The 288358-nt window shown below is 39.6% G+C and overlaps 2 protein-coding genes and 1 long non-coding RNA gene across 14 annotated transcripts; all 3 read left to right on the forward strand.

Annotated features, from left to right (window-relative positions):
• The first annotated feature begins 42786 nt into the window (after nt 1-42786).
• Nucleotides 42787-53264, forward strand: LOC125690293 (uncharacterized). Of its 3 annotated transcripts, none has more exons than XR_007375589.1 (6): nt 42798-42836; nt 45285-45479; nt 45877-46119; nt 49106-49154; nt 50506-50645; nt 51240-53264. It is a non-coding gene; the product is annotated as an uncharacterized LOC125690293 (long non-coding RNA). The 3 variants fall into 3 exon arrangements; XR_007375591.1 differs by having other exon boundaries at nt 42801-42836; nt 45377-45479; XR_007375590.1 differs by lacking the exon at nt 45285-45479 and having other exon boundaries at nt 42787-42836.
• Nucleotides 53265-99513: 46249 nt separating this feature from the next.
• CHST9 (carbohydrate sulfotransferase 9) lies at nt 99514-188474 on the forward strand. 9 transcript variants are annotated; one of them, XM_048938446.1, is made up of 5 exons: nt 99514-99681; nt 100584-100631; nt 106335-106541; nt 170358-170395; nt 186548-188474. In XM_048938446.1, the coding sequence occupies exons 3-5, from the start codon at nt 106442-106444 to the stop codon at nt 187637-187639; spliced, it is 1230 nt and encodes a 409-aa protein (XP_048794403.1). In that variant the 5' UTR covers nt 99514-99681; nt 100584-100631; nt 106335-106441; the 3' UTR covers nt 187640-188474. The 9 variants fall into 9 exon arrangements, with proteins under 9 accessions (XP_048794403.1, XP_048794405.1, XP_048794407.1 ...); XM_048938448.1 differs by having other exon boundaries at nt 100584-100624; XM_048938444.1 differs by lacking the exon at nt 99514-99681 and adding an exon at nt 99759-99912.
• A 16271-nt stretch (nt 188475-204745) lies between these two features.
• On the forward strand, nt 204746-218697 carry AQP4 (aquaporin 4). 2 transcript variants are annotated; one of them, XM_048938453.1, is made up of 5 exons: nt 204746-204930; nt 209183-209597; nt 210499-210663; nt 211538-211618; nt 214119-218697. In XM_048938453.1, the coding sequence occupies exons 1-5, from the start codon at nt 204863-204865 to the stop codon at nt 214395-214397; spliced, it is 1008 nt and encodes a 335-aa protein (XP_048794410.1). In that variant the 5' UTR covers nt 204746-204862; the 3' UTR covers nt 214398-218697. The 2 variants fall into 2 exon arrangements, with proteins under 2 accessions (XP_048794410.1, XP_048794412.1); XM_048938455.1 differs by lacking the exon at nt 204746-204930 and adding an exon at nt 205000-205104.
• Nucleotides 218698-288358: the final 69661 nt, after the last annotated feature.

Genomic DNA, 288358 nt, shown 5'->3' on the forward strand with positions numbered 1-288358 from the left:
ACAGGGTTGTGAGGCTGAGAGCTTCAGAAGATGTGACTGCCCAAAATGCAGAACTGTATTGTGAACTTAAATATTTCTACTGAATGAGATCTCAGCAAGTAGATGCAACAAAATACACTTTCTTGCAAAAGAGTTGGGAGAGCTTTAGGATAACATACGAAACTCATTTAAGTCACTGGGAGAATCTTTACACTGAGGCCTTCAATACATTGGTTTCAAATACTTTTCTGTATGTACGTACTTCAAGACTTCAATGTTTTCATGACTTTATCAGTTCTTCAATCTATTGACTCTTGTTTCCTGTAACTTAAATGAAATCTAGTTATACCCTGAATAGCTTATTGCTGCAATATTGATCTTGAAATGAATTTTCTAATTTACCACCTTAACTAAATTAAAAACAGCGAATTTTTTTCTGAGTAATCTTCCCCCACACAATCCAACACATACATAACAGACTGGCACATTACCAGTGCAGTACTTATCAGGAGCTAAGCCTGTCCAGAGTGTTTTATTGCTTTCTGTTTTCACTAAATCTGATGTTTTTTGCTTGATTTCATGGTCTGTAAAGAATCACAAGTAAAGAAACCATTAAGCATTTGATGTCTGATACAGGCCCAGCTGATCTTTTTGACACCTGATTCAAACTTTTCTTCTGACAGATTTGGTACATGGAGAAATGATAACAAGTATGTTGCTAAGACTTCTTGATTAAGTGGGAAACAAAATTAAATATCTAATTAGTTGATAAATCAAAGTGCTTAGGGGTGGGACTGGGAAAAAATGTATGGAGATGTTCCAGGAAGACCTTAAGATAGATAAGAAGTCATTTCTAGGGAGCTACAGGTAAGGTTAAGCACATATAACTCAGCTTGCTGTAACTAGCACAGAACTGTGGGCAACGGGACACCTTCTAGAGAGTAAAATGTTGAAAAACTGTGATTTAGTACTAGACTTGATAAAACTCTACTGGAAAAAAATATTCAACTGTCATAGATCCAGAGATACATGCTAACTTACTTCAAAGAGGTCTATGATGCAAAAATCCCTGCAAATTTAGCAACCCCAAGCAACTGAAAATACAGATGAAGTCAAAACAATTTGAAATGTAAGGCAAAACTGTGGACTGGATTTAAAAAGTTTGGGATTATGCAGTGCTATATATCATTTATTATTATTTTTTTAGACAAAATCAATTCATTAACATTTCAGAGTTATGATTTTCTGATATGAGAACTTCATGTAGTGTCTTTATACTGAACTATCAGACTAAATTCAGAAGTAATAGTGCATACTTCTTGCACTTTCAGGCTAATAGGTCCCTTCCAACCCAAGCCATTATATGATTCTATGATGATTCTAATACAGGCAAAAAGTTTGGAGGGCTCATTTGGTGGGGTTTTGCTTGTTTGTTTGTTATTTATTTTGTTTCAGAGAGAATACTGCTTCTTGCCTTCTTTCTCTTCTTCACAGTTCAGGGGGGAAATGCAAGGATTAGAGCTTCTAGTAAAATCTGATAAACCTTAAATTTTGCATTTTTTCCTACTTGAAATTCTGAAGCAAAACAGGTGACTTTGTATTCCCCATATGCAGAAGAACCATAAGCTATAGCTAAGAATTAGATTTGTTAGAACAAGTATGGGGAAATATGGCCCAGAAAAAAAATGAATCTTGTTTCGTCGCCTCCAGCCTAAAAGTTAGAATGGTTCATACGTTATATAAAGTGATTGTTTCTCTCAGATGTAATCACTTTTTAAAAACCTGCTGATGGCCAGAGTATCATGCCAGCCTTCAGAAAGCAGGCTGGGAATCTGGAAACAGGTGCCCTAATAAATTGAATGACAACTTTGGTCACTGCTTGAAGCAGAGAAAGAGGAAAGCATACACCACTGTTTGGGGGTTTACGGTCATTTCAGGGGGTATCTTCTATAGGAAACCCTGGCTGAGATGCCACATCTCATTTTGTAGGATAATATTCTAGGCAGCAGGAGAGTTACAAGATAGGACAGAATGATGTAACCTTGGCTGCTGAGGTTCTTTAACTAGTTTTCTGGCATTTTCCTTTAATGCAATAACTTCTGAGGTTACGCTGAAATGCCCTGAAGGTCAGCCAGTCTTCTCACCCAAGAAAATGCTCCTGGGACATGCATCGTGTTTGTGTTATTTGGTCTCCAGTTTCTTTACACAGGAAACAATAAAGACTGAGGAATTTATCGTTAATTTAATTTTCAACTTTTATTTTTTCATGGGAACTAAATTAATGCCACTCAGAACAATATTTAAACAGTGTGTTTATATACTGGTGTCATTACATTTTTCTCTGCATGTAGTGTGTAATCTCATGTTGACTTCTGTAAATGTTAACCATTAATAATAATAACACTGTAATTATGACTAAATGTGAACTCTTCTAGAGTGCTTCAGTACAGAAATTTTATACTGGATAGTGCTAACTAACACCACTGGATTCCATTGAAACTCTGCCACTTTGTGAATAGACTTGGTTAAGCAACTTCACTTCTTTGCATGTGCTTTCCTTCCTGCAAAATTCAGGTAGTGCCGTTTGGCTCTTTTGTGATACAAAGTGCTACACTGGAACTAGATAATATTTTTACAGTAGCAAAGGCTTGGCATTTTCATACCTGAAAGATGCAAGGTGAAAGTAGAATTTAAAATACAAAAACTAATAAGGAAGTATGTATAACATTTAAATTAATTAACAAAAAATATAACATGCAAAATTGTTCTCTGTTTTATTATCAAAATCAGTGTCAGAGGTTGTGTAGGACTGATGTGTGTGTTTTAAGGTGTTTTCACCAGTAATACTATGAAACTAGGGTCCTGGTGATATGTAATGAGAATACCTGTTTCTGAAATAAAGTTCATTCTAGAATTAATCCTATTTTTCTTGTCTTGATTTGTATGATTTTGTAGAAACTTAAATGCATGTGCAGATATAAAAAATTTAAAAGGCAATATACATTTTACCTTTCTTTTGCTTTCAAAATCTTCCAAATAATCTTGGTTTATTTGCCAAATCCTATGCATTTGTATGTCTCATGTACCACTTCTCACCACCATAGAACCAAGGTATCCCAGCACTGACACCATCTGTTAATGTTAATAGCTCAGCTGTTATTAGCATTTTTAAAATTTTTTTCTATTTTGCAGGATCCTGGTTTTAAATTCCACTTATTTATCCAAGCGAAGAGATTTTTGTATCTCTTGGTTTTTAAATCTACCAACCTTCTTCTCAAAGTAAGGATTATTTTATTTTAAATGTATCAGTTTCTATTATCCTCCTGTTTTGATATGTAACCAAATCAATGATGTGCTGTCAGAGGTAAGCCCAGGATATTTCATTTGACATTGTACTTTGCCTAGATTCTACCTCTCCTCCCAGGCTATGTCACTGTTTCGAGGAGATGATTTTAAGAGTGTCTTAAGCTTTCTAATGCAGCAATTGTTTTTCTCTTTTATTCAGATGATGCAGCATACCTTCAAAGGCTGTGAAACTGCCATTTAAACAGGCATCAACTACGTATGTACCCACAGGCACCAGAAAACTTTATGAACACTCTTTTGTTATATGTCAGATAATATATCCAGGAGGAAAACAACATGAAAAGATTGCTTAAATGATCAAAACAGAAACGATGAATAATGACATGACACTGAAGCATTTCTGAGCATTGAACCAGTAACAAAGCACACGTCTCAATTTTCCTCAAACAGAGCCTGTCAGAAAAACAAAGCAAGTCAAAAACAAGTAGCACAGAAAAGTTTTCTGTCTCTCAGTTTTGGTCTTTTGCCTGCTGCTTTGAAGAATGAGTTGCATAATAGCTCGTATGAACTGTTAGCATTTTAATTATTTAAAAGGTCATCAATGTGTGGGAAGGCTATGCTTAAAGCTAGAGGTTATTTTTGAAATCAAATAGAAAAGACAGCAACAAGCTTCAGGCAAACCTGTAAATGATAGCTAAAGTAGAGAAATATACCTTACAGAGAGGTCTGCATGAACACCACTGCTCTTCACTCATTCTCTTGCCTCTGATATTGAAAAACTATTTTATGAATCACCACGTTACAAGTACTAGCATTCCTACCTAAACAGGAAACATCCTTTGTTTTAATTTTATATATTCATCTGCTGAGCTATTCGTTAAATATTTGGCTCCTTTTGACAATTTTAGAAACTGTACAGTGAAGAGGAAAGATAATTAACAGTTTCATATTTTGTGATACTTTTAAATGGAAATTAGGAGTTGATTATGAAAACAAAATATTTGATGCTTCTAAGAAAAATGCAACAAAACACTTTTGTTTTTGTGATAAAGTGGGCTGAAATCAGTACTGAAACAAGCTTAAATACCTGTAGAACTGCCATAGACTACACAGTACTCCTCTGTGAGTAGACTGCCTCCAAGAGTGATTTAATGAGAAAGCTAGTGTTGTCTGATACTCTGAAATACTTTAAGACTATAGAGAGACAGAAGATTGCACGGTGCTTGAGAGGGCTTGCTAAAGACAGTGAAAGCAGAGAAGAATTAAAAATTCCTTTAAAACATGAAATCAAATTGTGGCATTATAGCCATAGTTTCAGAGTAATGAAGGATTAAATGGTATTGAATGATTGTACATATGTTATACTTTTGCAAGAAGAAATAGAAAGTAGGTATACTCGCTGAGGAACATGTCTTGTAGACCTTCTAATTGCAAAGATATTTAGGAAAACTATGAAGTGAAAAAATGAATGACTGCTCCACCTATGCATTGCTATCAAAATGAATTATTTAAATCAGAGTCCTACTCAGTGCAGTGGCTGCTGGTAGCAGCTATTTTCTGCTCAGCTTGCTGAAGTTCTTTGGAGGGCTAAGAGGTTCAGAATCACCTCTAGAGCTGGCGAGCTGTCACCTGGAGTAACACCACTGATAGACTGTGCAGCCGTAGAGCAGCTTGGGGCCAGCAGCTTGAGATGCTGCGCTTGCTACTGTGTAACCTGGCATTCAAAGCAAAACACAACACAGTCCTGCTCTGGATACTGCCTGTGAACTAACGTTAGAAGAAAAACTCGGTCTCAGAGTACAGCTTTGGTCTCCAAGTTCACCATGAGAGGCAAAATTAGAGACCTTTGATTTTTCTTTTTGTTTCTAAGCAACGCTTTTTTCAGAGTATCTCAGTACCTCACAGGCTTGGAAGGTCTGAGAGCTAAAAAGCTATCTTTAGCCCTATTATATATATATATATATAGCAATAATAAATATATAAATGTATAAAATAAAGAATATATATATAATATTATATATATATATAATAAACAAGGGGCTTGCTTAAGAGTGGGAAATTCAGGGAAGAAATTGAAATTTATTTCAATTCCAAAGCAGCTGCCCTAGCACAGAGCCAATTTCTCTCCACCTCAATATCTTAACAGCCCTGCCGAAAAGGACTTGAGGATAACAATGGGTGAAAAGCTGTACCATGAGCCAGCAATGTTTCCTCCCAGGCCAGAAAGCCAACCGTATCATGGGCTGCATCAAAAGAAGTGTGGCCAGCAGGTTGAGAGAGGTGATCCTGCCCCTCTACTCTATGCTGGTGAGACCTCCCTTGGAGTACTCTGTTGAGAGATGTACCTGCTGGAGTGTGTCGAGAGGAGAGCCACAAGTGATGCAAAGGATGAAGCACCTCCCTGTGAGGACAGGTTGAGAGAGTTGGGGATGTTCAGCCTAGAGATAAGGCACCGGGGAGACCTGATAGCAGCCTGATAGCAGTATCTAAAGGGGAGCTATAAGAAAGAAGATAATAGACTCCTTAGCAGAGTCTGTTGTGACAGGACAACGGGAAGTGGTTTCTAACTAAGAAATGGTAAATTTAGATTGGATATAAGGAAGAAGTTTTTACACTAAGGGTGGTGAGGTACTGGGACAGATGGTGGTGGATGTCCTGTCCCTAGAGACGCTGAAGGTCAGGCTGTATTGGGCTCTGAGCAAAGGGATTGAGCTGTAGATGTTCCTTTTAATTGCAAGGGAGTTAGATATGATGACCTTTAAGGGTCCCTTACAACTCACATGATTCTATGATTCTATGAACTCATCTTTTTGTGCAAGAAGAACTAAATCCATCAGTAGGAAATGGGGGTGTCACATGGATTATGAGCAATTCTCATCACTGGGACATCAGAGCTCATTTCTTGGCTTAGCTATGAACTGCTTTTGAGAAGAGCTGGAAAGCTCTGGTTTCTACCTTTAAGAACCAGCAGTATTTCGCTGGCATTTTTCTGTTTGATAATACTTGAATTCTATAGATGAAATATTATAAGGGAATGGTACATTTATTCCAGGCTGTTTTTAATCCTGTGGTTTAAACAGTGCAATACTTCTAGAGAAGCAATTTTCTGCATTCTATTTTGAAAGTTTTCACCTACAAGGGTTGGGATGCTAGAGAGGAGAAATGAAGACCACAAGTGTGTATACAACCGTGGGCCAAAACCACCACCTCTTGCTCTCTGCTGTCTTATGGGTCAATTCCTTGTTTGTCTTGGCACATGGCTGCTTGTAAATTTGGTAATAAAGTATGGTACACAGAGGTCTATAATTCTGTTTTGTACTATTTTTCACCTTTCCCCTTGGTCACAATAATTTTCTTTGACTAATACAGCAGGCAATGACTCATACACTGCAAATGAATAATACAGTGTGCTGTCAGCATTTTGGTATGTCTGCCAGAGAGAAAAGTCATCTTTTCTTTACCTTCAGCAAGTAAAGGAGACTAAACAGCTTTACATCCACACACTTGCTATCTCCCAAGTAGAAGAAAAAAGAAATATAGAGCAGTTTGCTGGTTTCCCCCCAGCCACTTTAATTTAATTTTCCTTATTTTTCAGCTTCTCTGGGAGAATTCTCTCTTATTCACTAGACGCCAGGATGCATCACATATATCTCTGTGAATGATTTAAGCCAGTAAGAGAAATTAAATTTAAACATGGAAAACTAACCTTTGGGTGATACTTACCAAATGATTTTACCTGATGCCTCCTGTGTGTTGCAAAGAGATGTCTGATGGATTCTTCCTTTACAGAGACTGCAGCTATTCACAACAGTAGGGTACATATTATTTCTTATTAGGAATTTCACATAAAATCAGAATTTTAAGAAATCTCTTTATCGCAAACTTTCACAAAGGTTAAAAACTACCTAGCTGTGCAAATATAGCTCATTTTGAACTGTTTCTACTCAGCATTTTTATATTGCTGAATTCAAGAGTAAGAAACATTTCATCACAGTTTTTCCAGCCAATTCCATTGCCTAGTGATGTGTTTCTGCTCTCTCAAGAGCAACATGAGGAGAGCACCTAAATTCCTTGTAGAAGATGGCACCATTGATAAGCATGGTAATTCATGTGGAGGAGGTGATCTGAGAATACTTTGAGCCTGAACACTAACTATCTCATCCACTCTAGAACTGTTATTTAGCTGTAGAAGGAAATTATGGACACTCTCTATCATTTCTAAAAACAGCATTCCTAAGGAGCTGATGTCCCAGACATTTCTGTCTGTAAGCACTGCTGACATGGACAGTCAGAAGTAGTTTGCAACAGCAGAGGATTTGGGTCCTGTCCTCAGTTCATAAACCTTTTGTTATCTGCCACTTGTCAGTAGAGTTCAATTAATTTAGTCCGCTCTTAGTGAAGTGCGTATGCTTTTTCCCCATTTTTCACTGGTAGTTGGAGTGCCTAGTACAGAAGAATAATGCTTTCATCTCTTCTGTAACTTCATAGCTGCTCATTTTAGAAAAGAGTGGGGGAAGTTAAGCTAACCATGGTGCCAGCTTTGAGAGCTGTAGATTGGCTCAGATATTATTTTTGCAAGATGAGATCCATCACAATCCACTCTTAAAAGAAATCTTCAAGCATGAAAATTTGCTGCAACAGTCTTTAGCCTGTAGCCAGAATGAGCTTACACTTTCACAGTCCTAATTTAATTTTCCCCTAACATGCTTATCTTTGTCTCGTTTTCTCAAAAAATTCCTAGCTACTTTAAGTACACAAATTTCTCTATACTGATGGACACAGGACAGCACTGCTATTGAGATGAATAACTTTTAACTATGGAGGTAGCTTGGGTAAAACTAGAATCTGCCTGAATTTTTGCTCAAGTAATTTTACTCCAAATATTGAATCCTAATCTTACCTCCAGGCACATTTCTGCTGGACTCTGGCTCCTTTGAGACCCATGTTTTCCACTCAGTCCTGAAAAATATCATGAATTACTTCGGTGCTGCCTTTTTATTTCCCCAACTCTGAATCCATTTGTACCCTTATGTCTCTCTGTGTGACCCTCTGACTCTCTCCTTTTAGTTTCCATATAATTGACAGCCTTCCCATTGATCTCAGATATGTACCTTATTTTGTTTTTTGTGGTGATTTAAGCTTTCAGAAAGATCTGAATCTGCTGACTCAGCTCAGATGAGCTATTATGCTTTGGGCATTTTTAGTGTTTCATAAATATTTACCTAAGTGAGCAAATAAATTCTCAAGCTTATTGATAGGATTGCTGCTGAAGTTGCCAGTCAAATACTTAAGATGACTGTATGACTATCCAGGAGAATTCTATATAAACATTATGTCACTGTTGTCAATTGCCTCATGATGTGTGCAGTACATAAACTGCATCTCCCAAGTCTCCTGCCCTGCTCAGTGAATGGCTGGACTACACTCAGGCAATTAGGCAAGAACATCTACTGAAAATAATTAGTACCTGTAAGATGCCTGCTGATGTATGGCAGATGGTAGCATTTTGTGAGAGAGGCTCAGACTACAATTATGTGCTTTTGTAGCTTTCAGTGCTCCCTTGCAAGACAGAAGTCTACTGGGGACTCTCATGTGGTCCAAATCAGCCAAACTTTCCACAACTGTCTGAAATGTAGAACCCTAACTCTTCATGCAGTCAGTAAAGAGGGATAGTGATTGACAGCTCTAAAGCCAGATGTCTGAAAGTATGAATAATTCTTGGAATGTGTTTCTCACTTCCTGGGTGCACAAATTTAGCCTCTGAGATTATTCTTGGCCCCAACTAACTTTTCAGAGTTGTTATCAGAATGCATAATGCGCTACATAATGGTAAATCCTGTGAATATTCCGACTTCTGCATTTCAAACGTAGTTCAAAATCAGCAGAAACAATTCCAAATCAGAACATTTCTACACCCATCACCTTACCTTTCCTGGAGGCTACAGAAAGAACTGATACTCAGATGTGACAGATAAGATTTTTGCAGAAAACTTTATGCAGAAATACCCACACCTCTAATCAGAAGAACTAGGTAGCATACAGTAAATGAGTAATAGCGCCATGTACTGAATGATACAAAAATATTGATTATTTGCTATGAAGGAAGCCATGCAACAAGAGTGTGCAGGGGTGATGGAGTTCATGAGTTAAGAGGACCATGGACAGAGGCATTCTGGAAAGACTGAAGGCATGCAGGCAGGAAAAAAGGCAATAGATCCAAGGAAGTGACTATCCCTCCTCACTCAACATTCATTGCATGACATTTAGAGTACTGTGTCCATTTCTGGACACACAAGACATTGACAAATTGTAATGAATTTGGTTCATCAGCAGGACAGTTGAGGCTTGAGCACTTGCCCTATGAGAAGATGGAGAAGCAGGAGTGGTGTAGACTGGAGAAGAGGTGCCTTTGAGAGAACCTAACAGCAGCCTCCAGCACTCATGGGGAGGCTTCCAAAAGGCCAGTGTCAGCCTATACACGTAAGAGTGGGAGGACGAGAGCCAATTGGAATATGCAGAAACAGAAGAGGCTTAGACTGGATGTATGGAAAAAGCTTTTTGTAGAGGGGGTAACTAGGCAGTGGAACAGGTTACTCGGAAAGTCTGTACTTTGAGCTGAACCACAGAACTTCTGAGGTCCTGTCGAGTCTGAATTATCCTATTATCTTGTGACATGATGTAAAGGATGCTGGAGTACAAAGCAGCATTGAATAGCATGTACATGAGCATGTAAGTAAATAAAACAAATCTCACTGACTAGTGATGACAAACCAAAATATAAAGAGCTCCTCAAATAGTGAGCACCATTGATTCTCTGCTCTGAGGATGGCCTGGGTCCTACACAAAGATACAACTTATAACAAGTATTACTGAAAGAACAAAATTTTGGTTTCATAAACAGTCAGAATTTCAATACTTACTGACTTTGAGGATCTTGACTTTTCAGCTTTTCATGTCCTTTTAATATAATTTTCCTGTAGTACTCCATAAACAGCTACACAAGAGGTTTCACATTGAAAATATGTTTAGAAGTTTGTTTTGTCGTTGTACAAAAGGTTGGTCTCCTTGACAGATTGTCATACCAATACAGCTTGCTTTCTTAGCTCTTAATCGTGCATGAAGCATAAACAGGGTGAAGGGTGTTTCATTTCAAAGTCTCTGAATGGTAATGTTGCTGGCTGCTGCCCTGGCCAAGTACATTAGGATGTTATGCAGCCTTGTTGGTTCAAATGGCAGACATATAAGTTCCAGGAGATAAATGTCCATATTCTTATATCCTCATGTCGGTCTCTGCCAACTGGACCTGTGTCAGGTTGTTTTTTGCTACTATCATCAACAGATCAATGAATCTGTATTCATACTCGCATCAATCGTATTTTCTCACTAACTCTCATCCAGAGTTCTCTGGACTGCAGGATTTGATAAAACAGTAACTGTTAGAAACAGGGATCATTGCATTAAAACATAAAATACTTTTTTGTCATTAAACAGATATCTTAAGTACATCAGTAATGCCTATTTAAATAAATATATACCAGTATGTTATATACAACATCTATACTTCTACACAGTCTGTTAACTCTGGTCATCCAGGCCCTGTCCATGCATGGAAATAGCACAATGCACTCTTCTGGCCATGGTAAATACCAGCATAGGTGTGAATGTTACAGTCGATGGAACTACTTTTTCATACAGAGATTATTTGTTATTTTCAAATAGAGGTTATTTGTGTCTGTATACATATATATACACATACATAATTTAAAGGAAAAAAATTGTGACTTTCAAAAGGGAAGTGTAAGAACAAAATGCAGCTTATTTTTGAGTGCACAATACACTCTTGCCCTGCAAGATTGGTATACGTCTGCTAAACTGAAACTACTGCACCTTATTGCCACTTCTTGTACTGCTTATTCATCTGCTATCAAAGAGCAACAGCAGTGACAGGAGCAAGGTTTGCAGAGTTGATTACTATAAATTATCTTCCTCTTAGGTGGCAGTGTCCTACTTAAAAAAAAATACATGCACCAAGAAAAAAAATTGTATAATGTCTTTTCATCTATCTTCTTTCTTTATGACACCAGAGATCCACCTATTATAATAAAATATCTTTTTATTTATTTTTTTTTTTAAATAAGATTTTTAATGATGAATGCATTAGTCTTCAGCCACCATCTGCTACCAGTGGTTTTGGGCACAAACATCTCCAGGGAACCAACTTGTGCTTGGAAGACCTAAAGCTCTAAGAGTGGGCTCGGTGTCAGTTAAATGTAAGATGTTCTGGTTTTATACGATATCTATAAATAGTATAAAGAAAGCTTTTGCTATTTACTTTTTTTTAAATTTAATTGCTAATGTTTCTGAAGTCATAGTGTCATGAAATTGTAGTAGGTTCATCTTATCCAATCACTGAGTTAAATTTTTCAAACCTAATTCCTCATGGCAGGAGACTCCCATCACTAGAGAGAGATAGTGCACTAGTTATTCAGTATCATTAATAACCATTCTCTCTCATTTTAGACTACGTTTTCAAATCCAACAAATGCTTCTGACAGCTGGAACCAGTGGTTAAAGAGGCATAAGTGCTGTTGTGATATGACCATACAGTTCACTGGTTTTAAACATGTGCGTGCACAGCAACCACCATCTTAACTGTTAGAAAGAAGTGAAGTAGCCACTTCAAGCCCTTAAAATATAAGTATTGTCAGCTTGATGACATTCGGGAGATGGAAAATGTAATAGTCATAAAATCCAGAAGCGGGGAAGAGATAGGACTAAAAATCCAATATACAGCAGAATAACATATGGTCACTTCAGTAATCTTGTTTAATTCAATGTATGGAGAATTTATTATAAATAACATGGTAGTTGAATTCTAAATTTCAAGAGTTTAACATTTTAACTGACTTGTTCTGAACAATGGGCACATTATTTATTTGGTTTCCTCATATGTATGGGTGTTTCACTGCTCAGTTGAATAGCATATCTCAATACCTAAAGAGCCTATGTGTATGAGAAACTGACAACTACAACTGAGCGTATAGGCAGCTTGGAATGCAAAGATATGTATTTCTTCTAGTTCAAATGCAACTGGACCCAAAAAGATGCATTTTATGTATGACAGGTGCACACACTCAAATTTTATAACTTAGTTCTCATGCTTTCAATAATTTGGCATCTTTTCTGTTGTAGATACTACAGATCAAAGCTATCAAATATTGCAGGGCACTGAAACGCCATCTCATAGTTTCCAGTGCTGAAAATACTCTCTTGAGGTATATGCATATCCTGTAAAGAAGTTGTTTGTCTCTACACGACTTCAGCTGACACATCAACTTTAGTTGAAAAATGGGACTTAAATAGAAAGCTATTTCTTCTGATGATTCTTGCAATGATTTTTAAATTTACTTGGACTGTTAAGAAATTTACAGAACTTTAACATACATAACACAGTCGTCTTCTGCGATGAACAAGAATGCTTATGACCTAAATGCACCTTCTGAGCTTCACAGTGATTACTTATTCTACTGTCAGTGTTTCCAGATATTTGTATGTCATGAGGGACTCACATCAAAGGAACAAAGAAAAAACACTTCTGACAACAGCTTTTTGTTTTTCTTCAGCAATGGGAAATTGCAGTTGAACCCCAGGCTGTGCAGTACTTCCAGCACCATCTTGGAGCTCTTGGATGGTCAGGCTGCAGAAGGATCCTGCCCCATCTGATGGTCTTCTCCCTTCAAGTTTTCTGTCACTCTAAACTTCAAGATTTCATAGAGGAAAAAGATCATTTCCAAGCTGAGCAGAAGGAGGGAAGAATCTATGAGTAGTACTTAATTTGTTTATTTTACTCCATAGAGCTTTAAAGTTCTTTACACATCAAAAGTCAGAGCTGAACAAAGAGAAGGCCTTAACAAAAAATATTATAGAATCATAGAATCATTTGTAAGGGATCTTTAGAGGACATCTAGTCCAAACCCGCTGCAGTGAACAGTGACACCTACAGCTACATCAGATTGCTCAGAGCCTCATCCAGCCTGAGCTCGAGTGTCTCCAGGGGCAAGGCATCCACCACCTCTCTGGGCAACCTGTTTCAGTACCTCACCACTCTTATTCTAAAAAACTTCCTTATATCCTACCTAAATCTCTCTTTCTTTAGTTTGAAACCATTTGCCCTTATCCTATCACAGCAGACCCTGTAGAAATGTCTGTCCCTTTCTTTCTGGTAGACCCCCTTTAGGTACTGAAAGGCTGCTATCACGTCTTCCCAAAATATATCTCTGGCTCTCTCCCCGACCATCTCTGGCTCATTGAATGGCAGGAGTGGGGATGAATTGGGGATGATGAATATAAACAGGAGTGAAACTGTGTAAGGGATCCTTTATTTTGTATCCTCCACTAGACAAAGTTGTAGCAACATTTGTCGCCTACTAATTGTGTGACTTACTTTGGTGAACTTGTGGAACATGAAACCCGCGTGTTCTCCTATTTCACACCACAGTTCTGAGAGGGCATGCTGTGCAGAGCTGCATGCAGGTCTTTTATTCCTTAGGGTTATTGCTTCATGTTCTCTGCACGCTCAGGTGAATAGCTGTATTTCAGTGCATTAGTCACATTTTCTAACTCTGCTATTTTCTCTTTTTCAGATAGCAATGTGGACTATTAGATCAGTCTAGATCATATTTATATCACACCGGAGTCTTGGTGTAGATGTTAAATTCTGCTTGCTCCATCTAGCACAACTCAAATATATTGCCCCAGAAGAAATGAATCTTAAATGTAGTGTGTTTTTTTCATTACTAGTCAGAAAAGGAAGGATTTTTATGATTGACAGAGTCAAATTCAGAAGTTCTGTGAAAATGTGGCAGACTCTAAATGTGACACATGGATAAATCTGGTCGAGAAATACCAAATTCACTCTTATTTTTATTATACATCATGAACAGAACTTGCAGATTTCAGCTCCTTCACTATTTCAGGCCTTTTTAAAATTTATTTATTTTCTTTTTTTTTTTTTCAGGTCTTCATAAGCTAAGTAAAACGCTACTGAGCTTGTTCGAGAATTTGCTGGGCAAAATCCTCTGCTGTGCAAGAGGTCAAGCCAGATTAATGCAATGGTTCTTTTTGGCTCCAAAATCAATAACTCTTAGGAATTATTGCAAAGGCTTGTTGTATTACTGCCAGCTTCTCAGAAGAAAAAAAAAATCTATTTTCACTGTCCTTACACTCACCCTGGCCACTTTGAAATTATATTCTCATTGGCAGAATTAATGCAAGTGCATTTGCTGATTTAATTGAAGTAGCTTTTTTTTTTTTGGGGGGGGGGGGGGGGGGGGAGGGTGCAATTCTTCTAGTAACTAATTTTTTACAAGCAAATAAAGAATAATTATGTGGTCTGCTGTTCATTATATTACACAACCCTTTTAAGCTTCTGCTCTACAGATGTTTAAGTCTATACAGATGCTTGGCAGCAGACAGAGAGCATATTTACTGCATACCTGCAGCTAACAGGGACCAAAGTCACTAAATCTGCAAAATGTGGTAAGAGATCACACAGATATTCTAGCTGGTGTCCAGTGTTGCACAGATGCTATGCAATGAAATTGCAAAGTTGCTTAGTCCTGTCTGTGAAGGCATAAATTAACCAAGTGAGATTACCCCACAGATGCAGCTAGTCTTACTTTCAGATTCAAGCTGTGTCTGCAGTTAGTCTGTGTGCTTCAGTGTTGTGGTTTCCTGCAATTTCAATTTGGAGGCCAGTCTTTCTGCTAAATGTGTCAACTGCTTGAAGTGTAGGTTTAGAAAAAAAAACAATCAAAGTAAAAGAAAATGCATACTTTAGAATGTCTGGTTTTACCTGCGTTAAAAGTGAGGCTCTGTACAATGAACTATAAAAATACGGCAAGCAATGACAAGGTCTCAGCTGATATTTTCTATGGGAAATAAAACCCAGCAGAATCTCATCTGGTTGTCAGAAACAGCCCAAACATTATACATGTGGCTGTTGCAGCTAAGAACCTGGAACCAGAGTATGCTGAAGTGTTAAATGGGCTTTTGACAGCACTGGCCTCTTTCAGAGGACATAGAGAATTATTTTTTTTTCATTCCACTGCATTTCTTTGGATCCATTATTTAATTCAAACCTGGGAAGCCAGATAAGAATTGAAAATGCAGAGTGCCTAGTGTTCCTCCTCAAAACTGGGAGGAGAAGAGGAGACCTGCTACTTCTTCTGAACACTTGGCAAAATTGTGACCTCAAAGAACTACCACCCTCCAGTCCACCAGTAGATATTATTTCCCTTATTTAAAAAGTCAGCTAGTTTTAAATGTGAAAATATACTTCTCCACTGAAAAAAGAAAATTAAAAAAAATTAAAAATTGTTCTCAGCACACTCCAGGTTGTTTTTTCTTCCTTCCTGTGACTTTTAATTGGGTTCAAGTTGTTCTCCATATAAATGTTGGTCCAAATCATAAACAAGACAGGAACTAGCATCTGGTAAATAAGAAATGAAGTGGTTTCACAGCTTGTAATATGATAGAAAATACCAGAGAGAAAGAATAAAAATAAATACTAAGCAGCTTTATTGTTTCAATCAGGAGGGATTCGGCTTGTGATCTGCAGGGTTTGTGCAGTCTGCCAAGACGGCTCCCCTGGCTCATGGCCCATCCCTCATTGCTGTCTTTCCTGGTGATTTCTCAAGAGAAACCTGCAAGACAGATGAAATAAGTGTTCTTTTGGCAGATGCCTCATGCAAGCTGCCCTCTCCTAAGGGTACTGCCCCTGGGTGGGTATGCAACAAGCTGTGTCACAGGGTAGGGACTGAATGGACTTGGGGAAAGCTGGCAGCTGGGTGTCCATGCATTGTACAACACATGAAGTTCATAGTCCAAGAAGATGGAGGTCTCAGGAGCCCCAGGGAACATTTAATCAACATACTAGCAGATAACTATGTGAGTGCTCATAAGTCATCCATTCCCTCATGTTTAGGTCAGCAAACCACATATTTCTAAGCAGAGTACAAAATAATGTAGAATAATTGATTTCCTTCAGGGTTTTTTTTCCTCTCTCTCTCTCTCTCTCTCTTTCTCTCTGTGTGTGAAGAGGTTCATTAGGAGATTGTATTACTTTTAGCATATCTTAATGAAAATTTGGATTCTTGCAGCAGAGGTGCCAGCCATGAGGTGGAATGAGACATGTTGATTAAAAGGACTCAAGAAAAAGGAAAAAAAGAATATTGCTTTTTCAGAGGTGCAAATTGCAAGTCAGATCACAGCAAAAAGCTGCTTGTCTGCACTGTTTATTTCATAAGCTCCAAGCATGAAATTTCACTGTGGAAAACTGGAATATTACTGGAGTTCTGGTGATACTTTGGACTTTGCAGTTTTTATTCATTTCAAGCTGTTTCTTCTCAATGTTATAAAGGTTTTCTAGACAACAAGAGCATAGCAATAGTAAGACTATACTGGCAACTCTTCTTATGCAACAGTCAGTACAGTGTTTATATAGAACAAGACAGTCTTCCAGTGTTTAATAGATCCAAAATGCATTTTACTCTGTACAAGGCTTTCAAGAATGTCTTGAAAAAACCTTTGTTTGGGGATGAAGAAAATATTTGATACATAAGAACAAATAAGAACACTAATTATATTGAAATGTATTTTCTCATTATATTTGTAAGCAAGTTTCCTTTATAATGTATGCAAGGGATCATTTCTGTAAGTTAGGTTTGCTTAAGAACCGTGGCCTTTCATCCTCAAATTTCCTTAGGCATACAAGTTGTACAACTTTTTTGGGCTTGTACAGGCTTTTTTGATGACGGAAGAGGGGCGTCTCACCTTTTGGTAGAAAAAGCTATTTAAGGTGGAATAGTGATTTACAACTGTAGAAATTTACCAAGCTAGAGCCAAGTGAGGGAAATTGATAGAAAATAATATTAAGCATTCATTGAGAATTGATGACTAGGTTTTTCTGAACTGTTGAACACATTTTACAGATTTTCATTATATCGCAGAGAAAGTAGTTTAGTTATATGTCTCTGTCATTAAAATAATCCTCATATTATAATCAAGAAAGATAACTCCTGGTAAATTTGGAGCAACCAAACACGTGCAAATTCTTCATCGTGTTCCTCAGTGAAGAGTTGTTGTGAGAGGATTAGAAAGGGAGATTTCAGAACCTGTGCCATTCTGCTTCTGGTTTCCTCTAGCATTTGTTTGAACTACTTATTCTCCTGATCTAAAACCTTCATTTTGGAGGAAGAGGAAACATTCCTCTTTGTTATTAGAAAACCTAAGCTGTCTCAGCACCATCTAGGGTAGTGGGCTCCAAAATGGGATGTGGCTCAGGAAGTGTGGAAGACAGTCCACTGGGGTGAAGTAATGATGTATTTCTTGTAAAAATATATGAATATTTCTAAATGAAATACTTTAGAATAGCACTTATTTCAGCTATCCCATCACTTTATTTTTCATTATTTTTGTGTATATTTGATACTGTACAAAATGTATTAGTACAGCAGTAATTGTATGTAATTTATTAACAAATATACGCATATTGAGATACATAGTCAAATGTTTGTTACTGTTAATATGTTGTGGTTTAACCTGTAAGGCAGCTGAGCACCACAGTCATTTGTTCACTTCCTTCTCCAAGCCGGGTGGAGGAGACAACCAAAAAAAAAAAAAAAAAGAGAAAACAAATAGAACTAGTGGGTTGAGATAAAAACAATTTGCAAAGACAGAAAGAAAAAGTATAATAATAGTAATGATAACAATATAATATGTATTTATGAAACAAGTGATGAAATTGCTCACCACCTGCTGACCAATGTCCAGCCAGACCCTGAACAGTGGCTGTCCCCCTTGACCAACTCTCCTCAGTTTTATAGTTTCTTTCACATGATGCCATATGGTATGGAATAGCCCTTTGGCCAGTTTAGGTCAGCTGTCCTAGTTCTGCTCCCTCACAACTCCTGTGAGGAGCCCAATTACCCCCCTTCCCCCCCCTCCCCCCCCCCCCCCCCCCACCTTTGCCGATAGGGCAGTACACATCTCCTTGTGTCCCATTAACCCTCCCTCCCTCCCCCCCCATGCCTTTGCTGGTAGGGCAGTACAAGAAGACAAAACATCCTGCACAGCACTGTTCAGAAATAATTGAAACACTGGTGTGTTATCAATATTGTTTTTTTTTCCCAAAGGCAAAATGTACCAGACACTAAGAAGAAAAAAATCAACTGTCACATCTGAAACCAGGACATAATGATGTATGATCAAAAAAATTTGGAGGCTGCTGGTCTGTGTCCATGTACCTTGCAGTCCCTCTAAGCCTGCCAGTATCTCATACATTTTCTCCTGTATGTAGTGGAAAACAGCAAAGATTTACCTCACAGTGCTCCTTCCAGGTTTGGAAGTCTTCTGGGGACTTCCCTGGAGTCTTCCCTTGACAAAAAGGTTGTTGCTTTTCCTAGCATATGCTAACATTCACAACCCAACATTTGGAGCAGGGTCTGAACCACTTAGAGGAGGATATAGTTGTGATGTGTTTCCAGGCTGGTAAATACAGAGTGTTGTGCTCTGCTTCAACTGTTGAAGGGTTGTCAGCTTACAGATGAATCACCAAAGCAGTGTGAATACTGCCTCACTAATTGTATTGCTCCATTTTAATATCCAAACTATTTGGTGAGTTCTGTAGACATGACTGAGGATTTACAATTCAATGTAAAAAGTTTTTTTGTTTGTATTTATTTGTTTGTGTCCTTTAACTGAAAAGAGATACTGAATTCCTTCGTGCGGTAGGGAATGGTTATCTGAGAAAGATGCAAAACAATATAAAATAGACAGAAAGAGATAAAGACATGATCGGAAATTTCAGCTGAGGGCATGGGAAGATGTGAGTCCCAGAAATAATCTGACAGAAGCAGCACTGCTGTGTACAAATCCAAGAGCATAAAACACAGAAAAGTACTTGGGATCAGGGATAATGCTAACATGCAAACAATAGGAAAGTAAAGTGACTTGATGCATCTAAGTAATTTCTGTATGTTTAGACATAGATTTTCTACTTCTAATTTCAGACAGATATGAATGTTCATATTTCCTGCGTTATGTTTTTGCTCTGCCATTATTTTGTTTTTCTTGATCATCATTCAGTAGCATTGCAAAAATTACACCATTCATCTGTCATTATTCTGACCTCATTTTATCTATAGTATCCTGAATTGTTTTTATGCCCAATTTAACACTTATTTAATTGGCATCTCTTAATATATAATTTCAACTGCTCATTTCAAATACAGAAAAGGTGTCATGTGAGTCATGGATTGCATCAGTGGATGACTTGATGTTACAGCTTTTTAAGAACAACAAGCTATTAAAAATAACAAAAACAAGAATGAGAAAAACAATCCATATTCAATACTTCAAAACTTAAGAATAAAACCTGAACTCAAATGAAGGGATTTGTGAACAGGTAACTAATAAGCAATAAAAAGGACTTCAACATGGAAAAGTTTGCCTGGCTTTTGTGAACCAAATAATAGAATACCAAATACAATCACTATCTGAGGTAATTACAGCAACAAAGCCATTACTGGGGGGGGGGTATAACATGACTTGAATTAAACACAGTGCTGTGAATGGAAAACCCTGCAGAGGACCATTGTCAGATCTTGTCTCTTTGTCTCAGCAAAGTCCTTTAAAGTGAGACTACAGAACCTGATCCTTTGTTTTACCCTATCCGGTCTGCCTATCTGAGTACAAAATGGTAAGCATGCAGTCCTCACCAGTGTGTGGCCATGCCAAAGCTGAGAACAGGCAAGAGGAAGTACCACATTGCTCTACAGCTCAGATCTGTAATGGGTGATGAGATGAGAGTTTTGCTTCAGAAGGTGCAGGGTAACACCCTGCTTTGCAAAGCAGAGGGAACAATGTATCATCAGTGGTGAGAGGCAGCACTGGGGTGGATCATGGATAACTAACACAACCCACCTGTTTAGCAGATGGAGTTAAAACAGGAGCAAACTTCTCATATGCCTCCATATGGGCACATGTGTCAGTTTCTAGTACTCACTGGGGAAGGAAGAGAGGGCAGCTGCAGGAGAGCACTATCATCAATCTCATCATCCATCTGTTCTTACAGGCTTTTATCTATTAGAGGATTAAGTTTATGATGGTTATAAAGCCCCACCCAGAGTTAAAAGACAGAGCATGTGTGGTAGGCTGGAAGTCATTTGTGGAAATGTACCTCTCACATGTAAATGGTTACACAGAATTGAAGTTCTCTTTCCTGCTGCATCCGTTTTCTGTGGCAAGAATGTGGCAATTTTTATAGATAGCAATAGTATGACCTTGTTAGAAGACAAAATGGGTATTGTGTAAGTAGAATATGTCATAAATAGTCATTATTTCCAGCACTTACAGAAAAAAAAAAAACAACCCACCAATATTGAGAAGGATATGAACAACTTCAAAAATTAAACTTAGAGGATGAAGACCTTGGAATGTCATAAATAACAGCTCTCCCAAAAGCCATATGATGGAATAATTCTCTCAAATGTGTCACCCAGTCATCTGGACATGTTGCTAAGTATCAAATACAGCAATTACAGATCTTTCTCTCTCAAATCAAGATTGTTTCCTTTATGATTTCCCCTTGGCTATATCACAGTGTAATCATTTGGCTTATATTAAAATTTCTTACTGAATATTGTTTTATCACACTGCAATTCCTTATAGTCATGTGGTGAGATTTAATCTAGTGGGATAAAAAAAACCCAACACTTTTTAAAACAAGCTTGCAAGCTTGTTTTCATTTACTTCTGAGGTTTTCATTTGCTATCGGTGTAGCAAAATAGGGTGTAAAAATTTAACTTACCTGGGAGAAAAAGATACTTTAAATAAAAGAAGTAATATCATTTTGAATTCAGCACATTTCTGAAAACATAAACTAAAGGAAACATATTTCCTGAAGTTCCTTGAATTGTCAATTCCTCTCCTTCATAGGAAAAAAAAAAAAAAATCAATGTGGAAGATAACAATACCATGACTAAGAAGAAGCAAGAAAAGATTTTTGCAAATAGTTGATTTTGCAGTCCGGATCAATTTTCCAATTTCTAAAATGATTGCAGATTGAAATAAGCAACAGCTTTCCCAGATATTTTATTTTCTGTAGTTACATTATTTTGTGAGCAAGCGGTCCTTTTTGTTTATCTTGAAAGTCTTCAGTGAAAGTTGCATCTTGAGATCTTGCATCTGCTTTGCTGTGTTACCAACTGCTTCCCTTGCAAAAGGGAGTTCCAGCATAACATAGCAGCCCATCGTCCAGTGGAATCAGCAGTTAATGCTTTAACACTACCATCTGTGCTAAAGCTACATCCATACTGATATACTAAATGTGACAAGCACATTCTCACAAGCTGTGACCCACAATGCTCTTTATATTTTCATATACTCCTTTTGTATAATTTTGACCAATGCATGGCCAGTCTGGGGTCAGAGGATAGTAATGGTCAGGGACTGTCCTGAGGACATCAAATGGTCCCAAACAATGTAGTGGAAGATGACTATTAGGGCACAAACTATGCAGTGACACTGCTTGCGAGGCTTGAAAACAGGTCCCAGAGCATTTCATTTTTACCAGTGCATGCTACTGAGTTATCATGACCTAGGTGTTCATCAGTATGTTCATTATTATTAATTAGCTAGAAACTTTCTGTCACTAGAAATTATGTGAGACAGCAAGTATTGAAATACAGGCTTAAAATTACTTTGCTGACAAAGATGCACTTTAACATGGCTTGGCTAGTTGAGACGCCCAAGTCTTAATACAATGTACACATACACCAGGGAGTGTGACAGTGTAATAATTATTTATAAAGTATTGTTATTGTTTTGGGATGTGGTTTATGAGAAGATGAGAACTTACTATTTTTTAATTTCCTTCTCTTTTGGTGTTTCCTACCTGTTTTAATCTGTAGTCTATATGCTGTCTGCTGGGTCAGAAAATAATCAGCACTTGAGTTAAGTAGAGAAGGATAACGCAAGGCGTCATTACTCCTTGTCTTCCTACTTTATATATTCTCACACTCAAGAACTTTTGGATAGAATTTCCAAATTCTACTATCCCTTCTGCAGTGGAAATGCTAAGTCATAGCTTGAAACAGTGATTGAACACATGAGTGGGAAGGCAGGGCCAACTTAGGGGAACTCAGGTGCACACAGTGGACCTGAGTGATTGGAAGGGACACCTCTTCCCAGACCTCATTTAAGCATTGGCAGTGGAAGTGAGAGTATCTAGCTGGAGCTTATTGTGTATTTGAGGCCTTTTAAGGGTAAGCAGATTCTTTCCCTCTGTTTCTTTACTTTGTATTACAGCATTATGCTTTCTTATCTACTTTATTTTGAAAGTCCTCCTTGGGTTGGGGCAATCACAGATATGCACACAGACTGGGAGAAGAATACTTTGAGTATTTCTGCTGAGAAGAACTTAAAGATTCTGGTAGAAGGAAAAGCTTAATGCGAGTCAGCAGTGTGAGCCTGCAGCCCAGAAAGCCCCCAATATCCCGGGCTGTGTTAGAAGAGGGGTGGCTAGGGGGTAGAGGAAGGGATTGTCCCCCTTCACTCTGCCCATGTGAAGCCCCATCGTGAGTACTGTGTTCAGGTCTGGGTTGCCCAGCTCAGAAAAGATGTGGAGCTTTGGGAGGCTGTCCAAGAGAGGGCCACAAAGATGATCGATCAGAGGGCTGGAGCTCCTCTTCTGCAAAGATATGCTAATGAAGCTAAATTCCAGCTTATGGACTGGAACAGTCTAGAGAAGGTTGCAGGGAAGCCTCATTACTCCCTTCCAATATTATAAACAAGAGAGAAGTCAGTTTTTTAAATGTGTAGATATTGATAGGAAAATTGAGAATAGTTTTAAACTAAAGGAGAGAAGATTTAGATAAGTTATTGGGGAATTTTTTTTGACTGAGAGGGCAGTTTGTTGCTGGAATAGGTTGCCCAGAAAGACTGTGGAAGACCAGTTCCTGGAGGCATTCAAGGCTGGGTTGGCTGGGGCCCTGGGTGGCCTGATCTAGCAGTTGATAACTTCACCTGCAGCAGAGAGTTGGAACTGGATGATCTTTGAGATCCCTTCCACCCTAAAACATTCTATATTTCTATGGTTCTATGGTTGTTGCTGCAACTTAGCTTGGTGGCATAGGCATAGCCCAGATTAGCTGCTCCTGTCACAGTGTTTATCTCAATGGAGTCCTTCGGAAATACACCATGAAATACAGGTGCATTGTTGACAGGAATCCCATCTCCTTCACTGAGGAGGAAGTGAGGAGAAGGAAGCATGGCCTTCAGCCCCTTCTCTGGTGTGGCAGAGCTGCCGCTAGCCATCCACATTCCCTCCTCCCTGCTCCCGTAGAGGCTGCATGCCTAATGTCTGCAAATCGAGAAACATTTGTTCTGCACTATAAAAACCAGTGGCTAACAGCTGCACATGCTGTCTCCAGTGTTGTAAACCTGTCATCAGTACTGTATTGTTTACATATGGCTACAAGGCCTTGTAGCCCAGCATCCCTGCGCAATGCAGTGGCGGTGGAGGTATTTGTGACAGCTGTGTCAGCTGGAAGCAGCACAGCCAGCTTATTTGTTTCAGCAGAAGCCTTGGTAACCCCCCAGCCCGAAGACACAAATCAGATTCTTTCATTTTTTTTAATGAGCTCACTGTTAATAATAGATCCACCGCAGTGCAGATGCTGATATGGAAATAACTAGCATTTTCCTAACAAGGCACATAATTCTATAAGATATAATGGATTTCAACTGAAATGGTTACATCCAGCCAGGCAGCACTTATAATTCAAGACCAAGTGTCCAAAATGAAATCAAAATCTGGGAAACTAGCAAAGGTGATAAATTCCACTGATGTGGAAAATTAGCAAGTTCCTACTGATTAATGTGAAAAGATGTTTCGTTGTTCAATTGTTAGAGCTTTGTTTTCCTTGGACAGACATCTGAAAGACACTGATTTAGATATTACAAGAATTTCTAGATTGGCACAATGCTTTAACACAGTAACTTTCTGAATTGTAAGCAGCAGTTATCATATAGGCGAAGTTTTTTTTCCTTTAGTGACAATATTACTATGTAGAGAAACAGCTACAATTTATATGTAGGTATGTATACATACTTACTGCCTTTCTTGAAATACTGGGAATTAATTCATTGTTTCTTCTAACATCTTGTGTTATATTAAAAATATTTACTAACTTTCCCTGTTCAAAAGAACTCATTTACCCAGAATTCTTTGCATCGTATGATTTGAAGTTGTTTGGCCAGAGATAAGAGAAAAATATGAAAATAAGCTTTCACTTCAGAAAACATGCCATGCCACAGAACTCATAGAATGTCCCCAGATCATTAAAATTGAGGTTGATTGCTTACTTCCACAACGTGAGTTATTCCATTTACTCAGTAAGAGTAAACATAGGCACATGCTCTCCAAGCCCGCCAGTGCACATTTGTGACTAAATAAAAATCTCCAGTTCTTTCATGACAGAGTAGGCAGAGTCCTGACACAGGGTGGAACAATTTCAGATTGAGATTAGATACTCTCACTAGTTCCTGCACTGATGTGGCCTCTCTTTTTAGGTCTGTGGGCAACCTGTATAGAAAGTCTGCAATGGTCCTAAGTCATAAACAAAAGCTGGTGCGAGCAAAGAACAGATTAGTGTTTTGGGTACCCACATGGGTTTTGAGAGCACTGTATGCTGATGATGCTTTGCAGACATTATTACTTTGTTTTGATTTCTGGAACAGATTTGGCCAGCAGGCACTGTACTGCTTCACTGTGTAGTGTTGATAGTCCCACCAAGCATAGGCTTTTGGAGTAGTTAAGGCCTTAAGCACATCTTGCAATGTGCTAAGCACCTTTGTAAAATGCAGCATATTCCATTTTTCTGATGTTTGCTGCACCTTGCAGCTTTGGTGTTTTATACTTCAATTCCCCAAGCATTACTAATGTTACCCTTTAACATTACTAATGCTTCAGTTAAATAGGAGTGGATAATTAACCACAGTCACAATAGTCTGGTTTTGCTGGTTTCTGCCAATTTGGTCTTTGGAAGTTGTGTTTTATCACAGCCAGGAAACTCTTATCAGACAAAAAGTAGACTGAAATGCTGTAAAGGTGCTTGAGATCTTCACTGCTTGGCATGACTGGAGAGTCTGCAGAGAGATCTCCTTGTGTGATATTACTTTATCTGAAAATGATGGGGTGGGACTCAGCTGTTCTTCTGTAAGGACACACTCTGGAAGATGATAGGTATCTGCTGAGCACAGATGTTCTGGGCATCCACCCCTCCACAACAGTAGACACCACACCAGTGAACATTCATATCCTGTGGATAGGGTCTCATTCTCCTGATGCCTAAAATGCCAGGAAAAATGTCAGCCCTCATCATCATCCTGACAGCACATTCCTCATTTCTAACTACAGCCTCTTTTGGGGCTGCTTTCATTAGCGCTCCCTGGATTGATGGGTGGTCACCATGCTACTAACTACTCTTTAGTCTTTGTTCTATTTAAACGGGCATTGATTCTTTTTTTACTAAAATGTTTTCTTTACCGGTTTTGTCTTTGAACAAGGATTGAAGCACCAGCCTGAATATCTTTTAATCTTATGTATTATAGATTATGCTAAATTAGATAGGATTTGAAAAATTGCCTCTAAATGTCTTGTAATTATTAATCATTATCCAGAATCCTCCAGCCCCCACAAGATGATCAAAGAATATTTGTTGTCTTTGTGCTGTTGCCAGACACTGGTAAAAGTTATGATATTCCCATTCAATACTTCTTACTTTCTTAACACCAATGACAAAAACAAGTAGAAAAAATGTGATGTTTTTAGAATAGATTAATTTCAGCCCTCTATTTGTATTCATTGGTTTTCTTAACGGCATTATGCTATCTGGTAGTGTCTGGCATTTTAAAAGGTAGGATGACTTTATGCATTAAGGGCAGTAACCAACAAAACAGTAAAATAGCATAATGTTCTAGTGGATAAATATGCATTATTATTTCTTAAAGCTAGCTTTACTGACCAGCTAACAAGAAAAGAATTAATCTTATTTATTGTTATATCATTTATATCTACATGTGTTCATTAGTCTTTATGTGATTAATATACATTAGTACCGCAGAATATTTTCATGTCCTTAGTAATTATCTGTTGTTTGATGTGAGGATATAACACTACTTAAAAGCAATTATAATCTATCATTTATTGGCTTAGTTTGACTTTCAAGTTTGGAGCTTTTTGGCAAGAAGTACTACGGCTCTGTTATTTGGTCATATTGCAGCTGTTCCACATGGAAAGCCTAAAAATTCTCATGGACAGATTTTATTGTAAGAGCATGAAAGCAGTCGTAACAACAAAAAAAAATTTGGGTTGATTGAAATTTTGGATACCCTCAAAGTAGCATCAATCAGTCTTGTCCAGAAAGAACATATAGATAGAAATGTTGGCTATTTTATGTGTTAGGCTTGACAAAATAGGGAACTGTGTCTTATGACCCCTTCTAACCTTGAATTTTTGAATATTCTTCTTTTTCTCTATTTACTTCCTCTCCGGTTTTTTTTGCCCCCCAGAATCTGAAGACTTCTCACAGCAACATTCTACAGTGCATTTTTAAGTGTTGTATGTAACTCTGAATTCCTGTCTTCTACTGAATCGAGATTTATAACTGAAGTTCAAATTTTGGCAATGTTAGTAAAATTATTGAGATTCAGATAACTAGAAGGTCCTATTCAGGCATCTGTGTTTCTATTTAAAGCATAAGTACACAATGAGGTAATTACATGAATGGCCTTAATTGAACTCAGACTTCATGGAATTTTCAAGCAGAAACTGAGCAATGGGGGAGGAAGGATAATACTGAAGGCATTCTTATGCAGAAGAGGATAAGCAGTAAAGCAGGAGTAGCTGATTCTGACTTCTGCACAGGTTTTAACATTTTCAGATGGCAGAGATGTACAGTAAAGGTATCTTTAATTTTTTTTTAACAATTCAAATACATCCATGGCAAAACTGGGACTTTCTAACACCTAAGTGCTGCTGGAGCTGAGCCAACGAGCATAAACATGTTGAAATGCCACAGCAATTCAATTGCCCTTGGTTGAGTGTTAAAGTGATACCTAAGTCTTTAGTACCAAGAGGTTAGATTGCAGTTGTAGTCACTAAAAGAAATCTTGGCGCTTGTGTACCTTTTCTGGTGAGGAAGCAAAAAAAGATGTACTGGAATGAAGTACAACTATGTTGTTATCACTTGGGTTCAAACTACAGCTGTCTGATCATTCAATCTAGTGGATTGTATGAATATTAATTACTAATTTCCCAGTTAAATATGCCACTTATACTAGTATAACTACTTCATATATGGAGAGAGTGCTAGCTTTTCAGAAAACCAAATGAAAAATATTAATGGTACCTCTGCTATCCTTCCTCTGAGGCAACACTGGCAGCATGCATATACTGAAAGCATGGCACAGTAGCGTAAGAAACACATCTCTTTGTTACAAGAGGAATCATAATGCCTATATCAGTAAATATGTAAAAAAATATTATTATCTTTCAAACCATAATGAGAAAAGTTATATTGTCTTAATCACCAGTAAACTGACAAGGATAGTATTCAGAGCAGAAATGAGCTAGTTTGTAAAGAGCAGAGCACTGAAATTCAGATGTAGCCTTGCAGAATGGATAGTGTATATGAACTACTTGAACAAGTTTTATGGATTTTAAGGATTTAGGGCAAATGCTGTCTCTGACAACAAGGATATACAGACACAGTAAGGCAGGATGTCACTTCCCGCAAGTTTTCAAACTACGTTTTAAAAAAATACGCTCTTATTTTGAAGTAGTTCTGAAGGCTGAGACTAGACTAGACTTACTTCTTAAGTTTGGTGGTCTCCTTTGTTTAAAACTAATAGTATTTCATGTACCTATGGTCATAACTAAGAAAGTTATGAATCAGTACATTTAGTAAGTTAGGTAAGGAGAATAACACCTGAAAAGAAAGCTTTAAAGTCCTTTCCTCTTTGTACAAGGCTCAGCAAAACCACTTATGATCATTTACTTAGGTTGCATCACTATGGGATTCAAGATAAATGCATAACTTTTGACAGGCATTGTCTTCTGTTTCTAATCTAGCAGCTACCATCTGGGTACTGTGGACAAGAAAATGCACAAGATTCTTAGTGACCTCAACCAAATGGCTCTTAGACTAACCTGAATAATAATAATAAAAAAATACTTCTAAAGAGAAACATGGCGTAGTATACAGTTTTCACTAAGTTTGAATGGATGCTCACAGCCATGCGATATACCATGAAGTGGATATTCCATGACAGTAAGATTCTCTTTGAAATCATTCAACAGCCATTTACACCATCAACAGCTTTCATGGAGTTTTAGTCACCTTTTCCTTAGGTCTTGTTTTGAATGAGAACTTGTCAGAGGAAAGATCTGAAAGTGATCTTTGATTAAAGACAGGTCATTATCATTATGAAATACAAAGCAAACTGTTCTCTTTGTTTTGGCTTCTTTAGGATTGAAGCAGCTCTTGCCTCTCCATATATTTTCATATATATATGGATATTTGTCAGAGTCTTGCTATAAAAAGGAACAGACATGAAGAAAGATATCATGGTAGTCAGGACACTGCTGTTTTCTACATCAAACTCTTCTTGTATCCTAAGAAAAGCTTTTACAGATCTAGTTCTTCTCACCCTTGGAATCTGCACCTTGAACTTTTGCCAAAATAAGGGACACGTTGATATGTGGAAAGCTCTGACAGACCAGAGTGTTTATATTTGGGAATGATATGATCATTCAGCTTTTGCTTAACTTTATCACTGCTTTGGGTATGTCTGTTTTTGTCCTACTTTTTGATTTCTTTGGTTGAAGGTATATAAGGTATATTAAAATCTATAGCTTTACAGAATTCCTGTGAGCAAGTCATGGGGAAGTTGTGTTTTTTTGTGTGTCCTGTGGAAAAAAAAAAAAAGAAAGCATTGACAAAATGTCCTCAATGTACCATTAATTCAGTTTATTATAGCCATAAAATGTATTGACTAAGAGTAGTATTAAGTCTATGTTTTTCAACCCATTTTTCTTACTACAGAAATAATGCTTCATCAAAACTACATTTTTTTTTCTGCTTCATGCTTCATACTTCATACTTTCTGCACAGTCATTCTTCTGCTTATATAAGTGAAGAAGTTATGCTGAAAGCAAAACCTTCACCCTCTAATTTTTCACACTGAAAAGGCAGTATGATTTAGTTGCTGTCTTACATTAACTGGAAAAGGATTAAAAATGTTAAAGTTGGTAGCAAAGGACAAAAGCACGAGCTGTTCATAAATCAGCACAGGCTTGAGGTCCTTTAAATTATTTATTTTTAATTATTACAGTTAATAATAATTTAATGTAGCTAGAATAAATGAATTGATTATTATTGATTTTTGTGATGACTTCAGAACGGAGAACTCTCACTCTGGCTTAACAAATTGACTGATAAACTGACTACATTGTTAAACATTAGCCTGGAAGTAAAAGATATGAAAGCACATGCTTTGTCCTCTGATCAAGCAAGCTGTCAGTCACAGCTGCAGAAATATAGCTAAGGAGTTTGAGAACTGAGGGAACATAAGTTCAAGACCCAGGAGGGGAAACGTAAGTCCAGACAATATGCCAATTAATTGAATTAAACCAAAAAGATTTAGAATGGGTTTCCCTCAGGAGACAGCATGAAAGAAAAGACAATGGTTAATTCAGTAAGGACAAAAGCATAAATGAGCTAACTATGAAGGGATCAGAATATTTACAGATGATGGTGTCTGAAGAATTGAGGAATACAATTACTGTGAATTTATTATGCCCAACTAGCACATTCTAATTTGGTCTCCTCTATCCTCTGAACAAATATGCTCATCCTTAAAATCCAGAGTGAAAGAAATAATCCCTTTCTAGTTGCAGTCAGACTATGAAACTGATTATGATCAACAAAAATTCAAAGACTAAAAAACAAAGGCAACTTCACTGAAGTTTCCTGTCCATCATCTGTATCAGCGTTTACAGGCTTCCAGCAATTTAAGATGTATTTAGCAATGTTGTGTTTGAGAAGCCCATGAGCAATACAGGTCCTTATGCTTCCCTGCCCATGCACAACTCAGAGAAAGAAGAATATGAAAAGTCTCCTTTCCCATGCTGGAAAAGCATGAGTGGAATGCTGTGTATGCAGACAGGAGTTTTTCTTCATGCTGTGCCTATTGCTGAGAATGCTGAGACCTTTCCTAGCAAGGACCTCTTGCTTCCCAAAAAGAGGTGACTTTAAGAGGAGCTTCACAAATTCTGCAAGGGAACATACCTGCCATTAATAAATACTGGACTCACAAATGATGTTCCCTCCTATGCATTGTGAAGATATTTCCTATTAGAAAAGGAAAGATAATACAAGGAAGCTAGGAGAAAGTTTTAGTATCTCTGTGATTGAGATTCAAATGGTTTTTTCAACAGCTTTATAGAGCTGTATGCTCAGAACCATATGTGAACCACCACCCTTCCCAAGGTAGAAAACTGACACTCGAGTATAGAGAAGTTTCCACAAACACAACATCCCAGAGAGCAGCCACACCTCCCAGCAGAGGTGTTCATCACATTCATCTGAAGCAATCTTGTGTCAGCTTGTTACGATGATGTGTGGTATGCTTTTGTTATGCCCTCTGTGACACCTATCAGTACTTCAGGTAACAGCATAGGGAACCAGAACTCGAGAACTCATGTCCAGAGGAGGTATTTTAATGGCAACTCTAATTAACAGAGCTCTGAACTGATGGAAAGCTGACACCCAGCAGCCTCTTTAAACCAGAGGAATATACTGTAAGCAAGCCTGACTCACAGTTTCACATATTCTGAAAGGGAAAATCTTTTTATGAAAGGGAAAATCTTTTTTTCTCCTGTCTTCCTAACCTGATCCATATCAGACTGAATGCTTAATTAATTAACTCAATCTTGTGAGTCCTTAACAATGGTTCTTGCTTCACTTAAGAAGGAACTAGTGCTAGCTAGATGAAGGCTTTACTAGAGCTAAGGAATCATGCCCTATTTTGGAGGGCAGGACTGTAGGGCTTGGTAAAACAGAGATGGCTTTCTACTGTGTAGATCTACCTCATCTTCATTCTGACTAACATTAAGGACTGTCGGACGAGTGTTAGGTGTTTTTCAAGCCTGTATTTTCTCCATTTTTTTGAGTACTTTTTTCTGTTTTGTAATGCATGCTTTTCTCCCTTTCTTGCTGGAGTGCAGCTCTTCTGCATCTGATGTCCAGAAAAAAGGCAGAAAAGTGCAAGCTACCTGAAATCATTTTGCTTCTCCAGAGTTAGGAAATACAGATATGTCAGCATAGCAAATCTAGATGAGTTTTTAACTGCCAGGAGTTGGATATCCCATGTTGTTGGGCTCGATTTCCTATTATGATATTTTGTTGGAATAGGTATGATTTTCCCTGCAGTAATTAACCTTTGCCATTCTGTACATGGGTGAGCAAAGAGGAGGTCACACAATTCTAAGAAAACCTGTGCTGTAAGAGACAGGTACTCTGCCCTTACAGTAGTTTTTTTTTCCATTCTAACAGCTGTACTACTTCAACATTTCCTCCCCCTGTGAAAAATAGTGTGAAGCCATTACTCTGTGGTATGAACTAATCACTTACCAAATTAATTCCAATAAATCAAATCCCCACTGAGTCATACATAGAGTCATGTAGATGGATATTAGAAGAGGGGAGCAAGAAATATTGGCACTCATAAATTCAAAAAAGAGCAAATTGATATTTTTTAATTTGTTTAAACAAAAATTGTTCCCTGGGTGGAACACTATGTTTTGCCTGGAGCAAATGTTTATAGCTGAGTTAAAAAATAGAAGTTTGTGACATCTCATAGCACTGCACATGCACTCAGAGACATATGGATATACACACAAGCCAGTTTCTGTCCAATTGCTTTAAGTCAGATTAAATCTCTGCTGTCTCAGCTATTAGTGGGTGTCCTGGGAGGCATCAGGTTTGAAAAGATCCTTCATCTGAAGCAATCTTGTGTCAGCTTGTTACGATGATGTGTGGTATGCTTTTGTTATGCCCTCTGTGGCACCTATCAGTACTTCAGGTAACAGCATAGGGAACCAGAACTTGAGTACTCATGTCCAGAGGAGGTATTTTAATGGCAACTCTAAAAGCAGTAACACCGCTTTGATTTATCAGAAGATGATTCAAGCAAGTGCTGTATCTTACAGTAGATGTGTATCTCTATAGACTGAGAGAATGCAATAGTCACCAGTGTTGCTCTGCAGGAATATGAATGGTATAAGCATCATCAATAATTCCCTATTTATTTTCTCCTTTTACATCACCTATGGAGAAGGTAAAGAGTTGTTGCTTTTACTATTTTTTTTTTTCTAATGCATACTGTACAGCAAATGATCATTACATGGAACAGTGCCAGCTTATGGTTCTGCAAATTGCAAGTGTTGCAAAAGAGTGGTTCATCAGTTGTCTTGGTCAGTACTGCAAAACTAATTTTCTTTTTATATTGAGAGAAGTGCTGGCTGTTTTGACACAACTTTAGCTGTTTTACCTGCAATGTATAATAATGGGTTTATTCAGTAAGGTATGATCTTAATAAGGAAGACAGGCAAAATAATAATTCAGAGATTGTGCTGACTGTGATCTCCGTACAGATTTTTAACTGCCTCTGAGGCTGTTGTGTATGTAAAAATTCTCTACTGTAAAGGTACATAAGAATGGAGATTGTCTTTCTTTAAAGCTGCCCCCCTCCAATAGGTGAAGTCTGCTTCCATTCTCCCCAGAAACAGTCGTAAAGTGGAGGCCAAAAAATAAGTGAGAGCCTTGCTATGAAGAAAGGCTTCTTAAAGTGTCTTGTGGTTGCAATGTGGACTGAATGCAAAGTCTTTTTGAGTAACAATCCTATTACTGGTGAGGACTTGGGAGACCAACCAAAATTCCCACGTTAGAACACTGAAAGGTATATATTTCTGTCTATCTTTCTCATTCACGCTCATGCGTACACATTTAGTTTTCGAGAAAATTCAGCAACGTGTCCCTCTAGAGGTGTGTCTTTGGGAGTGGTGGTCACGCGATCATTTCAAAATGTCTTTCTTCTCATAACAATAAAAAGACGTTATTTACTATTGATAGTAGGGATAGCACAGGCAGCGCTACAGATCAAGGAAAATCCCTGATGTGAATTCTTGTAGTTCAATGAAAAGGCACTGCATGAGTGATGAAGGGACAAGTCCTTCATTACAGATGCATTGGACTAGTGTCTAAGGACATAAGTTCCACTTCATGAGCATTTTGAAAATGTGTTTTTTGTTCTGAAAGCAGAGAGCTTCAAAATAATTTACAAAGGAAATGGTTTCTTTTGAAGTATATGAGTCATGCCAGACTGAATAAAAAGCTTCTACTTGCTCACTGCTTCATAAACTGGACCCAAAAATCCCCTTACCCTCTTGAACATGTGAAGTAGAATGTGGTATTTGCATGTGATATTAAGTAGCATGAGATATTTTTGGGCAGAGTGGTGAGGCCAGACTTTTCAGGAGTGTGTGGAGACAGGACAAGGGGAAACAACCAGAAACTGCAGCATAGGAAGTTCTGCACAAATGTGTGCAAGAATTTCTTTATGGTGAGGGTGACAGAGCACTGGAACAGGCTGCCCAGGGGGGTTGTGGAGTCTCCTTCTCTGGAGATGTTCAAGACCTGCCTGGATGCCTACCTGTGCGACCTGGTGTAGGGAACCTGCTTTGGCAGGGGGGTTGGACTCGATGATCTCTGGAAGTCCCTTCCAACCCCTACGATTCTGTGATTTCCTCAAGGTACTACTTTGCAGAACTCTTGCCTGGCTCATAGAACTTAGCTCTTCCTCTTGTTCACAAAAGACAGTGTGTGAATGTCTCTAAACAGAATGGCTGAAGCCCAAGAAACCTGGCAAAAGGATTCTAACAAGGAGAGTGCCCAAGAAACTGTGTCTCCTGATAGCATTTCTCTTTGATGGGAACAACCAGGAACCTGAGGGAGGAGGCCAGTTAACATCAATATTAGCTTATTTGGTTTTGTGAGAGCAGGCGCCTTTTGCACTGCAGACTAGTTTTTAAGTTGTTCAATGTTACCAAGCAGCGTGACTTTCCTGACTGACTGTTGAAGACCTCCAATTGTCATGTGTCTGAATTCTCTTCCAATTTGTGTTAAAATAACTCTCAATTAAAATTTCACCTTTGGTATGTTAAAAACCAAACAAGATCAACATCTGAAGCATTCTTCAAGTACTGTCCCCACCACAAATTAATTCCGGTTCATATAGAGTCCTCCAGAATAACAGCTGAATAACAAATGTTTTTAAGTAGGATAGTGATCAGCACTTGCTCAGAAGCATAACAGTTGCCAGTGCAGTCTTTCCATTCTTCTGATAACAATACATGCTCGTATGTGCACGTTCTTCTCTCCCTGTTGTCAAAGGCAGTGAGAAAATGCAAAGGGGTGAATTTTCTTCGTCCACTTGCATTTTGAAGCCTTAGCCAAATGCCTGTCAATTAATTCTGGGGTGAGGACAGGAAAGGTAAGCTGCCTGGCAGCTGGGGGAGTAGTAGGCAAGGAAGTACCCACCCCCACTGGAATGCAGGCAGCAGCCACCATCCACAGCAGGACTGCTACTTTCTGAAGGTAGGGTGTTTTATTATGCTTTGTAGGGTTTGAGTTTTACAACAGATATGGATCTCATCATTTTCTGCACAACCTATTCCTCATTAATTCATACTGGGCTTCGAGTGGTGTTCTTCACTGCACACTAACTAAAGTTATTGCTTTCAGTTTCCGTTACAGGTGACAAAAAGAGAAATAGGACTTGCTTTGAGAAAGATGATCCAATTGCCCTCTTTCCCCTGGCCTCATTTATCTAGTCACAATAAAATTGGCTCTTCCTCATAAGGTTTACCCACTCAAAACACTTCTCTAATTCTCATTCTCTTGAGAGTAAAGAGGGCACTAAGATTAAAGGACAGCTAACAAACCAAGACAAAACAGTGAACAATTTAACATACTGAATCCTACAAAAATCTATCCACTGTGTTTGTTTCCATAGACAGTCCAAGAGAAGATTCCCTCCCGCTTTTGATCCTACAGTTTCTTCATGAAGCTTATTTATGCCTTGTGATCTAAAGTAGTGATTTCACCCCTTAGGCTTTTCACTGAATGGATGAATTTGTCATACAACTCTGTCTACCAGTGCAAATAGCATTTCCTGTGAATTTTGCAATTCACTTTCAAGGTGTATTTGTGCATTAAAGCTTTAAAGTGCTTTCTCAGCACCTGTGGTTAATATAATTTGGTCACAGCAATCTGTAAAAATCAAATCAAACACAGAAGAGGGTGTCAACACAGCAATGCTTTAAAATGTGCATGTATACTCAGCAAGGTTTGGGCAGGGAATTACTTTACAGATGGTGAGTAGGGGTGGGAGGAGGATGTTCATTTGCTTTTCCAATGTCTCTTCAGCTCCAGAGTATTTTGTAGCCAGACATATAAACCATAGAACATGTGGCCAGAGGAATTTCAAAAATCATCATCTCCATTTCTTCATTTCAAAGCCTAAACTACAACTGCAGAAAGATGTCAACTGCTCCATTCCTGAGATAGTCTAAGTGACTGCATCCTACATTTCATTTCTGTCCATGTTGTATTCCTTTAGACTCTCATTTTGTGAGTTACAAAGTATTTTCTGATGTCTAAAAAAAGTCTTTCTAGTTAAAAGACCAGTGAAATTGCTGAAAGATAATCTTATTACATTTTACTCCACCACCAGTGGACTCAGAGGATAGAATTTACTTTCACCATTTGTAACATATCTAGAAGTGCTCACTCTGTCTTTTCTTCTCTAGAACTGACCTCAAATCTTTTCAGTGTGTCATGTTTCTTAGTCTTCGAATCGATTCCTCTGTTCTCTCACGAACTGTCTTCACTGTGTCTGTCTCCTTTATAACTGTGATACAGGTAAATTAGCTGAAGACTTGCAAAAACCAGCCTTTATAATATGCAATGATATCTTGAACTTTTATCATGTTCTCAAGTAACAGGATTTATTTTCATCATTTTATGGAGAGCTACTGATGCATTGCAAAACCAGTTAAAACTCTTAGGAAGCCAAATATTCTGAGTAAGTTTCATATCATATTTTCCATACCAGGTTGTTACAATGCATCAAAAGCAACCAGGTCATGCATACTAAAACTTACATTATTAATAGTATAGAAGATGAGAAAAAGAGAATTTCACTAATTTTTCTCTGAGATCTTACTTCCAATTACCCATCCAAGAGTACAGTCTTATGTTGTCTGAATTCTGGTTTGCACAAATTTTGTTATAAAATAGAGACGAAAATCTAAGTTGCTTCAATCCCTGTTAAAATTTTGTTATTATACATATTTGCAAATTTCCAGCTATGGAATGTATCCAGTTTTATGTTGACAACATAGCAGAAACAGAACCTTCATAAGAGGCTGTTCATCAAAACCAAAGATTTATTGAAGTTAAGCCAGTTTTGTCACCATTATTTTTTATTATATATATATATATATATACATATTAAAAACAAAAAACAAACAAACAAACAAACAAACAAAAAAAACACCAAGAAACAAAAAAAAACCTCACACAGATGCAAATTTCAGCAATGGCAAAATCTCATACTTTCAAGCCTCTGGAAAGGCATACAGTGTCCATCAGAAAGATGTCTCCTTAGCTGTTTGTGTCACAGTGCGCAGAAAAAAAATAATCCAGAGTTACCCGTAAAAGTCCATTAGAAACATGCTTTAATACTTCATGGAACTGCATTTAAATTTTAACAGAGCATGAACTTCTAAACATCTTTTCCTCCTTCATAGACTTCTGCTATTACTTAATTCTGCAATTAAAAAAAAAAAACCCAAAAAACTTTTGTACAGTATTTATATTTTTCTGCCCCCAGCCAAAGGTAGGATATAAAATGTAGAGCAAGAATCAACTGTTTTTGGATGTCTGAAGATTCATTCTAAAATTAAAATATGGCTTTCAACTTGTTTATTTTTCCAGATTGATTCATCTCAATCTCTTTATGCCACATAATAAAAAAGTGCATGTATGCACGTGTATGTACTGCCTAGAAATCAGCAGTCATCTTTTCTTCATTCTACTTTTCTTTCCCAGTGTTAAACGTTTCAGTAAGGATAAGAATAACTTGATTTTATGCATTACTGCTATTCCACTAGTAATACTGATATTGATGCCTCTCAACATTTATCACCTTTTTACCACATTTTTTTATTTAATAGTTCACATAGTAGAACTTTATACAAAGGCACAAGGACAAATAAATATTGTTAATTTAGTGCTCTCCTGAGTAAGCTTTCTGATAGCATTTTTGAATGACCTTTTCTGTTAAATGAAAATCATTCCAGCACAGCATCTTATTTATTACGTCCATAAATTCAGATACCAAAAACTTTTTTGCATAAATCTAATTGTGATTAGAAAAATATATATTTGGATACGAAAACTAACCTAGTGTTTCGTTATACTATGCAGTATTATACTAGAGTATGCAGTAGTACCATGGACAATGACATGGACAAGGTTTGTGCTGTACCTGCACGCTAGTTACAGGTCAAGATTCTGTGCTGGGAACACTACTGTTCAATGCCTTTATTGAAGATCCAGAGAAGGAGAGATGCACCATCACCAAGTCTGTAGATGACATCAAGTGGGTGGTGCAGTCAATAGTTTGGTAGCAGAATTGCCTTTCAGATGGCTCTAGACAGGCTGAAGGCCAGCAGGGACCTCATGATGTTCAGCAAGGAGAAATGTGAGGTCCTGCAGATTAGACAGACTAACTCCATGCAGTGATACAGCTGGGAACTGAGCAGCTGGGGAGTAGCTCTGCTGAACAGAATCTGGAGGTTCTGGTGAACAGTGGGCTGAATGGGAGCCAGCAGAGGGCCTTGGCAACAAGGAAGGCTAATGGCATCCTGGACTGTGCTTAACAAAGTGTAACAGGAGTATTGCTGTAACTCGTTATTTACTCAGCCTGTTTTAGAAAATACCAGAAGCACTTTTTCCGGTTTAGGCACTCCTATGACAAGAATGATGTTAATAAAATGGAGCTATCTCAGGTAAGTCCAGTCCAAGTCATGGTCTGGAACTTGCTCTCTGTGCAGAGGCTGAGGAATCGTGGCTTGTTAAGCTTGGAACAGCTTCCAGGGCACCTAGAAGTAGTCTCCTAGTAGTTCTGGGGAAATAATAAAAATGATGGAGAAGTATTGCAAGGTGGGAGTATGAGAGCCAATAGACATAAATTGAAACAAGGCAAATTGATGTGTGATGAAAGGAAAATATTTTTCTTAACAAGTGCAGTCAGGCAATGGAATGGGATGCCAAGGAAAACTACTGTGCAGTCTCCATCTCTGGAGGCTTTCAAGTTCCACCAGAACAAAACATTAAGCAATGTGATCTTATCACAGCTGATCCTGCTTTGAGCAAGAGACTGGACAAGAGAACTCCTAGGGTCTTTCTAACCTCAAGGATTAAATACTATAATATTTTTAATATTGTTAAGATGTAGTCATATTGAACCTTGCATCCATTTCTTTTTGAGAAGCTAGAGGGCATGTCTTGAACTCTTGTTTGAAGTGATTGAAATAGATTGGTATGCACCAGTGTGCAATACCAATAATTTCCAGAATACCAAATGTTTATCAGCACTTTCAGAAGCATTAGTAAATGTGAATGTAACTTAGACCGTATTTAGATAGGTTTTTCTTCATCAACAAGATGTCCTCAATTCCTTCTTGTATTGTCATTCCCTCATTCCCACTTTACGTGTATCTCATCTCGGCTGTGTGAGATCATTTGTTTATTCTCCCAAATAGTAAGCCAGCAGTGAGGAATGCATGCAGATGAAAAACAATATGCAAGAGAGGAATAAAAGGGTCTTTAGGAGTTTGTTTCTATCCTGAGTAAGGCTGCAATAAACATTTTGTCTCTGGAGTTCTTAGATCGTGATAGGATGTGTATAAAAATAGTTGCTATACTTATGAAAGGTTTAAGGTAAGAAGGAAAGTACTCAGGCAATTTGTCATTTATGATGTGGATTGGCATGCTGTGGGAGAGCAAAAAGACTAGCCCAAGAGAATTAATGTAAATATCAGACTAACAGCTGAAACTGGCACTTTCAAACACAACTCATGGCCCAAATAATTTTATTTCCAGGAGGTTTAGTAGATAAAGCTGACTCATCCTCAAACATGTTTGCTTTGCAGGAGGAGCCATGTATTATCTTGAGATGAATTTGGGAGTACATCTTAAGTTCAATGTATTTATAAATAACATTGAAAATACGGTGAGCGGTGAAGTATAAAGTTTGCTGATACTACAGAGTTATTTAGTGTAATAGGGAGAGAAGAGATTAGAGGAGTGCCCACATTAGCCTTTTAGTTTTTGTCAAGAATGTGCTTTTGAAGCAAATTTTATGATCCTCAATTACTGGGCTGTACATGTGTTGTCAGGAAGTCTCTGAGTGCACAATCTAGATTGCAGTTTAGAAGAAACTAAGCTGGAAGATACACTCTGACTACTAATTAGTTTTCTATCCACATGCTCAAGTTAGTTTCAAGTATTCTCCCAGACATACACCTCAAAATGCATGTATATGGATGTTGGATTCACAGCATTATCTGCTTCTCTCTATAATTGTTTCGTTCTGAGTTCTTACTGAGCTGTACCACTTAGTAATGCACATATATTGTAGGGAGAGTTCTGGAGGATTATTACAAGACTGAACAACACAACAAAATTGAAGTTCAGTTCAGATAAATACAGATCAATGTGCTAAATGAAGATGGAGAGCCACTCCAGTGTAAAGTGATGGACTCTCAGCAAGATCTTGGGGATATGTTAGGTCTATGAAAAATCAACTGTGTGATTCTTGTACCTCAAAATAGATAATCAAATCTTTCTGTACAAAGAATGGCTGAGCAGCCTCAGAAAACAGACAAAAAAGATCCATAGCATCCTGACATGGCTGACACAGAAAAGAAGGATAGGTGCTGTCTCTTCATTGTCTTAAGAGCTGTCGGTCAACAGATGGAACTAGTAGGAGCCCAGTTCAATACAAAAGGTGCTGATTCTTTACCTATTGGAAGAGCACAGATGTATGTTGTAGGCACTAAGTATTTTTTCTTCTCTTGGTATTTGCTTGTCCCTACTGCTAGGAGCAGACATCTAAAACAGTTGTATCCCCAAGCTGACAAAAAAGTAGAAAAATGTAGATGAAAGTGAAAGGAAATGTGGACCTAAAAAAACATCCAAGTCACTATATTTTAACCTTTATTTGTAAAATCAAAATCTCTGTCTTCTCAGCAAGGTCAGTAACAAAATACAACTGGAGTAAGAATCCCGGTGACTTATTCCACATTTGTCATCTTATTCCATTTTTTTCATCTTAAGCATCCCATGTTTTACTTAAAGTTCTTTATAACTATGTATTGTTGGTTGACTGCTGCGAGTCAGCAAAAGTAAAGGTAATTTTTAAGGCAGTAAACCTTTCAGAGGGATGTTTGCCAGCCTATATTCCAAGTTCAAGAAAGCCTATTGTTAGTAGATGCTTAAATCACTGTATAGGATTTTTCTCACCTTCACTGGAGTGCTTTCAGGATATCTTAGTTTGAAAATGATTCACTCAGAGGCTGAAAGGGTGATCTATTTCTTTTCAGTTTGGGTCCCTGAACACAGCTGTTGAGTAATAGTCAGCTTCAAGAATAGCTGTCAGTCTTTCAGGCTGAAGTTGGAGCTGGAGGAGATCAGAAAACAAGAAAAATCTGTATAACTTAAAGCAAGACAGAATGACACTTAAAGACACTTTCCCCAGAGCAAAGCCAAGTCCTTTCCTAAGCACTGTTCTGGTTACACTGGCAGGGTTTGACTTGGGGGGACATGTCAGGCAGGAAATGATAAAAGAATTAATATAATTGGAAGATGCAGTTTGCAGGAAGCAAAGAATTGAGCACGCTAGTTGCCGTTTAGTGTGCGCTTGCTGGAAACACCAGTTGTCGTCTTGTTTCTGCACTGCACTGTTCTTTCTGCTGCTTTCTGCAGTTTTGAATATATGCTCCCTGGCCTTGGAATTAATGTACTAGCTGAGGCATGGAAGCTCTTAAAAGCAGAGTACCTCACACAACTGCTGCAGCATACATAATTCTCCTGGTTCAAACCATCCTAATAGGAGACAACCAAGCTTAATAGAGTTACCCCAGGGAAGAATTAGGCCCATAAAGCCTACCAAGATCTCATGGTCCATCAAACATGGCCTTATAAACCCAAAAGATAAAAATCCACCTATATTTTATCTTCTCTTTTTAAGTCTCATAATATAAGTAGCTGTCATTTTCCAGCTGCCTATTCAGTTGATTTACACTAGCTGCATTGATGACTTTAGTCTTTTGCTCCTGTTGTGTGAGGGAATTGGCCTGAGATGCTTACTGTCTTCTCACTGCTTTAACAACTTCAACACCTTAAGGTATGTGCAAGGGCTTTGCAAGGAGTCTAGCATTCCATTTGCTCCCAGCTGAGTGTCCCCTTCTCAGCAGCTTGAACAACCCTAGTACTCATTACATGGCTGCAGTCGGAAGGATTTAGAGGGATCCTGAGTGGAGAACTTGGGACTCTGGCAGCTGTGAATAAGACCAACAGCGGAGTGAAACTGCAGTGATTGTAGGAGTATTGACTATGGGATCTGCGTGATTCTGCATGGTTACTTGATCAGGTTTGGGGACCTCAATACAGAAAGGACACTGTGGTGCAGGTCCAAAGAAGGGCAACAAGGCTTGTTAAGGGCTTGGAGAATATGCCCTATGAGGAGTGACTGAAGGAACTGGGGCTGTTTAGCTTGGGGAAGAGGAGGCTGAGGGGAGACCTTATTGCCGTCTTCAAATATCTGAAAGGTGATTGCAGGGAGAGCAGGGCTGGTCTCTTCTCACTGGTGACAGCTGACAGGACGAGGGGAAATGGTGTCAAGTTGCGCCAGGGAACATTCAGGTTGGATATCAGGAAACACTTCTTTACAAAAGGGTTGTTAAGCACTGGAATATGATCCCTAGGGAGGTGGTTGAGTCACCATCCCTGGATGCGTTTAAAAACTGTTTGGATGGTGCTCAGGGACCGGTGGTCCATGGTGTGGTAGTGTATGGAAACTGCTGAGTCACAGCCTGAACCTCTGATTGATCACCTGAGGCGAGCCATGAGTCAGCCAGAGGAGCACAGGTGAAGGCAATTCACCTGTGCTGCAGGAAGGGGTGGAGCCAGGCTGCACCCCTCCTAGATCTATTTAAGAGCTGGCTACCAGTGGGGAAGGATCTCTTCTGGAGATCCCTTCTTCTGGTGCTTTCTGTAGGTGAGCCCAGCGTACAGGTAAGCCTTCCATTTATTCCCTTTATTATCCTAGTCTACTTTGCCTAACTCTCTTGTTCTTCTGTGATTATAACATCTTAATATCCATTGATTATACAGGTAGGTTGTTAGAGTTAGGGTAGTCTGGTTAGGTTGTGGTTGGACTTGATGGTCTTTAAGATCTTTTCCAAATTGAGCAATTTTATGATTCTTTGATTCTATGATTCTGTACTGGGCTTATGTGGTAAGGCTTTAGTAGTGGGGGGCTGCAGGAGTGCCCTCTCTGAGCAGAGCCCAGTAGCCCACAGTGGGGCAGGAGGGCTGGGGGACCTGATGCACGTGGGGCTCTGTGTTGGAGCAGTTCCTGAAGGGTGGGCCCTATGGGACGGAGCTGTATTGGAGCAGTGCTTGGAGAGCTGAGGCCCATAGGAAGCTCTCATGGAGTCAGTTCAGGAAGAATCCCATGCTGGAGTGGCGGAAGGAAGTAATCATGAAGGAGCAGCAGAATTCAAGCATTATGGGCTGGCCACAGTCCTCACTCCCCTGTACTGTTTGGTGGGAAGAAACAGAGGAGGGTGGATGGGAAGAAGGTGGTTTTAGGTTCCTTTTAGTTCTTACTGCTCTTGACCTTTATTGTAGGCAATAAATTATATTAATTCCCCTATGCTGAGTTTGTTTTGCCCTTGACTGTAATTAGTGAGTGATCCACCTGTCTTTATCTCTACTCTTGAGATGTTTTTCATCCTGTTTTCTCTTCCTGTCCTTTTGAGGATGAGGATTAAGAGAGTGGTGTAGTGGAGCTTATCTGCCTGTCATTGTGAAAATACTACATATTCTAGACTAAGAATTTTATACCTGGTAAGGGATGATAATTTCTACCTGTTGAAATGGAAATTAAAGGAAGCAAGCTTAGAATCTCAGTCTTACTCAACTTTAAAGAATAATGTTGAAAAATCCACTACTGATAATTTTTTCTGAAGTGACTATGAATTTTGTGGGTGTATTTTTGCTTTTATATGATCTTCTTAATTAAATTCTTCTTCAGGGCTTGTGGCATACTAAAATCCACAAAAATGTTCACATAATAAAATGTAAAAAAAAAAAAAATGCACGTATGCATATACACACCAGAATGGAAATTCAGAAGTTCTAGTACGGGTATCTGTGATGCTCTGAGGAGTACAAAGATGGCAACAGCTCTATATTCGTTCATTTCAACAGTGAAAATATCCAATCATCACCGCAGAGAATTAGCTGGACCTTTATTCAGTCCTGCAATGATGGACTTCAGTGAGAGCCTGCACTTGTGTGAAAGCTAACAGCTAAACTCTGGGAACATATTTTATAGCAGATGACCTGGGGTCTGACTAATCCTCTCCTTCTCTTTTCACGTCTGCCCTGTAAATTCTAATAGTCAATAAATCACTTAACTACTAGATATGACTTGAAACTGTACTGTATCGCCACATCAAGGGCACTGGAGAAGTCTGCTTTTTCAATGCTCAGAGAAATCTGCAGAGAAATAGAGGCCCAATAAAATCTTGCAGCGGGTTCTGAGATCATGGTCATGGCTAAGCAATGGCCAGCAGCTCCCATGGGATGGGTCAAGGCCAGGCCAGGCTGTCCTGAAGGGCATCTATGCATGCCTCCCCACTGCCTTAGAGCGACTGAGCTGCTCTCATCTGTACACTTTGAGAGCTGGCCCCAAAATAATCCTCCAAGCAGGATGCCCTCAAGGCTCTGAAAATAGTGTGGTCTGTTCTTATGGTCTTGAGGAGGTAGTTTGCTTCAGCAGATGCAAGTTTGGATATTGTATTAGTACTCACGTGAAGTGCTCTTCTGATGTACTGGGGTAAATGCAAAGATTGTCTGAATTCATGATCTAACACTAAAACTTCTGCTCAGTTTTCTGGTGGAAAATGGTGCCTAAGGAAAACATCTAAGTATGTAAAACTGGTCTTCTAGTTAAGGTTGCTAACAACTCCAAATTGATATCTGTCTACATAGCTGTATGAATTTATGGCAAGAATGTGTGGTACCATTATGATAAATGAATATTGATGTCTGTAGTATATATAGAGACAAATTGAGCTCTAATGATTTCCTAATAAAGTAATTTGTTCATAGATCACAAGGGGATACAAGCAAAAAATATTTAATGGCAAGGCCAAGGTAATTATTTTTCAGCATCTAATTACACTTATATAACTAATTTGGACTACATTTGCTGAACTCAATGGCAATATAGAATGTCCCACCAGGGTTCACATTTGTCATTAAAAGCCAATTCCTGGACTTTGACAAGAGGGCAGGGCAGCTCCTGAGAGGTAATTTAATATAATTAGGAGGCTATTATGTTTACTATCTGCACATTGTTCTTGCTTTATATTAAATCTGACAACTAGAGAAGGTAAAGGAACATTTTTCCCAAAATTAGCCTTGTCATCTCAGATCAAACTCTGCCTGCAGTTTATCTCTTCCCATCTCTAAATTGGAGCTAATGAGAAGGAAGAAGCCCGTGCAGAAGTCGCAATAACAGAGCGTACTTCATGTTGTGACAGATCCAAAGAGAGTTGAGAGAAGAGATCCAAAGAGAGCCACTGTGCTCATGCAGTTTGAGCAATGTTGGGTTTGTCCACTTTCTGCTCCAAACTAGAACATCAGGTTGGTAATGTTAACAACTTTTTCATTCTTCCTTACTGCAATGCTTTGAGGGAGGAGAGAAGTGAAGGAGAAAGCAGATATGATGCAGAGTGGAAGAGAATAGAATGTTTCTTTGGAGTAGAACTTCATCAGGGCAAGATGAACAGCAGGAAATGGGGAAATTCAAAATGGGTAAATGGCATTCAGCAAAGGGATTTTCAACAGAAATTCATGTAGTGTTTCACAACATCTTGGATACATAAGAATTTCTGGAAGCCAATGCAGTAAGATTCCCAGGGGCCAAGTAAGAACATTGACAAAGGAGATAAAAAGAGTGACGTCTTGTGGGAATTTATTTAAATGAAAAGATTTCTTCAGTAAAAGATCTGCTTGTTGTGTTCTTCCTTCTACTCTTTAGGGATCTATTCCCCACAAGGCTTGCTGGTCCTTTTATTCTAAGGAGATCTACTCTGTATAGGAACAGATCCAGGCTCCTGCTGTGAAAAGAAGCACTTGGCATTTTCCTCCAGGAATGACATCCTACTGTGGATGGTCTGCAAGTCTTCCCTATGCTGCTGCTTTTCCTCTGAGAATCATATTGCAGCTGCTGGCAAGGAGAATAACAAGCTGTTTTTCTTGTGCAATTCAACCAGTCCTTTTGGTGAGTGGGTGAACAGACCAGCTTGGTTTGGCTGTGGGCTTTTTCACTTTCCACATTCTGCTGGGAGCTGGTCCCACACTGCACCTGGTTGCAGGTATAGAGCAGATCTTCCTCCCAGTAGTTTGCATCTTTCTCTCTTTCTTCTCCTCTTCTCACAAACACTGGCTCATTTCTTCATTCCTGCACAACTTTCAAGGTAGTTTCTGAGCTGTTCCTTGTCCATGATGAAATTTAGCTCCATCCCCCCACATCAGTCTTGCTTCCAAAAATTACCTTCATGAAGATTATCCAAGGCAATACAGTCAGCACTGTGAATCAAGAATCTGATTTCTAATTTACCTAGATTTTTAAATCCCTTATTTCTATTACTCAGTTCAGCATAATAAGTATGGTGTATTAACAATGAAGGATAATGTGAGCTACATATTAAAAGGAAAGGCTTTTGTACTCCCTATACAACTGGTGCCGCAACGCTGTATAAAGGACATTGTCACCCTGTGACACATTTTATCCTGTAATACTATTAAAAAGAGTATCAAAATACATTATTTGCTTTTCCAGTTGCAGTCATATAAATTAAAGATGCCTGGAAGCAGCTTACATTCATATCTAGCAGCTGTGAAAAATGATCTGATTTTGATTGCAAATAGTATAACAACCTCCATTGTGGCATAACTCTTTATTTGCTGTCATTCTCTGGCCTCAACTTTTGTCAGCTACAAATACCAGCAACCAGTTTCTCTTTACCACCTTGATTCTATCCACAAAATCAGAACATTCTGCTTTGGTTTCCTGTATTTTCAATAGTTTTGGATCTGCTCATTTAAAAGGGACATGGAACTGACAGCCCTTACTATTAACATTTCCTTAAATGCGTGAATGATGTCATTCCTTCTGTCTTCAGTGACACACTTCACAGTCCTTATTTGCAGTGTGACTAGATACATAGTCATGTGACAAGTCTGCTAGGGTTTTTTTTTTTAAGTGAGGTAACCATCTTAGCAAGTGAGCTAAAAAGAATTTTTTTCCTGAGGTTAATTAGACTGTCTGCTCAGGTTTTTGTTTTAATTGTTTTTGCATGGTTTTTTTTTTCTGTGAATAGCAGGCATAAACTCACCTATGTCTCAAAATTCTCCAGTTGAAAAGATTAAAATCTATGACATCTTATTGATATGAAATCTGAGTAACCATAGGAGGCATCTCAAAATTAAAAACAGACGAACAATCCCAGAATCTATGAGAAGTACAATATTTCAGTCATCGTTAAAATGTTGTGTCAGAGACTAAAATATATCTCCCTGTGGGAAGATCTGGATGATTTAGTTTTGCATCTGTTATCAGACTTCTTAAAATTATGGTTTATTTGTCACATAAAATAAGAATTTCCTATTTAATTTTAATTTTGAAAGTGTCTTTACTGGCTATTTTTGCTTAGTATACCACAGACTTGCACTACAAATCATGTTCAGTCTTTCATTCAGGATGAATTCAATTGCTCCTGCCCTGTCCTGCTCACAAAATTGATGGTACCTGCAATGGCTCTTTTGTTTTATCACATGGATTTAGTAGCAGACTGGAAGATGGCTGCTCCATGTGATGGCAACTTCCAAAGTGTTGACATTTGTCTTTATTTCATGTTGGTCATTAGAACTAGGTAGTCAGTCTGCGTAATGGGTAACTTAAATATGAGGCTGCAAGCAAAATACGAGCCTGCAGCTAGCCACTTAATCTTACATGTTAAACCACCTTTGCCTCTGGACTGAACCACCTTTCACTACTCATCTTCTTACAGGCCTCTCTCTTCCCCTCTGCTCACAGAGGCAGCATCAGGCTAGCAGCCACTGTTTTCACACTGCAGCTGCAGGGTGGCAGGACTGACATGCACTGTGGGCAGAAATCAGTTAACTCTCCTTCTCTTGAGCCCTTTTCTCTGTCACTGACAAACCCTGGGAATGAGTATGCATTGTTGGCTCCCAGATGTATCTTAAAAGCAGACAAACCAAAAGGCTAAGACACGCTGCTCATAGCTCAACTGATGTAAATCAGTGTGCACTGATTTACAGCAGCTGGGGATTTGGTTCAGGAAGGCAAGCAGTCATTGATGGCATTGTGGAGGTGAAACTGCAGGCTGAGCGAGGCCCACCACATTTATTCTGTACAATTTTGGGATGTGAACACTGCTCTCCTCAGAGAGAAGCATCCTGGTCAGCCAGATGCAAGTGCTGCCTGGAATTCATCAGCATCTGAGAGCTTACAGCCCCATACTTTAGTGCTGTAAATCAAAGGTGTGCACAGTAATGTTGAAGAACATTGCATGTGTCAATTCATTAGTCAATGGAGTGGGAACGATCAGCATATCAGTCATGAAGATATATGAAGTCTGCCTCTTAATGATGTTAGCTCGTAGGCAGATTGTGATGGAACCTTTGTGGCCTGATGACTGTGTTTAATATGTGTAATCCATACCTCAATAAATCTGTGGCTGGCAAGAGAGCACAGTCACTTTGTTCAGTTTATGGAAAGAACACCAAAGCACCGTGGGCAGCATTAACATTCAACAACATTCGGCCCAAATATAGAAACTCTCTTTATTGGAACTAAATTTAAAAAAAAAAAAATAGTAATTACCCAATTAAAATTGCTGCTTCTCAGGACAGTGCACACACACATCAGATTCCGTTCATGTTGTAGTCATGTCAATGGCCATAGGATTTGGGTGTTCCACTGCTGTATGCAGCATTAATCAGCCTGGAGTTCATCACTGGTTAAGGTGCAGCAGCTCAGAGTGCAGGCAGGGACTGACTTGCATTAAAAATATCATGCTGACACACTGCTGAACAGAAAAACAAACAAACAAAAATTGACACACAATATAAATATAAAACATTGGTCATGCTTGCAATGTACGCTAGGAAAAATATCGAAAGGAAAAGAGTTGGCAGCAAATTTACTTATTCATAATTAACTGTTCTTTAAAATTCTACAGATGCTTTCATGGGCCAGATCTACAAATGCAATGAATGGACTCTGCCAAGGTAAATGAAACGGCACCAGCATGTACCAACAGAAGGCATGGCCCTACTCAGTGCTCTCTTTCTGCTATGGTTTGTTGTTGCAATAATACTATGGGAAGCTCTCTTACCTTTGCTTCACTCTGTTCCCACATTTAAAAAAAAAAAAAAAAAGTGGGAATCTCATCCCAGCTTTTAGAGGACATCAGTTTTCAGGAACAGCTCTCTGATAAAGCAGCAGTAGCAGGTGGCAGCAGAGTACCCACCCACACAAGCTATCTTCAGGGACTGGAGAGCCAAACTAATTACACTGCAGCTAGGACAGCAGCAGCACGTAGAAGAGTTAGACCGGATGGGAAAATGAATTGTGAGAGTTCTTTTATTCTCTGTATCATAAATGGTGAACCATGGCTCTGCTTCACAATCAAACAGCAGTGAAATAACTGGAATATGTGGGTCTTTGAATGAACAGTGCATTGAGGTTGACAGAGGAAACCATACACTTCAGAGGACACGTTGTAAATTTCTAGTAGTTTGAGAAAACTGCATGGCATTTGGTTCACATTTACAAGAATTTTTCACATACTTACAGATGAGAGGGTTGTTTTTTTTTTTTTAATAAACAAAGATGAAAGCAGTCAGGCACCAGAACGACTGGTGCCCTACAGAGTACTGGCTTAATCCTGCCTCAGGACACACACTGATCCTGAGAGATTATTTTTTGGATGAACTGCAGAAGATGTTGAAATATTTCTGTGAATATGAGGTAAGCAGACACTGAACTTCACAGCATACGCAAACTGCAGATAAAGGTACAGGGACTTAGCTGACAGCACTGAAACAAGCTTATCAGCTTCTGAAGGTGTTAGCTGTGATTTTAAATACTGCCATGTGTGTGACATGGAACAGTACTGTAGAATCTGGATAAGAAACTCAGTAACAAAACATGTTTGTAGAACAGTGTGAATTTTCTTTTTTAATTAATCTTATGTGTCTTATATGACTTTGAAATACAATTATTTTTCATATGTATATTTATATATTATTCATGACAGAGAAAAATGAAACCCCAAACTTCTCAAATGTTTAGCAGCATGTATAGAAAGCTAATTCCCCCCTAGAAAAAAAAATACCTGCTGCTTTCAATGTTTTTGCCTGGCAATTGCAGTCTATGACGCTTATCTTTCATTTCCTGCTCTAAGCTGCTGACTGGATTATGTCCATCCAGTGTTTGACACATTTCCCCTTACAAGTATTTACCTTTATTTAGGTGGCATTATTCCTTTAAACCATATGTATCTCAGTCTGACGAATTAAATTTGCAGCTAAATTTATGTCTACTTCATGTCACAGCAGTCTTTCTCATCCCTTCCAGAGAAGGGTGCCTCCCCCTGATTTCACGTGCATTCCTCAAGGTGAGCTGAATAGAAAGCAGCTGATCAGATTGGAGGACTTCGTGCAGCTGATATTCATTTGGAGCTGGACAAGGAGGTTTCATTCTTGCAGAACACTGAGGTATAGACAAAAAAGAGTCTCATACCTACCATTTTGAGAAGAGAAAGAAAGGGAGAAAGCTTAAACTAAAATCTTCCTTCCTCTGCAACAGAGGAGACACTTAGTTTCCATGCAGAAATGAAGGCAATGATTTGCTTAGGCTTATCTGTCATTTTCTGAATCTTTATTATGACACTGCTGCTGTTTGAAGCAGATATTTCTTTGCAAAATCCATGCCATTTTATATCATAAGAACACAACCATTCTATGTCAGAGCAAAAACTGATCTATACCACTATCCTGGTGTGACAGAGCTGGACACTAAAAAAAAAAAAGTTTTAGAGCATACAGTAATACTTATTACCTCAATCTCCGGTGATTTGCAGCTCAGAGACTTCCTTGACCGCTGTTTTATACTTGCATTTAATGCTTATTGGTCAAGAGTTTTTTACCTCCTGACTTTATTTAGTGCTAGGCATGGCAGCACTGTGTTTGGCATGCTGACCATACCATGTCAATGATTTCCATAGCTCGATGCATCTTCTTTCGTTTGAACCTGAAATGGGCTGTTTCATTCTTTGCTTGTTTAATGCCTCCAGACTCATTTTTTTTCAGAGTACTCCAGATAACTGAATCAGTGAAGCTTTTTGGAAAGGACAGTGAAGTACCTCATGGAAAGTCTCAGGGACACAGAAGGTTTGAGTACAGGGAAGACGAACCAAGGGCTCTCGTAAGGCAGGGTATCCCCAAGTAATAAGTATTGCAGTTGAGGAACAAGGACCTTGCACAGAATAATAGAGAGACCAAATCCCATGAATTCCATGTCTGCACCAAGTATTCAAGTATAGTGAATGCTGGGGAGAAGGGAATTTGTCCAGGGCTGTAACAAATGGTGACAGCATTTGGAAGACTTCCAAGAGAAATGCAAGTACAGGATAATATATACTTATTTAAGATGTACTCCCAGTTCAGGTTTTGGGCAAACCTCTTTTTGCTGCAGGTGCATGGTCGGTGATCAGAAAGTTAATGCAGCAAAGCACCTCTTATTATCTTTGGCTCTCTTATTCTAACTGGCTGTCATTCAGAGAATAGGAAGCTTAACACTGCATGGAGAATTGTCCTCTCCACCTGTCAGTGATTCATTTCACACATTCAGTCACTAGGGACTCTGTAAGAGATTCTGGTTGTTTTTCTATCCTGTCTCAAACTAGGACTTACCGTCTGTATTTTGTACTCGCTTCCAAATTAATGCTCATAGTCTGTGGGAGATAAAATCTTTATTACTTTTCTACTGTTTTAATAATGCTTTGGAACCGAAGATATTTACATTTGTTGTGTTTGAACCAAATAATTTATAGATTTAATTTTTTAATACATGTTATTAATCATATTAACACAAATAATCTTCAAGCAAGGTACGTACTTTTTCTATAATGCCTAATGGAGGAAAAAAAAACATAGTTTTTTTATACCCTCTCCCCAGTGGTGGTATACGCACAGATTTCTTGTTTTTTTGACTGGCTAACCAAAGGTAGGACTAAGGATTAAACCAATGATGTTACTTCTTTTGCCCACATGATGGACAACACTTTATAACAACACTTTCTCTGAGAAATCTTAGAGTGAGAAGAACATCTTTGTTGACCTTGGTACAACTGAGATCCTCAGGAAATCTCAGTTCTGAGAAAACAGGAGGTCTCCAAGCTGCAGGTAAACTTTTTTTTTTTAATGTTGTTTCCAACCCCTCCTATTCAAGTTTCCTGTGTTGATCAGAGGCTTTACTTAATTTTTTTTTAACGGGATTTGTAAAAGAGCAAGATATTTGGGAATAAAGGTAAGAAGAGAAAGGTGGCTGAGATCCAAAATGAAAAGAACAATGTTATTGGTGAGAAAGTAGCTGGAAAAGAAGAAAAAGTAATTCACTGTCTAATTGAGAGAATTAGACAGTATCTAAGTGAGAGAAGGAGGGAATAGGAATTTGAATGGGGAAACATCTAAAAGATTTGAGGAAGGAGAAATGGAGGTGATAAGGTGTTATGGACCCAGTATACTGGAAGTGGATTTATTGGTGCACTAGCAGGGACTCGAATGAATAAAGCATTGAAGAGAAATGAGAAGGGGAATAGGGCAGAAAAGGACAGAGAATAGTCTTTAAATAAGAGAAAGTCTGTCTTTGAAGTAATAGGGAAGAAAAGCAAGGAAACAAATATTGAGGAAAGGCTGCTGGAAAATGTAGAAATTCAGAGACTGGCATTTTACCCAGAGCCTGAGTTTGATAAGAATGGAGATGATACATGATGCCACATAAAAGCCAAAACCCCATAAATGTTTAAGGATCAGCACCCTAAAAGAAAGAGCTTAGGTCAGTGTGCCACAGGCACTGCTCTAGAGAAGAGAGTTAACTAATAACTTAAATATCTGTCCATAATATGTGTAAAAAAACACTGTTCTATCATGGGGAATTTCCATCTGAGTATCTTGTACCGCTAGTCTCATGCTGCCAGTAATAAAATGTCCTTGGAATTTTTAAATGTTACAGATGACAGTTTCTTAAATCAAAATGTGCTGTATCCAGCTCTGGGGACTTCTGTATTAGACTATATCTTGACAGACAAAGAGAGATTCATTAGTAGACCAAGTTTGGAGGTAAGTTCAAAGCAAAGTGTTTACTAACGTGTTAACATTTGCTACAGGAAAATAGAACAAATTTTGTACTGGTAATATAAACATTTGAATTTTCAGCTTTAAAAAAAAAAAGATGAAATTAAATTGAGACTCACATATAGTTCATAAACATGTGAATATTAACTGGAAATATTCAAGAACGTTCTAGAAAAAACACAGTTTTATAAATAAGGAAGGAAAATATGCAGCTGAAGCATGATGGGGAAGGGGGAAAGAAAAGAATACAGTGCCAAATTTCTCTTTTCTATTTATGTAGAATCATGTACATATCAGAAATGGAGTATTATAGGAAACTGGAAGTTCAGATGACAAAATTGTAGCAACAGATTATTAATTTTAAGGAAAGACTAATGGAGGAACTGTCTTTTGAGGACACAGTGCTCTTTGCTCTCCAGCAAAAAGCACAGCAAGATCTAGTCGATGGGAGTGGGATTTGAAAACACTCTCTCAGTTATTGTGTGTCAATTTACTGATGTTTTTCATGTGAATTCCATATTAATGGAAAGATTCAAAATTAAATATAGATCTTCTTCTAAAAAAATCCACTCTGAATACAGGCATATTACACGGTTGTAAGTGTTTGGTGTAGCAAAGGTCATATTAGATGCACATAGAGATTCCTTTTGAATTGCAATTGGTACAAAATTCTTACAAATGGAAGTTCTGTGACAAAAGAGGCAGCAGAGGATGATATTACTCCTCCTTTACAATTAATAGATTTTGTTTAGCTAAGGCGTTGGAAGAATGGAAAGGGATGGAGTTTGAAGTTAAAGAAAAATAAATATAATTTGAAGAAGGCAGAAAAAAGAAAGGAGATGAGCATAGAGAGAGGCAATGCTAACTTTCTGAGCTTGCATGGTTGGTAAGATTGTGAAGTTCATGACTGAATACAGAAAAGGAAATCTTAATAAAGCCAGTGTTTGTTACTGAACCCCAAAATGCAATTGGGACAATTGATATTCGAGCAAGACTGGATGTGACTCTGGGCAGTCTGGTTTAGTGGCTGTCAACGCTTCACATAGTAGGGGGCTTGAAATTAGATGATCTTTGAGGTCCTTTTGAACCCAGACCATTCTATGATTCTATGATATTCTGATAGCTCAAACAAGATGCCTAGCAGAGGGCTGCAAGCTGAAAGTTGACAGAAAGAAGTTTGACAGTTTTTACACTTACGGGCCAGGCATGATATTTAAACAGGTGTCAAGTAGAGCTGATTGACCTCCTGAAAGAAACGGGAGAAGGAGACTGTACCCTGAAAGCTCAAGCAGAGCCAGTAGAGCTGTGCACTTGCTGGAGCAGTGGTCCTTGGAGAAGAGGGAATATGGACAGAGAGGAAATGTGATTCTCTCTGCATTGGATTAGACTGTGCTAGAAATATGTTGGAGAGAATGGCAAGATGAAAGATGGATGTACAGTTTGAAAACATTATTTATAGGGCAACCTGTCTAAGGCTGATGGGAAACAGCTAGAATGTTAGTCAAGATCAAGTGAAAGTGAGGCCTTATGATAAAGTGAACGGGGTATTGGTTTCCTGAGGGAACAGGGGCTATGGATGTATTTCTCCTAGGTGGAGATTAACAAGGACTTTGCTTTTGAGTTTGAAACTATTGCAAGTGACTGAGAAAAGAAGAGCTAAGAGATTGAGAGGGAGGAAGATTTGTGTCTCAGGCAGGCAGACTGTGAGTGCATTTTTACAGATGACAATGCTCTGTGCAAGAATGACTCAGGGAGGTCACGTTTCAGCCCAGTCCATTTTCTGAGAAATGTGTAATTTATTTCTATAAAGGGGACATAGTTAACTAGTTTAATTAGGCTAATTACAGGTCTGTGTCAAATATAGGAATCAAGAATGTGTAGGTGGGTAGAAGGCGTAGGTGTGTAAAGAGGGAAAAGTCCTTGTAAGGAGCATCGCTTTTCACTCAGAAGAAAATGACAGGAATCTGAGTAATACAGAATCTGAAAACCATAATGTTACAGAAATTGTGCATGGCTGGATACTATGGTGCTAAGTATTGAAGCCCAGCTAAACTGAGCCTTAGATTTTACTTGAATATAAAACATGGGAGAGAATGGATCTTCAGAGAGATTCATTTCTTTGTATTGTTCCAAGGCCTTTTGGAAATGGGGCACAGTGAAGTAAGGGAATAGAAAGGTTGATGGTAGAGAAACAGGAAGCTAAAAATAAAAGAGATTCAGAGGCAGAAGTCACAAAAAAAGAAAAGGTGAAATGAAAGAAAGGAAGCATAATATTGCAGACAGAGACACTGAAAGCCACAAGAAGATGACAAAGCAGAAATTACTGGATTATCTGTGGGCACTGAAGGATCAGAACAGTGCTGGGAACAAGAAACCCCAAAAGAGAGCTGGTAGGATAGCATGGCATGGCAGGGTTTCTCTCTCTCAGTGGTTCCAGGCAGGGAATCTGTCCTTCGTTTGAAAAGGGAGAGGCAGATGCTCGAACAAGATGAGTGTCTGGAGTACATGACAGGAGTGATTTAAGTCAAGTTTCTATCACCACTGAAAATAACAATTGAACTAAATCCAAGATACTGACCTCTGCAAAGGTATTTACTGCATCCTGATGAAGACTGATAATGTAGCCATAAATACAGCAAGTAGCTGGAAACTCATGGTTGAGAAATATCAAGAACCCCTGAGGCTTTTCCTCTCTCACAGTGGGTAACGTATTTCAGAGAAATGTGAGAACAAAAAGATGATAACCCAGAAAGATTTATCTTCTTGCTTGGGCCCTGTGTTGCATACCAAGCTTGGATTCACTTCAGTCAACATTTTTTATGATATAGTGTCTCTTTGTAAAAAGAACTTTACCAAAGAGATTCAAATGGAAAATTATGCAATCAATATATCTGACTTTAAAAAGCAATGGAATAGCTAACTTTCTCATAACGAATGTTATTTTGTGTCTGTCCTGGAGAATGAAATGACAGGAAATTCTTTATCATTTGTATTAAATCATTCTAAAACTAAAACAGTTGGAGGGTCAGCTAATGTGAGCACTTTAATCTTGCGAGAAAAGCAAATTTTTGTCATGTTTGTCAAACAAGAAAGCTCAGTTACGGTGCAGTCCTGCTTCAAAAAGCAAGATGGTTTTAAAGCACAAGAGATTTCACCCAAGGAAAATACTATTTGTTCCCAACATATTGAAATGGAGTATAAGAGAACTGTAAAAAGACAGCCCCTCCCTTCTGCTTCTTGAAAGACTGAATAAGCAGCCACAGTTATCGTCTCCCAGATCCTATAGCACTGCAACCCTTCCGTACTTGCTTGCCAACCATTTAAGCACCGGGACTTTCCTTGAGAAAACAGTTGTCTCAAACAGATTCTTAGCCCTCCCACCTCCCAGTCTCATTCTGAATTATATTCTTTCGCTGATAGGTGTTAATGGCCATAGTCAAGTGGGACTTTGATCTGTGGATAATCAACAGACTTGAAGCAGACGGATGTGCTAATCACACAGGCTGCTGAACCTCACAGATGGGTGTGCTAATAACCTAGGCTGTGAGGAAGGATGCAATAAGTTTTGTAGTTTTGATAATGAAATATTTGAAGCTTTTGTCTCCTAGTTTGCGGGGCAAAGAAGCTGATCTGTTTGTAAGCATCGAGGCTAAAAGATTTATGGGGCTGTGTGGAAGGTGATGAGGATAGAAGAAGCTGCAACACCTTTCGAAGAGCCCACATAGTTTTAAGATGCAAAATACTGCATTAAGTGACTCAACAGGCCTGGAAGTTAACCATACACCTTTTTTTAATCCCCTAAGTAGCAGAACCTAGCACAGATTCCTCAAAGTGTCCTGAATTGGTACTATTGCTAGTGAATGCACAGTTGAGGCTGTCAGACACAAAAATGGCAACTGTTTGTTTACCTACTTAAATTAGTTATGACATGAATTATACATTTGGGGCAGTTTTCTGTCTTGAAGAAATCAATTAAATATTCTGATTAAGACATTTGATTAAAAGTAATGTAACATAGCCCATTTCAAGGATAATGTTGAAATATATAAAATAAAACCGTGCTTAATTTTTTAATAATTTGTTTTATTAAACTTCTGAATAGGTAGATAAAGTTTATGTGTAACATAACCTTTATGCAGTATGCACCACTGGTGAATCAACACTTCAGTTGAGACTTAAGAAATTGGAATATTTAGGACAAAACAAGCAAGTGCTTACTGTGGTTAATATAAATGTACTGCTGACAGCACTCTTCTGATTTTGCCACTGCTGAAACAGAACTTCTGAAAGTGATTGAAACAAATTTAAGGCAATGTGGAGAGATGGGATTAGGAAAGATATTCATATTTCGAAACTTCCTTGCCATTGGGGTTTCAATGGGAATTTTCTTTCCCCAAACTTAGGCTAATATCTCTTTCTTGTGAAAGTCAGAAGGACGTGAATGTTGCTGAGTGCGTGCATCGCAGTACCATGAGGACCAGATAAGCTCTTCAAGACAAGTAAACAAATTGTTTTGTGAAGCATGCACACGTGAGCATTATCATCCTTGAAAGCTGCATTAGATTTTCAAATGTTTCACTTTGTTACCTATATCAGTGCTTGGCAGTCTGAAAAATTTGCTAGAGAGAATCTCTACATTAGGAAGGGGGAACAAAGAGATTTGCAAAATTTTAAATATGAGCGTATTCCCTTTGATTAGAGAGCTTGGCTAGTTTTAAAGGAAGAACAAAGCATAGTATGCCTGCTATATGGAACACATTTAAATGTATAAAATTGAATTTGTAAAAATCCTATCATATATAATAATCCACTATATAAACTTGTAATTTATTTTAAACAAACAATTTTACTTGGTTGATTTCTGTGCAAAACAACTCTGCTTTTTATATGGGAAAATTCATAAAGAAAATACAAAGGAAGATTGAGCAATTTAGAAATAAAGGATTTCTTGCAGATTTTATCCTTGGACAGCTTTATCTCTAATGGCATCATATGTTTTCTACTCATTTTCATTGCACACTTATCCAGAATGAGATGACCTGGGCTCTGCCTTTATGTTTTTACTGACAGCTCCAGTCCTGCAACATAGATGGACTGTTGGTCCTGCATAACAAATATTTAGATTGAGACCAGCAGTGGTAGGTCTTTAGAGCACAGTATGAAACACAGTTCTAGTCAGCATTTTGAAGTGTGGGGAGGGAGATGAAGATAGGGGGAAAGGGAGATTCAAATGTATCTATTTCCGAAATGAAGCAGCTTTTGAGGGTTTTAATCACTGCCATTTGACTTGATGTGGCTGGTTCTTTATGTGCTTCTTAAGGTAAAGGAATGGATGATGCTTTATATGATAAAGTGAAAATTATTTCTTTCCTTCCCCAGTTGCCCAGAATTGTCTAGAGTGAGCAGAAAACCTCCACTGGATGGAGAGGAGCCTGAGAGCCTTCTGCCAGGGTAGGTGTAAGTTGTGAAGGTGGACCCTGGATGGAGATTTAGGTTAGATGTTAGGTGGAAATTGTTTACTCAGGGGGCAGTGAGGAGCTGGCACAGCTGCCCAGAGAAGCTGTGGTGCCCCGTGCTTGGAGGTGCTCAAGGCCAGGTTGGATGGGGCCCTGGGCAGCTGAGCTGCTTGGTAGCAGCCCTGCCCATGGCAGGGAATTGGAACTGGATTAAATGAGACCATCATTAGCACAGTTCATGATACCCAGCTCTTGTACAGCAGATCAGGCTGCAGCTCAGCCATTTGTATGCCCTTTTGGATGCTTTCAAATTTTGGGGGCAAATTTCCAACTTCCTGGTCACAGAAAGAAAGCAATAAACAAATGGGAAATGTTCTTAGAGAGACTCTCACACATGCCTTGCTTCTGTCTTTGACTTTTTCAGTGAGGGACAGCTGCTGTGCTGCTTGTTGCCATTCTGCATTTCACTCTGTGCCTCTTCCAGTGTTTGGCAGTAGGTGTGCTAGGAAGAGGATGCCTCAGATCTTTCCAGGGGCTGTCATCAAAACTGAAAAGTACCTTCTTGTGCCCCATTGAACATTGCTTGTGTTTACCTTGCTCATGCCAGACTCCTTGCTGCTCTCAGCAGCCACAGACTTGCTAAGAGGGAGAAAAACCTGTGCAGAAGCTGAACTTGTATCACGTCACTGGAGCATATTATATAAAACTCGGTACAAATAACTTGTTAACATGTACTCCAACAAGTAGAAAAAAATATCCCAGATCATTTATTCAGACTTGTTTTGTGATTAAGGTCATTTTTTGTAAAAACCTCTGTCAGCATTTGGATTTGATTACAGTAGAGCTAAAATTTCATCCCCGTTTATGGCTCTTCTCTGCTTCATACATTCTGTCTGAGACCAATAAGAAAGCACAAAATCAGAAATTTGAGCTGGCTGCCACCCGTTTTGCTGCTTCCAATGCGGATACCTATTCCAGGCAGCTGACTTGCACTATGCTTCCTTTGCAAATACCTTCAACTGCGCGCAGAGCAGAGTTTGATGGGCTCCTAGCTTTCAACAGGCTGCGTTAGGAGGCTGCGACTGACACCTAGTGTTTTAAATAAGGAATATGAAAGCGCCAGGAAACCCATCCGGTTTGATTTTCAGAGGTGGTGCTGCAAGGGGCAATGCATTCGGGCATGGCATCTTGCAGCCCTGTGAACGCGGGGAGGGGCGAAACGGTCAGCGAGGTGTCCAGTGTCCTCGGTTTGCTCCATTTGACTTACTCTTTGCTAGTTAAGGAACTGAATTGCTACTGATGTGTGTATTCCTTCCAGTACTTGAAGGAAGTGTATAAATAGGAGGGGGTTCGACTGTTTATGAAGGTGGGTAGTGATAAGACAAGGGGGTATGGTTTTAAACTGAGACAGGGGAGGTTTAGGTTAGGTATCAGGAGGACATTTTTTACGCACAAGGTGGTGATACACTGGAACAGGTTGCCCAAGGAGGTTGTGGATGCCCCATCCCTGGAGGCATTCAAGGCCAGGCTGGATGTGGCTCTGGGCAGCCTGGTCTGGTGGTTGGTGACCCTGCACATAGCAGGGGGTTGAAACTTGATGATCATTGTGGTCCTTTTCAATCCAGGTCCTTCTATGATTCTATGAATCAATCAGATCACGGATTTCACATATTGCGTATCTAAACTAATTGTAGTGGGAGTGGCATGGGAGGTGATGCACTGTAGCCTAATTTGAACAAGGAAGAAAATACACTCTCTGAAAGCAGGATTACAATAAATCCTAAAATAAGATTCTCACATATCAAGCTCAAAGCTGGTGAAACACTGCCTAGGTTCAAAGGAAATGAGAATATTCCAAGGGCACTGGATATCGCACAGCAACAACATTGCAAGCTGATGAATTCAACACTCCTACAAGTAACCCTGACAGTTAAGCAGCTTTTCAAAAAAATATTTGGTTTATTCAAATTCCTATTTCTAAAAATAAGGATAAAATGGATTGTGAGATCATAAACTGTATAAAAACAGATGTATACTTAACCTTGAACAACAGTTAAAGAAGTTAGCATATGAATAACTAATCATCACTGCAAGTATCTCAAGACATGATTAATACAAAAATACCACAATTTTGCCAGAAATAGAATATTTTCTTGAACTAAATGTAGATGTATGACATTTTTATCTCTTTAGATATTTACCATATTCAAGTAAAAAGTGGTGATAAAATTAGATTAAGTGAAAAAGTTAGTGTAACGGTAGTGAAATGGGCAAGCTCACAGACTGGTTCATTACAAAGAATCCAGACCAAAGTTTAAGGCTGCTGTGGCTCCCACAGACTTGCACACATCCATACATGATTAGATTACCTCAAGGCTTCAGAGTTGTAAAGTATTCTTGAATCAGAAGCGAGCTGTAGATCTGGTGTCTTAGATTAGATGAGCCTAATATCTTCAGTGCTTTGAAAGTCATATAAAGTCACTAGAGACTTCTTGAATCACCTTTTGGAATAAATTCAGCATCTGTGTTGCTTGATAAAAGAGTTACACAGATGACTGAAGTTTCTGAAGGCAGGGAGCATCAGCAGAGGTCGTTTCCGAAGATCATGGGACACAACAGGAAATGACTAAGGTGATTCACAAAGGTCCAGCTGAGGGGAACCTTGTTTCAGGGACATAACTTACACTATTCTGTTCCTGAAAAAAGTGATGCCGTTCTATTATTATTATATTTTATATTAGATTGCCACTGGGAAACTGTTCATCATGAGTTAAGGCAAGTTTAGTGGAAGAGTACTTGAAAACAAAAGGGCATAAGTTAATTATATTCCATCAACACTACTCACTCAGAGAAGAAAAAAAGCTACTACAGGAATTAACATACTGTATGGATAAATAATTAAGGCAACTGTGCTTGTTCTGAATGGGTGAAGGCCTTTGGTCATGGTGGCTGTCATGGACCCTGAATTTCAGCAACAGCATAAGCGAAACTAAAATGCTTCCTTAGATAGTCCTCACAGAAGAAAGTGATATTTTGAAAGTCTTTATTTTTATATGACTCTTAATTACCAGAAAAAATTGATGGATAAGGGTAGGTACTTCTGGGTGAGTGAAGGAATATATAGAAATTCTCACTGGGTCTGTACCTATCAGCTATAATGGATTCTTGTTTACTATGTGCTTTGTTTGGATTGACAGGCATAGGAAGGAAAAAATTGCCGGCAAGTCTGTAGTCATCATATTTCCCTATGTAAGTTTCCTTCATTTTGATTACTGCTGTTACTCTGATCATTTTCTTGGTACCTGTGAAAAAACAGCAGTTTTCTACAATTCAAGCAACAGTATGACACCTCCAAATTGGTATCACACTCACAAGATTTTGTTAAAGTGATGACGACACCTATTGAGTTCTAACTAGCAATGTTTTTATGCTTGCTATAAATAATTACTCTCATATGCCATATTCTTGACCATAATCATCAGAGAAAATTGTAGCAATCTCCACATAGTGGAGGGTCCACAGGTCTTCACACATAGTAACACTGATTTATTGTCTCACCTTCTTCATCCAATTTAAGAATGGTACAAGAAGAGTTATCTTTCCAGGCTTTGATTTTGTTCTTTTTTTTTTTCTTATTTTCTGTGTAACTTTAGAGTCTGACTCTAATGACTTTGGGAATGGAACAGAACAGTTTTTTGATAAAGAAAGCAATACATTTCTTTAAGAGTCAGTTGAGAGAGCTTAAAGGATGCTATTCCAGGTAACTTATTCTCTCTATTTGCTATGCAGAGGTATTGATGCTCATCTGACCAGATTTGGAAAGAAAATAAAACTGGTGTTGCTCCTTCACATCACTGGGAGATGCACACCTATGCCAGTGCAGAGGGAGAACAAAGATGCAGCTGGGGAAGAGAAAGGAAGGCAGGCCATTGCACCTCCAAGGCTATTATGAAACCACAGCCACAGACAAGCTTCAGACAAGTCTCCTGAAATTTTGGAGCAGAGTGTAGGACAGGGATGGCGTCATGTATGCTCTATTCTGACATTTTGCCATATGAAAAAGAGCTAGCACCCATCCCTAGGTGTAATCTACTGCTTGTGTGTGAGGGCTGGGAAACAATCAAAGCAAAAAAAAATGAAGTCATTATATTAACTACACTTGTAAAGTCACTCACAGTCTGCTGCGTGCAGGTTGTATGAAGGCACAGACTTCACAAAGCTCTTTCTTGGTTTGTTGAATCTATTACATACCTTCTGTATTTATCCAAAAAGATGATGACAAATAAGATTCTTAAGAATTAAAAATATCTGAGGGACTTTAAGGTGGAACAGGTAAGGAATTCATTTCTAACATATGCTTATCCTGCTTATTCAACATCACTTCGATTTGCACTTAATTGGCTGCTGAATGGCTGTTTCCATGACAGCACAGCAAATATACAGTAAGGGCACTTATCAACACTGATAAATAACAGATCTTTAGACTTCATGGAGAGTTCTTCGCTTCTCTGTACCTGCTTTTTACATTTGTCAGGAAGAGACAACACATAAACCACAATCCATGGCACCAAGATAAAAGCTGACTTCCAAGGCTCCCATGTGCTACAAGACAACAGCTGCCTTTAAATTAGGTCAAGCACCAGCTTTAAACTATATCAGAACAGTTAACTAGCTAACAATTGTGAATTAATGCACAATACTGTGTCTTACCTGTACTTGTCAAAGCTTTCCTAAGCTCCTACTAAGCAAGAGTGCTTTTGAGATGGAAGTGCTTTCTCCTGTCATACTAAGATTTTTCTAGCCACACTTTCTGGTAGAGAGAAACTCTTATAGAAAGCAGATGTTCCCTGTGGTTCTCTGCTCTGGGGTTCACCATGCACTCTCTTTGGTGAAGTGTCAGGATCACTCATTCTACTGAAAGTCAACAAAGCAGGCGCTCTGTGAGTGGGAGATGAAAGCGATGGCTGCCATATGCAAGCTAACCCTGGTGCCCTGAATAGTGTTTAACCAAGATCCACTCTGTTTCAGCCTTGAGACATGCAAAGGTATTAGAAGCAAATCTGTTTAAGTGCCATTGCTCAGAGTAACAGCAGTTGAAGCATTCCTTTTTCAAAGGAGGCCTGATAGCACTAGATGTGTCCTAGTGCAAAATTCAAAATCTTCTGTTTTGCAAGGACTTAGATTAGCATTGCAGAAAAAGATAGATCTCTTTCCTCTCAAAATCTCTCAAACCTCTCAAAAGAAGTGACAGTTTTGCCAAGAACTTAAGGGAAAGCAAAGTTTTCTTCTTCTTTTGCTTTTTATGGTAATTCCCTGTTTTAATGAAACCAGAAGAGGCAGTGTTGAATAAAATATTAAAATAAGAATAATTTTCTGCTTGTTTAGACAATCTGGAATGCAGGCTGAAACGGGAAGGACATTTGCCTACTCCCAGGTTTTGTGTAAAAATTTTCTCATGTTTGCCAAATGCCAACCATGAATGATATATTTAAATATTCTAAAAAGTACATGCTTTTTGCTCTATCCTATCTCAGAAAGCCAAATCTTTGCTACCACTGTTTGTGTAAGAAAATAGTGGATCTCAAATGACTCCCATGACTCTTCTATTAATAAGATTTTAAGCACAGTTTAATGTACATTTGTTTTGGTGGCAGGCTTGGCTCAAGAAGCCTTCATATATTTGCATCTGTGATCAATCCCCATCCCTGCTTCTCCAACCTATTCTCCAAAGCACAAGTCATGATACTTTGTAAGACTGCATGTTTAATCAAGCTAGAGATCTAAATATAGCATTTTTTTTTTTTGCTTTCTCTCTTAAACACACATTCTTTATCATCTTGTCAATTACTAGCAATTGCAAATCTCAGAAATTTCAGCGAATGTCTAGTCATCATTTGAAAAACCTGTTTCCTTCAATGGCAACTTAGGTCATACCAAAGATAACAATGCACTCAAACACTATTAGTTTTCTGGAGTTTGTCTATATTGTGTAACCAAGTAGCTTCAGAGGAATTCGTTGATAATTATCCCCCTTTTCTCCGGAAGAAAGGTTTTTGGCAATAATGCTCCACAGGAAAATCTACTTTGTTCACTTCTGTAGAGTACATATCTCCCAGAGAAGACCAAAGTTAATTTCTGTTCTCTCCTGAACAACACAGTTGTTATAAATCAACAAGGTTTTTTTTTTCTTTTTTTTTCTGCAGCTGAAATCTAACTGGTAACTTTCATGCTCTGGCACTGGAACTTCTTCAGTAGTACACTGTGCTGGCACCCAGAGTAATACTGTGTAATAGAGATGTGTGGCATTTCTCAGTCATCCCCATTATGCAGACAGAGTGGTACACCAACATGGTGAGCCATCTGTGCTAATGCTGATGATATTACTAAATCATTCATAACATTTCACAATTTTTATTAGATCATTTAAGTTCTTATTTTGGCATAGTGCATAGATTTCTTCCTCTAGAAATATGAACTGAGTATGCAAATGTGTTTCCCTTGTTTTCTAATAAATTCATGACTGTGTTGAACATCCTTACAAGTGCTGAGGCTTGTGTAATTATGCCCTCAGATCTTGACACTAGAAATAGAGAGCTCTGGTTCCTGCCAGATTAATTGATCAGTTCGTAGCACACATAGGTTTGATGCATCTATTTTGGTTGTTTGTTCTGTGCCTACAATATACACTGCCACCCAGAGTTCTGCTCTGTTCCCCTTACTGCCTTCTTTCCCAGAAAGGAAAATTTGTTGTTTATTTTCTTTTCCTTACATTTTACATTACATTTCTTACTTATATTACTTACTAGTAGGAATACTGTCCTAAAATCCTACTTTGACAGTAAACCAACCCAGAGGTTTCAGCGTTCACCATCTTGGCATGCACACAGCATGCTAGATGACCTATTTATCCTAAGTGAGTGCTAAGAATGCTGTTAAGTGTGCATCACACTAGGCACTGTACCTTAGAGACCTCACAGCTTGGGTGTGCGCAGCCCAGCATGGAGAGCCAGACAAAGGAATGGATAAACAGGAAAATAAAATGATACAATTAAAATTATTTCACAGAAAGCTTTAATTGATTACCTGCTTACATATTCAAGAATTGCCATGGAGACACTGATGACCTTTGCATCATTGAAGTTGTGTTATGATTTTCATTGAAAACTGAACAGAAATCCTTTTCCATGCAATTCAGACTGTCCCAGCACAGTGCAGTTAAGCACCTGGGGAAAATCAAAATTTTCTTGTTTGTTTCTAAAGACTGAATAACCTTGCAGATGAAACAGAAAAACATATATGTGTCTGTAACTCCCTTATGGAAGCATAAAATATTCAACATTTGGGTCTGGTGTTTGGCTAGCTAATGAGAAAAGATCTCTCACTTTACTGTCACAGTTTGCTGAAAAAAAAAAAAAAAAAGAACTGTAGGAGTTTTGTATGATTGCACCTTTCGTGAAAGAACTGTATATGACCTGTAAATGCATAAGCCCTTGTGGTACTTTGGTGCAGTCCCCTCCAGCCTTTTGAAGTGTCTGATAAACAAACATTAAAAGTAACTGTGAAGTGAGAGTGAATGAAGATTCCTCTCTGTGCAGATTTTACACCTGCTTTCCAAAGCATACATTTGATAAAAGAAAAGGGACCTTAAGATGCACTAAGTTATATGTTTGACAGATGTTTGGCCACATTCAAGGCCCAGGGTAACAACCATCTACCCCAGGAGAACAACTTTATTTTATGTGTATTGTGAGGAGGCTTCTGCAAGGCTCAAAATCTGTCTGCAGGTCCAAACTCTGTGCATGAAGTACTCTGTTACAAGTACAGCTTACAGGCCCTGGATGTCTGTACTTAAAAGGGCTGCAGCATTCAGTCATGTTTAGGAGAATAATGTCTATCACTTCAAGTAGGTAATGCTTTACAACTCAGGCATACAGAGTCTTCTCCCTCTGCACAGGCTCCTCAGCATAGCAGGGACAAGTGGTGCAGATGCAGTGTTTCTGAACAGCTTTGAACATTTCCATGCAAATGACACCATGGGTCATTGCAATTATTCCAGGAGGAAAAAAAGCAAAGAAAACCACACACACACACACACACACACACACACACACACACAAAAAAAAAAAAAAAAAAAAAAGACAAGAGAAAAAAGGAACATTTTGTCATTTAAGCTCAGATCCTGTGTAGCTTCCTGACTCATAGCAGGCCACAGACCCCCAGAGAATCAAATATTCCCACCTTCAGCTGCCAGCAGAGATATTTCCGACCACTCTGTCTCTGCACTTTTCCCTCTTATTTTTTACATTATCTTCCCAACTGTCAAAACAGTAGCCATTTCACAGAAGCTAGTTTCAGGCTGAGTCTGTTTTCTGGGCAGAAGAAGGGAAAGAGAGAAGGGATGTCAGAAAGGCACGAGGACAATGAGACCTTTAGTGAGATGTGACACTACTAATTTGTGTGTGATGGCTCTCCAGGCCATGAGCTGAACAATGCCAGCTTGTAAGGTTTGCCCTGACATCACCTCTTCAGTGAGAGCAGTGGTGTAACTCTGGGTGTTACTGCTTGCTGAGAAGATTCTGGCTCCTACATGGAAACACTTTCTTGTCTTCCTGCTTGGAAATCCCAAAGGAGCTGCTGGGGTCCTTTCTGCTTTTTAACACCTCAGCTCTCAAGGGCTCCCATTGTGCATGCTTGGAGAGAAAAGCTTTTTTTTTGTCATCTCGCATAAATGAACAAACCTGAGAATGTATGATACAGCCACGAAGACAATGCTTGAAATGCATCACTCTTTTGACCCATTTTTATCCCCATTTCAGCAAGCAGTACAAATTCTTCACTTTGATTTTGTCCACTAACATTAACAGTGCGTCATGATGTTAATTAATACTGTAAGAGGCTAAACCTCAGGCTGGCTGCCATGCATGTGGGAATTAGTTGTGTGGGTTTGCAGAGCAACATCTGCCCGTGAATAGATTTAAAGAAATAATAATTAAATTAAACAAAAGAGAAGCTCTAAGCTGAATCTGTGGCTAAATGATTAATATTGCTTCACGTTCAAGATATTTTTTTTTCCCAGCTTATTTTGTTTAATGATTTTCAGCTATGAATATTACATGTCCTTCTGCAGTTAATTATTTATGCTGATGAAACATGGCACTCTCCGTAACTGCCTTGGATTCTGAATGGAAAGGAACACAGTTTCTAGATGGTTCCTTCTGAATACTGATGGCTTACAGAAGCATCTTTCATCAGAGATAGGGTCATACTGGAAGGAGGCTTGGGGTTCACTGGAAGAAACTCTTGTTAGAGCAGAGTTTTCACTGCTGGCCTCTGGTTGTGTATGCCAGGCTGCCTGCTCTGTGCTTCAAACAGCCTGCCCTCAGAAACCTTCCCCTTCCTGGTAGAAAAGCCTTTCACATGAAAGATTAATTAGTCATCAGGGTTTCTATTTCAGAATTTTTGGTGCTTCAGGAGCAGTTTGCATCTTGCCCAGGATTTTGAACTGAGCTTGGAGTCTGGCTAAGCAAAACGTTGACATTTTGAGCTTTCATTTTAAATGGGCATGAAAGTGCTCATCAAATATTGAAATCCTCCCCAAGCTGGAATTATCTTTTTCCATACAGCTCTGATAGTTGCTGTTTATGGATCTCTTTCCAGCCAGATATCTCTAATTCTGTGAGTTGATCTAGGCAAGAGCTTTGGCTGAGAAAAGTCTGCAGATATTATCTCTGCTACTGTGTCATTTTAGTCAAAGAATCATAAAATCATAGAGTCGTCATTTAAAGACTGTCTAGTCCAACTTCCCTGCAGTGAACAGGGACACATACAGCTACATCAGGTTGCCCAGAGCCCTGTCCAGTCTGACCTTGTCTCCAGGATGGGGATCCACCACCTTTCTGGGCAGTGTTTTCCAGTGCCTTTACACACTTATTGTAAAAATCTTCTTCCTTATATCCAATCTAAATCTCCCTTCTTCTAGACTGAAACCATTTCCCACTGTCCTATCACAACAGACCCTTCTAAAGAGACTATTTCCTTCCTTCCTACAGTTTCTCTTTAGATACTGAAAGGCTGCTCTCGGGTCTTCCTGGAGCCTTCCTCTCTCCAGGCTGAACAGCCCCAGCTCTCTCAGCCTGTCCTCACAGGAGAAGTGTTCCATCCCTTGCATCATTTTTGTGGCCTTCCTCTGGACACGCTCCAACAGGTCTGTGTCTATCCTGTACTCAGGGCTCCACATTTGGATACAGTACTCCAGGTGAGATCTCACCAGTGCAGAGCAGAGGGGCAGGATCACCTCCCTCGACCTGCTGGCCATGCTTCTTTTGATGCAGCCCAGGATACAGGTGGCTTTCTGGGCTGCTATGGCACATTGCTGGCTCATGTCCATCTTGCCCTCCAGCAGTATTCCCAAGTTCCCAGATGTATGGCTGTCCTGCACCATAGGACCCTTGATTTACCAAAACCCTAGCATCAATTCTGGACAAGTAAAGCCTTAAAAATTTGAGCTTTATCCTAAATTGAATAGCCTGAATGACAAGGAAGCCTATGAAATATAATCCTCAGAGTAACTAAGCTTGTTTGACCACCCTTGCTACAAGGTACCATGGTACACCAATACTACTTAGGAACTTAGGTGTTACAAGCTTTACAAACTCTAGCTATTAACAGTACTCTAGCTATTAGCAGCACATGCGTACTGCTATTAAACAAAAGAATATTATTCTCTAGGGAAAGCAAGGCACTATTACAAGGAATGAGAGAAATGTATTTTTTTACTGAACTCAGAAGTGGGATATAACATTAACATTTGGTGTTTGGTGGGACTTCTTTAAACTAAATGGCCTGTACATCAGCTGTGATTCATACTTCTTTAATTTTTTCTAGTGTTGAATTTGGCAAGTCTCTTTAGTTGCCACAGAACCTGGGTGCTGCAAAACTCATATCAGTGCTGTAGTCACAACACCTCGAGTAGCTCCAGAATCTCTCCTTGCAAATACAGAATTATGGAAATCACTCGACCATGGGGGACTCTGTGCCTAGCCAGAATGCTATCTACATCCTGACTCCCACAGCTCTTCTTCTCCTGTCAAGCAGGCAATCTGGTAGCATATCTGTCTTTCTCTCTCCTCTCTACCCTCATTCCAACTATATGACAAATGGCCTTTCAGGGACCTGCTCCCTAAATAACACATTCAGTGCTATATTATATAAGTATAGCATATTGTCAAGAGCATCTTGGATGTCTATTTAGGGTATGGGTCAGACATACAGAATCAAGAGAAAGAGATACAGCAGTGTTTCAGGCTAAAGGCTTGATACCAGTTGGCCCTAGCATGCATTCAGGCTTGGAATCCCAAGAGTCAGCCAAAATAGTCCCTCTAAAACAAACTCCAGAAACGATGCTATTCAACATGCACCAACTATTCATAAGGAAGTTTTCTGATATTCCTGACAAGCTTTTTTGTTGTTTTTTCTTTTTCTGCACAGAAATTGACATTGTTAAATAATTGAAAAGAAAGCAGCAAATCATGACGGTGGATTGTTCTCAGATGAAATTTTCAAAAACATCTAGGAGTATTTTCAAATGGCACTTTATAATTCCTTACTTTTTTAACAGGACTGGTTAGGCTATGTGAAAGTTCGTGCTAAGCTGTACTGTTTCTTTTACACTGACCCAGGCAATTCTGAACTAACTCCAGAAGCAGCTAGTGCCATGTATACATATTCTCTGTAGCTTTTGTACATTTCCCCTAAGTCTCTTTTGTCTTGAAATCTTCCTCATTTCAGGATTGTCTATGTTTAAAAAAATATATTTTCAGACTCCTAACAATGACATCTTAAATAAAATAACTTCCTGTAATTCTGATAGCAGCTACCGTCCTTATTTCCATAGCTTTCATCATTCAACTCTAATCCTCTTTCTTGCTTGCTTGTCATTATTTGCCTTTGCTTTTATTCTTTCTGATCACTATTGTTATCCAATTTCCTTCCTTCTTTCATCTTTTCCCAACTCCCACTGCATTTGTGTCCTGTCATTTTGTAATTTTGTTTTTACTCCCCATGTAGCTTTCTATCAAGTATACAACTTTGTAACTGACTTTATCTTCATCTTTCTACCTTTTTTCCCCTTTTCTTAGTCATGCTCTGGGGATCAGACAAAGGCTGGCAATGCTGGCAGTCGAAGACACTTCTCACACAAAATCCACAGAGCACAATCACTCAGTCTGTTTCCCCAATGAATAGCAGAACAGCCTTTGGCTTCATTTGTTATTCCTATCAGCCTGAAGGCTCTGGGGGACAGCAAGTATCTCTTACTGTGTAATATGCTGTGCCTAGAACACTGGAGCTCTGATCCTAATTGGGGTAGAAGCTATTGAAGCAGTAATAATAATCTCAGGGATCTGGGTCTGACCTCACCACCAGGCTTTGGCTCACTCATGTGGTGCAAGAGGAGCTCAGAGGAGTACCTCTACTACATTGGCTAATCAAGCATTTATTTATTAATTTACTTAGACTGCTACCAAAAAAAAAAAAAAAAAAAAAAAGAATGATAGAGAGAGAAAGAGATAGAAAGCATCCATGACTCCAAGAGTCTTTATTTAGTAGAAAAGAAATGTTCAGGAGTCAATGTCTCCACAACTATTTGAATAAAAACAGAACTAGGAAAAAAAATGATTTCTTCACAGAAATAATTCTATCTCAATAATCAGCCAAAGGTAAGGCCCAATGCATGACCTCTTGCTATGGTTAGAAGGAAAGGGAAGGAAGAGGATAGAAGTTACCAAATAGATGTTTGATCAGTTTCTCCCAAATAATTTTTGTGCTTGGCTGTATCTGTCTTTCTCCATTAATTTTTGTTCTTTAGACTACTTGGATACATCTGACATGCAGCCATTTCTGAGGGCAAGGATTGTATTCATGCCTGTAATCTTACAAAACAGAATAAATCTTCTGAATATATGAGAAAATTCCCCTTTCTTCTTTTTCTATTTTCCAGGAAGAATGGCCTTCAAAGTTCAGAGGTACGCTCTTGAACAGATAGTAATTAATGTTTAATATTTCCTATTTGGGATTGAAGAAAATGAAAAATGGGTCATTATCTTCAATTGTATGTCAAAAAAATTCTATGATACTGAGTTACTTAACTGAAATTCTTGAATATAGCTGTATTTGATTTAGTTGTCAAATATGGCCATGCTGAATGATTTCATATGTGATTGCGAGAGAAAGTGATCATGTCTTTCTATTGAGAAAAACTTGTCCTGACAGAGGTGTCAGGGACAATCTACTTCACTCAGCTCGCAGTGCCACTCCTTGTCCCTGAAGCTGTTTGTTCAGCATACAGACAACTCCAAGATGTTTCTTGAGAAACTTGAACTTACAGCCTATGAGATTGGGAACAGACCTATCTTAGAATATTCCCATTTGGGACAAAATCCCTCTCACTTTTTCCTGAGTTATTCTTCATAATCACATAGTCAAAGGATAGGTCACATAAGTAAGGTGACTGAGACCAAGATTTAGAAAACATTACCCAAATGGAAGGCCATTGCTGGATCTTTCAAGTGTTCTATCCAAACACACTGGAGTACAGTCTCCTGTGTATCTGTAATCACCAGGTACACTTCTTGGTCCTTTTCAGTCTTACTCTTTCTGCAACTCCATTTCTCTCTATCTCAAATGAAAGAGGAGTGATTGCTTTCAGACAAGTCAGATTTCAATAGGTTCACTTGCAATTTGCTGAATTGTTACTACATGTTCTGTAGAAACTATTTTCCTGCATATGAAAACTCTACCATGTTTGCCCACACCAACACACTTTCAGGAGTTATACAAGAATAAAATGCCTTTAGAGATAACTATGAATGCATGGGTGTGTAAATGCATCACATAAATCCAGGTATTCATTTAATGCCAGAGCTGAGCAGAGAAATCCTCAAAACTTACTGCTTGATCCTGACCCAACAGTGGTTTTGAAGCATTTGAAAAGTTTTAGTGTATCAAGCACAAGAATTGATCCACTGAGGAAGCCAGTCAGTCTCCCTGTGCAGCCAACAAAAAGGAGGAAGATCTCTCCAAGAGCAGCCATCCTCATCCCGAAAACAGCTGCCTGGAATAGCTTTGCAGGTAAAAACTATTTCCCTCTGTTCTTAAAGGACTTAGAAAAGGCAGGTGCGTGGCCCTGTATTGGAGCTCTGCATAGTGACTGTACAGCAGTATCAAGGAGGTGCAGCCAGTGCAGCACAACTGAGGGCTAAGCACATGTACAGCATGGCCCTGGTGGTCTCTGCATGAGTTGAGAGCTACTTTCTCAGAGAGGGCAGGTTGCAGGCACAGCAAGGACGTGCTGTCTGGGACATGAAACAGATGCTCGCCTGTTGTTTGACCTGGAGAACACGCTTCAATTACAGTACTCATTATGGGGAACTAACATTTCCCTTCCCAGCTTAGTAAATCTGCTTTCACTCAGTGTGCACACTTGATGAAACTATTTGTCCTGTAATGAATACTAATTTAAACTTCTCGTGCTAACTTTTGCACACCCTAATGCTTGGCATTTTATTGTGTCTAAGCTAAAAGCATCTCTTTGCAGCATCAAGGACCAAAGTGCTCTCAGCCTGGAAGTAGGGTTCTTGGCTCCCCCAGAAATGAAAACAAAATTGACATTATTTGTTTTGTGATCATGCCTCTAGGCCTCAATCAAAAATGACACAAGACAACAGATGGATGCAAGTACACGGGGGAAACAGAAGACAAAATATTTATTCATTTAGTAAGCATCAGCTACGTTGCACCAGCTGCTCAGGTATTAAATATTTTGTAGGCAGCATTGTATAGATATAAAAATCATAATAATTGTTGTTATAAATTAGCATATGTGAGAGAAAGAAAGATGTTTTCTTGCTGTTGTACCATGAGACTGGAAAATGTGGCCATTAAATGCAAGCACCTCTGTAAGTATAATCAGCTGTTCTTCAGCTGCAAACATTACATTATCCTAGATTGAGCTGAAGTTGATGGTTGTGTTCCCATTTAAAAGCTGATAAATATCATATTTGAATTTTGTGACAAGTGTGTCTGCAGTATATAACTTGTTTTAGTTTGCAACATTGGCTAATTCTACATCTGTTCAGATATCTAAACTGTTATGAAAACTCACTCCTCCCAAAAATGTCCAGAAGCATTTTAAAGTGGCACTGATGATGAAATACACAAAGGGGAAAAGAGGATGATGAATTTTGTTTTAGAATGATATTTTGAATATAAACTTATGAAAACATATCATAACCATAAATCTTATGATTTCAATAAATATATTTAGTGACTGTTTTTGAAAACTAGCTTAAATGGGAAAAAACTAGATTCCAGGCTTATAGCTCACATGCCTTTAGAATGCTTGCTTTACTCAGTGAGTGGAACTGTTGGAAATTTTCTGGTAAAACTTCTTTCAAATCGGAAAAGGCAAAATGGAATTTTTCAGGGCAGTATCCCAAGATCGATTAAACTTTTTTCAGAATGATTTTCTCAGACTTGTAATCATATTACTTCTACAACCAAGGGAGAGGAGTCCATTCGTTTACATAGCTTTCCCATTTCTGTTGGTATCAGAAGTTCCATGCTGCACGTTGTGGGTGGTCCATCAGGCACAACTATGGTGTCTGTTATTCCCATGTCCAGAAGTTAAACTGAAAGATGTCTCTCAAGAGTACATTCCTTAATATGGAAAAACAGGGAGATTTGGTTAGAGCCAGATTCATTTAGATCTAAATAAATATTTTTCCTAGGTGCTTTTGCAAAATTTGCTGCCCAGTTATTTTGTTCAAAGTTTGAAAGCTCCATTAACCGCTGTGAAACCTATATTATAACTCATTTTAATTTTTCATGTAAGGTTTTTTTTTCACTGTCTTTTTAGTCTGGTTTTTAGAGACCCAAAATATGAATGGCATTTTTTTCCCCTTACTTTTCTAGGACATTACTAAAGCAATTTTAAGGGGAAGAACATGAAACAAGTAAAAACACATGGAAAAGGGAGCTTATGTATACAGTACATTGTCAGCTTAGCCAACGTACATAAAGTTTATTCATAATTCCAACTTTTTTTCTCATTTTTTAATAAGAAGGGGAAGAATGACAATACTAACTGAGCCAATGGACTTGATTCCATATGCGTTAAATGACCTGTGACATATTCCCAACTAATGTAACTAACCACCAACTGTAATGAAGGCATGTCAGATAAGGAAGCAGCCTTCTTATTTTGCAAACACTAGGGAAACATGACATAAGATTTAGAACATCTTATAGGGGTTTTTACCCTTATCAATAAACAATAACTACCTTTCAGCTACTCGTTTTGTGTTTTGACACCTGAGAAAATCTGTACCATAAAGTTTCTAGGTATATGAATTATATGAGATCCAGATGTACCTTTTCTATGTAAAAATTTTGCTTTACACTCTTTAATATTTCCATTAGCTCATTTTTCTTCTGCAAGTGGCTTTATTTCTAGGACAAATGAAACTGGTGAGAATCTTGGCTTGTTCCCAACTGAAGGAATGTTTGTGTAGTGAATATGCAATTTATGAAGCATTTGTAAGTACTTGAGAGTGAGCATAAATTCTAATAAATCCTTTTTCCAGTAGAACTTTCTTTAAACTTCTGGTCTTACAGATGGACTTAATGTGTATTTTAGAAAATTTAGAAGTTGAACTACCTGAAGACATTCATATAGCTTGTCTTCTCTCTTTCAGGCTGAATTCTAAGCTAAATTACCCAGCATGCTGGCAGCTCCCTCCTTTGAATTAATGTTCACCTCACTGCTGAAATTAGCTTGGAAAGACCTTTATATGGACAATTATATTCCACATTAATGCAAAATAAAAAGTAGATAGATTAGACTCTAATTTCATCCTATAATTTGTGTGTGTGTGTGTGACTGGAGTAAATGTTTTTAATTTCTGCCTGTGCATTAGGCTGTCACTACAGCATGTCTGATAGAATTATATCCTTTTATAGTAAGTAGGGCTCAGTCTGGTATCTTCTCACAAGAGCACCTTTTGAACTCTGATCATCTCCTGGGCTCTGGAGAACCTAAGGTGTCACACTCATTGAGATGGTCAGACTCAACTCCTAAGACTTTTCCAGGCTATGATGGACATCACCCAGATGCCATAGCCTTCAGCAATTGAGTTTGGCTTACCACAGGGGGTCACTAGAAATCAGTGAGAAATACTTCCTTCTTTAGGAACTATGAAATGCTCACAGCCACTATGCCAATTCCCTATTATTTTCAGGTCTTCAGTGAGGGAAAAGCAGATGTGATTATTTTTCTTTACAACCAGACAGTTCTTACCACTAAAATATATGAGTGGTTTCCTAAAATTTCATAGAAGTTTGCTCTTGATCAAAGCTAGTTTGAGTTCAAAAGCTTGTGTTCATTTATTTTTCTAGCATAACTTTGTATTTCTCATTAAATTTGTTAAAGCAAGTTTCAAATGTGACAAAGACCCTTAAGTTTTATGATCAGGGAGTAGAATTTCTGTTTCTTCCAAACTACATTGCACATCAGAATTTTTCTTAAATAGAGATTAATACAATTAAAAACGATAAAATGAAACTGTGTTCTACTAAACTCTGTGCAACTGGGGAAGTAGTTTTGAGCAGCTGCATATCTTTTCTCTTACATAACCCATTTCAGTTTTATTCATGACTGCCCCATTAAGTCTATGCCCCATGAAGTCTATTCACCACACTTGCACTGTACTCTCACATTCCTTTCATTCCAAAAGGTATGTTAGAAAAAGAGATCATAGGCTTGAAGTTTGACTCTCTATTGCTTTTGGGACAAAGTAGTGTGCCTAAGGGAGCCTTCTCAACATAAATTACAAGAAATTAAAGACCTGCATACAGCACAGTAGAAACAACATCTCATAAACTTTACCAAATGCTATCTGATCATTTTCCTTTAGGCAGACAGGAGGTCAAGCTGATATCAGTTAATCTTAAACTGCAGCTGTATGTTGGGTAGTGTTCATGAAGCCCTTGAAATTCCTCTTTCTTTTTCTAGCTGCAGCCATTCATCCTGAACAGCTGAGATATAATGCTAATGAAATAATGCTGGGAAAATGGATTAGGAAATATTCAGATTTTAATTTATGGAGACTATTATGGCAGGTGAATCAAAATGCTGGTTAACCAATAAATTAAAAAAAAAATCCAATGGTTGAAACTATCAGGGAATGATGGTTTTGTAGATTGAATCATTTGCTGGAAGTATTATTGCAGTTGGCTTCGGTTTTATGCTAGATAGTGCAAGTGGTAGAAAATAAAACTATATATATATATATATGTACAAATATATATATATAGGTTTTTTTTTTCTGCCTCCAGCAACTCAGAATTTGGCTAATCCTGTTGCTACCTGAGAGAAAGGTTTCACTGATATCACTGTAGAGTGACTTCTCCGTGATTTGTACTGAACTAGAGTATAGCGAATGTATGTTCAGCATGGTGCGCAGAAGAAGTATGCACACAGAAAAAAAGGTTAATTTTTCATGTGTATTGCAAAATTCAAAGCAATATTACCCTTAAAAGCTAAGGCAATGGCATTCCTCAAGCCTCTCACTGTTCATATGTACAGCAAGCAGAGACTCTGAAATATTTTTGTTTTACAACACTCGCAATTCATTCTGACTATAAAATGCATACAAAAAAAAAAAAATATTGTTAAAAGGACCTAATTTCAGTTGCAGAGTTAAAAAACAGTAGCTTTAGAAATGCTCAGACAACCATATTTCTGGTTCCTGCAATGGACAGTAGGAAAAGAAAAGCAATGGTATGGACAATAGAAACTATTTTTTGGATTCAGGAGGTGAGCATCTTGAAGTACATCTTCTCCAGCACTTTGCTCGTGATCAGTGCACAACAGCAGTGCCACACCAGCATTTGTGTGAACACGGAATGTTTGTTTCCTTATTCTTCTGACACGCAGTCAAAACCTGAAGAATGTTAAATCATTTATTTGTGTATTTTAAGAAGATAGATAACCTGGCAAACTTAAAACCAGAATTTTTCAGTCACTAGAGCTCATTTCCTCTGCTGCACTGTGTGTCAGTCCTACTTTGTCATCAGGACCTGATCAAAGCCACGGAGATCAGAGAGCTTTGTGAGGAACAGTTGTTTCTGGACACCTAAGGATAGGCTGGACCCTAGGTGTATTAAATCCTGTAAATAAACATTGCAAGTGATAGCTCATCTACTATGAACCGAATAAACAAGATGGAGAAAAGCTAATAATATCCTAATAAAATCCTCACGCAGACTTGTAGAGCTGAGATACAGTAATGACTAAATGACTTCCTTCAAGACACAGCAGAGCTAGAAACTGAATTACAACATCCTCAACCTCATTTCTGTCTCTTAAACACCCTGTCTTGCAGAAGAATCAACAGTTTACGGGCTGGTTCATCCCAGTTCCGTGACTAGTGGGGCAGAGGGGTTTCACAAATCCGCGCCTCTGGAAAAGGGAAACAGGAGACCCCAAAAAATAGTTAAAAACTTTAACTTCCAGTGCACTACATGATGTTATGATTTGGAATACCAATAACCAACAATCATAAAACCATGATAGAATCACCAACTTACTCCTGCGGTGGTGATGTGACACGTTGAAACGTGGGACCTGACAGGCCAATCTTCCTGAGGGCTGGTACTGCACTGGTGCACTGCGAAGGAAGGTGGGTTGGGGTTCTGACAGACTGGATGCTGATAAAAGGGATTGGGTTGGAAGCTTTGTGGCAGCTATGAGATGAGGAGGAAAGGGAAAGTTTATAACTGCGGGAAGGGGAGGATGGAACTCGGTTGATAAATATAAATTTAAGGCATATTTTAAAGCTGAGTATGCAAGCTGAACTTTCCCTGGGGCTAATTGCTGTAATGGCATGTTAAATAAAACCTTTCTAAACTTGGCTGTACCATAGGAACACTATTTAATAATGAAGTGCTCATGGACAAGTTCTCCCAGGTATCAGGCAGAAACAGGCTTTTATTTAACATGAATTGCAGTATACATTTTTTTCTAAGTAGGTTGTGTGGCCATCACAAATCAGATCATTTCTTTTCCTGCCACCCTCAAAGCTGCCTTCTTCTTTTGCTGCTCTGGTTATAAATAATAAATAATAAAAAACCTGTTTCTCCTCTTCACTTTTTTGTATAGTTCTCCGATAGATACAGAAATGTTCTTTGTCCTTTACTGAGCAGTTGGTAACTCAGGCTATTTCTTTTCCAATATGCATGTGCTCAAGAAAAGGCAAAGCTGCTGGAAAATTGAAGCTATGAAACAGTAGTTTCCACTGTCAAGCCTCTTGAACAAATGTACTTCAACTGATGAGTTTGTACCTCAAATAAGTCTGAGCAAAAGAAGAAAAATAGTGACAGAAGAGTACAAGATCTTTCTAAAATTAAAACATTTACATCTGAGAAGTTTCTCCAAGTCTATGTATAAAGAAACAGCTAGATATAGCTATGGATTTCCTGGTACGCCTATGGTACAGGCAAGTGACTCTGAGAAGTAGTTCAAGGGTTCAATTGGATTACAATTGGAAAATATTTCAGAATGTTATCTAGGTGTTTGACAGTTTCTGCCCCCAGATAGGCTGGAAACAGTGCCAGTATCCATTCTTCTTCTGCAGTACTTGGGGCATTCCTCCTTCTTATTCCATTAACTTGGAAAAATGACCTCATAGATGACTAAAAGACTAGTAGTAAAATTCTGAAATCTTTCTAAATGTTTTCCTTTTGAAGGAAAATAAAAGAATGATGGACTTAATGAGAAACCTCTAAGTGTCGGTTGCAGATACACTACAGTAGAAGGAGGTTTGTTGTACCTGATTCATCCCTATTCCCCTTCTGTGGTTTTAGAGCAAGGAGATCTGCTTTTGAAATGCAACCTCACAACAGCACATGATGTTATCTTACTGGTGTAACCTTGCACCATTTAATGTTTAGAGATGCTCATTCTTCAAATATTAGGCAAAATTAGGAATATATATATCCACTGTGTGAAAAGGTGACTTATATATTGGTAGGTTTTTCAAGAAGCATACACAACACTTTATTTTCATAAAACATTTATTTTGAATGTCTTCAGTACGGAAATAAAAGTATATGATTCTTCTAAGCCTTAGAATAATGAGTTTACATATTAGGGAATCTATTTGGTAGGAATCAATATCTTTTCATTTCATCTGGGGAAGAATAATATTAGACACTTGTTGGTTCTTGCCATTCATAACACTCTGCTTGTAAAGGGAAACAAAGAATTTTACAGCTACTTCTAAGTCAGTGTATTATTAGTGTATTATACTTAACTGCATTTCCTCACAAACATTGATTTGTTGTTGTTATTGCTATGACTGCATCCAGGTGGTCTTATAGTTTAAAAGAAATGTGCAATTAAACTGATATTAAAAAATTATACTTTGTTTATTTGTGTCTGCCTGGGTCCTGGACTCAGATGCAAGTCATTTGTTTTTTCTTCAGAAATGGAAAACTCACCTTCCTCTTATGAACTCAGCTGCTAATGACCACAGTGATAGAATGTGAATCTTCTAGCCAAGAGGTTTTGCTGAGAGTGATGCTTCAGGTCTTTGGTATCTGCTCAGTGGCATGGGAGACATCCTTGTTTAGATTGCCATGCACATCTCAGAAAAGTGCCGTAACTACCAAGCTTTGTTTGGGTGGGTTGGGGAACAAGAAAGGAGGATAAAGCATAGGAGCTGAAGTAAGGTGCTGTCCAACTCTAAATGTTCTCCTCAAAATGCTGCACACCATAGCCCAGTAGTGTCATGGTTCTATGTTTTTATGGTTTCAGTAGTTTGAACATTCCTCTCTGAGTTGAATTGATGAGAATTAAGGTATTAAGACTTTCTGTTCTTCCTGCCAGCAGGGGCTATAGCCAGTGGATAATTGGTTCTACATGTACTCAGACCAGAAATTCTTTCCACTTTGAAACTGTAGATATGCTATTGTTGAGAGTTTTTTTTTTAATGAACTGATTCTTCTGTTTGAGAAATGGGTCCTTCTAAACACTTCTAGCCAGCCCCGCTCTATATTTGCTAAAGACATGACTTCAAATACATTTTTGCATCATTCTTGTTGTCTTCTTTTTTATTTTTCTGTTGACCTATTCTGTCTGTTCCAATGCCAGAATTACTAAGGCCATGTGAGCTTAGTATAACAGTGTCCCACTGAGGACATATTTAGAGAACATCAGGTCCATGGTTTCCCAGTATCAGATATATGCAGATTTTTTCTGTCCATTTTGGATCTTGGGCAATTAGTTATTCTACACATTTTTTACCACTGATGATCATGAGCAGCAGCTTTGTCCAAGAAATGATCAGTTAAGCCTTCCTTGGCTATGTGATCTTTGAATGCCAACACTGCTCAGGTATACATTTACTGCATGTTGTGTTTTATCTGCTTGTGCATCTCCACTGACACTGAAGAGCAGTGGGAGCCTTTGCAGAATGAAACTGTGTAAACTCATGTATTTTGTTCTTACTGTGGGGATATCCTCTGCTTACAGACTGCATTCTGTAGTACCACAGCTGGAAACTTAGTGGTCCATGAGCAGGGATGGGTTGTACAGAAGAACTGGACTGGTCCTCCCCCCAGCCTGATGGGCAGCACCATCAGTCACTCCTGCTCATAGGTCTGGGGCCAAGCTTGCAGACAGCTGGAGTACACTGTTCTGCCTGGAAGGGCTTTAACTTGCAGAGTTAACTTTACTCAAGAGAAAATTATGCCAGATCCTTGCCTTTGAAGATTTTGGTAAACTTCTTTTTCAGGGAAAAAGAATTGCCAACTGGGATTTTTTGTGAGTTTTCTGCTTTTCAAATATCTCTATGAGGGGCTTGGTTAAGGGCATTGCTAGGGGAAACCAATTATAATTTTCAAATAAGTTAGACTTAAATAAACATTTAATTAAACTGAGACCAGCTCTTTCAGCCACTGCCTATCTTCTCCTTTTTGTAGAGTTGGGGAGTTCTGGGAAATTCCTGATGCTACACATTTTTTGACAGCGTCAGCTAACTTCAAACCAACTTTGAGTACCTCCTTTTCCTTTCCCTTCCTTCTCTCCTCACTCCTTTCTGTAGACACTTTAGCCTACTTTTTAGTCTATTTATTTTCCATTTTCCCTCAATTTCTTGCAGTCTCCAATTTCCTTCTAAGTTCTCCTTCTTTGCTCATTACTCCATGGTCTCTTTTCCATGCTTTTCTTTTCCACTCCCTCTTTTCCCTGCTCAGCTGAAACTCATTTGGAAACTGGGCTATCTCCCCAGGATCCTCTTCCTAGTGATGCATAGGAATATTCAAAATCTTAGCAGCTGTCAGTCAGATGGGCTGACCATCCCCTTCCCGATTTGCATCATCCTTCTCCAAAGGTCTGTTCACCTTTGATGACAGCAGAAGCTGTATGTGGGCTGGAAAGAGGTGAAATGAAAAAGGAAGGTGTTTTTGTCACTTGCTGAAAAGCACGAAATGGCTGCCAGGCAGCCCAGGAAGACCTGCAGGGTGTGGGGAGGTGGCAGAGGAGGGGGCCACATTCCATACAGCATACAACGATGTGTTCCTATTGAGGTACTGTAATGCTGATTTTATGGCACTGTCAGCATTACAGCCACGACAGAGCATGCTGCATTAGATGCTGAGTATGAGTCTTTGCAGTTATTAAAAACTATAAATATCTTCTATAAAAGTGAAGGGAAAATATTGGCCACATGATGTTTTTCCTTCAAAAACATCCAACCAATCCTAGTTTGCCCCAGGTTTAAAGTTCCCCCTTCCTCCAATATAATCTGATCTCACATTATCTTATCTAGCTTTTCCTTTGCCTTTTTCTTTTCATCAAGGACTTCCAAAGGTTAAGTGTACTTGCATGGCAGGACATGATTAAGGAGCACAATATTGCACTGAGATAAAGTAAATGTAAACAGTACTATCATCTTTATTTTGCAGGGGGACAAAGAAGGTATTGCACAGAAACTTGTGATGTTGGCTGATATTAGGAATGCATTAATACACTAAACTGACTATTTTTTACGCATCTTCAACCATACAAGTTTAGCAGACGTGGGCAGCAAACACAGGCCTACTGGCTACAGACAAATGAGCTAGGCATAACTTTGTTCATTCCTATAGCTTTGTGAAAATTATGGCATTACTTGCAAAATAAAAAATAATAATTAAAATAACTCAGAAAAAAAAAAAGTGTTTAAAAAAATGTAACTGAATCCTTACATACAACTCCTCCGCAGGCTTTTGCTCAGACATATTTTTCTCTTGCTCTATGCCAAACATAAAACATTTTTTTCTATTTCAAAGTATGCAAGTTGTTGAACAAAATCCTGTAAACTTGGCTTGTCAACTTTAACTTCTAGGCTTTTTAACTTATAAATTTAATTTGCCATAAATCTCAACACGCACTGTTCTTTTACTGTAATTAAAGTCTTGAAGGCATTTTGCTTTACATCTTCAGGTATTCTGTGAAGACCTACCACTTTTCCCCCTATCAATTCATTCTCAAGTGTAGAGGGTCTTTTAAAATTTTCACAATGTAGAAAAGTTATTCCAGCAATATTCAGCAGACTGAGGATTCAGTGACAGTCCATATTAATTTGGTTCAGGTGAGGAGGTGTTTTCATGATAGCCAGCCTGCTTATTAATTCTGTTTCAGCCATGAGCAGACTTTTTAGACTAGAGGCATTTCAAAAGTGAAGAAAGTATTAGATCCTACTGAAAATAAACAATTTCTAGACTTCAAGAAAAAAATGTAAAAACATATTCAAAGTAATGGTAGATTTCTCTTCTAGTTAATGTTTTTGGATAGAACTGGAAAGATAAGACATATTAGAGATTATACTCAATGTCTATCAATTAGTGGAATTGTTAACGATGCTCTGAATTTTGGAAAGCAAACAAAGTTGCTTTGTTGGAGATTTGGTTGCAACAACCTTTCTTTTCATTTTCATACAGGCACAAAGGTTCTTAAAAAAAGAACAACAAAACAAATTGATGATATGTCGATATGATTATATATGTTTCGTTATAAAGAAAAGCAAAACACAATACTCTTCATGCATCCTCACACCACTGCTCCTATATAACTCCCATCCTTTTGACGAGGATTAAATTCCACTGTCTGTTGAAATACAAAAGGTATTGTGGTTTAAAAACTTTATAAAGAGCAAGACATGGAGCATAACTTGTGTTTCTCAGTTTCAAAAGTAAATTGATCTACAATCAGTGTGGGGATTTCAGTCACATTCACAGCTTGTCAATTGAAAGAAAGCAATCATTTCAATTTTCTCTGCTTTCTAGATACTATTAAAGTACAGATTCAGTATTCTGTAAATGGGATCAAATTATTTATTATACCTATTAATATACATGTGAATTATCTTGAATTGCACACATTGGTTATTGAGTAGCTTAAATGAATCACTAAATACATAACATATTGCATTATTTTGCTGCCTATGGATAATAATCCAGTGCTTGACATTTACCAAACTACAGAAATTTGACACACTAAGCATGTCTGAAAGCATCTCTCCTGTCTGATCAAATCATGATATTAGTGATGCAATCATGTAAAACGTTTCCTCCTAGTTAAAATTTTCATAATATCCTAGTAGATACTGTATATGTCACGTCCATCATTTGGAGGGGGTGATTTCCTTGCAGGACATGAACAAAAGATGTTTATCCTGTATTCAGTGATAAAGGTATTCTCACAAAATCTACTTCTTGCTATTAGGATTGTGTGTGTGTGTGAGTAAAGAGTAGCAACCTTAAAGTATTTCTAAAACTCTAAATGACTTCCTCAGTGTAAGGAATTAACTGCTAATGGGATTTGCTATGTCTTACAATATGAATAAATATATGGAGCTTTTTCTGAGGAATGAGATCTTGTAAGCCATGTGTTTCTCTGATTTTTATATCTTTCATGTTAGTCATAAAAACTCAGAGAACATTATACCTACCTCTGAGGACAGGTTTTCTTTATCTCTTAAATGTCTACATTCATATTTCACTTAGAGCACTTTTGAAAAACATTGCCTTCAGCTATCTGAGAGCTGAAGCCTTCTTTGCAGCTACAGCAAAGGAGCAGCCACAATAGCAGTAATGGAAGATTGCCTTCCAATCATCCTCATCAGAAAAACCATATGCCAAAGCCCCCCCACCCCATTCCTTAATTTTGATGTGTCTTCCAAAGATGTTAATGATACTGTTAATCCTGAAACAGTGGTTTTAGACTATGAACACTGTTAATTTGTTTTTACAAACTGTTTTTATCTAATAACAACCTCACTAGTTGCTGAACTGCACTAAATTTGCACTGAGTTCTGATGACCAACCGCAAAGCATCTCAGGTGATGCTCACGTGACTCTAAGTCTCTGTCCTTAAAAGAAAAAGGTAATGTTGTCTAAGTTCTGGCTTAAGCATGTGTGTTGGTGGCAGATGTTCTTGACAATTGTTAAATGAGCTCCAGATGGCAGCTTAGAATTTTGACCTTAAGCATTTTCTAACCTTCAGCTGTAATTTCTAAATGAAGAAATGTGTAGATGCATACCTTGTTCAGTTTTTCTCCTGGATTCAGACAGAAGATAAGATGATGAGGATCATCAAGAAGATGGATGATGATATTATCTTGTCTTGAATTCATCACAAGTGAAGTTTGAAGGAATCATCTGTTCACCATTACTTAATAAATAAATAAATAAATAAATAAATAAATAAATAAATATAAAGGGGAAAGAAACAGTCCAATAATTTTGTTCTTCTTAGTTCCCATAAAAAATAAAGCAAAACAACTTTCTGTTTGAATCTTTTTGTCACTGTCTGATAAAATATCTACTTATTCAGATTGTTTTCTTTCAGGCTGTCCAGAGTAAACCCTAACTCAGTGTGTTTATCCAAAAAAGAAACAAACCATTCAGCTTTCAGGTTTCAATAACTCTTTTAATTTGCTTTCTCCTTCAAGAGATGATGTACATATCTTTAGATCATTTACTACTCTTGGTAGAGAGCAGTAAATTTACTACTCTTATCAGACAGTTTGCCAGAGACCATAAGGAAGTTCGTCTTCACAGTAAGTTTTAAAATTTAGAAAATAACATACAGAATCATCTTTCTTGCCCACTGGAATTGTTCTCTACAAATGCAGAGAAAAAGAAAGATAACTCATTATTCACTTCCCAATCGGAAAAGAAAATGACCTGTTGTTGCAGTAAAACTTAGGCTTGCCACTTCCAGAATGGATATTTATGCTAAGTTGGATGATTTTGAATGTACAGTAGAAATGTGCAGTGAAATCATAGTTCATTTTTTTTTCTCCATTTCTTTCTTTTTGTTCATGTGTACCCACCACTGTACCATTTTCTCTGAAAATTACACTCTGAAGGTGCATTCCTTTCACCAGAGAGCAGGTACAAGCTTGCCTTGAAGGTCCAGCAGTGCAGGGCAGGAGCCAGGCACCTTTGCAGCATGGGGTGAAGACAAAGCACATTGCAACTGGGCTCTGCACATCCTGCTTCCTTCTCACGGCAGAAAAGGTAGGAGAGGTCAGGACCACGCTCATGTCTCACCCTGAGACACCAGCCTGAAACTACTGTGTCCAGAAATTTAGATATAGTCACAATAATAAAAACAACAGATATGATCTGCACTTCTAGGGACTTTGTCACTTAATCCACATTTAGCACCAGAACTGCTGCACCCAAAACAATGAACTTTAGATGAAAGATAATGAAATCTAAAGAAGCCCTGCAAGTAGAGCTTGGGCTTTCAGTTGTAAAAGCTTCTTTTGAATGAAAAGATCTCCAAAAATATTATTACGAGAATATTTGAAGGTTGCCATTGATCATATATTTGATCTATTGATAATTCAAGAAAAGAAGATCTAATAACATATCTTATTAAAGCTGATGAATGTAATCAGCATCTTTCAGCCTGACTGGATATTGAATGCTCCTTTATATAGCAATAACTCAAAGGAGTAGGAAGCCATTTCTCAGAGGAAATGCAAATAAAATGGTGAGACCAAATAGGATTCCCTAGAGCTAATTGTAAACCAGTTGGGCTGCAATATTGATTTATGCAAATGCCTATATCTGTATGAGGCAGAAAGAATGACAAATAGAGCGACCCTGGGAGCAAGCAGCAAGGCTGGGTGACAGTCAAGATGTTGTCACACTGGACGGCACTGCTATGTGGAGCATCACTGAATGTGAGGGGGATTCTGCCCCATTTTGCTGGTTGGTATAACCAGTACTAATATGACTTGGCATGTATTACATATATTTTGGAGAGGGCAGATGCAAGATTATCTTGACTTTGGTGTAATATACAGAAGTGATTGAATTTCTGCTTGAAAATACTGCCTTCTGTAATTTGAACAATGCTTGCAGGCACAGGGTTTGGTTAGATGGTCCTGTGTGGAGCCAGGACTCAATGATCTTTGTGGGTCTCTTCCAACTTGGGATATCCTATGATTCTAAGATTCTAATGGATTTAATCACAGTCTGCTACAGATACACTCACAGCTGGGTTTAAACAAACTAAACCAACTGACCTTTTTTTCCTGTTCTCCAAGAGCTGTCATGAAGCAGAATCCATAGCCAGCAGCTTGCTCTGGGTGAGAGCAATATGAGCTGAGGGCAAGCATTGCCTGTGCAGTAGGAAGAAAGAAGTCTCTTTCTATTTCAGTATGCTGTAGGATGGAAGTTTTTGTATTGATAGTCATGATGAATTCATTAAGTGTAATTTGAAACCAGCCTGGTACAAAATTGTCCAGAAGTCTGTTAAAATCGATGTAATTATGGAGTGAGTAATTAGAATTCAATCAGCGGGGAAAGCTGCTGATTCCTGAGACAGAGAAATCAATACATATTTTGGCAGAAATCATAAATCGTAATGGTTACATTCTGTAAAATTAGAAGGCAACTTGTTTTATACTTTCAAGATTAGCAATTAATTACATCTTTCACTTACATTCTCTCTTTGCGTCTCTACTCAGCACACACAGATCTCTATAGCTATAATCATGTTGACCATGGAAATTTGGATTGTGTAAGCAATTTCTATGTTCTGATCAATTTGGGAAAAATGTCAATTTAAAACAAAGAGGTAGATATGGGGGCAAATTTCTTCACAGAAACTGAAAATTCAGGCACAGTGTTTTAATACTTATTATAACCTGTAAAGTAAATATAAAGACTTAGTCTGAGGATGTCATCTCACAAAAGGCATTCCATTGGCATTTCAGGGACTTGGAGTCTGGCATATACTAAAACTGCATAAGGTTCTATAACTGGCTTAGTGGTGTGGAGGCAGTATCTAAAATGGTTACCACCCTATGGTAGGAAACAGGGTGAAAGAAAGGCATTCAAAATTAAGTACAAAGTATGCAACTTGCAAATGGCCATCTGACGTTTCAGGGAGACTGTGTTGAGAAACATATGACAGAGCTAAGTTTCCACACAAAATTCTTTTTTTTTTTTTTTTTTTTTTTATATATATAATAGGAATCCTACTTAAAAGCAAAGAAAAAAATATGAAATTATGGGCAAATATATCATACTGCCTGCCTTGAGCCACCTCATCAAAGATGAGCATTAACAACTATAATGAAAGTATTAAAGAAAACATGAAATAATGTGCAAACAATCTGTGCTACCTATCTTAAGCCATTTCATCAAAGAAGAGTGTTAATAATTTGAGGAGGCATTCTGAGAAAGGCCTGCCAATATTAGCTTCAGAAATTCAGCTCTTGAGCATTACAGAAAACAAGCAAGCAAACAACTTTCTGGAAAAAATGAGCAGAAAAGAGATGGGAAAAGAGGGACAGGCTGCATGTTGACCTAAAAAAAAACAACGCTAAATAATAGATTTTATTTGTGTGATCTAAAGGCGATCCTCAATTCATCTGCACACAGTCTTGGTGGTAGAGCAAAATATCTATTTCTCAATTCTGCAAGCTGAGTTTAGTAGCTTCTCCATCTATTGAGTTATAGGAGCAGGCGGATGCCATGCATGCTCTGCTGCTGAATATCACTCCCATCCCGGGTAGAGTGCAAGGATGCAATTGCAAGCAGTAACCTTGTTTTCAGCTGCCTGCCTGGAGATTTGTAGCAGGGACCCCCAGAGCAAGGCAATATTTTGTAGCTGGGCACCGCCATCGCTGCACTCAAGAAACAGGGGAACAAAGCAATGGGTGACAAGTGGGCTCAGTGTTTCTGTCTTGGGCAGGCCCAAGGCTTGCTTTTCTTTACTCCAGTGTATTGAGCATCACTTTGCAGCTCATCAGTCTCCCATTCAGGTCGACTGGGTGACTAGGCGCTGATCCCAGGGTGCTCTGACTTGGCATTAAGAGTAAAGCATTTTAATAATCTAGTGTAACTGAATCTTCCACATTTCTTCAACTCTGCAGAGAAGCTCTTAAACACTTTATGAGTCTCTGCCATTTAATATTATGCTAGATAGGCTCAGCTTGCAAAAGAGAAGATACATTGGCACCAGACTTTCTTTTCTTTATCACTGCTAAATATCAGACTGACAAGACTGATCATCTTCCCTGATTGCTTCCTTCATGTTTTATTAGAACATGTTCCTGCATTCATTCAGATATTTAATTTCACTATTGATGGCTACTTCCTAACACATAAACAATTCTGTCTTGGGTTGAAAAAAGTTTATACGATGTCCAATAATTGCCTTAAGTGAAAGCAACCACAGTTACTAGCTCAATGCATTCCTCGAGGTTACTGGACTCAAGAGCATTTTCAACTACTAATTGTTTTTCTGCTTGTTCCTTTGTTTTTCCCTTGGTCTGATAATTAATTTCTTCATTCCTTCCTCAGGTTTTCATGTTCACACACTAATTTTCTTCCTAGAGCTCCTGAAATGCTTTTATGTACCTTGGCCTCGGGATACAACCACTACCCTCCTGAGCATACACCAGCCTCTTAGGTGGGGGCTCTGCTAAACAAGCTGACCCTGGAGCTGCTCCATCAGCTTCAGCAGAGTCCTGGCAGAGATATACAGATGTGGGGTTGGCTCTCTCACTATTTATAGATAAAATATCGTTTCCCCACGCATTACTTGATCAAAGTCTGATATGTGTAATGGGAAACTCTAGACTCCATACACCATCTTTGAAGGAGCTTCTGCTCCTTCAGAGGCAGTCTGAGGAAGTGCTTTTTTTTTTTTTTCTTTTTTTTTTTTTCTGTTTGAACAGGGGACTGACAACAGCCAAAGGGTATTTCTAAATAATCATAGCATCACCAGGACTTATACTCTTCCTGAGAAACAGTCCTGGAAGAAACAGATAAAGATCTAGATGTGCTCAAAGGGGAGAAAATAGTGGCTGTTGGATGCTCTGTGAAAACAATGTGACCCAACTTCTATGAATATGGAGTAGGATGCTGGCTGGGGTGGTGAGTGTGAGCCACAGCCATCACTGCCTCCACGACTCTCAGTCCAAAGTTTTTGGCAGTATGGCCATGAGAGTTACTCATGTTCATGCAGGAGAACATGGACATGCCAGAACAAAACCTACTACTGTCATATGATTACCCACACTCATCTCTCACTCTCCCAATTGTTACTACTGCTGTCATGTTCCCCATGTTTTGCAACAGCTGTATGTAAATACTTGATTTACAGTGGAAATCACAATTGTGACATTTGTTGATCCACATTAGTATAAGATTAATATCTCAAATTCAAGTGTGCATATTGGTTTTCCTGGAAAACAGGTTATTTCTTATCTCATTTAGAGGAAAATTTCATGTTCTGAAGCACAAGTCTTCATGGACCTGCTGACAAGAAGAGAGCAATCTGTGTGAATATTCAACTTGCCCATATACCCTGAGCTAGTGTACATGAAATGGATGGAGAACTAATTTTGTCTGTATACTTGGAGATATTAAATGGCCTGTAGTTGGTATTGCAGATTTCCTGTCAAATTATTCCATCTCCTGTGATGGAGATGTTACAGGTAATGGTAGTAGTTCTGGCTTACTAATACTAGGACTGGGTAAAAAAAAATTGCTTCCTGAAGCAGAAAGTGTGATTGTAACAACACAGAAATGAAAAAGGATGCTCAGGGACAAGTGTAATACCTGAAAGGTGTTGTAATTCACTTACTGAAAATGACCAGGTTTCATACTACCAACATCTACTTAAAGGATTGCATTCAGTCTTCTTTGACAGCTTAAGGTCTCTTTTTCAATATAATGTAATCTTTACAGGCAGCTGCCAAAGAATGCAGGATAATGAAGGCAAGTGCTGAATACAAGATACATTTCTGTCATAAGGTGAATTCCATACATATTTTTGAAGTTGATTCAACCTTTGCAAAACATGATCTGATGTAGCTAAATAAGAAGCCCCGTTTTGCTGGTAGGGTGGCAGAAAGGAAACTTAATCTATAGCCTGCAGCCGCAGCATTGTATTGGAGCATGTGCATAAACTTGCTGGGGACGAGGTGACCTGAGCAAATGCTGGTAAGCCTTTTGCTTCAGTCTTCAGTGGGGGACATCTTACCTTATATTCAAAACCATATGCTAGAATTATGTTTGCAGGCAGTCAGAAAGAAAAGACGAACTGAAATCAAACTACTCTGATTCATTTGGTAACTGTCACTAATTCCTTTTAAAAACTGCTGTTTCCTACACAAACACACACACCATATAAATTGGCAGTTGGTGCGAGTAAGATTGGTGATTCAGTGGGAGCCTGAATTGTTCTCTCTTCTTAGTCCCTGCTGATGATTTTAGGAGAGTTCTCTGTAAAATCTGTTGTCTCACAGCTGGCAGCTGGCTGGCTACTCCATTGGGACAAAAGGACTTAATAGTTATTTTTCTTGAAGTCCTACAGTGCAGAAGGAGCAATCACAGGTGCAAACTCCAGAGTGGCCCAGGCTGTGGAAACAACAGGAGCCAAATTTCATGTTGTGGAGCTCTGGGCTTTTAGGTTAATAAATCCAAACTGCAAACAGAGAATGTATTTGGTTGTGAAATTTAAAATGAATGGACCCTCTGACAGCAAGGTACCAATGGGATTTGCCAATAAAGCTTTCCCTGTGATCTACTTATCAAATGGGATATTTTACAACAGACGATTGTGAAAATCCTGATTATTTCCATTTGTTTTGTTTTGAACTCACAGCTTGGCAGTCAATCTTATGACATTGACAGAAGCAGCAAGTGGATACCTAATATGAGTTTGAAGTTAGTGAAAGAAAGTAGGGAAAATAAACAAAAAATCCTGATACCTACAAGTTCAAATTGTTGATGTAATCTCAGTTCTCTTTGGTTGACCTTCAAATTCAAAACAGATTCACAGACAAATACAAATAAGTAGAAGGTGCTTGCAACATCATGTATGCATGTAGAAAACATGTTGATCTTAATATGTATGATTAAAAACAGGTGTAAGGTAGGTGTAGTTGGAAAACATAACAGTGGTAATCTACAAATCACAGAATGGCTTGGGCTGGAAGGGATCTTAAAGATCATCTGGTTCCAACTCCATTTGGTTAAGGATGTTAAGTGTGTGTGGGGCCCACATTTTTTTCTTGTGGTTTCTTCTCTTGTCTAACACTCAAATAAAAAATCTTCTAGCTCTACTCAACAGAAACTTTGCAGTTTTTAAACAATACAATAAATAATTGCATCTGGTTTAGTTCTACATGTACTACCAAATATTTGCCACTATGAATGTAAAGCTTTCTTAAATAATGTGTTTTGTATGTAAGCATTTAGCTTTAAAGGGATAATTATGAAGCAGAGCATTTGTTTATAAAACAAACAAAAGAATAACAGGCTGCTTTGTTTATTCTTTAGCTGTTTTCTCATAGTAATTACAATAATCCTGAAAATAACAAGCTAACAAAAATACTTACACTTTTCCATTTCCAAAATCAATAAAATTTCCAAGCATGTTTAATAAAATAGCTAAAATAAACAAAGCCAATCATTGCATTTCAGATCTGGTGTCTACTAGGAAAGTCAGTCAAGAACGTGCTACAGTTCCACTGATAGCTAGCAGATTTTAAATTGTGCACATGGCTATTTTTCCTTCATAAAGATGAATGCTAAGATTATTTTAGATTCTCTTGTGAATAGGATTATAAATTGTGTTCTCCTTTCCAAATGTGGCACAAGTCTGTAGCAATGGAAAAATACTGCATGAATGCTCCTATGGAAGGTCAAGATGTTTCAAGTTAATTATCATGTATTCTTAAATTTTATTCCAAAGACATTAGAAATGAAATCTTATGATATTGTCTGGAAAAGGTAAGCTTGTAGTCCCAGGTCTGAAGAAAAACTTGACTAGGAGAATGGGTCATTGAAAATATCCTTGGCAAAATCACATTTGTTCAGTAGGTGACAATGAGACAAAATCAGAAAGACGGTGGCTTAGAATGAATTCATTAATAAGATGAATCCATTGCAGAATTCAAATATAGGTTAAAGGATGACTGCTTCCCCGTTAGAGAAACAATCTGGTCTATGCAGTTGTTTCCTTCACAAGAAGCTGTATATCAACATACAGTAGATTACCACAAAGAAGCAAATGTACTCTCTGCATCCTTTGGAGACAGAATGAGAAGAAAAGGGCATGAAATCAGTACGAGAAAATTAAGTTAGTTGCAAAGAGAATTTTCCTTTTTAGGAAAAGTCTTCCTCAAAAACTTAATTAGTAGAGAGAGGGATAAGCTATAACCTGGAGAGCATTATTTATATACAGCTGATCTGAACTGAGCCAAGGGAAATTACCAGGAAACCTGTGAGATCTACTAAGATTTTATGATCCTTGAGCATCAGCGTGTTGTTCACTTTAGCTTTCTTTCACAGCATTCTGCAGCAGTGGAGCCCAGAGGCAGGAAATATGGCTGTGTTTACCTGTCAGGAGGGAAACTCCTGAGGTTAGAGAACTTTCTGCCATAATCCCTGCTTCTAGAAGAGCTCCAACCCAGTTCTCAATCTGAGCTGAAACAGCTCTTTCCAGATCTCCTCCTCTAAGAGTGCAACATTAGAGGCATATTTAGTTCTCTCTGGCTTCTCCTCCTTAGAGTGCACAAAGTTATGGAAGCTACTATGAAGCTACAGAGCTTAATTGCCCATGCATGCTGCTGACACTCTAATCCATCTAGTCTCCCACTCTTAACTAAAAGGTTTTAATATGTGAAAGTATTCACAGAACCGGGAGCACATGTAATTCCAAACAGTGATTCAGCTAGGAGGAGAGATAAGAATACAAGACAAGCAGCTTTATTCAGCACCACATGGTGGTCAACTCCACCAAATACTGCCAACAGACCGAGCAACGTTAGCATAGTAACTAGTCCAAAAGATTATAGCTATAAGAAAGTGGCCCACCAGAGCAATCACTGTTGTCTCGGAGTAATATCTCCATCTAACAAAGCCAGCTGTGAGAATATTTTTGGCAGAATTCAGACATCAATAGGTCCCTCTAGGTTATACCCTCTCAAAACCATTTTTTCTGTTTGTTTGTTTAATGCTTATCCCAATTTAGAGCTAAAAGGTAGCCTGTGATGAGTAATTATGTTGCTTCCAAATCTTAGGCTAGCATGTATCCTACCCTAGTACAGTATATTCGCTCTAGTTTTCCACAAGTAGCTCCTTTTTGAGAAGGTGCAAAAGCATAGGACGGTACTGACACTTGATCACATATGATTCAGTATATTATATACATATACACACATATATTTTTAATATACATATATATACATGTATATATATGTAAAACCTGTAGTTCTTTTTCTGTCCCTCTTCTACTATACAGCATCTGGTTGTCAATCTACCTAGTCTTTGTTCTACTTTCCAACCTCATTTGCCCCAGAATTTCTCAGTGACCTTTCTCCCTGACACATGAATAGTGTAATGTCATAGTTTGTGCAGTGCTTGAATCCAGGCTGTCAGAATGAGTTCAGAATCCGTCCATTGGTCCTAATAAGCAATGCAAACCTTCAACATATGATACAATGCCAACACTGGTTAAGCAAACTGTATAGTGTTTTATTTCACTCTTCCTTTATCTACACTTCAGCTGCCAGACTGTCATGTCACTGTATTTCTGCTTATTATCCCAGGTATTCTAGGAGGTTTAGGATGAAAAAGGAACAATAACATGGGAATTGCATGTCTGATGTCATGGTGTCCTGTTTCAACAGACTGTGAATCACTTTGGAGACATACTTAGCTGCATGTATCAGCTTGCTTCTGTGTCGATTTATGCAGACAGCTTGTCAACTGATGTTGAATCAGTGCAGAACTTTCTACTACCAAAAGTGCTGTTGGGAGATAGAGAATTTTGTCTTACATTTACGGCATGTCAAGTGACCAGAGCATAGTATTTAGATTTTACTTCTCCGATGTTAGGTAATAACAGAGAAGATAATGAAATATTCCTAAGAAGGTTTTTTAAAATCTGCATAATGTCTAAGAGCAGCCTCTTGTACCTGAGAAATATAGACTCCACGGTGAAGATGGTGACTGTTACTGTTCCATCAGCCAAAATTTAAAGAAAAGCATGAAGAATATATATTTTAAGATCTTTACAAAGGCACTTAAACATTTTAAAAAATCCCTATTAATTATGTGTGAACACCACAATACCAATAACTGAAATACCATAGTGTTCAGTTACTGTCCAAAAGGCCTGGAAAAACAGCTGTCTCTCGGAATCTTCTCACAAAAGCAATGCTTTTCAGAGGAACTTCCTCCTTTTACAAACCTCATTTAAACAGAAAACCTTCTGATGCTTCTTTAAGGACTTCGTTTCTTCATTGGTAGTCTGTGGTTCAGTAGTAGGGAGAAGTAATATTTATTGAAACCTGACCTCCTGATTTGCAGATGGGATATCCAACAATACTGCATAAAATAGCTCAAGTAGGATGGGACCACAGGAAGTCTGTAATTCAACCTCCAGCACAAGGCTGGGTCAGCTGGGGTCAGGCCAGGCTGCTCAGGGGTTTATCTAGTCTTGACTTGAAAACTTGCAAGGTTAGAGCCTGCAAAACTGGATATACTTTGATCTAAATTGTAAATGTATCATATAATACAAAAACATATATACACCCTGCTCACCAGTGCTAGCACAAGGGGAGTAAAAAAATGGGAGCTACTCTTAACCTTCCTAGACATGCCTGTAACTGGAAGCCTTCAATAGCTTCTTAAATACAGAACACAATTCCTTTTTATTAAAAAAATAATAAATCAATTTTCAGGACATCCTGAGGCATTTTCCAGCTGTGCAGGATAGTAGCTGCCATTTGAAGAACATTTTAGAATTAGGGTAAGGTAATGGACTAACCTTCAATAAAAAGATTGCAACTTCTGTTTTCTTTTGGCCTTTGAGGCAGGAGCCCATCAGACTTAAAGAGTTTCTCCAGTAGCTCACTGAAGTGTTTAAGTAGAGATATTTTTGGTTTCCAGAGACTTCATAAAAATCAAACTTTTTTAATAGCTGAAGAACAGGCAATTTGAATTGCCTAATATTTTTGAATGAGCACACAACTTGCTTTGAAAGGCCTTATTAATTGCCCCAGTATAGCAGTTATGAGCAAATGAATTTTATAACAAGCTGCTAGCAGGTTTTTGGTTTTTTTTAAAGAAACTAGTAAATGCCCCATAGTAATGTTTTTCAGAGGCAAATTTTAGCCTCATAACCAAGAAATAGAGAATGTTGTAGGTGGCATATTTCTAGCTAATTAGTTGAAAATTAAAACAGCTCAAAGAATTAAAATAGAACTAGTTGCTGGACGGCTTGTGCCCCAGAGCAAAAGACACCTTCATTATGATAAAATGCTTTTAATCTTCAAACGTTTCTCTAATCAGCTCAATGTTGATATACAGCCCACACCATTGAATCAGACAGTGCTGACGTGGCCTATCCTGAAATTCACTGTGGTAAGTGATAGTGGTACTTGGAATGAATTTGCCTAATCTAGAAATCTCCAAAGGTCTAATCCTTCCCCTTAGGAAAAAAGATCAGGCCAAACAGGCACAATCTGCTGCCTAAGTAATGGATTTTATATTAAAGTCTTCTTAAAAATAAAAATCAGTGACTTCTGACTCTTTGAAATTTGTATATCTGGGCAGGAGTTAGCTTTGCTAAAAACTTTGAAAAATGTCAACTGGAAACCTGGGCTGCATGGAAGGCTGAATTAGAGTGAGGGTTTGCTTGGCAGCTCACAGCATGGCACACCTGGTTTCTGTTCCACATGGCAGTGGGATATGTCCCAAATACCCACAGGGGATTTGGGGAAGATTTTGAAGTGTGGGGAGGATGCGTAACTGTAACCTGACCCCACACCAAGCTTTCTTCCATGGCTGTCACGGCTGAAAACATGGAAAATGTGCTTAAACAGCTTAAATTGGTCTTACCGTAAAGATGCTTTTATTTCAGCAACATGACTTGTAATTTTCAGTAGGTTCCATTTTCAGTTCAGGACCTGTTATTTCTCTTCTGTAACTGTGCTGACTACTCACGTTACTGTGAGTAAGCTCCACCACCCTGCCACCATCTCACTGCTATCAGAAGATGACTTTGCTACTTTAACCACTGAGCTCCTGTCTGCAGGAAACGAGCCTAGAAGAAGCATGCAGAAAGCCTGACAAGAGTAGGTTTTCTGATGCAGGTGCTGGCTCTGTACCAACTCAACTGACTCAGACAGACAGCCGCCACCCTTTTGTGATTCCTTTCTTTTTTGCTATGCGTCAGGCTTCAGAAGGTGCTGATTACATTTATGTAGTTAATGAGTTTCCTAATCCAGTGTCTAATTTCACCTGCATGTTGAATTTTTAATCTCGTAAAGATGCTTCAATCCACAGTTGGAATATGCCCTCTGTACTGGAACAAGCTGTAGTGGAACAAGTCATATATAAACTAAACATAATTTTTTTTTTTTTTACTGAGTTGTAAAATGAGATTTGGATTTATCCCAAGGCATTTAATTTATTCCTTTAACTGAAGAAAAAACAAACAAACAAACAAAAAAAAAAAACAAAAAAAAAACACCACCGAGACATCTGATATTTTCAGTGTTATATATAACTTTAATCAGTTGATAGGTACAGCCAGTGAGTAGATCAACCTGAAGAAATATGCTTTCAGTGTGCATTTATTGAGTGAAATTAAATCTACAACACTCAGAAGACTAATCTGTATATCCTTATTAGAAGCTTCAGTGACCTTTATTGCAACCTTCGGAGCAAATTACCTCAGGAAACTAAAATTCAGGAGGCATGTTGTTTTTCTCTAAAATCTTGCTGTCCACGAGGGACTAACAGGTAGAATTTTAATCTGAGGTTGTATTTTTTGTTAGGGCATGTGCTTGTTGTTGTGTTGCATTCCTGCCAGGTTGTCTAAAAGGGGAAATATGCTCTACCTATGTAGGAATTAGCAAGAAATGAGCATTTTATGCCATTAAATTAATTTCTATTCCTTCTTCTTTGTTTATCTGTACCAGGGAGAGAGGCAAGCTGCAGGTGTGGCAGCGTAAGGGACTGTCTTTACTCAACATAACTTTAATACTGGATCCATGGCCGCCTTTAAAGAATAAGAAGGAAACATCGTTGCTCTCTGGGTTTGCTCTCAGCTGCTAACCTCTATAATGAACCCAAACTGGGCAGATCCTTAAGTTAAATAAAAATGTACAGTATCTCAAGTGAGGCTGTATGTAATCACACGATCCAGACTAAGCAGAAGCAGGCTGCTTTACTGTCTGGATTGGAAACCCATAAGGAACAACTCACTGCACAGGTCTTGGCTGTCTGTGGCTGCTTCAGATCCTGGAGCACTTTTCTATGAACATGTGTTATCCCCAGTGTCTGAGCTCTGGTTTGGGGTAATTACACTCTGCTTAGTTTAGTGCCCCCTGGAAACAAGAGCAGCATGCAGCTCTTTCTTTACTGCCTGTTCTGAACCACTGTCTTGAGCTGGTTGGCAAAGTTCAGCTTCACACCAAAGGTTGTGCTTGGCTGGTTAGAAAAGTGATTACAAGATGGTTTGCTATCTGTTAGGATAAGACGCGCTGTGTAAAAATGTGAAGTTATGTGACTGTTAAACCAAGAAAGGGTTTATGCCATAAGAAGATGGTGGGGCAGTAATTCAAGAAGCATTCCAGAGGCAAATGCTGGAGTAATTCTAGACAGCACTGCAGCAAAAAGCCTGAAAGGGAGAGAGATGGATAAAAGTGGTTTGTGAACAGCTCTGGAAAGCCAAAGCTCCTCTGTGCTTACCCAATTGCTACTAGGAACTAGAGAATGTCCTTAAAGAAAGGTAAGCAAAGCAGTGTGTCTGTTAAATACACAACGTTATTGATCTACACGTCTGGACTATTGCAACGATAAGCTGATAATGTTTGTAAAGCACAAAGTGTTAGTAAACTCAATTATTTTTCTCTGTCACCCTGTTTCCCATAGATGACAGTAAAGTTTGTATGTTGGAATCCTACCTGCTTCAGTAGCTAATTCCAGCTATGACTTGCCTCTGCCTGGCAGTGTATTTGCTGGCACTGGGAGAGCCTACCTCTGGATGTGTAACAGCAAACAAAACCTGTTAGCAAAACGCTTAATCTCATAGGCGTTCTGAGGCAGGAAAGACGAGAAGCTCTCCGCGTAATGACACGGGCTTTGCAGACACTGGCAGCAGGGCAGGCGGACGAGCAAAGGCTAAATTTACCTGCCCTCACACGGATCAACCGCAAAGCGCTGTTGGGTTTCCCCTTTAGGAGAGGACCGCAGTCCACACAGCCCCAAAGTTTGGCGGTGAAACTTCACGCCTCGCTGCAGACACACCTCCAAAAACTCCCATTCCGCAGCACCGCTGGGGAGGGCAGGTAAGGGGTTGCCGCCGGGGCGGGCGGGCGGGCCGGCCGGGGAGTGGCAGGGAGGAGCGGTGCGGGGCGGGCGGCGGCCTCCGGCGGCGCGGGTTGACTTGTTGGGGGTTTTACTCTCAGCCCCAGCAAGCGGCAGCTCTTCTCTCGCGGCGCTTTCACTGCCGCCCAGCCCCGGGGTGTTGGGCGTTTCACCGACGGGTGCGGGAGGAGGAGCGCAGCGGTCGAAGCTCGGTATGTTTTCACCCGGGGAGGGATTGCGGTGGCCTGGGGCAGAACGGCTTGTTTCATCCGCTTCTGGTTTTTCATGGTGCGCCGTCTTTCCGTAGCGAGGGGCTCTCGCTCTCGGGACCAGCCGCCGTGGGCTGTCTCCCTACGGGGACAGGGAGGGTTGCAGATCGCTGTAGGAGCCCGAAGCTCTGGAGCGTACCCAAAAGTTTAGCGGAAGCCTATTACTCTGCAACGGAGCGCTCTGCAGAAGAAGCAACTTTTCTGCTGACTCCTTTTCCTCCCCGCAGTGGTCACATAACAAAAAATATTCAGGGCATATCTGTTACATTTAAAAAACAAACAAAAAAAAAAAGGCTGTTATGTCGTCTGTGCATTTTCAAGGAGTGAATTGAGTGATTGGGACAGACAGGCTGCAAGTCTGTTTGGCACACTGGTAACGCTTTGGTTCACTGCAGTCAATAAATATGATCTCATAATTTCATTACATGAGAGTGGGGGGGGGGGGGGGGGAGAAAGAAAGAAAGAAAAAAAGATTGTTGAAACAATATCTCCTTTATCTTCACCATCTTAAGGGGGGGGGGGAGGGGGAAGGGAAGTCCATCTTGAGCCCTTCTAGAATAACTGGAGTCATCAAGTTGTTGCCTCACTAGCCCTGATTCTGTTTAACTTTCCAGGTGACTTTCATGGGTCTGTGCACTGACTTCAGGCTGTACAGGTAAGAGGTAAGTGTGCCAAATTTGTCTTTGTGTGCTCAGGAATAGCTGTGTCCCCCAATCTTGACTGGGGGGGAAAAAACAAGCTCTGTCATTTTTCTTTTTTTTTTTTTTTTTTTTTTTTTTTTTTTTTCCCAATGAGAAAGTGTCCTGGTCTATAGAATGAAACCATTGACAGTGAATGTTTGGTAAATTGGTAAAATTCCAAACCCATTGTTATCAATACTACTGGAGTATCTTCTCTGTTCTTCTTAAACGAAATGTCTCATGGAGCCAGTAGGTTAATCTTCATGCTCACAGGTAGGACAGATTATGCATTTATCTGTCATTAACACAAACAAAGCTTTTTATTTGCTTCCTGTATAAAGAAAATTAATACAACTGCAGTAAAATAACCTGCAAGGGAGCTATCTTAGTTACTTTGTGGGTTAAATTGATATGGTGTGAAGTTCAAGAGGACTTATGGTTGATGAGTAGGACCAGTAAGTAACTGTATTGCTGTGTGATCTCAGAAGTAGTGTGGGTACCATGGACTGGTTTCAGTCACCTGATGTTATTACTGTGGAGCAAATTAATGGCTTCAGAAACCAATACATGCTCTGGTAGTTAAAATGAGACATGTTACATGCACTGCTTTGTTAAGAGATTTTTCTTTGGAAAAAATATTGAAGAGGTAATGAAAAACTGATTTAAATACATTAAAATGGCCAAATCAAATGCAGAACTTATTTACTGTGCCGTGTTCCTCATTTTGTATAACATTCTATTCTATAAAATGCATTAATAAAATGTAATTACTATAACAGCACTGAAGTTTGCTACGTAACAAGGGAGAATGAAGTAGAAAAATGTTAAATATGTGTGGCTTGAGTGGTGGGAAGTTGCTCTGGTGATGCTGATTTTTGGAATTGCTGATTGTTCTTGAAACTTCAGTTGTAAAGGTTTCCTTTCTGTTTTTTAGAAGGGCTTTATTGTTTCAGGATATTCAGGGGGTGAGTGAAGGATGTGCACTTTAAGCAGTTTTCATCTTAAGAAGTCCCTATGCATCCTTATGCAGAAGATTTCATTATATACATTTCAGATGCATATTTTATATGATGTTCCATATAGATTCCATTATTTTTCTTATGGCACTCAATAACAAAATTATCTTAACCTGATTTGTGAGGTTGCTAGGTAGTAATCTTCTGTTATTGCTAGTTGTAAAGTCATGCAGGCCATATGGTGTCTTCAGTTGTGCTTAGACACAGCCTTCCTATAAGTGGCTCTGGAAGTTAAGGGGTTGCTGAAGTGTCAGCAGTACCAGTGGACCTAGACAAAGCATCTCCCTCTGCAACGCCAGTCACTGAAATGCCGGCTGTCCTGAGGCGAGAGAGAAACTCACTGCAGCACTGCCCCTCTGCTTAGACCCTATAATGAGGCCTGCTGGATATTCAACCTTATCTGTTTCCCGGCATATTCCTATGGATTGGAAGGGCAACGTTATGGATTTTTTTTTTTGTTCCTGCACATTTGCCCGGTAGCACTGAGTTTTATTTTCTTGATCTGGTTACGCAGTTAATCCAAGCTTCTGTAAGGACTTTTGCTTCACACAGCCATAATACTCTGCGTAACTTGTTGGAGAGAGAGAAGAGCAAATGCTGAATATTTATTCCTAGTAGCCTCTGGGACAAACTAGAATGAGGGATAGCACTGCCTGATACAAGGAACTGTGCAAGCACTGTTAAGAGCTGAGGCTGTACCTTGTGTTTGTTGTTGTGAAGCCAGATGAATGGGGTGGAAAGATGATCCTAGAGGATGCATGTCAAGTACACACACAGGTTAACATGAGAAGTGAGGGAGGATGGGGAGCAGTGAAGTGAGAAGATACCCTCCTCTCCTTTTGCTGATTGTGCTGAAAGCAGCCTGGGTGGTTGTCCAGCAGGACGTTCCTTGGTGCAAAATTTTCTGTCACGATGCTCTATGAAAAAGGGCTGCTGCTTCTGGGTGGAAAGGAAAGAAGGAAGAAGAAAATGTGGGTGGGCTGTGAAGGGTTGTGCCTTTGTGTGTTCTTTCTTGTTTTCCTTTTATTAATTCAGGTGTGCCTAGGGAGATGCTGAGTGGGTGGGAATTTGTGGTAACCCACAGTATTATGAATGCTTTGACCATTAAAAAGAGCATCTAGCTTTTTACCAGTTTTTGGCTGGTTAACTAACCACTGATTTGATGATCTTCTTCAGGTAAAGGGAAAAAAAAAATGGAGGGGAATTAAAAAAGATAAATCATCTGTGAGGTGATCTATTATTTCTGTGTCTCTGATTTCAGAACCATGTGATGGTGGGTGGAATAGTGGCAAGGAAGTACTAAGCCAAATGCTCTGTTACCAATGCCTGCTGGCATTGATCTGAAATAGCAGAGAGCTACTTGAGTGCTGGAGATGCCTCACTTCATCTGCAGGTGTTTGCTTGCCAGGTGGAGCAAAGTGGATGATGTAAGAAGCATGCCAAAACAGGGAAATGAACTCTTCCTCTTTTTTGTGTGTTTGTGCTCTTTCATTTGTTTGTGTTGGCCACATACAGGAATTTATACCTTTCAGCTGGACTTGAAACATGAAAGGGGAAAATGCAGGGATGTTACATTAAGGGTTTCAGGAATCCAAATTCTGCTAAATTTGACAATAGAACTAAGAAATTTAGCCTCAGAAGTGAAATTGCCTATAAGCTTACCAAGATTTTTTTCTTAATTTTTGCTGCAAAGCGCTCTGTGTTGCCAACAGAAATGTGTAGTGTTTCTGTCTGCTGCATTCCCTGTCTCTGTAGAGCAATTAAGAACGGTATATATCAAGTTATCTCAAACAGTCAGAACATCCATAAAATGTTGCCCTGTGGAAGTGCAAGTTAAAAGAGGTAGTACATTGGGGTCCACACTTCCAAAAGTGGTAGGAATGGCTAAGCTAAAGTAAGAGTCGATCTTAGCATAGGAGAAAAGGAACAGCAGTTTCTTAGATTGTATTAACTTCCCTGGAGTAAGCATTCTACCCAGCAGGTGAAGTTGTCATCCAGTAGAGCCAGGACTAGGAGTGAAGGAAGTAAGATCTACAGCCTAACTGGGATACTGGAGCTTCATGTGGATAGGACTAATCTCTTTTGAAAATACTTAGGTTGAAAGTAATTACTTGTTTGTTGCTCTCTCTCAGCCACAGGGGAGCATTTATCTTGATGAAAGAATATTTGCAGATATTCTCTCTTTGCCAGGATGCCAGGGAGTGTTATCCATGACCATGGTTTTTTAATGCTGAAGGAGCAAATTTGTCAGAGTTGTGTGGCCATTTTTCATGTTCTACTAGTAGACTTTTAGATACAGCCTTCTTTAATGCTGCTATCATTTTTTCATATATGAGTTACAAATTACCGCATTAAATAAATTAAACTGCTTATTCAAGCTGAAAGGCCTTCAAAATACTGTAAGGTAGCAGAGTAGCTTTAAATTGTGTGGATTTGATATGTTTCTAACCAATGCTGAAATAACTATTCTTATTTAAAGGTAGTCTTAAAACTTAGACAATGCATAAACAAATTCTACAGTTTTATATAAATTAAATAAATTGAACTAATTGCAAATAGAATGAAAACTTGGTACAAAGATAATTGTAATGACTGATGGTGGAGTAAATTTATTTTTCTTTCTGTGCTTACCTTTCCTTTGTAGCATGTATGTGTATATACACAATATATAGAGACAGTTACATATAAAAGTGTGTTTTACAAATTTTTACCTTCTCAAAACAGAAACTACCCTAGAAAAAAAACATTTATTTTTATTTTTAACAGATTAATTGTTTGGTACTGCTCCTGATTTTTACTGTGCATCCAAATGTTAATAATGCATAGTTTGCAGGTGGTGCTGCATTGAGCTGTGATTGAGGTGGATTTCCACTTTTAGGTACCTGCATTTTCTTTCAAAGATGTTCATTCAGACCTACAGTTCCTACTTTCTTTTCTTTTTTTTTTTTTCCCTCCCTAATCCAGATGCTGTCAATGTCCTGTTACAGGAACAATGTAGTTTTTGTCTATAGAGAAACAGAAGGGTTTTGTATTCCTTGTTCCTTTAACTGAAGGCTCTTAAAGCTTTGCTTATTGCTGGGAAGTCACTTCCTCATCAGCAGAGTGATTTCTGAAGGTGTGTAAGCAGTGCAGTTGCTACAGGACTGATGCCAGGTGCAAAGGTTGGGAGTGGAGACCTGGGTAAACCTAAATGAGGATGACTGCAGGTCTGAGAATGCTGAGGGTGCTGTAGGAAGAGGTCAGAGTAGTACAAGGTAAAGAAGAGTGGGTTGGAAGGAGGCTCCACGACTACCACTTTTTCCAAAGGCATTTGACAAACAATTCCCTAAAGAATTTTCTTTGCTTTTGCCCAGTTTTCACTACTTCCTTCAAATACTGTGTATTGTAATAGTTGCAAACAGGTATATTATGTGGAGAAAATTGCATCTCTGCAGAAGGAAGGTGGAAAGAACTGTATGGAATAAAGCAACTATTAACTTGCCTACAATGTCCCAGGTTCAAACAAAGTACTTTGACCATATAAAAAAAAAAAAGACTTCATACAGAGCATTTATGTTCTCTTAATGCCTAGCAATCTGTCTTATACAGAAAAATTGCATGTAAAGTGATATATACTTGGAGCTTTGATTTACTTTCTGCAGGCAAGTTTCTGCTTCACAAAGTACTGTATAATTTTAATGGCAGAATTGGAAGGAGAGAAAATACTCTGAAGTCATGAATGCTGTTTTGCTCTTTCTGAAATCCTTTGTCTCTAAGAAAACATAGTTAACTCTCTTTATTCTGCAGCCATTTTTAATGGGAGGCCCATCCATTATAGATGTAAGAGTGCTGAGTTATTTAGAAATAAGAACTTTTCTTGTGGAATGCACCATACTCTAACATTTCAGAGTAACTGTTAAGTGCCCATATTTTATTTTTCTGTTTATTTGAATGTAGATGTGCTTCAGTTCAGTTCTTTTAATATCTATTTCCAGTATTTTTTCAGTATCTCATCTTCATTTAGAAGCTCAAGCTTTTTCATTACGTTATTTGCTGTTTACAGCATACTTCTATCAGATATTTACATTACAAGAGCGTCCTATTGTGTTGCATTTCAATTTATTTTTACTTCCTGCTTTGCAGCCTAATTTTAACAACTGCTCTTGAGCTTCTAGTAACCTGCCTTCAAACTAAACATGTTCTGAATCAAGTTAATGAGTTGTTTCTGATATTCTGCAGTGCCTTCTATATTCTATTATAAACTGAGTTTATGGCCCTTTTGTATCAGGCATACAGGGCTAGCTAAATTACTTCTTCTTGGCAAGATCATGTTTCCAATGAAGTTAAGGCAAGAATGAAGTACCCAAATATTTTCCATGTCACATAATATAGCTGGGTGAAAAGCTAATCAATAAATTTCCCAGGCATCTCATCAGGGCATTAACTCCCTCCATTACAGCAGTGGATGATGATGAGCAGTGTGGAGGTGGGGTGGTGGCTGCAGGTACTTTGAGAATTCTGTTTGAATCCCATATGGGACAGAAATATTTTCAGGAACATCAACAAAAACCTATGTGTTGGAAATAATAGCTTGTAAGAGCTGCAGCTTGTATTCAGTATGCTGTTTACAGAGTCTTTGGTGGAGAATAACATGTAACATAAGAACTGACTGCATCTGTTATTATTCCAGGTCAGAGTCCGGAGAAGGCACTGAAGAAGATGCAGGTACACTGAGGACTCAGAAAAAATGAGCCATGCATTTTTCTGAAAGCTGAGAAGTAGCCCTCTATTAGGGTCATGAAACTACGACAAGTCTTTGTGTCACTACTGATGTTTGGAGTAGCTGGTCTACTCCTCTTCATGTATCTGCAGGCCTGGACTGAAGAACAGAATACAGGTACAGTAGGCTTCTGGGTTGTGGATTTCTTGTGGTAGATTTTTTGTTTGTTAGTTTTTGATAAAGTGATTGCATCCATGGCTTAAAAGGTGTTTGGGAAGTCCATTAAGTAACTGTGGAAAACTCAAAGAAGTCCCCCCTGTGTGGCAGTAGAATGACATTGACAGATTTAATAAAATAAAATATTTCATACATACATGAGAAGAGGCCCCTTAGGAACCTAATCATATCTGTTTCATTTGCAAAAATAAGTGTTATGAAAGCATATTGTGTGTATTCAAAGCCAAGTCCACTTCTGAAATTTTATTTGATGATTTTGTGGGTGTGTGCTTTTTATACATTTATGTTGTGTGGAAAAGCAGTACTCTAATGTGAACAAAAATGGTGACAACACTCATAAGGAATCATCCCATCCCAGTGTTGTTATTGCTAGAGATACTTAGATACTGGTTTTGTGAACCTTTGTCATATGTCACATCAGAGTCATGTTGCAACTTCAGCTAAATGTGTATTGATACTGGCTCTGGGTTACGTTACTCAGTTGATTTTCTGTCAGCTTTCTCCTCAGCCCCAAGTACATGCTCAGTTAATCTAAAGTAAGCACCCTGAAGTGTGTATGGGGTGGATATTTGTAACATCCTCATCACCCACTGTTTCACTTTGCCAATACACCTCTTTTGTAGCACAGTATGCCATGATACTTGTTTTTCTTTCTCCCTCCCTAAAAATATGGTCCGTTCCCAGCTAGTTAAAAAGTACTGCCTATTATGTCCTCTTGCCTCTGTTGCTTAACTTCTATTTCCCCTGTAAAAAATATTTCTTTAAAATATACTGATAATATTGCGAAGAGAGGTGTTCATAGAACCACATTAGTCTTTAGGTTTCATTGATCTGTGTTCTTATTTGGCATGGGCTGGTAGGCTCTGGTAAGGTAATTCTGCTTAGTTCAGGGAAGGATAGCTGAGGATTTCTAATGCATTATTCCTGCAGTTACTTGATGTTGATTTTGAGTGTTTCAACAAAGTGCAGTGGTCACAATTTTGTTCGCTTCTAATGTTTCTGGGCAGATCATAAAACCATTGAATATCCGGAGTTGGAGGGAATCCCCATAGATCATTGAGTCTGTGCAGGACCACCCAAAATTCAAACCCTATGTCTGAGAGCACTGTCCAAGCACTTAAACTCTGGCAGCTTGGTGCCGCGACTACTGCTCTCAGGAGCCTGTTCTGTGCCCACCACCCTGTTGGTGAAGAAATTTTTTCTAACCCCCATTCTAAACCTCCCCTGACACAGCTCCATGCCATTCCTTTGGGTCCAATTGCTGTCACAAGAGAGCAGAGGTGCCCCTCCATTCCCCTCGTGAGGAGCAGCAGGTTGCCAAGAGGCTTCTCCTCAGCCTCCTCTTCTCCAGGCTGAACAAAAAAGCCTCCACTTGTCTTGCCCTCCAGGCCGTTCAGCATCTTTGTGCCTTCCTTCAGATGTTCTCTAATAGTTTTTGTCCTTATATTGTGACATGCTGACTTGTACCCAGTGCTTGAGGTGAGGCCACACAGCACAGAGCAGAACAATGCTTCTCCTCACTCACTTGCAGTGCTGAGCCTAATGCACCCCGAGATGTGGTTGGCACTTTGGGCTACTAGGGCACACTGCTAACCTGGGCTCAGCTTGCCATCAGCCAGAACTCCTAAATCCTGTTCCATACGGATGATAACCAACCTCTCATCCCCCAGTCTGTATGTAAATCCAGGATTGCCATGTCCCAGGTCCAGCACTTGCTCTTACTGAACTTCATGCAGTTGGTGATTGCCCAACCCCTAAATCTGTCAAGTGCAGGGCCTCACTACTCTAAGGAGAGTCTACATCTCCCAGTTCAGTATTATCCACAAACTTAGTACGCATGTTAGTCCTGTGTCAAAGTCATTGATGAAAACTTCAAAGAGATCTGGCCCCAGAAAACAGCCCTGTGAATCCCACTAATGTGTTTACAAGCGTATTTTAACAAAACTGTTAGTAGTATAGGATCCCTTTGGAAAGGCTCCCATGTAATCAAGTGTTGACAAGAGTGTATTGACAAAAGCAGATCTTACAGAGTGAGTCTTCCTTGAAAAATCTGTGCTGTTCTTGAGAATGTTAATGGCAGACATCTTTGCTTTCAAGGTAGTTCAGGAATGTAGATGATGTCTGTAGATTATTGATTTATTTACTTGCTGACATTCTTTACATTCCTTCCATCCTTTGTCCTGTAGTTAACCTTTCTTTCTGTGCTGTGCTCACTATTACTATTTCTGTTCTCCTCCTGTACAAACTCACTTTCCTTTTCTCTGTATGTATGACTGTTAAGAAGAAATAGGAAAAAATAAAGGGCCAATTGGAAGATACTGTGTTCTTTGGGGCAAACAGATGCTTTCTTTGAGAATTTTCTCATTGATTATATTACCGTAATTTTCATAGAGAGTCTTTTTCTTGTTTTCACATGGAAATTATGTATGTATGTATTTCAATAATAAAATAGGAACTATCAGAAAATAACACATTCAGTAGCTTAAAATATGATTGCAGTTTTGTACCCTTTTGTGTCAATGGACTCTTGTTCTGACAGCACTTTATCAGAAACCAAACAATGAATTTTGGCATTCTTTGCAGTAGACAGGTCAAGCACATCAGAAAGTACGTGGGGAAAAAAAAAAAGTCATTCTTTGGTGTCTGGTCTTAGTTGTTTCTCTTCTAATTTAGAATATAGAGAACTATTCTCTTTTATTTCAAACACCTGTACCTCTTCTAAGTATTCTACAGCACAGTTCTCTAATGATTTTCTCCTCCTTTCCTTGGTGCTGCTTAAATTTGCTATGAAATGAAATGTATTTCTGTATTCACATTATGCCTTGGTTTATGGGCGCTTTCCACTCTTTTCTGCTGAGTTTTCCATACTGACAAACATTTTTTTTTTGTGAACTCTGGCATTTTTGGGGATGAGCTGTCTGGAGAAGCACAAATTGACAAGTATCTATATAAGGATTTTATATTGTCTTTTAACTGTGTCACTAGTTGCACAGCTGTAAGATAGCTAGACTTTTAATCTGCAACTATTTGATTTGATATTCTACTGAGAAATGAAAAATGTTCCTTGTGCTTCTTGGTTGCTATGCCATGAGTCTGTAAAGACAAATTTTTGTTGTAGTTGGAACTGTTTTCCACTTCTGTGGTGCCCTGCTCAAGACAGATAACTATCGTGTTTGCGTTTGGTTGGTGAAGCAGAAAGTAGTTAAGGTTTGACTCAGCACAGGAATGCCATGTCTTCCGCTCCCTCCTGCAATGCTTGTGCTCCTCAGGTTAATTCTAATCATGGTTGTCATCTCAATCCGTTTTTAAAAAAAAAAAAAAAAAAGAAAAAAATGATTCTGAAAAGCAGCTCCTAGCTCTATAATGGTCCTTTCTGGCTTTTTAGAGAGACATTAGTGAACTGTGATAAGAGATGAGTATCTTGGTTTGTCTTTGTGCATGGAGTGTGTAGAGACAGGATGATAAATCCATACTTGGATGTCAGAGCCCATTCTGCTGGATGTCATCAGTTCACCTCCTTGCATGGTAGGAAACAGACATGTCAAGGGCAATTGGGGATATGGGCATCAACGCCTACGTATTTTACCAGGCTAACATCACTGACATCAACATTGATAGTGTAAAATGTACTCGTGTGTTCTGCCTACAACATAAATGCGAATATTTATTCATGTATGTTCATAGTCAGAAATGAAATCAACTAAGTGCTACTGATTTACTGGACAGTTCTCTATACTGTTTTATGCTCTTCACTAGGGGCATTAAATACTGTGTCACTGATTTAAAAAAAAAAAAAAAAAAAAAAAAAAAAAGCAGCTACTATTTGTTCCATGCTTAATAATTTCCAGCAGTGTAATCTCAAACAGGGGAAGCAAACTAATGGGTCTTCCAGAACTGAGGTAGAATTTTGTATTATGAATCTCTTCAATTAAGACGTGTGAGTGTGCATAGGACACTTGTGTTTTAACCCAGCTATGTTATAGATGTGAATATACTTTTAAGATAGGTTTCTGGTATTGTACTTTGAAGGCTTATGTTTTTGGAGGCTCGTATGATTTAATGTGATTGGCTAGTACAAAATTATCATTGAATATTTTTGTGAGTAGACTTATGTGATGAGTGCTTTGTTTTCTTTCTTTTTCCAGTAAATGTATTGGAATTCATTGTTGTGGAGTGTGCTTATTAACTTCATGCTTATCTGGAACTATTTCAGTGTTTCATGAGGTGCAGTATGACTGCTAACTCATCTGGAGAAATGCTGTGCTGTCCTTATCACCCCATAGGTATCTAGCTCCTGAGGGTAGGAAAGTCTGCCTCTTCTCTTTCTCAGCAGCTGTTTCACCTTAGAATGTTGGTTTACTCGTACATGCTTTCTTCTTCCTTTGCAGGGCATAAGTGTCACTACATTTCTTTTGAATTTGCCTACAATTTTTTGCAGTACTATATGAGTGACTAGGCAGCTTTCAGCAGTCTGCTTACTTTTCTGACACTGGAACATTTTGCCCTTTGAGCTGCTGAGTAGGCTCATCACTCTGACTGTATTCCCATTCCTTAGGCTGATGCATTTATTTCTATGAAGAATCTGAAGAAGCTTTGCTCAAATTGTCATTAACAATCTCATTCTAAGAAAAATTTGACATCCGATAAAACAGCATGAATTGTGTCACTTCAGTCTGCTCTTGGTAGCTATCCAGACCGTATCTGTGCTACTCAGCATGAAGGTGAGCTTTTTTTTCCTTGCTTTCCTTCCTAGCCTTGGTAAGTCAAGATCTCTTGGGTCATTTGGTAACTCATTGAGATACTTTGAGTCTATGAAATTTCTTCCATGTCTTGACATACTAAGTAGCAGGTGTGTGTGTGTGTGTGTGTGTGTGTGTGTGTGAATGTGTGCAATACATGGTACCATTTAGTCTTTGTGCAGCTGATTTTTTTTTTATATCTTTTTTTATTTAAACTTCACCCAAATGGAACAAGATTATGGCTTAAAGGATAGTTCATATGTAATGACTTACAGAGGCAAACATTTACAGAAAAATCGAAGTTTTGTTGGAGAGTCTGACTGTAAATGAGAAAGTGCTCAATAACCGGTATTAATCATGGATAATCTAGTTGGTTTAGTACCTTTAAATATTTGTTGTAGAAACCTTGGGTAGTTTGCATGAGACATTAACAGCAGGAGAATGTCACCAGTATGACAAAGCAAATTTTCCTTGTTTACAGTGCTTAGCGATCAGTGAGACAGCATGTGTTCAGTATTTACCCTTCTTATTAGAATATACTGTCTTCTCTACATATTTTCCTCATTACTGGCTTGAAGAAAAAAATAAGGATGATTGATTAGGATCAGTAAATGCTGGTTGGTGAATGATTTTATTGTTCTTGAAGTTTCTCATAAGAAAGTGGGAAGGGAGGAGCTGGGGAGCTATGGGCTAGTGAGCCTCGCTTCTGCACCTGGAATGATCCAGGAATACATCCTCCTGGAAGGCGTGTTAAAGTGCATGAAGGACAAGTGGGTTATCCAAGACAGGCTGGCTTCACCAAGAGAAGGTTGTACCTGACCAAGCTGGTGGCTGTGATGGTATCAGTGGATAAAAGGCAGGCAGCTGATGTCACCTACTTGGACTTCTGCAGGGTCAGGTCTTTGACATGGACCCTCCCCACATCCTTCAATTGAGAAACTGGAGAGAGATGGATTTGAAAGATAGACCATTTGGTGGATAAGGAATTGATTAGATGGTCACAGTGAGGAGGTTATGGTCCATGTCACCAGTCTTCACCTGGACATAAAGACAGGTGGTGTCCACCAGGTGTCTGTCTTGGGGCAGGTACTCTAACATCTTCATTGTCAACATAGTTGATGAGATTCAGTACATCCTCAGCAACTTTGCTGATGGCACCAAGCTGAGTGGTGCAACTGATACAGCAGAAGGACCTTGATAAACTTGAAAGGTAGGCCCTTGTGAACCTAATGAGGTTCAGCAAAGCAAAGGGCAAGGTTTTGTACTTGGGTCGGGGTAATTCCAGACATATACAGACTGGGAGAAGAACTTTGTGAGAGTAGCCCTGCTGATGAGGACTAAAGGGTCCTGGTACATGAAAAAATTAACATGAGCCATCAGTGCACTTGTATGCTGAAAGGCCAATGGTATCCTAGGTTCTATTAGAAGAGGAATGGCCAGCAGGATGAGGGAGGGGATTGTCCATCTTTACTCTGCCTGCATGAGGCCGCGTCTGGAGTGCTGCACCTGGGTCTGGGGCCCCCAGCAGGAAGGATGAGCCTTTGGAGAGGGTTCAGAGGAGAGCCATGAAGATGATCAGTAGGCTGGAGCACCTCTCCTATAAAGACAGGATGAAGAAGAGAGGGCTTGTCCTGTCTGGAGAAGAGAAGGCTGTGGGTAGACCTTATTATGACCTTTCTGTATTTAAAGGGAGCTTATAAACATGACAACTTTTTTCACACGAGTATATAGTAATAGGACAAGGAGAAGTGGTTTTAATGTAAAGCAGAGAAGATTTAAATTAGATATTGGGGGAAGATTTCCACCGAGAGGAAAGTGAGCTGCTGGAACAGGCTGCCCAGAGAGATTTTGGATGCCTCATCTCTGGAGGTGTTCAAAACCAGGTTGGATGGGGCCTAGGCAACCTGATCTAGTACTTGATCTAGTGATTGGCAATCCTGCTTATGGCATGGTGTGTAGGAACCTGATGATCCTTGAGGTCCCTTCCAACCCAAACTGTTATATGATTCTGATACTATGATAAGTCCAGAAATAAAACCAACCCCAAAACTCTGAAGTGCATTCTTTTCTATAGAAAGTCAGCGTCAGAGAGCAAATCAGCTTAAAGGCTCTAAGACTGTAAATATTCATTAATTAAGGATTGCAGAATATGCTGTATTTAAAGTGTTACTCCGTATAAAGATAATGTTATTTTCAGGCACTCATCAGCTTAACTTCATAGAGGGTAAAATATCAGGCACATCATTTAGTATGGATTTTGACTGATTTGATCCTGATTTAGTGAAGATGTGCAGTAGCAACCTTCCTGGCAGCAAGAGGGTATAGTGTTTTTCAGCTTGGGAAATATGATCTGTTTCAGTTGGTCTTTAAGAACTTTTACTCCTTCCAGTACAACTCATATCAACTAACAATGATTTTTCTTCTCCATACTTCCCCATCATAACAAAGTCCAAGACCGTCATTGAGATCTAGCAAAACTGTGTGATAGCTGGAAGCAAATAGAATTTGTCCCTCACTGCTTTGTTGTTTCAGGTGAATTTGTCCCTCACTGCTTCGTTGTTTCAGATGATTTTGTGTTGATTTTGACCATGCAGCTTTCCATAGCACAATTGTGGCTGAAGTCCACAGCGAATCACAGCTCTAGCAAATTCAGGCTGAGTGAGCACAGTTGTCTCTTAATCCTCTAGTTTCCTATGAGCCCACATCTGTATGGGACAATGACACAACAGTTATTAACACTGCCGGGAGATGGTAGAAGTTAGTGTAGGGATAGGGAAAAAACTCCCTGTCATTTTGTCCTTGTTTTTAAAAAAAAAAAAAAAAGAGGGAAAAAAAAAAAGGTAAAAAAAGAGCTTTCTTGTATGGATGAGTATAGCTCTGTGCCTTATTTGCTGATATTTCTAATGGCACATAAAGTGAAATTCACCATTCCCAGAAGATCTCAACCCTAACCTTTCTTCTTGTAGCTAAGCATTGTCACTCTGTGCCCAGCTATGATGTTGCCCAGCTAATCAACCAGCAAGGTTGATTCTTTTGAATTCCAATGGGCCAGTTGGATGTAAGTGGTGGCTTAAGAAAAATTCAGAGGGATCTTCAGGCTTTTCTTGGTTCTGGGATTAAATGTTGCATTAATTTTTTGCTTTCAAAACTTGCTGTAGTGGGCCAGAGACAATTGTTTCATCTGTTTGCATTTTTTCCCCCCTAATCTGAGTAGTCAAACATCAGTCTGGTGCCTCAGATCTGGCACTTCATCTTGCTGGGGTACTGTGACTTGTTTACTTCTCTCATTACCCAGTTGTTCTTTGGTGCCTTGGAGCTTGGCCCCCAAAGGTGATTCTGAAGTTTTTCCTAGCAATTTTGTCTTTCCTTTGAGTGCTAACATAATTAGAATACTTTGGATTTTGCATGTGGTTTCTGATGCCTTACCTATTGCTTTAATTTTTATGTGTATGTGTAAAGGAATCCATGGGTTTAGGAAAATGAGTTTCTTCCTGACAAATGGAGATAGCAAGGGGAAATACTTGTCTCTTGGCAAAGACTTTCATTGCTTTAAAATGTAATGGATGTTGGCCTAATAGCCACAAAATTTGACATGCACCTCAGGGGACTGCTTCTGCATGTCATGGACACTGAGAAACATACAGAAATGTAACTAAAGATAGCAGCCTGAGGTTAACAATAATCGGAATCAATATTAAATTTTGCCATGAGAAAATGCCAGGTGAAAGAAGAGGAGGTGTTAATTGATTTCATACTTAATGTGATCGGAATGGACCAGGTCATTTCAATGCCAATTAGAATTTAGCAATAGGATAACTCTTACAGCTGTATGTGTGTAAGGGCATAGATGAATAAGCAGTTAAGGATTTATAATACTTCCTACTGCATGTGAATTACAATCTCAATTTAGTTTTCTCAGCTTGTACTTTGAAACAGCTCAAATGAACTGGGATTATCTGGAGTCATGCAGTTTTGAGCCCTAGGTATGTGCTTATAACTTCTTGGTAAATTCATGATGAAAAAGGGGACTTGGGAGCTCTTGCTTTTGATGACGATCAGCCAGGGAGATCTGGTGCACAAACTATGTTAGCTGCAGCTGGAAGCATTCATGTGTATTAAGTGGGAAAAAAAGGAAATATCAGCGTCTGATCACCATTGATCCATAAAATACTTTGGTTAGGGAAAGAAAATGCGTTTAATGGAAAATAGTAAATATTGTGTACAAAGACAGTTTTATCTTTTGACTTATGGTTGTATTTGATATTCTTGCTTAAACTTTGAAGAGGAGCAGACAGACATAAGGAAGAAGCACAATTGTTTTGGAATGCTTTGTTGCCAAAGCCTTAGTTTTTGTCATTCCTACTCACACATAACTGCTGACCATTTTCAGACACGGTTCTGCCTGGGCTGGCAGCCTGAGTGTGAACAAGGGTATCGCTTTGTTGGGTTAGGGTGGAGACTTTGGGTCTCCTGTTAGGGGAACTGCTTGCTGTGGCACATGAGTGGTGTTCTCCCTGCATAGCTGTGAGTCACAGTGTGATTCCCACTATCCTCAACTATGTGGGAAGCCAGCTTCTTTTGACAGCCTTTCAGGAAGGCTGAAAATAGAGCGCCGTGTGTAATGCAAGCAGTGTGGGAGGGTCAGCTACTCTGCAGGAAGAGGCTGCAGGAAGAGGAAGAAATATCAGGTCTATGTTCTGGAGAGAGACACAGTGCAGTGCTGTGGAACTCTTGGTGGTGGGGACTGACTGGGAAAGGCTATTTGCCTTGTAGATGGCTTTCAGGGCAATGGTGGAGTAAGAAAAGCTGGGACTCTTAATTAAAGGATGGCTGTTTGGTGGAAGTAAGTAAAAGCTCCCACAGCCAATATCCTAGAGCCCTGTTGCTTCCCAAATTTCTTCCTGACCTTGGCCTCATTATGGTAGCAACTGTAAGAGAAACTTTATTAAAGTGAAATCAATAGAATTTCACTTTTTGCTACGTTAATCTAAACAAAGTGATTTTATTATTCCTAAGGGAGAGGAGAACAATGCACTTAATGACAAATAGTACGGGGAACCTGTGTTGCAAAAATATTATATTTATGGGAAACATTTCAGTATATTAAAGAAATACAGTACACTTCTCAAATGAAGCATGGCAAGGTACGTGAAGAAAATACAGATTGATGCATTAGTTTTATTTTTGTTTATCGTTGTTTCTGGCTCCTTATTGTTCTTTAAAGACTTGCTGATGCACAATATGCTCTCTCCTCTACTGAGAACTAATGGCTTACGAACTGTTGACATTAGTCATGACACTTGAATTGTGTGTAAAAATGAAGCCTGGTAGTTCCACCATATCCTGCGCATAATTCATTAAATGTCATTGTCTCAAGATGATTCTGTAATTGTGGTCAGGAATTATGATGCGTTTACCAGGAAGTGCTGCTCCTCTGTTCTTGATGTAGGGTCAAAGAACTGAGACTCTCCATGAACTTATGCTTGATTTATAAGCCACTTAGACACACTCAAGCTAAGTAGCTCTGCAGAACAGTTCTTAACAAAAGCAAGAGAAAGTAGTTTTCCTTAAAAACTGAATTTTCCTTAGAAGTTTCTCAAGATGTCTAACCTTTTCTGCCTACCAGCAGTGTTCTAAGAGATTACTGAGTGTGTAAAAATACTGGTGCTGGAGAAGAAACAATTGTCATATTATGTGATGGTTGGGTGAAGGGATGGGGAAGAGGGGGGAGAGGAGGAGGGGAAGACAGGCAGGTTGGCAGAGAGACCAGAATTTAATTCTAGGCTTTTTCTAACTGTTCCTTTGGGAACTGCTGAATAATTGATACAATAATACAAGTCCATTTGATATGAACAGAGTCCTAAAAATCACTAAAGAAATTACTTGTAGGAGCAAATTAATTAGAATGAGAGTTTGCTGACTGGCCCCCAATTAAGTGATATCCAATGATGTACAAAAACATTTAGTTTATATTTTGTTGCAACAATTTTTTTTCCTTTTTGTTTCTATTTGATCTAATTGTTGGTTTTGAAAATGAGATAAGTGTTTCAATCACTGTTTTTGCTGCTGACTTTCATGTTAATTTCATTGCTGAGGTGAAAGGGGTTGCACAAAGTGTATGCGAAATGTAAAAATGATATGGACAATATCTTGTTTTTATTTGCCTTGCTCTTGCAGATGGCAAAATTAATTTTGCCCTATTTTTCTTTCCTAATTTTGCACTTCAGTATGTCTGTTTTGAAGATGAACAGGCAGATGAGACTGAGCTTATGAAGGCTTAAGTAGTTGCAGTGAAGTATAAATACTTCATGATTTATTTAACCTTTGAGCAGAAATTCCTTTCTGGTAGAATTAATCTGCAAATAGCTGAGGTGTGCTACCTCTTAAGTTATGATTGATCATGCAGTATAATGAAGCTCCATTGGCATCAGGTTTAGGACTGATGTATATATAAATATAGCACAGATAAAGCTGCCAGATGCTGTGACTGATGGGTTGGTTCAAGGTACTCCAGGCAAGTCAAGTTATCCTTGTCTCTCCAGCTATCAAATGCCACATACTGTGTGGCTGGCATTAATATGCTGTAAATAAAACTTTTTATATTGCAGTTTATATTACAGTTGGAAGTCAATTAAATTAAAAAAACAAAACAAACAAACAAACAAAGAAAAAACCTGTTCTATAATGGCCAAGCTGCAAAAGTTTGCCTTTCTTGAATGCTAGAAGTTTATCTTAGTATTTAAAGTGTAGTAATCCGTGTAGGCTGGTATCCACATAAGACATTCCTATTAATTACTAGGACAGCCATTTGTTTTGAAACTTTTGTTATCCTTTCAGCATTGTTTTTTTTCTGTAGACTAGGTATTTCCTTTGGATAAGATGACTCAGAATATCTAACTCCAGAGCTGCAGGAATATCTCTTCTCCCTTACCTTTTCTTTCAAGATTGTTTTACCATCTTCTGCTGGCTTTGTGTATCCCAAGAAAGAAGAATAAGAACCTGCAAGGACCAAATACTCATGGAAAAAAAGATCAAAAAAGAATTGCTCATCTTGTTCGATAATTTTATTTGCTATTTTATATATTGTTATTTGTTAGCAAATATGTTAAATTAAAATTTTTATTTTCTTTTACCATACATGGTAAAGAATAAGAAAAATGAGAGACTTCAAAAATGGCAGAGAAAAAAAATAAGAATGGTTTCTTACTCTTCAGTGATTGGAAATGAGGGCAGGCCAGGTAATATGGTTGCTTTATTCTAACTTCTGTTATGACTACTATCAAGAGAGATGCACTAAACTTGTTTTATGCGAACTGTATCTTATTGTACATGTTAATGTTTTTCATGACTATATATTATGTTCGTCTGACTATTTCTTGGCAGTTCCTATCAGTAAAATATTTTTGGCACTGGTTGTTTCTGACACATTGGTTATTAGTTAAATTTGCTATTATTAAACCATATTTCAGTGACTGAATGCTGTCATTGCACAGGTAGCCATTCTGAGGGGTGGGAAATGCAGAATGGATACTAGTCATGCATTATGACTAACCTGGTCAAAACTCTAGTTTTTTTGCTTTGACAAAACTTGTGATACTACAGTTTTCTTCCAGGTTTTTTCTATCTTGCAGATACCTGGAAGAAACTAATGCAAGAAACAATGTTTGACCAATTACAAGCAGTTTAGTGTACACTCTTGCAAGTCCCCAACTTACTTTCTAAGTAGTCTTATTCTTTGACCTTTGTTTCATAGGCTGTGATAGTACAGTTGTGCAGCAAGTGTTCATGACATGGAGTCAATGTTTTGGGTATTTATATTGCTACAGGTAGTCATGTTTTGATCTTAAATAACAGTAAAACAGAGCAAATAAACATGTTTGTATTTCATACATTGCTAAATTATCTGAGCATTCATATGTTCTTTTGAAACTGCTCTATCTGAATGCTTTCTAGCTACTAATACAGTATTTGTTGTGGAGGAAAGAGATCTAATCAGACGCCAAATCATCTAATACAAACTAATGGTATGGATTTCTGTATGGAAATCTGCCTTATAGAATCATAGAATCACAAGGTTAGAAATGACCTTCTAGATCATCTAGTCCAACCGTCCTCCCATTACCATTGCTACCACAAGCTACTAAGCCTTACCTTCACAGAATCACAGAATGGTACTGTGATCAGCAGAAATAAAGGAATGGTGGAAGAGAGGGAAAAGCAGGGCCTGAAAAGGTGAAGTACATTTGGTGGTGTGTAACTCAGCCCTTAGGAGATAATGACAAACTAGCCAGGTCAAAGATGAGCAAAAAGACTCCTAAACAGAACAGTGTCATCAGGGGGTTCATAAGGAAGCTTTTGAATGAGGAATGTATGTCACTTTTGGCTTCAAGTGCCTCAACTAGCATTTTGATGAAACTAATTTTACTTGGCTGATGTGGAAAAAAAACTAAACTAGGTGAAGCCTTAAAGATACTCTTAGCTAAGCGTATAGCTCCTGCTTCAGTGCCTAGAGTAGTCTGTATACATAAGGCAAGTTTTACAATGGTAATTCAGAATTTTCTTTGCCCTCTGTGATTTAGTAATTGGAAGCTTCCCGAACTGGAGATATGTTAAGTAGCCATGGATTATTCCTCCTTCAGTGAATTTGGGCAATGATGTCTTGACTGACGCATTTTCCCTGTGATTCCTGTGCTGAGGAGGGCCCAGCTTGAGTGTCTTGGAGATTCTTCATAGTATTTTTTATTTGATGCTGTGTAATCCTATAGAAGTATTCACCAAAGCATGACATCACTGGGTTGCTAACAGATTTTCTGCCTTCTGTCTCATTATGAATGTGGTTCACCAATCTTGAAATGTTAAGGTGACTCAAGGGTGCCTGAGTCAGCAGAAGATCCCAGTTACTTTGTTACTTCCCTTTTTTTCCCTTTTTTTTTTTTTTTTTTTTTTTTTTTTGTGCTATTCTCAAGCAAAAGCAGCAGGTCAGGAATGATAGGCTGTTTCATGTTGGATTTGTACCTATCGAGGAATTAATAGTAGTGTACAGAATGTTGTTCTCACAGTTGTTCTGGACTTGAGCTCCCACAAGTGCCAATAAACTGTAAAAGAGATTTTATGTAAGAAAAGGTTAGATCTGATGGATGTTTCGGCGGAGAGGGAGTTGAGTGTTAGGCACTTCTTCCATAGGAAGATGATTAGCATTCTTAAAATATGAGTAACAGAATAACATTTCTCTGTCAATGGGATCAGGAGCAGGACTGAAATAATGATTAGTTTTTGATTAGATGGATTTTTCCATGATTTTGACAAACTGTGCATATTTAATGTGTAAGATTGAGAGGGAAAGAAATATGTGAGGATTTTTTAAATATAAAACACCAAGTGTTCTGAATGCCACATCTGCTTAATGTTACTCATACAGTAATTAGAAATGAAGCTGACAGTCTAAATTAGGCAAAACATTTACTGGGCCTGGTAGTAGCATAACTTCTTTTTTTTTTTTTTTTTTTAATTCATCATCTAGAATGAAATTCTAGCTTTTCAATCAGCTGCAACACCTTTAGGAAGAGAATAATGATTAAACAGTGTTTGTGAACCTTCTGCCATCACAGTTTGCACTGCTTCAGAAAGTGACCTACTGCCATTTCATCTCTGAAGAGCTGTCTGTCATTAGTGGATATAGGTATGACAACTCACTCCTTCGTCATGGAAAAACTGAGCATCTGACAGTAGCAAAAATGTTTGTGGAATGGAACTGCTGCCTAAACTTCAGCAACTGAAAACTGAGTTTTTCTCTCTTATCCAACAGTCAACAAGGAAAATGACAATAGTGTCAAATGGTCAGTGTTGAATGCAATTTTGAGATGTGAAGGTGTGTGAACAGGAAGAAATAGCTTTAATAATCTGAGGCAATGTAGCATACTGTTGATAACCACAGACTTAGAGATAGAAAAACACAAGCCTGTGTAGGGCAGAGGAAGTCTCAAAGACTTTATAGTTAAGAGGCAAGAGACTCATTTTCATAGGCATTTTCACTTTTCTGTTTGTTGTTTTCCCCAAAGTATAAACGCTTAAATTACATACTTGTAGAATTTTTAAGCATATGTGTTTCTTTGCTTCCCCAAATAACACTAAGTATATTAGTGTTCAGGTTTCCTTTTCATTAGGATATTTTTGCTGGAAAAGACCATTTTATTGAAGTACAAACTAAAATAAATAAGATTATTTCTCATCTTAATTCAAGAAAAAATGTAATACAAATAAAAACTTGATTTTTTTTTTTTAATCCAAATTTACTTTTTTTATGAAAGCTTTTGATTCAGAGCAAAACATGATGTGCCACATCCTTTCAAATGCTAAGTCCTGTTAAATATGAAAAAAAAAAAAAAAAAATTGCTATGTCAGTGTTTCCTTCAAAAAAGTAATTGAGATTTTTACTGGCTGTAACGAAGACCACTGAAACCTGTGTTGGTACACGGGAGATCTTTATCATTCGAATTTAAGGGTGAGAAGGCAAGTGATAATGTATCATGTAATTTATTTGACAAATGTACTTTGATTAGCTATTTCAGAGACTGTTAGCAAATGTTTTGCAGACTGTCCTTTCTCATATGATTTCTTGCAAGGAGTCCTTGCGACAGCAGTCTATTCAGTTTTCATTTAAGAGGAAGACAGCTCAGAATTCTGCGAGTAAAATGTGTAGTCTATTGGGGCATAAGTTGGAAACTCTGATATTACGGATTCTTTCTGTTAATACTTAAATTCTTTCTTCTGTTTTTAATTTTATTCTATGAAGTTGCATTTTCTGATAGGAACTGTACTGTGTACGTTGTTTGAACTGTAAGATAGAGACTGAAGTATTTTTAACTCAGCTCCTGAAAGTAAGAAAAAGGCATTATTGAGTCACTGATAAAATAATCAGCAAAGCTGATCAAGTATTCTGAAGCTTTTAGAAGGTAATATAAAACCTTATTCATGTAGTTTTGATTTTAAGAAGTCTTTTACTTGTAACAAAATATATCCTTTGAGAATTAATTTTCTTTTGGAAGAAGTTCTTGAAGTCTATTTTTAGTAACTGTCTGATTAAGAGATGCAAGAGTGTGTAAGATTGCTGAATGTCTTGAAGGAGCTCAAGCACTTTGTTTAGTGTAAATATCTCTCTGTATATGTGTGTATAAATATAAATATGTATTTATATCTGTAAAAAATAAGTGTGTGCATGGGCGTATATGTATACAATAATGTAACCGTTCTCATAGCACAGGCATTTGTTTGTGAATCAATTCTAAGCTAATAGACCAGCTGGTAGAAACTATCTCCTGGGTTCATAGTGAAACAATAACAGCTCACCATTGAACATAAAGTAGCTTTTCAGAAGACACTCATGTGTAATGCAAATGAATAAGTGACACATGTAACTTGCTTTTCATTGATACAGTGACAAGCAGTAGATGGGACTACAGTCCTATGTATGTTTAGTACCTTTCTTGCCTGACAGTAGAAATGCCACTATAAATTTGACTCCTCTCCCCCTTAAATTGCAAAATGTCAGTCAATAGCTGCAGTGATTTATGGAAATGAGGGTAATGTCAGCTTACTTCAGTGTTACGCTCTTCATGCTTTAAGCAAATAAAAGCACCTTCATAGCTCATTTGTGGTCAGAAAGATTTGAGGTATTTTGGATGTGAGCGATAAAGCACTGTAACAGATGCTCAGCACCATGCAGGGCATGATGTGGCTGTTGTCACTAAGACACAATAAAGGCATTTGGGGATAGTCCTGTAATGGATGGTTCTGTTTGTCTGCACCTGCTCTGGTATGTACCGTTACTCTTACAAGCCCAATCATAAATATATAAACTCCTTTTATATATATATAAATATATATATATATATATATATATATATATATATATATATATATATATATAAAAGGAGTTCATAAGCTGTAGTTCTTATAGTCTGAAACTGCCTGCTGTGGTTGGGGGACAGGGGTACAGTTCCCTTTGCCCCACAAGACAATTTCAGGTGTCGGGCTCTTCTGCAGTGAAGTGCCAGTGAGGTTAGCATTGTGTAATGGTTTAGGCTAGGGCTGGGCCAGAGTTGGTTGTTCTTGGCATGCGTTAACTGTGAGGACTGAGAATATCTGTCTGAGTGAGGCTGAAAATGAGTTGAGAGCAGGCAGTTGGTTTAAAGTTTCAAAATAAGTGTTTCGCTTTTTTCTCCTCTTGGATTGCTGGCTGCAATGACAAATCCACCTTAATTATCCTCTTCTGACCATCTCATTTGGAGCTGCTGATTTTCCAATGGCTTGAGAGAGAGTCTGGAAAGGGGCTGTTTTCCTCTGCCTAAAATTAGCTTTGTGAGTACCCCCCAGAGATACTATGGTTTGCATGCTATGTAAACTTTTTAAAGAGGGTGTGCAAAGGAAATCTATCCAAGAATAGAAGGAAGGTTTCATGTTGCTATGTTATATTGAACTGCAAAGGTTTGCTAGGTTCTTGCATGGTTATTCAGCTTACTTAACTCTTTCTGTGGTCTGTAGTTAATGTTTTTTAAAATCATTTTCACATGCCAGCTCAAGTACAGAAGCAATGAAGTATAAATGCTCTTCTGTGAGCAGTGAGGAAAAATAATGCATAATAAGTTTGCAATACAAAATGCTGTGATGAGGGATATATAGAATGCCTGATCTTCTTTCAGCTGTTATACACTCAGGAAGCTTCTTCGTGTTTTATGAGGGCATGTGACTTTTCTCTGATGGGTGAGCTCACCTGGTAAACAGCAAATTGAGAGATTTATGACCATACTATTTTTTCCTCCCCTTCCTGTGGGAGAGAAGATGACTTCTTAACCAAGATCTTAGATTAAGTGGGTGATAATACATTCTGACTTTCCCTAGATCTCTTAGAAAACCTTCAAAAAATAGAACTTCTATGCCCCAATCCCTTGTCTACACACTTGGGGTTAATACCGATTCCTACTCTATGGGGTTCCTAAGGTATTTGAATCCTATACTACAAGGGGTGTACTTTCTTAGGTATGTCCCGAGTGGAAATTTCTTTGTTTGGTGTTCTTGGCAACACTTGCTTACAAAGGGAGAACTTTCCTCACAGATAGATTACATTCTGTTTATTATATTTCTTCTTGGTGACTCAGTATTTTTGAAGTTATTCTGAATGAACTTCTGAGATGATTTTTCCATTTATCGAGGTTTAAACTATGCTTTGTTTTCATTGTTTAATAGGCTCTTACAACCAATTTGTTTAGTTTATTAAAATGTCTAGTCAGATAAAATTACTTCTGCACAGTGGTAATTATCACTTACAAATACCTTGGGTTGAAAGCTGATAGGTGGTGCGTAAATGTGACTTGTATGTATCCTTTTCTTATTTATCCTACTTGAATTGCCAGTCACTGGTAAGTCAGCATGAATATTTAGTTTACTGCATTTAGAAACCAATTCTTTTCACCATCTCAGATTTCCTGTCTCAGTTATGTACTTGCACATTTAACTAATTAAAACCGAATTAAAAAACCTCAAATTTATTTTGCACTGCTCAATTATTAAACAGAAAAAAACTTGTCTAATATATTCTCAAACAGACTTTCAAAAAATACAATGGTAGCGTCTTTAAGGCTCTATTTATAACTGGAGTATTCACGTATTTAAGGACCAAAAGGAGGAAAATACAATTGATTGTTTCCTCAACCATTTAAACTGGTGACATAAGCGAAGGTTATAGTCTTGTATTCCAATACAATATCCCCTTCCTCTAACAGAACAGTGGTTTTGGAAGAGCGGTGTAATATTAATCAACTTGATCCAAACTGCTTAAATATTAAGTCCTAACGGTGTATGAGTACTTCGTATCACAAGTTTTTGTCCTGCTCTATTTCCTTTTTTGTTCCTAAAAAGCAAAGTGAAGGTATTTTTGATTTCAAAGCCCAATGTAGAAAAATGTGTGAGCTTGTTTTGTGTCTTTTGCATACTTAAGATGTAAACTGGTAACTTGAATGAAGGATTGTTCTAAAGGGACGAAGAGCAGAGCGAAGATAGTGAAAAATGTATATTGTTTCTGATTACCAAGAATATACATTTTCAAAACAAAGCACCTAAATTCTTCATGCAATATCCAAAGTCTCACTCATAATCTTATCTGTGTTTGACAGATTCACTCCTTCTTTTCATTCTCTCATTCCTCTTTCAATCCCTCAGGCAGAATGGTAGGTTTGTCTTTTTTTTTTTTTTATAATTTTCATTCCAGAAGCTATATAATACGGTATATTAAAGTGGGAGAAGAAAAATATTCAGAACCCAGAGACATCAATAAATAAAGAAGAGCAAGTTTGCTTAAGTGCATTCTAACTTCCTTTGCTTTTCTTATCTGCACCCAAGAGCCTCAAACTAGCTCTTGCTTTTACATAAGTGTAGTAATATTTTACTACTAGGATATTGCTTTCTACCAGAAATACTTTACAAGAAAGTATTACCATACAAGCTAAAGTGAAAAAGGAGTCTAGCTATACCAATAATAAGACTAGGGAAAAAATAGATATAAAAAACAAATAGCTGTGCTTTGTATACTTGCCTTCTTTTGTTACCATTTCAAAGTATTGCAGTCAAAAAGACCATGCTTATTGCAACAGCAATTCTGTTTGAACGGGACATCTTTTTTAGCTCTGCATTTTCTGTACATTATCCTAGCACCTCTCAGACAGAGTGACCCCACAGAATGAGTCCCAGCCTTTTCTAAAGTCTTCCACATACTGTGTCTACAATACGAAGCAGAAGGGAAGCTAACTGTCCTAACTCAGAAAATGAACAAACAACAGCTAATTTTGGCTAAGAATTCCATCAGCTATTTGAAGCAGCTGGGCTGTGCTTTGCTGCTCTAGCTCCTGGTATCAATGCAGCTATGTGAAAATGTGTACGCACGTGTGTATGCTATCTTTTTGTACACAACTTGTTGTCCCTTTAGCAGGTAAACATAGGAAGATCTTAAGGCACTGGAAGTAGATGGGATATTGATAATACTTGTTCCTTTTCATTTTTTTTTTTTAATTTTTCTTTCCAGATCTCCATGAGTTTATCACAAAACATTTGTGGTTTATTTTATTTCTTGTGGGTTGTGTTTTTTTTTTTTTTTTTTTCAGTACAGGTTGGTGTAGCTGTGTTGTCATGCTTAGTGATGTGAAATGTGTATTCTTTATCAGAAGTTCCAGTCATGCTTTAGACTCTCACAAAACTTTAACTTCAAAAGTATTACAACAGTATCGTGAAACTACAGTGCTGTAGAAAGAGGGGGGTGGGGGAGAAAGGGGGCAGTAGGAGTTAAATAACAGTGATAATATAACAATAAATTAGTTATCTGTGCTACTTTAATAAAATCTTGAAAACTTATAGACTATACCGTGATCTTCATGTTTGCAATAAACAGCAATTGAATTTAAAGCGTGATTCAAAGTATACCCTTATACTTCTATGTTTGTACTGTACTCTAGAGATAATTAAAATTTTTTTGTGTTTATTTTACTTTTTTGTTTTTAGTGGGGAAGAAATCTGTTATGGTCTTCTGTTTACTAATAAGAAATATATTTGTAGCTTAAATTAGAATAGTTGGTTCGGACTTCAGTTATTCTGGTATCAACATGGATATCAGAGGCCAAATACAGTATCTTGAGGCCAGATTTTGGGAGCAAGGAGAACAGTGGTTCTTTGGACAAAAAAGTACAGAGCCATGCTGTCAATTGGAACCAGAGTGGAATTCAAGTGGAGTGAATTTTCTAAATGAAGAAAAGCATGAATATAACAAAGACTGAGAAGGACAAACTATCTGAGAAAAATCATTTTCAACTAAGAGGAAAAACACATCTTTTCAGACTTAGATTAGGTAGAGATCTGGATTTTGTTGTAAAATGGATACGGACTAGTTATGGAAAATACACTGGTGTTATTAGCTGAAATCTTATTCCTGTCTGCAGGAATCTGGAACTTCTTGAGATGCATTAAGTTGCATACAGAACTAGTAAGACAGGGACACTTTGAAGCCCCTCTGTATGCTCAGCAGATAGTGGAGGGAATGGACTGGAAGCCCATTATAGGAGAAACAAGAATCTTATAGGCAAAGCCTGTACACAAGGAAAGAGCTTCACTGCATCTGTTATTACAGGAAACAGATCTTGTTTAATGTGTGAGAAAGTTATATGGCTGGAGAGGAAATGATCTTTCTTCTGTTGTATCTGAGGATGCTGAGGCCATGGCAAGCATCCTTTACTGAATCTTTACTGTTCAGTAAAATACCGTTTACTGATGCTGCATGCTTTTAGTTAGGGTTCCTTATAACAAAGTGCTAGTCTGAAACTGCTATCACAGTTCAAAATAAGAAAAAAGAACCCAAACTACAAAACCTAATGACAATTGTTACAGATTTTCTAATGTAGTTGGGGCCTTCAAAAACAGGATAAACTTATTCAGTTGTAAGCCTGTGAAGAATTACCAGCTGTGAGATTGAACAAGACGCATTTCCTCTGAACTGGCTGAATATAATAAAACAGGTAGTAGAAATTAGTTAAGAGTTCCGGGTTGAGACAGCCTTGCAAATGGGTAGGCTGAGTGACTGAGCAGAAAGGAAAGAATCACTACAGAATGACAGAATATTAGTAGAGATGTTTAGTAATTTGAAAACTGGTCTTAATATTTATAAAATATCTCTGTGGCAGAGTTAACTACAATGTTGACTTACAGTACTAAAAACATACTGAGACTTGTATGTTAGTACAGGAAATACAGGAACAGATTTAAAAATCAACATCAGGTCTCTAAAACTAATTTGAACTTGAAATTTCTTTTGTGAAACTTACTGTTCTGTTAGGCAGTAGCAAAAAACATGCATCGTTCTCTGTGTATATATATACTGTGTTCTTCATTTTATATATCAGAAAGTGTTGTAAGAATGTAAGGCTGGAATTTAGAGCACCTTCCCCCAAGACTCTGAGAGCATTCTGGAAAAAGCTGAATTCTTCAGAAGTCCTTGTTCTAGGATCCAGTTCTGCTTGCAGGGTTGTGTGGGAGGCAGTATCTCTAAAACCCAGTAGTTTATTGACTCTAGCTCTGTTATCTGCTTGGCTGCCTTGCCCTGCTGAGAGTGCTGCCTATTGACAAATCTGTTCCTTTTTGGGAAAGCAGTTTGGGTATCACCTCTTTGAAATCTTCGCAATCTCAGCCATCCTAATCTCTTACTGATGAGACAGCTACCAGCAACTATACTGGTATTTTAGTGAATTAATTAAAGATCTCTATGGAAAACATCAGGATACCTTTCTATAAACAAGTCAACCCTTCCCAGTAAAAGCTGTATTCAGCATTTTTCTGTTTCAGAAGCATGGTGCTACTTAAGTGTGAGGTTTGCCACTAACTTAGCATCAGAAAAATTTGCAAAGTTATAGGCTGTATCTGAGTAAATTGCCCACTGTTCTGGAAAGTAGTCTTGAGTTATTTGGCTTTTCGAGACTCAACTTGACCTATCCAGTACAGTCTGTTGGGATTGATGGGTGAAGTAACTCAAGAAATGAAGGATGGGGTGAAAAGAGGGATAAGATATCACAAAGCGTTCTCTAAAGACAAAGTAACCTAAGGAAACCTGGGAGGAGTTGGTGAAATGATATATTCTCTCTGCTGTAAGGGTTTCTCATGTTGTGCAGAAGCATGCAGTGCTTGCCTCTTTGAATGGTACTACAACAGGTGTGATACAGTGTCTCAGTTCTCATGTTTTGTAGCAGTAATCTCATGAAAAGTTTCTTTTGTTTTTCCTGAATAATGTTAGGAAACACTAGTACATTACATTATTGCCTGCCTTTTTTATCCTAGAACCTTAATGATACTTTGGCCATCCTGCAACATGATATCTGTTTATGCTCTTGATTAAGGCACCAGGATGGGTGGAGAGCTATGCTTTATGTCGTAAAGGTGGCATATGTGACTGCCAGGCCACTAGACAAGGCAAGAATTTATTTTTTTTCCCCCTACTTCTTGTGCGGTGTGATTACCAGAATGCATTTATTACTGGCTTCAAAAATAAAATTACCTTCTATATTCACAGCTATTCTTTTTAACTCTTAGAAGTTGGATATTTTGGTATAATTTTCCTGTATTACAACCAATTGTCATAAGTTAAAGATGAAAGCTCATGCCTGACTTTATCTCATCTGAAGAATGGTGGTTTCTTTCTTCTCTCACCCACCTGGAATCTAAAGTAAAAGAGAAAAGTAACTTGGGCTACGTAGTGGAGTAGTGCTACTACAAAACATTAATATCAAAGCAGAACTATCAAACCAGAAAGTGTTCTCCTGTAAACTTAAAGGAGTGGCTGGTTTGATCTAGGTGTCTTTCTCTCTGAAGAAATGTTTGATCTTCAAAACAAAACTGAACCTCTTCTTCCCTGAATGGATTTAAAAAAAAATAAATAAATAAAATATTGTACTGTCAGTACCAGTTATTTGCAAGACTTCAAACCAAATATATCTTCATGGATGGAATAGCTATTTCATAAACCTAAGTTACCCTAACCACCAGAGGTATAGGTCTTCATAAAATATGATTCTTTGTACAGTGTCAGTGATGAAGCATGTAAAAATGTTTGATTATTAAAGCATTTTGAAGTTAGCAATTTCCAGGTTTAAAAACACTGAACTTAGGATTTTTTTTTTCACTCTAACTAGTGATAAACTTTATATAACAGTATGTAAAAGAGCTTTTATTTGGGATGAGTGACATGAGTGAGTTTGTATATGCTTAAGTATCTTCCGCCTCCCAAACATTTGAATAAATATGAAGGATTGTTTCGATTTAGATACTTGGCAAGCACACTGTGATCTAGATTGTATTTTTAAATAGGGACTTGATTGCGATCTAGATTGTATTTTTAAATAGGACTTGATTGTATTGGAGATAACCCAGCCAAGCTCCGAACTAGATAAGTAGCAAATCTTTCTGCAGCATTATTATTCCCTAATAATTTAGGGCTCTTGAATATGCCTGGCTTTCTTGATCATGTGCTAGACATCATTCAGTTCTCTTGTAATCTTTCAGTTCTTTAAAATTGCTGCTCCATCTGTGTTAACAACAACAAAATTTAAAAAAGATAACCTGGTTATATTTATATATCTGTTTTCCTCCTCTAAATTTTCAGGGCTTTTTTCCTGCTGGGCAGTTGGTCATCATGAAGGTATGGAGCCTGGAAGGGAAATAGTTCCTTGCTGTGTGTGTCAGGCAGCCAGTCACAGCATTTTACAGGTCTTGAATGTTTTCATTCAAAATTTGAATGTCAGTATCTAATCTGTCAGTAAAGTATCTACCTCTTTCTGTTTTCCACGCTATTGGTATTGGAGAATTTCATGGGACCATAAAAGTTGGAAAATACCACTAAGATAGCTTAGTCTAATTATCAACCCATCGCAACCATGCCCACTATGTTCCTCAGTGCTACATCTCCTCATTTCTTGAACATCTCCAGGAACAGTGACTCTACCACCTTTTTGGCAGCTTGTTCCAATACATTACCACTCTTTTGGAGAATAAGTGTTTCCTAATATCCAACCTGAAAATTCCCTGACATGTTTGTTCTCATCCTGTTACTGTTACCTGAGAAAAGTGGCCAATCCCCATCTCACCACAACAACTTTTGAAGTAATTGTAGAGAGTGAAAAGGTCTCCCCTAAGCCTCCTCTTCTCCAGACTAAACAACCTCAGTTGCTCCTCAAGTTTTATTGTGCTCCAGAGTCCTCATAGCTTCATTGCCCTTCTCTGCATACTTTCCAGAGCCTCAGTGTTTTCTTGTAGTGAGGGGCCTGAAAGTGGACCTAGTACTTGAGATGTAGCTTCACCAGGGCCAAGTATGGAGGGACAATCACCTCCTTGGTCCTCCTGACTACAGTATTTCTGATACAAGCCAGGATGCTGTTGACCTACCTGGCACTGTGTACGCTGCTGGATCATGTTCAGTTGGCTTTTTTTAGCAGATCCCTTTTCTCTATGCAGCTTTCTAGCCCCAAGCCTCCAGTGATGCCTGGAATTTTTGTTACCAAAGGACCCAGCACTTGGTATTGTTGAAGCTCATATAATTAGCCTCAGCCCATCAATCCAGCCTATCCAGATCCCTCTGTAGGGCCTTTCTATCCTTGGGTAGATCAGCACTTTCTCCCATCTTGGTGTCATCTGCAAACTCATTGAGAGTGCACTCAATCCCCTGATCCAGATCATCAGTGAAGATATTGGGGAACATTACTAACGACCAGTCGCCATCTGAATATAACTTAATTCACCACCTCACTCTGGGCCCAGCCCTCTAGCCAGTTTTTTACCCATTGAAGAATGCACTTGTCCAAGCCGTAGCCTATCAGCTTCTCCAGGAGAATGCTGTGGGAGACAAAGACTGTACTAAAGTCTAAGTAGACTGTAACCACAGCTTTTTCCTCATCCAGTAGGCAGGTCAGAGAAGAAGGGGATCAGGCTGGTCAAGAAGGACCTGCCTTTCATGAATCCTTGTTGGCTAGGCCTGATCCCTTGATTGTCCTGCACATGCCTTGTGTTTGCACTTGGTATTATTTTCCGTGACCTTCCTGGTACTGAAGTCAGGCTGACAGGCCTGAAGTTCCCCAGATCTCATTTGACTGTGAATTGAGGTGAATACTTCTCTAACTGTAGGCTCTGAACATGATCAAAGTCAGCAGCAAATGAGGTGCTGTGAAAAAGGCTCCAGCCTTGTGCTTTTGATGCTGAATTCGGGTGCCTATAAGTTAGCTGGAGTTTCTAAAGCTTGAAAGAGGACTTATGCTGTCACATCCAGAAATGGTTCTGCATAATCTGCAGTCACACCTTGGATCTCTCCAATTACAAGTGGCAGAAGGATTCTGTTATGCTGAATTCTCAGCAGCTGCACTTAAAGTCATGAAGTCATTTCTCCTTGATCAAACAACAAAATTTTCATGGTGATGTCACTGGCACTGACTTAGTTCCAAGCATTGCCTATCTGGCTTCATTTCAGGCTTCTTACAGAAAGGCATATCTGCAGTTAGGAATCTTAAACCAGAGGTAGTGCCAGACAAGCTTTTTGTTTCTTTGTGATGAACAATGTTTTGGAGTTTTTGTTTGGTTTATTTTTCCTTTAAGAATAACATGTTATTGAATACTGATGAAAACAGGCTCTGCTTGCTTCAAACTAGTTGGTGGATGGTTCAAAATCCAAAAATGACATGGAGCCCACTTCTTAAAAACCTGCACTCAGACATTCAATAATTCAGTGCTTAGTATTTCTGAAAACTCTGAATGCAGATGTCTCTGCCTCTGCAAAAGTGAGGTCAAAATGAAAGTCAGTTGGAAATAATGTGTTAAAAAACAAACAAGCAAAAAAAAAAAACAACAAACTAAACAAAACCTACAAATCAAAACTCTGAAAAAAACAGTTAATGTTCCATACTACAGAAATTTTTGTCCTGTTTTTTTTTGAAGAGAGGTGAATGCCATACAGTAATGCCATACTTGCAGAAGCATTCAGCATCCATTTTTTAACATAAAGAACCAAGAAGAGAATAGCTTGCATTTTACTCTGGTGGGCACCAAAATTTGAATTAGGGGGAGTAAGAAAGGGTCTGCTGTCACTGAAGGTCATTTTTTGTTTCTTTATTCTGTACAATGCGAAGACTACTCTCATACGATTTTGATGGTACTGTTTACATGCGAGTGTGTTTCCTGTGATAATGACAATACTAGCTTCTAATTCAGGAGTCTATATGAAAAATGCTGTACTGGTTACTGTCATTTTGTCCAAGTGCTAAATTCTCTTTCAGGTCAGAACTCACAGGCAAAGGCTTATTTTCCCTAGAAATAGAAGTTTTGCAGAAGTTCTGCTCTGACAGTTAGAATTTTCTCATTTCATCAGAACGCCGAATTAGGATGCTATGGGTTTGTAATGTTGCACATGTACTGTGGCTCCTTGCCTGTTTTGGAGGACTGCAGCCCAAATTTCTAGATGTAAATATGTACTAAATATTGATAAACTCTAAATTAATCAATTCTGTCATTAGCGATGGAAAGAGGTCCTAAAGGGATGGAACCTATTCTCATCCAGCTGAATTGCAGTGGGTATCAGAATTTTAAAATTATTAAGAAGTTATTTAAGTAGGTCTTTTCTTTAAGCCAATCTACTCAGTAGGAGTGGTATAATTCAGCTGCGTGCATCGGGTTCACAGTGGAAGTTAAATTTGTCATTAATCCCATGTAGACAAACTGAAGCAGAGAGGAGGGAAATGTGGACTGTTGTTAATTTCATGCAGCAAAAATGAGTCCTATTAAAGACCTTAGGACAACTGAAAAACACCATCCTGCTGTCCTGGAGTAAAATAATGCGTTGCCTTGTTTGCACTACGACTTTTTTTCATACTTTTCCGTTCAGCTGAGCTACTGATGCTCGTTAGGTAAAAAGAGCCATTTAAGTTACATCTTACAGGACTTTGTAGCCTGTCACTTAAACCCCCCACTTCAAGCCATTAGTAACCCTTCCTAGATATGACTGATATATGAGTAGGAGGTCTGTGACTATGTCTGTGTGCTACCCCTTCGGTGGGTGGTTGCAAAGTGGGCAGGTGAGTATTGAGTTGTTTTATTTGATAAAATGTGTGAAATCAATATCTTTTGGTATGATTGAGTAAAGCTGTAGAATAAGCATAGACTTCCACATAGAGATGTAAAGCTTATATCAGTAAACATAAACTATTCTAATTTTCTTAGACATATGCAGTATTTTTTTTTCAAATGTTAGAAGCTTTAGTTCACTACAGTGAAAATGAGCTAATGCTCTCATTGTAAACTAATTCTAATAAAACACACTAGTGTCTTTAAAGCATCCCAGTAGCTATGCGGCTGAACCTTTCACCTTGATTTTAATTCGCATTGTGTATCTGCTATCCAAAAGGTACATGTTGTGAATGAAGCTGTACTGTGCAAACTGTAGAATGTGCTATTCTTATTTTTCTTGTTAATCCATATTGTTATGAGTCTTGATTTTTTTTTTTTTTTATTATTTTTTTTAAATTCAGCTATTGCAAGGTGGCTTTCTTGTCTTCAATCTGTGTTCCTCTTGGCACTTTTTAACAAAGGGAAACATTAAGCTTAAATGAACATCTCCAGGTAGCCTAGCAACAGGATATGATTAATAATACCTTTCACCTAACTGTATGCAGATAAATGTCTGAATGTGAAAGCAAATTTAGAATTGCTTGGTCAGTGCCTGGTAGTGCAGTGAGAGAGAAAAGGTAAAATGGGATAATATCCTGTGATCTTCAGTAACGAAATAAAAGAGAAAGAGAAGATATATTGAATGGGTCAGATCTGCCTTAAGGAGTAAAATACAAAGCAAAATAGCTTTTTTATTTTTTTTCTTCCTAACAATTAAATGCTATACCAAGAGAAAGAATAAATGCCCATGCTTCTCATTATTGGCTATCATCACTAATTTACCAGCCGTGTTTTTTCATATGTGAGAGATCAGAAACAATCAGCAGTAATTACTAGGCTATTATGGCTAAAATTAAATGTACTATAAATGAAATGTTGTATAATTTAATATACAGTTAATGGCTCTGTGGAAACGTACCAGTGCTTTTAGGTCTGAAATGATTATTTGTACTCAGTTCTGTACTTAAGAAAAAAATAAACAAAAACAAACTAATAATAATGATACTGTATCCAGTGATTTGTGTATTTATTTAAGCTTATAATGGAGTTTTTCTAGCTGAGGAATGAAGGAGGAGTTGCTGTGGACATTGTGCTAAATGTTAGTGCATTACTTTTCTTATTTTGTTTGGAAAAACTCAAATGCCTTTTGTGTTTGTGTATATGTGTATATAGACACATATATAAAACTGGAAATACTTTTCATGCACTCGAAATGTGTTGAATCTGAATTGGCCATGCACACCTAATTTTTTCCCAATTTGTATTCATTCTGTATAAAGAAAGGGCACAGTGGGAGTACAGTGAATATGGATTCATTTAAAGCTCATCTTGTAATAGTGGGGAATTGGTATTTGTGTAGGAGTAAAATGGAGTAATAAACTTATTTATATGCTGAGTGTAGAAGATCTAGTTATCTTGAGACAATCCCATGGACTGGCATGAAATCATAAACACTTGCCTTTAGAGAAGAAATAACCTATTACAATGCAGAAGCACAAATTGCTGTCCTGCCCTACAAAACCCGCATAACCTGCATTTTCTATTTTCAAATTACTTAATTATAACAATCGTGCACTATCTTCTGTGTAAAATCAGTACAGCTGTTTTTTCCCGTTCATATGATGGACTGAGTTTGTATTTGCTGTTCGATGGCAGAATGTTACAAAAGTTGTATGGAAAAAATTTTGTAAAGTTAACTGCTGATAGTACTCCTTGCAGCTATAGTGGTGCATTCATAGGCTGACAACCACCAGCAGTCATTTCAGTTTTCACTTATTTATCAAAGCTTGCTTCTTTTCTGTCCAGTGGGATCTCAGGTTATGTTATTAAAACAAGGAAAAGGGTTCCAGCATTTAACTAGGAATTTCCTTTTTGCTCATCTTTGGTACCTACTGTCAAAGTATGAAAATTGTTTTGAGTTAGGAAACAGGTCTATTTAATAGAGTTCAGACCATTTTTGAAGGAAGGTTGCAGTCCATTTCTGCAGTAGCTGCCACCCTCAGTTATCATGCAAGGCATAGTTGTGTAACAGTATTTCAGACATGCAGCCTTGTACCTCAGAGTGTTGCCCTAGCCTTTGGTAGATAAATGCCCTCCTGCAGCTACCTGTTGTATAATAAGCATTCATTCTGTTGCCTGATATTCAGTATAGCATAATTAAGAATGAGGGCTGGCAGCACACTGATGATGCAAACATGAGATCAAGTCTTAAGTTTCACTTTCCTCTAAACAGACCACAAATCTGCCATTTTGAGGGATTTCTCTGGCATGTCTCTCTAGAATTGTTGAGTGAACAATTCCTAATTCTGATTAGGAAACAAATATCTTTAATCTTGAAGTCTGAGACTCCTCTTTTTGAAATTACTGTAAGTCATGCTACTAATTTACCTGCGATAAGATGGTGGCCTATTTTCTTGAGTTCTGTTGAATGAAATCTCTTTGGATCTCTGCTTGTAATCTCGCCTAGCTATATTTATGCAAAAAGCTTTTGGTACTACTTTGAAACAACATTCAGCAAAGGCTTTTCACAGAACTAGTTTGACCTGTATCTCAGCTCATTACTTATTCTCCAAGAGTTACAGCTTCTGGTCAGTGAAAACTATTCATGCAGCAGTTTTCCAGCTATATTGACCTTCTAGCTTGAGTCACCTGTTTTGCTTGTATCTTCTGCCCTTAAATATGTTAGTAAAATTTGGTTGAAAACCACAGAACAAAAAAATAGTGTAACTACAAGCCCCCTTTCTGGTTTCAGGGAAGCATTTATTTTGCTGGAGAATCACACTTCTATGTCACGGAGGAGAGGCTTTTATATGGAATATGTAAACTGAGATGAGATTAAAAGTGCTTGCTTTCAGACAATCTTCATTTTCCAACCAGTCAGTTTTAAGATGGAGTGTAAATAACAAAACAGCTGCATGTTCAATTTTGCAAATACATAGTATTTTGTTGCATAACATAAGCAAAACAATTCTAAAAGGAGGAAATGGTTATGTTGGGGGTAAAAGGAGAGACACAGCATTTAAGTGACTGTAGCCGGATATGAAAACATTCCTATGCAATTCTTCTCCATAGCTCATTTTATTTGAATTGTGGATGCAATAGTTCTCAATGAAATAGACAGTAATAAAGTTCTGTGTCCCCTGAGTAATGGCTCATGAAAGAGTAATTATGCATGTCTATTGCACGTTATCTAGTCTAAATTTTCAGAAGTCGTTTGGAATGCCTCAGTATATTTTGCAACCAAACTGAGACATCCTGTAGCAGCCTCTTTTTGAAAGTGCTATAAATCTTCCCTGAATTTGAGGCAAAAGAGGTAAGTATATAATGCTGCATCATTTCAGGCTTTTATGTGGAGTATAGTTTGGGGTCTTTTTTTCTTTCAGAATTCAAAGGGATGAGGAAATCTGTTTGGCTGAGAAATTTAGATGGAATTATGAGTACTTCTGGCAATTTTAGAATGGATGTGTGTCTGTCTTTTGGTTCTTCTGCCCTCTACCTCAGCTGCCAAAACATGTTAGCATGCATCTCTGACTTGCAGTAACGTACTTTTTAATTCCATCAGTGAAAATGGTGTCCCCATATTTCGATTGCAGATTTGGCCACCGTGTTGCAAAATGCCCTTTGGATTTGATCTTGTTGAGAAGGCACCACATCAACCAGATGATCCAGTTTCTAAACTGAGTAGCATAACGACCATGCTACATGTATCAAGTAGCAGGAGGCAATATGAGAACAGCTTTCTTTAATATCTGTCTGCTGGATCTGTTTGGGGTAATGCTTACAAAGCAATCATTAATCTTAATACTTCATTCTTGTGGAGATCAGTGACAGAAGTCTGAGCAAATCCATTTTATTCATTGAATTCCGTTCAGCATTCCCATAGTCTTGCTGTATAGTCTTGCAGAATTTCCAGTTTAATGGATGTCTGAAATGTTAAATATGTTTCTTTTTCTTGAACTAAGCAGGAGTGGTTTATTTACTACAAGAGAGATGGAAAAAAGAAAGCGAGAGAGAGAGAGAGAGAAAACAAATACAATGAAATTGCTTTTGTGTGCAATTCAGGCTGTTGTTCCTCTTTTATCGCTACTTGTTCATCAGCCATTGCTTAGTGATCTTTTGTTTCAACTGTTTCTTGCACTGTACTCCCTTTTGTTTGGATGCATTTTCCTCTAGATCAATCTCTTTATCATGACTTTTAATATTATAATTTTTTAATTGTCTTAGTATTGAGGGTTGAATCTTTTCAGGCTTCTTCATCACTTCGTCTTTCTCCTCTTCCTCTCTCAGCAGTGTTCATACATTTCTTTTGCTGAACAATCATTTGCACTTTGTGCTGACAATTTATTTCTTTGTTGGAGAGTGTACCTGGCATATGACAGCATCATCCTTTCACTGCCAACAGAAGAGGATATTTAAATAGTTTCACATGAAACTGAATCAACAGATAATAATTTATTCATTATCTTTTACTGTTCCTTTGCCATTTGAGAAACAGCATCACATTACCAGCATATGATAATAGTGTGTTGATGATAATAGTGTGTTGACTCTTGGAAGTATTTGGGGGTTTTTGCAAGATTTGGGGGGATGGTTGGCTTGTTTTTATAGCTGGAGTGAGTTATTTTGACTCAGGGAGAGTATATTTAAGGAAAGATGTGCTAACTGTACTCAGTAGTGTAGTGGGACTTCCAGATTTACAGATGAATAATAGTTCTCAGCTATCAGTCTTACTTGAGTGAGTAAAGATGCTGTGGAAAAATCTGACATACCTATTGAAAACAGACAGAGACCCCCGAGTTCCTGTGCTTTTAATCTTATTTGATGAATATCTCCTACCTAGTCTGCAGTGTAGAGTATAACATCTCCAGTAATTTCTGCCATTTGCAGGTGCACTTGGTAGATTATATGCCTGTCAATTAAGTATAAAAGAGAGGTCCCATTACAGGGTTTTCTCCTAGGGAATGGTAACAACAAAGCTCAAGAACTCAGCAACAAATAATAAAGAGAATGAGGAAAATGAATGAGTGCTGACCAAGAGGGATAACAAAAAAATGCATGAGAAGAGCTTGCTGTTGCAGAGCCAAGCGTAGACCAAGGAGCTCAGTGGCAATGCTGTTCTTGCCCCATCTGTCTAAAGGATGTAGGTTCTCAGAGCTAGTAAATAAGGTTTGTGAATTGTAGTTGATTTTTTCCTTCTGTAAAGTTTCTGCTTAGTTTGTGACACTTCAGTAGACCTTGAAGGCAAGAGGGATTTTTCATGTGGTTAAAGTTAAAGGAATACTGAAGTGCTTTGGTTGGTTGATTTGTGTTTCTTGTTGCAGAATTGAGTTTTAGCACATGCAATGTACTAAGGTCAGAAGAGGCAGATTTAGAAACAAAATTTGCTGCACCTTGTCTTCTGTTTCTGGGCTTCCTTCCATAGTCCTTATCCCCACAGTGCAGACATTTTCCATTGCAAAGTCCATTTTTGGGAGTGTCAGGAAGAGTTAGTGAAGTTGGAACCATAAAAAGCAGGCAAATGGTAAATACAATGAGAGGTTGAGTAAAGAAGATTATTTTCCCAGCTTTAATAATGGAATCGTAAGCAAAAAGACAAAAAGGCTTAGAAAGGATAAATCTAGCCAGATTGCTTTTTTACTTTTCTGATAAGATTACAAAATAAGCAGATGAAAGGCAAGTGATATAATAGTGCATTTTAGTAAACCTTTTGATATCATCTCGTGAATAACTAATACGTGTTGCCTGGGATGTAAACATGGGCATATGGACTCTGGATAAGTTGAAGGACTGTAAATAATGAGCAGTGATGGATTGAGTCAGGATGAATTGTACTAATGAGGCTCTGCAGGAGTTAGGATTTAAGCCCAAGTTTTTATTCTTTAACATCTTTATTACAGCATCTTTTCAGCATGCTATTGATTCACCCCTACCCTTGTCAAAAATGCCGGCAAGGCGGAGAGGTAAAATGTTGGACCCTACTGAGATGAGTCCTAGGTTGAAGAAAAATTCAAGTATATATTAGAAAGAAGAAATAAAATATATATATATTTAGAGGCAGTAGTGAAATTGCTACTAATGCTTATAGCCATGGAAAGTTGTAGTGGATAGTAGTTTAAATGACTGGATGACTGAGGAGTAGCTGTAGTGTTCAGCTGAGTGCCAGGAGTACTTCAATTGAAGGGCGCTTAGTTTTCTATCAGGGATGTTTAGCAAGTTATTGGGCACCTTCCTTAAGAAAGTTACTGAATGTCTTGCTGCTTGAGACATCCCATGCTGCACTGGGAGAAAGCAGTCAGTGCTGAGTGCAGGAAGATAATCTGAATAACTTACATCACTCTAAAGTCTTTGTCTACAGGTCTAGCCCTCAAACAGCTGGCTGGAAGCATCATATATAGCAAGTGCTACCCAAGCTCCTCTCCACAAAACAATCCTGTCCTCGTCGGCTCCAGGGTCACCATGTGTGCCACCCTACAGAAGAGCCAGACGTCTGGTGGTCTTCCCCATGTGCTTACACCTATATTCTTGAACAGCTGCAATGAAAGAGGAAATGTCAGCATGTAGTTAGCATTTTATGCACGCTCTCTGCAACACAGTGAAAATGCTCAGCTGTGTTATGAGGAATGACCAGAAAATAGCTTAGGCTGAATAACTGGTTCTGGAGAGCTGTTATTCAGAGATGTTAACAATAATAAAGCAGAATATCTGCAGAATGTTCCCATACTAAATGAGATCAGAGCAGGCAGGGATGGATTAGGCTTGCTCAGAAGTCTTTTGTCAGGATATTTTCAGTGAATACTGCTTTTCTTGTTAAAATCATAACTCCTGGAAGAATGATTTTTTGACAGATTGCCACTTAGTGTTGAAATAATGATTTCAATTCCTCTGGAATTTGTATCTTCAAAATACTATTAGTCAAATGCTAATAATTCTCTTATAAATCGCATAGTGCATAACATGAGTCGAATGCATACCATACCATTACAAGTGGCTTAGAAAAAAAGCCTATGTGAGTCTGCAATAAGATAATCAACACAGAACTGGTTTTTTAAAAAATATGTTTTGGGAACATAATTCTGTCACCACTGCTCAAACACTCTCACCCACTGCCTTACTGTGCTCATATCCACTGGTTGGTCTCCAGAAATGTTCATCAAGCATCAGTGAATGTCAGTGGGTGCCATTTTTTCCACGTTCAGGAATTCAGTGACACACCTTTGCTCCATATGCACTTCCATGTCAAATACCATTCTGTCAGACAGCAACAAAATGTAGCAGGAAAGTTCAACCTATAATGCCATACCACCAACAACCACCTCTGACACTGTGGGCCAACTTCATAAAAAAGGAGCCATTGTTTTCCTAGAAGCCCTTGTTCATATCAATCTAAATAGAAAATACCACATCCTGCATTCAGACAGTCAGCAATTAATAGCATTTCTATACTGCAAGTTTGGCAAACATGGTTAATAATTTTTCTCCATTGAGGAAATGTTGCAGGTTCTTTCTGCCACTTCTAGTAATTAAGCCTGCATGACATGTAATTAAGCCCTATTATATATGTCTCACACTGGTGCTGCTGCTTGTCTTCTTAAATCTAAATCTAAGCCAAAACAAAAGCAAAACTATTTTCTCGCACGTCTTTTAGATTGAACTGTAGCAGATTTAAAACAAATAAAGTTAATCCAATGTGAAAATATAGTTCTAGTTTTGTGTGTAGCTTGAGTTTAGAAAAAAAACAAACAGTAAAATATGGGACTTGCTTACAGACTATCCATCATTTTTATGCCACAGGTAAAATGATTAGTTGTAAAGACTTCCAAATAGCTCTTTTCTATCTGAAGTATATCTAGTAGTAGCATATACTTCTACAATTTCAGTTGTGAATCATAAGATTTGTTTGTTGGATAGTCTCCATTGGCACCAGCAGAAGCAGTTGTTCAAGGACAATGCAAACAATATGGTGTCTAATCTAGTAACTTAGTGTGAACGTTTATTTTTCAGATATTTAAGCCAGTTATCATCCTATTGTTGTATCAACAGTAGTATAACTGATGTGGTCCAGTTCAGTATCCAACTCTAGCATACATTTGAATTCTGGAGGAAATTACTGCCATGTCTTATGAATTTCATAGTGCAGTGTGTTATCTATGTTGAAGTTTGGATGAAGTTTGGAAAATGTTATGCTTTTCTAGCTTCTTGAGAAACTGATGTATACATTAATGTATGGACTAGTTTTTTATTTCTCTAAAGCTGGAAAGGCTGCTTAATGAGAAACTATTTAAGATCAAATGGAGTTCTGACATACAGCTGCCAATGGTCAGTGACTGCCTTGAAAGTGCTTTGAAAAAAGTCCTTCCTGTTCACTATTAAGTAAAAGGGACTGTTTGTATTCATTTTGGTCATGGCTGTTCGATGACAGGTTGGAAAGTTCAAGAAAAGAGCAATCCTTCTTCTTGAACTGACACTATGTGAGCAGATGAATTAAAGTTTTTTGTTAGTGCAGAGCTGAGCCTAGCCTAGGGCCAGGATCCTAATAAACACCATGGCTCCTGTGCTCTTCTTTCCTCTAATCAGCCCTTGTCCAAATGGAAGGTGCTTTATTCCCTGAACATCCTCCAGGTAGCTCTTTTCTTGCAGAACCCTGACTAGAGGCAGCATTGCCAGCTTAGCCATGAAAACTGCACTCTCCCATCCGAATCATCTCTGGGGCCTGGATATCATGGTGTTGATCTGTCCTTCTGTTTGTCCTTTTCCTTTCTTCTCTGCTAATAAATTGGCTTTGGAAATGACTGGTTTACCTGGTGACAAGCTGGATTCCCTAAAGCAAAAGAGAGTTTATTCAGGAAAGAAGCACTAAAGAAAAATATGTTGTAAGTAAAATACATGTATGGTTAGTCAAGAGCCATCATCTGTCTTTCACAGTGGGGGAACTGGTTAGCATATGTTAAATGATATGTGTCCTTATTATCGACTACTCTGTTGGGTATGGTGGAGGGCTTACCTTTTTTGGTGTCAGTGTCCCCAACCTTCACCTATGGCTTGTTTCTGCAGGAACTCATCTCCTCAACAATTTGGGCAGCACCACAATCATTAGCAAGCCCACATGGATATGTATAGCACTTGGAAAATTAGTGTAGCAATCTTCAAATATTTGGTGATTCCATAGCATCTGTCACATAGTGCTTTTAGCCAGATTGTATTGTGAAGAGCTTAAAAATAATACTGAAAATCTGTATATCATTAAGCCACTAGATGTACAGACTTACCATAATTCATTCCAAGCAATGAAATGTGGATATAGGATAGATCATGCAGTAAAATATGAGAATGATCAGATAAGATTAGACCCTTGATACTTAAAAGCATAGAGGAAAAATTATTTGAGGATAATACTAAGCACTGTTTTATTTTTATTTTTCATATATAGTGTATATCTGCTTTAGCAATGGAAAGGAATTAAAGGAATTAAAATTATACAAATGAACAAATACTTTACATCACAATTAAGCTTCCATTTCAGTCAATTATCTTTTCTATTTTGTGCATTGCCTTTTTAAATACTCATTAGTTCAAGAAACTGAGGATGTAAAGAATCAGTAAAGATGCTGCATTTTTTCCAATCCTTAGATGCTTACTATCTTGTTCATGTCAGTGTTTTTTCTGTTGCATCCTGTGATGGCAGCCATCCACTGCTCAACCTCTGCCTGCAGTTTTGCTGTTCTTATCTTGCACAGCTCTAGCTTGCACGCTTTCTCACATCCTTTTCTCACAACTTAGCAGTTTTCTTAGAAGTTTGAGCCAAGGTAACACAGCTGTGAGATTTCAGTACTGGGCCTGGGATCAGAGGCAGCAGGACCCCAAGGAGGAGGGTTATGGTACTTGGGATAGAAAAACATCTTTTCAGGCTTCAGTTATCGTGTTGCTAGAATACAAGTAAAAACAGAGCCCTAGAGCAAGTCAGGGATCTTTCTGACAGAATATTCTCCTTTGGAAAGAAATGCTGAGCCCATGCAACTATAAAACTGAGTGCGGAAGTTTCACATGAATTTTCTATTGAAATTCATTTCTTTGGAGCACTGTGTTGACATTACTGTTTTGACAACTTCTGAATAGAAGGATCCTTTTTGTTCTGAATACATCAGAGTCCACAGCCTATGAAAAATGCCAAGATGTTTTGAAATTATTTAACAATTTCAACTGCTCAGAATTGCTTTCTTGTTAAAAAATTATTGTAATCTTAATCTCTTCTTTGTATTTTGGAGCAAAAAAAATTTGAAAAACCCCTAATATTTTCCAAGATACCTGAAGTATTTTCTACTTAGCTCTCAATTCAACTGAAAAGTGTGAATATTCTTGATAATACATCTATTTTCTGAAATAAAGACAATCTGAATTTTGTCTATTGTAGATGGGAAGGCATTTAGAGACAAAATTTTCTGCTACCTGAAGGAGAAAGGAAAAAGTTAAGGCATGTATATGCAAACTTCGTGTCCAGAAAGGCAGCAGTCTTTCTACTTCCTATGTTGGAAAGACAAAAATCCAGCTATGGCTGTGCTCATTTTCATTGTACACATTCATCTTGTAGCATTTCTGTTCAACATCTAACTTATTTGTTTTCTTAATGAGTTTGAGTATTTGTTCTCTTTTTGCAAGTTGAGTTATGCTTTTAGGCTTACTTACATAAGGAAGAAGAAGAGTACAGGGAAACAGATGGGTGTTTGTCATAGAAAGTCTAACTTTTTAGGAAATGGAAACGGGCAAAAAGAATTAGCACACTTGGGTCTGGAGTCAAGTCCTGTATTTTCCATCCAGGATTTTGGAACTGCCTGTGCTGGTCTGACTCAGCAAGGCCATAGTGGTCCAAACTGGTATTTGCAAAAAGAACTGGACTGTCTGAGGTTGGACTGGCGATGTGCTGGTGAAATCAATTAGAACAATGCCTAAAGCTGACATCTGTTCAGAACAAAAACAAACCTTTTGGGTCTATATGAATGTTATGTGATCTATTCTGGATTATGAATTAAGTCAATGTAGGCTGAAGTTGAGATCTTAGGCAGGATTGTAGTAAAGATAATGTACCGTATACCTTTCCCAGGCAAGCCAAATAGGTTATTCCAGACATCTTCAAAATCAAGTAGTTACATTTTTAGTCTCCAGAAGCTGGTAAGGTGCATGACTTCGATGGAAAAATACACTCAGTTGACTTCTTCTAGAAGTGTTGCCAACCCAGTTGGAATCTAGGCAAGTTTGGAAACTGGTTTTAAAGCCATCGTTGTGTTTTTGTAATCCATCTGCATTGAAAGCAACATGTCTTGAGGTCTGCCTCTTTAAGATCCAGGCGTTTTTCTGCTCATTGACTTACGTAAAATAGCAAACGTAATTGTTAATTTTTGCTTTTGGTTTAATAGGAGTATTTTTGTGGAAAGCTAGACATTGATGGTCAAGTGCTAGAGCTGATCTAAAACAAATCGGGACACTTGCATTAACATCAGAACAGTTTCTTACAGTAACTTTTTTTGCTCTTTGCACTCTTTTTGAGGTCAATTACTTGGAAAGGGCATTCACTCCTGATACCAACCAGTCAAATTTCTGATCCTGTCCCAACAAATTATATGCTCAGGGTAGTGTTGGAGAACATTAGCTAGGCTCTCAGACCCATTCCATATGGGACAAGCTCTCCTCAGTGGAGAGCTTTTCTTGCTGAGATTTTCTTCCCCGTCACACAAGCTCTGAGGATAGTTGATGGCTCTTTTTTGTCTCTTGGCTTTCTTCCAGGTAAAAGTTTAGATGTATGTGTGTTTTGGGTTGGCAGTAATGAACAGTGAAATTCATGTGAGTGTTGCTGGAAGAGGCCCACGACTTTTGTGGCTGCTGCCCTGTTAACAGAGTTCAGGAGGACACAGGCCAACCTGATGGTGGGGCACAGACTTTCAAACTCCTTTGCCTATACTTCTCTTCATCTCGTCTTGGTAATTCAAATGCAGTGTTGCACAGCTGAACAACCCTTCAACGATAACAGGCTCAGTGTCTGGGTAGCCTAACTTGCTAGGAGGTTCTGGGCAGGTCACACAGCCTCTCCTGTCTTGGCTGCAGGGTGTTAAGGATGGATGCCACCCTGTATAACACATCTTTTCCCTTAGAGAAAATCATGAAACTATTCAAGCTAGGCCTGGAGTTGAGCCCATCAATAGTCACTTTAAAAAACTCTGCTTGGAAGTTGCTAGACCATCTGTTTGGGTTTTTTTGTTTGTTTTGTTTTCTTTCAATTTTATTTATTTTTTGGGTTTTTTTTGAGTGGTGGTGGTGTTGATTTAATAGCTTCATTTCTTCTTGTCAGAAGGAAAACTTCCTATTGCTTTTTTCTGATAGTTGTACAGTGGGCTTATAAAACACTGTGCCTCTAGTGGCTAAGACATATGAGTTTGTACATAAGCTTTTAAGTAACAAAGCTGAGTAAATATGGCCCTAGAATACCAGATCATGCATCAGATCCCCCTTGTTGATGGGCTGTCCCTTAGCACTACATTGGAGAAGTGACATCCTAAAACTCTTACATTGGATCAAGAATTTCTGTATCAGTCTAGCAAAAATGACAGAATTCTTCCCCCTCATCAATTTGACCTCTTTCTTCTGTACCTAAATATAATTCTTGTTTTGTTTTGTTTTGTTTTTTGAGTTAAATTATGCACAATTACAGCAAAATGCTATTCTGAATTTTGTCATGCATAGTAATTTCATGCTTAGTACCTAGGACATCTTAGTACTTGGGGTAGTTACAAGTTGATTAAATACTTTGGCTACCTACTTGGGTAACAGGTTTTATAAAGTTATAGAATTTTAGGGGAAGAGGTTGGGATTGGCTGATGGCTGGACTAGATAATCTTAGTGGTCTTTGCCAATCTTAATGATTGTAAAATTCAGTGAACATGGAAACCTTGGCTGCAGTGATGTACCAGGGAGCCGATGCAGCCAGGTGCTTTACTTCTCAGCATTGCAACCTGGCACAGCAAATGCCCCCTTTGGACATGGACTGCTTTTCAGTGTCTGGGCTGTAGTTGTGCTGGGCAGTGTTGCTGCTCAGCAGTGTCTGTATCTTACTGTAGTATAGATTTGAAGAGTGATGAGGTGTCGGTGATCATTCTTCTGTTGCGGGAGCTCTAGGATGCTGTGACTCTGTCTTTCATATCACGATATGGGAAGGTCTCTGTTAGCAGATGGGAGAATTTAAAAGACTAGTCTAGTCTGCCTGGACTTAGAAAATGTATGGTGCTGTGGCAGTGCCAGGTCAGTTATCTGCCCTGAACTATGGCATCTAGAAGTGAAATCCTGGTTTTAGAAACTTCTGCTGTCCTTACCAGTGGCTGCAATTTAGCTTTGAGAACTTCCCAGCCTTCCTGCCTACCAGGAGCCCCAGGGACTCCGCACATGCTTTCTTAGTAAAGTGTCTTGCCTTCCTATAGAAATATCAATTCTTCCTAAACAGTCGTTGCTGTTTTAAAATAACACATATATATATATTAGAAATAAGAGTCTCAAATTTGAGAGGTTTCTTTTTTGTTGGGTGCTATATAGGGCTGATCAGTGGCTGTATACATGTGCTTCCACATTCTCTTCAAAAACAAATAGCCTTTAAAGATTCTGATTTGTTAAGTTTCTGTCTTTCAGTAGAACAAATGTTCTTTTCACTGCCTATACTGATCAGCTTCAATTTTCTATGCATTATTGCATTTAGGAATAGTTTGCAGTTGCTGACGAGGGAAATTCTGGAAGTGTTACTACTCCCCTTGCTGGTGTGTTGTAGTAATGGCACTTATTTCTGGTTTACCAGTGGTAAGCTGCTATTTGAATAGATGAGGATGATTTTAAGGGGCCAAAGAGCAAAACTTCGAAGTTTTTGTCTAAATTCTTATACCTTGTGAATATTAAGTAAATAGAATGACTTTCACCTGTTTTTTTGATGATTGATGCTTGCATGACCTTGGGTGTGTATAAACTTCTCAGTGTTTTTCTTGGAGCTGAAACTGTTTAAACAGTGACATGGCAACTGTTTTAACTGGCTTATTTTTTATAAAAATGTATTATCCTGAATGAAAAGTCAAAAAGGCTTGTAGAAATGTTGGTAAATATTTCCTGGTGTTGCTGTCTTAGTGGGGATAATAGCAGTAATAATTAGTTTTCCGAGGGTTAAGAGATGGAGCTTTTTAACAGTGTAGCAGTATTTTCCTGCCACCATCTGACTGATACACATCACCTACAACCCCACTCTTAGGTGAACTCAATTCTTTGTCATGATAAAAATCTGTGCATTTGTTTTGCCTTGTTGTGCAACCATGAAAATGTTACTGTGTAATGATGTATAGAGATAAGACTGTATAGAAGCTAGGCTGTTAGGGAAACTGGGATCTTCAGAAGGAAGTTAATGTTTGTTCATGCTTTTTTTTTTTTTTTTTTTTTTTTTTTTTTTAATACTTTGAAATAACCTAACAGAAATAAAACAGAATTATGTTTCAGGAATTCATCACGTACAGCCCAGAATAATGTTCTACTGCTTCATCTGGTGCTGTGCTGGGATAGCTTTCACACAATCTTACGTAAGCAGGACTTAATTTGGTTGCTTATTTGCCCAACAATAACAAGCAGCATGTGGTCAGACAGAAAATCTGCTGAGTGCAGTTGTCTGCTTTCCAGCAGCCATCCAAAAGCGGATGGCAAAGGAACAACAGTTAAATTAAAGAAGAGCATGTGGTGCCATCTCTGAGTTCTCAAATAATTTTATTTTGGTAATGCTGTAAAAAGATTTCAAAATTACTTAAAAAAATTAGTAGTCTAATCTTCATTTTTAGAGGGCAAAAATGAGGAGCAGCTCTGTGTGCAAAGCACATGGAAGATGAGAGGTAATGGCATTAAGTTGCGCCAAGGGAGGTTCAGGTTGGATATTAGGAGAAATTTCTTCTCAAAAAGAGCAGTGAGGAAGTGGCACAGGCTGCCCAGGAAGGTGGTGCAGTCACTGTCCTTGCAGGTGTTCATGAACCGTGTGGATGTGACACTGAGGGACACAGTGGAGGTGAGTTGATGGTTGGACTAGATGATCTTAGAGATCTCTTCCAACCTCAATGAGTCTGTGATTCATGTGTGCCCTGGTCAGCAGTACAGCCCATGCGGTGGATTGGGACTCACAGCTCCTAGTGTAACCTAGTCTCATAAGATAACGCACATGTGGAGTCTTGCATGTATTGCTGTGACTTGTCATTTTAAAGGTGGAAGTTGTGTTGGGTGAGTCACTAAAACAGACCAGGAGTAGGGACCTGCACTTTCCCTTCTCTCATTTCTGCAAACAAAACCATTTCATGCTATATGTAGAGTAACAGGGGGACTTGGATCAGAACTTGTGATTATACCTGTGACTTGTGAACATCGAGCCTGTGATGAGAGATCTAAATCTGAGTCCTTTCATTTATGATGTGATGAAATAATCCACGTTATTAGGAGTGTTCTGTCACCTTTTGTGTAGAACATCCTGAGACTGGGAGGTGCTGGAACCATGTCCAGGCTGTGAAAGTGCCTGGCAGGGACCTGTAAAGGGTCCTGACGAAGTTTTTTTGGATAATGATAGTTCTTCCATTTGCCCAGCATGAAGGAGGAGGCACAGTAGGACAGTGAAGGATGGACTGTCACACCCATCCTGTTTCCTTAGCAAAGTATGCCATGCAGAGTACACTGTGCTTACCATGCTTGTTGCTGCAAGCGAATCATTTCTCTCTGAGGACCTGTTAGGGGATAGAGTCTGCTGCCTATTTAATGGAAGGAAGTACGTTTTCAAGGCATATGGTTGAAATAGAAATTGTGACTTCTTTTTGTTTGTTTGTGGAAAAAAAAATGTTTGAAATCTGTCCACAAAGCTGTCTGCCCATTCAAAACCCACAACTCCCCTCAACCATGCTTGTTTTTTTTGTTTTTTTTTTTTTAAATGAAACCCTTCAAGGCTGAATATGACTAGTAGGAGGCACTGTGAGATTGTAATCCAGAAACACAGGACTAATTTCCTTGTTTTACTTTTAAATTAGTTTATTTCTGTTAACTAAAATTGAAATGTTTCAATTACGAATAACACCAGGAAGAACCTGCACACTTGAGTGGATTTAATGAATTGCATGTGTTCTCACTGCTCTGTGAGCGCGTGCATGGTGGTGGAGCTTCTGAGACCTGTCACTTAATATATACTGAAAGGCATGTTTTATTTATGATGTATTAATTTTAACTATCCCAGCTTTTTCTCCTTTAGGTTTTATGAGCAGGGTTTCTGTAGAGCCCTAAGATCATTTTAATATGTTCAGAAGAAATTTTCATAGTCAGTGAGTTGGAGAGCTTTGTCTCATGAAAGAGTAAGAGTAGCGTGTTTCTTGTCTGCTTTTATTAGCCTTAAGAAGGCACTGGATTTTCTGGCATGATTGAGAATACTAAAGGGCGATTTATTCCTTTCTTTGGGAAGGCAGCTAGTCTGCATTTGCAGCCTGTGATATATTACACTATGGATAGTCTATACTATCCATATTAGCCAGTGTTGAATCTGAATGCATAGCAATGTGAGTACTCCGCTAAAATTTGTGATAGGTACTAACAATAAAAGCATACCCTATCTGATGATAATCTAAGAGGTTACATTGTATTTTACAGCATCCTTGTTCTAGTTTGTGTTGTTTTTAATTAGGCACAATTTCCTTAGGAGTTTTGAACTTACTTCAGTGCAATTTTATGTTGTCTGCATTTGAACAATTTGTCTCTTTTGCCATATGTCTTTTTTCTCCATGTATGTTTTATGAGCTGTATTCTGTAAGAAATTGTTTATTGAAAAGCTGTATTTCGAGACTACAGTTTAATGTTCTAGAAGAATATAGGAGTTGTGTGCTTTTTTTTTTTTTTTTTTTTTTTTTTTTAATGAAAACCCCAGTGTTACAGTAACTTGTGAGCGCACAGGAGAACTGCTTTTCTTGCTAACATCATGGACTAAAGTAACACAAAGACAGTGAGTGCAGCAAACCGAATGAATGTGGTAAGGTTATTACCTGATTAGAACAAGAGAACAATGTATTCCATGCTTTTTTGTTGTTGTTGTTGCTGTTGTTTTTGTTATTGTTTTTTGTTTTTTAAGATATGAAACCATACAATAAAACAGAATTACTTAAGGCAATTAATAGAGTCATAGAATAGCTTAGGTTGGAAGGGAACTCAGAGCCCACCCAGTCCCACTCCATGCAATGGGCAAGGCTGCCATCCAGCAGCTCAGCTGCCCTGGGCCCCATCCAACCTGGCTTTGAGTGCCTCCAGGAATGGAGCACCACAGCATCTTTGGGCAGCTGTGCCAGCACCTCACTGCCCTTGGAATGAATAATTTCCTCCTAACATCTAACCTAAATTTCCCTTCTCTTACTTTTAAGCAATTCTCTCTTGTCCTGCCATTATCAGACCATATAGAATGTCAATCTCCCTCCTTGTAAGTTCCCTTCAAATACTGGAAGGCTACAATGAGGTCTTCCCAGAGCCTTCTCTTCTCCAGGCTGAACAAGCCCAGCTCCTTCTGCCTGTCTTGATAGGAGAGGTGCTTCAGCATTATGATAAACTTTATGACCCTCCTCTGGACCCACTCCAGCAGCCCTGCATGCCTCCTGTGCTGGGGGCTGCAGGCCTGGATTCAGTACTCCAAATAGGGCTTCATGAGGGCAAAGTGGAGGGGGACAGTCACTTCCTTCACTCTGCTGTTGGTGATGGTGATCAGTTCAAAAATTGCTTACAGCTGTTTTACTGTAATTATCATTGTGAGAGTCTTCATGTTAAAAACTAAACAAACAAACAAAAAACCAACCAACCAAACAAAAAACACCAAACAATTGCAACATTTGAAAAAAAAAAAAGGGAGAACTCTTATGTACAGAATAGCAATGAATAGTTTTGAAGCAGCATCTCCAGATCTGATTACTTATGTGTCTGAAATGTGTGGGGGTGCATATGTGTTTTAATTCTACATTAAGAACACTTAATGAACCTTCAGCTTCCACCTTCATGAGCAGCAGTACACAGCAAAGCCCTTGGTGAATATGCACTATGGGCAGCTGTTCTGGGCTGAGGTGTGCCTGGGTGCAGGGTGAAGGATTTGCATCTCGTGCCAAGGCTTGCAGGGCTGGACCAGAGGTCATTTTTTCTATTGCTTTTGCAGCCTCACCACTCAGTGGGACTTAAGAGCAACAGAAGCATATCAGTTCATTGAACATTGAAACCAAGCTCACAACTTAAATTTTTGAGTTGTATGAATATTTATATTGACTTTGATGCTACCCATGCAGGGAAAGTCTGATTGAAGCATTTGGAGTAATGCTTTGAATAAATAAGTTTGTTTTCAGGCTAGCATATTTTTATTTATTTTTGAGACAGGGCTGATTTTCTTCATTTTCTGGTTTAAAATAAAGTTTGAAATAGTGATCATCAGGACTCTCTAAGGCTTGGAAGTGGTTGAGAGTTATTTGAGTTGGACTTTGTCACTAGGGGGCAGTTAGTCACAAAATTAGCTGTGGGATTTCAGTTTTGTTTTGCAGAAGTTTTTTTCTACAGAGTATCTTTAAAAATACCTGTTGATTTTTGTGTTGATTCAATAATGTGAACATATAAATATCTGCTGGTGCCAACACAGCTGAGTTTCAGGGCAAGGATCTGCAGTTAAACATTTCCTCCTGGTTGGGGGATAAAGGGTAAGGCTAAGGAGAGACTGCAGTGTGCAGGATTTAGCACGTACATAATAAGCTCAGGCTAAAAATACACCAAAAGGCTGCTCAATTAGTATTAATTTAATTATTAAAAACTGAAGTGGAGCAAATAATCATATTTAGCAGCAGGGGAGAAAATAATCACAAATGCAGTTACATTTCTTGTGAGCACCAAAATCTTTCTGCTTTGAGATGCAAAACCTCCTCTTGTTGAAAACAAAGAAAATCAGAGCTCTTATTTTTTACATGTGCCCATTGGGAAGCATCTGGGATGCCAGCTGGAGTGCACAGGGGTTTACAGTAGTTTGTGCTTCATGCTACTGCCCAGATTCACCTTACCCCCACAGCTTCTGATGGGATGCTCAATACATGCTGGCAGCCCAGTCACACAGGAGCACTTCAGCAGCTCCCCGTATGCCAGAAAGCTGGGTTTGTGTCAAGAAATGGCACATTTTACCTACCAGTTGCATGCCTGTATGAATTTGTAGTGGGACTGCTTTTCTCTGTTCCCCTCTGATAGATAAACAATCACAGAGAGCTGGATAGTACTGTAAGGGGTGTTCCAAGCTGATGGGCTTTGCTGTACTTTTCTGGCTGTCACTGCCAATCACAGAGAATGAAGAACTCAGGAACTGCGTTGGCCAGGCGTTGCAATGCTGAGGCGTGCAGAATGCAAGGATTGGTTTACACATGCTTTCAGCAGGCATGGCATGCAGTCCTATTGCTGTGCTGTAGGGCTTGTTTGTCAGCGTTGTCCTCAGCTTCTGACTGGAGCTCTCCATAGAAGGGCTCAGTTGGGGGTTACTTGTTTTTGCTTTAGCTGCTGTTGGCAATCTAAGAAGTTAGTTATGTAATGAATCTGCTGTAGTGAGAGGGTGGAGCGAAAGGGGCATATTACAGGTGGGAACCTGAGTTGAACTGGAATCAGGAGGGGACAGAAATGGAAGAGTATTGGTGACAGAGCTCTGGGAAGGGGAGGAAGCAGTGACAAAGACCTACCATGCTGGAAGCATGACTTATTTGTTTATTTTAAACTGAACTGCCTCAAATGAAGTCTCTGGAAACATGCTTTCAATAAAACATGGAGATGTAGGTGGTTTCAAAAGTTTCAAAAACACTTTGCTAAATATCTGTGCGGGTATTTCTCTGCATCTTCTATTTCCTTTGAGGCAATGCTCTTGTGGTGCATTTTGTAAGACTTGTAGGTGGGACATTAAAATTACAACAGACAGAAAAGATGGAAGAAATAATGGCAATCTATCTTAGAACCATTTCTTACAATTAAAGGACATGAATCCTGATTCAGGATTATGATTAAGGGGCATCTTGTGCATTGCCTTCTGCACACATAGACTCAAGATCAGGTCTTTCCGCATGAGTTTTGTCCCTTCACATACTTGCACCTTCTGTTTCATAGCTCAGAGGGAAGCAGCATTAAAACCCAGTGGTTAGCATGTAAAAAGAAAGAGATTTCATATAGATTCTCTGTAGTAAAGGATTTTAAAATGATTGAGAACAATTTAGAATTAAAAAGGCAAGTCAGCCATGGTAATTATGAATTATGGAAACATTGCTTTGGCTGACTGATAGGTCAAGGGTACCCAGACAAATTTTTCCCAAGTATCCATTCATGGTGCTGGATTTCTGCTCACTGAAACTTTGTCTTTTATGGTGCCGACTTATCTGTGCAGGCATCAAGATCTGCCCGTCTGTAGTATATGCCAGGTGCTCAGATGACCATATAAGTGTTTCAGCGCAGGGATTAGATTGCAGGACCAGGATTTATGAGCTGAAATTCTTTTTTCTCCGCCTGTCATGATGAACTTCACTGCAGCATGGCTTCTGCTACGTTTCCTGGAAAGATAAGGTGGGCATCTGAATTCGCAGTCACAGTGATTGAATGTTATTAGGGAAAGCTTAAAACTAGGTTTTACAAAAACAAAATAGAAGTATTCAAGAAAAAAAAATATCAGTACCTTTTGAAATGGCATTCTTTTGTGTAGCTTGCAGTCTAAAAGGGAACAGCATTTCTTACTCTAGTAATTGACAAAATAGACTATGGTCAGCTTAATTATGACGCTGAAAGAATTTTGAACAATTACAAAGTGTAGTTTTCTGTTTTTGCTTCTCATGCATTTTAAGTGAAGCAGGTAGAGGGCACTAAGTGCTAACATTCAGGATACTGCTCCATTGTGCTGATTCTTGGCAAATTCCATGGCTGGTCTTCAGCTGCAATAGCAGGGTACCTGTACTTTACATTATAATAGTCTGGTAGCACTCACACAATCCATTAATACAACTCAGCAGTTGGACTTGTAACATCTTAAACTGCTAAAAGTGGGGCTCCTTAAGAATCAGCATGGAAATAATACAGGCATTGATTTGGAAACTTTCCATGAGGTCAAGTTTAGAGTTGATATTGCTGTCTTTGCATAAGACAACTGAGATATTAAGTGTGTTGTGTGTATTATGTTTTTCACTTTTTTTAATGAATGAAGAGAGAGGCATTATTTGCCATGAAAATGAAACTCTACAGGAAAAAAACTCAATTTCTCTTCTAGACAGAGGAAAACCATTGGAGCAGTACTGTAGGAACAGCTTAAGATATATTTGTATTTAATCAATGCTGTATAATTAGAAACAGTGTTTAAGAGTTTGTTACACTGACTGTTGAGCTATTTGCAATCTTTAAATGCATGTCTGTTTTATGAACAAAAAACCAACATCTCTTAGTTCTCAGAAAGGCTCATTTGTTTTTCTCTATTTATTGTAGTCCACTTCGAGGATAGCAAAACCAGAAAAACAGCAATTTGACAAGTGGTAAATATAAATATTCCTGTAATACTTCCTAAACACTCAGCATCTTTAGAATGTAACCTAGAAGAATGATCTGGTGTATGCGTGTGGTACTTAGGGGTTGCAGTTCAACCCCTTGCTCTCAATAACTTTCTATGTAATTTTGGAAATCGCTGCGTATTGCTAAGCTTTGAACACAGATCATAATGCGTGTAATACTCTGTCTTCTTGTCTTCTTTTCTGTTGGAAACTTGTCTTTGGAACTTTGCTGTTACCAGGCTTCCCCACTGCTTAGCACTACTAGAGTTTTGGTGTCCAGGAGACAGTTTGTATAAGTGCAGAGAATCTAAGTGGTGGAAAGCAGCACAATAATTATTTCAGTGGTTGTCTGGTGTGCCCCCACTGTGAGCTGTGTGAGATAAGAAACATAACTTACCCCTCCTGTTGCCAGGCTGACACCACTTGGACATGTGGTGGGCCCTACCAACCACGTTTTGGAGGTAGGAGACCTCCAGACTCTGAAGTACTTGAAAATGGGGTCTTTACAATTTATTATTTTTTTTTAATTTTCTGTTGTGGTACATAAATACAGCAATACTAGATCAGACCTGAACTTCACCTTGCTCAATTTCCTAGCTGCAGATTGAAATCTCTCCACGTTGCCTTCCCAAACTCTGGCAGTTTGTGTTTCAGGAACTTCCTGTGCCAGAGGTGGTTTCTGTTTGCTTATCAACCCTCAAAGGATTTCTCATCTCTCAGCTTGCTCAGTCATTCCCTGAATCCATGTAAAGTTTCAGCAGCCACAACATCCCCTGGTGAAGACTTCCTGAGTTTCCTTTCCTGGTTGAGTGGAGAGCTGCTTCTTTGCATTTGTTCTGAACCTGCCATCTGCCTGCTGCATTGGGTGCCCCCGGCCCTGTGTTTAGAAGAGGCAGTAAACAGTCAGCTCTGATTCACCCCTTCCATGTCACTTTTGATATTATAGATCTCTATCATATCTCCTTTGGATTGCTGCTTTTCCAGGTTTTGTAGTATTGCTCCTTGTAACCCAGCCTGTCATTTTAATCCACCATCTTACCTTCTTTTTTTCTTCTCCATTTCTGTTGCATCCTTCTTCACATGAATGGAAAGATCAGAATTGCTTAAACTACTTAAGCTGCAGCTGTGTATATACACTGTAACACAACACTTCCTTTTTGTTTTTTTCTGTAGTCTTCAATTTGGAAATAGGAATTATCCAATCCTTAGAACAGGAGGCTCAGTGGAGACCTTAACTGCTCTCCACAACTCTCTGAAAGGAGGTTGTGGCAAGAGGGGGGTCAGCCTCTTCCTCCAGGTAACAATAGGATAGGATGAGAGGGAATGGCCTCAAGTTGTTCCGGGAGAGGTTCAGGTTGGATATTAGGAAACATCCCTTCTCAGAAAGAGTAGTTGTGTATTGGAACAGGCTGCCCAAGGAGTTGGTGGAGTTGCTGTTCCTGGAGGTGTTCAAGAACCGTGTGGATGTGGCACTGAGGGTCGTGGTCAGGTGGGCATTGGTTGATGGTTGAACTGAATGATCTTAATTGTTTTTTCCAACCTTAATGATTCTTTGAACTTGCTGTCTAACTTTTGAGCATCACGGAATCACAGAATATCAAGGATTGGAAGGGACCTTGAAAGATCACCTAGTCCAATCTCCCTGCCGGAGCAGAAACACCTAGATCAGGTCACATAGGAACGCGTCCATGATTCTGATGTTTATATAGGAGTCTCACCACCCCAATATCTTGTTCCTGAGTAGCAGAGTTCCACGTTCAGTTCATTACCCACTACTTTTAAGTAAAAATGTTTTTCTCTACTTAGCATCGCTTTGCAGAAATTTTATTTCATGTGAAACGTGACTACCTGCTTACATTTGTCCAAAGTTCTTTAGTCTCCATTGTTTCTACCTCTTATTTAAGGGTGGAATTAACATCATCAGCAAATGCTGTCATTTCCCTTCCTCAGATGGTTTTAAGAACATACTGAATAGTTTTATTCCTTTCTTAGCTGCCTGTAGGACTCTGTTGGTGCCTTTCTTTCACAGTGAGATGGTTATTAATGTCCATGCTCTGTTTCCTATCTTCTCTAAATCCACGCAAAGATGTTCTCTCTAATTCCATGCCTGTTAGGTTTCCGTAAGAAATCTTATGTGAGAGATTATCAAATACCTTTTGGAAATCCAAATAGAAAGTGTGTCTGAGTAGGAGAAAGCAGATATGGAGTCCCATACAATGCATTGCCTGAAGGAAAATAGCAGGCAGTCAAGAGACTTGTTATTGTTGCTCATCTGAACTGTTCAGTCATTTGTGACAAATATCAGTATTCCGGATGATTCAGTAGCAGCTGAACAGATGAGGGCTCTGAGGATGTGGATTTACAGTGGATTTATGCTGATCCATGCGTAAGCTTCCTCACTAGGGGACTTCTCCTTGCCCCTTCTGCTATCCCTAGCCATGCATTTCCATCCATACAGCCGATGGGCCTGATTATAGCTGATATGATGGAAAATCAACCGATTAAGCAAGATGAGGGTTTTTAGCTGATGTCTTTACCACATGAAGTGAGGGACTAGTACTGTCACAGTGAAGCAGGAGAGGCACACTGTGGCATTCTCCATTCTTGGCAGAGATTGAACAGTTAACACTAGTCATGGAACCAAACTTTGAGCGAAGCTGTAGGTTTGTAGCTTGTCTGGAGTGGTAATTTTTACTAAGATCATTTGAATGTTGGGTATGAGGAGGTAGTGGTGTGTTACTATTTGATTTTCTTTTTCCAGCAGTGAGGCCACAGTGTGTTAATGGAATTGATTTATTCTCAGAAATGGAAAAAAAAATTGAGGGATTACTTCATGACTGGCTCTGTTTGTGTCTGAGTAGCATTTTCCCGTGATCAGTAAGCCCAGCTTCCAGTATTCCAGTGATCCTTTTTATTTTTATTTTCACTGTACTAAACTTTCATGCTATGCAGTAGGAACCATGTGCGTTTCCTTTTTTTTTTTTCCTTCTTTCCGCTCTCTCCCCCTCCAGTGACTTTTGTAGATAGTTATGTGTAATTCAAGAGGATTAATAATACTTATAGGAATAAAGACATTACTGATATGTTTACATGCACAGAAGAAATCTGAAACTCTTGAGTTGTTTGCAGCTCTGTTATTCCAGAGTCTCCAGCTATACATCTAATTAACCATCTATTTAAAAATGCTGTTCGCTGATTTCACTACCTGCCAGCAACATAAGGATGCAAAATTAATATGTATTCCTCATTACGCTTGCAGTTCTTGAACCTAGTCTTAATATTGTAAACAATCCAAGGTACACAAATCACTTTAATTATAGCAAAAGGTTAATGTGTTCACAATACCCAAAAGTTGTGTGTGGTTGTGTGGGTGTGGATGCTCAATTATCACATTTTCTTTTTTAGATCCCTTAGAAGGCAGGAAATTAAGTCCTGTCAAATTGAGTATTTTACTCTTCACTAATTATTTAAGTAATTACAATTTGAGTGGCTTTAGTCCAGTGTATTTTCTAATATGAAGAGAATTTTTCCACATTGCCTTTGTTTGTTTTTACATTATTTATTTAGATATTATAGAATCATAGAATATCCCGAGTTGATAGGGACCCATATTTATAATAAACTAAATAGAAATATGCCTTTTTCCCTCATCTTTGGAAATACATGAAGACCTTGCCCCTGCAGTTAGCAATAAGCCAATACCGCACTAGGTGTTGTTAATAATCAAATGCAATGTTGGCTGTGTTCTTGAGCCAGAAAGAAAGAAAAGTGTCTCATCCTGAGTGTTCAGTTCAGTAGAAATTAGTAATTTATATGTGAATAATGGCATCTTATTATAAATATGTCACTTGGTACTTGCTTGTCAGTAATTCACATGTTGATTCGTGTCAGGCACAAAGGATTGTTTTATAAAGCCTGAAGAAGAATAGAGTCGTTTGGGGAAAACAGACATGGGAAATTTTTCATTCATAAAAATTCATTTTAGTTTAGTTATGTGGTATAAAGAACTTTTTTGTAATTCCTTTCTCACCCTTGCAGAAGACACGTTAGTGTTGTGCTCAGATTTAGGATGTCATCTTCACTATCCATATTAATACACACCCAGGATGGATTACACTTAAATTAGTCTGTCAGCCATTGTGATTTCAGTTCTTGGTTGTGCCTGGAATGTTGCATCCTACAGTGGCAAACAGGAAGACTTGATAGTTCATTTTCTGAGAACATGTTGGTCCATGATGTCAGAGGTGGATGTTGGTGGTATGGCAGTAGAGGTTGAACCCTCCCACCAGTATTCCATTACACGTGGTCACCATGTGACAGATGGCAGCACAGGAGTAGTCTGACAAAATGGCATCTGACATGGAAGTGTGTATGAAGCAAAGGTGCATCACTAAATTCCTACACATGAGAAGATGGCACCTACTGACATTCACTGACATTTGCTGTACATTTCTGGAGACCAACCAGCAGGTGTGAGTGCAGTGGGACAATGGGTGTTGCATTTCAGAAGTGGTGGTAGAGACATGAAAGATAAATCACGTTCCAGAAGGCCATGAGGTTTTTTTTACAAGTGCAGCATGCAGGCTTTTGGTCATTGCAGATGAAAATGCATAGCTAGTCGTGGTCACTGTGTTGAAAAACAGTGTTTTGTAGATGAGAATTTCTTCTATCAAATGATAGTATTGTACTCTTTATATCTGATGTAGTCTCCTGATGTATGTGAATAAATAGGAGGCACTACTTTTGGAGTGATTGCATGAATAGCAGTGTGCCTTATGGTCATGTTCTACTTGTAGGTCTCCATAAAACCGCACCTGCACATTTTATTGATGTGAATTGTACCTAGGTACTAGCTTTTGGATATGTACATATGGTCCTTTGCAAGCAGCAGTAATACGTTCTGAGGGCAGAAAATGTGTGTGTGCAAAACCTGCAGGTGTGGTTTTAAAGCCTGCCTAACGATTTACCTTCTATGTATGAAAAAGGTAGGCTCTGCCTTAGAACACCTCCTTAGCCTCTTCCTGAGTGATGGAGTTGCTAGAGTGCATCATTTGGGCTTTTGCCATCAGAGTACTTGCAGTTTTCAGGGTATAATGCCACCATACTGCCATTATTTTTGTCTGTTTAATTAACCATGTTGTCAGTGACATACATGAGATCAGTTCTCATAATTACTTCTCCAACTGAACTTGCTTCATCAGCCCTGCCACTACCTGCTTCTTAGCACTGCCAATACCAGAGTTGGCAGAGCACTGATGGCACGCAGAGGGAGTTCAGTAAGGATTTCTGAAGCAAGCAAAAGGCTCCTGCCAAACCAGGCTTGGAGAATCAGGGTGCTGCACCTGCGGGTACGGAGGCAGTTGCAATTAGTGCCAGTACATGCAATAAACACTCCATTGCTGCTCAGTTAGCAAAAGTTAGTGGTGGATTGAATTACAACCTTGAGCTGCAGGTTTCTCTTTAGAGGCAGTAAGCATAGAGGATTTATTTATTTATTTACTTGTTCAAAAGCTTAAATGTGCTGTCACAGCTCTACAGTACCCTTTGCAGTCTGGCCTTCAGAGTTTATTTGGGATTTTTGGAACAATCATCTCATAAGATCCATAAGATTAAATAATTGCTGTCAGATCTCTCTCACAATTTTTCTTCAAATTCTACTCATGGATTATTATTATTATTTATTCTCTAGTCTGCTGTCTTTCCAATATGGAGGGGTACAGTTTGAATTTCCATATTTGAAGAATGTGTCCAGAGAGCATGGCTGAAATGTTCTTACAGAAGTCTTCTCATTGAGGTTATCTGTATGTTGCTATGCTCTCTTCCTTCCAGGAGCACCTTAAAATATTACCCATCCAAAATGATTAAAGCTGTCCATTGCAGAAAGACAGAAATAGGTGTTTAATTTGGCTCTGAACTTAAGGTCCTCTTAATCTGAGGACCTTATTTCTTAATAATAAAAATTGAGCTAGCTTGATCTCTTTGTAGGATGGAGAAAGTGGGAAGAAGAGATTTTACAGTGCTCGTCATCAGCAATTGACTCAAATTGCAATAAGCAATAAGTAGTATTATTTGTTAATATAACCTTATTTGTAATGTTTCTTGTAGCAAAGTTACAAGTGACAAGCGCTAAAGCTGTGCATTCTCTAAAAATTCACGTATGAGAAATCAACTACGTTGATTAAACTGTTTTCAAGTTGTCCAGATCCATCTGAGAATGAAATCTGCAGCAGTGGTTGAGCTTCCTGCCCTCCTGCTCTCTCCCCAATTTCTTCTGACTAGCACTAACCTGAATCTTTGTGCATCCTGGATTCGTATTATATGCTCAGTCATGGGTGACCTTTAACAAATGACTTTCAATAACTATAGCTAAATTCAAGCACTAGAGTTGGTCGCAAAAGGTCATACTCTAGTTATACAAAACATAGATAAATTTGTACTCCCTGCAGCAACTGAATGCTGTAGGTTTTTGTTCTGTATCTGACCAATCTTAATGCAGAGCCATGCATTTGGAAAGGTTATATTCAAGCTTTGTTTCTCTTTGCCTTTCTCCTCCTAGTTTTCTTTCACTCTAGAATTATCCTGTAAAGAATATTTTTTGTTGTTAAGGTTCTGTTTCAAAGGGTTCCTCTTTCACCTTTTTCCCTGAGTTTGTCACTCGTCAATTGCTAGTTCTCATGCGTGTAATCCTTGCAAATGTGAGCACTGTCTTTCTGTGAGTGTTAGATTCTCATTGGGGAATGTTTTACTTTGAAATGGAACGATTTCAGTGCAGTTATTTGGGGCCAGCATACTAAGAGTGTGCCTTTTTAGACCTTAAACAAAAAAAAGTGGCAGATTCTAACAAGTACAGTTTATTTATGTAGGCATAACTTAGAATGAGTAATAAATTGAAGCAATATTTGCTCTCAGCACCACTGGTCACTTCCTGGCCTTATGTTGTATAGACAATTCATCTCTTTTTTTATTCCTAAAATACAGAAACTGTAGACGAGGGCTTCCCATTGAGATTTTGCTGTGGGATGCTACTTTGTAATTAGTGCCATAGAGCTGGATTTTCCCATCCCTGTTTGGGCTTGCTCATCTTGCTTGCCACTGCTTCCGATTCAGATCAGGGAAGCTCTGTAGCTCTATTTATGGACAATTATCCTAGAAGGTGAGTCAGAAAAAAAAAAAGAAAGAAAAAAAAAAAAAAAAAAGAAGACTGTATATATAGTCCTGTGGGAGCTTGTGTGTTGTTCATCTTTGGTACTGATGCCCCCATCTTCATATGCCATTTCCAGGCCATTCTAATTAAGATTAAGTGGGCTCCATGAGCTTCACAGCTGGATATCCACTCATTTTTACTACAACTAAAAAAGCAGCAGCTGATCTTCTCTAGGGTATGCCACAACGGATTTCATTAGGCCTCGTGCCTTTGCCACAAAATAGTTAATCTGACTGCAAATTCCATCTTCAGTTACATTCCTCATCTGGGTGGGGACTGCTGTATGTACTTAATGTGGACAAAAATGAAACAGGACTTAAAACCAACGCCAGCCTCATGTCTCAGCCATGCTGTCAGTGCAGTGCAAAGCTTCTGCTGTCTAGCATTGAAACAGGGTGTATTAGAGACTAAGATGTCCATGGCTCTTACTTCTGTGTGGGAACCATGAGTACACAGACGCATGCACTAGTTGCTCTCCATGATCTTTTCCTTTGTGACAGTTCCTACCTTCCTGCTCACATAGTAAACATCAGATAGTTTCCCTTCAGAGGGAAGAAGTCACCTATCCTTCATTTAACACAAACAGCCTTGATACAGGAAACTGGAAAAGCACCAGCTGACAGGAGGAAGTGGCTTCTTTTCTGTCAAAGCCCAGGAGCCTACTTTGTGGAAGGTAATCGCAGCAGCAGTTGAGCTCAACACTGTAGCATAGTCAGAAACATTTTAACATTTGATCTATACTTCAGATAATCACTGTATAATAAAGCTCTGTGTATAGCTAGCTACATGGAAGTAAAGGCTGGTGGTCCATCCAATTTGAAACAGGAGTGCAGCAGCCCTTGCAGTGTGAGAACTGAGGCAGTTTCTACCTTAGGATCTGGAACATGTTGTGATGAAGTTTGAGGAAATGTGCCTGCTAAGCCATAATTAACTGATCTTTGCTTGCATAATTGCAGATGAGTAGGAATCTATTATTTGCTCCATTTGGTTTCTTAGGAGAGCAGGAATCTGAGTAACTCATGAAGTGGCTAGATAAAAGAAAAAACATTTCAAAGCAGTTGCACAGTAAGCTGTGAAACAAAACTGAAACCAGTTATTCTTATTGTTAGATACAAGATGAATGCCAAACAAGCAATGAAAATATACACAGCATTGACTTGGAAACCCTCCAAAGTATGGTATCAATATTTTGTTGATAGTAAAAACAAATATGCTGTCTGGCATGTTTTCATCATGTCAAATCTTCCATCCTTAGAGGAACAATATGCAAAATATTCATTTTCTTATTTCTTAGAAATATAGAATATAATCAGCTAGAAGAAAAATGATAAATATGCCTGCCTACTAATTACATTACTAATTACCATACAATGGTCACCAATGACAATTTTGTATCATTTGAAAATTTTTGTCAGTGTTGATGAGATAAAGGGTAGGTAAAACTCACATTTTTTATTATCTTACATTCTAGCATCTCCACCTCCTTGCTGTAAGTACAGTTACACGATATTAGCTAATGCAGAATTTGGCTGAAGCATAGGTTTGAATTGCACCTCTCCCTCTTTTTTATGCACAACAAAATTAATGAATTAAGGCTCTCAATCCTATTAACACTAATGTTTCTTAGCCAGGCCAGGAACATTTTTTTTCCCTTTGAGGTTTCTTTTTGATAGGATTTTTTTAGGTGGAAACTGAAAGGTGTATGTTAATAAGCATAAGACATTGGACTGCTGGGGCTTTCGTAAATGTTTAGTTTCCTGAGGTCTTCTGAGCCTCCCAGAAAACAATTCTGCATCCTTATTAGAGACTGACAAAGGTCTGTTTTTATATCAAAAGTAAGCATGAAAAATTACCTTGGGAGACCTTGGAATGCTATGAGAATTTCCGTGTTTTGAAATGGCCAACTTTCCTTTATTTGCTTCAATCAGTATCAACTTAAATTTCACAGGACCACAGAATCACAGAATGGCCAGGGTTGGAAGGGACCTCAAGGATCATCAAGCTCCAACCCCCCTGCCACATGCAGGGCCACCAACCTCCACATTTAATACCAGACCTGGCTGCCCAGGGCCCCATTCCTGGGGCCTTGAACACCTCCAGGACGGGGCATCCACAACCTCTCTGGGCAGCCTGTTCCAGCACCTCACCATTCTCTCTGTAAAGAACTTCCCACTGACATCCAACCTAAATCTTCCCTCCCTGAACTTAAAACCATTTCCCCTTGTCCTGCAGTTATCAACTCTTCCAAAGAGTTGATTCCCCTCCCCTCTGTAGGCTCCGTTTAGGTACTGAAAGGCTGCAATGAGGTCACCCCGCAGCCTTCTTTTCTCCAGGCTGAACAAGCCCAGCTCCCTCAGCCTGTCTTTGTAAGGGAGGTCCTCCAGCCCCCTGATCATCTTTGTTGCTCTCCTCTGGAATTTCTTTCTATGTTTCTCACTGCCAGGGCAACTTATGAGTTGGCCTTGTGACAGCTGAGAAGGGATTATGCAATACCATGAGGATGTGATTAATACTGTAAACATAGTCAGTTGCATAATTATCACAGGTGCAAGACTAAGCTAACCAATGTTTTGAAGGCAGTGCTGTAACAGAACAGTTTTGCATTTCCGAATTCCGTATTTGGAGGAAAATGTGATGCCTGTCCGAAGGAGCTGTGCAGCTTGCATGGTCTTAGAGAACCAACAGTTAAATTATAGGAAAATGCATGTTTCTGTCCTGAATATTTTAAAATTTGTGTGCTAAGTTACAGGCATGTTCAGAGGGTAATCTGTTAGGGTAACGTCTTCTCAGTTACAAGTCTGAAAAATAAACCCAAGTGTTTCTTTCTCAGGCTCTGGTGCCATTGTAAGTTTCTTCAAAAGTTTTGCAAGTGCATGGTTTGGTTTTCTTTCATTGCTCTAGCAGGTTAAAAAAAGCAGTAAAGGAAGTGGAGAGAATCGTAACCAAATACACTGCATATGTGTTTATTTAAATCTATAAAAATAAAGTAAAATCCAAAGCTGCCAATGTTTCTATCATGAGCTGGGGAAAAATATATATATATATATATATATATATATATATATATATTAGGATATTGAATTAATATATATGTGTATATATATATATATATAAATATTAGGATATTGAATTATCTCCTTAAAACTGATTTCCTTTAGTGCCATTCCCCTCCTAGTTAAGTGAATATGGCTGTCTTAGGTTATGAATGTGGCTGTTTCAGGGCAAGGCTGAGGGTCCCCTCTTGTTTAAAGGATAAATTTGATTTAGGGGTGGGGGGGAAGAAAGAAAAGAAACTATATCCTTTGTTGCCAGGACTTGCAGCAGTGACGTCATATAAGTTGGCAGATCTGTGTATTTCAGGGATTTTACACTAATTAAATGCAGTAGTATTCTTTTGCCTTTTGAAATGAAACTTTTTTTCCCTTCGCTATATACTTAGGGAACAAACATGCTGTCAAAATCCTTAATGTATCCAACTATTTGAACATAAGAATAGCATCAAGCTGTTATTTGTTCTGTTGGAGTGTACTCATATTTCCAATCAATCTTTTGTACCTGGTAATGTTAATTATATTTGAGCTGGAAGAAGTTTAACATTGAAAGGAATTACAGCAGATTAATCTGTAAACCTGCACAAATATCACATTCCTTTGTATGAAGGTAAGCATGGCACAGTGTGCATAATTATGCGTTGTTCCTTGTTTAGGTTGGGCACATAAAGCTGAGGAGTCCGTGTTGCAGTTCTTCATGGCAGCATCAGTTTGGACATGCTCCTGTGTCTTGAAGTGGTCACTTACATTACAAAATATACATTGTTCCTTTCTGTAAGATACCATTCTGTTTAAGAATAAGTAAGCAAAAAAAAACAACCAAAAAAAAAACCACCAGAAAAACCCAACTTGCCCTGGAAACAGGAATTAGTGTACTAATTAGTGGTTGAAAATACACAGAAATCTTTTAAAGAATGTTTGCTGTAATTTTTTTTTTTTTTTCCTGAAGTGATACAGCTTGAGGTTAGCCCAAGAAAGCCATTTATCTCAATCACCCCAAACCGTGTAAAGGTATTGTTTTATGCTTTTTGCAATTAGTGAGACAAAAGAAAATCACTAAAAATGAGTTTAGGGAGATTTCTCTGCTTCCGGGTTTCAACAAGTGTTTTGTCTCAGTTGCACCAGTTTCTCCTCAGTTAGTGTGACAGGAGAGCAGCAAATAAGAACTGCAGTTTGTACTGGTGAACACAGATCGTTTGACTCGGTGCAACCATGGATTGCAGTCATCTATGATGGAGGCTATTTGATTTGCTTACATTGTCAAATCTGGTCATATAATCTACTGAGCTGAGCTAGGAGCAATTTCCTAGAAAAAAAAAAAGTTTCAGGAGAAACATGGGAGAATGATGACCCATTTGTGCTGCAGAAGATGTGTCTCAATGGACTACGTGGTCTGTCTGCTCAACAACTTTTGTATAAATTTCCAAATAGCTGTAAATTCCCCAGTTAGTTGATGTTTGCAGTGGCTGTAGAAAAGCTGTTGTGAATTTTGCACTTAGCATCTGAAAGCCTATGGGTAATGAAATGTCTGGCAAATCTCAAGAATTATATGTATGTCATAACAGTAATGCAGGTATTGCCTCTGGGACTGATTGGCATGTTCTGATGGCTCTGGTTCTATCAGTGTGTGGTTGCACTGTCCTTTCAGTTTGGACCTTGTTCTCTAATGGAACTTGCTGAATCATTCAAGTGGATAATGGCCATCACCACAAGTGATCACAAGGCACCTGAACAGAAACATCCTTGTAAAAGTTCAGAGTGCCATAAGTAAAACCCGTGTTAGTGTGACTAGTCATCCTGAAGAAATCTGTGGACTTGAAAAAATGAAAAGAAAATAAAAAGTGGGACAGACAAAATGCTGGTTATTTCAATGGCAGAACTTCCTCCTGCCCTGCTGTTAGTTGTCAGCTAAAAGCTGTAGGGCTAATGTTCTTTTGCTTTGTAAAAAACTTATTTTTTTAAAAAAGCTGAATAGTGGATGGCTTTTCTATTTAATAGCTGTTGTTCTTTAAAGAATATCTCTTAAGCTTAGCAATCATCTATTACAGTGAGGAAAAGGGATATAAGAGATTATTCATGCTAAGTGAAATGAAGATAGTGTTTATTGCATTTGTGTTCTTGCACTTTTTTTTTTTTTATAATAATTTAATAAATTTTAGATTAACTCCTTAAAACAAAAGTGCAGTACACAGCAAGACTTTGCAGGCTTCCTGAAATAATGGTGCCAATGTATTTCCACCCTAATTTGCAGCATCTCTGTTACTACCGATCTTAGTCTCTTCTAAGCGTGACTGCTGACTGTTCCAAATTCACAGTTGTTCCATGATGATGACAGGGATCATCTAGTGAATAAATGGGGAACACAGTATTCAATTTGTTGGTGACCTTGAATTTGATCTCTCTGTTGTCCTTAGCAGCCTAGTCAATCTATGTCCTGTTTATCCCAAGTCATCATTGCTGATGTATCATATAGAGATATTGGCAACTTTCTTCTCCTTGTGACTGTATTTGAATTGGTGAAAAAGAGAGCTAAGAATGAATAAAGAACTGCATAAATTCTTCTTCACTTTTTCCTTAGCCGTGTCAAAAGTGGCCACAGAGAGCTTCCCCAGTCTTTCTGTTCATTTTTGTATTTGTTTGAGGTAGAAACCACAAGTTTGATTGAAAATGCAATTTGCATCTTGAGGCATCACTGGCAATAATGCAATGGCATGAAAGGCTACTCTTCGCGGAACGCACTTTTCCCTCTGGGCTGACTTTAGAAACTCATTGATGTCACTTCCTTCCTCACTCAGCAAGTGAATTTTCACTAATTCTCAAGACCAGCTGTCCATGTTGTCAATAGAAAGTTATTAAAATTCCTTTAAAGTGAATCAAAATAGCCTAAAAACAAATGTACTGGGAAACAGGAAAGCATCAGTATTCAAAGTCCACAAACCTTTGAGCAAAATAGTGTTGATCTAACCAGAGATTTCAAGCACTGTGCTTTCCTAGCAACTTGTATATCATTACAGAATGCTAAAAACAAATACTCCTTCTATTACCAACAATCTATTTGGCTAAAAATGAATTACAAGAATCAATTTTGTTACTTCCAGAGATGATCTCATTGAAAATACATTTGGGGAATTCTCCCCAAAACAGTAGTTTTTTGAATGATATTTTTTGTTTGATGAGGAAAAAAAAAAATAGCATTGTTGTTATATTTAGCAAACAAAAGCAGAACAGAAGCATGCAGGAAATAATTATCATGACAATCTTACAACATAGCCTGAAGTAATTATTTCTATCTGAGTTATCTGTATTGCTTTCCTTGAAAATAGGAGAATTCTCAGCAAGCGGTAGTGAAGAACGTTTTCCTTTAGATATGAGTGTGTTTTAATACTTTAAATATTTTCATTTCACTTTAAAGCTTCTGTCTTGTGCCAGACACATTAGCACAAAGAAATTCTGTTGAAATGGAACATCGTTTCTCATGCTGAAGGAGGCAGCCATCCGTGTTAGGCGGAAACAGACTCTCCCCTGGCAGCTTATTGTGCTACTAACATGTTGTAAACAATGTCCTGTCATTATTACTTAAAAACAAACAAAAACAAAAAACATTCTGGTGGGTACACGTGACTTAGCTGGATAGGTCAGTGTGAAATTACTGACTTTTCCCAATACGTGTGGATGGTCTCCTGTAGCAGAGGGAGAGTAATTGATACCAGCTGCCTTTTTGACAGCTAGTGCATAGGAACAGTAAATTAAGCAAAATCACTGTCCCTTTTGATGTGAAAGAAAAGAATAGGTCTGAGATGTCATTGCTGCTAGGGTCACAGATGGCTGTAGGAGAGCAATGTTCTGTCTTCGGTTTGCTCACATCTTCCGGAGCACGCTGAAGAATGCTGCAGAAGGCCAGGATAAGGGAGCAAGAACATAATTCAGCTCACCGCTTTGTGGGTATTATCAGAATAGAATTTCTCCCTTGAGCCAGCTGGTGCCTAACAGTCATGACACAGGCACGTAATTTTATCTTAGGTTAACAATAGAATCTGCGTTTCTCCTCTGATGCTCAAATCCTGAGCTGGATGCTGCCAGTCTTTCAGGCATGTATACATGCAGCAGTGCATCTCACAGTGTTAATTAAGATAGCATGTGTTTGAAATTCATTGTCTTCACTTTGTATGTTGTAATTCCTTGTAGGGTACAGGATTAGCAAATTTGGATACCTTCATCAGTCTCATTTTTATGACATTTTGATCACGAGCAGCTTGTTTTTTCTTTTTACTTAAGATGGATTTCCATTTAGAAGTTACAAGTTTTTTGCACACGGTAAACTCTATTTCTCAATTATAAAATTCAATTTTTTTTCCTTTATTGTTTCTGACTACAGTGTTTCTTGTGTGTGTATGTTATCATATTCATTAAAATATGTCAGACTAATTATTTTCTTTGTCTTTCAGTGTCTGGAGAAAAATTACAGCAACAGATAACTATGCAGGTACTTTGACACTTCTGTATTTTTTGTTACTTAATTTTTCACGTAGAAGAATTGTAGGAATTACAAAGAGGAGAACTTCACAGGACAGTCTGATATTAACTACATAGGTATTTTGGGGATCATGGATCAGACAGTTTCCTGACTGTGCAGAGATGTCACATTCAAAGAGTAGCCATCTTTTCTGATTTAAACCTAAGCCTTACCATTTAAGCAGTTTACTGCATCTACTTATTGTGTTAATGGTGAGCTCAGAGGATAGATAATATCTCCACTGTTGTCAAATTTTGTAGCACAGGTGTTTTGGTTTTTTTTTTTTTCCAGATAAGCAATACTTTGCTAGTGTTCCTTAAAAAAAAAGCTAGAAAACTATTGGTATGAAATTCATTGCATGTAAATGGTGTCTTTGTTTAGGTTTTCATTTCTGCTGTGAATTTGCCTGAATTCACTGAAATTTTGCCTGAATTTTCACTGAAACTGAAAGTATTTGGGGAGGTGGCTTTTGTCTTGTCCTTCTTACTGCATCAGATGGGACTGTTTAGAAGATCATTGTTATGTATCATTTAGTGTCTCAGCATCATGAAAAGGATATAAGAAACTATACTGAAGTTAAATTTCCCTTTACCAAGTGGAGAGGAGGAAAGACATAAGTTTCCTAAAGTATATGCTCTTGGAAGGACTTGACTTGTAAAGAAAAGACGTGTTACAATTTCACAGGTCTATGTCCTCTTACTGAATGCTGTTATCTGAATGCTATATAAATGGATATTTGTATTGTTCGTGAGATTTATTGATAAGTCACTTAAAAAGCAATCACTAAAATGTTGGTATTTGTGCAATAGCCCTCCATTAAGTAATCTTCCTTCTGAGCCATCAATTAAGGCATTGGCATCATGCCTGGCCATTATCTGATGATCTAGGTGGAGGACTAACCCATTAGGTGACTGACCATCCAAGGTAGCTGTGCACATCTTGGCTTTGACAGCATTTCCCCTGCCATGGCACAGCACTGCACAAATGTCACTCACTTGCAGTGTCTTAAGCTGGCATGGCTCCTGACCAAGTAAGGACCTGCTAGTCTGGAAGCCTGTGGGAAACCTAATCCTGCAACATCAAATAATAACCATAGTTTTGTTCCATCAGAGCTGTTGGAAGCTCCCTGTTGTCTCAAATGATTAAAGAGTGAACATACTTAGCCCCAAACATAGCATTCCATCAAGAAGAGAATAATCTTTGTTTTTTTCCTAAGTAAATGTAAAAATGTTCTGAAAGTTAATGGAAGTTGTGTTCTTCGGCTGGGAGTTTATATCCTAAAACAAGCCTAATTAGCATTTAGAAACTAAATTGCATCTGGACATTAGCCTGAAATGCCTTGCAAAAACACTTTGGGATGTCCTTTTTGGCCAGAAGGGGGGGCAGTTGTATTTTTAAAACACAACGAGGCAACATTGCCAGAGTTGTGGTTGGCTGTCTGGAGATCTAACTCTGTACTGTTCCCCTGTGACAGTTAAGGGCATTGCTCTTTGCTGAGGAAGAGTGGATTGTGATAAAAAGGATGGTTGTTGAAGTTGCAAACGGTGGACTTGGTCCTATGCTTTGTGTACCTGATCTCGGTCTTCTCCTGCAGCCACTGCCTTCTCCTCAAACTACTGAGCCACTCTGTCTCTGTGCAGTTTGCTAACAAGCATCTAATTTTTCAGTAAAATTCCATTACTGTCATATGTAAAGACTATACCCAAATAAAGCTATAAAAAGTTGATCTGGGGACAAATGGTAGACATTAAGTTTTAGATGGATACCAGTGAAATTGGTGATGCTCAATTCCAAACTTCCTTTGAACTTCCAGGAAACAGAAGAATGTTTTAGAAAATCATTTTATTTCCAAGTGTCTAACTTTCAATGCCATTGCAGAGGCACATATGGTTTGAATTAATATTATTTCAGTAAAGAGGTTTAAATTAAAGTTGATCTTAATGGAGTACCTCCCCTGAGAAGGTTCTTTTTATTCCCTGCACTGAACCACATGTTTTATATGCAGATAAGGTACTTTCCCAGCTTAAAGTTTTGTAGTTGTCTTTCATGCTAGTGAAACAGCACTGAGTTAAACTGGCTGCCAGAAATCTCAGTGAGGTTCTGCAAAAGATGGATATTACAACTCAACAGGAGCAGGAGTACGAAGGGGCAATGGCAGGAGATGTCTTGTTGAGAACTGAGTGAGACAGGGTAGGCATGGGAAATGGATAAAGATGGGGGTTTGGGACTTCAGACATCTTAAATACCATTGATTTTTCTCTGTGGTTCTTAGCTCCTTTTAAAGTCTAAACAAGTTTGGAAAAATACTCTGTAAATATATTATGATGATAGTATCTGTTTCCAAACCCCACTGTCCACAGTTATCACTTTTATTGTCTCATGTTCGCTTTCATCATGAGGTATTTGTTGGTTTTCCATGAGCACCCTTTTGTGGTTTAGATGTTGCATGTTCGTGTAACAACAGTAGTCATCTACTGCCTTACCTGAGCAGGGTCATGCAGTCTTTCTAACTACCTTTGCAACTTCAGGGTAAATCCTGACACCAATCTACAGCCTGATTAACTGTAATGTGTTAACTACTGCTACAGGAAATGCAAGGAAGCAAGAACAGACATTGTGCTTCTGTGTGAGCATCTCAGCTATAAAGCACGTTGCAGACTGCCAGTCAAAATGTGTCTGAAGGCAGCGCTTTGTTTCATCCTTGCCACTCAGATCGCTCTGCGTTGTGGTCTTCCTATATACTTCTACATGTGGTTTTGCCTAGTGCTTCCTGGAAGCTCTGGAGCACTATCAGTATTCATATTTGCATTTTGAAGCTGAAGTTGTTTGCGTGGTCAGACTTTTGGGTAAAAATTTCAGCTGTTTGTCTCTTTCGTGGTGAAATTGTTGGTTGGGTCAGGAGGCTGTTGGAAGAGCTTCATAGTATGTCCTATCATTTTAGTCCCTTGAGAGCTCTTTCCTTAAAGCAGTTTGCTTGCTGTCTTGCATGTTGTATCATTCTCTTAATCTATGAAAGTCTCTGTCACAGAGGATTTCCCATTCTATACATGGGGTTGGGGAGATACAATATTGCAGAAAGTGCTGTAATGTAGCAGAGTACCTGATAGACCCAGGCTTGATGAGGAGTAACTGTACATCTGCCAAAGAGGTGAAAAAAAAAAAAGAAAAGAAAAAAAAAGCCCCAAACCTCCTCTTGAATGTCAGTGTAAGATTATTGTGCAGACCATGTTGGGGAATGACTTGTACATTCTTCAGGTATCAGGTATCAGTGTGGTGTAATATACTCATTTCAAGATGGAAAAAGGCAGTTCAGTCCAATTTCTTTTCCTTATTCAGTGCTGTGGTCTACTGCAGTACTCTTCCTTCTCCTCTTCATTCCCTTAGATGACCTAGCTAGGATATGCTTAATCTACGTACAGTGGCTTCCAGGTACAGGTTCTCTCCTGCTTTGACATCATATTCCTCATTGTTACTTTGTTCCACCAAATTTAGGATGTTGAAAGGATTCAAAAGAAACTACCGCATTTTATCCCACTAAACAAGGGGAATGCTTCCATATTCTTTATAGAATTTTATAATGGTTGAGGCTGGAAGGTATCTCTGGTGGTCATCTGACCAAACCCCCCTTACTCAAAGCAGGGTTAGCATGAGCAGGTTAGCATGCCCAGAACAATGTCTGTATTTTGAGTATTTCCAAGAATGGAGACTGCACAGCCTCTTTGGGAATCTGTCTGTGTTCAGTACCTTTGCAGAGGAGAAGCATTTTTTTAAAATGCAAGTGAAATTTCCTATGCTATAATTACTGCCCACTGACTTGTTTCCTGTCCACCTTGTGTCTTCCTCTCCAGTGGGAGGAACGTGGCTCCATCTTGATTATATCCTTGCCTCTTTTTTACTGAGGAGCACAGAACTGAAGCCTATACACCAGATGTCTTTCCAGGGTTGAGCAAAATGGAAGAATCACCTCCCCCAGTCTGCTTGCAATGCACTGCCTAATGCTGCGCAGGATGCTGTTGACATTCTTTGCCGTGGAGACACACTGCTGGCTCATGATCAGGACCAGAACCCCCAGGTCCTGTTCCAGGCAGTCAGCCTCCAGCTTGTGACAGGGCGCAGAGTTCATGAAATCATAGAATTGCTCAGGTTGGAAAAGACCTTAAGGATCATCAAGTCCAGCCACAACCTAACCATACTACCCTAACTCTAACAACACTCTGCTAAATCATGTCCCTGAGCACCACATCCAAACGGTTTTTAAACACATCCAGGGATGGTGACTCAACCGCCTCCCTGGGGAGCCTATTCCAGTGCTTAACAACCCTGTCTGTAAGGAAGTTTTTCTTGATATCCAACTTAAACCTCTCCTGGTGCAACTTAAGGCCATTTCCCCTCTCCTGTCACCTGTTACCAGTGAGAAGAGACCAATCCCGCTCTCGCTGCAATCACCTTTCAGATATTTGAAGAGAGCAGCAAGGTCTCTTCCTCAGCCTCCTCTTCTCCAAACTAAACAGCCCTGGGGTTGTTCCCCCCAGGAGATGCACTTTGCATTTCCTACTGCTGAATTTCATGATGTTCTAATTAACTGCTTTCACAAGTATGCTGAGGTCTCCATGAATGGCAGCACAACCCTCTGGTGATATCTGGTATATGATCAGATACAAAAACTGAATAGGGGAACTTGTTTAGGTTTGCAGTGCACTTAATGCTTTTTTTCTTCCAAGCTGATTGGATCTGATTCTGATACCAGTATCTTCAAGTTCAGATAACACAATAATCGTTCACTTATGAAGTATTGCATAGTAGTGAGATGGTGAATCTCAGAAAAATGAGGGAAGAATATTACTCAAACAAGAACAGCAGACACTTGTATTTGAGAATGTTTTCAGTATACTTTTAAAAGAAAACATTCTATGATTATTAAGCCATTGCAGGAATATATATGCAGGAATATATATATATGTGTAGATAAGAATACATTTTTGAGGATAATTCTTGTGATAAAAGCAAAGATTAGCGTATGCAGCAGGCTAAGAAGAAGTTGAAAACTGAGCATAAGTAATGAAAGAAGTTACATGAGATTTGAGGAATGGAAGGCAGAACGGCTGAGAAGTTGGATTGCAGTCCTGACTCTCAGCATTCTGGCAGTCCCCTCTCACTCTGTAAAATTGCATGGTTTTTTTTACCAGTGTTAATCAGAAATTGGAAATCACAATATTCACATGGGGTAGGCAATTATTATCTTTCCTTGTTTTGCAGACATTGAAAAATGAAGTGTGAAGGTCAAAAACTTTCTCCAAGTTACAAACCAAACACTGTGGTTCTGGCCCATGCATCTGCCCTTAATTGCAGCGCAGTCCTTTCTAATCATTCTTCTGCTTCAAAGAAGGACAGTGGTTGAGCTAGTTAGTGTTTTGATGATCTGTAACACTACTGACACACATACCAAGAGGACAGCTAGACCAAAAAACTTCCACAGAATAAACAAGAGTACTTTCTCTTACTTGAGTAAGATGTAAGAGTACATTCTCTTACATCTTTTCTCATGTGATAAACATGAATTTATTCCTGGTGAAAATAGGATATATTACCTTCCGTTTAGTGTCAAGAGAGAGTATGCAGCAAATAATTCCCTTTGTAAATTCATAGCCTATTTTGTTCCACAGTAATTTATGATTGTAATCAATTCTCAGGTATTAATGGTTATTTTTGTAAAATTGAACACATGAATTTATTTAAAAGTATATGAATGTAGACAAATACAGATTTGAGATATCTGTCAATTTCGAGTGCTATATACATTTATATTTATTTTTTGTTTACCAATAAAGTCATCTAATTTGAATAAAATGGTAATTGTGATTGAATAGAGAGTGTTTTAAGATCTCTAGAGATCTTATCATCTCTTCCAAAGCAATTTTGGGGAAATTGAATTCTTCATGCCTGAATATACATTAATATTCTTTGACTGAACCTAGTTTCATTTGAAACCTTTCTTACTATTTTTAAAAGAACACGATGTCTTGTTTATGTTGGAAGATAAGTGTGTTTACCTGCAGACAAGATGGAAATGGATTCTGTTTACCAGCAAAAAAATCCCCGTGGATCTTACCACAGCCACTAATGTGAGAAATATTGCCATGTATGCAGAAGTAAAACACTACATTACAGGCTTTTTTTTTTTCTGCTTTTTTTTCTGCTTTTTTTTTTTTTTTTTTTTCCCTCCTTTGTGGGGAAGGAGTACACTTGTTTATTCATCTTCATTTTTACATGTCTCTGCTTGTAAGTGCCCCTGATTCCATGGGGAGGCCTCTCCAGTCACACTGCCAGGCTTTCTCCTTGTCAGTCCTCCTGAAAACAGCACCAATTTTAGCTAACTTTGACACAGTTACAAAAGAAGGGGGGAAAATTTGTCCTTTCTGAAGGAAAGACAGATGACATATCTAGACATATATATATATATTATATATATAATAGGCATATATATATATATATATAATAGACATATCTATTTCATGAGAGGGCAGAGGGTTGGCCAGCAAGCAGGAATAGAGCTGGTGAACCACTGCATTCACATCAACCACTTCTACCAGTTGGAAATCAGCAGAAAGTGCAAGTGTTGGGCTGGGAGACAGGGTAGAGAAATGTGACTGAAGCCCCTGCAGAACTAGGCCACCGCTTGTCTTGCTGCTTATGAGAATGGCTTGGTAAACAGCTTTCTTATAGCTTGATGTCTGCAGCTAAAGTAATTCCCTAAAGTAATTGGTGGAAACGATTGAGTACCCAACTTGAAGCCTTTTGGGCTTACAATCACATTGTTTCACAGTATAGCATACGCTCTCTGTTCCTTTATTGTTCCAGATATCTTAACAGGCATCCAAACTCTGCATTTGGCTACTCAAAACAAGCATCTAAGCAACTCTTAAAGTAGCTGTCTTCACTGTAGGCTGTGGGGGCATGTTAGGAAGGAAACTGATGTACTGAAATTGTACCATCAAGTCCAGGTCTTCATTAACTTCTGCTCATTCATCACCTTACAGGTAGCTGTGCCCTGTAGGATTGTTGCTCTGTGGGTGCAGATGTGCCCCAGTGTTGGTAGTACTGAGCCAGCCTGTTCACTTATATTAGTGTGGTGGGAACCCAGAAATGACCAACTTGTTGGGAAAATTCACACCTGCCAGATTGGACTGCATGAGGTATGGGTATACTGAGAGGTCTTAAAATGCTGTTGGGATATCTGTGAAAACTGAGTCAGTGATGCTGGAGATAAGGAAGTCCACATTCTGTCTTCTGTTTAAAGCCCAGAACTTCTGCTACCTCTAAGACCCCCATTGTATCCCTCCTGTAGATAAAAGTAAGCTGTAGAGGGAGGCTTACCTTCGTGGTGATTACAGCACTTTCTGGAGCCAATGTTTTGGTCTGATCTTGCAGATTTGATCAACCTCTGCAGTTAATGCCCAGCAGTTAGATCAGCTTCTGGAGAGATACATAGTGAATCTCTTCATAGAGGTGGTGCCCAGGAAAATCAGATTTACCTGATTTACCTGATGGTGCTGGTCACCAAGTGCCAGGACAAGGACCCTAATTCCTCTGGATTAACAGATGTTGGTATCTAGCCTCCAGTGTCAACTCCTTTATTTTAAACAACAGATATTGTTTAAAATATCAAGTGTACTCTAAATTCCTATCTGGCTTGAGCTGTGAATGAGCAAGAGACATTATTTATTTTCCTCTTTGTAAAATGACTGTACATATGAGTTATCTTGTACTTGGAAGTAATGATTTTTAGAATTACGTGTCAACAGAGGATACTGTTTAGATTACTTGTCTTGCTTCTGTGCTTCAAATTATGAGAAATTAGGTACAGTAACATTATTTAATGAACTTAAATAAGAGACCCATATGTAATATTTTGTGATTACCTGAAAGTGTTGTCGTCAAATTTGAACTTTGCATATGCTAATAGTAAACCTACCAGCCAGTGAAAACCTGAAGTATTTTTTATAATGTTCTTCTTCATTGAACAAGTATCATTTTAGTCTGAGTTAATTCTGAATTTCAGGTTATTTAAGCTGCTTTAGCACAACATTGTTCTTTCTGGTCAGTGACTGCAGTGGCTGATTTAGGTTTTATTGAGAAGACACACAGGAGGACTGAGCTAAGAATTAAATACTGGTTGAACACATTGAACAACCTGTTCCCAAAATGAATGTGACTGCACAGGAATGAGTTAAGGCTAAATATGGTGATGTAAATGGTCTGTGATCTGAAATTTGTCCTTTAGTAGCAGTGCACTTTAGCTACACAACTAGAGAGAAGTGCTCCATGCAAATTGAGTGCATCCCCTGTCTAAACACAGGCAGTCTGGGTTGTAACACCGTCACTTATTTACAAGTCTGTAAATTACTCTGTGAAGGACAAGTCCCATTAAACTGTTGTCAGAAAGCTAGTGGAGTAGCATCAGCATTACATTATCCAGAAAACAATTTATCATCACCACTGATCAACCTTGACAGTGGTTTCTTTGTTATTAATAAGGTAGGGCATTTGTTTTTGTTTTCAGTACTTCCTTGCAACTGTCCTGGTAAATTTTTAATCTGTCACTCAAACTGTGTTAGTTTCTGATAACTATGGCATCTTAATTGGGACTTTTTCTATTAACAGCGCCTTGATCTTTCTTATCTGTCCCATTTTGAACATGTTTTACAGAAATCACGTTTTGACTGTTAGGGTGGAAACTGGGGGGAATTAATTCCAGATTTAAACAAGAATTGGCAAGTCAAATTAGAGATTAATTTCCTTCATCCAGGCTGCTGACCATATGAATCAGCTTGTTGAAATGGCTGGTGCAGACTGTCTTGCCTCATTAGCACAGGTGACTTTGTGCTTTCTGCACTGGAGGCAGGGAGAGGAGGGGAGCCTAGTGCCAAGCTAGCAGTGTCTCATAGGCTTCTTGGGCACAGACAAATGGGTTCCTTCTGTCCTCTTACTAAGAAGGGAAAGAATTACTACTGTGGCCCTGATAATGCTGCTGTTTATCTTGCCTTTTTAGGCCTCTCTTCTTTCCCAGTGACCCATGGATCTGGGTTGTTTTCCAAAACTAGCTCTATGCTAGTTGTTCTCTCCACATTTTTTCCACACCAACTCACTATAAGAAAGATGGTCAAGATGCAGGATGATGTCCAGAGAAGGGCAAGGAAGCTGAGCACATCTTATGAGGAGCAACTGAAGGAACTGGGATAGTTCAGTTTGGAGAAGTGAAGACTCGAGGGAGACCTTATTGCTCTTTACAGCTTCCTGAAATGAGGCTGTAGTGTGGTTAGGGTCTACCTCTTCTCCCATGTGACAGCAGTAGGATGAGAAGGAATGACCTCAAGTTGTGCCAGGGGAGATTCAAGTTGGATATTTGGAAAAATTTCTTCTCAGAAAGGGTGGTGAGGTGTTGGAACAGGCTGCCCAAGGAGTCATCATCCCTGGAGGTGTTCAAGAACAGAATAGATGTGACACTGAGGCACATGGTTAGTGGTCAAGGTGGTGATGGGCTGATGGATGAACTGGATGATCTTAGAGGTCTTTTTCAGCCTTAGTGATTCTGTGATTCACCAACATTGGCCATACTACATTTAAAACTAAAGCAAAACAAACAATCAACAGTAAAAAAACACAACCAAACAGAACCAAACACAAAGTAATTAAGAAAGAAGGAAAAAAAGCCTCTTTCCCTCTTACCTTTTCTTTCTGACTCACTTTGTCTGTGCCCTTGGCGTAACTCTCAGTCACACTGCAGTGAGATGCCTAGCTTTCTGCTGATAGATTCAAGGGACAATAGTCACTGATTCACAAAACTGTTCTGTAGAGCAGCACTCAAAATGTCTGGTATCTGTTAATTAAAACTTACCTGCAGTATTTTTTTTCTTACTATAATAAGCTTTTCTTGTTTGTGTCTGGCTTTGTGTTCAGAAGAACCTCCCTTGGACCTGATTGTGTTTCAACTACAAAATACAAAGTTTACCTCTTTATTAGTCTCTGCAGGAAACTCCAAGCACCTCATATACTCATTTTTTTTAATTTATCTTCCCCCAAGCTAATTTAGTAATATTAATGGTGTTTCGTACAAGTACATTTAGGAGTATCTATCTCATAGGAATATGTTGTATCTATTGTTATTGACTGTTGGGCTTGCAACTGGTGGCTCTACATAAGATATATTCCTAGACCATAATCCAGGGGAAACATTAAATCTGCTGCTACTTTTTTTGATCTTTGGAGAATTTCAGGAGCGGAAAGAAGTGTGAAAAATTCAAAGTACAGTTGTTTCATTCCATAATGGAATTGCATATAAACCACATAGCAACCTTATACATCTCTGACAGAAGTACTTCCAGTGTACTTACACTGTTCACAAGGAATACCTCTGGCTTGCAAGGAGCGTAGTGAACTGCCTGAAATAAGTAAGACAAAAACTTGCAGTGGAGTATCTGCAAGGAGAGAGGTTACTGGTACCTGTCTCCGGAGCAGCTGTTTTAAGCACAAGTGATGAATCCTAGGGTTCATCTGCATTGCACAGAAAGCAAAGCACCTCATCAGAGTTACCTACCACTTGTGGCCAGTCTCTTCATTGGGAGATCATGTAGGATTTTCCTTTACAATGCTCTGCAGAGACATAGAAAGTTATTAGCCGTGTTAGCATTGCAGCAGAGGGTTGTGATCGCTCTGAATTATGCTTTGCAAATGCTTTTCTAACACACACACAAAAAAAAGCTGAGGATGTTCCATTCTTCTGGCAAGCTTAAGGAAACTTGTGCGTACATGAATATAGCAAATATATACTTATACACATTTTTACACTTAAAGTATTAATGGTTCTGTGCTTCACTGGCATGCTGGAGATTGAATCATTCCAAATTTTTACAGAATCACAGAATTGCAGGGGTTAGAAGGGATCTCAGGAAATCACTGAGGCCAATCGCTGTGCTAAAGTCAGTACCCTGCAGCGGGTTGCATAGGTAGGTGTCCAAACGGGTCTTGAATATCTCCATAGAAGGAGACTCCACAACCTCTCTGGGCAGCCTGTTCCAGTGCTCTGTCACCCTTACTGTGAAGAAGTACTTCCATATGTTGTACAGAAATTCCTATGTTCAAATTTTAGGCCATTACTCCTTCTCCTATCCTTATGCAACACTGAGAAGAGCCTGACCTCATCCATTTGCCTCCCATCTCCCTCTAGACATTTATAAACATTTATCAGATCCTCTCTCAGTCTTTTTTTCTCCAGGCTGAACAGAGCCTCATGTTTTCCTCATATTTCAAATAGAATTTGAATCATCTGCTGTAATTCTGAAAAAATCCTTCCTAATCGTTCAACTAGGTAGAAGGTTTGTTAGTTTAAACCTTAATCTAATTTACTTAAAATATGGATGACCTTTTCAAAGACTCGCACCCACCTCCAATCCAAGTAAGAGGATGTTTCTTTGAAGTCCTTTGGTACTGAAGCTGCCAGCATCTAAAGACCTAGATCAAGAAGGTGTTCTCCCTGTGCTCACTTATCAGGGAGTCACAGAGTAAATTTAAAAAAAATGAGAATATGTCCCAGACAAGACTCCTTCTGCATCTGCTTTCTACCTAAAAAGAAACACAATAGAATAGAGTATTTCTTTCTTCCTTTGTTCTCTATCCTATGTTTTCTGTTAGGATCACTTAATTTTATTACTCTTGTTTGTAAAAATAAGATCCAGCACTAAAACGTTTAGGAAACACTGCATTGTCTGCACTGCAGGCCATTAAATCTTTGCAAATCTGCCCTGGAATATCATCCTTTTCAATACATTATTATCTTTTTTGCATGGCAGGATGCTCTAATTGCAAACTGTCTAGATGAGATCCCACAAGTGCAGTGTAAAACCACTACAAAGTGTAATTGGATGAGTCTTAAGCATTCTTGGCAGTAGTCAGTCTTTTCTACCTCAGTGGCTTGTGAAGGTATTAAAGAAAAGGACAATTTCGATGTGTGTAAGAGAAAGGATTGGCTACTTATTTTTACAGCAAGGAAAATCATTTTGTTGATAGAGGAGAGGAAAGGAATATTTAGCAATAAAAATGACAGAAGAAATCCATTAATGACCTAAAAAAATGCCTTATGTTTCAGCAGCTTCACTAGTTTGCCTGCCAGTAGCCAAGCATTAAACTAACACTCTTAATAAATTCCTTTTTTCTTTGTATTCGAACAAATACAAATTTTAAGTCTACCTTCTGCTCCTGCCCAACCAAAGTGAGAAAGATGTCATGTGCATACTCATCTAAATTAGACTCCTGGCCATTTCCTAACTTTCTTTCAAATGTGTTAATGCAAACGAAGGACACAGCACTGCACATAATTATTGGCGAGGGTGCAACACTTTACTGGATTTTAATTCTTGGAAGAAATATGTGCAGCCTGCTGCACAGAATGTCAAGTGTCTCAAGTCAAACTTGCTTCTACCCAAGGTGACCGTTGTGTTCATCTCCCATGCCAAGTGATTGGTTCCCAAACTTAGCTTTTCTTTAGAGAGCCATGAGTGGCCATCCCTGCATTTGGACACGTGGCTGGAAGAGTTTGGTAGGACCATTTGCACTGGAAGGTCTGGAGCCAGATTTAGTAACTGCAAGAGGATTAACTGCTTGTTGCCTGTTGGTTCAGACATGTTCCAAAATGGTGATGCCCATCAGTTTGTGGGCTGCTGCACAGTTAAGAAGGTAAATGTAATGGTCATACATTCTTTTTCTTTTTTTCTTTTTTTTTTTTTTTAATGGTTATTGGTTTGGAATTTTCTTATTTTCACATTCCTTCTTCAAAATAAAGTCAGCATAGCATGGGGATGTTCAGATGTCTACAGTGTCAGAAAATGAGCACTGAAAAAACAGCTGGTGCCAAAAGGAAGACAAAGAAAGCACCTAACTTCATGTAAGCCTGGTATTATAAAATATTAAAATCCTTTCCCAGCATTTCGGAGTTGCAGTAGTAGTTAAACATACCAGAATTAAGTAGTTTTGTTTAAGAAATACAGTACTGCTTATTCAACATCTAGCTGAACAGGTAGTTTCTTGAGAAATTTTCTATTTAAATGTCTCTCATTAAATGCAAAGCCTGATCCAACTCATCATTCATCTTACTCTTGCAGGTTACTAGCCTGGTTACTCAGGCAAGTCTATAAATAGTTTTTGGTTTGTTTTTCTTTTATTTTTCAGTTGAAACAGATGGCAGTGGAACAGTTATGCATGCCTTTGAAAATTACCATTTCCGTTATCTGTTCCCACTCTTAAATATAGCAAGTTAGAGTCGGCATTTACTGCATAACTTCTCATGGAGCTTATAAAAATGTTTATTAGTCACTACTGTTGTATTCACTTTGGGAAATGTATCTGAATGAGAAGAGAAAGTGGAGAGGGGAAGCAAATAACAGTATTTTACCTACTTAGATAGTTTTTTCCCCTTCAGAACTTCCATTGTTTTCCCCAGGTCCTCTTTTTTTCCTTCTGTTTGGGGCCTTTTTTTTCCCTGATTCTTCCTTTGCCTCATCTTGCTGAGAGGGAGCCCCTTTCAAGTAACTCCCACTGTGCACGTTGTCCCTTTAGGGTGTTTCCTGAGTTTTCTCTGAATAGTTCTGCCCATCTTTCTGTGAAGTCTTCTAATCCTTTGAAAAATCCTTCAGTAGTGGTTCCTACAGCTGCATTCACAGTTTCTGAGGCTAAAATACAGTCCTCTTCTGATATCTCCTCAGGTTATTCTCTGAGGTTGGTCCTGCACCACAGGTGGGCTGTTTGAAATTGAATTAAATCATGCCACCCACCTTTCAGTCTTTACATTTCCATCCTGGCCTAGTGGAACCAAAGCATCTTCCATTGGCTTTGGATGACAGACTTAATTCAGGAAGTTGAACTCTCCCTTTGAAGAGTTGGGCTCATTTTAGCAGCTTTGGTTTGAAATTCTGGTTGTTAAGTCTCTTTGTACTGAAATGTCCTCAGAAATAGACTGCTAAACTAGAATTACATAGCATAGGAATGATGCACTTCTGCCTTCTCCTGAATTTTTTCTGCATTGGGGTACCACAGTCTAGTCACAGTTTTGGGGGACTGTCTTCTGTTTTATAAAATACCCCAGATCCGTGCTGATTAATTTAAGACCTTCGATTACTTTGTTCCTGTCTCTGCTGAGCCTGGTGTTGAGTGCTAGATTACTCTGTAACCCATATTTTTCATTTTCATCTTTTAAAGTTACTTACAAGGTCAAAAAATTCAAATAGTTTGTAGGCCTGTGGTTCTACAGTAGCATTTGTAAGTCGCCATTGTCATCCCCCCTCTTAGTACCAGCACTACCTTCTGTAATTATACATCAACAACACACCTGAACCCTTTCTATCCTAAAGCAGAAGGGATAGATCTCTATGCACACATGTTTCTTCTGTTTAAATAATGAAATATTAGATCACAAAAATTAGATGATATGAGAAAGATCACATCAGGCCAAACTGCAAGAATTGTTATCCTTTTGCAAGTCTGAAGACATTGACACAGGAGAGCTCCCTTAGATGTACAGGTCCTTCATGGCTCTCTTCTTTTATTGCTTTCACCAGTACAATAATCATTTTACTCCATTCAATGAAAGCAAATGTCTGTTGGTCTGTGGCTTGTGGCAGTACCCAATGGCCTTACCCCCCAGATTAGTTTTTCTCACTGGAAATTAATACATGTTAAGATAGGCTAATTTTTCTTCAAACTGACAGTTTTTTTCTATAGGCTTTATATCAAACAGGAATTCAAGTTATGTTCAGTGTATTCAGCCATTTCTTACATTATTTCTCTGAATTGTTAACAGCTTTATTGGAGTTGGTCTGTGAACTTTCCTATCCTCCGAAACCCATGCTTAAGTGTCTGCTAGTCCACAAATCAACTTTCCAGTAAATGTTTAATCACTTTATGGCAAAAGAATCCTTCTGTGTGGATTTCCAAAAAAGTTAGGCCTATGAAATCAGATGGTCTGTGTATGGGTGTCCATCTGGTTACCTGGTGTTTGCTATGGGATATTTAAAAACATATTGACCTATTTCCTCCCTTTCAGAAATGCAAAGAAACAGGCAGTTTATTGATGTCGCAGTGCTGCAGGCTTGCCTGCAGAAAGGAGGCAAAAGTGTACAAGCTATAGTAAACACGATAGAATCCACTCAGGAAGAGAGAACAAGAATAGTTAAGATGCAAAAATGTCTTCAGTCGACTTGCATGATAATTTGTAGAATTTGACTGCAAAACAGAGACTTGAGCTTTGCTGTTCCTGCAGCTTGTGGATTTCATGGAAGCTTGCGACAGTGGAAGAAATGTTTGGGAGGAAAGTCTCATCTTCTTACATTCTTTGCAGGGTCACTAGTTGATGTTTAGTTAGTTGGTGACATTAATGTTGATGTTTAAATAAGTTAGATGGAATAAGCTTTGAAAACACTTATTTTTTGGCTGTGACTGGAGCTAGCTGAGGTTCTGTATGGCAAACGCTTTATCTGCATGCAGTCTAATGCTTGTGGCTTCTGTGACCTATCCATAGGGATCAGGAAGAGGAACTGTTTGGAGAGGGGGTCAGCTATCACTCTACCCTATCCAAAGGCACTGATGTCACCTATTCAGGAGCCTTCATTTGGTTCCCTACTACCAGCACTGGCTGTGCAGCCACTGGGGGGCAGGGATTCCAGCTCACAGTGGTAAAAGCAGGTTCACTCAACAATTGGCTCAGTTGGCTCAGTTTAGAAAGCTGTTAGCAGCACTGTAATTCAACCAGTGCTGTCGTGGAGGGTAAAGGTAATAGGCATGGTGTAGGCTGGCCATCACTGCTGGGAATATTAGCATCCCTCTGTGTCTTGAAAGATTTGGTATATGCTATCTTTCTGTAGGCAGACCTGCTGTGCACTGCCAAGTATGTATGTATTCCAGTAATTAGCTCAGCCTGTTGCTAAGCTAGATGTATTGATCAAGTGGTTCAAGATAGGGCTTGTAGTACTTAAGGCACCTTGCTTGCACACAATTGTCTGTGCCACTGTTGGAATGTGATAGGGCTTGGCTGTGCTGTGGCTGCATTTTAAGGTCTGTTTTTTTCCATGTTTGCAGGATTTCATTCTCCCACCTCCAGAGACACAGAGGAAAGCGGCGCAGAGCAGGCATATTCCTCCTGAACTTGGTAGGCAGGAGGTGGCCATGATGGGCAGCCAGCAATGGCAGGGTAAGGCCGACCCTTTTGGTGCAGTAGCTGTCTCCTTGGTGAGCGGACTCTCTGAACAGCAGAAGATCAGCAAGTCACCCTACAGCCAGTTCAAAAATTTGCCCCCTGTGCTGCACCCTTTGAACAAGACTTTGGTTACGGGTGACCAGTGGAAGGATGTTGATAGCATCCAGGAAAAGCGCAGGTCTTTCCTATATGAGTTCTGCAAGAAGTACAACAGTATGAAGAAGTTGAGAACTCACCTGGTGCACATAGTGTCAAGAATTTACGTGGAGGACAGGCACAAGGTCCTGTACTGCGAGGTGCCAAAAGCAGGCTGCTCCAATTGGAAAAGGGTCCTCATGGTGCTCAATGGACTTGCCACTTCGGTACGCAATATTTCCCATGATGATGTGCACTACGGAAAGCACCTAAGGAAACTGGACAGTTATGACCTAAAAGGAATATACACACGTTTGAACACGTACACCAAGACTATATTTGTACGTGATCCTTTGGAAAGACTGGTATCTGCCTTCAGGGATAAGTTTGAACATCCAAATAGCTATTACCATCCAGTGTTTGGGAAGGCAATAATTAAGAAGTATAGACATAATGCAAATGAGGAGGCATTGGAAACAGGATCAGGAGTTAAGTTCAAGGAGTTTATCCAGTATCTGTTAGATTCCCATCGTCCAGTAGGAATGGACATTCACTGGGAGCAAGTCAGTAAGCTCTGCTATCCCTGCCTCATCAACTATGATTTTATAGGAAAGTTTGAAACTCTGGAAGAAGACGCCAATTACTTTTTGCAGCTGGTAGGTGCTCCAGCTGAGCTAAAGTTTCCTAGGTTCAAAGACAGACATTCCTCCGATGAGAGAACAAGTGCAGAAGTAGTGAAGCAATACTTAAAGGAATTGTCTAAAGAGGAGAGACAGCTGATCTATGACTTCTATTACTTGGATTATTTAATGTTCAATTATACATCACCAATTGTATAGAATCAGGATAGCTTCAGGCTTCTATTAGATATTTATCATGTTGGGATTCAGAAGAACTACTTTGATGCTACCTCTGAAAGGAAACAGAGTGGCTGCTAAGTGGAGCTGTGTTGGCTTAGTGCAGGTTTTATAAACTAAAGTGACATAAAGTTACAATAAAATGCACCAGAAAGTAAGACCCATAAACAGCATAAATTGCAGTAAAATGCCTGAAAGAGCTGCTTATACCATTATTGTGGAAGAGGTAGAACAGCCAGATGTTACATTAGCTTACCTAAAGTTCTTTAAGAGTTTAAGAAAAAATCATTCAGAGTAGCATGATTCCTTTTGGTGTGTCTGCTTCATAAATTGGTTTTAAAACTATTTTTTGAATGTATTTTTTACTTTCTGTCTCTTATTAATAAAGAAGCATTGGCTAATTTTCTAAAGATGTTTGCAGTATTCTCAGTTGTTTGAGTTGGCTGTTTGATTACCATTGGACTGTAGCTGCTTTTAGATCTGAGTATTTTACATTGGAGGATGGTCATGAGAACAAATGCATAACACTGCAAATGACACAGCAACTCAGCTGTTTAGCAGAATAAGTTTGGGTTGCAACCTGAAATCACTGTCCACTACCCTATTTTGACTGATGTACTATATAGATGATACATAACCCTTCTTTCAGAGAACTGATGTGTGCATTAAAATTAACATTTTAATTTTACGCTGGAGTCAACCAAATGATGAATACTGTGGCACCAGTATTTAAGATAGTCTTCATATTTAGCTTAAGGCAAATTCTTAGACTGGTGGCTAAGGGACATGGCAATGTTTGTATCAAGAAGCAGTTTCATTGCAACTGCTGTGATTGCTCTTGGTCTGCCAGTATCCAATCATCAGCCCAGGCCCTGGCAATTTGTTGCACAAATAGGGCCAGGATGTCCCAGGAAGAGAAGTAATCTCTACAAAATGGATAGAGGAAAATCGGAGTACAAGTAAGTGAAATGTCCTTTTCCTTTGTTCCCCAAAACTGTTCATGACCAGAACTGTTGCTGTTCTTTCCTTTATCTTGTGTGTATATATGGCATTATTCCTTTCACAGGAGTAATTATGGGTTCCTGTGACCCACAGGGAGACAGGCCCATCTCTTCTTAAGGCAGGATGAACTGCTCTGAGAAGAAAAGAGCAGACTGGACAGCCAAAGGCAGAGATTGTACCAGATGGGGCTACTGGCACCCATGGCAAAGCCAGCCCATTCCCTGGGCTGTGGAGCAAAGACAAGAATGAAAAAGCCCACAAACCATCAGCAGTAGGAGGCTTGGAGAGGTGCAGATGTTCAGCATCAACAAGGAGGTAATGGATGCCTTAGGGAAGTGAGCACAGTACTACTTTATGAGCCATCATCGTGCATAGATAGACCATAGGTGTTAACACCAGAAGTGTTTGGGATGGAACTGTTGAGACCTTTCTTCAGGTAAGTGCCTCAAATTCTGGTTGCTTCACTCTTGCCATGAGTTATTCCGTGTCATCAAGGAAGTTGAGTAAAAAATGAATGTACACCAACTTTTTGATTTCCATATATTTGCTTTGTCTTGTCTGATGTAGGTGTTTGTTAATTAATTGCTAATTTGCAGACAAAAAAAGGAAAGGCTTATATACCAATTTGTTCCCCAAACCATATGCAAATGAAAAGTTTAGCATGCTAATAAAGAATGGAGATGAATTAATGCATGTTTTGAATTATTTCTTTAATACAGAGAAATACATATTAATACATTACAAAGCACAAGCTCTTTGGAGACTTAACGTTGAGCTTGCTTCAGTGACAAGCTTTCAGCCTATCTGACCAGAGAATGAAAGAGATTTGGATGTGGAGAGGGATGTAATTGTACTGAAAAAGCTGTACAGTCTCATAAGATTTCGTCTACTAGCTGTTCTCAGATAAAACCATTGTTTGAGTTGAGAGGGTGAAAAAAGTTATTAGCAAATGTTTGGTTTCTGCAAATGAGAGGGAAAATGACACTGATTTGCAAGCATCCATGGACATAGGCACCAGGTCCCTGGGCTGTCATCTTGAAAATCTGGTATGGTTTGCATTTGTGATTTAAAAAGGGAGGATGCTACTTAAGGCTTTTGAAGCGTGTGTGCACAGAAGTGTAATTGTTTTAGCTGCACTGTTGTTCTATGGCTCTAGTGAAAGTAATTCAACTTCTTTGTATGCTCAACTTCAAATTTCATAGCCCCTCACTGCACTTAAAAATTCATTTTTTGAAAATCTAAGCCCGACTTTTGCAAAGAAGAGCCTCTCCACAGTCATCTTCAGTGACCTAAGGGATTCAGATGATCTCAGTAGCAGAATCTAGATTGTACTTTGCCTCATTAACCACATTTTGAAAATCACCAGCCTGCTTTGCCAGGAATTAAGTTACATGATTTAAAATTAACATAAGAGTTTAGCATAATTGAAGTGGGACTGTGATATCAGACTTGTGGGATTATACAAGATGAAGGCATAATTTGCAACATAAAAGATAACCTCTATTTTTAAAAGTAAATTTTAAAAGGTCAAAGTGTGAGACTGAGTTGTAGCTCAGTTTATATTTTGTGAGAGTGTGAGGCAAAAAATAAAAGCTGAAGGTCATCCACTGTAACTACGTAAAATTCCATCTCCAATACTGTGCACAAATGTTTTACTCAGAAAAAGAATGTATGCAAAAGCAGAATGACATTACACTCCAAAACATTCAGTGCAATTGCATATACACTAAAGAACTTGTTTTATTGGACTCTATTATACTAAATGCTTTTTAGTTACAAACATCTCTTCATTTGAAGGTCTCGAAGGTCTTCTGTAATACACATCAGTTGTAAGGATAAGCTGTGTCCTGTAAAGCCATCAGAGTGTCTGTGGGGGCTCAAGTGGGAGGAGAGCACTCCATTGGCTGTTTGTCTGCTCTGAACATCACCATTGTTCTTCCCTTTTGAAGAAAAACATTGGGAAAGATAATGTTCCATATTTGCTTTTCTTGTTGAGTGAATCAGTACTGATATGAAAATAAACTAGATTTTATAGATGCACCTTCTCCTTCTCTTGCTATTTTTGCCCAAATAAGGTAACTGCATTTCTCCGTGTAGGATTTGGCTTGCAGAGCCATCATCCCTGCCTCTTCCAAAGCCGAGCTGTTGCTCACTGGCAATCAGAGGTGTGCAGACACAGTGCAATCAAATGCAGCACAGCCCCCTGAAATGTCCTCTGGTGCAGGTCCCCCAAAAGGCTGAAATTATTGGAGCTACTCTTGCCTCAGGCTGATCTATCTCAGTGATGGGTCATTGGAGATCACCACTTTAATTTTAAATGTAGTTTAAATTTAAATGAAAATTACAATATGACACTTTTTAGAAGTCTGAGAGGAAAATATTTTAATAGAGCTCCGTATTGTGTATGTGGGTTATATAAAAAAAGTCTTTGTTGTACATGCCTTCAGGCTAGCAATGCATCAGATAAGTATTTTTAACTGTTATGTTAAAACCAGTTTATCAGCCATATAACCTGCTGTGATGCTTTCAGAACTAAATGAATCTGGCTTTGGAACCTGATGTTTGAAATCAAGCCATAAATTGTTACACTTCATAAAAAATACAGATGTACTTGTCCAGTATCTAGAAATTCATTTATGGTCTAGAGACAAGGGTAGGGATGCTTAGTAATAGGAAATGTAACTGACTCAGCAAAGGAAAGCTGCCCATAGCCATGGATACATGCAACTGATCTGCTGTCTGAAATGTTAGTCTGGGGAACAGGAAGCTCAGGGGGAGACCTTGTTGCTCTCTACAGTTACCTGAAAGGAGGTTGTAGCAAGATAGGGGTTGGCCTCTTCTTCCAGGTAACAGCAATAGAATGAGAGGTAATGGCCTGAAGTTGCTCCAAGGGAGGTTCAGGTTGGGTATTAAGAGAAATTTCGTCTCACAAATAGCAGTGAGGCAGTGGCACAGGCTGCCCAAGGAGGTGGTACAGTCACCATCACTGGAGGTGTTCACAAACTGTGTGGATGTGGCATGGAGGGACATGGGTTAGTGGGCACAGTGGGTGTGGACTGATGGTTGGACTAGGTGATTTTAAAGGTCTTTTCCAACTTTAATGAATCTATGATCATATGATTCTATTTTTAGTTTATTGAGAATGTTTTCAGTGAAATTAGGTGTTCATAAATGTATCTGATTGAGGAGAGAATGGCTAACCTCTTTGCTCAGTAGCTAATTGCAGGGAGTTCCATAGATAGCTAAGAAGTAGCTCTGCTTATATCTACAATGTCAGATATGGACTTCAGACACCTGGATTCTCCTCTAAGCTGTGTAACTTGACATGTGCCTGTTGAGCAACATGTCCTGCTCTCTGCCTCAGTTTCCCCATTGGCAAAATAGGCCTGTAAAGGATGGTAATTATACCACATGCTTTCTGCTAAAGGCTTTGTACTCTGTGCATAAATAGCTGTGTTTTTAAGTAAGGTCTTAGTACGGAACTTATTTCATAGGATGTTCATGCCCTTTCTTTATATTTTATTTCCAATTGAATGGAAGAAGCCAGGGACTTCCCAGTTTTGTTCCAGCCAAGAACTGCACCATTCAGCTCTGTTCTGTGCAGTTGGCAGCCTTAAGAATGCAAGCTCTGTTTCAAAACACTGTGCATCTGTCAAGCCTGCCCAGGCATTGCCTCAGCATAAAACCAGTGCCAGGTTGTCTGACCTGGGGAAAGTGCCCCTCCGGTTCCTTTGTACAGATGAGAGCAGACTGAGAAACTTGCCTTCTCATTGTATTCCGAGCCCAGCTTTGGTGCCACAGCTCTAAATAGAATGATGATCAGCTTGGACACTCTGGAGAAGCAGGAGGGAGATCTAAGTGACATTAATGGATTCCACTCATGAAGGCAAACCCCTGCCTTCTTTAAGATGGCAGAGCTGCATCACCTGGTCTGCATTACTCAGCTCCTCCTGAGGTCCTGGTAATCCTTGAGATAATCTCTGCTTTCCCAGCTCTTAGGATGTAGCTCCCACTAACAGCCAGTTTCTTGATAGCTGTATGGGAGCTACTGATAAAATGGAGACTGCATTGGTACAGAGTATGTATACTCATCTTTAAATAGAGATGCAATTAAAAAACCTGATGGAGAAGAAACAGCCTCCTTTCCTTACTAAAGAGACAAAGAAAAAAACTATCATCACATATATATATATATGCATACATATATGTTTGTGTATATAATTATTGTTTCCTTTACTCTGCCTTCTCACAATTTCCTGCCTTCTTAAGTATGTCAGCACAAATAGGTGCAACCAATTGCTGATTTTCTCTCAGCTGTCAAGTGTCAGACAGCTCCAGCCCAGCACATCTATGTTATCGTGGCACTGAGGCTGCACTAATCAGCCTGCCTGACAGTATGGTACTGTCAGTCACCATCTGTTCACACATAGTTCTTTTGGCCTCCTCATGTAGAAATTCCTCCTACTTTGTCAAATTCCTTCCAGAAAGCAAAGTTTCCACAAAACCTCTTGATACTGCTCATTTCCCAAGATTTCCAAATTTGACTCATCCCATATAATTTGCATTCAAGAAAAAACGTTCTGACAAATATGGGTAGGAGCAGAGCATTTTTTTTCCAGGCATCTCATAGAGCACTCGGTGGTAAATCATAGAATCATAGAATGGCCTGGGTTGAAAAGGACCTCAAAGACAATTTAGTTTTAATGCCCCTGCTCTGTGCAGGGTTGCCAACCAGCAGACCAGGCTTCCCAGAGCCACATCCAGCCTGGCCTTGAATGCCTCCAGGGATGGGGCATCCACAGCCTCCTTGGGCAACCAGTGTGTCACCACCCTCTGTGTGAAAAAAACAAATGTATGTGAGCAGGATATTAAATGCTGAAGGTCTAATTTTCCCAAATAGTTACTTGAGTGTAAAACTGAGTGTAGGCAGACTGGTATGTGCCTACTGAATTATCTCTATTTTGATGAAGGCAGACACACGCATAGACAGATCTTTTGGGAATGAGTTATCATTCATCTGAGAAATGCTATGTTAGAGAGCTGAGTTCTGCAACTAAAAACTTCCCTTCCTACAAACTTGCACACATACATGTATTAATGAACTTGTGTTTTTTATAAATGCTCAATTATGTACATGAACATTTAGTCAAATGCTGCTCACTGATGGTAGTGGGAGCTACTCAGCTTAAGTCCTATATTTGACCCAAATAATCTTAAGTCTGTGCTAGGAGATATGCTCTCTAATGAAAAAGATTTCTCATCTATTGGCTCGGGATGTGCTGTCAGAATCATAGAATCATAAAATCATTAAGATTGGAAAAGATCTTTAAGAACATCCAGTTCAATTGTCAGCCCATCATCACCCTGCTCAACTAGCCCATGTCCTTAAGAACTTAATTCCATTCTCATCTTGAACTGTAGCAGGAAAGGATCACAGTAGTGCTGCATGTGCAACAGTATTGTATGCTATGTAGGCATAGTGAGTGCAACTGCACCTGATTCTTATCATGGCTCAGATTTAGGGGAGAGGTCCTTTGGTGGGAGACTTGGGAGGAGGGGAATTAGACAGTAGTATCCACATCTCTGCTTTCAGGAGTGTTATGGAGTTTCTACCTATAATGCACCCCAAGCAACTGACACCAGCTGTCACCTTTTCTGCTATTGTTTTTAAAAAAGGGAGAGACAAAGTAAAGGGACAGAAGAAAAGCCTCTAATGAAAAGGGGAGATGTTAATTGTGGCTGGAGGTGTCAGTGCACGATAAGGAATTGCTGCTGTATTATTGTATCTCTGATGGAAGTACCCTAAGACTGTAGCACAGCAAAAACTGATTTCCAAGGGACAATGGCATTTCCAGAAATCATAATGAAACTGCAAGCACAGAACTGAGGTTGAACGTATATGTTGTGTCTCAGCCATGCTGCCAGCAGGTGCTCTTGTGTTTCTTCCTGATTCTTTGTGGCTGCCTCCAGATAAGTGTCCATGATGGGTGCAGGGTCCTGCACCACCTGTGCACACAGAGGCTTCTAATGAAGGTGTTGCTACCAGGTAACAGTAGAGGCTGCTTTGCCAAAGCCATACCTTTCAGAGTAAACCATAGAAAAGGAAGGGGAAAAATTCAGGACGTTCTGAAATATTCTTTTCAGCATTTTCAGTTTTTCTTTTTTCTTTTTTTTTTCCCTATTTTTTCTTCTCCTGCAAGCTCTAAGGCATTTCTTTAATTTATTGCAATTTACCAAAGGAAAACAAGCTCTCCCGCTGACATCTTTATGGCTGAAATCTGTTCTCTGTTCTGTCTTGGTTGCAAAACTGGGCACACACTGAATGGGAGAAGTGAGAGAAGCTGGGAACTCGTTATGTAAAATCTACAGTAACCAAGCTTTTCTAGTGCTATTATGCCCTGACCCCTTATTTTGGAGCAGTAACAAAACCACTGAGACTGCACAATTAGAGGGTTTCCCAGGCTCTTTTTTTCCCTCTTCTTTTCTTTTTTTCTTTTCTTTTTTCTTCTTTCTGGCCTCATCACAAAATCCAAGGAAACCAGTGATATGCCCAAACTTCTGACATGGTCAAGGACTTCCAGTATCTGTCATACACGAAGGAAAAGTGGGGACATATCTCTATTTTATTTGTTGTCTATTTAGAATAGTCTCCTGTCTACAGATTCCTCATTCTCTATCACTGAAGAAATCTCTCACACATTTTCTAATGGGATTTCCTAACTGCTTAATATTTGGGCTACACTATGATCCCTATTGCCTTAGTTTCAGTATGTTTTCAGTGTAAGTTCTTCATTTTTTCCAACTAATAACACTCACGTGTAACTCAAGTGATTATTCTCCCCTCTAAGACCTGGTATTTTTCCATTTCAGTGTCCTCACTTGAATAAGAGATAAAAGAGCTTTCTTGGCTGTGGGCTACATGCATTTTCTAACTCTTCATTATGTTGGAAACTGAGTCATCTACAATTTCACAGTGACACTATCAGTATTTTGAGACAATGCAGTCAGGATCAGGATGAGATGAAACTTTTAAGGATAAATTACAATTTTCAGAAACTGGACAGCAAAAATTGCATGGTGAGACTGTGTGGAAGTTCCTTTTGTGCCTTTTGTACCAAATTTGCTCAGTGTACAAGTCTAAAGCCATGTTCCAAGAGCCTGTTCTACAAACTCTAGCCTGCAGAACTGAGAAATGGGATGTGTAGCTGTCTGTCCCCTTTTCACCCATAGAAAGTACAGCACAGGAGTCTCACCAATGCCAGTGCTGATGAAGCGTGTAGCTGAAAAGAATCCCTTTCACTGGCATGTTGGTTCTGCTGTGATGCTGGAAGAACAATCTGCTCGGGTCAGTTAAGCATGGTGAAACTGAAAATCTGATGGATATTGGAGATGTTAAGCTTAAACAAAAAGGGACACGTGAAACCACAAATGGGAAATTTCCTCTGAATGCATTCTTAGAAAAATGTATCTATTTTTAACAGAAATTTTTGATGTGTATCCTTGAAGAGGTAGGATTAGTCGTATCTGCCTCCTTTTTAACACTGATTTAATATGATAGATGCCTTCACCAAAACAACTATCTCCACAAAACTCATCCAATTCCACTGTGAACAGTTTGTAGCAGGGCTATAAAGGCTACTCAAAGTATGCATGCAGGAAAAGAGGAGACTGATGATTCTAGAGAAGTAAGCCTTGCGGACCTGTGTTAGACTAGTTGCTCTGTATTAATGTCTGCAAACAAGTCAACAAAATATTTATTATCCCCAAAGTCTACTGGAAAAAAAATGTATTTTGATATTTTTTTAACTATTCTCACAGGTCACTGCTTTTTTTCCCTCAGTTGGCTTTGCAAAAGAGCAGCTTGTCCTTCTCTAAGTGCTCACATAAGGCAGTGGCGAAGGTTACACTGGAAAATGTTGCTTAGAAAGAAACATGAATTTCCTTCAAAGAAATACAAGCTCCCTTGTACTTGATTTAATCCAGCTTTTGTAGACTGCATCCACCACTCTCCCCCCACCAGGAAACATGCAATTACTGGAGTAGAGGTCTCAATGGGTCTCAAAGGACAGTTTCTTATGGCTGCGTGAACTTCCAGAGCGCACACACTGCAATTCAACAGCTGAAGGCAGAATATTGTTAAGTGATCACTTTTCATATGTTGCCATCCATCCATCCATCCATCCATCCATCCATCCATCCATCCATCCATCCATCCATCCATCCATCCATCCATCCATTCCAAGTCTCTAAATTGATATCAGTAAAGCTTAAGGGAGCAGCAAGAAGTATTAGGCTTGTTAATCAAACCTAACACAAGAATCTTCAAAAGCTGTACAGCTTCCATCATAAAAGAGATTGAATAACTCCTGTTGCCATTCCTGAGTTTTAAAACCTTTCTATTAGTCTAATAAAAATGCAGCACCTTATCACAAGTTATTAAGATTCACCTCCTCTTTTTTTTTTTCAAGCTGTAAATATATAAAACTGTCAGAAATTAAACTAATGTTCTACAAAGGATTTCAAGAAAAATATGCTGTCAGATTTTCTTCAGAAGCTTATGGACAAAACTTGTAAATATTCTTGGTCAGACCCTGCTTCTCACTTTGTTCAGTGAATGAAGAGCCTTTGCATGGAGGAAAGATCAACATCTTCACTTGGCCCAGAGGGTAACTTTTAGAAGATATTTGAAGTGTTGAGGGGGAAGGAAAAGAATATATAAAATACTTAGTATTAAGAAGACAGTTACTATTGTAATCTACAAAGACAGCCTGAATGATCTGAAGCAAAATTGTCATTTCTGGGGTATGCTGCATAAACCCATTCATGGCATGTAATTCCAGTATATATAAATCCCGTGAATATCAGAATCATAGAACCATAGAACCATAGAATCATAGAACCATAGAATCATAGAACCATAGAATCATAGAACCATAGAATCATAGAATGGCCTAGGTTGAAAAGGACCATAATGATCAGTTAGTTTCAACACCCCCTGTTATGTGCAGGGTCGCCAACCAGCAGACCAGGCTGCCCAGAGCCACATCCAGCCTGGCCTTGAATGCCTCCAGGGATGGGGCATCCACAGCCTCCTTGGGCAACCTGTTCCAGTGTGTCACCACCGTCTGTGAGAAAAACTTCCCCCTGATATCCAACCTAAACCTCCCCTGTCATAGTTTAAAATTGTCCAATCGCTATCTACCCACATAAGTCCCCCTCCTACTTATACACTCTTCAATACTGGAGTATGAAGCTGTATGTATGTGTAGTACATATGTATAAGTACTGGGATATGAAGCTATATGTATATTTTATATATATTATCATTACATTACATATGGCAGACAGCTTGGAAGAAGGACAAACTCCTAGCATTGGAGCACGACAACTATCTAATGCCACTGAGACACAGCCTCACCTCCCGAAAAAGCCAACACAGGACAGACTTCAGTTTTAAAATTACACAATGGTTGACAGTGGTTGCTGCACTGAACACTTTTTATGTGTTTCCAGAGGCTTTACCACAATACTAAGTGACATTTGTTTAAAACATTACTGCTGAACATTAGCCATGGAGCATTAAATGGGTGAACACATGGGTAACAGATCTCTGAATGTACTTAGTGGACTGGTAATGGTAGCTGTTGGCTGGGATCTGAAAGATTGCTGTAGGGCCTTGTGTGCTTCTGGGGGTTCCTCAGGAAGTTAATCTGAAGGTAAATATAGACAAATTGCCAATATAATTTGAACATACCTTAATTAGTAGGCTGAGAAAAGGATGACCAAGCAGAGTGGAGAAAATTATTCTCTGATGTGTTCCTTGTCACAACAAGATGTTCTCTAATACCGGAAAGTGCAAAATTTCATTTCTGAGATTGAAACAAGCCTTATCTGCAGAATGGAGACTATGTCCCAAGAAGGACTGAGGGGCCTTGAGAAGGGGTAAGGAAGAATGCTTCCTCAGTGCAGTGCTGTGGTAAGACTAGCTAGAACAATTCCTAGGTGTGCTGCAAGGCACGCTTCAGGATATGCCTGCTGGAGTTCAGGATTAAAAAAGTACTTTTAAAAGCATGTTGGAAAAGTGGTGAAGGCAAAAACAAGAGCTGAAAGGAATTTCTTTAGGGTGAGAGACTTTGAAAGCTCGGCCTATTTAGCTTATCAAAAGGATGATGAAGAGATGAGCTACTTGCATTATGTAAGTATTCTCATGGGAACAAAGTAGAAGTGCAAGAGGCTTTTTAATCTGGGGGAGAACAGCATAACAAGCTTCATACAGACTCATTTTAGAAGGACCATTTTTGGTGATGAAAATGATTAGTCTGGTGAATAAACTACCAAAGAATGGGTGGATTTTCTGTCCTATGAGTTTTCAAATTAAGCAAAGATGCTTTTTGTAAAGCATATTTAACCAAACATAAATTATTGAAACAGTGAAATGTGTAATGACATGAAAAATCTATAAGTTAACTGGAAAATTTTATGTTGTAATCTGGTTTTATACTCCATGATTCTTTGAGCATTGTGAATACAGCCTTTCAGTTGCAGCATCATTAGGTAATAACTAATATAAGAATCATAACAAAATGTACCTTCAGATAAGCCATCCTCTGCTGTTGGCAAGCAAACTTCTCTCCTGGAAACCAAGTTCATGCTTGAAAGCACTTCTTGCAGCACAAACACTGGAATTAGGTGTCATAAAAAGTCTTAATGATACAGATCTTTATGATACAATCTTTTTGATACAGATGTTCTGGTTAGGTGTAACTTTTTAAAAAAAAAGTAGTAATCTTCATTTTTAACTCTAGGTGGAAAAAAAGCTGAATACACAAAGCAGTTCACCACTGTCACGAGTCAACTGATGATAGGATCAAAAATGACTGAAGATAACAGGTGCACAAAGAGGCAGATCAGTCATGTGGGCTCCATTTCTGAAGGGAACCAAAGGCCTTCAGTGGTGCTGAGGGAAGAAGCTGAGCATTTGGAAGGGAGGAGCTGCTAAAGAGAGCAGCTGTGATCACTTAGGAAAGCACAGCTGCCTGTTAAAGAACATACACCAGTGGGTTATACAGTGTTGAATACTCCTTTTTCTGTGTTGATAAAAATCTGTGAGAGCTCAATCAAATGTCAGTGGCTTACCTATCAAAGTTAGACACTTTGATAGGTCTCTTTAGTTCCCACTTTAGTTCTCTTTGTTGGGATGCTTCCCCCACTGCTGACTTCATACAGTGCTTGGGGCTCCTTCCTGATCTTCCCCTTCAGTCGGTCCCTGCCTGGTTCTGCATCTGCCATCGATGCAGCTTTTTGCAACGATTTGTGATAGGAGAGGAGAAAAAGGGTTTTTATTTTCACACATTCTTGGCAAGGAGCTTGTCCGTGCCATGTTGAAGTTAAACTATTTCTAAAGACAAAAAGCCTCCAGGTTGTCCCTATGCTACCTGGATCACAGTTTTGCTTTTCCAGACGTAGTTGATGTCTATTGAGCTGGGGGGGAGAGCAAAGAAAAAGCAGTCAGTCCAAATTGTCTCGTGAGGAAGGCAATGGAGCAGGACTAAGGAAACTCAGCAGTCATCCAAGTGCATGAATTCTTGTAAAACCATTATGAGCAGCCTGAATGGATCCCTTGAGTGAATGGCCATTTTGTCCCTTGCAGTTCTCCTTCTCCAGCATAGGACTCAATGTGCAGCCTGTGGACAGACAGATTCCACAATAAATAGAGAGGGAGAGTAAAACTAAACCCTCTGGAGCCAGGCCAGAAGCAATGTCAAATCTCTTGACTTATTTCCCAAGGAATTCTTGGTCTAAATGTCAGGAGAACACAGCCCCACAGTCAAATCTGGACCAGGCTGATACCAGGGCGTGACAAAATGAATGACCTAAGTAACAAGATTACACTGAAGGAAAACTGAAACTTCAGAAATGTGTAAAGATCATATTTCAGTAAGTGGTGTTTTATGTAAGATCCTTTTAGTAGGCAAAGATTAGCCCAAACTTATAAGCTGGTGAATTGTGGGTGGTTCATTAGTGACAACAGAATGAAACTCTCAGCCAGGCAGTACAGAAAGTCAGAGCATTTCTGCAAGCGCCAATCATTTCTGAAAGGCTTGCAGCCTGCTTTCAAGGTCTCTTGTTGACAGCAGCCAAGGAAGGTCAAAGGAATTCGGTCTCCCAGGAGTCCGTGCCACCACAAAAACAGAAGCCAAATCCCTCCATCACTTTGGGTACTTATGAAAATTCTTCTGGGGGTTCTCCTAAGACTGGCTGTGGTTACCTTTCACTGTGGTTACCTGCTGCCCACTGTCGTTGCAGGTTTGGTATAAAACTGAGTAGACTCTGGTCTCCCACTGTAGCCAAAGGAGTCTTGGGTTGCACAACCCATCTGAACACTCAGAGAAGGTGGGGGAAGAGAACATGGCCAGTAAATCTCATTAATTTTGAAAACTGAAAGCCTGAAGAGGTGTTGACAAAAAAGAGGGCAAGCTGAAAAGCTTAATAGTGGCAGCTTAGAGACAGCAGCCCTCATCCTCTGGGTACAAGTGGAAAAAGACTATGGTCACTGAGAAAACACACAGTGCTTCTAAATTATGTCATCTGGTTTTGTTTCAGTATTTGTTTTCTCTGTCTCAGCCCTAGCTGACCAGACCACAAGGCAGATCTGACAGCATTGCTCCACGGCTTTCCATGCAACTCACTGTAGAGTGGTGGGACTCTTCCCACTGCAGTTCAACAAGGTGACAGAATCCAGACCTGGGAGATTTTCTGCCTCCCTCCCTTGCATTATGTGAGCTGGAATTAGCTGTTAGTACATTCCTATCCAACTTTGGCAGAGTGCCCTCTCCTCCATAACAGATTAAACTGAAACCCCAGACCCAGCACGCTTCAGCTGCCTGGGAAGTCCTTGTGCAGAAGGTGGATGTGCCTTACGTGTTGCAGCATCTTCTTGCCATGGCTTACTATCCTAGGGAGATCTTTAATTCATGATGCCCTAAAAACAACTGTAGGAAGTTGGCTGTGCTGTTCAGTGAAGGAGAAGGAGAGGCATGGTGAGATTGTGTTGCATATTCACCCCCTCAGACAGGCATGGAGCATTAACACCATTTTACATTTTTCATATATGCTCTTTTATAAGGTGTTTCCTTAACTGTGTCAACAGCAGCAGGAGGAACATCTCACCCTTGAGTAGAGGTCCAAAATGAGTTAAGTCAGGTTTTATAACAGAGAATTTATGTGGTCCCAAATCCCAAGAATGACCAATTCACCCCCAAACTGGTTTTGCTTTCCTCTATGCTTCAGTGCCACCTCAAACGATGGCTTTATTGCCTCCTGTGCTCTCAGTGAAAAAATCTGTCTGTTTAATCAGGGCTGGCACAGCACGATTTGCTCCAGGTTTGTGCCCAAAGCATTGCCTTTGTCTGTTTCTGTGGCTGCAGCCTGATGACCAGAAGCTCTATTGCAATGAGAATGGCAACAGTGACAGAAGGTGTTCGTGTTTCCATTTCACCACGTGGCACTGATCTGCTCCACAGACCACAAAGAGCAGATATGTGCTATCTGCAAGGAAAGGAAAAGCAATTATTTGTTTTACTAAGAGAGTGTTGTTTGTGAACAACCAAATGGGAGCTGAATCTGCAAGGTGCCAATGAACACATGTGTTGCCAGGGCAAACTGTGAAAGCAGCCTCTGTCCTGATTTGAGACAGCCAGCTCCAAAACTGGGGAGAAAATGGAGATCTCTGTGTGCACCTTTTGAAGTAACAGAGAAAATGATGTATTGGGGAGAAGCAGATGTGGTGCAAAAGGCTGAAATAATCACGGAATCACAGAATGGCTTGAGCTGGAGGAAACCTCAAAGCCAGCCCAGATGCCAGCACCTGCCATGGGCAGAGTTGCCACCTATCAGATCAGGCTGCCTTTATCAAATGCAGGTGAGAAAAGACCTCCCATTCATACAAGGGAATCCACATGTGTGTGAAACAGAGCACTGAAGGTGGCTTCTTGTACAGTAATGTCTGGGAGAGGGGGAAGAGACAGTAGGGGTGGAAAAGAGAACACACAGAGTAACTTCCCGACTGATGTCCTTATACTGTGGGGAGCTCCTCCCACAGCCCTTCTGTCAAAACTTAGTCTGTGAGTATATGAATTGTAAGTGGGCTTTTGTGCCTGTCGGTCATTGTTACGATTTGGAGTCTCTGGAATCACCGTAATGGGCTGTGAAGTACAAAGGCTGAGAGACTGAATGCAGCCAGTGAAGGAGTGGGGTTGTGTGCTGGTGATTCCCTCTCTTCCTGACTGAGATCAAGACATAAGCAAATGAATCAAAGATTGAAAACAAGAATGCCAAGCATCCAGCCAGCTGTTTTTCTTCTGTCTTAACGTTGGGATATCTTTTGGTATCCATATGACTATGTTTTAAAGAAGGGAAGAGCAGGCAAACATGAGAGGAACACCTGCAACTGTACTTTATGATCACTTTGTTACGAACCATGAACTCCAATTAGTACGCAATTAACACACAGGCATTACTCCTTTATTGCTTTGCATGCAAATTTGTTTACAGCATCCTGAATTGATAGTACTATACATTACACTTCCTCTTTACTGGTGTGAAGTACTACCTGCAAAATCCCAAAAGAAACTACGGAAGATTTTCCATGATTTTCCATGGTTTCTGTGCCCTAAGTGGTTCTCCATCTCTTGTACTCTTTTCTAAGGCTCAGAAGGATCACCAGCACAGCGTGCACAGAACAGGCTGCCTGATTGCCACAATACATTTTGGCTGTTTCTACTGCCACATGGGTTTGTGGTAGGTTCTCTGTGCACGTTTCAGACTGGTTTAACATTTGAACAACATATCCTTTAAAACATTTTCCATATAGCATTTTCCACATAAGTTATGCACTGATTGTTTTACTGCATCCAAAGGTCAAAACCACCTGGAAAAAAAATAAAGAAAAAAAAAAGAATTTTGTAGATATTTTGTTCCATATTCATGACTGCCTTCTACAAGTGTCAGTTTTTACACACTCTCTAACAAAATAATCCTGCCTGGAACTTTGGTTACTTTGTTTCAGTCTTACTGCCTAAAGGGCTGTTTTTTCATCAGATTTTTGTGCTGTAGATTCATTGGGTTTCTCTCAAGGTGAGAAGTGCACCTGGGTCCTGGCAAGTTCCACTGTCATTTGCAAGCTGGGAGATGTAAGGATGGTGCATAAAGGGCTGCCAAAAGGGCTTGGGGGTACTGATGCATGAGCCAGCAGTGTGCCCTTGCAGCCCAGAAAGCCAACACTATCCTGGGCTGCCTCAAAAGAAGCATGGCCAACAGGGTGAGGAAGGTGATCCTGCCCCTCTGCTCTATGCTGATGAGACTGCATCCAGATGTGGGGTTCAAGAGAGACACAGACCTATTGGAGTGCACCCAGAGGAGAGCCACAAAAATGATGCAAGGGATGGAACACCTCTTCTACAAAAACAGACTGAGAGCATTGGGGCTGTTCAGCCTGGAGGAGAGAAGGCTCCGGGGAGACTTGAGAGCAGGCTTTCAGTATCTAAACAGTGGCAATAAGAAGGAAGAGGACAGGACTTTTAGCAGAGTCTGCTGTGGTAGGACAATGGGAAATGGTTTCAAACTAGAAGGGAGATTTAGATTGGATATGAAGAACTTTTTTACAATGAGCATGGTGAGGCACTGGAACAGGTTGCCCAGAGGTGGTGAAAGTCCTGTCCTTGGAGACACTCAAGGTCAGGCTGGATGGGGCTCTGAGCAGCCTGACTGAGCTGCAGATGTCCTTGTTCATTGCAGGGTAATATTCTATAGGAAAAATACTAAATCCATAGAACCCAATGGGGCAGCATAGTTTCATCAGTTCTTTACAGTGGCTTCCATTAATTTCCCACAGTAGGCAAAACTTTGCTGAACGTTGCAAAGGGGAGCAAGCTGAACACCACGTTATGCAACATACAGTGTTGCTGGTGAGGTTACCTGGTGAGGTACCAGTAGGTACAAGAGACAGACGAAGTTCTCTGCCTGCAGAGTGCCTTACACTCTATTTCTGTGAGCCCAGCGTGCAGCTGGAAGAAGCAGAGCGCTCTTTGAGCTTTTCCCCATGCCGCGCAGCCCCCACCTCGGGATCTCGGCGGGTTCCCTTCGGCCCCGGCTCCCTCATTTCGCCAGCGGCCACGAACCCCCCGCACCAATCTGCATATTCACATGATCGCAAATGACCCGCGGCTCCGGCGGCAGCGTCTCAAGCGCCCTCCGCCCTCCCGCAGCAGCAGGTAGGGGCCCGCCGCTCGGCAGCCGCCCGCTCGGGAGCCGCGCCCCCCCTTCTCCCCCGCGCCCCGCGCCCACCCCGCGCCCACCCGGGGAGCTCCGCTGCTCCGCGCCCGCGCTGCCGCGGCTCCGCGCTGCCGGACAGGCATGAGCGACCGGGCGGCCGCCCCGCGCCGCGGGTGAGTGCGCTCCGCGGAGGGAGGGAGAGAAAGAGTGAGGGGTGGCCCAGCTCGGGGGAGAAGGTGACCCCCGGGGAGCGGGGGGCTCGGGGTGCGGTGGCTCGCAGGGTTAGCCCGGCAACACTAAGGCGATACATTTCTGTCGCCCGTGGGTGCGCTAAGTGGGGACGGAGGGCTGCAGAGCGTCTCCGTTCCGCGCCCGAAAAGTTTCATTCTCCGCTTGCGAGTGGAGAGGGGTGCGTGTGCGGAGCTCCGGTCCCGCAGAAAGCGGCTTCCCTGCCCCCTCCTCCCACCTGCCGCAGGTACCCTTGTCAGCCGCTCGCTCACATCATAACGGAAAATGAGACGGTGTGCCAAAGGGTGCCCAGCGTCCGTCTGAGATGCCGGCGCGTATAGCTGCCGCGCTCGCACAGCTGCCGTGCCGTGCCGGGCTGTGCCTCTGCCCTCAGTGGCATCAGCCGGGAGGAGAGAATGCTAAAAGTGCCTTTGGGATTTGTTAGGAAGCCTTTGTTATTATTTATATTGTTGCGGCTTCAGAGCCGTAACAGTCTCTGTAGCCCTGGACAGTGAGTGAGCCCAGAATAAGGCTGCCCCATACCCCAGACTCTTTAGACCGTGACGGCAACTTGAGCTGCGGCACCCACCCCGTGTCCCATCAAACTCCGTGTGCTGTGTGATTCTAGACCAGAGAGCTCCAAGTGTGGCCATGTGAAATGGATGTGTGACTGTAACCTGAAAGCGCCGCTCTGTTTTCTGTTATATTTTTTATTTGTGGAAGGCAACCGCGAGCAGCAGCTACTCCAAAAATTGCTTTGCAACTTTGATGGCAAATCTTAGAAGTCTCTTATCAGCTTCAGACCTGGCAGCCATCTCTCTTTCCCATCTCAGGCCTTGAAGTTAATTGTGTACATGATGGGACAGTGGGCAGTGGAGACAATATTGATTTCTAAGTTGCTGAGAGCCTTTGAATTTAAGTGAGATCCTGGACTCCAAGGGAAAAAAAAAAAGTGATATTAAGCTTGTTTTAACCTTTTCTATGTGAGTGGTTGGGAGGGAGCTAAATTTTCTTTCATTTTTGCTGTGGGGAATAAAGTTGTGCAGCTTGAAATAAAACTTCTGCTGTGACAGCTGGATGTTTCATTGGGTGTTAATATCATAGAGAAGCAGACTGCTTCAGAGAAAAAAAAAACAGCGTTAAAATAGGTGAAATAGGTGCTTAGGTCATTAACTATCAAAGTATGACTGGCAGTAGAGTTCTACCATTTGGGATGGTTTTTTGTTTTTTTTCTTTTCCATGCAGTATGCTATTTAGGATAAGCATAAACTTCATTTATGTTGATGAACAAACTTTTGTGCTTGAGTTACATACAAAAATCCATGTAGAACTTTTGCATTTTGAGGGCTGTAAATGACATTGGCCAAATGGATGGCATCTGATCTCAGTTGGTGCAGCAGAATGAGGTCCGATCTCCATGATGGGTGCCTGGCTGGGCACATCTGCAGTTCTCTGTGTACAGAAAGTGATGATCAGGCACACTGGGACAAAGTCATGAGTCCCCATATCCCTCCCTCCCATGTTCCAAATACATCTGGTGCCCTCCTTGTGTCCTCAGCAGTAGTAAAATTTGTGGAAGTTATAGAATCATAGAATCATTTAAGTTGGAAAAGACTGCTAAAATCATCTAGTCCAAACATCAAGTCTGGAATATAACATCTAGGCTTTATTTTGTACCTCGCCAAAGTAGGTGTAAGCTAGAGCTTGGAAAAACCAGTGTTGCATCCCAATGAAGATAGGTGTGAAGAGGTGAGTGCTGCTTCCAGTAATGCTCATCCAGTGAGCACCAGGTTTATTTTAACGGGTTCAGAATATGACTGATCCCTACATGATCTGTTCACCTGGGACATGTTCTGGGACACTGAGCTCTTCTCAGTACAGATATTGCTACTGTGACCTACTCACATCACTGAACTGAATTGTTGGTGTGGATCTAGCAAGGAGGGTAAGGACAGCTGTGGTTTCATTACCACAAGAGGAGGTGAATTTGGAGCCATTTTGAACAAACAGTTGGATCTTGATAGCTGGTCATTAATTGCCTGTTAATATAAGATCTTACAAAAACTATTTCAGTTTGTCTTAACACAAAATCAGATTTGGGGATTGACTCTTCTCACTTTTGACATACTGGTTTTTATTCTCTTTGAGTGAAACAAGCCTTGCTCAAAGTTGAGTCTGCCAGATCACTTCACAACTGATTTACAACAACCACTTGCAGGATGTAATGTAATTCTTGTTTTCATCTGAGAGTCCAAAGAACTGAGAGAGAGTGCAAATGGCCTATCCAAAATACACAAAGAATTAGCGTAAGAAATGAGACAGAGAAACAAATTATTTGCTTGAGTCACAGAATTAAATTGCTGTTCTCTAACTCTCCACAACCGTTAAGAAATTCATGGTCCATTCCTCTTGCTGTAACTTGAAATGACTAGACATGCATTTTATGCTTCTTTCTGATGTAAGTGGTATTAAATATGCATTGTGGCTCGGTTACCTTAGATAACTGAACATAAATTCATCCATCTTCCACTTGAAATTCTGTTCCCAAAGCAGCTGTATTCTTTCTTTTGTTTTCTGTTCTGGTTTTGTTGTTGTTGTTTTGTTTTGTTGGTTTGTTTGTTTGTTTTTGGAGGGGCTTGAGGTTTTATTTGCTTTTGTTTTTAAAGAAGAATCTTGTTAGCATTCCTTAGAAACTAATTAAAATGCTTCCCTTTTGGCTCATTCTCCTAATTTATTAATACCACAAATAACTTTTCTTTGGTGACCCACTTTCATAGGTATTTGAGCATCTAGCAAGATTGTAACTCATCACGAAGGGTGTGCAGACTAATAAATAGCATTTCCAGACAGTGGAAAATCCAAGACACTTCTTTCTTTACCACACACACTTGTACACACCAAATGTGCAGAAAATGTTGTTCTGTTCTACTACTTGTTCTGCACACTTAGCCTAACAGAAAAGACTTTATTGACTGCATGGTTGATGTAGAAGTCAGAATTTAGGACTGCATCCATTCTCCTGGCTGGATTCAATCTTATCCAGAAAGGAGAAACTGCACTTTGTATAAATACAAATTGAAATATTTGTTTGTGTGAGTGTTCAGAAAAATAAACTTCCTCTTATAGATCCCGAGGCAACCTTCCATCACTATTCTATTGTAAAAATGAATTAGGTTTTGACTACAGTATGGGCTTATGCTTGTTTGACTATGACTTGGGCTTGATTAGCATGGAGAAGAGAAGGCTTTGGGGAGACCTCCTTGCAGTTCTCAGTATGTGAAGGGAGCTTACAAGCAGGAGGGGAACCAACTTTTTTTCCAGATAGTAATAGGAAACAGGGTAACTGCTTTAACCTAAATTTAGACAATTTAGGTTAGATATCAGGAAAAAATCATTACTTAGAGGGTAGTGAGACGCCGGCACAGCAGCCCAGAGAAGCTGTGGTGCCCCATCCCTGGAGGCACTCAAGCCTGGATGGGGCCCTGGGCAGCTGAGCTGCTGGGTGGCAGCCCTGCCCATGGCACAGGGTGGGACTGGGTGGGTTTCAAGGTCTCTTCCAACCCAAGACATTCTGTGATTCTGTAATATTGCTTTCTACTGAACTATTGCACCTACCTTGTGAAAAGTTCACATTTGATCAGTGAAAGAGGATATCCACCAATTTAATGGGCATGGTGGTTAACAGGCCATTGAAAGTGGTAGGGCTCTTAGTTAGGCAGAGGTCACCTAGGATAGAAGAATGCATTTATTTTCATGCTTACATAAGAAAAAATAAAGGGTCTGTTTTGCATGAACCAAAGGTACAGGAACAGACTTATCACAGGGGATGACTGATTGCTCCACATCCTGCAGACTGTTGAACTCCAGCAATGTTTTAAGGACAGCGCATGTGTTCAGTGTTGTTCCCTTCTAAGGGTATTCTGCTTTGAGCCTCCCCTCCAAGCTTTCCAAATATCAACCCTCTTACAGGAGAGAATTAGGCTTATTTGGTGATTTCTGATGAAGATTTGTTTTCCTTTTCAGTAAGTGTGGACGACTGTGCAAGTGTGAGAGCATCATGGTAGCATTCAAAGGAGTCTGGACTCAGCCCTTCTGGAAAGCTGTTTCAGCAGAATTTTTGGCCATGTTGATTTTTGTCCTCCTCAGCCTTGGCTCTACAATCAACTGGGGTGGATCAGAGAAGCCACTGCCCGTAGACATGGTCCTTATCTCTCTCTGCTTTGGACTCAGCATTGCAACCATGGTGCAGTGCTTTGGACACATCAGCGGTGGCCACATCAACCCTGCAGTGACCGTGGCCATGGTCTGCACAAGAAAGATCAGCCTTGCCAAGTCTGTCTTCTACATTCTTGCCCAGTGCCTGGGAGCCATCGTGGGAGCTGGCATCCTCTACCTCATCACACCACCGAGTGTGGTGGGAGGCCTGGGAGTCACTGCGGTAATCACTTCTGCTCCAGCGCGTGCTGTAGAGTAACTCAGAGCCTAAGAACACAGAAGCAGCATCACACAGAATAAAGAGAGCTCGAGTAGAGATTTTAGAAGCTTGCTGGTTTATTTACAGCATCCAGAAAGGGTTTAAAGCTCTCCCCAGGATGGCTTTATGCAACACTATATCTAAGCTATTCTTTTTATAGAAGTACACTTTTCTAGAACTTCCCTAAATCTGATGACAGCAGGTAATGTTAATTTACATGCAGAATTTAAATAATATATGCATGAAATGCCATTTTCTTATGGACTGGGGAGGGGAAATTAATTCTCTGCCGTTATGATGAGGATTGAAAAAACATCAATTTAAAATGACATACTTTTGAAATAGATTGTGACTGAGATTTCAGCTTTGTTCTAAACTAATAAGAAATGCCATCAGTTAGCCCTGTTGCAGGACTTATTAAAAATGCACTTGAGCTGTGCACTGCTTAAATTTTAATTGAAATTTAAATTAATTAAGTCAGGGCTAATTAATGAATTTATAATTGAATAGTAAATTACAGCACTCCCAAGGAAAAAAAAAAAAAAGAAAAAAAACAGTGAAGGGGAAGTGCAGCCTTTGCAAATCCCTGTGTAAAAATAAAGGATACTTCTGCAGTCTAACTTTGAAGTTCCCATTGGGTGTTACTGGCAAGCTGTCTGTTGTCAGTCCAGCAGTAATTTTCCATGGCTCTCAAATTAAAAAAAAAAAGAAAGGGAAGGGGAGGAGAGGGTTGGGAATGTGTGCCTCTAAGAGTTCGTTGTTGTCTTTCACTACGTACCATTCACTGAAGTGTAATTAATGTAGGTGGTGTCTTTCTGATTTACAAAATCACCTTTGCTTCATCTCCTGTGTTCCCTTCCTCCAGGTACATGGGGATCTTTCCGCTGGCCATGGACTCCTGGTGGAGCTGATAATTACATTCCAGCTGGTTTTTACTATTTTTGCCAGCTGTGATTCAAAACGAAGTGATGTCACTGGTTCAGTAGCTTTAGCAATTGGATTTTCTGTTGCGATTGGACATTTATTTGCTGTAAGTTAATGCCTTCTTTTTGAAAAATAGAGCTTTTATCCCTTTATGCTTACTTCAGAAGCAAACGGAAACTTCTGTAGACTTTATAGCTGCTATAACTGTATAGCTGCTGTGTTATAGAATCATAAAAGCCTAGAATCACCAAGATTGAAAAATACCTCCAAGATCATCCAATCCAACTGGCCACCAACCACCAGTATTTCTCACTAAACCATGTTCCTTAGTACAGTGTCTAAAAGCTTCTTGTACACCTCCATAAACAGTGACTCCACCACCTCCCTGAGCAGCCCATTCCAATGCATCACCACTCTTTTGGAGAAGAAATGTTTCCTAATATCCAACTTGAACTTCCCCTGAGGCACCTTGAGGCCATTCTCTCTTGTCCTATCACTGTTACCTAGGAGAAGAGCTCAACTGCAACTGTACTACAACTTCCTTTCAGGCTGCTGTAGAAAGCAACAAGGTCTCCCCTGAGCCTCCTCTTCTCCAGACTGAACAATTCCAGTTCCCTCTGCTGTTCCCCATAAGATCTGTGCTCCAGACTCCTCACAGCTTTGTTGCCTTTCTCCAAACACATTCCAGAACCTCAGTGTCTTTCTTGTAGTGAGGGGCCCAAAACATGTTATTCATATTTTGTATGGATCCATGTCAAAAACAGTTTGAACACCCTTGTGTAGGGTGCTAAATCTGAGATTTTCTGCCTGTTCATGTGATAGCTTTGTTAATTTTGTAATTAGTCTCTGGAGAGTAATAATACCCATTGTTAGGATTAGACACTATGCAATAACAGATTTTCCCATAATAAAAGGACTGAAAGACACTAAATCACTACCCTTGAGGTTCTAATAACATGCAACATTTTGTCCTATTTTAGATCAATTACACTGGTGCCAGTATGAACCCTGCTCGCTCATTTGGACCTGCTGTCATCATGGGAAAATGGGAAAACCAATGGGTAACTCTGTTTTCATGCTTCCTTCCTCCTAGCAGCAAACGTCCATCACATTTTTTCATAAAGCACTCAATTTTTTACACATCCCTTCAAGACCATCACTGGGAAGACAGGTGCTGACCTGCCACCCACTGTAGTACAATCCTGGTTCACATCTAGGACTGCAGTGCGGTAGGCAGCATGCTAGGATAGCATCTAGCTACTGGGGGGCCATTTTGTGGAGGGAGTAACTGGGGTAGAAGAACACTGTACCAAAAAAGCAAAACAAACAAACAAACAACAACAAAACAGTCCAGTAGGATGGGAAGGATTGAACTGTAAGACAGAAAAAGTCCTCCAAGGCAGATTGCAAACCCTCAGGTCATGCTGGTGAGAAGTTATGAAAGTAATTCTGTTGGCTTCACATTTCACCTGGTTCTATGGCAAATTGGGGCAGACACAATATGAGAGCAGGGACTCCTCTGTGTTCCAGAGGGAGAACCTGCCATAGCAAATGCCCACAGCAAGAGATGAAGGGGTTGCAACTTGGTCTTTATGAGCTGGACCAGATATTATCTGCTTTGATTAGAAAGCAGATTGGCTTAACCAGGAGTGTTTGTGCAGGAAACAATTTAATAAACACACTGTGAGTGTTGCACTTTCTGTAGCATCCCACTACTAAACTTATGAACATTTTATAGGGAGAGATGGATCACAGCTCAGCCTCACCTAATTAAACACAGGGAAAGCACTTCCAGGGATGCTTTTAGTACTAACTGTGGGAGCTGAGTATTGCAGAACATATAAGGATTTTCTTGATTTTTAAAGTATGGAGCCCACATTGCTCCCACTGAAGCTAATAACAGAAATAGCATTGTTTTCAGTCCCTGAGGCTCCAATTCTGCAAACACGATACCATGTGTAATTTTGTTCCCAAGAGTTATCCTATTGAGGCAGATTTACCCAGTTATCAGTGAGTGGCTTGTTCCTATGAAAAATCTGCTGTAGTTTTTCACAAGATTAATTATCCATACTCTGAGGGAGCCTGTAATTTGCGACTAAAGCTGTAAACAATAAACAAATTTACTATGTAGAAAGTTTTAGGAGAAGCTTAGCTTTCTTTGCTGGTCATTTGGGAATCGGGCCTTTTTTTTCTCCTTCAAAGCAGTAACATTAGCATGAGAGGCCTTTGCACCTACTAATATTACAGAACTGCTGCATGTCATACTAAAATAGATAGGTACGCTCCAAAGTTGTGTGTGTCAGTCGTATTTGTTTATCAGATCAGATAATAAGATATCTGCCTGCCTGTTGAAGTCTTCTGGATCAAGAGTCAAATTTGGCCTCTTTGGAAATGCGAGTCTGAAATATTGAAGTAGAACTGCTTGTATGTATACAGTAGGATAGGCATTGCTTCCTTACAATCTTGTAATCGTTTTGGAGTAAAAATGCAGAAAGATCAGTTTTCTACACTGGTATTTATTTTGTGTGGCATCTTGCAAACAGCACAAATATGTTATCTACAGCTGGCAAATAAACAATGAAAATTTAGAGAAGGCTTCTTGGAAAGAGGTTTGAAGTTGACAAACCCATTTTCCTTTGAGGATATGGGGCTGCTTCTCAACCACCTTACTCTTGGTAGTCTAGAAAAAGACTGTGCCAGAGCAACTGTGTGTTGTACATAACTACAGAGTAGTATTTCACAAGTCATACCCAACCCCACCAAGATCTGTGGCCTTTTTTTCTCAAGAAATGTTATATCTATGATTAATCCAACTAAAGATGATGAAGAACTTGAACTTCAGTTTTGTTGGGTATAGTTAATAAGTTGCAGAACCCAACAAGCTATTCAACCTGTCCATTCCAGGAGGTTGCTAACCAGATATGTAGAATGAGATCTTTCTCAGACATCAAGGAAACAGCATCCCTACCTCACTGATACATCACCATAGTTCCCTCTTCTCCTCTGCTTCATATGGTACATGCTCTGGTGATTCTCTCGGTGCTGGCATGAGAGGAATTTTTAGGGAAGATCTGCACCCACACGATGTGAGGTTGTTTAGGTGATTACATTCAAGGTGAATAGAGAGTATTTCTGAAGTGGACAAAAGGCATGTGAGGGATGGGAGACTGAGAGAAAGCATAGAGGTAAGAAAAAATGCATGGAACGAATGCCATTAACTGCCTAAGAGACTGCCTTTTGACCAGTTTCATGCCTCCGTTTAGAGAATTCACTTCACCGCTGAACTCTACGTCACCTTCTGTGAAACCTTGGGTAGTTAGACTTCTCTGCCTTGTAAACTGATACGATGTCAGATTTTATCCCAGTCCATGAAATCCAATGAACTGTGTGACCAAGCATTTCTGGAAAACAGAATTGGTTTAAATGATTGGGCCAGGACATTTTTCATTTTCAGAAAGTTTTCTGAATGAAGTCTGCAGTGACATGCTTTTCTCTGAGATTCTGGCTTCTTTATTTGCTCTGGAACCTAATGCTAATGTTTTTTTCCACCTCTCTTTGTAGGTTTACTGGGTGGGACCAATAATAGGAGCAGTCCTTGCTGGTGCTCTATACGAGTATGTCTATTGCCCAGATGTGGAGCTCAAGCGCCGTTTTAAAGATGTCTTCAGTAAAGCTGCCCAGCCGTCCAAAGGGAAATACATAGAAGTGGATGACACCAGGAGCCATGTAGAGACCGACGACCTGATTCTGAAGCCTGGCGTTGTCCATGTGATTGATATTGACAGGAGTGAGGACAAGAAGGGAAGAGATCCATCAAGTGAGGTGCTGTCTTCTGTATGACTAGCAAGGAGCACTGAAAGCAGAGAGCAGCCTGCCAGCGAGTCCACAGATATCCTTCCACCTATTAAAGAAACAGATCTTCTCTAAACTGAGCATCTATCATTTCTTAAAAGGTGTGGTGAAGGCAGCTGTGTGGTAGTAGCATCAACAAACCATACATCTGCTCAGCTGGAATATTAGGACTTCATTATAATTATGATTCCCCATGAATTATTCCAAATTAGGAGTTGTTCCTACTATTTTCCTTCCTTTCTTTCCAGAACAACCCCAAAGTCAAAAAGAGATGAAAGCATTCTTCTTTAATAAATCAGTCAATAATAAGACGAAGATAGAGATGTTTAACATTCAGATTGACAGATAAGACATATCAGGAAATGCCTATAGACATGAAGACCTACTTATCAGATTGTTCTTCTGACACTTAATTGACTGTTGTCAGCTTTGATTAGAACATCTTATCCATTAAGAATTCTCTGTGAGGTTCAGGGACAGCACCAACTGTATTTAAGAGTTTTATCCAAAGTCAAGCGAAGGAGTACTGTTTCCACTCACATATGCCACTACTACCTTGCAAACTACCTCTGAAATAAATTATTTTTTAATAGGCTCCAGAAAAAATTCGATCAACCCATCAAATTTCACTCATATGATTTTCTGTATAAATGTATTACCTTCATCTCTTCCCAGGAGTAAATATGCTGAAATTGAATGTTGAAGTCTACCGTAATAAGACTACAAAGTGTTTAACTGTACTTCATGCTCACTTCTGACATTGTCTATCTGGTGAAACATTCTCCTGGGGTTTGACTATTGACCATTTCTTGTTAGCAGACTCTCAAGGTCATGCAAAGAATATAAAGGCTTTCCTGTTACATAATAACTCAAACAAGACCTATCAGAAGAAAAAAAGGCATATCTGTTTTCAGTGCACTTGTTTAAATACAGATTTCTGGGCAAATTTATGTAAACTAAAAGTTTAAATTACTTACCTACTTTCTTACAGGATGGTCAGAGATTTGGGGTTTTTAATTTATTAGTAATGTAGAGAGTTTTTAAATTTTAACTGTATTCAAACACTGATTGAGGAGTATTTTTTATAACAGAGGATAAAAACATGACTGCTTCTGCCTTTCTGTTGTAACTAATGCCTAACTAGCTGAACAGGATCCTTTCTTGTTCCACAGCTCATCTAGTCTTAATTATATCTCCAGTAAAGGCTGCTTTATTTGTTGTTAGGAAAAGATGCAAACACTTGAAGGGTTTTTGAGGGAAGGGGACATGAAATCAGTAATTAGGCTTTCCCCCATAGAAGTATTTTAATAGACATAATCATCTCACCGGAACATTTCTATAAAGCTGTTACTTACTGCTTTTGCTTCTGATCAGTGGCTTTGGGTTTTACAAGATGCAGCTGCCAGTCAGGAGCATTATATTATTACTGTAATTGTGTCATTTTTATTTTGAAATTGAAAAGCTATTCCTGCCTACTTAAGAATAAGAGGGAAAAAAAGCATTAGTCCTGGCTGTGGGCTGTAATAGACTTGTATCCTCTTTGTCGTGCTCTACATGCAATCTTTATTGCAGGGAATTAGATGCTTCTAGTGAGATAATAAACCACTGCTAAACTGAAATCTGTGCACTGTGATCCAAGGACAATTCCAACTCACAGCACTGTATAGCTCCAGCATGTCCTGCTGTATTCATTCTCCTACTATCACACTTTTCTTGCCTTAAAAACCCTGTTAGAGAGTGGCACAAGCTACCTGCATTGAGCACTAGAGTTGTGATTCTTCCACCATTTGCATTTGGGCTCTGCTCCTGCCTCTGCTGTGCAGGCACAGCACATGGCACACATGGGCTTCCTGGGGTGACCCAGTGACAGCCCTGCTCCTGGCCAGACGTACTCCTGCCATGTACTTGCAGAATATGGTAAAACAGCTGATGGTTGTCCCTAGCTTACATCCTTAGGACAGCATCATGGTTCAAGAGCAGGAACATGGCTAGGGACCTGCTGGCATTTGACCTGCTGTATCAAATCAGAGATAAGAGCCAAGCAAGAGCTAAGGATCACAGATAAGAGTTAAGCCACAGCAGGAACTGAGTCTCCAGGGGATGGGCAACATAGATGTAGCGTTTGGATTCCTGTCTGCCTTTTTCAAATGGGTAAGTATCATCCTATATAGATTCAATCACAAAGAGTAAAAATAGTGGGTTTTTTGTTTGTTTGTTTGTCTGTTCTGTGTGTTTTTTGTTTGTTTGTTTGTTTTTCTCTAGACATTTGTCCTGGCTTTTTTTTTCTTCAAACACTGTGTTTGTTAAAGGGACATTTTGATTAAACCTTTTCATGGCTTAAGCAGGTAAAATGAAGAGCGTTATATTCATAGCACTAGCAGCTTGTTAAAATTTTTTGCATTCTTGTGTTTAAAAGTACTCCTTAGAAACTCACAATATGCAGATTTTGCATGGTGCTGTATTATTTCAATAAGAAGCTGTGATTTGCTTTATGCTTAAGGGTCCTTTACACCAATTGCGTAATATTTGTTTTCTTCACATCATCTGATTCTGTTGCAGAGGTGAGCATAGCAGGAGCATGGTACTGGCCAACTGTATTAGGAAATTTTTTTCCTTGAAACACAGTTTACTAATGAATTGTGGAAAACACTCAGAACCAAACCTACTCACAGGAACTCCTTACTCAACAAGAGTATTGGAGATAAGATGCTGAGGATCCTGAAAAGATTGAGAGAAAGAAGAGAAACTAAAGTAAAGAGACCATTAGCTGATAAAGGATGCTGTCACGCATTGGTCAATTTAGGAAAGCGAGAACTGTTAGGTTTGCTCCTGCTTCCATGGAATCAAACTTGTGGAGAAGTTCGTCATTAGCTGCAAAGAAAATGATGCTGAGCTTTTTAGGGAGCTGATGGCTCTTCTCATGCACTTCACCGTAGTTTTTCCCAAGCAAGCACTTTTAAGCAAGATAGTAAATTATGGAAGGAGATTTTGCATTCAACTTGAGGTTTATGACTCACCCTAAAGTAAATCCTTAGGTGTAACTACCTCCAAAGCCCATCGTACCCCGCAACGGGAGATCACCATTTGTGGTGTTCAAGGTATATTCAAGTAACATCACACCTCAGCACCCCTTAGGACTCGGCTTTAAACTTCAAGGGTATGTGCTTCTCTAAGTTGCTTTGCAGTGGCATCATTATAAAAACAATTATTTAACACTTCATATGGGTTATAAACACTTAGCATATGTACTGGTTAATGTTGGTGGATATAAATCACAGTAAGCTTGACAGGTGTTTCACCATTATTCTGGAAAAATTGTGAATGAATCTCATACCCCTCCATGATGGCACAGGTGTTTCCAACACTGCATTTGCACATTAACGAGCATATTCAGAATATTTAATCCCCAGACTTCAGAAAAGAAAGGATGAAAGCTGAAGGTGCTTACACTGAGGCACACAAATACCTTTCAGGTTGCCTAAATCCTGAGGAGTTTGTCAGCCAAATCTTCACTAAAAAAGAAAAAGAAAGAAAAAACCCTTCTCATGTTGAAGTATATGGGAGTTTTTTCATTCAGTGGAAGCAGAAGCAAGGCTCGTCTCATATGCAGCATTTAGGCTTGTCACATGTATTTGCACATGAGTTTTTCAAAATGTGTTTTAATTATTAATTATTGGGCATGGTAGATGCCTAAAAAGATAAATGCCTTCAGATAGGGCTTTCACCTTTCTAATGCTAGCTAAAAGCAGTTGCATCTGAAATCTGCAACATTTTAGTTTAAGTCTGTGTAACACATGCAGGATGTAATATACCATCCACTATTTATAACCTAAAGAAAATATGTGAGAATTTATGTTATGAACCTTTCTGTCCAAGGTGAGAGATGTGGATGCCACACATTCTGACTCTCAAATCAACCTGTGCGTATTTGAGTTTCTCAAGGACTTACAAATAGACATGATGCAAATACAGACTGAATTATTTGTTACGTGGTTAGTTATACAATTTAAATCATGCTGATGCAGTCTTTGCAATTTAGGACAAGCGAGGTAGAGCAAACTATGTTTGATGATTTTTCCACCACGTTGCTTAATGTGAAAATGTTTAGTCACTGTCATATCAGAACTAATGTTGTAGGACTTAAACTTTCCATGTGTTATGTTTGGAATAATCTACTGAAGAATACACTATGAAATAATACATGATTTTCTGGTTCCCACTTGTATTCTACTGTATCTCACACTTCTATTGCAAATAAATTGTCTGTTCCAAAAAAAGAAAAGGCATCATCTGTTCACTGAAAACATTCAAAATCCCAAAGCTCATGACCAAAATATATAGAAAATAAACAATCCAGAAAATAGCAGATCTGAGGAGTTTGGAAGTGTGCGCTTACTTAGATGTACTGCAGAAGTTGTATATCAGGAAAGAGATTACAAAAGATGTAATATCTTCATGGAAGAAAACAAAACCAAGTAGAAAAAAGTTATACCACTGCACTCAACCCTGATTTAGCTGGATGGGTTGAAAACGCATATAGAATAGTGAGGAGCTAAAATTTTGTATAAGTGATAGAATGGATGCAGGCATTTCAGAGTCCTTTTGCTGATGCTGCATTGTGAGACCCAGCTCCCATGGAAAATTTCAGCAACAAAATTGGCTCCAGTAGCAATAATATTTTTTGATGCCTGGCTCTTTACTTGGAATGCAAAGCTTAGCTCCTAAAACATGCATGACAATCAGACAAGTAGGGATGTAGCTGTATCTGGGGTTAGGATACAGGAAGGTCCTGGGAGGTACAGGAAAGCAGCAGTGTGGCAAGGGAGAGTTCTATAGTTAGCTCTTGCTGGCACTGTGATGTCACTTATGTGATAAGGACATGGTCATACAAGGACATGCACATAGGCTTGTGGAAACACATTGGAGACACAGAACAGGAGGAATTGCAGTGCAGCAGGGGGGTGATGTCCTCATCCTAAGCTCCAACAGTGACACCCTCTTCAGCTGCAACAATTGCAAACTGTGGCTCAACTGTCTTCTTAAAAAGAGAACTGAGGGTGTAGATACTCCCAATATTAGCTTCCTCTTGAACCCTCCTAGGGGTTTAGACTCCTTTATCTGTTGCAGATTGTGATATATTGTAAGCTTTATAACTTTATTTATATCAGACCGATGGTTCTTATCTTGGCTGTTAATTTCTTTTGACTTCTCTTACCTCATTAGAAAAGCAACCCTTACAACTACAAAGACTGTGGAATAATCTATCTAACACAGCTATCTCAAGGTTCTTTTGAAAGGCAAAGGGAACTTATACTGTTTGTCATGCCTGCCCAAGAATTCCCAGCCACTCACCACAGCAATGGTCTTCCTCTGATGTTTCATCTCTTCTTCCCTTTTGATAGGAATCTTCCTAAAACAAAAGTCATGGTTTGTATAAATGTCCATATTAGTATACTCTGTGCCATGTGCATGTGTATCTGAAAGTGAGCTGCACAAAAATGAGCAACAGGATTTATTCCTGGGAAGGGACAAGATTGGTAGGTAAACCTTTGGGAAATTGGAAGATTGGCTGCCACTTGAGATTGCTGCATGACCCACTGGGATTCCAGCATCTCATTTATTTCCACTTATGTCTGAGCCATTTGGATTTCAGTCTGGAATGCTGTTAGGACCATCCCCTACTGATGCTTTGCTGCTCTTCTTCACAAGGATCATTTGCCATGAGTTTTTTTCTTTCCACACATGAGCTATGCAAATGTTGCTTCCCTTACACATTTTGGAACCTTCTAGCATTAGAAATATTTTGTCATTATCCAACTGAACCTTAGGTTAGCTTCATTTCTTCTGTGGAGATTATTGCTTTACTTTGGAACTGCAGATCCAGCAGCATTGGAGATGCATTTGTTTTTCTCAAAATTTCCTTTGATAATGGTTTGGTTTAGCTTGGCTTGGTATGGTTTGGTTCCCTGCCTTCCCAGAAAGATGGGCTCATTGGAGATGTAGTGAGACATTTTAGTTTCCCAAGCATACTTCCCTGAGCTTCAAGAGGACGCTGCCACTCCTTGCCACTTTGCCCTTATGGCCAAGCAACAGCAGAGATGTCCTAAGGGGCATTTCTCATTTGCCTTGACTTGCCAGAGCTCCACAGTACTCAGGACAAATCCTGCCTTCTCAGAAAAGGCAAAGTCATTTTGCACCAGTTGAACCCAGCCTTAGAGAACTGCAGTAACGTAAATAGGGACCCAGCAAAGAAGTAATCAGTTTTGAAAGGCTGGAGCTTGTAGCAAGTCCCTGGGCTCTGATTAGAAAGAAAAACATCAATAGGAAAACTGGAACAATAGTAGATTGGCCTTGTAAGCTCTGAACATATGCACATGAATATCCAGTAAGAAAAAAGCTTAATGCTTGATGATTAAACATGACAGGGTAGGGACAAAATGAACTCTGGAGATCAGGAAGATGTACATAGATGTTGGACTCTGCTGCTGCTTGCCCACAGGTATAGCTCCAGAGGAACAGCTGCATGGCATCTTCAGAGCTGAGTCAGACCAGCTGTACAGGCAAGGATGCACACAAACACAAATGTTTCAGACACAGGCTTTTTTGTTTTTTGTCTTCTACAGATGCCCAGCACAGTTCAGATTTATTGGAGGCAAACATCACTAGGGCATAGATGCAGAAGATTCTGTGGCCTGAAGACTAAAATGTGAGAAGAAAGCTTTGTGTCCTCCAACCTCATAGATTGAAAAAGCCCAGCAAATACCACAGAGTTCAAAAAGTTCATCTGGATCCCTCAGTGTCTTCATCATGCTATACTTAGAGTGGTTCTCCTTCAGTTAATTTACCACTGTGTAAATTTAACATCCCCTAACTCCATTCACCACTGACCTTTCTAAGTTAGAATATAATTCTTTTCATTGAGTATAGCTGAAGAACATCTAAAGTTTATGTATAGCAGCTATTGCTATTGTGTCTGAGTGTTGAAGAGAAGATCAGATTGAAACGATTTTATTCTCTCCCCAGTCAGAAAAAATCACTCATCTGTTTGTATTTGTGTGGGAATTTGGTCTTTTTCCCTCTTGTACATCTCTGTTCCTTTCCATGCTTTATCTTATCTTTTCTACATGTTGAATCCTCAAACATTTTACGGAGCTAAGTAGAACACTTCATTTTCTCATTGAGAGAGGCCTTTTGCTGTCCTTTTTTCATCTTTTTCTTTGTCAAATAATTAAATTTGAGGATGCTTTAAATTTTCTGGCTGTCTGAGATCTTTGTTCTGCAGGATCTGATGGCATTCTCTACCACATTATCTCCATTTGTCTATATTTCCTGTATAGACAGCAGTCCTTTCATTGAACCTGTATGCCCATGGAATCTACTGAGGTTTTACACTGAAGATTCAAGAATATGCATTTCTGGTTCATAGTTTCCTTCTTTGTTGTTGTTCAAAATGTATTTTCCTTAATAAAATACTCAGAATTTCCATAAACTTTATTTAATGCTGGAACTATTTTTTTTTCTGAAGTTCTGTCCTTTCTTATCCTTTTTCTCAATACTCTGCTAATTATTTTGAAGAAAACTCACATTCAGGCAGTTCAAGGTGGCAAAACCAGAATCTCGGATTCTAGAAGAACCCTGAAAAGCTATCTTTGTATATCCCAGCAAACTGAAACTTCAGTTGACAGTCAAGCATCACTTAGAAGTTTCAGGGATAACTGGAAAGTGTATAATCCAACCATAAAGCGAAATCCTAGATACTGAGCTCCAGCTTTGCAGCCAGTGGATGAAATAGTCAAACCATACCCCTCTGCCCTGGAAGGGTTCCCAAGTGATTCGCCATGTATTAAAAATTGCCTTGTACAAAATGGATCTGAATCAGTTCAGAGTGTACAACTACCTGATCATTAGAAGGTTCCTTTGCCATCATTAAGAGCAGAGTGTCTCCATGGGCAGAAGATTTAGAGCAAGTAGGACTTCACGTATCTGAACTGATCTGTGAGTTTAACACAACAGCAGTAAGACAGACAGGGCCATGCATGGATAGAGTCACTGAGATGCAAGATGGGGACAGGCAGAGAAGGGGACAAGCACCCGGCAAATAAAGTAGTGATTTGTGTTCTTTTGGGCTGCTCCCCCAGCAGCTGCTGTACAGCCAGGCAAGTAAAGTTCTTACCTCCACCTCCAGGAAAGGATGTGGTAGAAGGACCTAAATAGCAATAAGCTTTCCAGTGCCCAGGAGGAAGTCCTGTAGAACCCCATAGCTAAAACTCTTTTCAAATAATAAATCTTGTAGTCCTAGGAAATGTCTAAAACCATTTTACAATTGCAATCATAGATGCACGTTTTAAATTTTAATATGTACATCTATGTATTAATATGTGTGCATATCTACATATAATATAGTATATGTGCATAAGGGAAGGGAGGGGAAAGGAAGGGAAGGGAAGGGAAGGGAAGGGAAGGGAAGGGAAGGGAAGGGAAGGGAAGGGAAGGGAAGGGAAGGGAAGGGAAGGGAAGGGAAGGGAAGGGAAGGGAAGGGAAGGGAAGGGAAGGGAAGGGAAGGGAAGGGAAGGGAAGGGAAGGGAAGGGAAGGGAAGGGAAGGGAAGGGAAGGGAAGGGAAGGGAAGGGAAGGGAAGGGAAGGGAAGATTTGTAATAACATTGGGAAAGCTTTAGAGTAATTTAAGTTCCAGATTCAAAATATTGCTATCTGTATGATTGGCCTCAGAATCAAAACACACTCTTCTTAAAGCCAGATGAGATTTACATTAAGAACATTATGTTTGCTTTTTATAACATCATGTGATCATCTGTTACAACTATAAGAGCCAGAAATGTTGTGATCTGAGACTGCAGGGTTTAAAGAATGATTCCAAACAAATAATGAAAGAACTTTTTGGTAGCTATTATACACTTGCCTTAGCCCTTTAGTGCTGCTGTTTTCTGCAACAAATGAAGCAGGTGAAGTGTCTCCACTGGGAGTTACTCTGGGAGTAAACGCTGTCTGGGAATTGAGGGGGTCACTGACTGTTCTTGCAGCAAGGCATGGGACATCCAAAAAAATCTTGAAGTTCAAACCTGGTGTTGGTGTCCTCTATGCAGTGCAACCCTGCTAACATGAATTCAAAGAAACTATTGGAAAAAAACACGAATAAAATTTGTTCTCAAAATAGATGGTAAAACAAGAATCATGAAAGCAGGAATTCAGAAGGCATTTCCCAGCAAGCTGTTATCTCAGATTGTTTCACATTAGGAATTGCATTGTATTTTAGTATTTTTCATTTCATTATTCATTTTATCAGACTGAGTAGTCCCTCAGAACATTCCTTACATGACACTCAGAGCTTCTGTCAAAATCCACTTGCAAGCCAATCTCATAAGGGAGGCAGGAGTTTATGCTGCTAATTAGTAATGCCAACTAAAAGATGAGCTCACAGTCCCAGAGGCAGCAATAAGTTGCTTTAATCTCTGTTAAGAAATGAGATCTCATTTTTCTTTATGCTGGATGTCACCTACTCAGTAAAATTGATGTACGGAAAAAAAGCTGTAAAGCTGTACTGTGAGGGTGAGTCAGTACCCTGTCCAGTTAAATCAAAAATAAATTATTCAAATGACAAATGATATGTTCTAGAGTCCTCCTCACCAGAACTAAGATAAGCCAGTTGAAGAACGCTCCATAAAGAAGTCAGTGGACTAACTTTCTCCTTGGAAGAAGAAAACTTATTAAATCTAGGTGACAGACTGCCACTCCCAGAAGTCTGCGTGTCCTTCCCTCTATCATCAGTGCAGGCCAAGATCAGGAGATCCTGAGAAGAAATTGTCAATGTGTATTTTCAATTTCTGACTCTTCTAGAAGCATCAACACAGTCTGTGTTGACCTGCATGGGTTTCTAGCTACTGGTTTAACCATTTCTCCTTGTTAAGGCTATTGTTGAGAATGTGTGCTGTAAGTAAGACTAAAACAGTAGCAATGTTCTTACGAGTGCCAGCTGTCACTAAGGGATGTCATTATTTAATTGGACATGTTTGCATAGATCTAGTGGGATTGGGTTATCCCTATATTTTGCTCCAGATCGTCCACTTCTTGGAGAACCTGAAACAGAACAAGTGAGTTTTCCTCAATGGAAAGCAACCTTGGTTCAGCAATGTATGAGAATTATTTAAACCAAACTGACAGAGTTTGTACCAATACCTTTGAAGTTCATGCACACGATCATAGGGGCTTGGCTCAGGAGGCAGCCAAGAGATAACATGAAAGTGATGTCCCTAACTCTTAGACTCTTCTGCAAGAGGAATTCTGATCAGCTGGACAGAAAACCAACATGTATGAGCGCTAAGAATATGTGATACCTGCAAGCAGCGCTCCCTGATAATTTTCAGGGGACTCCTGATACAGAATACTAGGTCCATAGCATTCAAAAGTAGTTTCATCATCCTGACAACATCCAGGCTGACAACATTACACAGGAGCTGTGGCACTTCTAGCAATCAGAGGTGTGGAAATAGTCTTGTCAAATTATTCGGGAAGGCTTTGAATTTTGCTCCTGACACACACATTTATCACTTTTTATTGCACAGTATTTTGTACCAGCAGGTCAGATTTCCATTATTAGGAGCTAGCTGTAGTATGATAACCTGGGGGTCAGTGCTTCACTGTACTAGAAATAATGCAAGTATAACAAAGAAATTACCTCCATCCCAGAAGCCTGGCACTCAAACTAGAGGGCTGTTGGCTAGAGAGGGGATAAAACAAACAGCTCTGGGGAGCTGAGGGAACATGAAACAGCTCAGAGGCAGCCAGGGAATGAGGATCACATCAAGCCAGGTGCAAGCTGCAGGAGTTTCTCTTCAGGTTTCTGAAACTCCTCAATGATACAGGAAATCTTCCAATAGATTGAACTTACACAAGTGAGAATAAGCTGTATGTATTGGACATATAGAATTGTGTTTAATGTGTGCTTCAAACAGACATTAGAATTTGATACACTTCCCGAGTTTAAATTAAAAAAAAAATGTAGTGGCAAAGAATATATGTGGAATTTCTAGTTTGAAGAAGTTATTCTCTATCGTAATGCCAAGTGCTGTTTGGATGTAAAGGTATTTCTTCACTAATGTGAAGAACGCCTGGATACTTACATGGATAATTGTCATAAGCAGTAAGTAGGGTATGTCCCCCTGTCAGAACCTGATTGTTTTTTACTGTTTATGTGATAGCACTTTTCCATCCTACCTGCAAATGTACTTTGGTGTTCTTGCTCTCAAAGTTGGGAGTAGATCTGTGGGGTAGCCTCATCTGCCCTCCATCTTGATTTATCTTGTTTCTGTTGAGCTACATAGTTTCTCTGTGTCCACTATGTTCATGACCTTCAAATATTGTTTTTTGTTAATTTTATAACTAGCAATCATCTTGTGCTCTAGATTTACAATTCCAGGCCTTCAGCTCATTGATCATTTTTAATTTATGTATGCACTTCTGATACTGTCAGAACCATTTTAGCAAAATAATGCCTAGGACTTCTTGCAAAAATGCTGCTGCAAAAAGCACCAAGAGATCTACATTGAATAACTTCAAGAGAGAATCTCTTCGCACATATCTGTTTTTATATGGTCACTTACTGCAGTGCAAACAGGCTGAAATACAATAACCCTAAGAAATTCCAGATTCATTAAAGCTGTGACCAGAAAAAAAATTATCTTTAAGTACATCAGTACTGCAAGCTTTGAAACTCTCACTTAACAGCAATCCAGAGAGAGACTGGAAGATTGAGAGGCAGGGTAGGGAATGGGAAACCAGAAGATAAGCAAACATTTGGGGAATGCACTAGCAAGCCTCTTGCAAGTCCTGCAGAAGGCAGGCACTGCACAGTCTCTCTCAGCAGGGATGCAACTGGCACATCTCATCCCAGGAGGTATTGCTGGGCTACGCTGGAGCTGCAGCAGCAGTGTGCCCTCTTATGGCCACACCAGTTGCTTTCCAGCTCAGCTTTGCATTGTAGTGTCGAGGAGGAGATGGGGTTTCTTCACATCTTTTCTTTTCTTTTTCTTTCTTTTTTTTTTTTTTTTTTTTTTTGGTCATCTTCTTTCTTTTTTCTTTTTTTCTTTTTTCTTTTTTTTTTTCCATAAAGAAAGAGATGTGGAAAAGAAGTGCTAATCCTGTGTGCTTGACATGTTTAGAAAACAGGCTTGAAATTTCACATCAGGAACATCAAGCAGCAGTCCATGTGCCAAAGTAGGTGAAATGGTGAACAAAACTAAAAGAGAAGATAAATGTCATCAGGCTTAACATATGCTGATGACATGTAACAGCTTTCATGCCAAGGTGCATGTAAACTCAAACAGGGTTGTTGATTAAAGGCATTACTTCTAGCAGATAATATGTAGAGACTGTGTGTTTCTGTTCTGGATCCATCACAAACTGTGCTCTGAACATATTCATCTGTATTGCTTCAGCACTTCTTGGGAGTATTGCTTTGTCAGTGTTCTGTCATCAGGCCTGTTCTGAGGAGTATGTTCCTATGCCTCCTTCTCCCTTTGCATCTGGTACCTTGTTTTACCTGATGTTTTCCCATGTCACTTCTCAAGCTTGCCCCCAAACTCCTCCTTGGAACCCCCTGCAGCTCCAGCACAGCTCTCCCATCATGGGAGGCTCATTGCCTTTTATATTTACATCAGCATGCCCATTTATCTTAACATAAAAAATAATCTTCCCTGCCTGCTGAAGTTGGTTCCATTCTCACAGCGTTTTCCAATCCACAGAATCACAGCTGGGACACTCTGGGATTCAATTTCTATTTTCTTATCCATTGTATCAGAACAGCCACATCAGTCTTGCTTATTTGATATTATCCTACTGCTCACTAAATGTTTAAAAGCAAGGACCAATTTCTTGGACAACATTAGAGAACCAGTATATTCTGACCAGTTAGAATTTCCAGTTCCAAAGCTGACCTAGTATCACAGGAAAACATATACATCTCACTGTTCAACTCCTGGTTTCTCAATCAGAATAAATCCTGGAGCCACGGGATGGTAGGCAGATGACACCACACGCTCCAAGCAAAAACTATTCCTAGGATGACCTGTTGTCCTGGGGTACAGGTTCATAATGTTGCCCAGCAGCCACACACACACACACACCCTGGTATTTCTGGTTGCAGTGTGTTTGTGTTTCTACTTTCCCTCTGGCTCATTGCCTTTTATATTTACTTCAGCATGCTCATTCACCTTAACATAAAAAATAAAAAAGAATAAAAAAGAAAACAATCTAAACACTTTTCCTGTAGATAAGATAGCTTCTGCTGCAGTTCGTTTTCCTAAAACACACTTGATTATAAAAGTACGATCATCAGGCAGTTCCAGTGCCTCTGATTATTGATGCTAAGACAGATGATATTTACTACAAAAAGGCAAAGTTTTTTTTTTAGAAACTAGAAACCAACCTGCAGGCTCACTTTGGATTTCAGCTGAACCAAAGCCTGCTGGAATGGATCTAAAAACCTATGATAAAGCTATCTGAAATGTCACAGTTATCTTGCCACTGCTTGCCTCAGAAAGCAAGGTAAAGCTGTCTAGAGTTACATCACTTCAACCCAGTCCTTGGGAGCACAGCTCAGTGACCCTTTGATGTGCCTTTTGTACTTCTTCTTAGATGATTAGACAGAAGGTTGTAATTAAGTCAGCTTGCATCACCTCGTCACAGTTTTCTATACCATAAGAAGCTGCCTTTTGTAGTTGAGAGAGAACAAGGATGCCAGAATCTGGCCCTTCCTATTGACCTGCACAGGACCAGTCAAGATTGTGACTGTTTAGCACCATTCCCCTGGCACGTATTTATTTTCTCTTCAGTCCTTGCATTTGTTTTATCATTCACAGTAAGGATCGTACCGTGGAAGAGTACTCCAATGAGAAGAACATAGAGGTTTCTGTGCACAGAAATAAACACAGAGAAGTGTTTATTCCCATACACTAGTACAATAAGTAGTGAGCAAACACTTCATTTAATTAGGAACACAGAACAGGGAAGAACCTTGTGGGATACATGGCTCAGTCTTTGACTACTTCCAGTAATCATAAAGCAATACTTTTAGCCCAACATATCAATCTCTCTTATTGTTAGGATTAGCAGCTTGTCTAAAACTGCTCTAATTGGAAGGTTGCTCCAGAGCTTGCAGATCTGAAAGCTGAAAACTTCTCTATCTCCAGCCTAAATTTATATATGATTAGCTTGTGCTTACTGTTCACTGGTGTGATCCCAGCAATGTGGAGGGGCTGTGTCTCACCAGGACGCTGGTCCTCTCTGCCCACCTCTGTCCCCCAGCAGCTTTCTGTGAGCGTTTGCTGGCTTCCCCAGCAGAGTTGTAGCTGCCTCTCCTCATACTTCCCTTTTAGTTTTAAGACATGTAGCTAGCAAAGTTGTGCACACTCTTAATTCAGACACTACCTTAAGGCTTCTGGTTTTCTTCCTTAGCTTCCCCTCCAGCAGTCCTGAAAATAAAAGAAGGATTTGTGAGTTCATCTTTTAATCCTAAAAGGAGAAAAACAATATAGACCTGTGCAAGAAACAGGAAAAACTCTTCCCCAAATAAGTGCCAATAGCTGCCAATTCTTGTCTCTTGATTTTTGCTTTCAAGGCTGGGAAATTCTCCATATATCTGCAGGGATAGAAATGAACTGATACCGGATAACACTCAAGTGAATATGTTCTACAAGGATGGAAGTATATTTTACAGAATATGCATACGTATTCTGCCAAAGGACTTAATCTAATATTGAAACTGAGCACCTCTCCTTAGCAAATACATGGATTAAATTTTCCTTTGTGCCTGTATCATCCTTCAAAGGTCATAGAGAATGGGGAGAGGTGCCTGAAGCCTGAAGGAAAGCCAGCATCACTCCAGTATCACTTCAGAAAGTGTAGGAAGGAGAACCCAGGAAACTATAGGCCAGACAGCCTCACCTCTGTGCCTGGGAATGTGATGGAACAGTTTATTCTGGATGTCATTTCCAAGCAAATGGAAGAAGAGAAGGTTATCAGGAATAGCCCACATGAGTTTTCCAGGGGAAAATCATGCTTGACCAACCTGGTAGTACTCTACAGTGTCATGACTGACATAGATGATAGATGGGAGAGAGCAGTGGATGTTGTGTACCTTGACTTGAGCAAGGCTTTTGACACTGTCTCCCATAACAACCTTGTAGGTAAGCTTAGGAAGTGTGGGATAGATAGAGAACAGTGAGATGGACTGAGAACTGGCTGACTGGCAGAGCTCAGAGGACTGTAATCAGTAGTGCAGAGTCTGTTTGGAAACCTGTAGCTAGTGGTGCTCCCCAGGGGTTGGTACTGAGTCTGGTCTTGTTGAACATCTTCATCAGTGACATGAATGAAGAGATAGAATGCACTCTCACCAGGTTTGGTGATGATATAAAGCTGGGAGGAGTGGTTGACATACCAAAAGGCTGTGTGCTGTCATACAGCAAGACCTGGGCAGGCTGGAGAGTTGGGCAGAGAAGAGCTTGATGAAGTTCAAAAGGGCAAAGGTAGAGTCCTGCACATGGGAAGGAATAACTGTGTGGATCAGGTTGTGGAGTCTCCTTCTCTGGAGATGTTCCAGAACCACCAAAACCCACCTGGATGCTTTCCTGTGCAACCTGCTATAGGGAACCTGGTTTGGCAAGAGGTTGAGCTTAATAATCTCAGAGTCCCTACCAAGCCCTACAATTCTGTGATTCCCCCCAAATTAATCAGACTAAAGTAGAAGAAAAGTAAAGTTATTGAAAATATGAAAACTAAGGTTGTTGAAAGTATGAGAACTAAGCTATATTGAAATTACACCCAGCTGGACAGTACTCAGTGAGGATATTTGGACACTGCAGTTGTGCAGGAGTACTGCTTTTTCTCCATTTCTTCAGACTTTACACACTGACAAGTTCTTAGGGAGTGCCTTGCTTTTTCTCAGTATTCCCAGAACATCCTTCTCTCTATTAAAATACAAATATTACAAGTCCTGGTCCAGAGATGATTACTCATGCAGTCAAACCTTTCAGGCATAATGGTGTCTCATAAACCACCAAATTTTGCAGATTAATCATCATCTTTCCTATTTTATTTTTGGTGGAAGTAGTCTCTGTGTTTTCAAAACAAATAATGAGCGCTGGAGCATGTCTCTCTATGTGTGTTCCACCAGTGCATGCTTGTTTCAAGCAAGGACCTGATCTCCCCCAAAGACATTTTGCTGTGAAAATTCTATTATAATGGATCTGTGTACATTTACAGTGCTGATAGATAATTTATCTGAGGCAACCTACAAGTTTTCTCTCTTTTAATAATGAAGTCTATGGATTTGGGTACACCTAGAAATCGCAACTTCATCTGCAGTCATATGTCAATAGAATGGAAATACAAAGGATTGTTTCACTATTTCAGTAAAAGAAGGCAGGAGAGAAGAGAGAAGGAAGGAAGCAAGGAAGAAAGCAGGGAAGGGAGGGAGGGAGGGAGGGAGGGAGGGAGGGAGGGAGGGAGGGAGGGAGGGAGGAAGGAAGGAAGGAAGGAAGGAAGGAAGGAAGGAAGGAAGGAAGGAAGGAAGGAAGGAAGGAAGGAAGGAAGGAAGGAAGGAAGGAAGGAAGGAAGGAAGGAAGGAAGGAAGGAAGGAAGGAAGGAAGGAAGGAAGGAAGGAAGGAAGGAAGAAAGGAAGGAAGGAAGGAAGGAAGGAAGGAAGTGGGAAGGAGGGAGGGAGGGGGGAGGAATCATCCAGAAAAATTTTTAACTGTATCTAAAATTTTCTGTTTCTAAATTGATTCAACATGAAGATTTCTCAAAAAAAAAAAGGTAAATACCCTGCTACAACAGACAGATAAATCTGGTTATGCTCTGTAGTGCAAAGCAGAGAAACTTGTAGGAATTGGCTTTATTAATTAAAGTAGGGAAAATTTCAGGTAAGAGTGTATCCTTATATCTACTACAAACCAGAAATGATATTGTGATCTACGAGCCATCACAGGGGCTGTTTCTAAGACGTTTAAAGCAGCCTAATTCCATTGGCTCAGCAGTTAAAAGCTGGAATAAGCTAAGAGAATGTATGAGAAAGATTTTCTTTGGTAAATAAAAGACTATGGGGACATCACAGCACGCAACTAGTTATTTAAAGCTTGCTCCTGTATCTTACCATGAAAGATAGAATAGTGTGCTAGGTTTCAGCCACGCTTCTAATGGCTCTGAATCTCCATTTCAGTTGCTAGTGGAACCATAAAGCTGATGTTGAAAATAAATAATACTAACTCAATATTGTTATGAGAAAAGGCAAAAAGAGGCTGGGAAGATTTGGCAAGTTTGTCACTGCCCTTCCCACCACCTCAAACTCACAAGGAAGCTTCACCTGATTTTGCCAGTCATGGGTGAGGTTAATCAGGTTAATGGGGTGTGAGCCCCATGGAGCCACCTCTCCAGGCATTCTCCCCAAAACAAGATTAAGCCATGCTGTGGTTCCTGTGTGGACAGCTCCAAAAGCTTGTTTGGAAATTTCAAGGGAGCCAAGGTCCCATGCCAGTCTGCACTGCTAGGGAGGATGGAGAGGCATTTCCCCTCTCTCCTGACATCTGAGTTCTTGCCTGTGCCATCCTTTCACTTTCTCACGGGGAAGAGAGACCACCAGGAAACACATTTAAAAATCATCTGTGGCACACAGAAGGAGAAGAGAAAAAGTTGTTGGTACATTTCAGCAAGTCTCGTTAAAAACATCTCTAGGCACTACAAAGTGCATGTTATCAATATGCATATGTGATGTCTCTGAGGCAGAGTTGCCTTTAAGGTACATATTCAGCAGGACAACATTTTCCCATGTGAGGCAAGGAACAACAGTGAATCATATGTGTGGGAGGGAAGGGCCTTCTGGCTATGTACAGTATTTATTCCCTTTTGTGTCTTGCTTCACCCCCTCCCCTCTTTTATTAATGGCTTTTGCAATTACTGCTAACAGTGTATTGCTAGCTGGCAGAAAGTGGTGACTTCTGCAGTTGATTGTTTGGCAGATGCTGGATGCATGGGGAGACGAAGCAATGCTCATGTATGAGCTTTATGCACCCCTTGACCCAGGGTGAGAGCCAACCAGCGTGCAGTGTTTGCATTTCCCCCAAGCTGAGTGCCACATTATTGGGCTTCATATAAACACACACACACATTTAGGAATCCAGAAGATGAGGCCTGCAGTGTACACATTAAAAATTCCTACTGAAGGTGTCGGCAGGGTGGCAGAGGAGCTTATTTAGACTTAGAGGGAATCTGGGCAAAAGGTATCTGGAGTAGAAGTGCCTGCTCAGCCTAGAATCACAAAGGCCAATTACAGGAGTTTAGATTTAATTTCTCACCTTATTAAAGAGGGGTTCCAGCCCAGGATTGTTAGTGCTGGGAAACACTGAAAAAAGCATGTAGATACAGTTAGGCAAGCAATCAGTGCTGCAGGGTCTCTGGCTGCACATTGAGTTCCTGCTGAGCTGCCTGACCACCACCAGAGCCTCAGCATTTCTCTAAGTGCTGACCAATCATAGAACCATAGAATGATTTGGGTTGGAAGAGATTCTGAAGCCACCCAGTCCCACCCCATGTCACGGGTAAGACTGCTACCTAGCAGCTCAGCTGCCCAGGACCCCATCCAACCTGGCCTTGAGAGCCTCAAGGGATGGGGCACCACCGCTTCTCAGGAGCAGGGAGGTGATCATCCCCCTGTAGTTTGTACTTGTACTTCTAGTGAGGCCATACCTTGAATACTGTGTTCAGTTTTTGGCCCCTCACTACAAGAAAGACATTGAGACACTCCGGAGGTGTCCAGGCAACAAAGCCGTGAAGGGTCTGGAGCTCAAGTCTCATGGGGAGCAGCTGAGGGAACTGGGACTGTTCAGCCTGGAGGAGTCTCAGGGCAGACCTTATTACTCTCTACAAATCCCTAAAAGGAGGTTGTGGTGAGATAGGGGTCAGCCTCTCCTCCCGCATGACTAATGATAGGATGAGAGGGAATGGCCTCAAGTTGTGCCATGGAAGGTTCAAGTTGGATATTAGGAAAAAATTCTTCTTAGAAAGACTGGTGAGGGATTGGCACAGGCTGCCCAGGGAGGTGGTGGAGTCACTGTCTCTGAAAGTGTTCAAGAACCATGTGGGTGTAGTACAGACTGGGCAGTCCATACCAGTGCCTCATTACTCTCTAAGATTTCTTGCTAACACCTAACCTAAATTTTCCCTCTTTTAGTTTAAAGCCATTTCCCCATTTCTTACCACTGTTAGGTCATATAGAAAGTCAGTACCCCTCCTGCTCATAAGCTCCCAACAAGTATTGGAAGGACAGATGATAGTCAGTGGATGTTAGTAGTGATATGCAGTCAGTTGACAGCAGGCTGCCCAAGGTTTGGAGAGTAAATTGTGGCCAAGTCTGTACCCATATAAGTACCCAAGCATGTACTCGCTTGTGATCTAGCAAGTACCCACTAGTCATTGGTGATTCCTCATGTCTCCAGACGGACAGTTATTCAGGATCCATACTTCAAACAGGTCTGGGAAGCCAGCAAAGCTGGCAATATGCCTCCTGGGGAATAACAAAGTTAAAGGCCAGGCCATTAAAGAAAGGAAAAAAGAATGTTTTTCATGCTGTTTTTAATAGAAGATCAAAATCAGTATGCAGTGATGAAGAGCTAGCACAGTCAGCCATGCAATCACACATACCACTTGGACAGCAGTGAGCAGTTAAAGCTTCCTTACAGTTCCCTCTTCTTGTTTCCTTCCCTTCCCATTTTCCTCTGCCTTTAGTGGCTCCTGTGTAAGTTGCAATATCAAAATACAAGACATTGTATAAATATAGAAGTGATTCAGTATTTTAACACTGGAAGAAAAGAACTAGGAAAAAACATTAAGACTGGCATTACTGAGCTGGCAGTGTTAGCATCAGAGGATTTCTGATTGCTAAGTTCTTCCATTTGCTTTGTTTTTCTTGCTTGAAATGCAGAGGGGCAATGAGAGTGAAAAGGGGAGCGGGGAAGATGGGCAGATGGAATGAGCAGGATAAGGCTCATAAGAAAGTATATAAGAAGGGTCACAGGATGAAGTCAGCAGTCAGTGATCAGAAAAGAGCATCTGAAAGGTTCTGAGGCACCGGCAAGTAGGAACGGTTGACAGTTTCCTGTCAGAATGGAAAGGATGTCATTCTTTGCTGCGGAAAATGCCCTTTTAATAACTGTCCATCAGATAATATTTCTTTGAAAATTTCCAATTTTACCTGACTCTTATTTTAAATTTGTGTTGGGGAGGAATTGTCACGCAGCCGGAAGCTGACATTTCTGGCAGGCTCTTATCATTCACATTTTCTACCTAGAGGCAAAGAGCGTGAGATCCTTCCAATCTGGGAGCTACAGCTGGGTTGACGGAGGCGCTGAGCCCGGTGCACACTCCCAGCCATCTGCCTGCAAGCCTCACACCATGGCAATTTTCTCCCCGTAGGCAAAAGTCAGCCTGACAAGAGCCTTTCAAGACAGCAACCAGCAAATCAAATGAAGTCTTTGTTCCTTCAGACTGGAATGTTTCCCTTTTCTTCCCAAATGAGACATGGATGTACAAACAATTTTGTGAGAAAAGTCTGACTCTGCTGATGACCTGAGAGAGCACAAAGATCCTTTGGTAGCTGCTTCCCTGTGCTTCTACTGGCTAAATTTCTTGACAGACCAGTCATTTTGTCCCTGAATTTCACATGGCTGTAAGCAAGACCAGCTGCCCTGAGGAAATGTCTCTCCTACGCACAGCTCTGCCCCTGGGAGCACTCAGAAACAAGGAATACGTTTCCCTCCCCTCTGCCTCCACGCTGTGCCCATCACAGGCAGTTGCTCTGCTCTATGACAGCTCCCTAGCTAACACAATTAAGCAGGGCACTGTAAAACGAGTATAGCCTGGCATCAGCAGTGGTATATGTAATGGACTACAAATTTCACTGCCTACATCAGGAAATGTTTGCCAGCCTAAATCCTACAGGGTCTGTTAGTTTCTCCAGAGAGCCCCACAGACCACACTGTAGGACTAAGATGACCCCGTGAGCTGCTTCCCACTGAAGCTGGAGCATCACCTAAGAAGATGTCAGCCAGGAGCAAGGTTCTTCATGATAGCCTCAAACATTAAAGCTCAGGTAGAGATTTATTTTTCTGTTCTACTCAGAATATTCTGAGATTTGGGCACTGAACTTTTAGAAGGAGATAGGCCAGCTGGAGACAGTCCACAGGCAGAGCAACAAGAATGTTCAGGTATCTAGAACACTTGATGCTGGGAAGACTAGCCTGATCAACCTAAATAATTCTTCATCTATAGAAGAGAAGCTTGGAAAGAGGCAGTTTGACACATATAAACAATGCCCTCTGCAATTTAAAGACTGAAATACAGTAGATTTAAATTGCAATAAGAACACCCATATGAAATACTGGGTATATTTGTAAGTGATGAAATACGGAAGGTATTGTTTGAAGGGTTTTCCATTGGAGAGTTTTAAACGTGCATATTCCTGGAGAGGAATGAGGTAGGGAAAGATCTGTCAGATTTGGTGGTTGATCCTGTTTTTGAAAGGGAAAAGGAGCAGATGACTTTTTGAGGTCTTTCTCAGAATGATGCTTCTCTGTTCTACACTCTGATAGAAAACCGTGGGTTGGGTTTTCATGCTTTTTCTAGATGCTTGTGTTGGTCAGTAAGCAGACATATAGAGGGAATTCAAAAGTGTCAAGAAAAAAAGAAGTAGAGGAAGCCTGAGCAGCTTCAGACAAACCAAACAGACAGAATTTCTTAGCAGGGAATACTGCAGGGAGGTGTTCACTGATTAGGTTAAGGATCTGTGTGTATGCCTGAAAGCTATAGGTAAAAACATTCTGTGGTTGGGATGGATGTATCTTGCTATCTTGGGTTTGCCTGCACTACACTTACCTGAGTTAAATAAACAAAGAAAGTGCTCTTAGTGTTGCTCTAAGATTGAATAATAACTGAAACATTTCTTGTTTTGTTAGTAGCTTGTGTCCTTGCTTATTAAGTCTCAGGCTGAGCAGCCAAAGGGAGTGTTTGAGACATAAATGCCAGAGGGGACTCCCACTACAGAAAGCAACCAGCAAGCAGTTTGAAGTGTGCTATTTTAGTTCCTGGAAGACCATACCAATCACAAATGCAAGCTTTGAGTCCTTTCCTCCCTGCCCTTTCTTCTCTTTCTCATGCTCCATCTCCAGACTTTTGAATAGCTCTCAGGAAGTCCAAAACTCATCCTCAATTGAAGGCTGGCAGTTCTTTGTCTCTTGTCTTTAGGTGTTAAATCACCAAAGCTTCTATTCCTTGAAAAAGTCCACCAAATTGCATAGTAAGAAAAGAAATACTAAGCCTGTTATATTCATTGGACCTTTCAAAATCAAACTTTTCTCTCATAAGAAAGGACACGCTTATTCACTCCGAAAAGTAACAACCACGTACACCACATCGTCCTGTGTCTTTTAAGTCATCTTCTCATCAAAGTTGTCTCTGCCTTATGGAAGTAAAACCCACAGACAAAACCAGGCTTTGTTGGTCCTAGCAAGAAACACGAGTTCCAAAGCAAAGTACAACTCAGGAGAAATGTCCTACCCTATTTTAACGTCTGTTATGACTTTTAGTCCTAGTATGTCTTAACTAATCATAAGTACTTTCTATCATTCAGTTTTTCTGTCTATACCTGACACTTCTCCCCAAAAAACATACGGAGCCTGTGTAGATATTGTAGTGTTTCTTTTGTAAAACATATGTATGACAGAGAGTTGATCTAATGTGAACTGAGCAGTACTGTGTTTTTGGTTATAACAGCTCGTTCCTGCAATTATTGCCAGATGATTGCAAGCATTCTTTAAGTCTCTCATCAGATGTTAACTGCTCTTTCCAAATTTTGTACAGTACTCAGAAGCTAAGGCTGCAGTTTGGCTAGTGCTGACAAGAAAGAGAAGTAAGTAGCCTGTTTTCTTTTTTTCTTTCTCCTGACAGTTACAGGGATGAAACCACCTGAGTGATGACGAGGTCCACAATGCTATGAAGACACAATATAAGAACCAGATGTTCAGGTCTCCTGTGTAAATGATATACCTCAGCTTCGGTAATGTAATCTGTACTTCTATTTAATCATGTATTTGAGAAGAATGATACTTAATTGCTAGAATATGCCATAATTTTGTAAAGAAAGAGCATTCAGATAATACTAAATAATATGCAGATTAAGTAGCTGAGATAAAAGTCTCAGTTGGTTGACTCTGTTCCCTAATATATTTTTCTTTGCAGGCATTAGAATGGAACGTACTGACCATCCTGCTTCGCAACAGCTGTTGGAGGATTTGCCTGCAATTACCCACTGAGAAGAAAATAAAAGATTAGTAGAAATAAGATGTCACTCTGGACTTAAGACTCCTGTTGCTAGGGAAACCTGATTAAGTCAAAAATTGCTGTAAAAGTGCTCTACCTTTGTCAACACCTGTGTTCAGTACAGCTGTAGATAGCCTGTTTGTCTGATCAGGTACAGGAGCTGCACACTGTGATCTTCTGGTTGACCAAATAGCCCTTACTAAAAGCACCTCATCCAGACACCAGCTCTCAGAGACACATTGCAGGAGCTTTGTAACTGAATTACACAAATACAACCCCAGTATAAGCAGATGGGAAAATGAAAAAGGCTAATGGAGAAAGAGAGATTAAATATGTTCAATAGCCACTACCTCTAATATCAAACCATTCATATCTATCCAGGCACTCAGTGCCTGCCAACCACTTCTACAAGTACACATTTCATACAGGAAAAATGATAACGGAGAAACATTAGCCAAGAGAGAGTTTGGCAATGAAATCTGCAAAAGGACTCAAAGCAGTGGAGCAAGGCCAAAGGAAATTAAAAGTATTGTTACGTGCTTGTGTCTGGGCCTCTTTTTCTCCAGAGAGAAAAAAATGGGAGATCACATGGAAAGTAATGGATATGGGAAAGGACAAAAGAGTCCTCTTGGGAGGTTATGATTTATTACGCAGTACTGACTAAGGAAGACGCTCCTTTGTATTTTTGGTGGATCAAAGAAGCTAATATCAGGAAATTTTGACTTTCCCACTTTGCCCATACTGGGGAGACCCCATAATGGGAAACCCTCTGTGAAGATGCTGGCGCCTACAGCCTCATGTCGAGGCCAGAAATGAGTCTGGTGTAGAAGTGCTAATATCACAACATTGTCATTACATACTTGGGTAATGGCAAGAGAAGAGGTTTCAGTCTTCTTCATGATGCAAGTTTATGCTGTGTATTTGCAGAGTTTGAAAGCTGTCAGGAATCAGTTTCAATATAACTGAATGAACTGCAATTTGCATTTGCCAGGATTCAGTGAAATAGGTATCTCTTATAGAGGTAACTTCTGGTTCAATTCTGCTAGAGGAATGACATTTAAAATACTTGAGATTTTTGTCAGAATGCTATGATATTAAATGAGGAAGATGATGGGTCATTTTGCTTTTCAAAGATTTTGTTGATTATAATGTATTACCCATCATTTCAGCTAATGCAAACACTGAATTTAAGCTACATGTAAATTAGAGGGAAGATCTATAAAGTTATGACATATCTAAATTACTGATTTATTTTTACCTGAATATTGGGAAAGAATAACCATCCTGTGCTGATTTTATAAAATAATCAGGGATTAATATTTTAAATATGCACAGATGTCCTTTAACCACAACTTAAGAAATATCAGAAATGCCAAGATTGCAGGAGTATTGAAAGGAAAATTATATTCAGAGCTCAGTAAGCACTGCTTGTCTATGTGCTTAAGAAGCTATATGAGGCTTTCCTTTTCTTTAAAAATTTGCAGAATTTAGTACTTAAAGGGTGTCAGTGTTTGGTCTTGAGAGGGTTAGATCTTTTTTTTTTTTTTTAATTAGATCTTGAGTTCAGTTTTTAGAATGTCCCATCCCTGGAGGCATTCAAGGTCAGGCTGGCTGTGGCTCTGGGCAGCCTGGTCTGGTGGTTGGCGACCCTGCACACAGCAGGGGGGTTGAAACTAAATGATCATTGTGGTCCTTTTCAACTCAGGCCATTCTATGATTCTATGATTCTATGATTCTATGATTCTGTGATTCTATGATTCTATGATTCTATGATTTAGCTGCAATACCCTAAATAAGCACTTCCAGCAACCCACCGCACTTTCTGTAGTAGATTACACCACTTTATATGAGGTGTGGCAAAAAAAGCAGAGTGGGCCCATTCCTTGTCATGACTTGTGATGACAAGTCACAGCTAAATGAGTCATTACACTGAAATTCTTAGTGCCAGGCGAATCAGTGATTCTATGAAAAGGGTACCATGTAAGCAGTGGTTTTCATGATTTTTTGTATAGCCCACAATAATAATAGCTGTAAAATTCCTGCTTAGACTCCTGGTTGCTCCCCTCAGCTGCTCATATTACAGGAATTTTCTCTGGAAGAAGGGGAAGGAAATTCTGAAGTAGTAAAAGAAAAAAGATATGTGCAAAACTAGGAAAAGCAAGAAAGGAGATGACAAGGTGCAGAAGAGACTCCATCTGACTGGTGAAGAAAATGCTTCGGTATCTGCCTCTTAGTAATGAGCAATCAAAACAGGAGTGTGATTCCACCAGAGTACTTTGGAAATAGGACACTTTCTTTTCTAGATTAAGTTTATAGATTACTGGAACTCTAAAAAATAATGATCAGAGACAGGTGCTGTCTGAATTAAATGAACAGCCATTGCACACAGAAGTAGCAACCTTGAGGAAAAACACATTTGAAAACATTCCTCACAACCATTCATCAAGCCAGAATTTTGCAGTTCTTTCATGTTCCTTCTGTCCAAAGCATAGCTCCTGGTCATGTCTGTCCTGATGATGAAGGCAAGAGTAAAATTTATCTGTACAACAGAAAGTAAAAGACATCTTCAGACTGCTTTGAGATTTTGTAGCCTCACACCAAAAGGAAAAAAAAAAAAAAGAAACACAAAAAACCTAGAAGTGAAATCCTGATTCCACTGAATCCATCGCTAAAATCCCTTATATTCATTTAGTTTAGGATTCCATACCAGAAGGACATTCAGAGACTGACAATACAGTATATGGGTATCACTAACAAACCCACCAAAGCAATCAAAAATCTAATATATAGCCTGTGATATAGGTGGGTGGCCCTGCTCAGGCCCTATTAAGGACAAGTATATACATAAGCTGAGACAGAGATAGCAATATTTAATGTGAATGAGATAAACTTCTCCAGTTATTGGCTTTTTGATGCATCATACACTCCAAAAAGAATGTGAAGTGAAACCTCCAGTCAAAAGGCACACTCATCCACGCGAAGAGTCCTTTCTTAAAATCTGCTCATTTTCTAATAGAGTCTGTCTTCCAAACAGTGGAATTTGAAGCTGAACATCTGTGAAATGAATATTTTCAGTACATGCTAATTCAGAATACGCTGCAGGCAAAAAAGGTGCAGCAGCTGTGAGCACCACAGGTTCTGGTTGGGTGCCAGTACAAGGCAGTCCGTACGCAGCAGACCTTGACCGCTGTGCACATTCTCTAGATCTGAGAGGACCTCTGCTGAACAGTCCTGATTGGAGCAGTGGGCAGGGATACAGCAGCACAACTACTCAGAGAAAAACGACTGCAAATTTCACAGAGCATAATGTCAGGGGAGAGATTCAATTAAAGAATCAGAACTGGAAAGTGTTAGGAAGTTTGTGATGATTAACCCAATGACTTGAAAAAGACAGTGGAAAAGAATAAGTTTAAGAAACATCCACAGAAGGCAAAAATAAGCTTTGACCAATTACAACATTGATTTTCTAATCAGCAAAGATTCTGCACCTGGGATTCACCTAGCTGCTCTCTCTATATATATGTGTACATATTTATACAAACAAAAGTGACGGGGAAAAACATTGATGAAATTATTTCAGTCTCAAAAACACTCAATGATTGTTAAATGTATGCTTATACTAAACAAGTAGCTATAGACCTCACCTTATTGTGGGGACTCCTGATGTTAGATGTGTTCTGTGGGTCAGATGTTGCAGCATGCATAATACATGATACTCAATAGCCTTCTTGTGGGTCCTTTGCAACTCAGGATAGTCTGTGATTCTAAGATTCTTTGAAAATATTTCATCAATTGCAAGACAAATCAAAGGAAGTGCAGTCTCTCTTCCTGTATGTATATTGCTAACTGTACTTTAGTGCTGAAGTGAAGGGGAGGAAGGAGAAACTGGGAAAAGGAAAGGCCAGTGTTCAGGTTTCAGCTGGAACAGAGCTGATTTTCTTCATCATATCCAGTATGATGGTGTGATTTAGCTTTAGGAGAAAAACAATGTTGATAACACACTGGTGTTTTAGCTATTTCTAAGTAGTGCTTTACAGAGCCAAGGACATTTCAGTTTTCACCTTTTCATCTTGTCCTGGCATTGAGGGACTGAGGGGAACAAGGAGCTGATAGGGGACACAATTAGGACTGATTAGCTGATTGAAACTGGCCAAAGGGAATACTCCATACCGTATCACATCATGTGAAAAAACAATGAAACTGAGGAAAGTTGACCAGGATTGTCTGCTCAGCATCTGGCTGGTGGTGAGCAATTGCTTTGTGCATCACGTTTCATGTGTATATACATGTATATATATGAATATACATATATATATATAATTATCATTACTTTTATTTTTCTCTTCCTTTTGTGTCTTCGTAAAGAGTTTTTATCTTAACCTAAAAATTCTACCATTTTTTTTCTGATGAGCTACCTGCCAGGTAAAGCCCCTTGTCAAACACAACATGGGGCTTACAGGGTTGAAATAATGACAAACCTGGCCAGAATATGTTAGAACAAAATTGTTATGAGCAGCATAGTAGCTCAATAGCTGCTGATCACAGTGCTGATCTTTTCATTCACAGTGTGACATTGCTTTCAAAGTTGATTTTCTTAACTCCATCTGTTTTTTATCACCTCTAAGGGCTATCCTAGTCTTCTGTATGGCTTTGCTAGTTTGTATATAGCATATGCTTGTGTTTTAATGGATTTAACTTGGGACTTGTACTCAACAGTGCCATCATTCCCAGATTTCAGGAAGTTTACCACGAAAACTCTTCTCAAATATGCTCTCTACTCCAGGCAAGCTAAAATAGTTGTTGAAAACTTTGAATATGTCTGGGATATTCAAACTAGTATGATCTTATTGCTATGTCTTCTACATGTGTTTCTGGTTTTATCTGTGGTTAAGAAACTATTCAAAAATACCACCCAGAGATCTAACCCGAGGCAGGATGGCTGTGGGTGGCAAAGCATGTGGGAGGATACGGGCAGGTATCAGTCACGATTATCACTTCCGAGGAGAACTCACCCCTGAACAAGTGTGGAATCCTAAAATGCTAACAGAATGCTTTAAAAAAAACATGTCCTGATCCTGGCAACGTCAAAGAGTTACAGCTTGCTGCACTGCTCTGGGGCCTGGCCCGCAACTATCAAACACTATCCAACAGAATTCAGCACCCTCAAAAGGAAGAAAATGTCTCTGGATCCAACCCAACTACTGTGACAGGCCCTGCAGCTGACCCAATCCCTGTGACAAACCCTGTGGCTGAACTGGAGAGCCAACCTGTACAAATATCCATCAACCTTATCCACAAGCAGAAAAAATGGAGTCTAAATTCAGCTCATTTAATAAGGAAGGAAGAAGATTAGTTAGGCTACTCCATATATGGGCTATTACAAGAACAAAGGGAAGAGGCAGAGGTTATAAATGGGTCAGTAACCACCCAATGCCTACCCTTAGGTGGTCTGTGAGATATGCAGAGAGATTTCAGCCATTGTCTATATGAACGCATCGTCACCTGGCTGCTCCGATGCTGGGATAATGGGACTGATAGCCTGGATTTAGTGGGCACAGAAACCAGACAGTTGGACTCTCTCTCTAAGGGAAGTGGGCACTGACAAAGCAATCAAAAAAAAAAAGAAAGAAAGAAAGAAAGAAAGAAAGAAAGAAAGAAAGAAAGAAAGAAAGAAAGAAAGAAAGAAAGAAAGAAAGAAAGAAAGAAAGAAAGAAAGAAAGAAAGAAAGAAAGAAAGAAAGAAAGAAAGAAAGAAAGAAAGAAAGAAAGAAAGAAAGAAAGAAAGAAAGAAAGAAAGAAAGAAAGAAAGAAAATGGCTCTAGTCACAGCTCCTGTTGGCTGTGAAGGGAGAACAGCCCTACAGGATGACATTACATGTCAAGTGGGCCACCACAGAAAATGTTATCCAGTATCTGAGGGAAGTAGTTGAGCTAGAGGTATTGTATATTGTTGACCTGAAAAATGATCAGTTATCCCAAAATTCAAATAGCACTAAGTGCATATGATCCATGTGGCTGAAATTTGTACAGAGTTCACTATCACTGTATGCCATCTCATTGGCAGTAACAACCTGGAAAGATGGAGAGGATGAATTGCTTGGGAGAGAACAGAAACAGAACAGCTCACCTCAACTGGCCAAGGGGATATTCCATACTGTATGACATCATGTGAAAAAACTATAAATCTGAGGGGAGTTCTCAGGGGGGGATCCACAGCTGCTCAGTGACTGGTTGAGCATCTGTCAGTGGGTGGTGAGAAATTGTGTTTTTGTATAACTTGTTTTGTTTATATATACATATATTTGTTATTATTGCATTACTATTATCATCCTCATCATCAACATCATCACTGTTATTTCTCCTTTCTGTTTGTGTCTTAGCAAATAGTTTTACCTCAGCTTACAAGTTCTACCTTTTTCTTTCTTTCCAATTATATCCCCCATCCCATCGGGAGGGGGGAGAATGAAAGGCTGTGTGGTGTTCAGCTGCTAGTTGGATTAATCCACAGCTAGGAGCAAGAGAAATGGAGAACGGGACAGCATTAAAGGTACCTGCTGAAGGACCGATGGGACTGAAAAGGAGGGAGCAGCCAAAGAGCAGCAACAGGGAAGTAAGAGCCAACCCCAGACTGGATTAAATCTGGCATAAGCAGGAGTTCTGGGGTTGCTTTCCCACTGCAGCAGGAAGCAAAGTAGCATAGCATGTCAAAGAGCTGGAAACTCTGCTGATCACAGCCAGTACAAGCATGAGCAGAGTGTTCTGCTGAGAAGGAAGGAGAGAAACAAGGTGCCATGAGTGCCAAAACATCCAGAAAGAGAAAAAGCATGAGAAGGAAGAATAAGAACCAGAGTTCCTTTCTTATATCTCTAATGGGACAAAATCAACTTTCACCTGCATCTGATGTCCATTCAGACAGGACTCTTGAGCACGTGAGCTTGAGACATGCACTCCACTAGTTCTGAAGTTCATTTGACCTTGTTACTGATTTTTGAGGATGGAAGGAGAGACCTTTACCTTTCCAGATTCTTGTTCTGGAATTAAATAAAAGAATGAATGCGGGAGTAAAGAGGTGCTGTAGTGGAGTTGCTGTCTACAGTATTCTTTCCTGGGCAAAAAAATCAGCACTTGCAGAAGAGGCATGCAATTCACATAAAAAGAGTACATATGAATACTGTCCCTCTCTTTCTCATCATTCTTTGGGCCAGGTCCACCAAGCAGAAATTACATCAGTGATAGGATGAGCAAGGACAAGAAGGGAGAAGAATTTTTTTGTAACTGAATTAAAACCAGTCCTACATAAACATGAGTAAAATGGATGAATATGCATATACTATCTTTCAGCTAGGATGAATATTTGGTTTGCCAGCTATTTACCTACACATATTTAACACCCACAGAAGGCCTAAGGCAACAACCATAGACTTTCTTCCACTTGCTTTTTGCAAAGATGTTACAGAAACCCCAAAGAATTAAATTGCTGCCATTATGATGCTATGAATGACTGATAGAAGTATCTTAATCTCCAAAGTGTTGGTTGATTTAATGTAAGCCAAAGTATAGCTGGTGCATAACGGCTTAGGACTAATTCCTTTAGATCCTCAGTTATGGCCTTTGGGAATCAAGGAAAGTTGGCTTAAGTTTCTTATTTTGTAATTTTCTTCTCTGTTATGTGGCTCAAACTGTGATCCAAGTTATAACTAGGTGTGGATAACTGACAAATTAGAGAAAACAATTCTTTCTTATGCCTGTCTTCCTGCCCACCTGTTTGAGCTAGGTGGCAAATTAGTTTGATTTGGAGTTGGCTATTTAACACGAGTAAGCATACATATTTGTAAACTGAAACATCCTCTGACTATTGTCTTTGGACATGGAAGAAAGTGTATTTGTTTTTAGGATACTGCATTCTACTTCAGTGAAACCATTTAGCAATGGTTCATCGTAAGTCGGATGTAAACTAAGTGTGAATAAAATCCCAATCCTATTGAAATCAACAGTAAAAGTAATTCCCATGTGAATCGAATTTTATGAGAGTGTGAAATCCTGTTTTGCCTGAACCATCTCAATAAGGGCTACAGCAAATCTATAAATATATGTACCATAATGGTGGGATGTCTGGGTAACGAGACACAGCCTCTTAGAAATACGAAGAAACCTTTGTCAAAGGAAGGCACATTGAAAAAATCTTTTGTTCACCCTCCAACATTCTCCTTTTAGGACATATCATATATGACTGGCATCATGATAATTTGATGCTTAACAGAAATCAAACAGGTCTGGTACCCTTTTCTTTTGATTGCAACATGGAGGAAGGATGTTATTGAAACAAGAAATTGAGGGAAATGGGGATACAGCCCAAAAGTGTTGTATAAGAGAATGGTTGAGTTGTGACAAGAAACAGTAGTCTATTTTGGCAGCTTCCAAAGCCCAGGGTAAGTATGAGCTTCCATTGCTGATTAAAAAGGAATGTTTTCCTTATGTCATTATTTTAGAAGAAGCTTCAAAAGGACTTTGATTTCTGAATTTCCGGACACTACGTATTTCTAATGGACATAGAAATTGCTATTATAAATTAAATCACTTAATTTAAAAACAAACAAAAACCACTACCAACAACAAACACCTTTTTTTTTTTTTTTTTTTACTTCAAAAGTTTTCAATATTGTGTTGTCCCATTAGATTTCATCAGCTGAGATAATGATTTGAAGGGCAGCCCTTCTTCCTCCTACCCTATCACCAAAGTGTCAGTACAAACCTACTCTAATAACAGTTACAATATTTAGAATATATCACTCAATACTATATACTTTAATTATTTTTTTCTTGCTATTCCCTTTTGCAGTAAAATGAAACTATATTTCCTTGCTCTTTACATTGGCTTGGCTTATTTAAATAACATATCTTCAGCTCCTGCCATTCCAGTGTGACAATTTTTAACCCAGGATATTGGTGAAACATGCTGAAACCCAAATATGAGCCAGACTGATCTCCCCTGTACATGCAATAAGCATTCTGTAAATACAAACCTGTGTATTGATTTCTAGACTTCTCTCTTCATTGCACTGAAAATCAGAAAATTTCACTTATCTGTGTATAATCACAGGACTTGTCCTGAGGCTAGAAGAATCAAAACTGTAACAATATAGCACAACAAAGTACTGCAGAATAGAACGGAACAGAACAGAATAGAACAGAACACAACAGAATGGTTCAGTTGGAAGGAACTTCAAAAGATCACCTAGTTTGACCACTTGACCACTTCAGAGCCGACCAAAAGTTAAAATGTTATTGTAGGCATTGTCCAAATGCCTCTTGATCATTGACAGGCATGGGAGATCAACCACTTTGCTAGGAAATCTATTCCAGTACTTGACCACCCCAGCGCTAAAGAAACATTTCCCAGTGCCAGTCTGATCCTCCCCTGGAAGCTTAGTGACATTCTCCTCCTGCCATCAGTTCCCAGGAGCAGAGCCCAGCCCTCCCTCTACTTCCCCTCCTCTGTAGGGACCTGTATAGAGCAGTGAGGTCATCTCTTGTTCTCATCTTCCCCAGTCTGGACTGCTCAGTATTCTCAGTCTCTCCTCAGAGGACATTTTCTCCAGCTTTCTTATCCTCCTCTAGATGCTTTCAAAAACGTTAACATCCTTTTTATATTGTGGAGACCAGAACTGCACACAATATTCTGACGAGGCTGCAACAATGATAAACACAGTGGGAGAATCACCTCTTTTGATCAGCAGGCTATGCTTTCTTTAATGAAAAAGTTGATGAAACATCTTGCAAATATAAAGGCTGAGAAGCAGCATTTTTCAAGGTCCTTGTTAATACCCCATGTTTGTTGTCCCTTTCTTCCTCCCACGGGTTTCATGCAGACCATCACAGATGAAAATCATGACCAGAAATACCCTTCTATTCACCTGCCTTTCATTCTGCTTTTTTCATTAAGGCCAGATGGAAACCTGAGTATTCTTTGCCCTGTTCTTCTCATCATTAAACTGCTCTGAACACTTGTTTTGAGCTATTAAATCCAGATTATTGCCTGTTCAGAGGCACTTCTAGGTTATCTTTTAACTCCCTGTAAAAACTAAGTTCAACAACCCCAGCTGCAGCTACTTTTGTGTATGAAGAAGGCAATTTCTATATCTGAGATGTGACAACAGATGCAAAGACATACATGAAATTGCAGTGTCATCACCCCTAGTTAATGAAACATTTGCAGTAATTAAAAAGTGGTAATGTAACAGATTAGGAGCACACGTTGTCTTTATTATGTACTGCTATTAAACTTGTAGCTTGACTTAATTTTCTACTACACTGTACATTTTGGGGCCTAATGCAAAATTAAGGCTGCTTTTGAAAAAATCTTAAAGAGTGGATACTATTACCTTTATCACTTTTTATCACCAATATTAGCTATACTATCAATATATTATGAGTATTGATGAGTATGAGTATCTTTACTCCCAGTAAAGATATGAAACTTTGTACATAGAGCAGTAGCACTATGCTGTAAACAAGCATTTCATTTACACAGAGGTCTTTTTTTCTTTTTTTCTTTCTTTTTTTTTTTTAAACATAGGTCCCTAGGGAATAACTGTGGTGTTCATTTTGCAAGACACGCTCCACTGAGATCCATTGCCCAGTGTGCAAGACCCAGGGGGCTCTCTGCCTATGGCAAAACACCACAGCTTCAGAAATTGAACCACAGCTGAACTCTCCTCCACAGCATTTTCAGGCCCTCCTGCCCCGTAGCTCTCCAGCCTTTCGTGCTTTGGATGAGAAGTATCAAATGGAGCATGCAGAATAGAGAAGATGGTCTTTGCTGTGCATCTGATCTCCAGATGGGACATTTCAATCTGTTTCCTGGAAACCCCTTCAGGAAATAAGGGCTGAAAGAGCAGGGAACCACCCATACCAGAGCTAAAAGACAAACGGTCTTGATGGAGAAGACAAACTTGCCTGAGACGTGGAGTAGTTTCATAGAAACACAGAATCATAGAAACATTAAGGTTGGAAAAGACCACTAAGATCGTCTAATCCAATCATTAATCCATCACCACCGTGCCCACTAACCATGCCCCTCAGTGTAACATTCACATGGTTCTTGAACACCATCTTCCTGGGCAACATCTTCCAGGGCTTCACCACTCTTTCTGAGAAGAAATTTTTCCTAATATCCAACCTGAACCTTCCCTGGAGAAACTTCAGGCCAATTATCTCTCATCCCGTTGCTGGTTATTGTGGTTTCTCCAACTTCTGACACTGTTCTTTGATCAGCAGTAGAAGAAAGCAGTTTTCTATGCACTAACTTGATGTTGGCGTCACCCAGAAGATTTGCTGCTGGACTGTGAAAAAATCTCATTTTGGTACCAAAGACAAAGATGAAGGTGCTTTAACCTATAACTACTTCATACTCCTCTTCAGCTGCCTCTAGATTTCCAGGTTAGGAACACTACATTTCAGCATTACTAGTAGTAGCATTTCATCTTCATTAGTGTTAGATGTCATCTTCAGTCTCTGTTAAAATGTGTTTGCTCTGAGATCTTCACATACATTCTTACCCGTGCCTCTGCTTTTCGGCATTGCTCTCTGCAACAGAAAGCAGACTAGGATAAAGTTATCATTTACCTCACCAAAAATGTATGCTTTCTGAGCTACTTCAGAGAATTTGGATACTGATTAGCTGGGAGTATGCTACCAGTAAGCTGCAAAGCTTGGGGATCTGCTAATGGAACATCAGTACTGCAAAGCTTGCAGGCTGAAATATCAGGATATGCACCTAAAGAATCCTGTGAGATTGTTACGCTTGCTTTTGGTATCTCATTATATATTGGTCATCTGGCTTACTATTATTTTTAACTCTTTCACTACCCCTTTTCTAAGGCGGGAAATTTTCAGTAAAATCTACCAGAAGCAGACCAAATATGTTCTGTGATTTCTGAAAGAGGGCTGGGGTGATCCCCCTGTTTGGAGGTTGTCCCTTAGTGCTGCTGCAACCAGCCTGTTTCATAGTCCCTCTGCCTCCACTCCTTCTAAGTACCATCTTCTTCTACCACCTTTGTTCTAGCAAGACAGGTGGACAGCAGAGAGTGCAATAAGCTGTAAGTTTTGGCAAGATAACTCGGCACTTCTTCCTTTTGCTACGGTGACCTCCAGGAGCAGAAGTGGAATGGCTGGATCTTCCACTTTAACACCATATCTAACATCCTCCTGTCCTCTGCAGTACTACAGGAGATGGTAGTATGCTCAACTGATGGCGACCGACTGTAGCATTTAGTGGCTCAGGTACTGCTTCAAAGAAGATTTTAGTTTGAAGTCTTCAGGCACTGAGAATTTGCATGCACACTGCAGCGAAGTAATATTTTTCGAGAGTCATTACCCTTGTAAAAGCATGCCGTTTTGCAACTTTGATGCACAGAGAGGTTTTACAGCTGTTGAGCAGTTACAGAGTATCATCTCTTGTGTGGAGACATTGAATGGCCTCCTTGTGTTGACTCAGGGCCAAACTGATAGCAAGGACTTGAACACTGAATGATGTGAAAAACAGTAGACGATGCTTTGGATCAAAGAAGACTTCCCGCTCTTGTTTTTGGAGGACTACTAGGTGAAGCAGCAGAGTAGATGTTCACAAAGGTTTAGCTCAGATCCCTGGACCTTAAGAAGTTCTCACAAGAAATAAATGTGTGTCATTTCGGTTTCTTCTGGGGAGAACTGCAGAAAAAGAGGACCATACGAATTCCTTTTATTCGTACAGTAACCCAGATGCAGCTGTTTCTTGAGAACATTACAGTTTTGGAGAGGGGGCAGTTACCCCTGCTGTTTACATTCATCTCTATTCAAGGGGTAGCAAAACCAAGAATTTTAACAAACAAGACAGCAACTTGGGAGGTTCTGGTGCCTGCCACCACCAGGCAAAAAATGGAGATTTTCTTGCACATTTAATGACTCGATTACTAAACACAGACTGTTTACCATAAACAAGTATCAGTGTGGTTTGGTAGATAATTAATCTACTGATAAGCCTTCCTAACTGCAGCTCACCTACATTCTCTACTTACTCTCTTATTTCTGGCTCAACTCTATTAACTCTGTGCACATTTAAAACATTTATGTTTTTTGCTCTCCATAGTGGTTTCAGTCAGTAGCAGATCATAGTCCTTGCTTCCTACTTTCTCAGAGCAGGCTTGTGAATATGAGTGTCTTGCTGACTTGGTTTTAGTCTGTGTTCTCTCCCCCAGTACAGAATAGTTCTGCCTCTGAGCTGAGAAAATGAAATGCTTGTTACTACAGACCTGCCTTCCATAAGTATTTGGTTTTAAGTCTAATTATTTTACACTTTTTCTTAGCTGGCAATGAACTGCTGTGATAACAGGGCCTGTGCAACTACCAATAAGATCATCTAAACACGCCTCTTCACGCAAATTTTAATCAACTTTTATCCTGATGGTAAACTCCCTGATATTCGGGGTTTCCTTTTATTTAGACCAGATGTTTGCCATACCAAAATATTCTGGGGGCATGTGACCCTGAGCAGGGCAGGGAGCCGTACCTGAATGAGGTCACACAAAATCTCCCACATCACCAGCATTAGGGTGATCATGTTCACCTGGTTCTGAGCATCCCCATGCACCTCTGTTCACTATCCTTACACCTTTCCATCTTCTGGAAGTAATACAGCCAAAGGCCTGAAATTAGCCCAAGGAAAGAGTCTGTGTGCAGTTGTTGCGACATTTTCCATTACAAAGAAGAGAGGGAGCACAGAAGTCATCCCTGACAAAGTGCAGAAGTTCATGAATGCCAGATTAACAGATATAAACCTGTAATGCATCAGGTTATCAGATTTGTCTCTAGGTGCTCGTCCCCTTGCCTTGGTATCAGCTTCTGTAAATTACCTGGCAACTTCTGAAGGCATTAGTGCCTTTCTCTGTTGTGTCTGTAACAACATTAAGTCTGAAAAGACTTTCTTATACTTTTAAAAATATCCTATTTCCTGTTTCGAATTTGGCTGAAGTTAATAGGAAGGGGTTTGATTTCAGTCAAGGTCCAGGAACTTCAAAAAGAGCACTGGAACAGGCTGCCCAGAGGGGCTGGGGAGTCTCCTTCTCTGGAGATATTAGAAACCCACCTGGACTCTTTCCTGTGTGACCTATGTAGGGAACAACCTTTGCAGGGGGTTGGACTGGATGATCACCAGAGGTCCCTTCCAACCCCTACTATTCTGTGATTCTGTGAAAAAACTTGCTAGAAATTATTTGGAACTGCATGAATTTATTAAATTATTACGTGGTTGTCAACTATAGCAGGTGAGGGCTTCCCTCAACAAATGGCCAGTGTGAAGCAGCAGCTCCTGACCTCTCTGCTGAGTCATGCTCAGAAACCACCACTGTGGTGTGGTTACATCTTGGACAACACAACAACCACCTCAGCTCCTCCATGCACATCTGCAGACTCTTCACCAGTGCTTCAACAAATGTCTCAAACAACATCCCCAGCCTCCTCCTCAGCTGAAGTGAGTGAGATGAGCACTTTTTAGGACCAAGAGTGCTGTGGACTGATGCCTTCCAAGAAATTATTACTTTGCTAAAGGATCTCAGCAGACAATCGGCTTGTTCCTGGGATGGACACAAATGGACAAATGGCATTGATAATGCCTCTGCCCTCAGGAAACTCACTGTCAAGAGTTTAAACCAGGACTACTTAATACATTTTTAGCCATGCCTCCTGTTGGGTAATTTTACAATTATGATTTTATGATTAGGAAGGGAGTGTGTAACTTTCTGCTTTGCCAGGCTACTCTTTCTCATCACAATGCTTCCAGAATAGGGATCTACATCCTCTGCCTGGGACACAGGGAGAATAACCAAGAAAGCAAACCACCTGGGGAAAAGTGGAAGGAGATGGAAGGTATCTATACTGTGAGGAACACATATTAGCAAAAATAAATAAATAAATAAATAGTAGTAGTTACTAGAGCTAAGGATCACAGGATTTTATGGTACGCCAAACTGAGAAGTAACCTTATAATGGGAGATCTTCTCTGCAGATTTCTAAAGTAGAAACTCCACACAGAAGCTTCTCCGCATTGCTCATGTAACGTTTTCCAGCCAGCCCTCATCTTAAAGCTCATTGTTGGTGACAACATCTTTACTTCAAAACATCCTACACATCTCTCTAGTTCTTGAATTTATGATGTGCTGAAGTGTTTTTTGAACTGTTATTTTTGGAAATGTGGGGTTGGGGAAAAATAAATTGCACATTAAATCTACAGTCAGACCTTTGAGAATGAATACTTGCCATACATTCCTCAAAGAGGAGCTCTCCTAACAAAGACATGCTTGGGAGCAGGGAAGGAGCTGTAGATCCAACCATGAAGCCTTGTGTTTGGTAGGTGAGAATTATTCCTGCCAGAATGTGAAACAATTCCTGTATCTCTGCCAAAACAATTGCTTGATGTGTGCACCCTAATAGCTCATAATGAACCACGAACAAGCTTCTAAAGTAAGGATAAGGACACACGCTCTTATAATGTTCATAGATGGAGCATCCAGAGAATTGAACAAACAGGCAAAGAATAGCTCAGCTAAAGGGGGATGCAGCATGCTCCCCAGCACTCTGCTAATTAAAACAATGAGTCTTCTTGAGGTATTTAGACACTCAAACTCTTCCAAATAACTGTTCCTCCAATCAGTATGTTGAAAATAAAATAGAGCCCTGATCCCAGAACGTGATGCACATGTGTGTTTCCTTCTCTCCATGAATTCAGTGGATATTTGCACAGGAAAAGGACTCCGGTGGGCCATTTGTTTAGGATCACATAAATCCTATAATAGTGTGGACTGTAATTATCGAAATATAGAATATTTGACCCACAGCGGCATCTGTTTAATACAATTGGCAAGTGTGATCTGCTTCAAACCTGCTGAAACCAGGGTGTACCTCCCCTTTGACTTGGGTGGCCTTTGGTTTCTGTCCTGTCTGTTTTTCATTTAATCTTTTCTTAAAGTTTTTAAAAATAAGACCATTTATTCTTGCAGTAAAACAGAATTTAGAATTAAATCAGTGGCTGTCCAAAGCTCTTACCTAATGCTTTCTATCCACATATGGCAAGAGGGGGATACATATGTGTATCCACTTTTGACCACTGGAATAAAAGAAGCATTCAGTGTCCAAATGCAACATCCGAGGTCAGGGCAAATCAATGGCTTAGAAAGATATTCAGGTCTCCTTCATTTCCCAAGTTTTATCCACAAGAGAATGTTGCCTTTTGAACAACAAAAAAAGAGCTTTTATTCATTTATGGGAAGAAAAAACACAAGTATCCCTGAGGATGACAATGAATTATTAGCCCAAATCTCACAGAAGATTTTTATGCTGTCTGATTTGCAACATGCAGCAAAATTCAACAGTTACAGCATTAAATAACAGAAATAAATTAACAGCTATAAGGAAAAAAAAAAAAAAAAAACAAAGAGGGAACAAAGAAGTGCTTTTTGAATAACATATGGAAGGAAACAGGAATCAGTGATGCAGGAAGATGCAAGCAAAAATATTGCAGTGGACTGGAAGGATGAAGTCTCTTGCACCAAGGTGATGAATTTATATTAATGTATTTATAGCAACAACTGTTATTCAGTTTGAAAGGCATACAGTACATACACGTACACACAAAGAGAAAAAACTTGTTAAAATATAGCTTTAGGTTGAGCTTGAGATAGTTCCTTATTGACTTAATTCATGCAAACAGGTCTCATGCAGGAGACCTGCTAGCCCCAGTCCTGCTTTTCTTCATACACTGCAAGCCACTGATAGGCCAAATCCATGCCCTTGCTCTCCATGTCTCTGTAGCATAAAGTGCAGCATAATAGCAAGTGTTAATTATCTCTACAACCACCAGTGCAATATGCACATACAAGTGCAGCTGTTTAGAATGCACCTCCATATGCACCACCTCTAGAAATGTGTGAATGACTGGTTAAGTTATACCAGACATAGGACTGTAGCAAGAAACCTGTACAGAAATAAAATGTTCTATGGACTCAAGCCCAGAGGACACAAAGTTCTCACTCAGGCAATGAAAAACCAGCCTTTCAGGTAGGGCATTGAACTCAAGAGATTCAGGTTCAATTTTCCAGCTGTTCAGCACTGATTTTTTTGATTCTGAGCAGGTTATACAGATACATCAAAATACAGGTGCAGACAAATCAAAGCCCTTGAAAATCATCTGCCGACATTCTATACAAGAGGTCTTTAATGCCAGAGTTTCTCAGAAGCCAGAAGGTGCTCCAGGCAGCCACTGAAGCACCAAATGATCTCTTTGGTCAGCTGCCTGGTGATGAGAGAGCTATAAACTGGAGCAAAGGCACTGGGAATTTATCCCAAGAGTCACATATTTCTTTATTACTAATGCTAGTCAGTATTTAATTCACTTTGATGTTAGAAACTACTCTGAAGCCTGAGCTGTTTTCCCCCATGTTAATAGAAGGACCCCCATGGCCATCACTGGATGTGCAGTGGGGCCTGGTGCACAAATAGCCAAGGCATGTTTTTCATTATTGAGCATATTATTCACTCTTTGTGCTTACACTGCTTTCATGACAAAACTCAGAAAGGGATTATGTAGATTATCATTTGGGTACACGTCTCTGGAGGTGAATGGGAAAAAGCTCCTAATGGAGTCATATCCTGGCATCATGCACCACTTTCTCTCTATAAAAAGACAGACAGACAGACAGACAGACAGACAGACAGACAGACAGACAGACAGGAAGGAAGGAAGGAAGGAAGGAAGGAAGGAAGGAAGGAAGGAAGGAAGGAAGGAAGGAAGGAAGGAAGGAAGGAAGGAAGGAAGGAAGGAAGGAAGGAATTGAAAGTGTTTTCAGTGCATTTCCAACCACTTTTGATTTGTCTGGTCCCAGAGGGAAAAGAGCAATGGAAAACAGAGCCATTTAGAGGAAGGGCTGCACCGGTTCATTTGGAGGAAAGGTTACCAGGCCAGAACATGCAGTCGCCTTTTATCTAAAAGGGAGATTTCCTTGCTAATGCAGGCAATTATAAGTAATTGAAATGGGTTGGGAACTCCATCCTAAGATCATTGCTGGATATTTTTGTGAAGGCGTGCAGTATGTTGTCACACTCAGCTTACGCTGTAGATGTTTATTCACTCTAGCTCTCCATGTAAATCTCTTTTATATCATTGTACATATCAGAATAGCGTAGCGGGAATAGGTCCACTATATAAAGATGTTTTACATACAAAAATGTTGGCAGCATAGAAGACCAAGTTAAGTGAAATAAAACAGTTTTTTTCCTACCCAGAAGTCTAATGTGTGGGTTTATGCCCTCAAAGGTTGGCTAAATGTCCATTATTGTCCCTGTTTCACTTAAATATTTAAACATGTTTATACTTAACAACAGGGATGACAAGCTGAGGCAGGGTGGGACACAATGCTTAAGAAGAGTATTTTTAATGCACCAAATTTTCAATTAAATATTTCTCTGTTTTGGAAAAAAGACAATAACTAATCAGTTGTCATACTGAGAGGACAAAACTAATAATCATTAAAATAATAGACTGACTGTACTAGGATTTAAAACTTGTTGTTTCTGCAATATGATGCATATTGACAAAGAAGTCCAAAGCAGCTAAACTGTGTAATTCACATCTTGCCATCGCTCTCAACACATGTAAAAATTTATCTTCCTTCTAGACGTCGTTGATTTTTGTACATTTGAGTCCCATATTAATGAGACAAAGAATTCAGAAAAGGCTGAGTGGGGCTCTTAGCAGATTAGTTGAAAGAAAAAAAATATATAGCATTTTCACAAGGAAAATATGCTATTTGTCTAGATAGCAGCACTGCAGAATTCTTGTGTACTCTAAAATGAAAGCTCAAGAGGCAGATATTAGCATTTACCTGAATACAGATTAAAACTGAGGATTTTTTTTTCCTCTGTCTTACAGACATTTCCTTCAGGTTCCTGTATACCAATCCAGGAGTTTCAGGAGCACAGTGAATCCTCAAAAGAGAAGAAGTAAGACTTAGAATTCCTTATATTTGCTCCAACAGCAGCATCCTATGATACACCAGACATACGCAAAACAAAATGAAATCCTTGCTGGCACTCTGCTCCTATATCCGTCCAATTCCCCACAGCATAGGTAAGTCCTACAGATGGAGATGTACTGGATCTAATCTATCAGGGTCTCTTGGTGGTGTTTCAAGATGGCACTGATACCATGCACCATCACCATAAGGCTAAGATTACAGAGAGCTCCCACTTGCAAATCATGGGCTTCTTCAACCATTACAGAGGTCAAGGAGGCTCAAGGTCTTAGGTTGAATGCTGTGGGGAATGGGTTTTACAAGGCACAGCTCAGGGACAGTAGGAGACATGTAATAGAGGTGTCTGTTGGAAGACTGAGTGGGACAGTGCCTCACCAAGGGTTCAAATAAGCTGAGCTAAGGAAAAGAAAGTCTATTTGCCTTGGCATGGATAAATGGTTGGCTAAGAAATAGGAAAAAAAAAAGAGTGAGGACAAAATGCCATGTTTTTTTGATGGATAGCTGTTACCACAGCAGTCGTACAAGATCTGGGATCTGTTCATTCAAAATAGTCAAAAGTGATGCGGAAAATGTTAAAAGTAACACAATGAAGACCACAGATGACATAAAACTATTTGGGACAGCGAAGGCAAAATGCTATGGAAATATCTCGCAATTCTAAGTGATGAGGCAATAAAATCACAAATGAAATTCAATGTAAATCACAAATGAGATGTCAATAAATGCAAGTAAGGCACATGAGGAAGAAAAAACAACTATCTGTATGATTATACGCTGTTGCAGTTTCGCAGTTGCTGACAACAATACACACAATGATGAACTCTAAATTAGCTATTAGCTAGGGGAATCAGCTATCAGAACTCTAGAAAGAGATTGGATAGTAATAATGGATAGTGCTTTGAGAAGTCAGCTCCATGCCAGTCATGTGGCAAATACTGCACTAGGAATTATTAGGAAAGGAATTGAAAATAAAACACATAGCATCTGCACAACATGATATTAAGAAGAATTAAGTTACATAGGCACATATGATGAAAAAGACATGGGAAAAGACATAACAGTATAGTCAAAATCACTATGACATGTTCTGGAGACCAGTGTGGTTCAAAAAGGAGCAAATAAGTGGGCAAAGCATGTCTTAGAAAAAATCATCTCCATTCATCAGTTCACATAGGACTTCCTGTATTTTTCCCTGCTTTCAAAGCACAAGTCACTGCAAACCATCTTGGAACCTAGTATGTCCATCATACTGTTACTATGCATTAACATCCTCATGTAGAAAATCACCTAGTGTGAGTGGATATGTGAGTACATCAGAAAGCAGAAAAAAATGTGGTACTCTTCTATTATGTCTCCATGCTATAAATAATCCCTTTCTAGATTCCTTTACAGAAAGCTGTAGGAACACCTAATTAGACTCTTAAAGTAGGTTGAATGAAAAAAGTACTGATTTACATGGAATCTCTCCATTTCAACCTTTGAACTGGAGTTTTTCCAGTAATGCAGTTGTTGATTTTGATGCTGCCACCAAAAGCAGCAAAATCATGCTGCTAAATGGCAGTCTAAGAAACACTGACTTTGAACTTGTACATGGTTTGATTGAAAGCCAAAGGCGTAAGTCTTGTTAGGTTCAAGATGACTCTTACTAGTATATTTTCCTAAAAGAGGGGCTAGGAGAAGTTTGGTCACCAAAGCACACACACACTTTCCACTGAAACACTGAATGGGATTTTAAAAATAAGCAAATGAAACCCTCTACATGCAGGCTGTCACATCTATCTGTCTATCTATCTTGCCAATTAAAGAGAATCCTGCTGAAGTTCCTGTTTTACTTCACTAATGTGAAGAATTCTGTCTTTTTTTTCCCCTCATTATTATGTCTGTGATGTTTCTCCATAGATTGCACGGGATGGATAGGTATATGGATAAATAGATTCACAGATGGATACACTGATAGATTTGCATCAGTTCCCTTCTTGCAAAGGACTTCATAAATAAACTGAATGCTGTTATGACTGCTTGTCCAGGCACAAGAGCTTGACAACTGTGTCAGTTTAATAAAAAAGATTATGCCAAATTGAGCAACTTCAAGCTAATGCACCTTCTCTATCTGGACAAACCCAGGTTTGATCATGCACACTGCATACTTTATTTCACAGTGATTTCTTTCTCTTGTTCTTTAATCTGTCAATCAGTTAGCTAGCACAGGCTTAGAAACAATGTTCGATGAAAATTCTTTTAAATATTAACAGATATATATTTGTGTGAGTAATTGCTGCAGTCAAAATTACCTTGGAAAAATACTCCAGATTCTGGAAAATAATTGCCTTTGCATAGAGAACAATGACATGGCTGTGTGTCTTTTATAGCAGCTGAAATCACAGTTGTGACCCAATTAGCCCATTCAGATAAGGAATGGAGATAATCCTCTCTCTTGAAGCTGCAGAATGCACGTATATTTTAGGGAAAGAACGTGTGGTATTTCTCCATTTGCCATTGTAATTTCCAAGGGTGACAAGCTTGATTTATATATGCAATGTAGCTGCTACTTGTCTCCCAACATATTTTGTATGGAAATAAAATTATAAAAAATGGGCAGTTATGCTTTTACCATGTAACAGTAACACAAAATATACAGTTAAGTCTAAGATACATTCGTGCTGTATCAACATAACTTTCATGTCATGGTTAGTCTAGTGGTGTATTTTTTATCTCTCGGAAGGAATTTGCTTGAGTTGTACAAAGCCCCTCATTTTCTCTCTCTGTTTTACTCTCCCTTCTCTCTTAATAGTGTGGTTATAAAGTAGGGAGCATATTATACTGAAAGAGCCTCAGAATGAGGTTCTGTTCCAAAGATATATTACAGCAATACTTCAGGAGAGTGAGCTGCCAATTGCTTAGTGGGAAGACTTGGTGATAGGCCTTCTTATTCAAAATGTGATGGGAGAAAGGAAGAGCCAAAGCATGGATCCTGCACTGCTGGAGATGGCATGTCAGCCAGTGAAGAGGGAACTGCTCCTCTTGCCCTCTGCCAGGAAGCAGTAGGAAAGCTGCTGGTAAAGCTAAAATTGTTGGTTTTTATCTAGCAGGAAGAGTTTCCACAAAAGGGTAAGTTTTGCACCTGCTTTAGCACAGGTTGTATGATCCAAATGAACACTCTTGTGTTAGATAATTCAGAGACAATGGAGAACATCCACATTTTTCAACTGCAATAACTTTTTTATGAAGTGCTAGAAAAATACATATTCTTTGGCTCCACTAACAATCTGAATCTCATTTAAACTAATGTTTCTCCCGCCTGCAAAAAGCTACAGATAAATCCAGCGAACACATGCTGTTTATGAAGCTTTCTTTAGATAAAAAGCAGTAGGGTCATATACAGTTATTGTGGCTTTGCTCCTGAAAGTACTGTGCCTCATTAGAGATGCTAGAAGAGTTAGGAGAGAGTACATGGCTCGGAAGCATGACCAGGAGATGGGGATTTAGTTGCTTTCCATCCCAGATCTCCTGAATATTTCCATACTTTTGCTACTCCTCAATTCTTCCTCCATTACATCAAAATAGCACTGCTATCTTCTGGGGTTCTGACAAGGATAAATGCATTAAAAAAAATTAGGTACTGTGGTATAGAGAGGCGAACTTATAAAAGAGTATAAGATGAATGGCCTATTTGTTATGGCAACACACACAATTCTTGGCTCCCAGGACCACTTCCACTGAGGAGTAGCAACTCATGTTTGGCAGATGGGAGCAGAAGTGATCAGCCCAAACACCCTCTTGGAACAAGATCTGTAATACGTTGCAAAGTATCAATCAACTTAATGCTCTTCTGTCTGACTTAAACTCCACATGTAATCTTAACAAAAGTGTAGTGTCAATAGATTTATCTGGAAGAGAACTGGATGAGCAGTTGAACACTTAATTGGAATGAACTCTGATACACCTAGTGAAAGTACACTGTACTACAGCAGTCAAAAATCTGGTCTAAAGTTCAGTTGATTGAGTGCATACTCATGCCTAAACAGTTAAGGGAAAGATACAATTTCTTAACTGTATAAATGCATGGAAAATGAAATATTTCTGCCCAAACAGAAGAAGGCATATTCACAGGATAGAAGGATTATCTGCCAAGGTGTATATCCTATTTATTGACTGCAAAAAATCCTACACTGCTTCCCATCTTCCATCTCCTTATTTCATAAGCAGAATGGGACGAATAACACAGTAACACTCATGGCAACAAACAGCAGAAGAATCTTTTATCTTTGTTAGTTTTCCTTAAAGTAAAAAATAAATATATAAAAAAGGAAAATATCTATGAATAATATTTATTGAACAGAAAAGCTTTTCTTCGGTGATCCATACAAAGTAATATATGAAGCAGTTAACTAGGCTACAGGTCATGGAAAGTTCAGCTGACACAAATAGCAGGGTAGTAGAATTTTGCTTCAGTGTTTAGAGCAGCTATAGAAAACTTTAATAACAGTAAAGTGCTTAATACAAATATTACCTTAACAAGATCTATAGATACAGGCCTTTGCAATCGATCGCATGCTATTATATCAATGTATTATAGATGCAGGGGACAGGAATACCTTATTTCAGGGAACTGCCAGCACACTACCATGTTAATTTAGTCTTCTCCTAACTACTCTACTTTCTGTGCAGTTCAAAATATGGAGAATACATATATACTCCCTCTATTTCCTCCTAAAATATTGTAGCATCGCTTAATGAGTTTGTTGTGTCAGCAGCAGGACAAAATTATTCACTCTTTGATGGTAATTTTAAAAAAACTTTTAGCAGAAATGGTGGCTCTGCATAGATTAATCAGCAGTTTGAATGTAAAGAATTTCTCATAGCAACAGATGCAGAAAAGTACTGAAGTAACTTCTATGCCTCAGTTTCACAAATTCACACTGTTTTCAGCTAATGTGAAATTTCATGAGACCTGCCTATCCCACAAGAATATTTCCCCTCTCTCTTCTAAATCTCTTCCATAGGACTTCAAGTAATTTCACAACTACGTCTCACTCCTCTGTGTTGATGCTACCTTCTGAGCTCTTTATGCCAATGCAGAAGTGCTGCAAACTTGGAAATAGGAAGCATGGACTATTCAGTGGATAAGGAATTGGTTGGATGGTGCAACCAGGGGGTAGTGGTCAACAGCAATCTGTCCAGGTTGAGATCAATGATGAGTGGTGCCTGCCAGGTGTCTTGGGAACTCATTGAAAGCAGCCTCATGGAATTTTTTGGGTCTCAGGGTTTAGTATAAATTGATAGTTTCCAACTTTTCCTTGTTAAATTTTTCTTGTATTTTCTATTGCACACATCATTTAGTTTTATTTACAATTTAAAAAAACTTTACAGTTTTGGCTCCACATTGTAGGTAGTTCATTAAAACATCAAACTTCAGTGAAATAAAATCCCTGACTGAATAAACAAGCATCCCTATATGAACTATAATATGTGCACTGTTGAACTCATACATGAAGAGTATCCATGGCAAATTTAAGCTAAAAAGAAAGTCACACATTTTTCTTAGGCTTACAAACTCTGCAAAGTAAAATGAACCACTTCAAGACACATCTGCTTCTTGGCACTCATCAGCTTTAATATCAAATTTCTCAATCTGTTCTGTCGTTGAAGTTGCTGTGAGTGTGCAAAACCTGTGTTCCCACCCAAACACATTATAAGAAGCATTTACCCAGACAGTAAGCTAGCCCCCTCAAAAAAGCTGAAGAAACAGCCACAGCATTAGTAGTATGACATATCTCCAAGTAAGGATATCCACGTGCCTCTAGCATGAGGATGGAAGCCCAGGAGTGGCTGCTACTCCACCACTGTGGACATGAGGGTCAGCATCAGCATCCTGCCCCAACAGAGCAGTAGTTTGGCTTAGCTCTGAAGTTGCTTTCCCAGAAAAATCCCAGAAGAACAATCCCAGAGAAATATCTGCTTGATTTCAGGCTTCATTGGGCATGTCCTGAGCCATGAAATCATAACCTGACGGTAGTTATGCTAACACACACCTATTGTCACCATGAGAACTGCAGCACTCAGCTGAGTCTCCTATGACACCACTTGGGAAATAGTGTTTGGAACTGTCTCACAAGAAGTGAGTGTAGATGGTGGGATGAATCTGGGGGATGTAGATGGTGGAATTAAACTGGAGGAATGGTGGGAGATATATAACCCCATCCCTAGATTGTATTGTCTCCTTGCTGGCCCTCATAGAGCAGCAGAACAGTGCACAACAGGATGCCTGATCAGATTCTCTTGACACTTATGTTGAAACATGGCAGTGTGGTATGGCAGCAGCTTAGTCAGGGGTTGCTAAGATTTGTGTGTGCACTGCTTGTGCAACAGGAGCTGCAGTTGAATGGGTGCAGGATGTGCAGAAACCACAAATGCCAGATGTGGACATGCCTCAAGTTGCGTTGCTTGAGTCCTTTGCCTGACAAAGGCCTTTGGGTAGGTGTGGAAGGATGACTCCATTCCCTTCCAGCTCCAACAGCTCTGGCCTGACACAGGGAAGTACAAAATCTTTTGTTCAGAGCTGGACCTGAACATGAAGGGAATTAGCAACAAAAATGCACACTTGAATTAAAGTTTCCTAGGCGTAGGCTGAATCAACTAACACTGGATTGAACCAGAACCTACTCTAAATAGTCCCAGAGGTTGGGGTTCAAATTCTGAGCAGCTCCAATGTTTTTGCTCAGCTAATTTTGTAAGTTAAGGTGACAGGGATTCAGCTTGCCTGTCTGACTGATGTTTCTGATGTTTGGCCTTTTGCCCTGCCCTGATACCTGTCTTGTAAAGACTATTTTTCACTCCTTGCCCTTTTTCTTTCCTTCCTCCTTCTTTTAACTCACCACTAGAATATTTTATAAATTTTAAACCTTTATGCATGAAAAAAAATATCAAGAAAAGGCTTCTAGGCTGACAGTCTCTCATTGTACCTGTCATCTCCTGTTACACTATGTGACATGACAGACCCTCGAATGAATATGATGTGCTATGACACAACACATGACACCAGTTACCCAACATTGTACCTCATTAGAGGAAATTGTAAAGTCATAAACCAAGGGTGAGCCCCTTCTATTAATCTCTTGTTACTTTTACTGCTCTCATTAGGAGTTTTGTGTTGAATTTTTTTCCTTATGTGGCCAGTCTTTTAATTTAATTTAATTTAAAATTTTGAATATAGATTTTTAGAAAAGATCAGATGTAAAAATAAGGAATGTTAAAATCCATCAGCCTTTTTGCTCTGTGAGCACAGGAAGCAAATCTTGTAAGACAGGCCTAGCTGACATGTTCTTAAGTCTGGGGAAAAAACATAAGAGTTTGTATATCCCTGCCAGCATGCCCTCAGATTAATTACTTCCTGATCACTGTGTTGATTAGAATTACTATTGGGCAGGTAGGAAAGAACTGTTTTACAGGATGCTGGCTTTCAGTTTTAGTCATAGTTTGACAAAAAATGACAATTCTGTAATTTGCAGTAACGTGTTTTCTGTCAAAATCCACTGGAGAGAAAAAATAAATAAATGCTAATAGAAGGAAGAAAGGTTATTGTTCCTGTTGCTTATCATTTCTGTCTTATGCTTGGTAAACGGTATCACTGGTTCTTCATAATACTTACCTATCAAATATCAGCTCCTGAGACAGTGGAACAAGCCTGCATCATTGTCAAGCATAAGTGAGTATGGAAAGAAACTGAGGCCATTTTCTCTCCTGCTTCTCTTTCTGCAGAGTTCCAAGAAAGAGAAGGTGTTAGGAAGTTGTTAATTTTTCACAGCAGATAAGCTTCAGTCTTATTTTCCATTATCCTGCTGATGTTGTCTCTTTGAGTCCATCACAGGCACTCTCCAGGTTGCGTAAACATCTCAGACATGGCTAACAAAAAATGCTGTGTGGTAACTACAGCTCATGAAGGTTGTCTTTCCATGTTTAATTAAATGGTAATAGCAGAGAGTGTGGATGAGAAATGGATGTCTATAAAACTGTAGAAAGCAATAGTAGGCAAATCAGTCAATACTAACAGCAAATTAGACATCTGGAGACAAGTTGTTAGCTCCTGAAGCAACATCAAAGTCAATGAATATAGCTGTAAGCTATCACACGGCAAATATTTCTCATTGGACAGAAGAGTGTATGCACACAGCTCAGGTGACTGAAGATGCTTCAGGGAGATGTCATTTGGATTCTTTAAATATATTTGATATTGTGACGATATTTTATGTGTTAAGGACAAAGCATCCCCTCAGAGTTCATTGAACTGTACCAATTAAGACATGATGGTCAGCATTTACCTGAGGAAGGCAGATGTTTCTATCCTGAAAGCACACATATCTGGGACAGTTGGCACTTCTAACATTCAGCTCATAGGGCAACTGAAAGGCTGAACAACCTCAGAAGCAGTGACACTAAAGCTGGCTCATTCAGGTCGGAAGGATCTTCTACTTGCCAAAATGTTAGAGGATAATTCCTGTTTTACTATAGTATCTGAAGGTGAATAAACATCCTTACTGTTTTATATTGACATTCTCTAACATTTCACAAGATTTTTTACTTTCACTTTAAAAAAAAGGTGAGACTACTTTTAGCACTGGATGTATAGTTGGACCTCATGACCCCGTTACTGAGCTTTCTATTTCTAGACAAATATGCCCTACAAATCAGAAAGCTAATTTGCTGTTTGTTAGCAAATGCCAGATGTTATACCGCAGCTCAGCAGAAGAAATCTGCAGTACTCACCTTGACTAATTGTTACAGCCAGTTTTGGGATGTGTTAACATGGAAAAGATTAGTGATAGCCTCAAAATCCTCAATAAAAATGAAAACCAAAGCCCTGTAGGAAAGCTATCAACCTTCCAACCTCCCTTTTCAATCTGCTGATCCTTTTTGTTGTCATGATTTCCATACAACTTCTGACAAATCTGACAGTCCATTATGAGGAATCAACTCTCTCTAACAACGAGTTTGTTTTTTGCCCCAAATAAGTAACAAGCCAGGTAGAAAAAGCTGATTCACTGTAGAATGCAATATTTTCCATTTTAATGGTTTTCTCTTGACACTGTAGATGTTGAACTGTCTAACACAACAGTTCATTTCCCTTATGAGGTGCAAGTAAATTCTAGGTTGTAAGAGACCTCATTCTGCAAAAAGAGGTATGCACAGACAGCCACTGACTTCCAAATAATCCATCTGCAAGACAGTTATCAGGCACCACAACCTTTCTTCATGCAGGGGATTCATTCTGACCGAGAGAACATGCTAGATAGCCACTCTACCCAAAGAGTCTCAATCTCTTGTCATATATGACTTAATATGCTTTTAGATCTGTGGCTTTGAGCTGTATCTGAAAAAATAACTAGCTTTGTTACTCCAAACATTTAAAGGTAACGTACTTAAATTTTTTTTCTACTTCTACCTAAACTTACTACGGACTTAACTCAGTGTCTGCTAAACAAAATTCACCAAGAGGATTTACACTTAGAATTGCTATCCATGATTTTCTGGTACTCTGTTGCCCACTAGACCTTCAACCTCTAGAGAGGAGTCTGTGTTCTCCACAAAAGGAATGGTTCTTGGTAAGCAGGACAAGCTCAGCCACCTAAGTAGCAAGCACCAGAGGGAGAAAAGCAGAGCTTAAAAATCAGAGGTAAGCCTGTTTAATTCTAGGTTAGAAAAAGTAAAATGAACAACAAAGAAGAAAAAAATCATCAGAATTAGTGACTGGGATTAATGAAAGCAGTCTAGGGCAGAGAAGGCTACATAGGGAAAGTAGCAGTGATGGCAATGGATATAGCATCAGATGATTGATTAGCATTTGAGCACCTGGACATCTAGATATTAGGGGAATATAGAGTCCTTAAAAAAAATGCCCCCAGAAAAGCAAATCTTTCTCAAAACATTTCCATCATTTCGGAGTCCTAGTGGCCATGAAAAAGTGTGAATGATTCTGTAAATCACAGAAAGGTAAAAACATTCAATTAGAGTCCTGCATTTTTTAATGAACTGAAACACCCAGACTGTGAGTGTCTTAAAGTACTAATCACACAGACACCTATATCCAAGAGAAAGCACATATTTCACAAACATTGCCAGGAAGAGGAACCAACTCCCAGCAAGCCCTATCTTTGCCTGTCTTCTCTGCATTTTGCTTCCACCTAGAGTGGATAATTTGCTGATAGACCGCTTTCTGCTGCTTCATATCCTCAACTGCCAGTCTCTCTCCTTGTAGGTTTTCTAGCTCCCCCACTAGGATGATAACTCCCTTTGCTAGAAGGCCACACAAGGTTACAGGATTTTGCAGACGTGCCTGAAGCACAATGCTCTTGGTAAGACAAATGCAGTTACAAGAGCCTAATCCATGCCGTGCTGAAGAGACTAGAAATGTTTCTACTAATATGAGTGGATTGAATTAAGACTTGCAAATATTTGGGGTTAGCTGTTGCTGTTGAAGTATAGTCCTTTTGATAATGAGAATGATGCATATCCAGTTAGAAACAAAAGCTAAAGAAACGACCTTTATAAACTAATTCCCCATGTTTTAGATTGGTTGACACTGTACGTTCTTCTCTGTAGAATAATGTACAAGTAGAATATGGCATGTGAGAGATCAAACATATTCTTGTATATTTTAGTTCCCAGGAGTGGATTTATAAGAAAGAGAGTGTAGAGGAAGGAAGAAAAAAACTGCAGATATTGTTCAGTGTGGCATCTGCTCAATGGTGCAAGGATTGGCTGCAGAACCCTATCTAGCTCACAGTAGACCTGAGCAACTCTGCTGTGAGAAAGGAAAGACATGGTGGCAGAATGCAGTCATTCAATGAGGCTGGAGAACCTGAAGACTGGCTGAGTTTCCATGTAAAAATCCATTTAACATTGTTATCTCCATCCCAGTGCTGGCCACCAACCCACATCATTCCCAGTTTCTCATCCCTCTCTCCCATCACAAGTCTTTTGTCTCCACATAGCTGGTGGTGGGAGATGAGAGGCAGTTGGGCATGAACAAAAGGAGTGTAAGATCTGTAAGATCTGCCTCCTGCCAACCAAAAAAGTTGTTTCACTTTAAAACTTGTGAAGGAAATAGGATATTTTTGTTCTCAGTGAGGGCCTGGCAATGACACAGGTGCAACACAGCTCTGGCAAAGGCAAAACTCAAGTACCCAAAATCAGCTCCCAAAGGAGGGAGCGATGAGCAACTGGCTGAAACCCAAGAGGCAGAGGGAGTGTATGCCTACATTAGCTTAAATTCCAAATTGGCACAATTAGTGTAACTTTTCTACCGCAAAGGGCTGATGCAAGGCCCACAGCATTGTTTGAGCCCTTACCTGAGCATCCCAGGCAATTATAGGCCAGTCAGCCTCACCTCTGTCCCTGGAAAGGTGATGGAACAGCTTGTACTGGATGTCATCTCCAGACAACTGGAAGAAGAGGAGGTTATCAGGAGTAGTCAGCACGGGTTCACAAGGGGTAGGTCGTGCTTGACCAACCTGGTAGCCTTCTATGATGTTGTCTCTGGCTGGGTGGATAGGGGGAGAGCAGTGGATGTAGTCTACCTTGATTTCAGCAAGGCATTTGATACTGTCCCCCATGACATCCTTATAACAAAGCTGAGGAAGTGTGGGATAGATGAGTGGACAGTGAGGTGGGTTGAGAACTGGCTGACTGGCAGAGCACAGAGGGTCGTTGTTGGTGGTGCAGAGTCTGGTTGGAGGCCTGTAACTAGCGGTGTTCCTCAGGGGTCTGTGCTGGGTCCGGTCTTGTTCAACATCTTCATCAATGACCTTGATGAGGGGATAATGGCCACCCTCAGCAAGTTTGCTGATGATACGAAGTTGGGAGGATTGGCTGACACGCCTGAAGGCTGTGCTGCCATTCAGCAAGACCTGGATAGGCTGGAGAGCTGGGCAGAAAGAAACCGGATGAGGTTTAACAAAAGCAAGTGTAGAGTCTTGCATCTGGGGAGGAATAATTGCATGCACCAGTACAGGTTGGGGGATGAGCTGCTGGAGGGGAGCTCTGCGGAGAGGGACCTGGGTGTCCTGGTGGACGACAGGTTGGCCATGAGCCGGCAGTGTGCCCTTGTGGCCAAAAAGGCCAATGGCTTACTGGGGTGCATTAAAAAGAGCGTGGCCAGCAGGTCAAAGGAGGTGATCCTCCCCCTCTACTCTGCCCTGGTAAGACCTCATCTGGAGTACTGCGTCCAGTTCTGGGCTCCCCAGTACAAAAAAGACAGGGATCTCTTGGAAAGAGTCCAGCGGAGGGCCACCAAGATGGTGAAGGGCCTGGAGCATCTCCCCTATGAGGAAAGGCTGAGTGAACTGGGTCTGTTCAGCCTTGAGAAAAGAAGACTGAGAGGGGACCTGATCCAGGTCTATAAATATCTAAGGTGTGGGGGGCAGAATGGCGAGGCCGGACTCTTTTCAGTGGTGAGTGGAGACAGGACAAGGGGAAACGGCCAGAAACTGGAGCATAGGAAGTTCCGCACAAACATGCGCAAGAACTTCTTTACAGTGAGGTGACGGAGCACTGGAACAGGCTGCCCAGGGAGGTGGTGGAGTCTCCTTCTCTGGAGACGTTCAAGACCTGCCTGGATGCCTACCTGTGCTACCTGGGGTAGGGAACCTGCTTTGGCAGGGGGGTTGGACTTGATGGTCTCTGGAGGTCCCTTCCAACCCCTACAATTCTGTGATTCTGTGATCCGTAGCATAAGGATGAGCCTGCATGGGGTCAGGAGGGCTAGCAGAGAAAGGAAAATTCCTTGCTTAATGAGATGGTGTCTCTGCCAGCTCTGTTCAGCTATGAGGGTACCAAGGGTGCTGAAAACAGCCTAAAGGGAGAAAATGAAACTCATTTTCAAAGGCATGTGACAACATCTGTATAATCCCAACAGATTACCCACTGCTCCCACATACCATAGCAATTTCTGTTCCTGTAACTCCCTGTATGCTAGCCAGATACCATTCTGTGGGCAAGGGAAGGCTTTGGAAGAATGAGGGTGTGGTGCCAAAGACAAGCACAAGCACAAGGCTGACATATCAGATGTGAGGATGTACAGCACAAAGGTGCTTTGAGCAAGGGGCCTGATAGCATCTCCCAGGGATGTTTGCCTGGAGCTACCCTACCTTGTGTGCACAGGCATGCTGCAAGGAATACCACCTTACACACAGATTCAGCTCCTGAGTTCAGCTGCACAGTGACCTGAGGGTGGGAGGAAAAGAAGCAGCATAGCTGACTGCTGTTAACACCTCTCCTGGACAGGGAGGGCTGTCCCATCAGCCTCATTCTCAGCAAACCTACACTGGCAGTTGCTGATTAGTGTGATGAGACTTTGCTACCTTCAAGCAAAGCACAGCTCATGTTGCTAGAAGTGTATCATCACCAACCTTTCTAGAAAAGGCTTGTCTTGGTTCCCCCAGGCAGGACAGCAGTTGGGGAAGGGAGTGGAGCCCAGCTGCAATCCTGATGCATCCCATCCAGGCCTCCAGCGGCTGCAGGGGACCACAGCTAAGCAGAAATGGGCTGAAACCTGAACCACCCTCTTGTCTCCCTGTTCCAACTTCAGCCCTGGACTGGAACAGAGAAGCTTTTGCTTTAGATCACTGCCTAGCTAAAATGGACCAAAACACAGATAAGAGGTATCTACTGATCTTGCTCTGGGCAACACACACAATGGTTTCTGGAAACTCCCTTGAACATAACAGTTTGATTGTTTCCTCTTGTGAGCAACACTGAGGAGACTCAGTGAAATTCATTTCTTTCCTGTTCAGTCTCTTTATATATCTGTCTCCTAGTCTTATTGTAGCAAGGTTTCAAATACTAAGGAATGTACACTGATGTAAAAATACACACTGTCCTTGCCTTTTATGGGATATCTTGGGAACATATTTTTAGAGCTAGATTTTATAAAAGTTTCTGTTCACTGTAGTTAAAATTTGGACTGATAAAAGACAATGAAATCTTTTTAATACCTACAGAGAGACAGTCTGTAAGGCAGAAAAGGAACAACAAATGAACCAGTAAGCCTATTGTCATGCTGTTCTACATGCAATATAACCAGCCCCCTTTGACATATATAGGGTTTAAGCACATAGCACAGTAGGCTTCCATAAATGCTTTTGTATACATTAGGGCAAAATTTCCACTGGTTTCAATATCTGAGCATTATTTAGAGAAAGCCCAAAGTTTTTAAAAGTATATGTTGAAACAATAGAATTGTTACAGTACTGGTGAAGCAATCTAAATGGAATCATGTCCAGAAGCATTTAAACTGAAGAGAAAGAAAAAAAAAAAAAAGAAGAAGAAGAAAAAAGAAAGAAAAACAATAGACCACTACAATGGCAAAATCCATCAGCTGAGGAAAGCAGGGCAGACATGGTCAAGGCATTGTGCTTAAAGGGTATCCACAAGATACACATATACAGTAACAGAGAGTGACATTCTTCATGTTGTATCAGTTTAAAAATCCAGATAGATCTAGATATAGATGTCAGCTACCAGGACAACCAGGCTTCATCGCCCATGGACATCCACACAGCCAGCACCTGTCTGCTCAGCAGGTTGCCTGCCTCCCAGTGAAGGGCTGCACACCATCGCTCCCCGACCCCCGCCGCCCCAGGTGCACCTCCCACCAGGCTGTGCCAGCACATGGCGGGCAGTCAGGGGAGGCGAGTGATAATTGCTTGGTGCAGATTGCAGATGGTCACTTCATTAGTGCCCGCGTAGGGCCACCCGGTGTGAGGTATGGGGTCGTCTTTGTCCCTTTGCAGGGACATCTGATTGGTTTGTGCCTTTCCCAGAGCCTGATCCAGTGCAATCTCTTGCATGAATGGAGTGGGAAAGGAAAAATTATCAGCCCTTTGGGAGAGAGGCTCAGGAAGAAAATTAGAGAATAGGATTTCTGCATTGTGAAATATTAGGTACAGAGTATTAAATTGCTCCTAAATCGTGACAAAGGAGATCTGTTTCACTGTCTGTTTTATTAATTGTTTTAACTAAAGGATGTGGCTCTCTTGTGGGAGTACTGACTGTTAATTCCAAAAGAAGAAATATTACTGATGCGTTATAATCAGGATACCATGCTAATTTTAAAGGAAATAATAATCGAGTTTTATGTGTTGTGCTTCCAAAATTTATTTACTTGTTAAAACCAGGCCTTTTATTGAGAGTGGTTTCATGCATTCTTTCACCAGTCAAGTCAACATTACTGTCTTTTTAAAACAGCTGTAAATCTCTTTGATTGGGACTTGAGGCTGGAATCATTCGTGCTGTGCTAAACTAAACTGTCTTATCTCCTTGAGTGCTATGCAGCCTCTAGCATGTCCAGAGCTGCATCTGTCCATGGCCTAAGGAGGCCAGTATTTGAAAGCTATTAATAAAGACATCTGGGGAGGAGACAGAGACACGCCTTTAACCCTCGGTGCAATGTGCGAGAAGAGATGAGAGAGTAGGAGAGGCATACGTTTCCTTTTTCTCTTTCAAGGATAGGGGTTATTTCTTTTAAACACGGACAATCAGTGCCCTGCAAATAACCCATTATTTTCAAAAGAATGCAGGCTGCTGAACATCTGCACCACAGGACCAAAGGCAAACCCAGAAAAGTTTTCAACACGAATACAGGAGGAAAAAATGAAATTCCCATGAAGCTGGCCCAGGTCACACCACTTCAGGGAGTGTCAATGCCTGACAGCAGGGAGACCTTCAGCCTTTTTCATAGGACTGTCAAGTAAGGAGGCCATAAAGCACTTTTATTTGGGGTTGAGACTTGCTTTGCATAGGGGAGTCCTGTCTTTCCACTCAGAAAGAATTTCATCTTTTGATGTCCAGGTGGCCCCAAAACAGTTTCAAACTGGCCCCATCATATCTTATTACTGGATCTGTCTCAAGTACTACAAAATTTGGAATATATGGTTCCCCTAGAAACATCAAATTACAAAGACCAGACAAATCCCCAGCTTGCATGATGAGGAGCAAGTCATTGGTGAAAAGCTAGATTTTGAGGCAAGCTGTATTAAAAATCTTTAGACTGCTAGAGGCAGGTAGTGGGGAATTCCTCACCTACCCAAAAGCTGGACTTTTAAGCCTTTCTGCCACTCTCTCAGCCTCAAGACCCAGGGAAAGTCAGAGTTTATTCACTGCAAACATCCACACTGAAGGTGGCTAAGTTATTTCCAGTGTGTCAAGTGGATGGGACATTGGAGACACAGCCCTGCTCAGACTGCACCTTGCACAGAGACCATCTTCATCCAGAGCACCACCTGGAGCTGTGACATCACTCTCAAATGTACATTATAAAATCAGGGGGAGGGAGAGAAGGGAAGCTGGGAGATTCTTCAAGAAAACATTCTTATCCCTGGTTTTCATCTCAGTCTGGTCTGCTGCAGATACAGCCTTCCTGGTGCAAAAGGGATTGGTGATACATCCTGAACAAGCTGTACGCTCCTGTCCCCATACTCCCTACCTCTGTATCTCTGCTCTCAGGTGCAGTGTGTTTGTCACAACTCACCAGGTCAACCTACGAGTTTCTTTCATAGCTTATGTCTGGATCTGCCTGCTGTACTTCCTGCCAGGCAGGGTTACTTGTGTTCAACACCAAGCAGTCAGGAAGGGCCATGCTCATGGCTTGAGGAGAGGCAAGCAAGTTGTCACATTGCCAGGCAGGGCATGCCACTGTGTCTGTCATTACTTATTACGGTAGAAGGAAATGTCCCTCTTTCATTGAAGCCAAGATTTGGCCTCAGCTTTCCTTCCTGTTGCAGCCTCTTCTGCAGAGGAAAAACCTCAGTGATTTCAATTCTCTCCTCTGCCACATCTATCTTTTTGATCTCCACAGTCTCCACCAAAGTCAAAGGAAAATCCAAATACAAGCCCTTACAGAAGTCCTCAGAGAGTACAGCACTGTTGACGTACAAAAGGCCATCCCTGCCCTTGAGATGAGCAGCACCTATTTCAAAATAAAGGTCTGCAAGTACATTCAGAGCCAAAATGGTTCTTCAAATAGGCAAACTCTAACCATGCACCTGGCATTTGATGTCTTTTTAAATTAGAAATTTCTTTGAGCTCTTGGGGTGTAACCATATAATGCCAAGGACCCAAGGTCCTTGGGTCATTGCATCCTTCTCAGCAAAGTGTTAAGGATAAGACACATGATAAACTGAAGTCACACTAAATTTACAATATCTACTTCACACATTACTATTATTACTGTGCAAAAGGCTTAAACTAGAGGACTTGTTTCTTAAGCTCCAAATCTGGGAAGTAACAGGGAGTCACTGCTCCCTGGGTAGCATATACAGGGGCTGATTCCACAGCCTGTGTTCATCTTCCCATCCTTCAGGATTTTCCTTAGCTTCTTCTCCCAGCACAATCATCTTTGTTCAAATTCTTTGTCACCACAGAAATGCCACTACAAAAACAAAACAAAAAAACAAAAAAAAAAAAAAAACAAAAAAAAAAAAAAAAAAGGAAAACTTCATGAATCAATATTACAATTATATAATAGGTATAACAAACCCCTCAAAACAAATGTGTGAAAATGTGTGATAATTTTATTGCAATTAAAATTGTTATTTTTCTATATACAGAACTTTAAAGCTTTGTTCAAAACTCAAAGTTTCTATTTAAACTAAAAATTATAAAGAAAGGGAATTACTGTTTCTAGGGATTAAGAATCTTCCCACAAATTCTATGCTATTTTCTGACTACCACTTTTTCTTATGTTTGAAATTTACATCAGTGCAGTAACTGAGCAGCCTGAAGTCCAGATCACATTTGGTTTCATTTCAAAAGTGCTAAACAGATTAAACAGCTCGTAGATTGGATGATATTGCATGATACCCCTTATACATAATCATACAGAAAGTGGAGTTCAGCTTCCCATTAATTGTGCATTGATTCACTTTAAACAGGCTCTGGAAACAGGCTGAGATGTATTAATAATATTTTATTGTATTTTAACTCACTTCTGCTCTTATTAACTTGTTAATTCCTTTTAATGAATTATTTAGTTTTTCTCATAAGATTTATTAATGTGTCAGGCCTTACTTTCACCTGTACTTTCATATTATATCTGTGGCTGAGGAGAAATACCAAGGAAAAGAAGCAGAAAGAAATGCAGCAGAGTATCTTTGTTCTGGTTGTACTATGCTTGGCAATTTATTATTACTATTTTGTTGCCTTACTCTGCACAAGTAAATTATCCAATGAGTGCCTAAGGATATGTAGCACATGTTCAGGGTTTGTGGCATAGCAGTGGAGAAACAAAGCTGGTAATATAGGCTAATAGAACATCGCATCCTGTGACGGGGGCTCATTTCTTTTGTTTGTATGATTCCAATCAGCAGTGCTAACACTGAATGAAGACAGGCTTTCATGCCTGTGAGCTTTAGGCTGGCATGCTACAGGCCGTCCAGCTTCAACTGTTTTCTTCCTGATGAATCTGCACTCGGGTGCAAAGTCAGGCGGTTTTGTTCCCATCCTTCATTTGACCTTCAAGATCATCTGCAATGTTACCTGTTCAGCATCAAAAGCCAGACTTGGCAGACTTGGGCAGAACTGGCACAAGAAATCTGGGCTAGAAACCACAGAAGCCCAGAAAAGGGTAAGGAGTATGGTGAAGCAGCGATTACTTCCCTGCAATAGAAATGGATCCTTTCCTTGAACAGAAAGCTTCCGGTGCCCCAGGTTTGTTGGATTGGAAAAGAAGTAAGCAAACATGAAAAATTTCACCTTTATGAAGAATCTTCTGCTGTTGTTATACCTGGATCAGAATACTTTAAAGTTTTTAAGTGCTTGGACTTTGATAATCTGACTTCCTATATCCTTGTAACAGCCTTTTTCCGATTAACGTCTGTGTGCTCCTACCAGGAACAACACAGACCCTGTACCATGGATACAGTCTTTCCAAGCAAAAAATAGCCTAATATGTTACACTTCCAACTTTTGACAACTTATCTGGAATGAAAGATTTGTCTCATTTTAGGTTACATACTCATATATACATATATATATATGTTTCAAGTAACTTATTCCACAGTTTATCTTGATTTAGGGGTACCAAGAAAAAAGACCCCAACAATTCCCTGGCTACCCTATTTCACATTTAATCACTTTCTGTATTAAGAGCCTGCACCGTGTGAATTTGTATAACTTCAGCTTCCAGCCTCCAGTGCTAGTTCAAGAGCCATGTAGCAGCCAGTATTTTTTCTCTTTCAAGGACCTGATACTCACACATTATAGCTCAGCTACTTCCATGACCCTTTAGTGCTGTTTGCAGTGGTTCCAACCTCCTCTTCACAGTGTGAGTGCCAGAAAAACAGGCAGCACATCAGTATCCCTCTCATCAGGTGTTTCATAACACTTCCCTGCTCCTGCCCATACAGGGCATCCCTGCTCATTTCCTCAACCCTATCTGAGCACTCCCTATGTCCTTGCTTCACCCTATTGACTGCCATATGTCTCTCATGTACAGCTTGTATTCTTAGCACTGAAATGCATTTTGTTTAAATGTACCCAGCATGCCAAATAATTTTGATCACTTTGCAATTGTCCCCACTAGAAAATTGTACTGTTTATCACTTAGAGCTCTCTGCAAATATTTTTGACAGTAATGTTGCAATTGGTGGTGGAGTCACCGTCCTTGGAGGTGTTCAAGAACCATGTAGATGTGACACCAAGGGACATGGTTAGTGAGCGTGGTGGGGATGGGCTAATGGTTGAGTTAGATGATGTTAGTGACCTTTTTCAACCTTACTGATTCTATGGTTCTGCGATTCCAATTCAAGACCACTGAAAAAAATGTTGAAGACCATCATCTTCGATATTTCCTTGTTTTCTTTCCTGTGCTGGTTGCAAACCACTGATTTGCTGTGTTCATACATTCCTCTTTTGTCACGTCTATGGTATGGCTTTTTTGGGGTGACATGGCACGTGGTTTCTATTTGCAGTTGTACCTCTTTTCCACGAACCTTCAGGCTGTGATTTGGGGACATTCTGCCATTTGGCAAAACCAGCACATCTCCAGCAGGCCCAGAATTTGCCACCGAGGTGGAAAGCACCCCCCTAAAATCTCTTATAAAACTTCTCTTTGCCCACTCAGGCTGCCAGACAGCTTTACTGGGAGATGAGGACTGAGTTAGCGAAGGTACCAGATCTCAAGCTTGACCATGGGTTCAAGCCTCTGATTCTTCAAAGAGCATGTCCTTGTGCTATTTCCAGATAGCTCCAGGCTGCCAGGAAACTGCACAGCTAGAGGCAGCACAGCAGAGTAACAGTGGTATGTGGCTGGCTCTTGGCCGGTTGTGGAGCATGAGCAAAGCAAGGCCACATCTGACTGCTGCAGGCTGCATAGACATATCCCGGGGGCATAAACCACCAAGCTGTTTCATGTGGCCTCTCCTTCCCCCAGCATACAGCAGACTAGAAACCCAGCATCACAGCACTCCAGCAGATGGATAAAAAACAACAAAGCCAAGCTGAGAGCTATGCCCAGCAGCTTTTAAACTGTAACAAAGGCCTACATGGCATCATTTTTCAGTGAGGCGTGAGGAGGGCAGGAGGAGTAAAAGGAAAAGTTCTGGCTGCCAAGTGATAGTGGGAGATGGCTTAAAATCCTGCGATAGGTGAGAGGTGGCTCAGCATCCTAGTGGCAGAAGTTTACTCATTCAAAGAAATATAGATAGCAATCTTGACTTTTTTGTTTGTTGTTTGGATTTGCAAAAGTACCAGGAAGCAAAGGTGCTCTGGAACTAATTTCTATTGTGTTCTCCAGACAGCTTGATCTGTAGCATAAATCCTATTAATAAATGGCCTCAGATGTTGCCTTTTGAGTGGTGGTGAGTTTTTGAAGAGCATGAGCAATGTTTTTCTGTAACTCTATAATTTGCCTTCTGAATAAACAGTATTCTTTCCTCCCTACTCCCACGTGTGACTGCTTCATCAGCACTTCCCTGGCATGCTGAACTATAAACTCCCTCTTTTCCACAGCTGCACTTATGCCAGTAAAACTCATTATGCCATTGGTAGATAACAGTCTCCCAACCTTCTCCCCATTCTCCTTGTGTGCACACTATGGATCTCCAGGGAAAAAGTTGGCTTGTCCTGCTACTGTGAGCCTTTTAATTGATGAGAAGAAAGGCACTGAACAAGTGCCAGAGTGGCCATCCTATCATGGGCTGCTGAGCCCAGCTTCCTGAAGGGAAGCAGGTAGCTGAGGCTGGAAATAGCATGCAATGTTGTTATCCTCATTTGCTGAGTGCCCAAAAGTGGGCTTGTACCTGCTGGGAAAAAGTCCTCTGTGGTCTCATTAACAGTGGCCAATGCAGTGGAAACTCCTATACATGTCTTTCTCGAAAAACCCTGATCAAGAGATTTTAAAAATTACCTTGCAACTTGTTTAGTCTCCCTTTTCCTCTCTCACTCCTACATGCTATCCTTTTCAAGTTCATGAGTGTCTAACTTGTTGATGGTAAGGGATCGACTCAGAATGTAGATACTGCAAAACAGACTCACAGAATCACACAATGGCCTGAGTTGGAGGGGACCTCAAGGATCATGAATCTCCAACCCCCTTGCCACAGGCAGGGCCACCAATTTCCACATTTAATGCTAGACCAGGCTGCCCAGGGCCGTATCCAACCTGGCCTTGAACACCTCCAGGGACGGGGCATTCACAACCTCTCTGGGTAGCCTTACCAGTTTCATAGTAAAGAACTTCCCCCTGACATTCAACCTAAATCTTCCCTCCCTCAACTTAAAACCATTTCCCCTTGTCCTGCTGTTATCTACCCTTTCAAAGAGTTGAAAACAGGCATGGTAACACAAGAAAGACACTTCAGCACTTAGACGGGATTTTATTATAAGGACATGCAAAATTCAGGTGCTAATGCTATCTTTCATCTTCTTCTGCTTACCTGTCTGAAGCGGGCTCTTACCAAAATCCCTTTTACACTATTTGTCCAAAATATGTCAAAAACGGGGAAGAATTGCCACAGCAGAAAGGATGATATAGCTGAACTTTCCCAAGCAGACCTCCTCTCAGAAGAAAAGTGCTGTGACTCTGGATTTTAAGACTTGTCTTGAGACCCATACCCTCTGCCTACCTCCTCTACAACACATTCACCTTGAAAAGCCATGGGTCACAGCAGCCCTATTGGGCTGTGGGCTACACACAAGTTTAACACACATGCTCATGCTCTGCATCTGTCACTATATGTAATTATGCTTCCCTACTGCTGTTTGCACAGTGTGGGACCACCACGCAGAACCACAGCTCTCTCATTATTAGAGTGCTTGGATTGAATCAAGGTTATTGTAGCTTAGGGATGACAGAGGCTGCCCAAGGAATAAACAGCATCCCAAACTAGATTAACTAGCCAAATAAATAGATAAAGAAGAGGGAAAGGAAGCAGTGCCTTTGTTCCTTTCACTTTGCACTTCTGCATTCCAGCTGCCAGGGCTGTGGGCCAGCCCTTGCTTTTGCAGGCAGCCAAAACTGCAGGCTGTGTGCATGCTTTCTTTTGTATCAGGGCTGCCGGGCTCAGTGCTGGACAGACAGGCTGGATGCCAGCACTGGGAGGACAGCCTTAGGTCACCCCTCCAGCTCACCCTGCCCTAAGCTGGGAACCTTAGGGGGCAGAAGTAGAGGAGCTGGGTACAGAAGTAGAGAGGGAATGGAGAAGGCATTCATGAGCCAGGAGTCCTGCAACTCTGCGGCAGCCACAGCACCCTATGCCATAGTCCTGTCACACCTAAATAGCGTGGTTAGATTTCTGCTATCTGTAAATATTATGCTTGCCACTGTCTAACTGATTTTGCAGTCACACTTGAAGTTTTCATAGTAGGTCATGGATTCTGCAAACAGCTGTGCCTGTCAAAGACTATCATTCCTAACTGGGGGTTACCATGCCCCTACCAGAAAGCATTGTCACCTCCATTCTTCCAAGAAAAGGGCACACAAGCCCTTCCTCATCTGCTTCAAGCTAGACAGTTAGCAAAACTGCCTTCCTCAGCAATGTAACCTCACCCAGCTGTCTTGCCTGGCAGCTCTCACTGGATCACATCTTCTGGCAGGAGTACTTCTTCCAGCAACAATGACAGGAATGTCTCCAACCTGTGCAGTTCAGTGCCAACAGAATGTGCACCTATACTTTCACTCTGCAGAACCATCCACAGACCAAATTGGCATGTGCATCCATTTCCTGATCACATCTACTAGCTGTTCTTCTGACACACATCCCCATCCCCACATCCTGTGGATATCTCAGAAGGCTCTGTGACTACAGCAAGAATGTATATGTCTCAGTTTGATGTCCACTTCTGCTGTCTGCAATTCTGTGGATGTAGAAAAGGTATGTGTTTGAAGTTAACTAGTATAGCAACCATGTAATCACATTTTCTCATAGTCACAATGCTTTGGATTTGGATTTTGAACAAGTCAAAATCAAACCTGATCACCTGGGTACAACTCCTGAGTGAAAAATGAAGAGTGGTCAGTGGACATATCTCCCTCCTGTTTCTCAAAACCAGTAAATCAGGTAGCACTATGTTGGTCTTGAACCACTTTCTCAATATATGCTTATGGACTGCTTCAGGCATCATCTTTAAAGGCACCAAAGATGTCTTTAATTTCTTCTGGGTGGGTGATACTGTTTGCTAGCAGTTAAATTGTGAGTGATGGATTGCTGCAAAAGCTAGTGTCAAAACACACTACACAATGCTTGACAAAAGCTAGGCATCTCCTAACAGGAACCAAAACAGTCAGTACACTTCAAAGTGTAATTGCAGCTTCCTTAGGCTTAGCACAATTTAGTAGAAAACTGCAGACAAACAGATATGTCTTCAGTTTGACCTTTTTCCAAGACTGGAGTATTTAATCAGTTGTAGGATGCAGTTAACATTTGTTTAGGATTCACTACCTGGAACCCTGTCCCACGTGGATTGTGGATCACTCCTCTTTTAACAGCTGGCCAGAAAAAAAGCAGGTCATTTACTCAGATGGAGCTGCTTTGAATGGAGGACTCAGACATGGATGGAGGGCTCATGAGGAACCAGCTCAATGACTTAGGGCTCTCTTGAGCTGAAATTGAGGAACAGTGTCAAATCCACTTGGACACAGAAGATCCAGAGAGCTGGAGACTGTACCTTCGTGGCACCTCTGATGCTCTTCACCTGGGCATTGAAGGATTTTTTTTGTCTGCTCTCTTCAGAAAGAGCCAGGCTTTGCTTTCAAGTTGTAATTGCATAGCACTGAAGCAATCATTGCAATTAATGTTTTTAAAATAAAGCTGCCTAAATAAACCCTGCACAATTGTAAGCTGTCTAAACACATTTCAATCTTTTTTCTTTTCTTTTTTCCAATTTGAAATTTCCAAGCTATTTGTGCTTGTTCTCTCTTACCCAGAGCTTCCTGGGACACAAAGCCTGAGGAATTTTAAGCACCACTGCAAAATGCTGTTCCTCATTAAATTCTGTCTTTCCACACCCACGTCCCCTCTCCTCACAGCATTAGGTGTAGCTGTACCTCACAGCACAAAGCCATCAGCCCCTAGAAGTGATGATAGCCTATTTCAGGACTGCAGCACTGCTGTGAACAAGGTGCTCAAGTATGATACATTATCCCTCCAAGGCTGAAAATATCACCTCTGCGATGCTCCTAAACTCTGAGCTAGGTGAGGTTAACACCACAGCCCAGGTTTCTCATGTGATAGAACATTATGCTCCTAACCAAAAAATCAAGACTGTTTATACATACAGCACGCTGGAGCTTATTATCGTTTGCACTGCTCTATGTGTGATTTATATCATATCCTACATGGGCAGAATAGTTTTGAGTACGAAATACTGTTCTAATAACCTTTAACATGTATAACAGAATTTGGTTAATTAGCACTAGTAGTGGAAACCCCAAGATGAATTACCTTATTTTGCAATTTTTCAGCTGTGAGACCAAAGACTGTCAAAGCAGCACAGGATGCTTCACCACATACAGGATTCATTTTCTTGACAGTTGTAGTATAGTTTAAATGTCTATACCATACTTAAGTAAAAGCTTACACTGAGATATTCTGTTCTACACTGAGATATCACATGTTCTGTGATAAAAACCCAAAGTGGTCCACCAAAATAGAACTCTACTATTGCAATCTTGTACACAGCCCAAATTAGAAATACAAAGGGATATCTGCCAGTGTCTGTGCAATACAGGACAGATTTATTTTAAACTAGCTTTTTTCTGCTTTGTCACATTAATGACCTGTACTGTAGACCATGCCATTGAAATGTTTATATAAAGGTTTAAGTAGGTACTTCCATGACAGCAACCACTTTTCTCTGACTCTGTGTTTATAAAATTGTAGGCACCTGAAATATGACCCTTCTAAAGGTTCATTTGAACTCAAAATTCTCTCACACAGACGAGATGAATCTTCCTCCAAGCAGAATCCACTTTCCAGACCCATCAGAGAGAAACACCACACAAAACTGCTGGGAACAAACTGAATACTATCCTGTTGCAACTGCCTGGGGTCAATGATGAAGATATTAGCTTTATTTTTAGCTAGCTTTTGTAGCCTGATTGAGTTTTCTATTAGATAATCCAGTAGAGGTTTTCTTCTCTTCTATTTGGGTTTCTTTTTAATTGTGAAGTTGCCCATGTTATTAATTAAGAAGCCCTTAATAAACCATTGGCTGTTTAATGTGAATCAGAAGCAGCAAACACTGGCATCCCTTGACTAAATTTGTTCATAGTTTTTTAATAGAAACTCTAAGATGTTCATTGCTGAAGTATCCCAGTACCTCTCAAACAATAAAGAATTTGTTCTCGTGGTACCAATGAAAAATGGAAAAGTGATATAAAAGGAGGCTAACAAGTAGTGAACAGAGCACAGATCAATTCAAAGACTTGCTTGTAGTCTCAGAGGAAGCTCGCAGCATCAATGCCAAGACATAATGGCTGTTTATTGGCTGGTCTTATCCGATGACCATTTTACAGTCTTTGGACCATCTTGGTTTTATTTTTTATTTTAGCTTGGAAGACTACAGACAGAAGAACAGGCTGCAAATGAAAATCAAGGGCCAAACTTGCTGGCAGATTCTGAACATGTGTTTCCTTTAGAGCGAAGCTTCAGTCTTTGATTGGAAAAATCTACACCATGGTCTTTTTAGTGATGCTAGTAGTAAGGATTCAGAGATTATACATTGGATTTTCATAAATCACGAAATTCGTGTAAAGATTATTTTTGTATTTTTCAGATTAATACTAATTTGAGTGTTTGTTTTTTTTTTTTCCTATTCTTATTTGTTCTGAAGAAATCTTGAAATGTGCATTCAGTGCCTTTGGGAGCTGAGTTTGTCTTAAAGACAAATATCCAAGGTTGTAAAACTCATGGAAAAAAATTACTAGAGTTGGCAGTTTATTTATTTAATAGCATTGATTATTCAGGAGTATTATTTCTAGCAACTTCACCTAGTAGCAGGCAAACATGAACATTGTAAACAGCATTTCAGTATTTTTGAGTTATCTGCTTTTGAGCCAAGATGTAGATTTGTGCTGTCAGGTCCTCACTGGCTATAAAACAATGCTCACAAAAGTAGAGAAGATCAGGATTTCTGCTGCAGTAGACAAAAACCCAGGTGCTAGTGCCTCCATGTGTTTGCTCACCACAGCTGACACAGAAGATGAGTGAGAGGAGTCACTGTGGCAGTAGTATGATGTAGAACATATCAAGTCTTGCTGTTAAAATGGTAGTTTTGTCTCTGCAGGGCTCTTACACAGGGTTTTGTGGCTAGGAGCCTTTAATTCCTCTCTTCACCTACTTTTTTGCTCTTAAAATAAGTGTTTTGATCAGAAGCTAGAACACTGGAACTGGCTGAGAGTTTATGCAAATCCAGCCAAAGCTTTTTGCCCGGTTGATTCAATCTTCCCTTTAATCCTCATGATGATCCGCAGTAATGGATAAAAATTCTAAGCAGGAGCAGGAAAACAAGCCCTCAGGAAGCAATTTTGATTGCTGTGAGGAACTACTTGAGGCTTTTGGCCCTAGAGAACTCTCCCCAGGTCATTGGAGGCATTCAGATACCATGGTGATTGGGGACTTCATGAATAACGAGATAGATAAATGGTGAGCGCTTTTGATCTCTGCTAGCCTGTATTTCATGTTGTCAACTGGGAAAGAGGCTATTCAAATCTGTCGGCTGCAGGAGGTCAGCCAGGAGAGAGAAAATGTCTTCATTACAGCCTTCTGTTCCGCCAGGCCTCCCAGCTGACCCCGCTGCCCAGGCTTGTCAGTCAGACATGGGAAGGCATCGCTGCACCAGATTTGTCCCCGATGTTGGAGCTGGGAGGCAGCAGCAGCAGACCTGTGCAACCTTCACTAGCTCTATGCATGTCCTGAACCGGGACAAACGTGTGCTGTCCCCAGCTGGGTATGAGTGGGGAAATCAGACTGGTTTTGCTGGGTGCTATTTTCAGTGCCACTCGGGTGCAGGGCTCAGAAGGAAGGCATGAACTGTGTGGTTACAGAAGACTCTTATTTGGTAGTTAGAAGTATCTAAATATTAATTACATTTTCTGCACTGATTCTTTTCAATCAGCGAGTCCTCTTTCATCATACATTTCAGGCAATGGAAATGGAGTTCATTTTAGTTTACATTTCAAGCTGAAATGAATTTCTAGAGCTTCTTTAAAGATTGTGTTCTGGTTCTGCGGGCACAGCCCTGCTGAGATCTGTGGCAATACTCAGGAAGGAAACCTGAGCAGATTGTCACAACCTCCTAACGGAGAAGGAAGACTTTGGCTATTCAGGAGGGAGAAGCAGGGCACAATTTTGCAAGGAGATGTGTACAAAATTGCAATGAGAATTCCAATCCCATTATTTGGTAATGAGATTTGTAAAACTCATGTTCACAGGCTGAAATAAACAATATATGCTTCCTGAATTCCTCTTGGAAGAAGAGTCCCTTACAGCACAGCTAAATTACACAGTAAGTTATCATTTATAAAGAATGAAAATGGGAAAAGGAGTGAGTGAAATGAATTTACATTTAAAGGATTTCTCAGTTTTTGGAGTGAAGGGTGAAGGAAGCAGTGTCCTCCAAAACTGCACTCTTAAAGTGGGTGGTTTTACTACATCAGATCACTTCCAGAAAGCATTAAAAAATGTTCTCTTTACTCAAGCCAGACAGGTTTTAATAGTATCAAAGCAAAATATGGTCTGCTATTAGCATGAAATAACATTAGCATAAATAGAAAAGATTCAGGATGCTAAGAAAGAATTCCACATAAGTGGCCTGCTCATTTCACTAGACATCACTGTAGCTGAGAAACTGTGAAATTTCCATAATAATCGAGTGCAGAGGAAAACAAACAACAATTTTATTGATAGGGAAATTACATCTTGTTGCTGAATATAAAACTACAGCACTGTACAATGGCACAGAAAATGTATATTAATTTGTAAGTGTAAATGAAAAGTAAATAAAATACTCATTTCAATCTGATCTCAGAAATTTCCTGATAGTGTTTCAGTGCAGAAACCCAGGAGACATATATATGAATTCCATGTCCTAGACCCTAAACTAATGGCATCTGATACATCTGTGGATGAGATTTATTCAGCTGCTGCATGGTGATGCACTTGTGACAGAAAGCACAGTACCAGCCAGTCCGTGAGATGGTGCTGGTTTTGGAGGAGAAGGACTCCCTGGGGTTTTCTGTTTGCTTTTCTTTTTCTTTTTTAAAAGAAGATCCTTCAGCACTTTGTAGCAATAATCCCAGATATTACAGTTTGAAGCAATACTGCTGCTGTGCTTAGAACTCTTACAGCAGTGCTGAATTGCATTTCCAAGGGGAGGCAAACAGCCCTTTTTTCCATACTGGAGAGAGTAAGAATAACAGCTATGGAAAATGAGTTCCAATGAGAGTGACCGTAGGTGAGGTTGTCACCCCATGGATGCAGATCTGAGAGCTGAGCAGTCAACCCCCAGTCCCTTTGGGGCTGAGAGTTGTGACAGTGCAGAAGCTGCTTGTGTTTCTCAGCAGGCATCCCTGTGCCAGCAGAAGCAGCAAGCCAGGCAGCAGTTCTGGCAGAAGGACGTTTCTCCCTCTTGCCCATCCATGTGTCAGGCACTGGAGACCCCTCTCACTGCCACCTCCTGCAGCCATAAACCTTCCTGCACAGCCAGGCTGGAGCGCTAGCCTGTCAGCACAGCAGCACTCCGCATCCCCTGTGTGCTCTGCACAGCAGTAAATGATTTCCCCCCAGGGCAGTGCAATGGAAAAAAAGGCCCTGAAATTCAGCCGTGAGCCGCCCTGAAGATGGCTCGTCCTCAGAAACATGTTTGGGGGAGAAAGGTTGGCAGGGGGAGGGGAGAGATTGTGTGGCTGCACAAAGCCAGTGGAACAGTTAATGCTTTAACCTTGCGTATAATTTATACAATAAACAAAGTCACATGTTTCTCTAATAATTTAGATGTAAGCAAATGTTGATTTATTCAGGAAGGCTACTGCCAGCAGCAAAGCCTGCAGCACTGAAATTTGAATTAAACTAGGACAGAAGCAGGCTAGTCTATAATAACATTTGTATAATTTTATTTTTGCCCTTGGCTCAGTTCATTTCCTTCTACAGTAGATGCATGAAATTGGTTCTTCAGCCACCTTTAGCTGATGTTCATTGATATCGGGGGTAGGCAGAGAAGCAAGAGAATGTAACCTTTTTAGACTTTGTGTTTGCAATTGCAGGGCCATGAATTCCTAGGTCATTTACGCCAATAATTTTCTTCTCTGCCTTCCCTTCCTGCAGTAATTTCTTAGCAGCACCATTTAACTTGGAGTGATGGGGCTTTTCCCCCCATTTTTCCTGCATGGAGACTTCTAGAATAGAGCCTGTTAAACAGATGCAAATATTGTGTTGTTTTTATTCTTTTATTCAGGCCCGAGGGCATGAAATTGGAGTTCTCTTACTCTGCATTCAACAAGAAAGAAAGGGACCGTAGGATACTTCAAAACTGATGGTGAAAAAATGAGCACTAGCACACATATCTGGAGCAGATCCCTTGGCTTGGCTTCCCTTCCAGCATGGAAGGGAAAATACGCTGGGCATCAGGAAAGATGTAGAGCAGCAAGAGGCAGTGACATCAAGGAATTCTGGTGGAAGAGGAAACCCTGCCCTGCTCAGAGGATTCATGTGGCAGAGAAAAAATATTTTGCTTTTTCTCCAGGGAATCTGCAGTAGGCCTCCAAGGGAACTCAGAGGATACCACTCAGGGATGGAGTTGTTTCGTCCTCAGGCTAACAGTTCATAGTTCATAGAATGGCCTGGGTTGAAAAGGACGACAGTGATCATCTAGTTTTAACCCCCCTGCTATGTGCAGGGTCACCAACCACCAGACCAGGCTGCCCAGAGCCACATCCAGCCTGGCCTTGAATGCTTGCAGGGATGGGGCATCCACAACCTCCTTGGGCAACCTGTTCCAGTGCGTCACCACCTTGTGTGTAAAAAACGTCCTCCTAATATCTAACCTAAACCTCCCCTGTCTCAGTTTAAAACCATTTCCCCTTGTCCTGTCACTATCCACTATCTCTCGTAAACAGTCATTCACCTTCTGCTTCATAAGCTCCCTTCAAGTATTGGAAGGCCACAATGAGGTCTCCCTGGAGCCTTCTCTTTTCCAAGCTAAACAAGCCCAGTTCCCTCAACCTTTCCTCATAGGAGAGGTGCTCCAGCCCACTGATCATCTTAGTGGCCAGGCACCAGTAGACATCCTGCTGTGGAAGGGACACCTTGGGGGATAGCTGTGGCCCCATATCTCTACTGGGTGGATAGACATAGCAAGCTTGCTTTAAATGCCCCCACAAGCATGAGGTTCACTTTTCCCAAGCCAAAAAGGATGTTCTTGAGATGAGGACCAGAGATGTGAAAGGAAAGGGGAGGCCAAAGAGGAGGCAGGGGAGGAGAGGGAAGCTGCAGCTGAGAGCACACAGGCAAAAGAGTGATAGTGTCTCTGTCTGGCAATGTGACAGGGATCATCTTTTAACCGCAGCCAGGATGAGTGAGATTGTTGCACAGGAATGACTCAAGCTGTTTTCTTCCAGACTTAAGCCTGGCCAGGTGCAAAAACAGGAATGCCTGTCACAAACCCAGGTAGTGGTGCTCTTACTCATAGCACTCAAGTATTTGGTGATTTCATGGCTGTGGCATTTGCTGAAAAGTAGCTTCATTTTTGCAGTCCTTTAGGTTGCTTAGAAAAGCTCTTTAATGTGAGTGAAAATCAAACCAAATCCTGTGGACCCAGGGTAGTTCCTGGGAATCTTGAGCTGCCCTCAGCCATCCCAGTAGGCACAGGCCCTATCCATGGCACTGCCAAAGACTGAGCTTGACAGCATGTGAAAAGAAACAGCCACTCATTACATGGAGATGACAAAAACAGCAGCAGCCTCAGGAGAATAAAACCCTAAGCAGGACTGGTTGTACAGCCAGGTGTCAGCCGTGTCTTTCAGAGGT

The sequence above is a fragment of the Lagopus muta genome, chromosome 3 (genome assembly GCF_023343835.1).
Source record: "Lagopus muta isolate bLagMut1 chromosome 3, bLagMut1 primary, whole genome shotgun sequence".
NCBI lineage: Eukaryota > Metazoa > Chordata > Aves > Galliformes > Phasianidae > Lagopus > Lagopus muta.

What these genes read in the sequence shown, in the direction of transcription:
- CHST9 (XM_048938446.1), top strand. Translation starts at nt 106,442, where the DNA reads ATGAAACTACGACAAGTCTTTGTGTCACTACTGATGTTTGGAGTAGCT. An exon ending in GACTGAAGAACAGAATACAG is followed by an intron (nt 106,542 to 170,357) that starts GTACAGTAGGCT and finishes TTTGTCTTTCAG; the next exon opens with TGTCTGGAGAAAAATTACAG. An exon ending in AGCAACAGATAACTATGCAG is followed by an intron (nt 170,396 to 186,547) that starts GTACTTTGACAC and finishes CCATGTTTGCAG; the next exon opens with GATTTCATTCTCCCACCTCC.
- AQP4 (XM_048938453.1), top strand. Translation starts at nt 204,863, where the DNA reads ATGATCGCAAATGACCCGCGGCTCCGGCGGCAGCGTCTCAAGCGCCCT. An exon ending in GAGGCCTGGGAGTCACTGCG is followed by an intron (nt 209,598 to 210,498) that starts GTAATCACTTCT and finishes CCCTTCCTCCAG; the next exon opens with GTACATGGGGATCTTTCCGC. An exon ending in GAAAATGGGAAAACCAATGG is followed by an intron (nt 211,619 to 214,118) that starts GTAACTCTGTTT and finishes CTCTCTTTGTAG; the next exon opens with GTTTACTGGGTGGGACCAAT.